General features: G+C 43.4%; 5 protein-coding genes and 1 long non-coding RNA gene across 18 annotated transcripts; 3 read left to right on the top strand and 3 right to left on the bottom strand.

The window, feature by feature from the left end:
* Positions 1-39,624: 39,624 nt before the first annotated feature.
* Positions 39,625-71,540, bottom strand: ACTR2 (actin related protein 2). 3 transcript variants are annotated; one of them, XM_053284423.1, is made up of 10 exons: positions 71,255-71,540; positions 64,368-64,478; positions 54,625-54,639; positions 51,901-52,116; positions 46,113-46,185; positions 44,426-44,562; positions 43,752-43,901; positions 42,651-42,796; positions 42,202-42,334; positions 39,625-40,746 (listed from the first exon to the last, which is right to left on the bottom strand). In XM_053284423.1, the coding sequence occupies exons 1-10, from the start codon at positions 71,300-71,302 to the stop codon at positions 40,576-40,578; spliced, it is 1,200 nt and encodes a 399-aa protein (XP_053140398.1). In that variant the 5' UTR covers positions 71,303-71,540; the 3' UTR covers positions 39,625-40,575. The 3 variants fall into 3 exon arrangements, with proteins under 3 accessions (XP_053140398.1, XP_053140399.1, XP_053140400.1); XM_053284424.1 differs by lacking the exon at positions 54,625-54,639 and having other exon boundaries at positions 71,255-71,536; XM_053284425.1 differs by lacking the exon at positions 71,255-71,540 and having other exon boundaries at positions 54,625-54,642.
* A 7-nt stretch (positions 71,541-71,547) lies between these two features.
* LOC128339891 (N(4)-(Beta-N-acetylglucosaminyl)-L-asparaginase-like) lies at positions 71,548-107,758 on the top strand. Of its 2 annotated transcripts, XM_053284426.1 has the most exons (11): positions 71,548-71,747; positions 74,166-74,231; positions 77,237-77,375; positions 81,176-81,332; positions 83,482-83,527; positions 93,392-93,430; positions 94,838-94,926; positions 95,370-95,385; positions 101,926-101,993; positions 106,329-106,433; positions 106,680-107,758. In XM_053284426.1, exons 1-11 carry the CDS (start codon positions 71,636-71,638, stop codon positions 106,779-106,781), a joined length of 939 nt encoding a protein of 312 aa, XP_053140401.1. In that variant the 5' UTR covers positions 71,548-71,635; the 3' UTR covers positions 106,782-107,758. The 2 variants fall into 2 exon arrangements, with proteins under 2 accessions (XP_053140401.1, XP_053140402.1); XM_053284427.1 differs by lacking the exon at positions 74,166-74,231 and having other exon boundaries at positions 71,552-71,747.
* A 20,755-nt stretch (positions 107,759-128,513) lies between these two features.
* Positions 128,514-129,153, top strand: LOC128339885 (uncharacterized). The gene is made up of 2 exons (XR_008313294.1): positions 128,514-128,828; positions 128,944-129,153. It is a non-coding gene; the product is annotated as an uncharacterized LOC128339885 (long non-coding RNA).
* A 7,817-nt stretch (positions 129,154-136,970) lies between these two features.
* On the top strand, positions 136,971-155,629 carry RAB1A (RAB1A, member RAS oncogene family). Its single transcript, XM_053284421.1, has 6 exons — positions 136,971-137,312; positions 148,944-149,016; positions 149,676-149,771; positions 152,179-152,274; positions 152,569-152,700; positions 153,422-155,629. The coding sequence occupies exons 1-6, from the start codon at positions 137,290-137,292 to the stop codon at positions 153,617-153,619; spliced, it is 618 nt and encodes a 205-aa protein (XP_053140396.1). The 5' UTR covers positions 136,971-137,289; the 3' UTR covers positions 153,620-155,629.
* A 1,294-nt stretch (positions 155,630-156,923) lies between these two features.
* On the bottom strand, positions 156,924-189,795 carry CEP68 (centrosomal protein 68). 10 transcript variants are annotated; one of them, XR_008313293.1, is made up of 8 exons: positions 189,639-189,795; positions 178,090-178,520; positions 168,053-169,507; positions 165,942-166,064; positions 164,233-164,329; positions 161,577-161,638; positions 160,007-160,093; positions 156,924-157,324 (listed from the first exon to the last, which is right to left on the bottom strand). XR_008313293.1 is itself a non-coding variant. In XM_053284413.1 (8 exons), exons 3-8 carry the CDS (start codon positions 178,474-178,476, stop codon positions 157,292-157,294), a joined length of 2,262 nt encoding a protein of 753 aa, XP_053140388.1. In that variant the 5' UTR covers positions 178,477-178,520; positions 180,189-180,259; positions 189,639-189,794; the 3' UTR covers positions 156,924-157,291. The 10 variants fall into 10 exon arrangements, 8 of the variants coding, with proteins under 8 accessions (XP_053140388.1, XP_053140389.1, XP_053140391.1 ...); XR_008313292.1 differs by having other exon boundaries at positions 161,577-161,725; positions 189,639-189,794; XM_053284413.1 differs by lacking the exon at positions 160,007-160,093 and adding an exon at positions 180,189-180,259 and having other exon boundaries at positions 161,559-161,725; positions 189,639-189,794.
* Positions 189,796-209,334: 19,539 nt separating this feature from the next.
* On the bottom strand, positions 209,335-263,661 carry SLC1A4 (solute carrier family 1 member 4). Its single transcript, XM_053284411.1, has 10 exons — positions 262,914-263,661; positions 245,880-245,922; positions 242,788-242,847; positions 242,068-242,130; positions 241,546-241,593; positions 223,383-223,549; positions 219,038-219,271; positions 216,848-217,042; positions 215,450-215,584; positions 209,335-213,218 (listed from the first exon to the last, which is right to left on the bottom strand). Exons 1-10 carry the CDS (start codon positions 263,444-263,446, stop codon positions 212,978-212,980), a joined length of 1,719 nt encoding a protein of 572 aa, XP_053140386.1. The 5' UTR covers positions 263,447-263,661; the 3' UTR covers positions 209,335-212,977.
* Between the last annotated feature and the right edge of the window lie 8,038 nt (positions 263,662-271,699).

Raw genomic sequence — 271,699 nt, 5'->3', positions numbered from 1 at the left:
GGGGTGATATGTTCCCAACGGGCAGCTCTGGATAACACCCTCGCCGCCGCGTTTTGCACTAGCTGCAATTTCCAGATACTCTTCAAGGGCAGCCCCACGTAGAGCACGTTACAGTAATCCAGCCGCGACGTGACTAAGGCGTGGATAACCGTGGCCAGATCTGCCTTCTCGAGAAAGGGACGCAGCTGGCACACCAGCCGAAGCCATGCAAAGGCACCCCTGGCCACCGCCTCCACCTGAGCTTCCAAAAGCAGAGCTGGGTCCAGTAATACCCCCAAGCTGCGTACTTGCTCCTTCAAGGGGAGTGCAACCCCATCCAGAACCGGTAAAATCTTCTCATCCCGATTGGCTCTCCTACTGACCAACAGTACCTCTGTCTTTTCCGGATTCAATTTCAGTTGTTAGTGCACATCCAACCCATCACGGCCTCCAGCCCCCGATTCAGGACATCCACCGCCTCCCTAGGATCAGATGACAAGGAGAGATAGAGCTGAGTGTCATCCGCATATTGCTGACAACTCAGTCCAAATCCCCGGATGACCTCTCCCAGCGGCTTCATGTAGATGTTAAACAGCATGGGGGACAAGACCGAACCCTGCGGGACCCCACAGGCCAACGGCCATGGGGCCGAGCAGTAGTCCCTCAGCACCACCTTCTGGACCCTCCCCTCAAGAAAGGACCGGAACCACTGCAACGCAGTGCCTCCGATTCCCATACTCGAGAGGCGGCCCAGGAGGATACCATGGTCGATGGTATCGAATGCCGCCGGGAGGTCCAGCAGAACCAACAGGGACGCACTCCCCCTGTCTAGTTCCCGACGTAGGTCATCCACTAGAGCGACCAAGGCAGTCTCAGTCCCATACCCGGGGCGGAAGCCAGATTGAAAAGGGTCCAGATAATCCGTATCATCCAAGACCTTCTGCAGCTGGGACGCCACCACATGCTCCATCACCTTGCCCAAAAAGGGAAGGTTAGACACAGGTCTATAGTTGTCTAGGTTGGAGGGATCAAGGGAGGACTTTTTTAATAGTGGTCTTACCACCTCCTCCTTGAGGCACGATGGCATCCTGTCCTCCCTTAATGAAGCATTAACGATCACCTCCAGCCATCTGCCTGTCCCCTCCCTGGCAGCTTTTATTAGCCTTGAAGGGCAAGGGTCAAGAGCGCATGAAGTCGCCCGCACACTGCCCAAGATCTTGTCCACATCCACAGGCCGCACCAACCAAAAAGAATCCAACACAACGGGACCAGATGGTACCAAAGGCATGTCTGCCGGAACTGCCAAAACTCTGGAGTCCAGGTCAGCATGGATGCAAGCGACTTTATCTGCAAAGTGACAGGCAAACCGATCACAAAGAGCTGTAGATGACTCCTCCCCCATTGTCTGGGGGGATGTGTGGAGCAAGGTTTTCACCACACGAAACAGCTCTGTTTGTCTGCACTGAGCAGACGCAATGGAGGCGGAGAAAAAGCATTTCTTCGCCGCCGCCACTGCCACGGCGTAGTCCCTAAAATGGGCTCTAGCCCGTGTTCGGTCGGATTCGTGACGACTCTTCCTCCAGCGTCGCTCCAGCCATCACCCGAGTTGCTTCATCGCCCTAAGCTCCGAGGAAAACCAAGGAGCAGAACAGGCTCCACCAAGCCGGAGAGGTCGTTTAGGAGCAACCGTGTCAACAGCCCGGGCCATCTCTCCATTCCAGAGATCAACCAAGGCCTCTACAGGGTCACCAGCTTTGGACACTGGAAACTCCCCGAGGGCCGTCTGAAATCCAAGCAGATCCATAAGCCTCCGGGGGCGGACCATCTGAATCGGCCCACCACCCCTGCAGAGGGCAGACGGAGCAGTCAAACTAAACCCCACCAGGTGATGATCTGTCCATGACAAGGGAGTTGTCTCAAATTCCCCAACCTCCAGATCATTTATTTCCTGGTCGGCAAAAACCAGATCCAGAGTGTGTCCCGCCACATGGGTACGGCCCGATACCAATTGAGACAGGCCCATGGTTGCCATGGAGGCCATGAAATCCTGAGCCGCACCCACTAGGGGGGCCTCAGCGTGGACATTGAAATCCCGCAAAACAATAAGCCTGGGGGAACCCAAGGCCACCTCCGAGACCACCCCCGCCAGCTCAGGTAGGGAGACTGAAGTGCAGTGGGGTGGTCGGTACACCAACAGAATCCCCAGCCTATCTCGGAGGCCCACCCTCAAGGACAAACACTCAAAATTCTGAGATTGCCTGACTGGGCACCTGGAAACGGGGAGAGTCTCTCGAAAGATGACTGCAACGCCTCCTCCCCGACCCTCGAGGCAGGGCTGCTGCACGATCTGGAAACCTGGAGGACAAAGCTGAGAGAGACCAACCCCGCCCAGTGCATCCAACCAGGTCTCCGTCACACATACCAGGTCAGCACGCTCATCCACAATCAGATCATGGATGAGAGATGTTTTTGCGTTAACTGACCTGGCATTCAGCAGCAGCACCCTAATCCTCGAAGGAGTGTTCTCAGAGCTCCCTAGGGTCAGAGGGTTGGGAGAAGGGCCGGAAAAAGGAACAGGCCTCAATTGCCTGGACCGATTTCCCCTGTAACGGCCTGCCCAACTCCCACCACCATACCTCCCTCTGCCCGCTACCCGTGAAATCCCCCCCCCCACTCCAGACCCACTTTTTCACTCTCCCAGACACATCTCCCCAGACCAACCCACCACGGCCTCTTGGCTTAATAAAAACCAGAACCAGGCTTATGTAAACTCCTGCTAGCTTCTTGATTAAGGGAAGACGGATCTTCAGGCAGAAGGAGAGAGATCTTCTGGGCCCCCAGGCAGCTCGCCCCACGGCTGAGAGCCACAAGGACAAGAGCCCTTGTGCTCGCGCCAAGAGGCTCGCACCCCTGGGCCAGCCTGCCCTATATAGTGGCAGAAGCCCCAGCTCAGCAACAGCCCAGGAGAAGAGGTGGGGCAGAAGCAAAAGACAGTCAGTGCCCCACCCAAGCTGTTCCCTTCTTCCTTCTTCATAAGTTAATAACAGCTATACATGACCTGGAATGATAATGTAAGGCCTTTTCCACTACAGATATGCTCCTAATATGACCAGTCTGGTGCCATGGTGTGGTGGGGAGCAGCAAGCAGGGCCTTTAAAAAGTAGTAGAGCAGGCCCTTAGCTGCTCTCTGCCACCACATGCAGCTTCCTGCTGCAACAGCACTCCCCCAAGAACCCACGTGTGGCACCAGCATGCACATGCGCAGACACCATGTCCATGTGGGTTCTTGGGGGGAGTGCCGTTGCAGCAGGAAGCTGCATGGGGCAGCAGAAAGCAGGTAAGGGACTGTTCTACTCCTTTTAAAAAGTCCCGCTCGCTACCCCCCTGCGCCGAACCTGTGCACAAATCCCAGTTCATGCACATCCCTATTTTCCATAGAGGAACGCCCAGCCCTAGCTTCCCTGGCCAGCTGTCTCCTGAGTTTCAGAAAGCAAAGACCTTCTTACTCAAGAGAATATTTGTCACTTAAGGGAGACTGACTGGTTCTGCTGTATTTTAGTTGTGTTATGGATCTATGTTGATCATTTCATTGTCTTTCACTCGAAACTGAATCTTCTATATCTTCCTTATAGTGGATTAATGGAGGTTAGCTCCAACTTAACCCTGCACATTCTTGTGATTGCAGTTTATGCTTTTTATATACTGTAAGCCGGTTTGAGGAGCCCACTTCGGTGGAGAGGCACAGAACTGCCCTAAGAAATTTAAGTTGTCTTATGGAAACTTGTTTGTCTTCCCCTGAACATTCTCAGTTATTACATCCTAGGAGCAACCTTGAAATGTGCCTCCAATTTCACTTTTTCAAAATTTTTAGCACCATCTCTTCTTTTAATGAGGGAATTTTAAAATCAGGAATACAACTGTTGGAAGAATGAAGGAATCTGTCAGCTTTTTCGCAAAGGAACATACGAAACTTCAGGGGACCTGCTGGATCTATTTAGCAGGCTGCAAATGAAATTTAAGGATGAAGAAGTGAGTGACACATTTAAAAACAACAACAGATATTCCGTTCTTATTTCCCTCCCCTTCCCCATGCAACCTGAGGGAATGTAATTCCTAGTAAGATCTGACGAATTCCATAAACATTATACATGGAGGGGACTATGGGATTTCCCAGTCCGGTGCAGATAGGTGAATCTGGCACTTGTCAGAAGGCCACTTAGTGGTATTGTGTTTGGACTGTCATCTGCAGCACTAACAGAAAAGGACAGCTCTTCTTGTAGAATGCAGCGAAAGAGTGACGCTCACTCTACAACAGAGAGACTCAGGCTGTATACAGCTAAAGCCTCGCATTAGGGGTGTGCATGGGCCATTTGCCACGGTTCAGATCAATTTTGAACCAAACTGCGGGTCCCCAAACCAGTTGGGTTGAACTGACCAGCTGGGTTGGCCAGGTCTATGAACCAGCTCAAACCAGTTCAAACCAGTTCACAATTGAACTGCTTGAACCGGCCCGGTTCACGGCGGTCTGGTTCGTGATCAAACTGGTTGTGCACGTCCCTACCTCACATATAATCCTTATTACTACACCAAAATGGATGCTTCTCTACCAGGGGCCTTCAGGGAAAAAGAAAACTCACCAACTCCCTTCAGATTCCATGGGAAATCAATCCTACTAAGATCTTTTCCAGCCAAAATGCAAACAAAGGGTGGTGGGGGGACCCAATGATATCTTCATCCAGCATCAATAAGAGGTGACAGCTTGCTGGGGCAGGATTTCAGCCTTTGGCAAGTTTTAATTGTGGGGCTGCTGCCTGTCTGCGTATGACTGTATGTGGCAGTCTGCTGCCAGTCTGTGTGAGTTAAGAGAGACTGCATGTGTATGACTCAGCTTGGCTCACTTCACTTCCTTGATGTATGGGGCTTCTGGGGCTTCTTCCTGTGTTTTCAGTAAACCACCCAGAGATCCAGGTTTCGAGTGGTATAGAAATATGTTAAATAAATAATCTAGATTGGTTTAAACAGAACATTTTCTGTGGACTGGCCCACTGGACTCCACCCACAGCGGAGCTATAATATTGCCAAGGCCTCTACATAGGAAAGTCACCGATCTGCCCCTGCCCCAGTCCATATACCCACAGCTCAAGGAATGTCCATATGAAGTCAATTACAAAATTGTATTTGAAATACAATTTCAAATAGTGGTTCCTACCCACTATCACTGGTTAGCACAAATATTAACAGGTTGTCGGAACCCACCCTTTAATTTCATTTTTAAGCGTGTAGAGCAAATGTGGAGATGTGGGGAAACAGTGGTGAGGCTGCCTTGAAAATGTATCTTATTGCACACAAAAACCCCAAAACACGAACTGTTGAATGTATTTCTCAAGACATCTGGTCTGCCTTTTTAAGTATGACAAGATTTGCACTCTTCTTTTAGTTAATGTCATAATTAGTGCCTTGTCTGCTAGTTTCTATTCATGGGTTGCTCCTAATGCCGACTGCAAAATAGCTGCCTTGAAAATAAGTAAGACTATTCTATAATCTGCCCTTTGCTATGCAGTTCACATCACAGCAAACATATTCTGCACGCGTATTATCAGCAGCACCTTTCCTCCTTTGCTCCAACATTCCTGCTCTCAGTAATGTGCATTTTATTTTTGGGTTTTTTATGCTCAGAGCAAGTGAACCAACTGTTGCTTTTTTATTGATGGTTGATAATTAAAAGAGAAAACAATTGCAACCTAGAAGAAGTATTTTGTCTTGCTATCTAAGTAATACTTGGTATTCAACAAGTCAGCTAAAGGAGAATATGCCATTTCAAATGTCTCTGTTCATTGTTTACCAACTCTGAATCTTTGCTTTTGGATAGCATCCTGATTTTAAGCAGAAGATAAAGGTTGATTAGAATCCCTCTCTAAGTTTAACACAGGTACATGTGAGCAGGTGGGTTGGTAAAGATTTTTGTGGGCTGGTAACTTTTGTGGACTTAGTTTCAATGTTGCTGTATTCTAGCCAATTTTTTTAGATATATATATATATATATATATATATATCTGAGACTCCTGCTATGTTCCTATGTCTAAGATCAACCGAGAGAAAATGTCCTTTGGATTATGTCAGGGGTTTTCAACAAGAGTACATCTTTTGTCTCAAAGCTTCAGCTTGAATACCCCAGCCTCAAAATACATCTTGCAAAAGCTGGTGGGAAATTAAATGCAAGCTCCATGGATCTGCCCTGGAATCAGCCAAAACCTAAATCACCCTAACGCTATGCTGTGGCTTCCTTCTCCTCCTGTCCTTGGGAGCTTCATGGCCAGGCTTCACAGCATTCCCTTGAGCTGTTCCCGCCTCTCTCTCCTTCTCTTCATGTGACTGGCTGACCCTCCCATAGCCTGACTGACCCTCCCTCAGCCTCCTGATAGGCTCCGCAGCAAAGGCAATGCTGACAATGAGCATCAGCCAGTATTTTCCTTGCTGCCAGGCCTCTCAGTCATGCTGAGGAAGGGGTGAGTTGAGCCTGGAGAGAAGAAGGGAGGTATGCTGCCTGACACTCCTTCCCCTGCACACATGGCCTAACTGAGCCCAGTTCCTAGCCAGGAAGGAAACCAAGGGGTTGACTTGGTCTCCTGGAAGGCTGGCAGAGTCTCCTACCTACCTGGTTAATCTGCCTTCTACTGCTTGTTCTGGGACAGTGGAGTGAATGAATGAGGCTCTTTTTACAATGGAAGCCTTCTTAAATAATTATTAAATTGATTAATTAAAAATTCTTTTTTACAAAAGAATACAAAATTTAATAATACAAAATAATACAATACAATACTAAAACAAGACAATAATAAAAAATAAAATAATAATACAAATTGTTTTTACAAAATAATTTCAAAAGGCCATGGTGGCCACTGTTGTATAAATGAGCCTCATTCGCTCACTTCTCTACCCCAGAACAAGCAGCAGAAGGACCATAATGTTTTACTATTGTGTTGTCTGACACTTTCCTGTAAAGTTCCAGGCTGGTGAATGGGAGAGAAAAACGGAGAGTGGGAAATCTTGGGCGGGGGGGAATGGTCACTGCTAGGGATGTGCAAAATGTTTCAATGTCAAAATGCTTCAACTCCAAATGGGCCATTTCAAGTGTCTTGAGCTCAAAACAAAACACGCTTTAAATAAACATTTTATGCAATTTTTAAATTGTGTTTAATGGGTTTTAATCTGTGATTTTTTAATATGGTCTTAATTTTGTACACTGCCTAGCGATGTACATATCAGGCGGTATAAAAATATGATAGATAGATAGATAGATAGATAGATAGATAGATAGATAGATAAGAGGGCCTGTTTTGAGCTGGAAACAAAACAACCCCATTTCAATTCAAAACATTTAAATGCTTTGAGTACCATTTGGAAGGCCTGTTTTTCCCTTGCTGATTGGTTTTCTGTCACTGATTTCCAACTGGCTTCTGATCTCTTTGCTTCTTGATTGGCTTGTTATTATATAAATCAAGTTTTGTTATGGGCACTCTGCCTCCATTGGCTGTGTCACCCTATTGGGTTTGGGGGAAATTAATCACCTGCTTGCCCATTTCCTTTATGGGTTGGGTGGTAGGTAGCACCCATCATGCCCTATCACCCAACCCACTTTGGAACTACCCTAGGAACTACCCATGGGGAACAGTGGGATGTTTTGAATTTCCCCATTGTTCTCTATGGTTGAAACACTCAAAACATTTCGAGATTTGTTTTGTTGAAACAACCAGGTTGACCACTGTTTTGATTAAATGTTTTGGCCATCTGAGTCATCAAGCTTAAAACAATATGCAAAATTCATTTCATGCACATCCTTACTGACTACTACTTGCTACCTCTTGGAGTCATTCCTGCTTCAGGTCCTTGACCCTCTCATCTCTCTGCTCTTATATCCAGATACACCCCTGCCAGTGACCTTTGCTTATCTAGCTCCATTAGCCTCAGCTGTCTGAGTGTCTCTTGCTCCTTCAAACAATCGTGCCCTTGCTAGTCTTTATGCCTGGAGTTGCCTCCCAAATCATCTGCAAATGTTGCCTCTCCTCTTTCCTTCAAATCCTGCCTCAAAACCCATGTTTTCCATGAAGCATTGGCACAATCCACATTCCACATACCCTACTATAATGAAGTTTAGGTATGCAGTACCTACAATAAACACTAGGGATGTGCAAAAAATTTCGGGCACAGATCAATCTGTGCCCGAAACAAGCAATTCCGGGTGATTCGGGTCCAAACCAAATCACCCCCGATGTCCCCCGATATTTTTGGGGGCCGAGCCAAATCACCCCTGATTCGTGCCCGAAAAATTCAGGTGATTCGGGATGACGTCTCTTTGAATTTCCCGCCTTTTTGCCTCCATTGATTTGAATGCAAAAAGGTCTGTTGTGACGTCAGCTTGAATTTTGGGTCCCGGGGCAAAATAGTGGGGTGGGGTGGTAGTGCCTAATGGATGGAGACTACCACCCAAATTTCAGGGGAATTGGGCAAACGGCTGATTTGGGGGGAATTTTTGAAGTTTTAGTGTCTTTGGGGCAGTTCGGGGGCATAGCGTGGGATCTGGGCAAAAAGAGTGGGGTGGAGTGGTAGTGCCTAATGGGTGGAGGCTACCACCCCAATTTCAGAGTGATTGGGCAGAGGGCTGATTTGGGGGGAATTGTTGAAGTTTACGTGTCTTTAAGGTTTTTCCCCATAGAGAAGCATTGAGGTGTCAGCAAATGTATAGCTTCACGCGGGGGGCAAAGGGGTGGCCTAGAGCAGTGTGGGGTTGGTGGTAGTGCCAGGTAGGGTCAAGGAAGCTACCTGAATTTTTTCAAAGGATTTGGGCAGAGGGCTGATTTTGGGGGAATTGTTAAAGTTTACACGTCTTTAAGGTTTTTCCTCATAGGGTATACATGGAGCTTTCAGCAGCCCCATAACTGCACTTGGGGGGTGCTGGGGTGGCCCGGAGCGAGTGGTAGTGTAGTGCACACAGGGTGCCAACCACCCCCATGGGTTTCTAACCCATGGGTTACAGGGTTCTGTTGTTTCAGAGGTATTCTGAGTGTGGATTCTATGATAGCAAATTAGAGTGGTTTCATGGTGTTTCATTGAAAATCTCATTAGCTATCATAGAATCCACTATGAAATGGCTTCTCATAACTTTAGCTTTTGTTGTGCTTGAAAGCAGTGTCTGTTCCAAATATAAAAAATAGGCCTTGTATAATCCTATGCAAGATGTGAGATTGTATATTTAAAATGTATACACTAGGCAGTTCCAAGGTATCTAGCTGATTTCTCTATACTAAGTTGCTGCTGTTTAAAAAGCAGAATTACATCTGTGACAATTATTTTGCAGTGTGTGGAGAGATAAAGTAGTAAGGTCTTTGGTCCAAGAATTTGTCAAGCCCTGACAGCGAGCCTCAGGTAACAGTTCTGCTTCAGGAACATAGAAGAGGCAGAGAGAATTGTCAAAGAACTTATAAATAATTATTGAATAACTAAATATCTTACTAGCTAATAATCCCTATGATATGTTGATAATAGCTAACAGTACATCCACAGACCATAAACAACTGAAAAATTAGAGTCTTTCCCACCCTAATCTGACTAACTACTCTTCTTTATCTGAGGAGCAAATACATGTTATGTTAAACTTAATTTTTTAAAAAGAAAAAGCTGTCGGGGAGCTGAATCCAGACCCTAGTATGGAGAATGGGAGCTTTAATCTTTTGCCTTTACTATAGTCCTTAGATTAGTGTCTTCCAAGGCAGCTTCTTTGGCCTCAAAAAATAAGCTTCCTTTCTGGGGCAAAGAGTGGGACTCCAATCTGAATTGGAATCATGTGTTGCAGAGTAATCACTTATCCACTAAGTAATTGAACAAGAAGCCAATTTTAACTGAGAAACAAGAGTTTGATATTGATTATTTACTAAACATAGGCTAAGAAAAATAATAAATAGACTGCCTCTTATGCAGAGAGAGGGAGAACCTCTCAGTTTGAAATTCAAGACGTTGGCCACATTCACACATAACACAGAACCGCAGGTCCAATGGTTTATTTTGCAGCACACAATTTTTCATCATTCGGAGCACTCTTTTTATTGTTTTCGCTTTTACATAGGCAAGTTTGTTAGAAAGTCTATTTTCTGGAATTTAGTCTTCTTCCCTTTTCTCTGTTGAGAATAATTCCCTTGCTCTTTATTAGAACATGCATTCCTCAAATGCAAGATGCTTCCACATATAAAACATTGCCCGCCATCAGCAACTTTGTAGGATTGATTTTTAACTGATTCCTCCCTTTCTGTTTGCATTTTCAGGTTGAATTCTTGGAAATGTTCCTGCACAAAATTAAAGTTACATTTTCTTTTATTTGCAGAAAGTTTACAATATTCTCATATTCTTTAGGCAAAGTATTAAGCAAAAGTCCAGTCTTTGCTGGTTCATCCATATTTGTCTCCTGCAGTTCCAGCTCTCTCAGTATTCCTCAAAATGAGCATATGTGCCCCTGCAGACTCTCTCCCTCTTTTGTTTCACAACTGCAGCACAAGAAAAACTTGACTATACATGGTTCTTTGTTGAAAGACCTCCTTTAATCTTTTCCACTCCTCTTTTGCTGTATTTTTATCTTCTATGTTATGAATTAACTGATCACTTACAGTCAGTGATATGTGTCCCATGGCTTACTTGTTTGCAGAATCCCATTCTCATTCTTTTTCTTCATTCTCTATTGGTTTTTGTTCCTCCATAACATAAGAAAGTACAAGAGTATTCAGCCACATTTTCACTCTGAAGGACCATTTCCTGTTTCATTGAGCAGTTCAACAGTAGGATGCCTCCCCACAGATGCAAAAGAAGTAATCCAGTCCAGTACTCTTGCCTACAAACTCTTTGTCTCATTGCTTATTGCTTCACAACTGGACCCATAACCCAAAGTTATTTATTTTTTATTTATGTTGCAGAGTAATTACTTATCCTCTTTAAGTAACTGAACAAGAAGCCAACTTTAAATGAGAAACTAGAGTTTGATATTTATTACTAACTAAACATGGGCTAAGAAAAATGATAAACTAACAGTCTCTTATGCAGAGAGAAGGAGAACCTCCGTTTGAAATTCAAGATAGCAAGTAAGGAACAGACATACTCTGAATTCACCCGCCGTCCAAGACAGTACATAGTCACATTCAAACATAGACAAGCATGCCCCACACAAAGAACTGAGACAATGTCCATGGCAAAATCCCAATACCATGGTGATTGCAAAGTGTCAAAGACTCACTCCCCACATGCCTTGGTCCTGATCCAACCAACTAACCACCCCCAATGCAGTAGCTATTTAGTTTTTAGTTTAGTTTTTAAAATTAGACCAGTGGCACATTTAACATAACAAACAGTTTGCCACTGATTCAAATTGCCTTTGAATACTCCTGTCTATCACATACTGTTTCACCAACCTTCCAGAAGGCCTGGGGTATTACAATAGCCTCTGGTGATTTTGGCTGCTACACTCTATGCTTGAGCCCAGTCAAGAAAACTAGGCTCAGTTTGTGTGCAAGTACTTGGACATCCTATTTAGCGTGCTAAAAGTGTCTGTGTAATGTGAAGAAAACACAACCAGAGATACAAAAGTAAGTGATGTGAATTACATTCTCATGAACAAGAAAAGCAAAGGATGTTCTTCAAAGAGTTTACGCTGCAGATCCTTCAGTGGGAAGTAGTTACTATGAAAGGATGGGTGAAGATACCTGAGGCATAGCTAGAAGAATTAGGCAGGTGTGTAATGGATTCAATTTTTGCTTTTTGTCCACTTGGAGCATTTGAATTCTTGGTGGTTATGTTTTTACCCATCTCCATGTGTATGCATGTACACACATCCATAGTATCTATTATATTAATTATCCTGGATGTGCCTTGGAATGTGCATCCCAGAGCCCAGTTGATTGGCTGGGCAGCAGACGCGCCTGATTGGCTGAGGCGCACCCAGGAGGATTGGTTGCCTGGCCATGGAGGTGGTGGCCTGGCCATGGAGGCCAGGGGTGGCGGGCCTGGCCCGGCCACAGAGGCAAGGCCCAGGAGGGGGGAAAGAAGGGGGGCAGAAGTGGCAGTGGGGAGGAGAGGTGGCTGAGCCCAGAAGTAGAGACTGGGGCAGAAGTGGGGGGAGAGGTAACCACCAGCTCCAAAGAGTGCACAGATGCTCTGTGCGGGGTCGGCTAGTATTTACATAAAGACCAATTGACAATTCTACTCCATGTATCAGATAAGTGGGCTTTGGCCCAATAAAACTTGTGCAACAATAAATTGGTTAGTCACTAAGGTTAGTCATGAGCTATAGCTACCTGTCATGAGCTATAGCTACCTGTCAAGTATTGTACGTTAGTTTCCTTTGTTTATGACACTTGTATCCTGCCATTGCTTCATGCAGTGCAGGGCACCATTACCACATGTTATGCTGACAGACTGATCTGTTCAAAGGTTCATGACTGCATGGGGATCTGAACACAGGCCTCTCCTGTCCAAAAGGGCAACATTCTCTCCACTACATCACACCAGCTGGGAAGCTGCACACTTATGAAGAACAACATTATAGGAAGAGGGGGGAGGATTTGCAGAGATGCCGAGATCTAGAAAACCCTACTCCACTGTGTGAAATGCCACTGGTATCATTCTCCACCGTGTTATGGGGGCAGAGCAAAAGCTCTACCTTTGCAGGAAGCCCTTGTTGTGCTGAAGGCTTGCTGTGCAGCCAGTGCCCAGGGAATGAGATAGGGAAGCAATTTGCTTCTTTCCCCTCCCTCCAAAAGCCCTCTTCACTGCCAGAAATATGTCCCTGGGGGGTTGTGCAGCCCTCAGGGACATATGCCTAACAGCAAACAGGGCTTTTGTAGGGAAGGAAGTGAAGCAAAAAAATTGCTCCCCACCACCCACATGCTGAACTGTGAGATGAGCCTTCAGCACAGCTGGCAGGAGAGCACCCCATAGCACTGTGGGAAAGATGGGCCACTGGTTTTGCAATCTGTCACTAAAGTAAGATCATTTGAAAATACTTGTGCAAAGTCTTTCTTGTATTTTCATGCAAACTTCTAAAAGAGTGGCTTGGAGCTGATATAATTGCCTGCCAGGGCTGCCTTTTTTACATGTAAAGTCTGAAACGAATGTGGCGGCAATGCCAGTCTGTCCTGTCCCACATCCCTGTGACGCACATGAAAAGCTGCAGAAAGACAACCTAAAACTGCAGCATGCCATTTGACTTCTCAGTACTTGGCCAATTTCACAAAGAGATAAATTGGGAAAGGGCACTATATTTCTGTCAACACCTAATTGAAAAACAAGTACAGAAATTGCTTACGGTCAGAGCCTTGTGTACTCTGAGCTAAAACAAACTCTGCACCCAAATGTTCCAACAGCAAAAAACAAATTCTGAACATAACATAGGATGAGTCCTATTGGATCATACCAAAGGTCTATCTAGTCCCACATCCTCTTTCCCAGAGTAGCCAACCAGATGCTTCCGGGAAGTCCACAAACAGGAGTTGGAGGCATACCTCTCCCCTGATGTGGCTCCCCTATAACTGGTATTCAGAGGTGTACTGCTAGGCTTGTGCAAATATTTGACTCCAGATATCCAAAGCCAAATAATCCATGCAGCCCTCCTGGCACTATGGGGAGGTGACCATTCCCAGTGCTCACCTCTGCGCAATGAGGGACACAAGTTTGAAGGGGTTGGCTGTGGGGGCCGGGAGGTGTATGCAGTGGTAATCAAGAGCCTGAGTATCATTGATGTATATGCAATTGAATTATATGCTATTGAATAATGCCAGCATTGTTATTATTTAGAACAGGGTTTCTTAACCTTGGGCCCCCAGATGTTCCTGGACTACAACTCCCAGAATCCTCAGCTGCAGTGGCTTTTGCTTGGGGTTTATGGGAGTTGTAGTCCAACAAAATCTGGGGGCCCAAGGCTAATAAACCCTGATTTAGAACATATTCAAGTTATACCACTTTTCAACCAAAACGTTCTCAAAATAAAAAGCTGCTCACCCTGCCACCCAAATGAGGGACAAATGCTGTCTGTTTGGGGACCAACATTTCATCCCTAAAATGAGGAACGTCCTGTGTAATGAGGGACAGTTGGCAACTCTACTGGTGCCCCCCGCCACAAAAAAAAAAAAAAAGCTTATAGAGCACTACAAGCCCAAGATCTCTTTCCTGGTTATTCACTGTCAGCTCAGATGCTGTGTATATGTGCAACTGGGACTAGGGGTGTGCAAAATGTTTTGAGCTTGAAACATTTCAAGCTCAGAACAGGCCATTTTGAGTGTTTTGAGCTTGAAACAAAACACGGTTATAATAAAGGGTCTGTTCTGAGCTCTATTATTATTATTTAAAATATTTCTATACTGCCCCAAACTTGCATCTCTGGGTGGTTTACAATTTTACTAAATGGAGGTGCTGTATTTGGTTAGTCTGGGGGGATGTGTCTGGGAGAGCAGAAAAGAGGGGATGGAGTGGGGGCATCAATATCACAGGTAGCGGGCAGAGGGAGGTATGGCGACGGGAGTTGGGCAGGCCATTACAGAGGAAAGCAGTCCAGGCAATTGAGGTCTGTTCCTTTTTCCAGCTCTTCTCCCAACCCTCTGACCCCAGGGAGCTCTGAGAACACTCCCTCAAGGATTAGGGTGCTGCTGCTGAATGCCAGGTCAGTCAATGCTAAAACATCTCTCATCCACGATTTGATTGTGGATGAGCATGCTGACCTGGTATGTGTGACTGAAACCTGGTTGGATGATCTGGGAGGGGTTGATCTCTCTCAGCTCTGTCCTCCAGGTTTCCAGATCATGCAACAGCCCTGCCTCGAGGGTTGGCGAGGAGGCATTGCAGTAATCTATCTAGAGATCCTTCATGTTTCTGGATGCCCGGTCAGGCATTCTCAGAATTTCGAGTGTTTGTCATTGAGGGTGGGCCTCCGAGATAGGCTGGGGATTCTGTTGGTGTACCGACCACCCCGCTGCACTTCAGTCTCCCTACCTGAGCTGGCGGGGGTGGTCTCTGAGGTGGCCTTGGGTTCCCCAAGCTCATTGTTTTGCGGGATTTCAATGTCCATGCTGAGGGCCCCCTGGTGGGTGCGGCTCAGGATTTCATGGCCTCCATGGCAACCATGGGCCTGTCTCCGTTGGTATCGGGCCCTACCCACGTGGCAGGACACGCTCTGGATCTGGTCTTTGCCGACTGGGAAATAAATGATCTGGACGTGGGGGAATTTGAGACAACTCCCTTGTCATGGACAGATAATCATCTGGTGGGGTTTAGTTTGACTGCTCCATCTGCCCTCTGCAGGGGTGGTGGACCGATTAGGATGGTCCGCCCCCAGAGGCTTATGGATCCGCTTGGATTCCAGATGGCCCTCAGGGAGTTTCCAGTGTCCGGAGCTGGTGACGCGGTTGAAGCTCTAGTTGATTTCTGGAATGGAATGATGGAACGGGCTGTTGACACAGTTGCTCCTAAATGCCCTCTCCGGCTTGGTGGAGCCTGATCTGCTCCTTGGTTTTCCTTGGAGCTTAGGGCAATGAAGCAACTTGGGCAACAGCTGGAACAACGCTGGAGGAAGAGTCGTGACGAATCTGACCAAACACAGGCTAGAGCCCATTTTAGGAACTACTCTGTGGTGGGGGGGGGCGGCAAAGAAATTTTTTTCTCTGCCTCCATTGCATCTGCTCAGTGCAGACAAACAGAGCTGTTCCATGTGGCAAAAACATTTGCTCCACACATCCCCCCAGATAATGGGGGAGGAATCATCTACAGCCCATTGTGATCAGTTTGCTTGTCATTTTGCAGATAAAGTCGATCACATCCGTGCTGACCTGGACTCCAGAGTTTTGGCAGTTCCGGCAGACGTGCCTTTGGTACCATCTGGTCCCGTTGTGTTGGATCCTTTTCAGTTGGTGCGGCCTGAGGATGTGGACAAGATCCTGGGCAGTGTGGGAGCGACATCGTGCACTCTTGACCCTTGCCATTCATAGCTAATAAAAGCTGCCAGGGAGGTACAGGCAGATGGTTGGAGGTGATCATTAATGCTTCATTAAGGGAGTGCAGGATGCCATAGTGCCTCAAGGAGGCGGTGGTAAGACCACTATTAAAAAAGCCCTCCTTTGATCCCTCCAACCTGGACAACTATAGACCTGTATCTAACCTTCCCTTTTGGGGCAAGGTGATGGAGCATGTGGTGGTGTCCCAGCTGCAGAGGGTCTTGGATGATACGGATTATCTGGACCCTTTTCAATCTGGCTTCCGCCCCGGATATGGGACTGAGACTGCCTTGGTCACTCTAGTGGACAACCTTTGCCGGGAACTAGACAGGGGAAGTGCGTCCCTGTTGGTTCTGCTGGACCTCTCAGCAGCATCCGATACCATTGACCATGGTATCCTTCTGGGCCACCTCTCGAGTATGGGAATCGGAGGCACTGCGTTGCAGTGGTTCCAGTCCTTTCTTGAGGGGAGGGTCCAGAAGGTGGTGCTGCAGGACTACTGCTCGGCTCCGTGGCCACTGGCCTCTGGGGTCCCGCAGGGTTCGGTCTTGTCCCCCATGCTGTTTAACATCTACATGGAACTGCTGGGAGAAGTCATCCGGGGACTTGGCCTGAGTTGTCAGCAATATGCGGATGACACTCAGCTCTATCTCTCTTTGTCACCTGATCCTGTGATGGGTTGGACATGGGCTAATAAACTGAAATTGAATCCGGAAAAGACAGAGGTACTGTTGGTCAGTAGGAAAGCCAATCGGGAAGAGGAGATTTTACCGGTTCTGGATGGGGTTGCACTCCCTTGAAGGAGCAAGTACGCAGCTTGGGGGTATTACTGGACCCAGCTCTGCTTTTGGAAGCTCTGGTGGAGGCGGTGGACAGATGTACCTTTGCACGGCTTTGGCTAGTGCGCCAGCTGCGTCCCTTTCTCGAGAAGGCAGATCTGGCCACAGTTACCCATGCCTTAGTCACGTCACGGCTGGATTACTGTAATGTACCCTACGTGGGGCTGCCCTTGAAGAATATCCGGAAACTTCAGCTAGTGCAACATGCGGCAGCTAGGGTTTTATCTGGAGCTGCCCGGTGGGAGAACATCACACCCATTTTGAAAGAGTTGCACTGGCTGCCAGTTTGCTTCCGGGTCCAATTCATGGTGCTGGTTTTGACCTTTAAAGCCCTTAACATTTTGGCCCGGGGTACCTTAGGGACCGCCTGCTCCTAAGGGTTGCTGCCCGCTTGCCAAGATCATCTGAGGAGGTTCTGCTCCGGGTGCTGACAATGAGGGAGGCTCGGCTGTCATGCGCTTGGGACAGGGCCTTCTCTGTTGCTGCCCCCAGACTTTGGAATGCTCTTCCAGTGGCCATTCACTCCTCGGACTCCATCACAGTTTTTAGAAAGCTTGTCAAATCTTGGCTTTTTATCCAGGCCTTTACATGATTGTTTTATTGCTGCTTCTATGTGTTTTACTCACGTATAGTTTTTAGATTTGTATTTTATAGATTTTAAATTAGATTGGTTTTATATTTTTAGCTTAATATTTTAATTGTCATTTTAATTGTATGTTTTATAACTTTTGTAAACCACCTTGAGAATGTTTTAAATAAAAGGTGGTATATAAATGTAACAATCAATCAATCAATAATAAAAATCATTTAAAACATTAAATCAATTAACAATTAAAATCACTTAAAAGATTAAAAACATTTAAAACTCAGTATTAAAATTATTTAAAACTATAAATCTAATTAAAAGCCTGGGTGAATAAATGTAACTTCAGTGCCTTTTAAAAAGTTGTCAGAGATGGAGAGGCTCTTATTTCAACAGGGAGCACATTCCAAAGTCCAGGGGCTGCAACAGAGAAGGCCTGTTTCTGAGTAGCCGCCAGATGAGCTGGCAGCAGTAGGTGAACCTCTCCAGCTGATCTTAGCAGGCAGTGAGGCTCATGGTGAAGAAGACGTTCTCTTAAATACTCAGGGTCTAAGCTCTTTAGGGCTTTATAGGTAATGACCAGCACCTTGTATTTTGCTCAGAAACGTATCGGTAGCCAGTGCAATTCCTTCAACACAGGAGTAATATGGTCTCTCTGAGATGACCCAGAGACCAACCTGGCTGCCGCATTCTGAACCAACTGCAGTTTCCGGACTATGTACAAAGGTCCCCCACATAGAGCTCATTGCAGTAATCCAGCCTAGAGGTTGCCAGCAGATGTACCCAAATGACCCTGTTTCTAAACAAAATGACCCTGTTTTGAGCTCAAGACATTTTGAGTTTCAAGGGCCATTTCAGCAGGCTGTTTCCCCTTTGCTGATTGGTTTTCTGGCACAGGCTTCTGATTGGCTTAAGATCTCTTAGCTTCTTGGCTGATTTGATAACATACAAATCAAGTGTTGCCATGGGCAACTGTGCCCCCATTCGCTGTGGAAAGGGAGGGAAGGGGCATGAAAAAGGAGGGATTTCAAAATGTATTCAAAGGGCCAGGGAAGCAGAGAGAGCCTTAGTGTGCCCTTGATGAAGATACATCAGGAGAGGAGGAAGAAAAGAATCAAGGAAGGTTTGATTTTGTAGTTTTCTTTTGTCAGCACTGAGTATAATATGCTGTGCTATTGCTATTATATTAACTATTTGGTTTTGCTAGATCTTAGATTGACAAAGGCAGAAGTTGGGTGCCTGCCCATCTTCCCTGAGTTGTTGTGTTGTGTTGTGGCAAGAAATGGATAGTGGCAGCTCAGGGGTGTGTGTGTGTGTGTGTGTGTGTGATATTTTCTTGGTGGTTGATATGAGATGAGCTCCATGTCTGGCCTTGAGACTAACTTGTGCTTCTCTCATTGCTCTGGTCTGCTCTGCAATCTGTATTCTGCATTGCAAGGTGTACTCAGTCAAAATGTGGCTGATGATGTTGCTCTAGTTGAAGTTTTGGCTTTGCTTGCTTCTAAGGGTGCTGCTGTGGCAGCTGTTGCAATGCTGAAGTAAGGAGTCGTAAGGAGTCAGTAAGGTAATTTTGAGCGTAAATTCATCTTCTCATAGAATCCATATGAGGGTATTTTGATTCTTTGGTGGTGTTACATAGATTATGTTTTTGTCCTGTGGCAGGGCAACGCAGAACAATTAAGAGATTTCTATACTTGGTATAGATTTCTATACTCTGTATACAGTAGAGTTACTAATTTGCTATTCGAGACACAATGCGATCTAAAATGCATGAATTGTTTGGATGTTCTTGTATATAAGGAGGTATGAATACCACTATCTATCAGAAATCTACAGATAGAAATATATATTTATGATATGATAGTTCTCATCCCACCCCAAACTTACATCTCTAGGCAACTCACAAGAAAATTCAAATTACAACTAACTGTATGTATGTATGTATGTATGTATGTGTTTGTTTGTTTGTTTGTTTGTTTTGATTAATATACCATTCTTCCAAAGTGGCTCAGGGCAGTTTACAACAGGGTAAAAACAATTAAAACCAGTTAACAGTTTAAATCAAAACTATTAACTATAGCTTTCCAGATTGCACACTACCACAGTGGATTGACGTATACCTAAAGTGTCCTTCCGTACTGTCTGTTTCTTGACATTGCAGCCCCTGTGCTGTAAGCAAGGTGCTGTTCACATTTCCAATGCCTTCTTCCAGGTTTTAGTGCTGCATTACAGCTCTATAATGTCGCATCTGCATTGCAAAAAAATAGCTGTATTTGCCCGTTGCCTGAGGCAACGGATTTTGACTGTGGTTTTAAATCAGCACAAGAAAAAGTCACAGTTTACACCACTTTTTGCAGTGTAAAGCTCACTATCTGGAAACCCAGGGGGATCTGAAAAATTATAGGCTGGTCTGGTTAAATATCTGTTCTGGGTAAGTTGCTGAAAAGCATAATTAAATATAAAAATTTTAAGCATATAAAAGAACAAGCCCTGCTGAAGCAAGATCAGCGTGACTTTTGCAAAGGTGAGTCATGCCTTACCTTTTAGAATTCTTTGAGAATGTCAACAGGCATATGGATAGAGGTGATTTGATTGACACTATATACTTGTAACTCCAAAACGTTTTGGACAAAGACCTTGCAAAAGGCTCTTGATTAAATTAATTAGCCATGGGATAAGGGGATAGGCCTCCTTATGGATGGGTAACTGGTCAAAAAATGGAAAGCAGACAGCAGGAATAAATGGACAATTTTCACATGGAGGGAAGTAAGAAGCGGGGTTCTCCAAGGATCTGTATTGGGACTTATGCTTTTTAATTTGTTCATATATTATCTGAAATGAGTACTTTGCAGATGATATCAAACTATTCAGGATGGCGAATACCAAAGCATATTGGGGGGCGGGGAATCCAAAATGATCTCTCCAAATGGGGTGAATGGGCAACAAAATGCCAAATGAGGTTTAAGTGCAAAGTTTTTGCACATTGGAACAACCAACCTCCAGCAGGTTTCCTGCTTCTGATGTATTAAAGAAGCTTTTATTGGGTTTTTTTGACACTTTTAGCCATATGCTCCTCAAATTCTTTTTTCATGTCTATTATTGATGGCTGACGTTTTTGTTTTTGGCTAGAGTTTGGTTTCTTTTTGTTCTCCTCATTTGGGCAAGGTCTCTGTTTTCTGAAGGAAGCCTTCTTGCATTTTATAGCTTTATGACACTACTTGCTAGAGTAACCTCTTGAACTTGGTGGTATCTCTCCTATTTTATGGTATAGGATTTAGGTTAAACTGCTATTATTTTGATTTTAATTAATTTCCAAGTGTTTTGAAGAGATTTGACCTTCTTGACTTTACATTTCAGTCCCCTCACTTTTTGAAAAAGTTCCTCTTTTGCAGTCAAATATCTGTGTTGAGCATACTTGGTAATTTTATACTTCATATGTGTTTGAAATAGATAGCACAATCTTTTTTCAATTTGATCATGCTGTTCTTTAGCTTTGTAGATTTTACCGCATACACTTTAAAAGCCCACCTTGTTCACAGCCAGAAGGGTGAGAAATGTTAATTTTTTTAAAATGAAAGCTGATATTCTCAGGATGCTGAATTGTGTGTCCAACACCAACTTCTGTGGTTTCTCTGTGGTTGTGTAACATTGCAGAACTGGCTAAGGCCTGAAGAAGACATTGCTCTGGACTGTTTCTTCTAGAGACCCTCAGCTTCCAAATAATGAAGTATGTCAAAAAGAAGAGGGAGGACATGCCACTCACTATAGCCATTAACATCAAGACAAGCATCAGTGGGGTTCCAGTGCAGAGCTATGGATTAATCAAGGGTTTACCTGTACAATGTCTCATACTCCCAGGTTAACGTACCACAGTGTCTCAGAAGTGAAAGGGTCAGGAGCTGAATTTTGTGTGTGGTTAAGTATGGTAGAGCTAAACAGCCATTCAGTTCCCTACACTAGATCAACTAATGCCCCCAAGTCCCCAAAGAGCTTTCATGTTTACAAGGGCTCCAATCCTTCAGCCAGTTGTGAGGCTGAGGCTTAGCAATAGCAGCTTGTCTAAAACTACCTAGGAAATTCATGGCTGAAGTGAGATTTGAATTGGGGGTTTTTCCCCATCAAGTTGAAGAAGAAAAATTCTTAGCAATTTGGTCAAACTTAAATGAACCATTTATGCTTTGAAACAAGTCAAATATCCTCGAAGGTGGTTAAAAACAAACAAACCTTCTTTTCCTCTCCTGCTTTGGTTATATCCTATTATGTTGAGCTGTGTTAAAACGATCCCCCTCCGCCCATTTTAGTTATAATTACATGTATTATCATCCTTGATTATGTCTATACACTGTAAACTTATTGCAATAAAGGAAAAAAAGTGGCGGGAGGGGGGGATCTGCATTGGAGGCTTCCTGTCTCAGCCACGACCCAGCTCAGCAACAACTCTGTTGGCAACAACTCCCGGCTGGCATCTGTTCCTCAGTTTCCACCGCAGTTTTTAGAAAGCAAGCAAAGACATGACTCTTCACACAGGCTTTTAAATGAGATTGAGGGTTTTTTTCACAAACCTTTTTACTTCTGTTGCTCTGTGTTTTATGTATTATTGTTTTATAGAGGTTTTAATAATTGTAAATAGATATTATTTTTATATTTATATTAATAGTTCTACTTTTTGTATTTTAATTGTGTATTTTAATTATACAGAATTGTAAACCGCGTTGAGAGAATTTTAATGAAACGCGGTATATAAATCAAACAATAAATAAACTAACTAACAAACAAATGCTCAGCGGCCTTACATTTCAAGCATGTCTGTCTTATAAAAACTTTTAAATATTGCTTAAGCCATGGTAAATGAAGCTTAATTTAGACCCATCTTCTGAAAACATTCTATTTATATGCAAAACAATGAATATACTGGCTTAGAAGGCACCCTAAATATACAGAACATGAAGCCAGCATGCTTTGGAGACACTTTTAGATTGAGTCTCGCCTGCTTCACTTTTGTTTATTTGTTTGTTTTTGTTCCTTTCTAAAACTGGTTAATGTTCTCTGGAACTCAAATAGCGCCCCAGAGGATTTTGCCTTCATAACTAGGTTTGCCCATCTGAAGTGTTTTCCTGAGTCTCTCTCTTTGTTTATCCTATGCAACTTCCTTCCTTCCTTCAACCTCAGTCCTTTCTGCCCCGCTGGGGATTGCCTGTGACAGACTAGCCAGGAATCATGCACTTCTGCCCCAGAAGCACAGATAAAGGTTTCCTCCCTCAGCTTCCAGTCAGGGGAGGATGTAAGCTCCTAATGGTAATCTTAAACAATACTGCTATTCATTGTTTTGTAGTTCTGGGAAATATCCTTCAGTTCAGCTTGCTAAATTAGCTGCTGCTTGAGTAACCCACAGCTGCTGCATATCTGTCCCACTGCACTGCCCCCAAATGCAGCAATTCTCATTATAGGCGATTAGTCTTTTAACATATGGGCCTTCCATTATGTTGGTGGCCCTGTTGCTATGAGTGTGAGTGTGTGTGTATGTACACACAAACACACACAAGTTTTTTTTCTTCTGCAGAGCAGCCCTCTTGGGAAAAAAAGGTTAAGGGCAGTGATTTCACTTGCTGACAAGGGACCATACTGTGAGACAGCCTGTGAAGACCTGCTTTAATTTATTGTTTTAAAAGTGATAATGTTCATAGTTGTAATGCCCAATCCTCTCAAGAGTTATGTACACTGCCTCCCATACATAGCCTGATTACTAGTGGTGTGCACGGAACAGGAGCCTGCAGGTTCGAAGGTGTGGGTGTGGATTTCTTTAAGGATGGGGGAGGGTGCTCTCCCCATTCCCGCCACATTGCCCCCCACTGGTGCTGCCTTTTAAAATGGTCCAGTGGGGCGGCAGCATACCTCCTTGCTGCCCCTGTGCTTCCTCAGTGACTGGAAGTTGCCGCTGTGCATGTGCATGTCACGAGTTCTGCCGGAGAAATGCAAGGGTTCCTTGGCAGACAAATCCACATCAAAAGGATTCCATGGAGGTATACAGCTTGAAAACCACTGACTTAGCTCACCTCACAAAACTACAATTTCCAGGATTCCATGAGAACAAATTACTGTTCTGTTATACCAGTTTGAGTTCATAGCGTACAACAGATATATCCGTGTCCACTTTTACTTGTTTCAGACCAACAACACTGGGACCTTTTAGGCCATCTCCCTTTTCATTGACTTTTTGCTTGCCTGATCATCTTATGTAGAGAATCGGGGAATCGGATCATCTCATTTTTCTTATTTGCTTATGGCATCCAATCTCTCCCAATCCTACAAGATTGACTCTTTTTTCCTGGCAAGAGGCTCCATTCCTTTAATAGCTACATGATAGGCAGAAATTCAACTGGCACTGCATTCCCACAGCAGGCTGTGTTAAAATTTACACCTGTGTTTTTAGAACAGCTTGTAGATGATGGGCAAGCAAAGGAATTTGTAATTCTGGAGGAGCAGAAAGTTATTTTAATTGAAACTTTAATACATTTTACATTTAAAGTCTTGTTATTTCGACATTATTATTTCAACATTATGACCTAGTCCTTTTAGGGTATTGGTACATGTGATCAACAGAAGCCTAACTGTCAGACAAGAAGGGTTAGTCAAAGTAGGTTAAGAATGAATCAGAGGATGCAGAAAGAGATAGTTTTCAGTTTATAGTCTCAGTATTTAGTGTTACTTTATTAACAATCCCTTTAACATATTAACATCTACTTGTAAAATGTTGCAATAATTATTTTCAGGTTTTTTATAACTATCTCTGCATCTTCCATGTGTAGAATTTTGACTTGAACCTCTTGCAGTTCTTCACATTAATAACCACTAGCGATTTACTAGCAATGTGCACGAAGCATTTTGTGCACATCCCGGGGGGGTGGAGAGTCGAAATTTTAAAAGGAGGAAGGCAGGTCTTACTTGCCCCTCTGTCACTTCTCTGCCACCCCACCCCATGCACAGATGCCATTTGTGTGGTCAGCATGGTGTTGCTGCCCATGCATGCTGACACTATTTACGTGCCGAAGCTGCTGCTGGGAGGTGTTTAATTCTGACAATGCTGTGGTGGGGAGCAGCGGAGGAGTGACAGAGGGGCAGGTAAGATCTGTCTTCCTCCTTTTAAAGCGCCCACTCACCACCCTCCGAACCGATTCAGCTTGGGCAGCAGCTCGAAGCATTTTGGCGTCTTGGAGGTGCCAAAATGCTTCGTGCATATCCCTACTCACCACCAATCTTCAAAATTAGGGCATACATCCAAAACACTGCTAATGAACAGTCTTAAAACCCAAACAGATGTGTTTTCTCTTTGGATTATTGATATACCACCAGCAGGCTTCTTTCAGGAGAAGAAAAGATCCTAGGTTTTATCAGCTACATCTATATCCATAAGAACATAAGAACAGCCCTGCTGGATCAGGCCCAAGGCCCATCTAGTCCAGCATCCTGTTTCTCACAGTGGCCCACCAGATGCTGCTGGAAGCCACAAGCAGGAGTTGAGGGCGTGCCCTCTCTCCTGCCATTACTCCCCTGCAACTGGTTCTCAGAGCCATCCTGCCTTTTGAGACTGGAGGTGGCCCACAGCCCTCCGACTAGCAGCCATTGATGTACCTCTCTTCCATGAAGTTATCCAAACCCCTCTTAAAGCCATCCAGGTTGTTGGCTGTCACTATGTCCTGTGGCAGAGAGTTCCACAAGTGGATCACGCGTTGTGTGAAAAAGTACTTCTGTTTGTTGGTCCTAGACCTCCTGGCAATCAATTTCATGGCGTGACCCCTGGTTTTAGTGTTATGTGAGAGGGGAAAGAATTTCTCTCTCTCTAAATTCTCCAAACCATGCATGATTTTGTAGACCTCTATCAGGTCTCCCCGCAGACGTCTTTTTTCTAAGCTAAAAAGCCCCAGGTGTTGTAGCCTTGCCTCATAAGAAAGGTGCTCTAGGCCCCTGATCATCTTGGTTGCCCTCTTCTGCACCTTTTCCAGTTCTACAATGTCCTTTTTAAGATGTCGTGACCAAAATTGTACACAGTACTCCAAGTGTGGTCGCACCATAGTTTTGTATAAGGGCATTATAATATTAGCCGTTTTATTTTCAATCCCCTTTCTAATGATCCCTAGCATGGAATTTGCCTTTTTCACAGCTGCCGCCATTGAGTCGACGCTTTCAATGAGCTCTCCACCACAACCCCAAGATCCCTCTCCTGGTCTGTCACCGACAGCTCGGATCCCATCAGCGTATACTTGAAGTTGGGGTTTTTCGTCCCAATGTGCATCACTTTACACTTGCTAACACTGAACTGCATTTGCCATTTTGTCGCCCACTCCCCCAGTTTGGAGAGATCCTTTTGGAGCTGCTCACAATCGGTTTGGGATTTCACTCCCCGGAAGAGTTTGGTATCATCTGCAAATTTGGCCACATCGCTGCTTACCCCTGCTTCTAGATCATTTATGAATAAATTAAAAAGCACCGGTCTCAGTATAGATCCCTGGGGGACCCCACTTCTTACTTCCCTCCATTGTGAAAACTCTCCATTTATACCTACCCTCTGTTTCCTGTCTTTCAGCCAGTTAGCAAACCACACATGTACTTGTCCCCTTATCCCATGACTGCTAAGTTTCCTCAGGAGTCGTCGATGAGGAACTTTGTCCAAAGCTTTTTGGAAGTCCAGGTATACTATGTCAACTGGATCACCTTGATCCACACACTTGTTGACACCCTCAAAGAAGTCCAAATGGTTGGTGAGGCAAGATTTACCTTTGCGGAAGCCATGCTGGCTCACTCCCAGCAGGGCCTGTTCTTCTAGGTGCTTTACAATTTTATCCTTGAGGATGCTTTCCATCAATTTGCCTGGAATGGACGTTAGGCTAACTGGCCTGTAATTTCCCGGATCGCCCCTGGGTCCCTTTTTGAAAATCGGTGTTACATTTGCTATTCTCCAGTCCTCTGGTACAGAGCCCAATTTCAGGGATAAGTTGAAAATTTTAGCAAGGAGGTCGGCAATTTCATGTTTGAGTTCTTTGAGAACTCTTTGATGGATGCCATCCGGCCCTGGTGATTTGTTAGCTTTCAGTTTTTCCAGACAGTTTAGTACATCTTCTCTTGTCACTACTATCTGATTCAGCTCTCTAGCCTCCATCCCTAAAAAGCATGGTTCAGGAACAGGTATATGCTCAGTATCCTCTGCCATGAAGACAGATGCAAAGAACTCATTCAGCTTCTCTGCAACCTCCATATCCTCCTTAATAATCCCTTTCACTCCCTCATTGTCTAATGGCCCAACCACCTCCCTGGCAGGTTTCCTGCTTCTGATGTACTTAAAGAAGTTTTTGTTATTCCCCTTGATACTTTTGGCTAAATGCTCCTCAAACTCTCTTTTTGCCTCCCTTATTGTCACCTTGTATTTCTTTTGCCAGAGTTTGTGTTTTTTCTGTTCTCTTCATTTGGACAGGCCTTCTAATTTCAGAAGGAAGTCTTCTTCCCTTTTATGGCTTCTTTGACGGTACCCGTGAGCCATGCTGGCATCCTCCTGGACTTAGTGGTATCTTTCCTCCTTTTGGGTATACAATCTAACTGGGCTTCTAGTATTGTGGTTTTGAGTAAACTCCATGCACTCTGGAGCGAAGTGACTCTCTTGGATTTCCCTTTCAGCTTTCTTTTCACCATACTCCTCATTTTGGAGAAGTTTCCTCTTCTGAAATTCAAAATGTCTGTGTTAGACATCCTTGGTGATTCTCTCCCCGCATGTTTGCTGAATGTGATGGCACTGTGGTCACTGTTCCCTAAAGGGTCGATGACACTGACGTCACGCACCAGTTCCTTGGTGTCACTGCAAAGGTCATACAAGCAATGACATGCAGATGTTCCTCATGGGCATCTGGAGGGGGCAGCAAGGGGGCAGCTGTCCCCACCCCGCATAGAGTCAATATTGTCACACTACTTGCTTCAATCACCTGTCCCCTGCTGGGTGCCCCCCCCCCAAGAAAAAGTCCTGCAGGTTCACATGCTATGCCTGTGAATGAATAGGGGCTATAACCAAGCAACCTTGAGGTGTGGTTTATAATTCTGATGACAAGAATACAAGAAATAGAAAGTAGATAACAAAGTGTCTGCAGACCATATTACTCCAGGTTACCAATGCAGATGAGCCAAGCATGCATCCTCCAACATTTTTCAGATTAAAATAGGGATACAACACTTGTAACAACCGAATCCCATACCAAGGATTACTGCCCAAACTCCCCATTTGACTATTTTACTTTGCTGGACTCCACCTATTAGATGCTGTGCCCTACATAGTGCCTTAGTGTTGTACACTCAGTTACATCTAGGTGCACTAGAGACATGGTACATCCATCCACCAGTTGGAGATTTGGTTTCTAGAGACTCCAAGGAGTGAGCTGAATCCTGAAGAAAAACAACAATCGCAATTCAGGGTTGGGGAAGTGGGGGAATGAGAACAAAGCATCCCCAAGAGGCAAAATTAGGGACAATGATTTACCAGGGATTGATTCCAGAAAACAGGGACTCTCTGGTAAATAGGGACAGTTGGAGCCTATGCATAAAGGAAGTGAAGCGGCATAGTTTGGAATTTCTTATTTTCTACAGTTATTGTCACCAGTCCAAGCTAAATGATTTCCTCAGCTTTTCTCTCTAAATCAGTTTGAATATTCTTGGCAAGTTCTGTTCTTTTGCTTAGTGGGCAGCTGTGATTCTAGTGGGGATTCCCTCCACAGTTTTCCTCGCTCTCTCTTTCTAGTGTCCCGGTTGTCCTGTCTTGTGCAGATGTGATTCTTTCCTCTCTGTCTGCCTCACAGATAATTACTTTACCAGACAAGTCTACAGTCTGAAGAAAACAGACTATCCATATTCTTGAAAGCAACAATACTAAAATGTAAAGGAGGGAATAGCAATTTCCTTCAAAACACTCCCCTCCTCTCCCAGCAACAGAAAATGTGGCTTTTTACAAGACTATAGCCAGTTCTATAGATTTTTTTAAAAACCCTCTGCTTTTCATTTTCACTTGGTGAAATACCTCCTCCCCTCTGCTTTTCCCAGGTATAACTGAAATTAGATCTCCAGGATATGACAGTTCTCAGATGCCACCATGTGAGGAAACATGCAGAAGTGATTATCATGTGAAAATGCCTCACATGAGGCCACAGGAGATGAGGCCTCAGGTGGTGAGAACACCATGGGGCAAGTGTGGGTATCCCAATGCCAGCCAGGGGGTGGGGCCATCAGGGGGAATGGAGGCAACTCATGGCCTTTCATCTCAAGTGGCAAATGGCAAAAAACTGGTGCTGTACATAAAAGTCACTTTGTGGTAATTTTTAATGCATCAGAAATGAGAATTAGGTCTACTTTCTCTCACAAAATAAAACCATTTTCAAGGATAACTATTTAAACGAAGAGAATTAAAATTAAGTCCATCAGAGGCCTATAGCTGGAAATTTTGTTCAAAAGGATCTATGGCTACAGTGGGGTGGGTGTGTTGAATTAATGCAGAACAACCAGAAACTAAATACACATAGTCAAATGCATTTAAATATATTTAATTGTAGTTAATGCTTGAAATACTGAGAGTTGCACACAGGAAATGCTTCTGTACACACATAGAGAGCCAGCGTGGTGTAGTGGTTAGAGTGCTGGACTAGGACCCGAGAGAACCGAGTTCAAATCCCCATTCAGCCATGATACTAGCTGGGTGACTCTGGGCCAGTCACTTCTCTCTCAGCCTAACCTACTTCGCAGGGTTGTTGTGAGGAGAAACTCAAGTCTGTAGTACACCGCTCTGGGCTCCGTGGAGGAAGAGCAGGATATAAATGTAACAACAACAACAACAACAACACAGAAATCACCCTCAGCCAATTACAAAAAGCAGCTTTACTGGGAACAGCCTATATTCTGCGACGATACCTATAACAGCAACAACATTGACAATAAAATTCTGGCATCCCAGGTCCTTGGGAAGGACTCGATGTCTGGATAAAACAAACCAGTCAATAACACCTGTCTGACTGTGTAAAATAATAATTAATAATAATAATAATAGAGGGGAAGGGCAGTTTTGACCACTTCCCCTTTCCCTCTGTAGCTACCTGTGCCTCCTGAAAATATATCCCTGAAGATCCCACAGCCCTCTGTGACATATTTTTGGGAGACATGGGTGACTGTAGAGGGAAGAGGGACAGGGGCATATCTAGGGACGGGCAGGTAGGGCACGTGCCCCGGGTGCCACTTGAAGGGGGACGCCATTTTTAAAATTACAAAATTTAAAAAATGGCTGCTGAAAACAAAATGGCCACTGTGCATGCTCAAATGGCCTCTGCAAGTCCCTATGCCGTGCCAGGCCTTGCAGAGACCATTTGAGCATGCGCGGTGGCCATTTTGTTTTCAGCAGCCATTATATATATATATACACACACACATATAAATGGCCACCGCACATGCCCAAATGGTCCCTGCAAGTCTCTAGGCCTTGCCAGGCCTCACAGAGGTCATTTGAGCATGCGTGGCAGCCTCCAAAATGGCCACCATATTGATCTTTTTAGGCCTGAACAGGCCCGAAAATCAGCCCAGGATGGGCTGCGGCAATGAATTAAGAGGCTGGCAGGGGGAGGGGGGACCTTTGCAGACCCCCCCCATGGACTTTATGAAGCCCCCCAAAGGGGCTACAGGTAATTTTAAAAAAATTAATATAATGTAAGTCACTGTACACATATTCAGTTTGGCACTATGTACAGAGAATCAGGGCTTGTGAATACTGAGCTGAAGGTTATGAGCTAGGATTGTATTCATTTGCTCTTTGCTTCTTGTGATAAGCGAGTTAAATGTGATGTCTTAATAATATGGCTATTAATGGTGAGTTTGTCTTTGAATCAGTGTGAAATCCTTAGTATTAAGGTCCACTGGGAGTTTCTTGCTCTCTTTCTCTCATTTTAACTGTCTTTCTGAAAAACTAGAATATATTCCAAGCAGTGACACAGTTTACTCTGCATATCCTTCAATTATTTTCAGAGTATCTGGGAAAAGTCAAATTCTCCATTCGTTTTTAAAACTTATGTAATAGTGATGCTGCAATGCATAGTAGAGAATTAGACAGGCATTTCTGTTTAGTTTTCCAAGTACACCTCCACGTAGTATTTGGGTATTTCATGAGCCCCAGCATACTGAAATTTGTCATTTTCCAGCATTTTTTTGGTCTGGCTATGTCCACTGCTAAATATTTTTTGAAATATTAAAAGATTAACGAGCTTGACTTGTATTTTCCAGCTGATATTATGGTAAAGTTATCTGAAAGATGGGTGTCAGATGTCTGGACAGGGGGTGCAATTTCAGTGCTTGCCCTAGGTGCTATTTTCCCTAGATACGTCTCTGAGAGGGATTGCTGAAAATTGCTGCTCCCCTACGTGTGTGTGCAGAATTATTCTCCAAGTGCAACTCTTACTCAGTGTGTCAGGTAATATTAATAAACAACATTTAATTTCATAAAACTCATGTCTAATGCTAATCCATCATCCCACTGGCCAATACACTGGAAGGTAGAAAACGGTTTTCTTCTGGAGAGCAATTGGATGGAATAGTGCCCATGTTCTCATATCTTCACACATAAGAGGAGTAACTGAATTAACTTTTTTTTTTAAAATGAAAGCTTAAAATTCAGGGCAGGAGCTCATAATGTCGTTGAGGGAGGCAGGTTTTGTTAATATGTGCATTTTAAAATACTTATTTATTTAGAATATTCATTGATTTATTTCCTTCACGAGATGCATATGCCACTCTGTCCTGTGAGCTCAGACTGGTTTGCAGCAACTTGTCTGCTAGCACTTCTGCCCTCAATGAGCTCACAGCTTAAGTCATCAAATTGTTGGAGGGATAAAAGAAGACCCATAAAGTAAAAATGACATTGTAGAGGCATGGAGATGGTTATCTTTCAGCTTCTCCAAGTTAGCTACTTTGGTTTCAAGGCAACAAACTTGTTCCCTGAGAGCCACAAGCTCATTGCACTGAGCACATGCTCACGACTTCTGCCCAACAGAAAGTCTTACATCGGACACTCAGATCAACTCTGACACCCCTGCTGGCTTCCTACCTTCATAACTGTTTTTAATGATCAGGCCAGGTTGGCCAGATATTCTGAGTGCTTCATTTTTTCAACTGTGGTGATTTTATTCTAACAGCTGTTTGTAATGGTTGTTTCTGCTGACCTTAATATGCAGCATGATATGAAAGTAAAATACTTTATTCTGTGCCAGACTGGCCAGGGGCTAGCTCCATATGTCATATTTTGAGGTGTGACATGGTACAATTGTGCTCACTTGACACTGAAAACGAAAATGCACTTTATGCAGGGCTGCCCTTGAGATTATGACTTGGAAGATTCAACCGGTGCAGAATGGAACTGCAGACCTGAATAGATGTCTCCCAGGAACTGGGAGACATGAATATATATATGCAGCTTGTTCTGCACCAATTAGTCTGATTACCAATTTACTCCTGGTACCAGTTCGAGGTGCAGATGTTAACCTTTACAGTTCATCACAGTCTAGAACCCTTATACTTAAAGATCACTTGTCCCTCTATGAGCCCACCTGTTGAGGTCTAGTCAGTAACCTATCTTTATAGAGATCAGATAACAAATAAAAGCAGGACTTTTCCAGTCATAGCCCCAAAATTCAGCAACTATCTTCCTACATACCGTGTTTCCCCGAAAATAAGACAGTGTCTTATATTAATTTTAGCCCCCCAAAATGCACTAGGGCATATTAGCGGTACATCAGAAATTACTGCTAGGTCTTACTTTCGGGGTAGGTCTTACTTTTGGGGAAACAGGGTAGGTTAGGAAACCTTATTGTTTTGGATAGGAAGACCTTTCTTTTTCAGCTCGTACAGAGTTGATGTGAGCCTTGTGATTATTCCAGTTGTAGTTTGTTTTTTCTTCTATAGTGGGAGGGTGTTATAAGCTGCTTTGAGCTATTTTGAAAAATGGCATATAAATACATACATAAAATTAAAAGGCCCAGTAATTCCTACATCTCAAAATCTCCTTCATTTTCTTTTTGGGGCTTACTTTCATGGTGTCCTTCTGCCTCCCGCCCCATTTTTTTTTTTAAAGAAAGTTCCTCTTGCTTTTGCTGGGCAAGAACCAGCATTTTATTTCCCTCATTATAGCTGGTAGAAACTTGATTTCCTTGCAAATCACAACCAAAATGTGTGTTTCTTGTGGTGGGCTGTCACTTTCAGAAGGAAAGGATAGTGAAATAGAAAGATCAACTAGGTCTTTGTCTTGTGACGAGGCAGAAGAAATTAAAAATCCTTGAATATTAAAAAGGAAACATTGATCAAAGATTGATGAAACCTAGGAAGTGCATGATGTAGACATAGGTTATCCTTTCTTGGCCTCTTACTAATGCTAATGTCTGGAATTTAAAAAACTGGTTGAATTATTCCAATTAACAATAGAATATACATTTTTAAAAAGCAGTTTCTATATTAATGTGATACCTGAATGTATAAAAAATATGGTAGACAGCGACACTATAAAACTTACTGGATTCTTTTAAAACTGATAACCTTTTCACTGAAATGATCTACCATGTTTTACATCTCCAGGCTGTGAGAGCTGGCAACTCATTCTTTTTCCTTTAACTTGTAATGCCTCACTCTACCAGGAGAAGATATTGCTGGCTTGTTTTCCAAAATAGAGAGAATAAGTGGAAACACATTTGCTTCTAGCAGCAAACTAGTGTTGTGGTTTGAAACATTATTTTGAATATTTTCCTTCTGAGCCACATATTTTGCAAGTAGCATTGCTGCATTTGAAACAAGTTGTTCTAGTAAGAACTAAGCAGCCTACTTTCTTTCACTGTCTCTACAACTGGACTAAATTTGGTTCAAATCGAGGTCCACCAGTTAGATCTCTTGCACCTAAAATGTTCATGCGTTCACCATCTTGGATCAGGGTGGATGACATCATTACAAACTACACCATTGAGGTGTCCCTGTGTGTCACTCACGACAACTGTACCTAATTTGGTTCAAATCGGTTAGACAGTCCTCAAGTGCACTTACGCCTCAAAAGTTCACACATCCACCATCTTGGATCGGAGTGGATGATATTATCACGAACTACACCATTGCGGTTCACAAGTTAGCCCACTTGGGCCTCCAAAGTTTATGCATTTGCCATATTGAATCGGTGTGGATGACATCACAAACTATGCCATTGAGGTATCCCTGTGTGTCATTCACTACAGTTGTACCCAATTTGGTTCAAATGGGTTAGACAGTCCACAAATTAGCTGGCTTGTGCCTCAGATGTTCACACAACCATCATCTTGGATTGAGGTGGGTGACATCATCACAAACTATGCCATTGAGGTGTCCCTATGTATCACTACAGCTATACCAAATGTGATTCAACTTGGTTAAGTGGTTTATGAGTTAGCCCACTTGCACCTCAAAAGTTTGTGTGTCTGTCATCTTGAATCCGCGTGGATGACATCATCACAAACTATGCCATTGAGGTTTCCCTGTGTGTCACTCACTGTAACTGTACCTAATTTGAGTTAAATTGGTTAGACAGTCCACAAATTAGCTTGCTTGCGCCTCAGATGTTCACACGACCACCATCTTTGATTGGAGTGGATGATATCATCACACTCCACGCCATTTAGGCATCCCGATGTGCCCCTACAGCTGTAGCAAATTTGGTTCAAATCAGTTAGGCGGTTCACAATTTAGCCCACTTGTGCCTCAAAAGTTCATGTGTCCGCCATCTTGGATCAGGGTGGATGACATTATCACTAACTACACCGTTGAGGTGTCCCTACATGTCCCTACAACTGTAACCAATTTGGTTCATATTGGTCCAGACATTGCGAAGTTGATGGGGTGGAGGTGGGGGGAAACACGGACACATTCACACAATTCTGGGTAATCTCAAAAGCCTATTGGAAAGTAGGCCAGAAATGTTCCTGCTTACCTACCGTCATGAACACTGATCATAACCTTTTAAATACATTGGCTCACATACTGTGCAGTGAAACATGAATCGTTGAAGTACTGCCCACATCACCACATGTGTATAGACATCACCAATGATGTTGGGAGCACAGGGCTTTCCCACTTGGATTTAAAGTTGTACAAACACAATTGCATGACATAATGCCAACTGGCAAGCCTAACTGCACTGTCCACTCCATCCACTTGGCTGGGACAAATTATCATTTGGCTTTCTCTCCCTGAACTACCTTCTCTGAAGCCATCCCACCTGGCCATTGTGGGATGAACGTTTGATACTTGTATTTGCCTGTTTTCCCCTGTTCAGGTACACTTTACACACAGATCTACTCAGGTATACACCTTAGAATTTTTTTAAAAAAAATGCTGTATGAGCATGGAAAGTGGGACTGGAAGTTCTGCCCTGGCATGTAACTCACTTCTCTCACTGCACGCTTCACAGTTAGGGCAGCATTGCCTGAAGAGGCAACTGCCATACCCATGAGAAGAGGAGTGAGTGACACTCGAGGGCGGGATTTCTGGAACCACTTTCCATACTGTAATCATGCACAGCATTTTAAAAAATAACAGCAGTATAGGGCTAGTGTATTTGGAGGTTGAGAGAGCATGACTACCGAGCAAGTCCATGGCTGAGGCTAGATTCAAACTGGGCACTTCTTGATACTATAACTCAATCTCTTAGCCTCTATTTGATACAAGCTCTCAGTTGTCTGGCTTCCTTTAGTAGCTTGGTGGGGCACAGATACTATTCTTAGCCTAACTGTGGGAGGCCTCCATACAATATTTTTCTTGTTCTTATTGTCATCAAACCTGTTAAAAAGAGATGTGCTCTTTAAAAAGGACTTATTTAATAAAAAACCATTCTGCCCTCTTCCTTTTATTTCACATGCTATAAATTACTCCTGAAATGTGTTTTGTTACGACATCATCCTCTACATCTGAGCTGTACAACTTCCACCCTATTGGACACTGTGACCAAGGATGATAGGGATTGTAGCCGAACAGAAGGAGGACCAAGGTTGTGCAGCCCTAGTGCACACTATATGAGCCTTAATGGATCAAAATGGTTGAAGCAAGATGAAGGATTGGCTCTATTTCTGTGATAATCTCAGCAAGTATGTTCATATTTATTTTTATTATTTTTTTACATTTATATCCCACTCTTCCTCCAAGGAGCCGAGAGCAGTGTACTACATACTTAAGTTTCTCCTCACAACAACCCTGTGAAGTAGGTTAGGCTGAGAGAGAAGTGACTGGCCCAGAGTCACCCAGCAAGTCTCATGGCTGAATAGGGATTTGAACTCGGGTCTCCCCAGTCCTAGTCCAGCACTCTAACCACTACACTGCTCACGCTGCACATTAAGACAAGGCATTGGCCTTTATAAATAGCAATTTTTCTCTACCTGGCTTTAGTAGTACTAGTACATCTGCTTTTTTCCATTGATGTGGAATGTCTCTATACTCAAACAATTATTCAATGCAGCAGTTAATTTACCTGCAGTGACATCTGCTGTCCTACTCCGATTACACATCTGGTTCATGAGGAGACGTTTGCTTAGCAATGACTAAATTGCTTCCAATATGTCTCCATGCTGTAATGACTCCTGAGGGAACCCAAGCCTACAGCTTTTAGCTGCTGTGGCACAAGCAGTAGTTCATATTGCAGCAGCTAATGGAACATGGCTAATGAGGCAGAGATAATGTGGGCTCTCTGCACTGCTGTGCAACATTGGTCAGGAAGGGGAGCAACCGTGCAGGGTTGCACTTCTCCTTTAGGCACTGGAACCAATTAAATGCCTGAAAGGATAAAACAAAGAGCTTTTGTTTTGGCTCTGCTCCATTCCCTCCCTTCCAATAAGCAGCTGCTGTGTCAACACTTGGGCTGAAGTTCAGTCTCTATGCTGGCATGAGGGGATTTCGTTTCCTTGTTGGTTCTGGAGACCACTCTTCCCAATCTTATGAGCTGTTTATTAATGATAAGAGCTTTATTCTTATTGGCCTACTGCTCTATTACTCTCAAGTGTTAACAGTGACATCTTAGTTTCTCTGAGGGTAATAAAAGATTACTTAGGCTCTTTGATAATCAAACATCTAAAAAGTGTGAGTACTGCTTTACTCAGGGTGATGATGCAATGGAACATTTGCCCTGACCAATAGGAGGGCAGCTCATCAGCAGGGCAAGGTGGTTGCTGTTGAGAGACTGATGGAGAAAAGGAAGTCAAGCGGGAGCTCAGAAAATAGACAGAAGATGGGAGAGTCTGGAGTGGGGTGGGAGAGGCTTAGGAAAATTGAAGAACAAAGCTAATATGTATTGTTTCTAACTCAGAAAACATGATAGGCATTATTTAGGGTTAGACAAGGTTTACATATTTATATCAAAGTTGTTAACACTTCTAATTGTAAATGTGTGTATATAGTTACAGTATATAGAGACAAAGTTAGATGTTTAAAAATAATTTTTAAAATAAGTGTTAAATAGTTTCAATTGCTAATCACTCCTGAAGTACCCTAACGAAACCTGTATGCATGACCTCTTCTATAATCTCCCCTTTCAAACTGGGCTTTTTTCTTTTTTGCTTTCTTCACTGGTAGTTTTTGAACTTTTCCCTGTTCTTACCTTTAGAAAAAGAGTTTATTTGCTCTATTACCTTCCTCCTACTGAAACTTCTGTTTCAACTGAGTGCCTTTTTATGTTTTATCAGTATATTTAACTGCCCTCTAAGGCATTTATATTCCTTCATTCAGTTATTTGTATATGTTATTTATCTATTTCCTGTAGTAGTTTATTCCTTCCAAGATGCTAGGCAGATTATTTTTCTCCTTGCTTACATCTGTACTAGAAAATGGTATCAGAAGGTGCATTTAGTGTTAGTCATAAGAAAATGTCCTTTCTGAGGTATGACCAGAACTGGTCACAGTACTCTAAGTGTGACCACACCATAGTTTTGTATAAGGGCATTATAATGCTAGCAGATTTATTTTCAGACCTCTTCCTAATAGTTCCAAGCATGGAATTGGCCTTTTTCACAACTGCCGCACTTTGAGTCAACACTTTCAACAAGCTGTCCACCACAATCTCACTCCTGTGCCTTTGAATTGAGCTTGTCTTGGACTGCAACCGAGGGATAATCCAGCGAAGGTCAGACGTTATGTTACCTTGCAACATAACATCTGCACAGTTGTACAAGAATGCTGTTGTGCCAATACCGAGAATTAGCAGCACTGTCAGAATTGTGCTAGGCCACTGCACAATCATCATGCTGCAATGTGCACATAACATTGAGCACGATGTCAGCCAGTGTCTAATCAGCAATGAAAGAGGACCTAGGCATTACTAAGCTCTATTCAGTTGCGGTAGAAGCTCAGATACTATAGTCACATACAGCATCTACAAGAGTGCACCTATAAACTTCACCTCCTGCTCTCCACTCAGTGTGGAGTACAGTGGATGAACACTGTACTCATTGAAGGGTTCTTCCTGTGATCAAAGCAAAGGGTGACTCATATTGGCATTAAGCTGCATATATTTTGCATATTCAATCTAGTCGAATAGATGCCATGATTTTTCATTTAAACCAGATTCAGTATATTTAACTTAAAGGAAATTATCTTTCACATCTGGAAGTCCAATTTATCTTGCATGTCTCCTTGAACTACCTCCCTCAGGCACCCTGCGGTTCCCAGCTGCCCCATGCAAGTGTCCAGCTTTCTCCACCCAACTCCTGCTACAACCCCCCAGCTTTCTCTGCAACAGTGATGGGTGTTTCTTAAAGGGTCACCTTCACGACACTTCTACCTGGGCCAGTTGCCCCATGAGGCATTGCCTCCTTGGGCTGGGATTTGGAATTTCAACTTTTATCAATGTGCACAGTCCTACAAGCTGGTACCCATCACAACATCCTGTGGCACATCTGTGGTAGAGAAAGCGCCAGTGTGGTATAGTGGTTAATGTGTTGGACTGGGGAGACCCGAGTTCAAATCCCCATTCAGCCGTGAAACTCAAGAGGTGACTCTGGGCCAGTCATTGATCTCAGTCTGACCTACCTCACAGGTTTGTTGTGGGGATAAACATAACTATGTATACCATACTGGGCTCCTTGGAGAAAGAGTGGAATATAAACATTAAAATAAGAGTACCATAAATTATGCACTGTGTGAAAAAACACTTCCTTTTTTCTGTCAATCAGGTACAGGGGAAGAATTCATAGCAGAATTTCTCTAGACATGTAATTTTATAAACCTGTATCATGTCATGCCTTAGTTGCCTTTTCTTCTAAGTTAAAACCCACCACATGTTGTAGCCTTTTGTAAGGCAATACTTTGCAAATTCAGTAGGAATGAGAAGCAGAATGAGTAAGCAGCCACAATGAACTCTCAATGTACCATGCTATTCATTCGAGTATACTGTGAAACTGAAGGATTTTTTCAGATACGCACTTGCTTTGAGCAGGTCCTTTTTGTTTTTTGCACTATGAGAAATGGGGAAGGGGGGGAGTGATAAACTTTCTACCTCTGTTAACTAGGCAAAGAGGCACCTTTTAAAGTTGTGGCTCTCACTATTAACAGGAAGAAAGCAACTGTCCTAATTCAGCATAGCTATTGCTGACATTTGTGTGCGCGTTTGTCTGGTGTGTTTTGTAAACTGCTTTGAGAACATTTTGTTGGAAAACGGTATATACATTATTGTCATTATCAATAAAATAAAAAGTAAGGAGGCATCCTTTTTCACAAGGAACAGCTGCTCTGCACTGTTGGGTTATTAGGTATGCAGACTGAAGCTGTTCAAGCCACCTTTTTGCCATGAGAGTTGTACATATGCATGTGTGTAGATTCAGGTGCTAGTTCTCATTTTACTGGTCAGTATCACCATGAAGGGTGATAATAATCACCACACCCTTTTTCAACAGCATACTTATCTTTAATGAAACAGTATTTCAAATACTCATTTTATTTCTTTCCCTCAGAGTCAAGATTAGACAAGTAAATGTTGAGTATTTTGAACCACAAGCCTATTTTCCAAGTTCCCCACCCACCCTAAAATGCTACAAATATAGGTCATTCTTCACAACCTACCGATAGTTCCTTATATAAATATCTGGGTGATTTTAAATAACATTTAATAGTTTTATAAAAAATCAATTTGCAATAATTACTTGGCACTGAGTTGCTGTGTGTTCAAAATTTAATACAATTCCATTATTTTGTAATATTGTACCAGTAATTAAAGTTCACAGACTGTTTTTTTGTACATATTATTTTCAATAGATTATATCCAGGGAATCCAGTCCCAGATAACATACTAATGTTTCCTATTTTTTAAAAAAAACCTTTAAATTTAATGGTAATGAAAGACATAGTACCAAAAATAAGAGAAAAGATATTGGCAGAGGAAGTCAACTGTAGGTATTTTTACAGGAGAAGAAGTTTTCTAGTGCCAATGCAAGAAGTTTCATATAATTATTTTGTAGCAGCCGCTGCTTAAACTACTGCTGTTTTGGAAATACAATACAAAAGTTTCCTCCTCAGCTTTGCAATCTAGGTTCAGGGGTACACAGCCAATTTCCATGTTATGGAATTTCAGAAACCTTATATCTATGGCACCCAAAATATTCTGGGATCACATTTTAAAATGTGCTGGCAGTCTGACTTACTTTCAGAGTTCCTAAACAAGATACAAAAACAGTATAGGATGAAGGCAGAAGGATGCAAAGATAAATTGCAACAACCACATGATAGAAAAGAGCTGTTGTCCAAGGATTTCTTTCATGCTAAGAAAGGGATTCCACCCTGGTGAGCTACAGACAAAAGCTGACAGCATTATAGCAATAAACCCAGAAGAAAGAGCATACTGGAATTACTCAACTGCCTACTGGGAAGGAACAATGCAGCAGACAGGCCACTCTTGCTCTTGTTTTGTTTGCAGAGAAGTGGTCCAATTAAGTAATCAAATATAGCCACATTATCAAATATCTAACAAAAGGAACCAGAACAAACCCTGGCCTTTGGGTCAAGAGGGCACAGACAGGCCTTTACATGTCATGTAGCTGAATGCGTTCAAAGATTGGCAATAAAGAAATGCAAGCACTAGAGCTGTGGTGGGAATAAGCTTCTGAATTTATCGAACAGTCACACCAAGCTTCTCAAGCACACGCACGCCCTTCTCTTGGTATTCTTGTCTGGTCATCCAGAAGTTGTCTTTGTCTTTCATTATGTCTGCTAGAACTGCACCACCTAGGAACACCATGTGCTTTCGACGAGGTGGATCTTCAATACGAATCTTAAATTTCTTACAGAGAAAAGGAACAACATTACTGAAGTTTGTGTGGCAACCCTGCCAACAATTACAGTTGCAATATAAATTTTACACAAATTTAAACTTCTTTTTGGGGTGGAGAATGCCTGTATTTTTGGAGTATTAATAGAGTGAAACATACCATATGTTCATAGCCCATGGGTTATATATTTTTTGTTTGTTTGCTTGTTTCCCATGAAGGGTGTGGTGTGGGGAACTAAGTGGGTACAGGTTATACAGAAATATTTTTACATTATTTTCCTTTGGATGGGAGTTTGGGGGCAGGGGAGGAGGACATCTTGGCTGACTATACTGGGCCCCACATCCCCCACCCACCCCCACAAAAACAGCAAGATCCAAGAACAATTTTGTTTTGGCCCAAGAACAATTTTTTTTAACATAATACTGAGCACTGATAGTTAAGAGGCTTTTTTCTGACACCTGCCTTCTTAATAGGTATGTATATCCTCTTAACAGTGGGGGTATTATGTATATTAAGTCACAACATGGATTTTGAAGTACTTATTTCGAGTTTAAGGATGCAGATTGTTTGAAGTTTTATAATTAGTAAGTCACTCTAGTCTGGAGAAGGCTGTATTTTTAAAAGATCTCTTATCGGGAAGAAAGATTTAGCTTAGGGGCAGGAGATTTCAGGCCAGTGAAATGTACTTTGTGGGTTTTTTTACTAGAACCCTGAGTTCACCAACTGGAGCCATGTGCAAGATACACACTTAGAATTAAGGAATAAGAATGAATGCTCAGTCCGGGGATTTGTTTTCAGTATCAGAACTAGTCACACAGTCCTTTTACACAGAGAGCCATTCCTGGTTTCACCTAAGCTAATTCAGGGAATGAAAAACCTTATTCTTGCTCTTGTTAAATAGTTGGGAGTCAGAAACCCTAGGAGATCCAATCTATCTTTTGCCTGCCCTTGATTTAAACAATACGTGTTTAGTATTTCTGAAAGAAGTCTGTATATGAGTGAACATTTAATTAGTTAAATGGGAAAAGAACAGTCTATAATTTTTTTTTCCTCTAAATGAGAAAAAGCAATAGAATTCAATTTCTGCAGCTCCTTTTCTGATCAGGCAATCAAGGCAACACTGTTCTGTAGTCCAAAAGAGGGACAATGAATGGTGATAGGTCAAAGTACACATTAAGAAACGCACTTCAGGATGAAGAGCTTGCAATAGCTTCAGGAAAATAAATTTTAATTTGTTCCATGAAGCAGACAGAAAATAAGCCAACTCAATAGACACACACACACACACCACTGAACAACAGAAAGCTACTCATCAATTTAACCCAAAACTAGTATAATCTAATGCACTGGGTAACCTGAAGCAGCTTCATATCCATTTCCCCCATTGGTGACTACCTTGCTCCCTCTAGTGATAGTCCTGCATACAACTTAGCCAAGACAGAATCATTTTAAGGACAAGTACTTACTGAAAGTTTTTCCACATCACCTTTCAGGACCCGTTCTAGGTAAAGCTGTTTTAGTTCACGTTCCAGACGTGAAGGAAGCCCAGGGTACATAGTGGAACCTCCAGACAACACAATGTGCTTATAGAACTCGGACCTAAAGATGCAACACATGCCTTGTAGGGTAAACAGTTGAGCACAACTCCTGTTTACAACACACTCCCATAAAGAGTCCCATAAACATGCAAACACTTTAAGACACTGTCACTATTATATCTCCCTTTTAGTATTCTCTCTCTGCAGCAATGCAGAAGTAAGCATTACATGCATAACTGGTTACCATTTTCTTCCAGTTCTTGAATTACAACAATCCTTTCAAAGTATCTTTCCTCTTAAAGGCACAAGACAGCAACTGGATGTGTCTCAACTCTTTCCAGCCCCTACTACCTTTACATAATATGTTTTGCCCCTACCTGGTGTCAATATCAGCAGCTTGGATGGTATTGAACAGCAGCTCAGCAACACCAACCCCCTCCACATTGATCAAGTGAGGCTGAAACAGAGCTTCTGGTGCCTCAAATCGCTCACCACCAACTTTAATAATTCGGCCATCTGGGAGCTACAAAACAGAATGTGTCTAAAGTTACAGGCAAAGCATTTTATAAGCAGATAGAAATTAACTGGAAAAACCCTTCTCTAGCACTCCAAGGGTTCAGTGAAATGATAGGGGAATTCCTACACGCTTCCACCATGTTGCATGTGTAGCTTGTTCTTTGCTGGAGTGCTGGATTCTCTCGTAAGGTTGTCAACATCACATATTGAGTGAGCATTAAGCATCTCCTCCTCTTAGACTTCAGTAATCAGAGTGTTTTGGACCACACATGAACCACATTTCAGCTTTCTGCTGTGAAAGTACCTTCATTTTGATATCCTATTAAACAGGTAACCCAAGAATCACACTTTCAGACAGAATATGACTACCCATACATTTCAATTTATAACAGATTAGTAGAGCAACAGACCACTCTGACTCACAATACATTACCAGGAAAAGAAAGTTGACTAAGACTCAAATCCCCTGGCCGACAAGCAAGCAAGACTAGTGTGCTGAGAGACTGGCAGCTACCATGGCATTACACTGTTGTTCCCTCTTCCCCACACATGCAGCATTATGCAACTGTGTACACTCCCTGCATTGCACCCCCCACCATCTCTCTTCTGGCTCCCAAGATAGTTCTGCAGCAGCAGAAAAGAGGAAGAAAGGATAGGGCAGATGACCACTCTGGGGAAGCATTTGTTTCAATGAGTACTCTCCCCAAGCAAGCGGCACAACTGTGAGAGTTGCTGCCTCAAGGGCATGAATTACAGAGATATCAAGTAATAATGATAAGTCATCAGTTCCCATTAAGTGCCATAAGACACAATTTGGAACAAAGCAGTCCTACTGAAGAATGAGCACAGAAGAAAAGATTTTATGGAAAGCAGCACTTGGACTAGTACCTGAAGTGTTATCATTTAAGACTGCAGCTGCATACTACTGAAACACACACACACACACACACACACACACTTACTGTGTAGGACTCAACTAGCACAGTAGTTTCCAAGGCCAATTTCTGCTCCTGTTCAATGTTGTAGCCCACGTAGCAGAGCTTTTCTTTAATCATGCGAACAGTCTCAAAATCAGCAGAATGGTTGAAGGCATAGCCTCGCAGTAAGAGCAGCTGATATGAAAATAAATTTATTAAGTGGCAAATAAAAGACAACTAGTCATTAAGCCATCCCAGGAGTAGCAGCACGGAAGGGCAGGGCATAAAATATTCTATACATGATTGTTATTGTTGTTTTAAGGAATCTTCTCACAGGCACATTAATTGTTAAATATGACTAACAGCAGATGATCAAGTTATGACAGTTAAGACAACTGAGCTCTCTAGTCTGTTATGGCAATACCCCAAAAGTTTATCCTGTGCACCTGCCCAAGGGCCAGTCTTTATTTCACTTTTCAGTCTTTAATTCACTTTTACTATTTTGTACTCTATATGGATATCCAAGAACAAGCCTCTCAACAAGGACGATGGGAGAATACACACATGCATCCTTTTAAAAATTAAGATACTATAAGTACCTCATTGACTGGATTTTGGTCCCACACCCCCCCCCCAATGGTAGGCTTGTTAAAATATGGCTACATGGTAGTAGAAGGGGCAATACAGTCTTATGCTCAGATTTAACGTCACTAACGTACCTTGATGAGGTATCTGGTAATATCCCTACCAGCAATATCTAGTCTTCTGGTGAGATGAGGAAGAGAAAAACCTTCATAGACTGGACAAATGTGAGTAACACCATCTCCAGAATCCACAACAACGCCAGTCAGTAGACCTGAAGAATAAGGGGGGGGGGAGGACCACATAATGAGAACACTAACTAGACTAGAGAAAGCTAGGATGGGCACAGAAGGCACTTCAAGAAGAAGAGTGTCTGGCTCCCTCCCGCTTTGGCTACTGGAAGTAAATACACACACACACACACACACACACACACACACACGTACTGTAAGCCACTTTTGAGGATCCAATAGTAAAAAAGCAGACTATCAAGATAACACAGTAGGTTGTGATTAGGCTTTTCAGAAACTGAAACTCATTTAATTATCCTCCTTGATGAAACTCAACTGCATTTTAGCATTGTAAGAGATTTGTTAGTAAGAAGGGTCTAGATGAAAAAGATCCCAGACTTTCCCAAATTTTAATAAACTATGCACCTCATCTATAGGTTCCCATAATAGAGCTCAAAAGACTCCTATAAACATCACCACACACACAGAGCAGAAACACTAACACCTAACAAAGCAAAATCCCAGCAGTTCTGTCAGTAAATTGAAGGGCACATCTAATCAAGAACATCTTCTAGTTAGCACCTAAAGACATAGTCTAAACTTGTGATCTACGACTGCCTTCAGTCGTATGTCTTTATTGCTGTTCTAAGAAAGTTACACAACCCCTCCAATGTATTAATAAAATAGGTGTTCTGTGTATAGATGTTCTGAGAGGGTCAGAGTAGGTTTCTGTATATGGGGTGGGAGAAAAACTTGTGACAAGATACAGAAAAGCTTTTTTTTTTTTTTTAAAGTATAGAACACCCCCCACCTCCAACAGTCTCCTCACAAAAAGTCCCTTGATGTGCTGTCCTCATGCTACTTCCAGATGAATACATCTGCTGCAGGCTCCCCCCTCACTCCTGTCCTCCATTGTGAGCTAGCAGTAGGGATGTGCACGAACCGGTTCGGAGGCCTGGAACCAGTTCAAACATCCGATGATTTGAAGGTGGAGGAGATCTCTTTAAGTACGGGGAGGGTGCTCTTCCCCCTCCCACCACATTTCCCCCACCAGTAGTGCCTTTTAAAACAGTCCGGCGGGGCGGCAGCATACCTCCTCGCTGCCCCGGTGCCTCCTCGGACCGGAAGTGTCCGGTGTGTGTGCACACATCACACGCACACACATCACATGCACACACGTCACATGCATGCAATAGGCACTTCTGGCCACTTCCAGTCTGAGGCTACACTGGGGTGGCAAGGAGGTATGCTGCCGCTCTGCTGGACAATTTTAAAAGGCAGGGCTGGTTGGAGAAATGTGGCGCGAGGGATAAGAGCACCCTCTCCCATCCTTAAAGATTAACCCCCAAACACACCTTCAAACTGGCAGGCGCCAGTTCCGTGCACACCTCTAGCTAGCAGTGCTCTCTCATTTAGTGGTTTAAAAAGATGACATCTTAGAAATTAGGACTACTAGTCAACTATAAAACAGTACCATCTGAAGAAGATACCATCAGCCAGGTTCTGTGCCACCAGTGAAAACTTTTGGCATAAGATTTCTTGGCAAGTTCAGTTTCTTTATAGTATATACAATTCAAAGTAGTATTGTATTTACCTTGTGCATACAGAGTAAGAACTGCTTGAATGGCTACATAGACCCCAGAAAATTGATATGTTTCAAACATTACCTGTAAAATAAATAAATGTTTACCTAAAGATTAAAAAGGAGTCTTGTTTGCAGAAATTTATTACAGTACATTTCACAGCTATGGTAACATCAGACACTTAACGCCATGTGATTGCACTGGGGAAGATGAATCCCAATTTTGTTTTAATACAAAAATACAGTTCATAAGGGGAAAAGATGTTCTCATAAGTGAAGAAAGTTTATGTGTGTGTCTGAAGAGTGGCAGTGTAGGAAGTTATTTCTTAGACCACTAGTATCTGATTTTGCAGGGGAGTTTTCTATAACCTCACAGGAGATGGCAATGGTAAACCCCTCCTGAAGAAAAACCACAAGGCTCTGTGGTCACCAGGAGTCAACACCAACTTAATGGCACAACTTTACCTTTAACTATAACCTAAGCATTTCTATTCTCTAAACAAGCATTCCTCCTAATGCATGCAAGTGGGACCCCTGAACATTTAATGAGAATGAAGAGATCCACGTGTACTTCAGAGCCTGAGCTGCAGCAACCACACAGTCATGATGCTCTAAACTGCAGACTAGCATAACCAAAGGAGGCTGTATTAATTAGCTTTAACATTTACAAACACCACTTTGAGAAGAGCCAATGCCACTTTAAAGAAATGTGATGGCTTTACCATTTAGGAGTTTCTACTCTGATTTAATTTGTTAGCTGCCTTGAACACTTAAAAAAAAATTAAAGGATACAATATATTGAATAAATGCATGTTTCTGTTTTGACAGTGACCTTGGAATGAAGCATTTGCTTAAGGTATTTGTGCTCCTGACAAAGTGGATACCAATGATATCATTAAGCTTATTCTCTCTTCTGCCAAGATCTCAGGCAACCTTTGTACAACATACTGACTTAAAAGGTTTTATCCAAAAGGAAGTTAGTCATGATTGAGTCCCATTTAAATTAACTAACTTGTCTCACTGATTTCAGTGGTGCTTAGTCATGACTAATTTTCTTTGCATACATCTCAATGAATAGAAGGACAATTTTAAAAATAGCATTAAGCTAATAAGCCAGAGTGGGAAAACATTCTCTCCTACTGTCTTTCCTTCTTCCCACTCATGTACAAGGAAAGGAAAGCATATGAGGTGCAGCTGTCATAGATAAAAGTTAGTGAAATATTAAGCAATTAAAGTAACTCTTCTAAAGTGCAATCCATAGTGCCAGGATGCAAGGCAAAAGTAACTTATTTCAAGGTGCCAACATTCAAGTGCAAGAAGTTTAGCTTAGTTTAGAATATTCATATAGCACTTTTGAACAAGAAGTCCAAAGCAGCGCACGTATCAGAGCCATGACAAAAGTTACATTACGCAACTATCTGATTACAAAAACTAAACCTAGCTACTGCTGAAGCAAAAATAAAGATGGCAGGTACACATACACATGATTCATTCATTATTTACACACTCCAAAGACCTAAGAGTTATACAAATTTCCAGTTATTCCATTACCTAGGCTGATTACATTATTGCAAACTTTGGGCACAAGCTAAGCCAATTAAATTAAGTCCCACTGATTTTAATAGAAGATTTAAGGATGTGTTTAATTCTTCCACTGGAACTCAGATTTAGTTTTGGCTGCATCATGACCCCTTTATTAAAACCTTTTCAATTTAAAATATAACTTCATACAATTTCTTGAATATCTTAACTGTCACAGCAGTAGAGAGTACATGAATGTGTACTTTTACTGCAGTGTTTGGGCAGAAGTATGTGACCACTTCCTTCTCTTGGTATGTACTTACAGAAGTAGCAAGGAAACTTTGGTTAACTCCAGTCATTTAAACGAAGAGTTTAGCAGTTCTGAAGCAGTTTAAATATGAAATGTTAACAGTTTACAATATTTACCTGAATAGAAGATGATTCTGCATTTAAGATGACCCCCTTAAAAAGCAGGTTGAATACAGATTTACACCAAAGAACTTGGGGGGGGGGGGGAGGGAGGAACTAATCTTGGATTCAGTTAAATATGGTACAACCAATACTGCCAGGAAGAGAACACTCTCTCTCTGTTTTTAATTAAGTATACAAATAAAGCACTGGTTTTATTCCAATTCCCTAAGTAAGTGTTTTAAAAAAGACTGCTGCTCTATTTTATTTATTTGTCTATTGAATTTATATAGTGCCTAATATCGAAATATCTAGGCAGTTTACAGAACTAATATAAAATATAACACATTTAAAATACATAAAAAGATAAAATAGATAAACACATTAAAATTTAAAAATTTGGCAAATGACTAAGCAGATGACTCATTAATTTCTAGTATAACAGGCTAAAAAAACCTTTTTGCTTTTTAGTTCAGGAAGTCTATGTAAAATAATCCTACGCAGGTTTTACATTATAATTGTCCAATGTCAGAGACAAAACAACTACTGTGATGCAGAAGCACTTTGTAAATTGTAGCTCTAAAAAGTGTGACTCAGGAGAAGAATATTCTAGTCATTTAAAATGCTGCATTCCTAAATTTAGGCTTCTAAAGATATAGACTTACTCATCAAATTACTACACCTACATGCAATATGAACGGTTTCTCCCATTAACTTATAGTTAAATGAATGCCCTCAAGTCAACATCAACAGTCATGCCTGATATTCCCTGCAGATTTAACCAGAGGACAGCCAATGGAGCTGAAAACAGGGCACTGCTACAAGAAGTACTAACACTTGGGGAGACACAGACACTATCAGTGTCTCTTCCAGACATGCTAAAAATGGAGTGGCTCCTTGTGTGTCTAGTTTACAATTAATAAATTACTACATCCCTTTGTCGAAGACATCCCTGGGAGGACTAAATATGCTACACTAAATATGACTGTTTATTCTACAGAAATAACATTGCTATTTACAATTATTCTTCCCGCCATGAGATAGTTGATTTATGTTATAAATCAAATCAAGTATGACATTTTACTTGCCAAAGGAATAGCAAGAAGCTGGCTGAATTTTGTTTGAAAAGACAAATCCATAAGAAAATGTCTTAGATCATTAAAATAATTGCCAGTTTTAACATGAAACAGCACATCATTACTTTTTGCTGCAGAAAAGCTTGTCAGAATAGCTTCAGCAATCTGCCAATTCTAACAAGCAATTAAAATCAGAAGCTACTTTCAGAGTACACATTGCATACAAAGTGCACCATCAAATGCTACAGTTAGGTTCTTCACTGTGTCCTTTGATTTCTTCCAATGAAGTATTTTACTGTGTTGCACCCATTTAAAGATCTCTTGTTAAAAGGCCCCATCCCTTCTACTCATTTCTGTAACTGGTCTCCAAGTTTTATTACTTCCATTTCTAGGGCCAGTGGTTAGGTACAATTGCTTCCTAGGTCTTTTTAAAAGATTGTAGCAAGATTTTATTTCAATATAGTAGCAGAATGACTAATCTTACATTGGCTAAGACATGATGTATATTATGCCCATTTCTCATTTCTGGAAAAGTCCGGGTTCTTTATTGACTGAGGCTGAAAATGTAGCTTAAAAGGAAGTCAGAGTATTGAATGACTTCCAAACCTGCCGTCATTTGGGCCCCGCTCAAAAAACCCAAATCTGGATGCACTCTTCAGTCAGGTACTACTGTTTACAATCTTTCTGGGGAAAACTGTTGAGTGAGTGGTCAGTCTCACAGTATTAGTCTGGCTTATGACTTGAATGTGGCTAAACTACACACCCTGGCTTTGGTTGGCAATTTCCACTTAGAGCTTGTTGGTAGATAGGAATGTGCACAAAACCGGTTCACCCAGTTTGGATTCGAACCGGGTTCGAACCAGGAGGGAGTGGTTTGGTTTTGTTCGAACCACCCCCTGGTTCGGTTTGAATTCGAACCGGTTCAAACATCCAAAAATTGGTAGGATGGCAGCTGGCACCCAGGGGTACCTGTCACCCAAACCCCAAAGCAATCGGACACTCATATGATTTTTTATGAATTTTTGAAAATTATTTTTATTTTTTCCTCATAGGATACAATGGGACTCCAACCAGCCCATTATTGCTTATTTTTAGGTGTCCAAACCGGTTCGAACCAAACCACCCCCTGGTTCGGTTTGAATTCGAACCTGCAGCTCGAACCTGATGGCTGGTTCGGTTTGAATCCGAACCTCTGAACCACCCCGGTTCGAATTCGAACCGGTTCACACATCCCTATTGGTAGATAGTAGAAATAGCCCTAATAGACACTTCCTCAGCCTTCAGTAACAACAACTATTATATGCTTCAAATGTATCTAAAGAAGTTGATGGATACGCCCTTCCGTCTGAGTATCTCTTGCTCCTGCTTGATACATGAATTTCACATAAAGCCAGAACACATGAGCAAGAATATATCAAGTCTTTAGAAGCAAGAGACAGGAAATATGACCACCACAAAAAGTGGCTTAGTATTTGATAGTATGCAACACTAGTTACAGTGCCCTTTCAGTTTACACTTTTGAAATTAGGAACAAATATACATGACACCCAATTTACCTTTTCAACAGCCAGTTTACCACTTTAGTTGAGAAATAAGGTGTTACCGCAATATTATCCACCACTGTGCAATAAAACACAGTTTAAAGACTTCATAATATTAACCTTTTTAGAATACTTGCCACCAAAGTAACTATAAAAATCTAATACAAGTTCCTGTTTTCATATAATGGTACTTTTCTGAATTATGAGCTTTTTGAAGAAGTGTGTAATCTACAAAGGACTGGGGTTCAAACCTAAAAATATTGACTTGGAGATATGCAGAGTAGCAATTTTAAGATACAGCATCTAGCCACATCCACCACACATCAGACTGCATTCCAAGAAGCTGTCTGTTTCGATCAGATTTATGAGCTGAATTTTGTCAGCAACCAGGTCTTATTAATTCCTAGGTTCTTAAAAAGGGCCAATTGTTTTTAGACATGTGAAGGCAGTACACAACTTAGTGTCTTCACCCAGTGAAGCTCGTACACTGCAGATCAGGTACCTGGTTTTGCAGGGAAGATAGAAAAGTATTTAAAATGTGAAGATTTGACAATGTATGTTTAACAGCAACAAATGAAAGTGGACCTAGTGGAGAAGAAAATGGACCCAGAATCAATTCTTAGCTGGAGTCAGGACAAATTTCAGCTTGCAGTTCTTGAGGAATGCATTTGACTATGATCCAAGTATTGATTTGAATTTTTTGGAAGAAAAGTTGCACAAAACTTAATTTTTTCTTAAGGAACCCATCTTTGTCAGGTGGCCCAACCGCAACCCCTAACCAAAAGCTACAGGATCTGCTACTTCCCTTTTGTGAGCTTACTTGCCTAATGTGAGAGTTGCATTAAAGTGATCTTCTACTGCAAAGTTATTAACATGCTCAACTGGATCACATCTCTGATAATTTGCAGTTCTAGCTACATGTTTTAACAAGGAAGAAAATGTTCATCAATTTGGGAGAACAATGCAAATTTCATAAAACTTCACTAAAGAAACATTCCCTCATAAGGAGTATGAGACTTTTTATTGTCATTTTAACAGTTAACAGATGCTTGCATGGATCAAGAGTCAGCTTGGTTTGTGTTCTCTAAACAGAACAGAACTTCTCCTAAAGAAGAACATTGTCATTGGAAAATTTTATGTTGAATAATCAGAGAAGCGCTGTGGCCATTCCTTTACACAGAGTTGAGTCTGTTCCCATCAGGAAAACCCAGCTTTCTGCTGGGCAGAATGATTTATTTTCAACAAGATACCTACCTCCACAATCTTTTCCCTGTTCTTTGTTGGGTTCATGGGAGGTTCTGTGAGCAGTATTTTACAGTTTTTGGTATCAATATTAAGTTTTTCTGGTCCAAAGGTGTAGTCCCAAAGATGTTTCATATCATCCCAGTTCCGGACAATGCCATTTTCCATGGGATAGTTAACTTCCAACATTGACCGTAGTTCACTTGCTTCATCGCCAACCATAAGATCCTACAAGTTACAAACAGGAACTACGTTAACATTTTTCTGAACCTTTTATTCACTCTGCCTAAAAAAAACAAAAACCCACACAAACACCTTCCTGTTCTAACTTCTGATATAGTACTGGTAGGGAGAGGAGAGGGTAATTTAAAAGGAGTGGGGGGAGGAAGAAGTTCTCCGTTGAGAACTAGGTCAAGAAAAAAAAAATTTAATGGAAGAAACAAAATTTTGCCACCAGCTATGCAATATAAGTCTCCTGGATTTAGGTTTATTTTCATGCAGGCAACTGTGTAAGATTAAGGCCCAATAATTAGGGTGATTTGCCATTCATAAAAACAGTATTACTATATTGTAGCAACCAAAGTCTCCGGGACAGATGTCCTAGTTTACATGTCAAGTTCTCCACTAATTACTCCAAGATTATTTTATCATACATTTATATATGAACAGGCCATGTGATGTAAAACTGCACAAAAGAGTAGGTGGGCTTAGCAGAATAAACTTTCCATGCATGTTTCTGTGCACATTACCAAATGGGAATAACGACTGCTGCAAAAGCATAGAGAACAAGTAGCAAAAGCAAATAAAGAACTGCAAATTCCACACCAAGTTTTTTTTTTTTTTTAAGTTTTATAATTAGCTTACATCAGCAGACAAGATAGTTGAAAGCACCACTTATTCCAAGCCTGTAGTACTATCCTGCGCCAGAAAAACATGAACTTCATTCTCAACTATGTAACGATTTGTCAAATGATAAAGTAGCCCTGTGGTCTGCAAGTTGCACAGACCAATGCATACTGCAAATCAGTGATGCAGTACTATATGGGCATTCTTCTTGCAATACAGGCCTGAAACAAAAAGGTTACCTTTTACTCTGGTCTCAGCAATATTCTAAGTTACCATGCTATTAAAAAGGAAGTTAAATTTGTCCAATAAATGAAGATGCAAACCAGAATGCTCCCTATTTATTACATACAGTTACAATGGAAAGAACTAATTTCAGCAATTAAGCACCCCGAAACAGTATCTAAGCCACTGTGGCAAGTTAAAGAGACTTGTGTCATATAATAGGGAAGCTTAAAGCAGTGGGAGAAGGCACCCTCTAAGAAGAGATTTAGGTTATTGTAGACCTTTTTAATGACCTTTTATTTTAATGACCTTTATGATCCTCTTCTAACAGAATTTTAATAGTGTGCTCCTTTAAGATACTGGCCAACACCCTAATGATGCACTTTTACAATGTAAATTGCACCAGTGCAAGGCTGCTGCACTAGTTATTTGCACTCTAGATAGGTGTTGCACTAGTGCACAACTTGTAGCATGCCTCATATGCTTTAAAGTGAAAATTTCACATTAAAACAATTTCAAAAATCCCTGTAATTTAGTGTCACTGTGCAATCAACAAGCACTAGTGTAACTTTGCTCACTGTGTTAGTTGGATCGGACAGCTACTATATTTTCAGTGTGTGTGCTATCTTTTCAATTGTGTTGCCCAAGGCAATGCTTTTAGCTAAAGATTAGCTTTAAATAGTCTACGGAGTAAATTCATTTAGCAAATTCAGAAGCAGAATTGCCTGAGCTTTAGAAAGACCCAAACCAGCAAGATACATCATTTCGCCCACTGTCTCATTAGTCATATAACACGGCATTTGAAACATGCAAGTTTTATCACCTACCACCACCAATTAAAAGAGCAGTAACAAACCAAAACTTATTCTGTCCACAAAGCTTTTAATGCATGTTTCAGAAGTGACCTGCTTACGTTGCATTTAATAAGTATGAAGAAAGCTATGCTAAACTCTCTAAATCAAAGAAAAATAAAAAGAACATGGGAACATGCTGACACAGAATACACTAATGGCAGGTTCACACATACAAGGCAGCTGCTTTCCTACCTACTCCCTCACTCACCAGAATTCCTCCCACACCTCTCTGAATACAGTGTGGACAAGTACATGAATGTTTGCTACACAGATAGAAGTGCTCTACCGCAGTCATGGAAACTGCAGAACCACATCCGTGCACAAGCAGTTCACTGCAAGTTCACACACTGCATTTTCCCATATGATCCCATTCTAGGAGATGGTCAAAGGAATCATATGAAAAAATGGGCCGCTTGCATGTGTAAACCAGTCTTAATGGTTTTAACACTCCCACAGAATATGTCTTGCTCACACAGTAAGTGACATGTCAGCATTTTCTCCATACTTTTAAACTCATAGTTCAATAAGCAGTTTCTAGCACTGAAACCAACTTTATCCTGACCTTTTGGCCTGTAGATGTCTTGCATCTACAGTTAGGTACAAGTACTGGGGCACATCACATTTGGAAAGCATGTGCTAGAATTCGAATAAAGTACTAGCCACCGAATCAAAGCAATGAAAAAAGATCAAAATAGGTAAGTATTAAGAACATAAGAGGACAGGACAACAAATTAAAAAGCACAAAAAGAAAAAGGGGGCTACAAGGTCCCATCAAGCAAAAGAGTGGATAACAGCATAGGGGCGCCTCACTTACCATCTTTTTGTTATTCTACTTCAACAGGTCAAGAAAGATGAAGAAAAGCAGAAGCAAGAGAATCAGAAGAAGCCTAAGTGAAATCTTTATTCAAATTATTTCAAATATACACAACAGAAAAAGCAGAAAAACAGATGCAGGGACAGGTGGAAAGGCTTAGAATTTAGTGTCATTCAGGGCAAACAGGAAGGCTACTGTTCTTTTTTTTAAAAAACCAAATCAAAAAGGACAGAACTTGAACTAATTTCCACACACATAATGGCTGATGTTCTCATTTTCACTGACAATACGCTACACTTAGTGTGTCTACAATTTTGCTGAGCATAAACCTTCCTATACCAACTTCTCACTGGAATTCAATCTTACCCATTGCGCTCTTGTAACAAATGTTTATCACTGTCTAACCCTCAGAATTTAAGTCATGCTGAAGTTCTCTTTGAGTACCATTCACTACTGTTCATAACATTAAGAAATAGGACTAGAACAAAGCAAATACAGATATACTGCCTGATATGCTGGCCATATGCTCTTAAAAAGGCTCAGTAGTTTAATTCTCCTGGCACAATGCTAATTTTGAGCTAAGAGGAAGATAATTTTTCTTTGTTCAATGGTACAGTAGTCTGCATTTTGTAGGAAAGCAAAAACCCCAACACCACATAATAGCTCCTTGTCAGCTATGACAAGCAGCTCAGGTCATCTATCACATCCCTGAGGAAAATTATATTAAAATTTCCTTGCTATATTTCAAAGAGAACAGATATGCCTCTGCTGGGGGGGGAAATAAGACAGGCTGTATCAAATGTAATCTACTTTCACCCTATTAAAACCAGCATTATGCTGTAGATTATCAAAAGTGTGTTTTCTTGGGTAGGCAGAGAGAAGAGAAAAGAGAAGAAGATCATATACAAAGGAAACTAGCACTAGGATGATAGTAGATTACTAGCCAATTCCTCAAACTACTAAAATGTTTAGGGCTAGAGAAAAATCTAAACCAGTTTTACCAAACCCAGAGAAGGAATACAAGAACAGTACCATCCTTTTAGAAGTGTTGAGTGAGCTTTGGGGTGGTTTTCAGCTAGGGTAATACGTGTGGAGGTTTCCTAATGCAGTGTTTTAGTATGTTGTGAAAACCAAAATCAAACATACAACAAGATAACAGCACCAAAGCTACAGCCTTCAGGAATACAAACAGCATTCAACTGATCCACGAATACAGAATACATTGATTTAGGAAAAATGTAATGGTTGCCCTAATGTACACATATATTCCCGACAACTGCAATGAACTCTTAAATTCACTTACTGACCTACATGTATTCATGCTATTTGACCAATTTTTATACAGTTTAACATTTGTGGCCATTTCAACCCCTCCCCAATTTCTGAATTTCATTTAAATAGAATATACATTACATATATCAGTTACAAAGAAAATTTCAACACAATTGATATTTATGTTAGTTTCCTTCATTTTACAGCCACAAATTCCCTCTTTGTTATGTTACTGGAATTACCCTCTAGGGGTGTGCATGAACCGAAATGCTGCGTTGATTCAAATTTGGACCAAATTTGAAGCGAATCTCTGGTATGTGAACTGGTTTGGTTGAACCAGCCAGTCCGGTCCATTCGACTGAACTGGTTTGGCAGTTCGAGGGGCTATGATTGTAAAGGGGAATCCAGTGAGGATTCCCCTTTACAAGCAAAGCAGTGGGGGAACCCTTGAAAAGTCTTTTAAAGGGTGACCGAAGGGGCGGCGAGAGGGCACCTTTAAAAGTCTATTAAGGTTCTCACAAGCCCAGCACCTACTTTTAAAGGTGCTGAAGTTCTGGGTGTGTGCTTGCTGCAAGGAGTGCCTGGCTTTCAGGAAACAAGTTCATTCCCTTGAAGCCCAATTAGCTGATCTAGAGAAGCTCAGAGAGTCAGAGATCTACACAGACAAGACTTTCAGGGATGTGATAAATGCATCCTACTCCCAGGCTGATGGCTTGTCTGCTGTCATAGAGAATGGATGTCTCGGGGAAGGAAGACCTCATTCCGAGGAAGAGGGAAATGTTCCCTTAGAAGGGACCTCTTGCACAGGGGGTACTCGGGGGGGGGATCTCTAGTAGTGGGTGATTTGATTATCGGTTTAGAGAGATGGTTCTGTGACCCACACCTAGTCCAGGAGGATGCCAGCATGGCTAACAAGTAAAGTCAAGGAAGCTATAAAGAGGAAGAAAGCTTCCTTCAGAAATTGAAAGGCCTGCCCAAATGAAGAGAACAGAAGGGAATACAAATTCTGGCAGAAGAAATACAAGGAGGCAATAAAGGATGCAAAAAGGGAGATTGAGGAACATTTAGCTAAGAGAATAATGGGGAATAGCAGAAACTTCTTCAAATACATCATAAGCAGGAAACCTGCCAGGGAGGCAGTTGGTCCATTAGATGATGAGGGAGTTAAAGGAATTATTAAGGAGGATATTGAGACTGCAGAGAGGCTAAATGAGTTCTTTGCAGCTGTCTTCATGACAAAGGATACCGAGCGTATATACCTGTGCCTGAACAGAACGTCTCAGGGACAGAGGCTAAAGAACTGAGTCAGGTAGAGGTGACGAGAGATTTACGTTCTAAACTGTCTAGAAAAATTAAAAATTAACAAATCTCCAGGGCCAGATAGCATCCACCCAAGAATCCTTAAAGAAATCAATATGAAATTGCAAAAATATTTAACTTATTCCTAAAATCTGGCCCTGTAACAGAGGAAAGTCGCCAATGTCGCCTTCAAGAGAGCCCTTAAAACCCATCAGTTTGGCCTGGCCTTTCAGGGTTTTAAATTAGTTTTAATTGTTTTAATGTTAACCTAGTTTTCAGGGTTTTAATTGTTTTGATAGTTTAATTGTTTTTAAATATGTTTTTAAATTGGTATTTATATTTGTATTTCTGTTTTAATTGTTTTTAATGATTTCTGTTCTAATTGTAAACCGCCCTGAGCCAGCTCGGATGGGCGGTATAAAAAATCAATCAATCAATCAATCAATCAATCAAATAAATAAATGTATGTATGTCTGGGAAGTAGCCAAGGTAACCAATTTTCAAAAAGGGATCCAGGGGGGATCCTGGAAATTACAGGCCAGTTAGCTTAACGTCTGTGCTGGAAAAATGGATGGAAAGAATTCTCAAAGATAAAATTGTTAAGCATATTGAAGAACTGGCCCTGCTGAAGGAGAACCAGGCCAGCATGGCTTCTACAAAGGTAAATCTTGCCTCATCAACCTTTTGGAGTTCTTTGAGAGTATCAACAGGCATGTGGAGAAAGGCGATCCTGTTGATATTGTATGCTTGAACTTTCAAAAAGCTTTAGACAGCATTCCTCATGATAGACTTGAGAAAACAGCAGTCATGGGATAAGGGGACAGGTTTATGTGTGGATTGGTAACTGGTTGAAGAACAGGAAACAGAAAGTAGGAATAAATGGAGAGTTTTCACAATGGAGGGAAGAACGAAGTGGGGTCCACCAGGGATCTATACTGGGATCAGTGCTCTTTAACTTGTTTATAAACGATCTAGAAGTAGTGGTAAGCAGTGAGGTGACCAAATTTGCAGATGATACCAAACTCTTTCGGGTAGTGAAATCCAAAACAGATTGCAAGGAGCTCCAAAAGGATCTCTCCGAACTAGGGGAGTGGGCAACAAAATGGCAGATGCAGTTCAATGTTAGCAAGTGTAAAGTGATGCATATTGGAACAAAAAACCCAACTTCACATATACGCTGATGGGGTCTGAGCTATTGGTGACTGACCAGGCAAATTATTGGGGTCGTTGTGGACAGCTCGTTGAAAATCTCCACACAATGTGCAGCAGCTGTGAAAAAGGCCAAATAAATGCTTGGAATCATTAGGAAGGGGACTGAAAATAAAACTACTAATATCATAATGCCCTTATACAAACCTATGGTATGGTCTGTTTTGAGTACTGCATACAGTTCTTTTCACCATACCTCAGAAAGGGCATTACAGAACTGGAGATGGTGAAGAAGAGGGCAACAAAGATGATCAGGGGCCTAGAGAACCTTCCTTATGAAGCAAGGTTATAACATTTGGGGCTTTTTAGTTTAGAAAAAAGATGGAGGAGTGACTTGATAAGAGGTTTATACAATTATGGATGGTGTGGAGAGAGACATTTTTCTCCCTTTCTCATAACACTAGAACCAGGCGCCATCACATGAAACTGATTGCCAAGAAAATTAGTACTGACAAAAGGAAGTACTTTCCCCATACAACACATAATTACCCCTGCTAACTTGGAAAAGAGGCAACTTTTAATGTGGTGATTCTCTTTATTTAGCAGGGGGAGAGTAACTGGCCCTGTCCACTCCCAGCACAGTACCTCCATGACTCTCATGTTTCTTTTTAGATTGTGAGCCCTTCAGGGACAGGGATCCATTTTATTTGTTTGTTATATCTTTGTGTAAACCGCCCTGAGCCATTTTTGGAAGGGCGGTATAGAAATCGAGTGAATGAATGAATGAATAATTAACCTATAGAATTCTCTGCCACAAGATGTGGTGACAGCCACTAGCCTGGATGGCTTTAAGAAGAGCTTAGATAAACTCATAGAAGACAAGTCTATCAATGGCTACTAGTCTGAGGGCTATCGGCCATCTCCAGCCTCAGAATCAAGATACTAGTTTACCTTTAAATACCAGTTGCAGGGAAGCAACAGCAGGATTGAGGGCATGCCCTCACCTCTTCCCTGTGGGATTCCCAGAAGCATCTGGTGGGCCACAGTGTGAAACAGGATACTGGACTAGATGGGCCTTGGGCCTGATCCAGCAGAGCTATTCTTATGTTCTTAAGAGGTGTCTGTTCTCCAGCAGCCAACTGCATTGCTGCAAGATATTCCTACCTGCAGGCCAGCAAAAGTCTCCACGGGCCAGATCTGGCCCCCGGGCTTTATGCTGTGCAGGCCTGGACTAGAGTGCTTTATTCCAGAATCTCTGAAACTGGGCATTGGGCAAATACAGAAAATATGTTCCCCCTTGCTATTAGGCAAGAATAAATCCAGTTGTTCTCCCAGGAGTCTGCCTGCATGTGGAATTAATTGCTAATTTGGCCAAGCTCTCTTTGAGACGCATTTGCACCAGAGAAATCCCACTTCTGCCCCCCACTTCTCCTGCTGGATTAATATCCAACCCTTGGAGGCTTGTAAAAAGTAAAGGAAAAAGGAGACTTATTAAAATTATTACAAACTAGTTCTATCTGAGGCCTTTAGCTTTTTAGATACACTTAAAAATATTTAGTTGGTTACAAGAATACTTCAAAAGTGCCCGGATGGTTCTGGAGTGAAACACATTGAAATCTTAGTTACTCAGTTGCAAAGAACAGATATTTAGGAAAATATAAATCACACAAAGAAAGAAATATAAATTCCAGGCGAAGTTTGACTAAACACTTTTTTTCCTAGACTAGATTCCTGAAGCCATAAACCCTGGCTTCCATCCCTTGAACTCACCAAATTCCTGATGAGAATCAAGACTCCTGCAATCCTGTCTTACAAGGATCTACAGTCATCCTGCTGCAGCAAACTCCATTGCTGTATATCCTCCGCACTCCCAGCACAGACTTCCTTTCTTCTTCCCAGAATTCACCCTGCAGATCTCTGGTCCCACTCATCTGGTGGACTGACAGGCTGGTGAACTCCAGGGCTCAGCCAGTCAGTCAAGACAAGGGTTCACTTCCTGTTAACTCTCTATAGAGGGTGGGGAGAGTGGTCACTACAACTTGTATCAGTAATGTAGATCAAGGGGTGGAGGGAATCTTCATCAAATTGCAGGTGACAAAATTAAGAGAGAGCTGAAATTTCAGAAGACAGGAATAAAACTTAAAATGACCTTGACAGAACGGAAGATTGGTAAAACTTACAAAATTAAATTAAGCAGATACAAATGAGAAGTACTGCACTTAGGCAAAAAAAATAGACCAAATCAAATGCAGATCTATGGATGAGGGATGTGAAAAGGATTGGGACTGGAGTTGATCACAAGATGAACAAGGATCAGCAGTGTGATTAGGTGCAAAAAAGGCTGATGTAATTTTAGGCTGTATTAATAGAACTAGAAGTAGTAGTACTTCATTCCATACTAGTCAGATCTCATCTGGAATACAGCTGTCGAGTTCTGGGTGCTGCACTTTAAGGAGGGTGTAGACCAGTTGGAATGAGCAGAGAAGAGCAATGAAGATGGTTTGGGAAGGTTTGTTGGATAGAGAGCAAGTCTTGTTTTCTGCTGTCCCAGAGAGCAGGACTAGATCTAATGGGCTTAGGTTTTAGGAGAGTAGGTTTCAGGAGAGTAGGTTTCAGGTAAACATTAGTAGAAACTTTTTAATGGTAAGAACAGTGTGACATTTGAACCAGTTTATCTGGAGCTGGGGTATGTGGGCTCTCCCTTCCTTGAGGTCTTCAAGCAGGAGCTGGACAGTCATCTGTTGCAGAAGTTCTATCTATGGATTTCCTTCAACAAGCTGAGGATTAAGAACACAAGAACAGCCCTGCTGGAGCAGGCCCAAGGCCTATCTAGTCCAGCATCCTATTTCACACAGTGGCCCACCAGATGCCATTGAATGCCTACAGGCAGGAGTTGAGAGCATGCCCTCTCTCCTGCTGTCACTCCCCTGCAACTGGTACCCAGAGCCTACTAGCACCATCTCTCAGCCCTCTTGCCCCCTTGCTTTTCCCCTTGACTCCAACCCTCTTCCCCCTCACTTTCATTAATATTTTAAATAATAAATGTTACTGTAATGATTTATTTAATAAATTACATTACATTTATTACAAAATAAAGGTTAATGTAATAATGTATTGTTGTACATTAAATACAAGAGACTTGCATTTTAGGCAGTATACAAATACGTTAAATAAATAAAATAAAATAATTAATGTGCTGGAAATTGGGTTTGATTCACACACCCCAAGTCACAGTTGGTTCTGGCCCACTGGGGCATTTTGAATTGTGCACCCCTGCTGTAGTCCAACGGTTGGATTCTCTGAAAGCCTTGGAGTGCCTGGTGACAGCAGTAACCTACCAGAACTTCTGGGTTGACCAGAATCTTTTCTTAGCTTTCTGGGTTTTCAAAGTTAAGTATTTTTAATCGTTCATAGGCAGCTTCTCTGAGCATGCTGCACAAATGACTCGTTTCTGATAGGAGTCATTCCTGAACTAGTTGACTGAGAAGGCTGCTAAGAGCTGGTTAAAACCGATTCAGCCAGTTTATTCATTAACTGACCTGAGCCAAGAGAATTTCCACACACCAATTTGCTACACAAGTGTTGAAGAATCCAGGCTCAGGACAAAGTTTTGTCAAACCACTTCAGAACTGCCCTCCAGTTTCCTGAGGAGCCACTGATAAGCACTCCAAGTACAGTTTTTGAACCTGTTGCAAATCCAGTATCATCTAGCCCACATATGACCTTGAGTCCAACATACCTGTAACACACCCTCTTCCCCTACATTAGGGTTCTGCACAGAACTGGTTCAGGTGGTTTGGTTCGAATTCAAACCCAAATGCCAGTCCTCAAACCGGTTTAATCAAACCGACTAGCCGTCTGGTCCATTTGGTCAAACTGGTTCAACCCAGTTTGAGGGCTATACTTGTAAAGGGGAATCCAGTGAGGACTCCCATTTACAAGCAAAGAGGTGGGGGAATCCTTTAATAGTATTCTAAGGGCGGCCAGGTGCAAGGCAGCGAGAGGGCACCTTACTGGCTTCTGTGTCAGCGATGGCTCCTCTAAGCTCCTTCAGCGCTCCCTCGCCCCAGCAGTGCAGGCTGGCAGCAGCACAGTTCTGGCCTCCACAGATGCACGGAGGCTATTTGCATGACCTGTGCGCATCCACAAAGGTCACAGAAATGGCCTCTACACATCTACGGAGGCTGGAACCAAGCCAACGCCAGCCCACGCTGCTGGGGGAGGAGCACCAGCAGAGCTTAGAAGAGCCACCATTACCACAGAAGCCAGTAAGGTGCCCTCTTGCCGTCCAGCACCTGGAACATCATGAGGGATGTGTCCTCCTCTGGGGGAGGGGCAGAACTTCTGCTGCAGAAAAAATGCTTAGGATCGGATGGCTTCTTTGTGGGTCCAGAATAAGGAACTTAAAACAAATAATTCTTGCAAATTCCCTTCTAGAGTTCACTGAGAGGTAAGACTATAGGTTCCAGTCCAGAACAATATCAGACCTTTCTCTCTGTCTGATGGAGTCAGACTAGTGTAGAAATGTCACTGGCCAAGAGGAGACTGATTAGTGAAAGCAATTATCTATTGTACATCACCACACAGTTTATGTAATGCCCCATGTCTGGGCTATTCTCTGTTGGAATAGCTCAGCACCAGTTGTCAGGTTCATACAATATCTAGAAATTATCCTTTCTTGAGTCTGTATTTCACAAATAAAGAATGAACAAAGGGAGAGAGGTTTATTGCAGCACAGGAATTTGGGGGGTAGCGGAAAAGTCACCGAAAAACAAACCTCACGAGAAAAAACTTAGTTTTTCCACTTCAGTCAAGCAGGATTATGAGATCACTGCTTTTGACATATTAAATGCCTCCCTACTTTTTGTTTTAATGCATAATTTGTACAGTATATAGGAACAAAACAGGGGTGTGGCTTATAAAGTTCAGTCTGAGGGCTAATGTTAGTGGGAATCAGTGGCTGGGCCTATGAATTTCAGCAAGAGCCTCCGTACTTCCCCCTGCCCCAGTAAGAACACATAATTTGAGCACTGTCCCAAAGATAAGAAATAAAATGTACACAGATTTTTACATAGACTGAGGTAGCGATCTAACATAAATTGTACACCCAATTAACTAATCCAGAAAGGCCGCTCGAGGCCACATGAGCCATCCATGAACAATACCACCCTCTCTTGTGTGTCCTGTATTGCACCGAGAGGATTTGTAGAAAAGGAGCTTCCCCACTCATGGTAGTATGAAGGGTGGGCCTGCATTGTATGAAGAGCAGCATAGAGGATGGGGCCATACAAGGTGTGTGTTATGCTTTTCTCCTTAGCCTCACCATCTACAGCAGCTGGGAAGAAAAGAGTAACACACACCTTGTATGGCCCCACCCACCAAGCTGCCTCTCATGGAACACAGGACTTCCACATCTCAGGCAAGGGTCAGTGGCATTTGCCCTCTGCGCAAGCATCTTCCCATAGGGAAGAAGGCAACAACTTTCCCTGAACCAAGGAGTCAGAGCTATTGCTCCCTATGTGCAATTCCACACAGGGAGGCATGAGTTACCTTGCAGTGGCCACAAATGGTGGGGTGATGGACTGGCCATAACAGTAATCTTTGCATCTAGCTAACATAATGGATTCCTAGAAATGAGACTCGCTCTCTCATAGTATAAGCAGCATTCACCAAAAACCTTGCTCAGGATAAAATCCACATCAGACAATTATGTTCAGCATATCAGACAATTATGTTCAGCATATAAGTATGAGAGGCAGATAAGTATAAGAATGAGATTCTGCAAGATGACTGCTCATTTCAGTGATTCAAGGATAAGAGAGCCAAGAGATTGTTTGTTTATAATTATGTCATAATTATTTCAAATCTACATAATCAGTACATCCATTGGTATAGTTTTGCCCATGTAACTTCATTTGCATTGCTTTAACTTCCGGACTATCACAATGTACCAGAAACAGTTTTTTTTGGGGGGGGAGGGGTGTGTATCCCAAAGTACCATGCAATGGAGAGATTTCTTTTACCTTGATTTCAATGTTTCCCACTTTCGTAGTTGATCGAATAATTGGTCTCCCAACCAAAGCTGGGAAGATGTGTTCTGGAAAATTGGATCCTGCATATCCACATTTCACAAACTGAAAAGAAAAAACCTCTCATTAGCTTATACATAATAGTTTGTTGGTGCTATTCTTTTAAAATAAAAGAGATATTAGTCAGTAGTTCATGTTCTCAAGCCATTTGAGAACTTTTGAAAAACAAATTGTTCAACATGTATTTTAAATTAGAAGTTGTTTTTATGAAGGAAATACATGAACCTGTGAAAAGGACAGCATACGCTCACACACTTCATCTGCTTAGGTATACTTGAACCTGAACTATACTGTATTTATGTTTTCCCACATATTCTGCAACTACATATTTAAGCCAATATAAAACCACAGATTATGTGGAAGCTCAAGGTTATAACAATGATCAAATTCTAGCTGTTCTGATTGCCAGATACACTTCAAAACAGACCATATCTAAATATCAGAGATTTACTAGGTTTGTAGAGAGCTGTGATATTCTGTAATTCCATGCAAGCCACACCTGCAGTACAGAGTGCAGAATCTTGCTTTCGGAGACTCTCAGCTCAAGTTTCTCACTCTTAAGGATGCAAAGAGAAATGTGAATGTATCCATGGGCAACCCCTGATGAAATCTCTGAAGTAGCTTAACAAGGCCAGTGGTAAGAACTTCAGTTCACTGTACGGCTTCTTGCCTGTCTCCAAGACTAGTATAAGCAAGATATGTAAATCAAGAAAACTTAGTTTAGTAAGACCACAGAAAGCAGCTGTTTTTAGTGATGATTTTTGATGCCTCCAGCTTACGCAGTAAAAATCCAGGAACTATTTTTTAAGAGGCTCCATTATGTTGTGCTGAATACAAACAGCTAGATTTCTGTGATGCTGCACTTGCACAGAGAGGTCGTCTGACTGAAATCCTCTCAACTTCTTCATTCTTATCTAACAAGAGGGCAGAGTTGTCTCTTGAAAGCAGCAACACAATAGTCTTATGAGAACTGTTATCAGATGAGTCAACATCAACATTACTTGACTTTCTCAACATATGATTGCTCATTGAACAAATCTTCATAGCCTTTTCTCTGCAGGAATGCACAACAGCCACTCACTTTAAAAGTAAAGAGGTGCTCTTGAGGATACCAACTGGGTGGGGCTAAACACTTGCTTGCCACTGGTGATCCCAGCTTTAAATATCAAGCATCTCCATATCTGCATAAACCCATCCTGGGTAATGGAATGCTGGGAATTAGCTTTTATACATATGTAGATGCTAACAAAAAAACATTTCAATCATTTGCTCTTTTAGTAAATGTTGTTTACCAAAAAGTATCTGAAGGACACTAAGAACTCTAAACATTCAGAGTCAAGTATTGTTGCACAGTGCCCATTTCAAATTACTAGAGTAGAGCATATGTTTGCCAAATAAATGTTTAAGCACCTTTTTACTCCTTCAAGATGTAGTCTATTATTTAACCAACTAAGCTTATAATTGTAAATATACATATTAACTCAGAGATCCTTTTTGTACTAAATTTGTTTTAGGAAAATCTGCTAGGTTAATCTAGTGCCTGTTTTACCATATATAGTTTCTTCTACACAGTCTGTGGTTTCTGACTATTTCTCTCACTTCCCATTAAGTCATCAAGTGGTAAGAAAGTGCAATGTATAAATACATCCTCAACCGACAAATGTCAGTTTCTTTTCAAATAATAGTCTTCTGGCCAGTGTTAAACAGGATATAATTATTAGCTTCAGGAAAGGCAATTAATTTCAGCGTCTCCAGAAAAGTTACGGCTTTAGCGACATCCAACATTGGACAAACATGCTCAGCTATTAAGCATTCCAAATGATGTTGCTAACATTCTATCTTTATTGCATATGTTGTGGATCTATATTTATTTCATCGTTTTCCACCACAGACTAGTAATCTCCATAGTTGTCATCTCAAATGATCATTGCTTCAATACGCAGATACAACTTTTTAAGCTAGAAAAGCCACTAAGAGATGTGATTTATCTCAACTGGAAATGGAAATGACTAAATGGATGCTTTCTTGTTCAGGAAGCTTTATTATGTCATTATTATTATTATTATTATTATTTATTATTTATTCAGTTTCTATGCCGCCCTTCCTAAAATTGTTCAGGTATCATTACCTGGTATCATCCTCAACTTTCCTGTCCAAAGAAAAAGGAAAATCACAGGGAAAGCAGCAAAGTATCAAAATACACACACCCTCATCCAAAGTAAAATTACCTAGATCAGAGTTTCTCAACCACCGGTCCGGGGACCGCTGCCGGTCCCCGAAGGGTTGAGCGCCGGTCCCTGACTGGGAGTCAACCCCCCCCCCCCAACAACTGCAATCAAGTCACTCACTTCCTCAATTTTGCACATGGTACGGAAGAGGAAGAGTATCACCTTCTTGTCCCTTGCCTCCACGTGCTGCTGTGATCTTCCTACAGCTATTTTATTCCCTATCTTTACAGCTTCAAACTGTATGCGGTGTGGAAGGTATGCCACCTGAAGGGCTGCCACTTGAAGGGCTGCTGGTTCTTGCATGCTCATTGTTTGCAGCCAAAGGTTGATTGATTGAAACCCAGCTGCCTATTGTGGTCGAGGCGCCTTGAGAGGGAACGCTGTTTCCCCCTTGCATCGGTGGGGTGTTGTGGTCCCTCTGCCCCCTGTAACCCCCTGGTCTGCACCGCCGGTGGAGGACGGCGGTCCCCTTTATGACCTCGCCGGGTGCGGGGGACAATCTCTGGCCGGGATCATGCCGCGGTGAGGGCTAAGCAGAGGAGGGAGGGAGGAGGGCCGCCTTGGCTCACCTTGCAGGTATGCGCGGGCAGCATGTGGGACCACGTGAGCTGCGTGGCCCCAAAGGCAGGCTGGTGTGATTGGCTCCCGCAGGGGAGTTGGGAGGGGGGCACAGAAGTGCACATTGTGAGAGAGGATGGGGAACACTTGCTACACTCTGGTGCGCAAGCACAGTGGCGGCAGCTCTTGGACCCAGGCGACCTTCCGAGTGCAGTCCGGTGCACCATTGCCTCACCCACCCTGAACAGTGCCTCGTCTCCCCAGCGAGGAAAATGAGGCATCTACCACTACAACGCCCCACACCCTCCGCCATCTCAGAATCACCCCCCTTTCTTTTAATGCCAGGTCTCCACCGCTCTTCTTCACATTTTCTTTCACCATTAAAAAAAACCCCATTCCCAGCACCTGCCATGTAACGAATTTAACGAGTTTTGGAGGAGCTGCACGGGTTTCATTAGGTCCACCTCACAAAGTGCACATCTAAGAGCAGGATCCAGATCAAGTCAGGTGATCATGACCAAGCAGCATTGACACAAATGAGAGATAACTAAATTAATTTCAGTGGGTGGTCGTGACTAACGTTGTCTGGATCCTGCCCTGCGACTACACAACTCCTGCTAAAACTCCACCTCCATCATGAGAGGGTTAAACTGTAGATTTCCGGCTCTACTGAGCTTGCCCTGCTCTCCTCTCCTCACCTCCTTTTTGCTTTGCTTGACATCCAGCCTGATGAAGCATTTTGGGGGATTCAAAAGCTTGCTTGTGTGTTGTTTTCATTGCCCCCATGTAGCTTTTGAATTTTTCTAATGGCCCAACATCCCCTCTCCATTGAGTAATCACAAGAACCTCCACCCCCACCCCACACATACTGAAGACATACTGGAGACAAATTTGTTCACCCAGGCTTTTAGATTCAGGGGTTCTCAACCTTGGGTATCCAGACATTGGTGGACTTCTACTCCCATAATCCCCAGCCATAATGGCCAAATGCCATTGTGGTTGGGGGTTATGGGAGTTTAACTGAGGGACCCAAGGTTGAGAACCCCTAATATTCCATGATTGCAAAAGATTCCAAATTTAATTATTTTAATGCTTATATTATTTTAATTGTAAACTGCCCAGAGATGCAAGTTTGGGGCAGTATAGAAGTCTGATAGATAGATAGATAGATAGATAGATTTGAAACCCCTTTACTAACTGCCGGTCCGGGAAACTGCGCATGAAGAATGTAGCGGTCCTTGAAACTCTGCACGAAGAATTTAGCGGTCCTTGACTCCAAAAAGGTTGAGAAACACTGACCTAGATACTCCGTCATGGAGCCAGTAGGGGTGGCGGGGATCGGGGGCCACATGGCCCCCGGAAGTCCCGCACAAGTGACCGGAGCATCCTGGGGGGACCCCCGAAGCTGGGAGGCTTGTTGTAGCCTCCCAGTTGGGGCTCTACTTGTGTGGAGCCATGCCACGGCAGCACACAATCAGTAAAATGCAGTTAGCGGACTCCGCTAACCTCCTTTTAGGGGAGGGGTTCCTAGGCGGGCTAGCCACCGTTGAACCACCAGGCTCTCCTGCAAGTCCGATGGTTCCCATGATGGGGGGAAACCGGGCTGGGCTCCCTTAGCCCAGTTTCTCTCCATCACGAGAATCGCCTCATTCTCTCACATACTCAAATATCTACAAGAATGCAGGTCTCTGGGGGGCTTACAGCAAAATAAAACAAATTAAAACAAAAATTTAAACCTTAAAACAATTTAAAACCACAAGTCTAGTTTAAAACCTTGAATTAATAAATGTGTCTTTAAAGACTTTTTAAAAGTTGTCAGAGATGTGGAGGCTCTTATTTCAGCATGGAGTGCATTCCAGAGTCTCAGGGCAGCAAAAGAGAAGGCCCATCCCTGTGTAGTCACAAGACAAGCTGGTGGCAACTGCAGATGAACCTCTCTGGATGATCTCAATGGGCAATGGGGCTCATGGTGAATAATTCTCTTAAATACCCCAGGCCTTAGCTGTTTTGAACTTTATAGGTTATAACCAGCACCCTGTATTTTGCCCAGAAACATATTGGTAACCAGTGTGGTTCTTTTAATACAGGAGTAACATGGTCTCTTCGAGATGACCTGGAGACCAATCTGGCTGCTGCATTCTGTAACAACTGCAGTTTCTGGACTATATACAAAAACTGGCCATAGCCTCAACCAGAGACACCAGGGAGAGGTTTGGGTCCAAAAGCACCCCCAGACTGCCTACCTCTTCCTTGGGACGCATGACCCCATCTAGAACTGGGAGAGCAAAACTGTCTCACGAGTTCCAACCCTGCACAATGTACCTCCATCTTATTTGGATTCAGTCTCAGTTTGCTACCCCTCATCACTGCCTCCAAGCATGGTTATGCCTTCTAATGATAATGTTGACATGGATAAATAAATAATACAAGCAGATACCTTAAGGAAGATATGAAGAGCTACCTGTTGATGGATACATACTATCTCTGACAAAAATTATTTTTATTTTTCATAATTACATAGGGAATTTTAGTCCCCATGGATGCTACTCAAGGTGCACACATATCTTTTAAAACTAATGTCTTCTAACACAAAACTAATGTTCCACTATATAAGGTAACAACATTTAGGCTGTAGACATGGGGAATGCACTTTTCCACCAGACTGGCTGATCTTTTGGAAAGAGCACAAAACATCATTCTAGTTTTATGCCAATATATGATTTAGATATCTTGACTTCAATTTGTTCCTACATTTAGATTGTTTTATTGCATAAACTTGCCCAGAGGCTTTGTGTTAGTGAGAAAATTTTAAAATTAGAAATAGTTCTGCTACTATTATTAATATTGCTAACTACAGACCTTTCAAGCAAAGAGACTCAAAACCTGCACTCAGGTCTTCCTTGAGTAACTGACTGTGAAAGATGGGGGTGGGGCACAGAAGTAGGAATGTAACAGAAAGATCTAAGATCCAGATTACCTAGACAAGTCCCAGCAGTGCAGGGCCAACTGAGACTTCTGGCGCACACAAACAGTTCTCTGGCATGCATATACATACACAGGGAAGGGATGCAACTAGCTCTATTCAGACATTATGTTGTATCTGCATTCAGATGTCTGTAAACACATACGAGTTTGTCTGTGAATGACTGTACCTGGGTTCATTTTTAAAATGAACTTAGGATACAAGTGCCTCAAATAAATACTACAGATAAGAAATGTATTGCTGTACCTGCATTCAGTACAACATTTCAGCAACAGTACCTGGTCACAGATCTGTATGACTGTTGAACCTAATGTGTGCATACAACTAGTTACACACCCAAACAGATGCAGCAGGATGTGGCAGATCAAGAGCTGACTGTAGGTAGGGAGACTCGAGTTCAAGTCACCACTCAGCTATTAAACTCATCAGGTGAATTTGGGCCAGTCACCCTCTCAGACTAACTAACTCCACAGGATGATCAAACGGAGGTGGGCAGAAGCATGTACCTCACCCGGAGCTCCTTTGATTAGAAAGGTGCGATAGACGCATAATGTCACCAACCTGCTACAAAGAAAATAACTGGGCTGCCAAAAGAGAATCCTGGTGAAAGGAGAACAGGGAGCAGCAAAGACAGCCTCCCACCTTCAGACCTTCTCGCCCACAATCAGCAGTAAACCCGGCTACAGGATCTATTGTACACGCTTCCTCCGCCTCCTCGCAAGCTACGAGCACCTCATGAGGAGGAGCGGGGGAGGGGAAGAACAGAATCCAAATCGTGGTTACAAAGACACGACAAAACGAAAAATCCAGCTTTTCCTGCAAGCGCCCCCGAATGGCTCCACGGCTGCCACATCCCCTGCACGCTTGACAAGGGACTGGGAGGCCCCCTGAATGAACTGGGGCTGCCGCTTCCGATTGCACCCGGCTACTCTCGGGCTTCAAACCAATACAAGCCCCTTCAGCAGCAGGAACCGGCAACCCTCCTCCGCCCTAATCCGCCAGGTTAGCGCGGCCCAACGCAGCAGCAGCAGCAGCAGCCCCCTCCTCCTCACCCCGGTGCCGTTGTCGCAGACGACCACTTTCCTGCCCAGCGTGTCCATCTTCCTTCTTCCCTTCCTCCGTAGGCGCAAGAGCGAGTCCCTGGAGTGAATGGGGGGCGGCGTGTCCCGCTCGCCTCCTGCAGCTCCACCAGGCCTCGATCTTCCCCCGGCTCACACAGCCAACCCCGGAAAGGAAGCAAAGGGAAACCGCCGCCGCCGACCCAACCCTGTGGAGGACCCGCCTTCTCCTGGCATGACTGGCAGGCCCGCGGCCATCCAATCCGCGCCCGGGGTCCTCGCGCTGGCCCTCCCCGCCCCCACGGTGGCCGCTGCCTTCTCCCGCCCACCCCCCAATCCGTGCCACCTTTTCACCTTCTTGGTTCTGCGGTTGCCATGGCAGCGGCCGCCGGCACATGGGCCTTCTCCCTCCCCGCCGTGCAGAAGATGAAACAGCGGCTACTTCAGGGGGGCTCCGCGACTGACTGCCTACAGGAGGCCATGGCAGGTGATGGCACAAAGTGATCCGGTTTGAAGCCCAGGCCGAACGCCTGACTTACTGTACTGTATGTGGGCAAGTTCCACTCCCTAGTCGCCCGCGTGTATGTGGATAGCCTAGGTTTATGAGGGTGCAACTTGCCTAGCGGATTGGCTTTCAAGCAACAGGTCGAGTCCCCAAAACCATCTTTCCCCACAATCGTCATCGTCGGTGGCCACGCGGAAGGGCGATACTTTTCTATTTGGCCTTTTAAAGACTAGGTTACTCAGTAGTAGGAGTTATTCGGGTTACTTAATTTCAACAGGACTTCCATCAAGTAATTTAGTCACAATGCCAGGCGCTGTGTAAGCCATCTGACACGCGTCCTTTCATGTGCTTCTGTTGACGTGCAAGATTTGGGAGTAAGTTCAAGTGGATCCCACTTCACTTCAGTTGAATTCAAACCAAAGCTTTGATTTCATCCTCCCCTGCCTCACCACTCTCCCGAACCCCTGTAGGTACTTATTCCAGAGGCCCCCTTACCAGGGCCTCCACAGCCCCTCCTCTTTAGTCTGTCCCCAGTGGCATGACGATGCTTAATTTGCAGGGGCCTCCAAAGGCCTTTAGGTCCTGGCTCCAAAATTACCTAGGTGCACCTCTGAGGCAGGGGCGTAACAAGGCTGGAGTGGGCCCAGAGACAAAATTTTAAAATGGGCCCCTCGCTGATACACACACACTTCACAATATACAGTCATGTGACTTGCCTCTGGGGGGCCCCCTCGAGGCGTGGGGGCCCCCAGGCAGCCGCCTCCCCTTGCCTAATACCGGTAGTAGTTACACCCCTGCTCTGAGGTACTCACCAGGGATGGGCAAGAGACACCTGGCTCCTCATTTATTTATTTAATTTTACCTGAGAGTAGCAAGGTAGCAGTATTTTCTGCAGCATTATTTTAAAACTAGCTGACCCTGCACAGAGCATCTGTATGGTCTTGCACTGAGCCTGTGGCATCTCACCCCCACAACTCTCTCGCTGCCCCCCACAACTCTCTCGCTCTCTCTTGCCACCCCCGCAACTCTCTCGCTCGCTCTCGCCGCCCCCCGCAACTCTCTCGCTCACTCTCGCCGCCCCCCCGCAACTCTCTCGCTCGCTCTCGCCACCCCCCGCAACGCTCTCGCCGCCCCCCGCAACTCTCTCGCTCACTCTCGCCAGCCCCGGAAACTCTCTCGCCACCCCCCACAACTCTCTCGCTCGCTCTCACCACCCCCACAACTCTCTTGCTCACTCTCGCCACCCCCACAACTCTCTCGCTGCCCCCCACAACTCTCTTGTTCGCTCTCGCCACCCCCACAACTCTCTCGCTTGCTCTTGCCGCCCCCTGCAACTCTCTCACTCACTCTCGCCGGCCCCACAACTCACTCACTCTCGCCGCCCCCACAACTCTCTCGCCCAGTCTTCCCCCCCTACAAGTCTCTCGCTTGCGCTCTCTGTCCTCCATCTTTCTATCTCTATCTCGCAGTCCTTGCTTCCCCCTGCCACTGCCAGGGACTGTCGCCCGCTTGCCTGACAGCCTCCGAGCTCCCTGCTCCTTGCCGCTTCATGGCGCAGCTCAGCCAACCGCCTGCCACCTGCAGCCCCCAGATCCAACTGTCCAGCTCCCCAAGCCGTCCCCAGCCTCCGAGCTCCCTGCTGCTTCACGGCGCCCCTGACCCAATTGTCAAACTGGTTTCTAGCCACCCCGCAAAACTCCCTGCTGCTCCGGAACTCTCTCCCCCTCTTGTCAGCCAATCGCCTCCTTTCTACCACGTCCCCACACATGGCCCGTCTTGGAGAATTAATAATATAGATGACTTCTGGCAACTTTTTGTACTTCTTCCCTTGAAGTGCTCCTGAGAAAGGTGCAGTGTTCCCTAGAAATTGTAGTCCTTTCTGGGGCTGCAGCAATAACCGCAGCCTCAGAAAAGACTACAATTCTCAGAAAAATCAGTGCCTTTCCCAGGACTACCAAGGAAACATCCACTCAAGGAGTCTTTTAAAAAATTATTTTGCAGAAGATGCTTTAGGAGTGAGTTGACCTGGTTTGGCTGTGATTGCTTCAGTTTGGACCATACCAGCAGTTTCCTGGTTTGGTTTAATTTGGAACTGAAGTTTTGGTGGGGAAATTATCCAAATTGAATCAGCCACCAAAGTTCACACAGCCCTAGTACAGCAGAACCTTGCTATCTGCGGATTTGACATCCACAGATTCATGTATCCGTGGTCAGGTAATTGACACCCGATCTCTGCATATGCAGGGGGAAATGGTTTTAAAGAGGTTAATTCTAGATATCCTCTTGTTCGGGATGGCCAGAAATGAACTCCGAGGCCATTCCTGGATGCCATTTTAAGAAAAAGCCTTTTTATGGCTCTCTCTTTTTTAAAAGCACATTTTTCCACTTGATTTTTTGCAGGGAAAATGGGAACTTGGGACATGGGCGGGGGGACATTCCTGGACAGCTGGAGACCTGTAGAGCAAGGTAGGGCACTCCCCCCCCCCCTTTTTGGTTGATTGTTGTCCTTTTCTCCAGCTTCCTGGAACCTGACCCCACCTTCCCCCATTCCCATTGACTTACTACCTCAGTATCTGCGGTAGTAGTGGAGAACGGAATCCCTGTGGATACCGAGGTCCTGTGTTCCCTCTAACAGGGATTCCCAGATGTTTTTGACTACAACTCCCAGTATCCCCAGTTGCAATAGCCTTTGCTTGGGGATTATGGGAGTTGTAGTCAAGTTGTAGTTTTGGTTGTAGTTATGGGAGTTGTAGTTTTTTATGAGAAGAGAGCTGGTCTTGTGGTAGCAAGCATGACTTGTCCCCTTAAGCTAAGCAGGATCTGCCCTGGTTGCATACAAAAGGGAGACTAGAAGTGTGAGCACTGTAAGATATTCCCCTTAGGGGATGGAGCTGCTCTGGGAAGAGCATCTAGGCTCCAAGTTCCTTCCCTGGCATCTCCAAGATAGGGCTGAGAGAGATTCCTGCCTGCAACCTTAGAGAAGCCGCTGCCAGTCTGTGTAGACAATACTGAGCGAGATGGACCTATGGTCTGACTCAGTATATGGCAGCTTCCTATGTTCCTCTGTAACATCTGGGAATCCCTGTTAGAGGGAACACTGCCAAGGTCCACCTGTATTCGTATGACTATTAGGAAGGAACCTGAGTTATTATTTTTAAAATGCACGTATCACTTTACAACTTAAAGAGTTAAGGTTGCATATATAAGGAAAAAAATAAGTTAATGGGACTCGCAGTCAGGGGCGGAGCCACCATTGTGTGAACAGGTTCGAAGAACCTGGGCCGTGCCCAGTCAGCCTCCTAATCCCGGACTGCGCACAATCAGCCTCCCGCGTCTGATGTCAGATGCAGAGGTGCTGGTTTAGCTCCCGCCAAAGAGGAAGGGAAAGGGGAAATCCCACCATGACTACAAAAAATATGATAACAACCAACCGCTGAAAGTATGTATATTCAAAAATGAGTATATAATCAATGATTAATGATCTATAACATAAACATCAATGAACAATATTGCCGGAAAGGACTGCAAGACTGCGTCTTTCTTAAGAAATGGGGTACCGGTATTAATGTTGTTGTGGAGGCTGATGAAGCTCTGGGGGCAAAACGGCACACATCCGGAAGAGCCGTTCCATTTTGATTCATGAATCACCTTGATTCATGAAGTCTGTTTTTTCCCCACAAGGACTCGCATTGGGCTTTATCTCTGATCAAGGTCAGCTCTTTCACGGAAGCGTCAACGATGGGTTCTCTGTTATCAGCACGTCGGTGAATTTACATCCTCACTTCTGTTTGGACAGCATTGACTATTTTGCCATTGAGGATTTTCACACTTCTTCGGAGACCACGTCTGACTTTATGCTTTGGTCATCTGCCACTTCCATTGTGATTTAGTTATGTGACTTTGCCCATTCCATCCTGCAGTCTATTTTTGCCTGCCTCAGCTACCTCCTTCCTGAATCTCTAATAGTTTTTGTACATGCTTTTGCACTTGAGATAAGGTTTTCTGTATATTGTTCATTATTGTTTATGTTATAGATCATTAATCATTGATTATATATATACTCATTTTTGAATATACCTACTTTCAGCGGTTGGTTATCATATTTTTTGTAGTCACGGTGGGATTTCCCCTTTCCCTTCCTCTTTGGCTGTTTTTCTGTGACTGCCCCTTCCCATTGCTTTGGTTTAGCTCCCGAGCAGGGGCCGCACAGCCCCCGTTCGGGAGTTAAATGGCCACTGTGTTCACGGTGCGGCCAGGCCTTAAGGCAGGGGAGAGCCGCTCCTAGCTTCGCTGCGAATGCATCGCCAGCCCCAGTCTAGCTCCTGAAGGAGCCACACGGCTCCTTCGGGAGTTAAATGGCTGGCGCTGCAAATGCAGCGCTGGCCGGACTCCAACTCTTGAATGGAACCGCATGGCTCTGTTCAGGAGCCCAACCGCGCCCCCCGCGTCTGACGGCAGACGCGGGGGCAGGGTGAGCGGGGCTGCCTCTGCGGCCGCACACAGGCTGGTGGTGGTCAGGCTCTGCGCCTGCTCGCAATCTAAAAATAAACACAAGAGAGACACCAGCAACAGGCACTGGAAGAACACTATGCCATTTTGAATGGGCCAATCCCTTTCCCACCCCTGTTGCTGCACTTTGACTGTGGTATCTAACTAAACATAGAGGTTTCTGTTTTCTACTGAACCTAGTGACATATGATGTTTCTTTGTACTGAGTTAGACTCTTAAGCCTCTAGCCCAATCTTGTCCACCTAGCTGATTAGAAAAAAGAAGAAGAAAGTGTTAAAGTGCCATCCAAAATCTGAGAGCCATATAAATAGGAGGACACACTAGCTACAAATGCTCCCACTCTTCTTGTGGATGGTACACATTTGTTTGGCATACTTGGCCATTGGACACCACAACTTAATGCTAATGTATCCTGAACACTAACATTCTGAAATTTGTTTCATGTTTTAAGCGATTTGTAAATCTGCAAGATTAATGTCTTCTTATAAATGGGCTGGAGTCAAGATAATTTGATTGATGGCCACAAAATATTCAAATAATATGCATGTTTATATATTATTTGCTCATAGTAATACAGGAAAATCCTTGTGTGCTTAATGTAAAACAAGTATTTTACTCTGTCAATTATTGGAGAGTGTGCTTATGTGTGGACTTTTTGTCGATTCATGAAAATCTATTAATCTGAGACAAGTAGAAAATTACACCTCTTTCAACAAATAGTTCTGCATTATTATTAGTAATATCAGCCCACCATGGAAAACAGTGTTTTCAAATCTGGACAAAAATAATAATATAATACCTGGCACAAATATGCTTATATATTTAATTTTAAAATATTAAATATATTACTAGTGATTTGTACACTAGATGCCTTTGCTTATTTTGAAATATAAAATCTTTATTTATAGTAGGGGGTTTTTAAAAGCACAATTTGAGCTTAAATGTGTTGCAATTGTATCCAGATGTTGAGGATGATGAAGAGACAGGGAGCTTTGTAATAGGACGAGGAGGCTACCCAAACAAGGATGGTATAATCCAGTGTGATGCAGCAATAATGGAAGGATGGCCTGGGCGATTTGGAGCTGTAGGAGCTATGCATGGGTAGGTATTAAAATTTGGAATATATTATGAATCAAGGTGTCCAAAGATGTTAAAGAATTGCTGAGGTTTTTAATAGTAACAATAGTAACAACAGTTGATACAATATAATCCTAAATTGGAAACAAGCAAAGTACAGCTCAAACAATGGGTTTCAGTATGCCAAATGCTGCCTACGTTTGCAGTCTTGTTTTTCTTAGTGCCACTCAGTTCTCAAGCTATGTCTGTGATGAAATCTTGAGGGCTATCACCAAACATGTTATGGTAGGTTGCACAAAGGCAAGAGGCAGATGCCAGAAAATCCAGAGCTAAACTGTAGCACTTTTACCACTCCATACTCTTATCTAATAGAGATGTACAGAACGTTTCAACTCAAAATGGGCTGCTTTGAGTGTTTCAAGCTCGAAACAGAATGCCCTCTAAATAAAGGACCTGTTTTACGCTCGAAGCAGAACAACCCTGTTTCGATTGAAACATTTTGTTTCGAGTGCCATTTTGGAGGCCTGTTTTTCCCTTGCTGATTGGTTTTCTGTAAAGGTAAAGTATGCCATCAAGTCGATTTCGACTCCTGGTGCCCATAGAGCCCTGTGGTTTTCTTTTGGTAGAATACAAGAGGGGTTTACCATTGCCTCCTCCCACGAAGTATGAGATGATGCCTTTCAGCATCTTCCTATATCGCTGCTGCCTGATATAGTACCAGCGGGGATTTGAACCGGCAACCTTCTTCTTGTTAGTTTAGCATTTCCCCGCTGCATTGGTTTGTGATCTCCTTGCTGATTGGTTGGCTTGTTAGCATCCAAATCAAGTATTGTTATGGGCAAGTGTGCCCCCATTGGCAGGGGGTAGGGTAAGATAGCCTTTATGCTTCTCTTGAAGGTAACATCAGGAGAGGAGGAAGGTAGGTAGGTTTGATTTTGTGGTTTTCTTTTCTTAGTACTGAGTATAATATGCTGCGCTATTGCTGCTATAACTATCTGGTTTTACTGGACCTCAGATTGACAAAGCCAGAACCTGGGTGCCTGCCTGCCTTCCTTGAGTTGTGGTTTGTTTGTTTTGTGAGATAGTGTTGTGGTGAGAAATGGACAGTGGACACTCTAATGGTATGTATGGAACCGGTGCCTGTTGGTTTGAAGATGGGGCGGATCACTAAGGATTGGGAAGGGTGTTCTTACCCCTCCCGCAGCATTCAACGGGATTGGTAAGAGCACCCTCCCGCATCCTTAAAGAGATCCCCCCCACTTGGAATAAAGGGCCACTCAACCGGTTCCATGCACATCCCTAGGCAGCTCTGTTTGTGTGTAATATATTTATTGGTGATTGTTGTAATGACTTCCATGTCTGGCTTTGAGACTAACTTGTGCTTCACTCACTGCTCTGCAATCTGCTTTGCAAGGCGTACTCAGTCAAAATGTGGCTGAAATTGTTCTAGTTGAGAGTATGGCTATGCTTGCAGCTAAATAAAGGTGTTGCTGTGGCAGCTGTTGCAATGCTAAGAAGTAAGGAGTCATAATTCTGTGTGAGAGAGCAACTTGTGCCAGTGATGGCACTGTGGCTGGCAGTGGATTCTGGGCCAGTGATGATTTTTGGGCCATTTGGACTATCTTTGAAATATGTGTTCTGTGTTGGGAGTGACAGATTCCCTTTTATTGTGTGCTTCTGCAGGGTTCTTCAAGGCAAGGTTGCAAAATGCATTTCAAATTGCAGTGCAAAACTTGTGTACAGTGAACTCTGTGAGTGCTGCTTGTTCTGGCCATAGGGAATAATGAGAAAATTCCAAAACACCTCATTGTTCCCCATGGGTAGCTCCTAGGAAAACAAAAATTGGTTGTGTGGTAGGTAGGGAATGATGGGTAATACCTACTAGGGGTCTGCAAACAGTTCAAAACTGAACCGGTTTGAAGTCAAAGTGGTTCAGTTAGAAGACCCTCGGACCAAACCCCCTGGCCCTTTTGGGGGTACACAAATGATAAAAAAATTAAACTTACCCCCTCCGGGGGAGTTCTCCAAGGTGTCGGGGGAGGGGTCCGCAGAGGTTCCCCCTCCCCCCACCGGCCTTCCTGGCTTCAAAAACAGCCCCATTAGGCTGTTCTTGGGCCCATTTGGGCCTTTCCCCTACTGGCGCAGTGACCATTTTGGAGGCCACTGCACCTGTGCAATGGGCCTTCAAAATGGCATCCTCCATGGACACACACACACCTTGGAGATCTCCCCGGAGGGGGTAAGTTTTAAGTGAAATTGTTTTTTTAAAAATTCATTCACAACCCCCCTGACAACCTCAAATGGGGGGGGGGTTAGGGTTGAGGTGGTGCTGGACCGAACTGGCCCGGTCTGGTTTGGGTCCAGTTCGGACTCAAACCAGACCAGACCAGCTGGTTTCGTGCACACCCGTACTACCTACCACCCAACCCACAAAAGAAATTGGCAAACAGGCAGTTTTAATCAAATTTTAACCTCTCCCCAAAACCCCCATAGGATCCTATTTCAAGTTTCCCCATTCTTCCCTATGGCCAAAATACTCGGACATTTTGGATTTGTTCTGTCAAACCAACCGGTCGGACCATTTTGGCCATTTGCATTTCACTTTGAGCTCAAAACAAAATGCACAATAAATTTTGTCCACATCCCTATTATCTAACTTGTAATTCAGGGTCACTTTGCATGTCTTAAAGGACAGGGATATGAGAAAATCAATTACTGGAGAGCAGTGTGCCCTCTAAGGCATGCACATGTGCACACACTCACACTTTTAAAAATCACTGCTCAGTTAATTCACGTGTGCGCACACTGCCTTGATACTGCTTCCCAGAAGAAAACTCATTCCACACACAGATGAAAAAAAATAGAGAGAACACTGCTGGAGAGGTTTTAAAAGTGTATCTTTGCAGGTGTATTTTTGCACACTTCACATAAAGGTAGGTCTAGCCACAATGCATCCTGTTAACTAACTGTATTTGAGCTCCCCTTCCTAATCTTATAGTACACAAGCTTGTACTGTACCTTATTGTAGAGAACTGCCAGACACATGCCCATACAATAGCAAGTACAGTCATCCCTTGCCAACCACGGTTTTCCCAACCGTGGTTCTGAGTATCCACTACTGGGACATTGTGGTCAGTCATGCCTAACACAATCCAAGTATCCATGAGTTATTGCAGGATTTTGCTTGCGATAGGTGGGAAGAGGAGAGAGAGAGAGAGACAGCAGAGAAAAGTGGAGGAGAGAGAGACATGGAGGAGAGATAGGAGATAGAAGAGTGGAGGAAGAGAGATAAAGAGAGAGGGAGAGAAGCAGAGATGAGAGAGAAGTGTGTGTGTCTGTGTACTGTAATGTATTGCAGGTTGGTGACTGGCACTGCAGATGTAGTGTGTGGCTGAGCCTGAGACAGATTACTTGTAACAACACTTTACATTTAAGTGTTTTTGCAGGAGTTAAAAAAATTTCAGGAGGTTCGGTCTGCTCACTCATCTTGGTGACTCTTGCTAACTCTTGGTGATTCTTAGGAACTTCTAGTTATTTTTAGGGATTTTTGTTGATTTTTTGCTATTTTTAACCTTTACCCCCTTGATTTTGTGGTGCTTTTGCGATCGCAGTTCCTCTAACCCCCTCATTCCCATTGATTCCTATTGCTTGCCACCCACGAATTTGCCAACTGAGGTGTTTTGTGAGTGAGAATGGAACGCTCCTGGGTGGCGGGGGATGACTGTAACTCTTCTATGTGCTGTGCTTCCTATTTGACACTACCATTGCTGATTAGAGCAAAGCCTGGAAAACACATTTTAAATTTTTCCCCCCTGCTAATAAAGAATTGGAACTCCACTTGCTGTAGCTCGTAAGGTTATGGAAGATTCTCCACACAGTTTTCTGGTTGGGGATGGTGCTGTGGCTTTTGCAAAAGACCAAGTCTTCACTGTGGAAGATAATAGAAGTATGATGAGCAAGCGGAGTACTGAAGCTTATCAGATAATGTTCCACTTTGGACCACAATTTATTTGAATTGATTTATATGAAGGTGCAAGATTTCAAGTTAGTAAATATGTGAAGTACATATTTTGAAGTGTCTGCATTTATAAGTGGTCCTAAAAAGAAAAGAGCAACTACATTTGCAAACAGAACAGAATACTTTATAGCAGACTTACCCAGCTTTCAGGTCAGAGATGCTTTGACCTCTCTGCAGGGAATACCATTCATTTATACCAGGTATAATTGGTTGCCATAGATTACTGTGATGATAGTGAATTGGAGCTGCCAAGGTTTGGATTCAGAAGTTGTAAAATCCTAAAAACAGGTCTTGGCAGAACTTTATGGATCATCATCCAAACTACTGCCAAAAAGAGAAATCCCACCATCATTCTTTTGTACACATAAGTGTTCCAGCATCTTTGTGAATAACTGCATACACATGACTGCCTCCCAGAAATAGTCATGAACTGAATTTTTCCAGAAATTAACTTGCAGTTTATAGGCCTTTGTAATTCCAGTTGCATTATTATATTTATTTAGTTTTCAGATTTGTAGACCGCCCCAAACTTCAGTCTCTGAGCAGTCTACATTACCCATTCATATAGGACCAAGGTTCTGGTTTTAGTCTGTAGAGCTAAAGTAGATATTACTGGGGCAAGGGACAGGGAGAGTTCTCTCAACAGTTTTCTTGCTTCCTTAGGGGGGAAAAAGACATTCTATGCAGCTGTTTTGAAGATAGGGTAAATAATGCAAACAACTTTGGAGGTCCATTAGACTGAAGGTGCAGGGTTTATTATTACTAATATTGTTAATACTATAATACCAAGATTTGTCAAAGTACCCCCAAGCACCAGGTTAGGTAAGGTGGCCACCTTCACTCTCATTCATGCTGAACTCCCAAGGCCACTCACCAGGGGCAAGAGTTGGGGCAGGAGTTGCTGCTATTGCCACCTTCACTTTAAATTAAGGGGCAGGAATGAGCTCTTAATTTATTTATTTTTGCACTTTTTAAAAATTAGTTTTCTACATTACAATGTGACTTCCCGTTCATCTTTCAACACAGTTATACTGCAACATCCATATTTGCTCTCATGTAAATATTTTCTTCGTATTTATATATCTGGTTATTATGTCCTAATCCTTGTTTTCATCACCATAGTAATCTATTAGTTTCATTACTATAACAAATTCCCAAACTGTTATTTTTATATTTCAACCCCCGTTAATAAATCCAAATTCACATTGTTTTTCATATACCTCAAAAAGGGTTTCCAATCTTCTATGAAGTTTTCTATATGACTATCTCTTACTAATACAGTAAGTTTTGCCATTTCTGCATATTCATATGCCTTCATCAGCCATTCTTCTTTTGCTGGAATTTCCGCAGATCTCCATTTCTGAGCAAGAACCATTCTAGCTGCTGTCGTAAGATACAGGAATAAATTTCTATTTTCTTTCGAGATTTCTTCATTAATTATGCCCAACAGAAAGGATTCAAGTCTCTTATGAAATACACATTTAAAAATCTTTTTAAGTTCATCATAAATCATGTCCCAAAACCTCTTTACCTCTCTGCAGGACCACCACATGTGATAGAAGGACCCCTCGCTATCTTTACATTTCCAGCACTTAATAGATAGGTTTTTATACAACTTTTCATGCAGACTGGGATGAGAAAGGATTAGCTTTAGATGGGAGGAAAGGAGAAACAGGAAGAGATTTTTGTTTCCCCTTTCGTCCCATCTAAAGTTAACACTTCCTCAGTCCCATACCTGCCAACATGTCCTTAGTTTCCCACTCAGGTGAATGGGAAAATAGGGACATGTTGGCAGGTTTGCAGTCCATCCAACATGAACCTGGCTTGAAGGTTATGCTGCTGTTTCTTAAAATGGTAAGAAAACCCTGACAGTGTCCTGGTGGGCTTCCACAGGCTCTCAGTTGCCTAGATTAGGCCCAAAGCTAGAAAACCACATACCTTTAAGAGTAACATCCTGTGAAAGAAATAGTGTTCAATATATACAGTTTCAGCACAAATTTAGTATATATTTTTGTGCTTATGCACACTAAAGTGTATATTTGGAGAAATGCTATTGTTTCAAGTAGGTGGTATTTGATTGACTGAAATGAATATTGCTATCATTTTGTATAGGAATATTTAGAAAAGGGAAACAGTTTGAAGAAACATGACACATTGGGTAAGTAATATTTTATTAAAACACTCCGTTAATGGGAAATGCTGGATCTTCCTAAATTATTTTTGTAATTATTGAGGCATTGACATAATTGTACGGTCGGTTTCAGATTTCACATAGAACCGCATCTAATTTTAACTATTGTTTATGAAACAAACCTAGATTGGCACCACAGATGATCATATAGTCTCGGTTGTTCTACCATGTGATAATTTGTTCATGTCCTGCCCCTTCTCTTTGCTTCAAGTGAGGATGCAGTCCCACGCTGCTTTGCTCTGTTCTGTTGCTGGAAGGCTTAGTCCCATCAGCTACTTCTCAACCATAAGCCCCAATTTGGAAGAGGGTGTGTAAGAGTTTTCCACTCGCTGTTGGAGGACAGTTCTTGGCGTATGTCACAAGCAAAAATAGCAGTTTTTCCCCTGAGTAGGAGATCCTCAGGATGGGTAGTGAACTGAGCATGCTCGAGACAGAACTGGACCACGTGACTTGTTTGTGGGCGTAGCCTCCTCCGTCCTAACCCCAGTTCCAGTTCTGTCTTGCTCGGGATAGGACGTGTTCGGAGAGAGCTCATGCAGTTAAGCCTTTGCTTCAGTTTGTTTTTTATTTATTCTCCTTAATGACCAGCCTCTGGCTATTGAGGGAAACAGGAGTCACAACTCTTCGGTCTGTGCCTGCCTGGTGGTTTCCCTCCCACTCCCCCCACTTCCTCTCCTTTTGGCTCTGCAAGGGTGGGGAAGGGAGCAGCCTATATTTGGAGCCAGCAAACAAACAAACAATCAGATAAGATTTCCTACTCAAGTTAATCCTTTTAGCTTGCATTTGGCTTGATTGGCTACTTACTAACGTATTTGCGTTTGGAGGGGTCCTGGTCAGAAGAACTCTTTCAGGGCTCAGGCTTCTCAGCTGCACGTGTTTTCTCAGCTCTTGTTGTTGCCACGCCTTAGTCCAGCATGACTGCTTCAGATTCCCCCGCAGCCTCTGGCTCAGACAATGAGGATGGGGACCTTGGGGGGGCACTTAGCCAAAAACCCCAAGAGGTCCAGGCACAGTGGACGCCAAGAAATAGAGGCACCAGCCTGAGTGAGTCCTTCCAACGTACTTTCAAGGGAGCGCCTGTTGATTCAGGTGGCCAGCTGGAAATCAAAAGCGAAAGCAACCAAATGGCGCCAAGTGGAAGGCTGGATCAAACAAGCGCCTTCGCTTTGAGGGAGATGACCAGAGCCTGGTGGGCACTATCCTGGCGTCTCATCCTCCGGCCATTGGGGCCTCAGCATTTGAGGGGGAACCGGCTGGTCTGCGCATTCCCTCCACGCTGCATGATGGATTGCTCACACGCTCCCCGCACAGCCTCAGCAGTCACCGCTGTAAGTATAGACCTTTTCTCACCCAGGATTCTCAATGGCTGTGTGAGTTTTTTTGGAGCAGTGGGAGGAAAGTGGTCTTGTGGCAGCAGTCATGAATTTTCCCCCTTTGCTAAGCAGGGTCCACCATGGTTTGCATTTGAATGGGAGACTGAGTGCTGTAAGATATAAAAGTTTTCCATTGAGCCACCTACAGCCTCGCTTGCTACTCTCCTAGCATGGCCCTTACCAGTTCTGCGGGGGCCTCACCCCTTACATGCAGGGACACGCGTGACTCCCAAGTTGTTTCCACCCTCGCTTGAACCCAGCCCATGGCTCAGGGGTTTTTTCCTCTGTATGAGCGTGGTTGGTGTATGCCCAGATTTTTTGCCATGCAAAACCAAGAGAAGGCACAGGGATTCTTTCCCCTCTTCCTCCCACCCCCGCTGGTGGAACAGGAGTTGTTAACACCCCATGCTTCCTAGTGGAGCCAGTATGGTTTAGTGGTTAGAGTGCTGGACTAGGACCGGGCAGACCCGAGTTCAGATTCCCCATTCAGCCATGATTCTAGCTGGGTGACTCTGGGCCAGTCACTTCTTGCTCAGCCTGGCCTACCTCACAGGGTTGTTGTGAGAGAGAAATTTAAGTATGTAGTACACCGCTTTGGGCTCCTTGGAAGAAGAGCGAGATATAAATGTAATAATAATAAGGTGGCCTTCCGGTCTCACACCGGATCAACTTGCACCATTCCTCTTTTCCCTTCCCCCCAGTCACCTCAAGTCACCTCAGCAGGGAAATGTTTGATTAACAAGCAGAAGGGTGCCAGCTCAAATCCCCACGGGTAGCTATACAGTTACCAGTGATTTACGAAGAGCCTGAAAGGCATCACCTCGTACCCTCTCCTTCCCCAAAGACCAGGGAGGCCTACAGCCCAGTTACCACCTGGCCATCAGTCAGAAAAAGGGGCTCCTTGCAATCTCTGCCTCTGGACCCTACTGGGCCATTGGAGCCAGACAAGGAGGAAGGGGAATTATCGGGGGGATGTGATGCTGCCCATTTCTAACTCTGCCAGACTTTTTCCCTTAGCAGAACTCGGAAGGTTTTCCTGTCTAGGGCGCAGCGCACAATCAGTGCTGTCTCCCCATCGGAAACTGCAGAGCCGTCTTCGCCCCTGGACTAACAAGTTTTCCCTGCAGCTGATCCGGTAACATCCACAGTTACGTTCCCCCCTCTATTTCGCGGGGTGATGTGCGCGGAGTGGCAGCGCTCTGCCTCAGGCAAACCGATGGTTGACCTCCCCAAGCAACATTTCCAGTCCCAGGGGACCCCTCAACACCTTTGGCCATGCCTAAGGTCGTCTCTTCCGGAGGCTCAATTGGTCTCCTACACTCATAGGACAGGGACCTCTCTAGCCCCAGGATGACAGGCACTGACACTCCCTTCTCTTGAAGGTCCGAGACACCTTCAGCCACATCCCTCAAGTTATGCACCACCAACCCCATCTTGCTCAAGCGTTCGACTCTGGACCAAGGCACTGTTCAAGATGGTCCCTCCCGACCGGCCTAAGGTTTCACCAGAGCATTAACTAAATGAACAAGACTGCTGCTCTTAGAGCCAAGTATAGCTTAGATTGTACACAGTCGAGCCATAGCAGTGGGCGTGGCTGTATACAGGTCATCTTGGCTTAAGACCTGAAATGCTGACGATTATTCTGTGTTTCCTTTGATTACTGCTCCATTTGTGGGAGCTACCCCTTTTGGTCCCACTTAGACCCAGTTTTTGGTCAAAACATGGGATTCTCCACACAGAGAGCCCAATGGGTCCCCAGTAGTTGGTCCGGTTCCCTATCACCCTTACAGGCAACACTACTTCACACCGATTCCATTGGTACAGCTCTGCCGGGAGGCTGAGTGCGCGGACTTAGTGGACAAGGGCCACAAAGATGCTTTTCTGTCAGAAGGTTCAGATTTCGTAATAGTGTATTATATAGGAAAGTATAACAGGATGGTATCGGAGTTCTAAACTTAATGGCCTACTATGAAGCCTCACATCTTAGGGATATTTTGTAGACCTGGAAAAGTTCTGGGTGAAGATGAAGGTTCCCGAGGAACATCTTGGTAATTTCAACAACCAGTTATTGATATTTGAATTTATTAAGAGTTCTAAATCTGTTACAAATCCACCTTAAGTACCACCTTTAAGATCTGGGGGATTTGGCATTAAATTTTTGCCCTCCCATATTTCCACTTTTTAACCATTTGTAGTCATCCCAAATTTCCAACTTTTGACTTTCCCTCCCGATTACTTGATGTCTGGGAGGTGTCACACAATAGATTAAAGGATTTTTATTATTTCAATACGCCAATTGATTAGAACCATTTTGGGAGAAGTTTATGAATAAGCATTGCTCTTGGTTCAATTTTCTTCAGTTTCACTCCTCTATTTTACATCCTGATATAGTTAAGCAAGCTAATAGGAGTTTGACTATGTTTGTGGAATTAATATTAAAGGCTTCAGAAGACTCTTAAGGGCCTGATTTCTATATTATAGGAGATTTTAATAAGCCAATCATCTGATCCATTAACCGGCCTTAAGTTGGCTTGGGAAAATGACCTACAGCAAACTATTAGCGACTTACTGTGGAAAGGAATACCAAAATGGAAGCTGGTGTTTTCTACCTCTTCCTGAATTAGAGAGTATTTTGTTAAGCTCCCTCTCAGGGGGTATTTGACCCCTTCTAGAGCAGCCCACATCAATCAGAGTCGGTCCCCATGATGTTGGAATGGCTGTTGTGATAGGGGTACATACTCCGTTTATGCTGGTCTTGTTCTGCTTTGGGCAGAGTTGCCTCTATTACATATATTTTCGGAAGTTAGTTTGACATTATCACCTAAGGAGCTTATAGTTTTTATGTTAACTGAGGCTGGATTTTCCATTGCACTACGTTGGAAGCATAAAACTATGTCGTTGACTTCTTGGCACCAGTCTTTGTGGCACATTACCATATCTGGGAAAAATTGACTCATATTATTCATCTTCGAACAGATCAAGCTAATTCTCCTGATTTTTCTTTAGGATCTGGTCAGTTTTATTCTGTTCACAAATCAAGATAATTGGCATTATTCTCCTCCATCTAATTACTTACATATCTGGAAGAATGGTTAATGGATGTTTTTATGTATCGGTCTTACTATTATGGGTATGTATTGTCTGAAAGAAAGAAAGAAAGAAAGATACTACATGTCTAAGACACCATTCTGGCTTCAGACACCAATCAACCAATTGAATATATCAAGCCTCCTGGCTCGTCTTCCGCAGAGGGTTGATCTCACAAAGAGAGATCCACTCCCCACAGGGGTGCCTAAGGTCCTCACCTTTCTCCAGGCCGGCCTAGACCTTCCTCTGCAACCAAGCACCCTGAGGCACCAAGCCTCCTCACTAGCCTCAGTTTTGCCATTTTTTCTTCCACTGACTTGGGCCAACCGAACCTGCGCCCACTCTCATACAAATTCCTGGGGGAGCGACACACCTATCTCCTCTCTAGTCAGGCGTTCTTTGCCTGGAACTTCAACTGAGTTCCTAAACGCTCTCACGAAGGACTCCTTCGAGCCCATTGCTACCAGTCCACTGAAGCTCTTGTCTTATAAGGCCCTCTTCCTGGTAGCTATTACCTTGGCTCAAGGGTTTCTGAGCTAGGTACCCTCTTGGCACAGAAGGTATATTGCACCTTCCAGCTAGATGCAGTGCACCATGGCCTGAACACCACCTCCCTCCCAAAATGTCAATTCTCACTTTCATAGATCCAGAGTTGACATTCTTCCTTCATTCTGCCTTTCCCCTGTCCAGCCAGGGGAATGATTGTAGCACAAGCCTGATGGGCCCAGGGCTTGGCGTTCATCGCACCAGACACATTCACAAGTCCAACACCCTCCTTATCTTTTTCCGTCTCTCCTCTTTGGGGAACAGAGTTTCTAAGGGCACCTCGACTGGCAGGGTCGGATCATGCATTCTCCTGGCCTACTCGGATCTCAACATTCGGTTGATGGCGCGATCGACCAGAGGCACAGCTACCTTTGCGGCCTTTTTTCAGCCCGTCCCACTATCGGGGATCTGCAGGGCAGCAGCACTTGGCCTTCCGCTGCTCCGTTCCCCTAGGCACTATAAGGTTCTGACCATTCAGCGGCACAGGCAGCCTTGGGGCGCATAGTGCTTTGACAAGGGGTTTGAATGCATCCTTCCCATCCCAGGGATTAGTGTCTTCAGCTTGGGCACGTCCCATCCTGAGGATCTCCTACTCAGGGGAAAAAGGAACATTGGTCTTACCGTGAAGGGTTCTTTTTCCCTGTAGTAGGAGATCCTCAGCCCCACCCGGACGTATTTTCGGGAGGTAGAGATGCACAGATGGTTAACGGGGCCAACTGAAGGATGGGCCTGATTTGCGACAGAGGCAGTCCCTCAGGAGTAGACTCCTAGGCTGTTTTTTGCACTTGTCTGTCTTATTCTCTAACCTCTTGTCCAAGTTCTTCCCACTTTTTTCTTTACCTACAGCTTACAGAGTACTTACACAGAGCTCTCTCCACTCGACATACCACCTCGCTCAACAGCCCTGGAACTGGGGTTAGGACGGAGGAGGCTACGCCCACAAACAAGTCACGTGGTCCAGTTCTGTCTCGAGCATGCTCAGTTCACTACCCATCCTGAGGATCTCCTACTACAGGGAAAAAGAACCCTTCACGGTAAGACCAATGTTCCTTTCTGTGCTAGCTGCCATCTCCTCTACCGAATATACTTATCGAACACAATCAACCATTTCCTAATCCATTTCACCCAAAGTCGTCTTTTAAACTGCAACTCACTGCTCCAAACACAATTTCCCTCTTCCCTTCTCTTCAACACTTATTGTCCAAGCTGTGACTCAGCAGAGTATTTGACTGATGAGCATAATGTTGTATTTTGTGGCATTGAATAGATTTGCAGGTTGTGAAGTAACTATGCAATTTAGGCCTATGAGATATAACTAATTAACGGAAAACATTTTGGACTTAACAACAAGCCTTACATTTGAAATTCCTTAGCTGCCTTCTTTCCTCCTCCTGTGATTAATTTTTACCCTTCTTCAAATAAAAATCACAGTGGAATGCATTTGATCAGTCTGCATTGTTAGCACCTGCTTGTTGGGCAGAGGTCTTTAATTGCCTGGGCTAGAAGCCTCTGCATTTAAAAGGAGTGATGAATAATTTCAGCAACTTTGTTACTAGGCAAAGAATGGAGAGATGAGTTCTAGGCAGACTAGGGACAGTTTCAGTCTGGTACCAATGGGAGATGCTTGCAGACTAGAGTGGCTGTGTTTCACAGCTGTTTTGGACTATCATCTTAGCAACAGCCTTTGGAGGGAGGAGTAAAAGAAACAAACCAACTTTTATCTGAGAGGCAGGCTTATATGTCATGTTGAATTATGGTTACGCTTAACCTAGGTTGACATGCCAACTTCAAACCTTGGGTTGATCTTGTTTAGAATGCCCAGAATAAGTCATGATTTGCAGGAATTGACATAAAAGTCAGAAAAGACATGGGCTGCTTCAAATATGATGATATTTCCTACACATATTACAATTCTCTGTAGACAACTCTAAATGCCTGTAGGGTGTTATGTGTGATCATAGCATGCACAGCTCTTTCACTGTGCGTATACACAGTGTACATGCCAAAAGCCACAAGAAAATATATGCATTACCTTCTAATATGACAATGTACATGGAAATGTACATAGGCAAAATATCCTGTCTGAAGTAGCTCATAATCTTCAATCCTTTTTGTTTGAACATAGCAACACTAAGGGAAGTTCTAGACTATCTAGAACTTCCACATAGTAATGTTCTGTGCCTGGCAAAATCAGAGATATGCCCTTGGTTTATGGAGACTAGCATGCTCCCTAATCCATCCTCCCAATAGAGCCAGCGTGGTGTAGTGGTTAGAGTGCAGGACTAGGACCGGGGAGACCCGAGTTCAAATCCCCATTCAGCCATGAGACTTACTGGGTGACTCTGGGCCAGTCACTTCTCTCTCAGCCTAACCTACTTCACAGGGTTGTTGTGAGGAGAAACTTAAGTATGTAGTACACCGCTCTGGGCTCCTTGGAGGAAGAGTGGGATATAAAATATAATAAATAAATAAATATTCAGGAGACCAATGGAAAGGGTGGATTAAGGATTACTGAGGTGACATGAGAGGATGAAGGCTTACAAAAACATGGAGTCAGTTGGATGGGTTAAGGTTTGATGTACTATATTCAGTATTCTGCATAAATTATGCGCATACTGTTCTGAGTTCTTTCATTTGGCCTCAAGAGGGTACTATAGCTTAACAAAACCGAAAGAAAACTGAAGGTTAGTTTCAAAGGAAATGGTAGCTGGAAATTATAGCTATAATGAAGTGTTGCATCTATTTCTTAAAGTAATTGAAAGCATCTTGATACTTCTTGCAACTTTGTACAAGTGAAAAACGGTATCCAAATTCTCCGTTACAGGAAGTAGGGATGTGCACAAACCGTACTTGGAGCACATTTCAGGAGCAGGGCCCAGAAGCTTGCTCTCCACCACTTCATGCAGCTTCCTGCTGGGGCGGTGCGTGTCCCGAGGATCCCTTGCACAGTGTCGGCACGCATAAGGTGTCTGTGCAATCACCATTTGATTATGGTGCATACTCTATGATTATGAAGCAGTATATTGGCTATTTGTGCTACCATTTGCTAAGAGTAATATTGGAACAACAAATTACTGTATTTGGGCCACCAGTGGTAATTTTAAGCTGACCACTTAGCTATTTTGGTGCAATACAGCTAGATTCACTAGAATATTTTTGATGCATCACTCTGGGATGTATTTTTCCTCTTTGACCATGATGCTCTAAAATAATCACATAGATGATGATTCTGTTTAATATTTATTTTTTCTTAGAAAACTATCCAACTGATTTCAATGGAACTTGTTTCTCTGCTAAGGTGATAAGGATTTCAGCCTAAAGCAGGACTGCACAGCTTTGGCCCTCCAGCTGTTTTTGAACTACTATGACAACCACAGTGGTCAATTGTCAGGAATTATAGGAAGCTGGAGTTAGCGTTTGCAGGAGGGCCAAGTCCTAAAAGGACACTGTAAATATCCAGCTGATAGGGCAATTTTAAAACAATATTTATATTTGGTTGATTCAAAATTGGAAGACTGGTTAATGGGAGTCCTAGTACAGAATATATGTAATATACGAATACCTTGCTTGGATTTCTCCTTTTTCCAGAGGTCTTTATGACCCATCAGCTCAAATATTTTCAGAGTATTCAACTCTACAGAGCTTCTGCCTGTAAAACAATCTATTCTAAACTGCAAGATGACAGAGTATACTAGGGTGGAGGTGATATGTCAGTAAACTCTGGATTTCACTGTAATTCTTAAGACATGCTTTGGGGAAGGATTACTGTTTTTTTAATATTCTGATAGTTATACATTTTCAGTAGCCAACAAATGCATGTAAACACAATACAAAATAGGATATACTGATGATCCAAAAAAGAATGTGGATGCCCAAAAAAAGACCAGAACAAGAAATTAATGTAGTAATACACTGCCAAAAATTCAGAATGTACCTGAAAATGGGTATATTAATATAATTTACAAGTTCTACATAGGACAACTACACACATTTAAAATCATACCATAAAAACATTCCTGTGCAGACAACAATATAATACAAAATCACATAAAGGAATATATAAAAATGTTCCAGATTAGTCAAAGTAGGCTCACAGTGAGCCAAAATCATTATGAAGACTGAATGCCTTTCTACCAAACAATAAGAATTCTTTTCAAAGTGTAAGCGTCCTTTTCAGTGGGTCATTTCCAATGGGTCAGACGTGTTTCGACGTATGTCTTCTCAGTGACCCATACCTTCATAAAAATATCACTTTTACAGACTTCTGTAGACAACCAACCAAATTATATGAAAGTTGCTATGACCCCACACCATTCCTATCCTCATCACTGAGTGGAAAAAATAAAACAAGCTTAGCAATTATCTTGACTCACACATTGGTACACTGTTTCTCCTGTGTATAAGGCCCCCTTTTTTTCTCTTTAGAAAAGATTTTATAATAGGCCCTTGTAACTTGGTAAGAGAAGGTTACATTTTAAGCTGATGAAGATTCACTTTTTAATTTTTCTATTATTTCACTTGGTGATGAGGATAGGGACTGTGTGGGGATCATAGCAACTTTCATAATTGGTTGTTATATGGCAATGATAAAGGAGATGGCAATCTTAATCCCCTCCTGTATTCTACCAAAGACAACCACAGGGCTCTGTGGTTGCTAGGAGTTGACACCAACTCAACAGCACGCTTTACCTATTATTACATTAATTTCTTGTTCAGGTTTGTTTGTTTGCTTGGGTTTTGTTTTGTTTTTTTGCATCAATAGATGCATATATCTGAAGCAATATTGCTTAACAAATAAATCCTGTTACTTTTCTCTCTTCACTAGGTTTGATTGCCTTGGATATCTATGGAAACATAACAGTTGGTAAGAGGGAGCAGCATAGACCAGAATTCTGTTCAACTCAATGCCTGCCTTATGTCTCATACAACTGTTGCTGGTTGGTTATGTAGCCTTCTCACAATTTGAGGTGAGGGAATATACTTGCTTTCTTGGAGGGCAGCGAGAAAAAGGAAGCTTGCATAAGAAAGTAGCCATCTAGGACAATAGACTGGCCACCTTAGAAGGCAGATTTGCAGGAGGTGGCAGGGTGCCCTTCTGGGGGTCGCCTCTGTTGATTACCTCAGTTTGCCTTGTGGTAATGCCACCACTGCTGGCTCACTACTCTACTACTCCTCTAGGAGTAGTAGCATCAAGGAAGAGGATGGGTGGAGGAAGAAGAAGAAGATAAAAAGAGTGAGTTCCCTCTCCACTGGCAGGGCAGGAGGAGGGCGGGCAGGAGGGGAGAGTTTTGGTCTTCAGGCAGCAGGGCATGGAAGAAAGGGTGGTGTGTCGTCTCTTCACAGCACTGAAAGCAGTTTTGGAATGATGCGGGTGGGGAAGCACCTCTTTTCAGTCTTGGGGCAGACCTGCTTTTAAAAGTATACAGGTGAAACTCGGAAAATTAGATATTAAATATAGGAAAATTAGATATACTCGGATATTAGATAAGTATATAGTGTACTGTGCTCGATTGGCCAGCAAACTCGCCTGACCTGACCTTATAGAGAATCTATGGGGCATTGCCGAGAGAAGGATGAGAGACATGAGACCAAACAATGCAGAAGAGCTGAAGGCCGCTAATGAAGCATCCTGGTCTTCCATAACACCTCATCAGTGCCACAGGCTGATAGCATCCATGCCACGCCGCATTGAGGCAGTAATTGCTGCAAAAGGGGCCCAAACCAAGTACTGAATACATATGCATGCTTATACTTTTCAGAGGTCCGATATTGTTCTATTCTACAATCCTTGTCTTCTTGGTTCCATGTAATATTCTAATTTTCTGGGATTGTGGATTTGGGGTTTTCATGAGCTGTACGCCATGATCATCACAATTATAACAAATTAAGGCTTGACTTATCTCGCTTTGCATGTAATGCGTCTGTCTCATATATCAGTTTCACCTTTTAATTTGCATTACTGAAATTAATGGACTTTTGCACAATATTCTAATTTTCCGAGTTTCACCGTAGTATACCTTGATTATTTGTTAGCATTAGTAAAATTCACAGTTGGGAAATACAACAGAATTCATTAACTGAAAAGCTGGGTCATTATCCTGGTTTTTCACCTTTTGAAAAGGCAATGAAGTTCAGAAAATATATTCTTGTAGGGGTGGAGGTTGAATAAGAGGTAAACATTTTACCCCTTCCCATCTAACCATTTTTGTATTTTAAATGTGGGCTCGCAAACCAGAATAACATTTCCCTGATTTTTTAAAAAATTGTGTAGGAGTTTCTACCTCTGGAGCTCCTTTTAAATATCCAGGAAGAGTGGGAGATTCTCCACTGCCAGGATGTGGGCTGTATGCTAATAAGGAGGTATGTCAAAATGTCCCATGAAGTTAAGGGATGGCAAAAATGTAATATTACTTATGCGGATGTTTCTGTGATGACAGAAAGATGATTTAGATAACATAATTCGATTTCTGTAATGGACAGTTAAATAACTGCCACAAAAACAAGAAACGATTGGAGGGTACCCTGTGGGAGAGGTGGCAGCCCTATGTCTTCAAAGCCACCGTGTTGTCCCCAAAAGGACTACTTTTGAGTACTTGGTTTGTCATCTGCAGACTCTGTGTTATATAGTCACCTTTACTTTTTGTCTCTAAGTTGGTGGAGAAGACAGTGTTTTGAAACAACAAAAATTAAAAGCAAAGAGTTCTGCCTAAATGTTGAATTTATAAATTCCCTTATTGCTGTGACAATAATTAATCCAAATATTTTACTGATGCTTCCACAGTAATACAATTGTTTCTCTCTAGGTGGGAGCTGCAGCAGGTATGTATTAGAAGTCATAATCAAAAGCTTTTGGTGTACACTGTGAATGTATGTTTAAATTTATTGATGCATAAACATATTGGTATGTGCACGCCTCACTTTCCCCAGTGGTGAGAAGTTCCAGGAGCAGCACAACTTGGATTCCTCCTTCATTTGGAGGAGAGTGCACTGGGGGCTTATAGTATCTTTGTTACGTTTGGTTTATTTACAAATATACAAGTGAAAGCAAGCAACATACACTCTCTTGTAATTCAGCAACCACCAATCACTTCAGATTCCAAAGATAAAACTCTGCACCCGGGTAAGATACTGGAGCTCTTACCTTCTCCATTCCAGTCACTATCTTTCTCAATCAAAAACTGCTGCTTTAGAGTTCCTTAACATATATTGGGGGTGGGGGGTGGGATGAGTTGCCTTACAAGCTTTTTGACAACCCCGTCCAGAATACTTTAGAGCCATTAACTCCCCATTCTGAAAAACCCACTGGCTCCCAGGATATCAGTTTCTCCTGAACAAAGAGATGGCCGGCTAACACTTGTAACCCTAAACTCATTACAATATGTAGATTTAAAATGTCTCATAAACTATGTGACTTCTTGTCAGCACCCAAGGTTGGGACAGAGATTAGCGTTTCAATATTTATTTATTTGTTTGTTTATTTAATAACTATTTATTCTGCCCAAAACTTGCGTCTCTGGGTGGTTTACAATTAAAATCATTTAAACCATTATATCAATTAAACCATTAAAATCATTTAAACCATTAAAATCATTAACATTAAAATCATTTAAAACCAACATTAAAAATTAAAACAGTTAAACATCTGGGTGAATAAATGTGTCTTCGGTGCCTTTTTAAAAAATTGCCAGAGATGGGGAGGCTCTTATTTCAACAGAGAGTGCATTCCAAAGTCCCGAGGCAGCAACGGAGAAGGGCCCATTCCTGAGTAGCCACCAAATGAGTTGGCGGAAGCCACAGGCGAACCTCTCCAGGTGATCTTAACAGGCGATGGGGCTCATGGTGAAGAAGATGTTCTTTTAAATACCCAGGGCCTAAGCCGTTTAGGGCTTTATAGGTAATAACCAGCACCTTGTATTTTGCCCGGAAACTTATCGGCAGCCAGTGTAGTTCTTTCAACACAGGAGTAATATGGTCTCTCCTAGATGACCCAGAGACCAACCTGGCCACCGCATTCTGGACCAACTGCAGTTTCCAGACTACGTACAAAGGCAGCCCCACATAGAGTGCATTGCAGTAATCCAGCCTAGAGGTTACCAGTGTATGTACCACCGTTTTGTTGTTAAAATAAATAGTATGTTTGTGACCCTTTATTTATTACACTCCCACCACCAAATTAAATCCTAATTTGGGTTTCTAACACTAACTTTGGCATTGCGCCCGAGTGGTAACATGCAAATAGAAGATACAACTGAACCATTTTAAAGTTCCATACCAAAGAAATTAACTTTATTCTCGTGCAACATGGTTTCTTATTCACTCCAGTGTGTCTGAGACAAAGTAAGTAACAACGTTTAGACTGTACACTGCCTCTTATATTTCAAACTTGTATTCAAACTCAGGTACTTATATCAAATTGTGTTAGTACATCGACATAGGCTTTACTTTCAAGGTACTGAGGTGATAGTTTAGAAATAACAAGCTTCTTTAGACTTTCAAACCTGTACAGGATAAAACCCTCCTGGTATATATCCTGTGTAATCAACCATACACACCCAACATTTACAATTGTCAGAGGTCATGCCTGGTGTGTAAAACCTACCCACCAACCTCCTAATTCCACCCTCAGTCCTGCCCTAGAGACCCTGACCAGAGATCCCATCTCTGGCCATAACTGCCCTATCTACCCTGTCAATTCCAAAGCCCCTCTCTTAGGGATTCTCTCCAGAGGGGGTTCCTAAGTTTAAATTCCTTCTGATTGACAGTGTTTGCTAGCCAATCACTACACTTCATTATTATTACTTTCACAAGAGAAGTCTTCCAAAAATCTTAATTGTTCTTCTTTGGATAAATTGTGAAGACATTTACTTCTTGCACTTATAACAAGAATGAAAAATCTGGGGCAGATAGCTTTGACTCTTCCAACAGGGGCGGGTCCATGAATACAAAATTGAAAGTGTGAAAGTGACTGTGGAATGTGGCTATTATGATCTTGTCTAGATCTTCATTGCTCTTGAAGTTAGGGAATGCTGAAGGAGTCTTAAGTGCAGCAATATATTCTGTCATGCATGGGAAACATTTGCCAAAGGGAGAGAATGAGAACTGAAATATTTAGACTCTCCCTTTCCTTGTATATTAGCCTTGTTGTTAAAATTTAACTCCTTGAATGATTAAATTAATACTTAAGGAGATAAACTATTTTTTCTCTATTTCCTCTGCTCTTTGCTTTGTTCTTTTGTTACAGTACTTATTTTTCCTGATCTCATGCTTCATAGGTAACTTGTGGTGGTAACATATGATGGACTGATTAGAATGGTCCACCCCTGGAGGCTTATGGATCCACTTGGTTTCTAGACAGCCCTTGGGGAGTTTTCAGTGTCCATTCTCTGGAATGGAGAGAGAGCCTGGGCTGTTGACACAGTTGCTCCTAAACTCCCTCTCCAACTTGGTGGACCCCGTTCTGCTCCTTGGTTTTCGTAGGAGTTTAGGGTGAGGAAACAACTCAGGCAATGGCTGGAACGATGCTGGAGGAAGAGTCCTGATGAATCCGACCAAACATGGGCTAGAGCCCATTTTAGGGTCTACTCCTTGGCGGTGGGGGTGGCAAAGAAACACTTTTTCTCCGCCTCCATTGTATCCGCTCAGTGCAGACCAGCAGAGCTGTTCCTTGTAGCAAAGACATTGCCCCACACAACTCCGCAGGTAATGAGGGAGAAATCGTCTACAGGCCATTGTGACAAGTTTGCATGTCACTTTGCAGATAAAGTCGCTCACATCATGCTGATTTGGACTCCAGGGTTTTAGCAGTTCCAGCAGACATGCCTCAGGTACCATCTGGTCCTATTGTGTTGGATTCTTTTCAGTTGGTACAGCCTGAGGATGTGGACAAGATCCTAGGCAGTGTGCAGGCGACATCATGCGCTCTTGACCCTTGCCCTTCATGGCTAATAAAAGCTGCCAGGGAGGGTACAGGCAGATGGTTGGAGGTGGTTATTAATGCTTCATCAAGGGAGGACAGGATGCCATCAAGCCTCAAGAAGGCAATGGTAAGACCATTATTAAAAAGCCCTCCTTTGATCCATCCAACCCGGACAACTATAGACCTCTCTCTAACCTTTGCTTTTGAGGCAAGGTGATAGAGAGTGTGGTGGCATCCCAGCTGCAGAGGGTCTTGGATGATATGGCTTATCTAGACTCTTTTCAATCTGGCTTCTGCCCCAGGTATGGGACTGCCTTGGTCACTCTAGTGGATGAGCTATGCCGGGAACTAGACAGGGGGGAGTGCATCCCTTTTGGCTCTGCTGGACTTCTCAGCGGCATTCGATACCGTTGACCATGGTATCCTTCTGGACTGCCTCTCGAGTATGGGAATTGGAAGTACTGCTTTGGAGTGGCTCCGGTCCTTTCTTGGGGGGAGGGTCCAGAAGGTGGTGCTGGGGGACTATTGCTTGGCTCCGTGGCTATTGGCCTATGGGATCCCACAGGGTTCAGTTTTGTCCCCCATTCTGTTTAACATCTACATGAAACCGCTGGGAGAGGTCATCCAAGGACTTAGACTGAGTTGTCATCAATAAGCAATTGACACACAGATCTATCTCTCCTTGTTACCTGATGCTAGAGAGGCAGTAGATGGCAAAAAGTGGGATGCACGCCAAATAGGGGAAATAGGGTGAAAAAAACACCGTGCAAAGGTAAATGTTCAGGGACCAGGAAAATGACTATTGGTAGCGGAACCTCTACTAATACTGGAAAAATAACCAGAAATTCATATGGAGGAAAAAAGGCAATTATATCTGTGAAACAAGTTCAAGATGCTATATTAGAATGAAACCATATCAGTCAATAATCCAGAAAACTGGAACAAGTACCAATGGTCTAACAACAATTCAATGCATTCACATACCCAAATATTTAAACTCTAGTAGTAAATAAACGATAGTAGCAAAGAGTGAATATACATATAAACAAACACATGAACAAACTACAAATGAATGTATATAAGTCCATATGTGAAGTAATAATTGCTCCAACACAGATGGCAATTCCAAACAAAGTTGAGGCGTTGATATAATAAAAGATGCCTAAGCATGCATGTATAAAAATATAGCATCAAAAAAACCTGAAACTTCTTGCCAAATTGAAGAAGATCCTGTGAGAGAGTCCTGTGAAAATCCTTGAGAAAGTCCTTGTAAAAGTCCTTATGGGTTAACCCGGGATTCTTAAACCCATTTCGGGTGGTCCTTCGTCAGAGAATACATTAATTCAACTTTTCTCTTGTTGAGACTTACAATCTTTGTAGAGGCAACCTTTCCTCTTACATCTTGCTAAGAAGAAAAACTGAGGCAGAATCCAGACAAGACGGAGGTAATGTTGGTCAGTAGGAGAGCCAATCGGGATGAGGAGATTCTACCAGTTCTGGATGGGGTTGCACTCCCCTTGAAGGAGCAAGTACACAGGTTGGGGGTATTACTCAGCCCGGCTCTGCTTTTGGAAGCTCAGGTGGAGGTGGTGTCCAGGGGTGCCTTTGTGCCGTTTCAGCTAGTGCACCAGCTATGTCCCTTCCTTGAGAAGGCAGATCTGGCCACAGTTACCCATGCCTTAGTCACGTCACAGCTGAATTACTGTAATACGCTCTACATGGGGCTGCCCTTGAAGAATATTCAGAAACTGTAGCTAGTGCAACATGCAGCAGCTAGGATTTTATCTGGAGCTGCGTTCTGGGATCATATCACACCCATTTTGAGCTGCACTGGCTGACAATTTGTTTCCGGGTCCAATTTAAGGTGCTGGTTTTGACCTTTAAAGCCCTTAATGGTTTGGGCCCTGGATATCTGAGGGACTGCCTGCTCCCAAGGGTTGCTGCCTGCTTGACAAGGTCATCTGAGGGGGCTCTTCTCCAGGTGCCAACAATGAGGGAGGCTCGGCTGTTGTGCGCGCGGAACAGGGTCATCTCTGTTGCTGCCCCCAGACTCTGGAATGCTCTTCCAGTGGCTATTCGCTCCTCTCTTCATCACAGTTTTTAGAAAGTGTTTGAAATCTTGGCTTTTTACCCAGGCTTTTATATTATTGTCTCTGCAGCTGCTGCTTTGTATTGTATATGGTTATATTGTGCTTGTATTTTAAATCTTTTTAGTCAGATTTATGTTACCAGGCCTCATCCCGGTATCTCAGGCGGAGGCCATGGCCAGGAGTGTCCCCCCCGCCCGCTTCAGCTGATTCGACAGCTGTACCCATTCCTTGAAGGGGATTACTTCAAAACAGTGGTGCATCCAGAGGCGCACCTAGGTAATTTTGGAGTCTGGACCTAAAGGCCTTTGGAGCCCCACCCCCACCCCCGAAAATTAAGCATCATCATGCTCGACCAGGCGACCACACCACCCCAGGACAGATTAAAGAGGATTGGGGGTGGGCCTAGGGACTGTGGAGGCCCTGGACTTCAGCCCAGAAGTCCAGTGGTAAGATCACCTTTGGGTCCATCCGCAGGTTACTTCCAGGCTCAACTATTGCCATGCGCTCTGCGTGGGGCTGTGTTTGTACGTAGTTCAGAATGTGGCAGCCAGACTGGTCTCTGGGGCAACTCGGAGAGACCATATTATGCCTGTCTTGAAACAGTTACACTGGCTGCTGATATGTTTCTGGGCAAAATACAAAGTGCTGGTTATTACCTTTAACGCCCTCCATGGCTTAGGTCCGGGTTATCTTAGAGAGCACATTCTTCTACATGATCTCCACGTTAAGGTCATCTGAGAAGGTCCATCTCCAGTTACCACCGGTTCGTCTGGTGGCAGCTCAAAGGCAGGCCTTCTCTGTAGCTGCTCCAGGGCTGTGGAATGCACTCCCGGCAGAAATCTGCAATTTGAATTTCCATTTAAAATTCCATTTGATTTGAAATGCCATCTTATTTGTTTGTTATTTCTCTGTGTAAACTGCCCTGAGCCATTTTTGGAAGGGTGGTATAGAAATCGAATGGATGGATGGGTGGATGGATGAATTCTTTACTGGCCTTCAAGAGAGCCCTTAAAACCTATTTGTTTGGCCTGGCCTTCCAGGGTTTTTAATTTGTTGTAAATTGTTTTTAACTGCTGTAAGTGTTCAGCCTTGTTCTCCAGGGTTTTAAACTGTTTAAATGTTTTAACTGTTAATTAGTTTTATGCTGTTTTTATAGTTCTGATTTTAATTGTTTTGTTTTTACTTTGATGTAAACCGCCCTGAGCCATTTTTGGAAGGGCGGTATATAAATCGAATAACATAACATAATATAACATAACATAACATAGTCCTTTTTTCTTGACTACAGTAGTAAAAGCTAATTCTGCACAATGTTTCATTAACCTTTTTCATATATTTTTTTCTTTCCATCAGCTACTGGTGATGGAGACAAGATTATGTGTTTCTGTCCTTGTTTTCATGCAGTCCTATTAATGAAACAGGTTTGTTAATTTGTCATCAGTGAGCTTGAAGAAAAGCTGGAACATTCAAGGTGGAGGGGGCTTCTGAGATGGAATGTTCACAGTTAAGAGTGTCATTTGGCAAGTGAGGGAGAAAGACCACATACTAGGGGAAAGGACGTGTCTCACAACTGCAGTGTTCACTAGAAAAAAGTGAGTGAAACTGCCCACCTGAGAGAGATATAAACCCTCAAACTGGCAGAGAGGAAAATACTCTTTACTGTCCAGTACAAGGCATAATATCAGTGACTGAAAAGAGTAGAAGGAAGGGATGTAAGCAGAAACAGCTGATAAGCAGAAGTCACCAAAGGTGGCCTGGCTGAAGGGGAAAATGACATAGGGCTGAAGAAGAGGGTTGCTAACCCCTGCTAACTGGGCAAAGAGGCACCTTTTACCGTGGTGATTCTCTTTATTTAGCAGGGGGAGAGTAACTGGCCCTATCCACCCCCAGCACAGTACTTCCAGTGACTGTTGCTGGTGTGTGTCTTATGTTTCTTTTTAGAATGTGAGCCCTTTGGGGACAGGGAGCCATCTTATTTGTTATTTCTCTTTGTAAACCACCCTGAGCCATTTTTGGAAGGGCGGTATAGAAATCGAATTTTTTATTATTTCTTGTTTACACAGTCAGACAGGTGTTATTGACTGGTTTGTTTTATCCAGACATCGAGTCCTTCCCAAGGACCTGGGATGCCAGAATTTTATCATCAGTACTGTTGGTTATTATAGATATCGTCACAAAATATAGGCTGTTCCCAGTAAAGCTGCTTTTTGTAATTGGCTGATGGTGATTTCTGTGGCCCCTATGGTGTCGAGGTGCTCTTCAAGGTCTTTTGGGACTGCACCCAGGGCGCCAATTACCACTGGGATTATTTTGGTCTTTTTCTGCCACAGCCTTTCAATTTCAATTTGTAGATCTTTGTATTTGGTGATTTTTTTCTATTTTTCCCCCCTTCTATTCTGCTATCCCCTGGTATTGCTATGTCGATTATTTTCACTTGTTTTTCTTTCTTCTCGACTACAGTTATATCTGGTGTATTGTGTGGCAGATGTTTGTCTGTTTGTAGTCGGAAGTCCCATAATATTTTTACATCTTCATTTTCTACCACTTTTTCAATTTGATGGTCCCACCAACTTGGCTACAGGTAGCTTGTATTTTTTGCAGATGTTCCAGTGTATCATTCCTGCTACCTTGTCATGCCTTTGTTTGTAGTCAGTCTGTGCGATCTTCTTACAACAGCTGATCAGGTGGTCCACTGTTTCATCTGCTTCTTTACAAAGGCGGCACTTGCTGTTTGTTGTGGATTTTTCTACTTTTGCTCTTATTGCATTTGTTCTTAGTGCCTGTTCTTGTGCAGCCAGTATTAAACCCTCTGTTTCTTTCTTCAAGTTGCCATTCTTAAGCCATTGCCAGGTCTTGGTGATGTCTGATTTTCCACTTATATTGGGCAAATATTGACCATGCAGGGGCTTATTTCTCCATTTTTCTGCTCGGTTCTTGACTTGTTCTTTCTTGTAGGCCTGCTTTGTTTCATTGGTGTTGAATAGTTTCTCGTTCTTGACCATTTGAAGTGCATCTTCTTCACTGTCCTTGATATATTCTTCAAGGCCTCTTTTCTCCTCCTCTACTGTTTGATGGACTTGCAACATTCCTCTTCCACCTGAGCTGCGAGGGATGTAGAGCCTATCTACATCACTGCGGGGGTGCAGAGCATGATTGATGGTCATGATTTTCCTGGTCTTACGATCTAGCATCTCTAGCTCTGCCTGAGTCCAGTCTATTATTCCTGCAGTGTATCTGATAACAGGTATAGCCCAGGTGTTTATGGCTTGTATGGTGTTCCCGCCATTGAGTTTGGACTTGAGGATTTTTCTAACTCTCCTGATGTATTCACTTCTAATTTTTCTTTTAACTTCAGTGTGTGCGATGTTATCAGCCTGGAGAATGCCCAAGTATTTGTAATGTTCTTTCTCTTCCAGGTTCTTGATCTTGCTTCCATTGGGCAGTTCTATTCCTTCTGTTTTTGTTAGTTTTCCTCTTTTCATTATTAATGCAGCACAATTTTCTAGTCCAAACTCCATTGCTATATAGCTACTGAATATACGGACTGTGTTTAGCAGTGATTCAATTTCTGACTGGGACTTTCCATACAACTTCAGATCGTCCATGTACAACAGATGGTTGATTTTACTTGATGTTTTAGATGGTTGGTATCCGAGGCCTGTTTTGTTTAGTATTTGTGAAAGTGGGGTCATGGCGATTACAAACAATAGAGGGGATAGTAAGTCCCCTTGGAAAATGCCTCTTCTAATGCTAACCTGTCCAAGTGCCTCGCCATTGATTGTTAACTGTGTACTCCACCTGCTCATTGCTTTTTTAATAAATATCTGAATGTTTTTGCTGACACCAGTTGTTTCTAAACATTTTAGTATCCATGTGTGAGGCAATGAATCGAAGGCTTTCTTGTAGTCAATCCATGCAACACTTAGATTGGTTTTTCTTCTCTTGCAATTTTCTAAAATCATTTTGTCAATCAGCAGCTGGTCTTTTGTGCCTCTGGTGTTCGGGCAATTTCCTTTCTGTTCAACTGGAAGCTGTTTGTTAGTTAATAAGTGTTGCATCACTTCATCTGCTATTATTCCAGTTAATAATTTGAACATGGTTGGCAGGCAGGTTATCGGTCTATAATTACTTGGAACTGCGCCTTTTGCTGGGTCTTTCATGATGAGATGAGATTTCCCAGTTGTTAGCCATTGTTCAATATCACCGCCTTTCATAATGTGATTAAACTGTTTTGATAGTTGTTTATGAAGGCTTGTTAGGTGTTTAAGCCAAAAGCCATGCAGTTCATCGTCGCCTGGCGCAGTCCAATTTTAAATTTTCTTTGCTCTTTCAATTATTAATTCTGGTGTTATTATTAGATCTTGCATTTGTTGGTTACATTTTTTGACCTCTTTCATCCAGCCTGCTTTTTTATTATAATCTATTGGATTGTCCCATAATTTCCCCCAGAATTGCACTGTTTCTTCTTTATTTGGTGTTTCAAGGTTTCTTGCAGTTTCTCCTTCTATGCTTTGGTAGAAACGTCTCTGATTCGACTGGAATTGGAAATTCTGCCTGTGTTGTGTAATTCTGGCTTCATGTCTGCTAATCTTCTTTGACACTGCTGTTATTTGCTGCTTTATTATTTCCAGGACTTCTCTAATTTTCCTTGAATCTAGGTGGTATTTTTGGATGAGATACTGTTTGGTGTTTTCATTCTTCAGCTTCTTGTCTTTCATATCTTTCAATTTACTAGCATCTGATCTAAGCCTGGAGATTTTATTTTCTAATCTAATCTTCCATTTAGGTGATGTACTGCTTTCTTTTTTGACAGGTCCACTGTTCTTATATCCGAGCTCTTGTGTTGTTATTGTTGCTGTACTGTACATTAGTTGGTTTGTTTCTTGCAAATTATTGGTTGTTATTTCTGCAAGTGCAGCATTGACATCTTTTAATGCCTGAGCAAGTTGTTTTTTGGCAACTGTTTTTACAGCTGGAAGTCTAACCCTGGTGGTCGTTTGGTTCATGTTGTTGTTGTTGTTGTTGTTGTTGTTGTTATTAATCTGTGCTCCAGGACCTTATGCTGAGGTGATATGTCCTGCTACTTGGCCAAAACTGAAGTCTGTCCAGCCCACACTGTTAAACTGCTGCCCAACCTTCTTGAAGCATGAAAGGGAGGCTCTTTTAGGAATTCAAGAAATGCCTGACACTATTCTTGCTGAGCTGCTTTATTAGGGACCCTTATGAGAGAGTCCATAACTACACACACACACACTCACTTATCAAACAGGAGGCTGGGCAGGCGTTACCAAGAGCTGGTGGACACCCATTGATCAGCAGCATTCCTTCTTCCCCACACACCCAGCCAATTGGTTTCAGTTAGTACTTACTAAATCTTTATGTTAGTTTTACAAAGTAATTGTTCATGATAGACTTCTGAGATATGGATTTGTCCCATGTGAGATGAACCTGATGGATGCTGGCTTGGAAATGAAATTAATACAAATTGCTGCCCAGGCAGCACTTGCAGGTGGCATTGCAGAACTGAAGGTTGCCAACTGTTAAATAATCTGAATTATGTCTTGCTGTTCGGTATGATTTCATTTGTGCCTAGATAGGATAAAGGACAAAGTGCATCTGCTTTTATACTTCAGTCTGTTGGCTGAAGCAAGAAGGGGTGGGGGGTGGGAGGGGAAGGAATTAGAGTTTGCTCAGATACATAGAATATTAATGGATGGTTAGAAAACCTTGATTTAGGCTTAGTGTTTATCTTTCAGGGCTTGTCTCCTATGGATGCATGCCAGACTGTTGTCCAGGATATCCTCCAGCGAACAGGAAAGGAAAATATGTTTGAACTTGGAATAATTGCCATGAATATGAAGGTACAGGACAGACAAGGGCACTCTCACATTTTCTTGAATGATCATGCCTACAAAGATGATCCAATTTATCTGCCATCAACTCCCCTAAATAGGGGGTAGCGTAGCAGACAAATTTTGCCCTTAATTATGACTAAAAACAGCAGAATAAAAGGACTGAAGTTGCTGCGCTGAAGTATATTTAAGTATATTTCGTAATGATTTCTGATAGTCATCTGCTTTTAACCTCTTGTGGATTTCTTATTTTAGGGAGAAGTTGGAGCTGCTTCATCAGTGTCATTTCCGTACTGCATCTGGTCACAAGGAAAAGATTATGTAGAACAACTGATGCAACAATCGCACCAGCTTTGAAAGGAACAGGGAGAGAATTATTCCGTATCACTTGCACTCAGATTCAGTACCATTTCCGCTGTAATCCTTTGAAGATTCATTTCTGTATGAAGTGTGTGAAAGGGGTGTATGTTCTGAGATCTTTTTTCAAGAAGGTCTGCATCTAATCACATGGATATATGTGACTTTAAGCTTCAGCCCACGGAGGAAATTCTTGAATAGGCAATGTCTGGCAGGGTGAAGATAAGGACCCCTTCTTGCAGAGAGCATTTCAAAACCAGTGGGCATATGCCTGTGTAATCGAGCCCATTTCCCTCCTGCAGTTCTTTTCTACCCATTCTCTTAATCACTGGGGAACTCCTTCCTGTGAATTGTTGCATATAAAATGTCCCATACTAGTGGGATATTTTCTTGATTCTTTTTTTAAATTTACCTGTTTTTAAAAAAGAGCCCCATCACTAGTAGCAGAGATCTTTACCAAAGGCCCTTCTCTAGGTGTCCCCATTGGCAGAGGTTAGGCAAGTTGCAACAGTGGAGAGGGATTTTTCTATGGTTGTACCCTATCTGTGGAACTCCTTCCCCGAGAAGATCTAGCTGGCACCATTTAAATGTTTAGGCACCAAGCAAAGTTGTCCTGTTTTGATGAGCTTTTGGTGTGTTAATTTTGTCTTGCTTACCAGTTTGTTTAATTTTGTTTTGTTGTGCATTGGCTCTGGGTGATTTGAATCTGGTTTTATTCTTTTATACAATAGGTGATATCCAAACCTTGGTGTAAGTTTGACTCTCATTTCCTTGTGGGAGCACAACTTTACTTTTGCCTGCAGAAGGAATGTTCATTGACGATGGATCACTGTGTTCGTGTATTGTATTGTATTGTATTGTATTGTATTGTATTGTATTGTATTGTATGATTCCTTGTTAGCCACCTTGAGTACTATTTGGTAAAAGGTGACTTGCACCTTTAAAAAATAAATAATAAATAACCCTACCATTCCCCACTCATTCTCTTAAAGAAATTTTAATTCCTTCCAACACTGAAATTCAAACTAAGAAACAGATGTGCATGGTCAAAGGGAAATAGAAAAATGAAACAACTGTATCTATTGGACAAAACATTAATCTAGTTGCAGAATCTGTTTCAAATCTCCTCTCGAGGCAGAATGCCATGTTCAGCAAATGCATATTCCCAATCCCATGTTTGCCAGGGTAATACAAAAGGGGTGAGGCTCCACTACCCACTTAGACATTCCTGCACACATACCCCACCCTCAGCAAATTTTATGCCCGTTAACTTCTTCTCATTTCAGAATGTAAATGGGGAAAGAATGATGAAAAATGAGAGGGATAAGGCATTCGAAGGGAGGAATTAATAGGCAAACACCCCCTTCTAACCATCAACTGCACCTAAACTAGCACTGAGGGAAGCACAGAATTGGGAACTCCATCCTTCCTTTGTAATGTGTAGTTCTGCCTTTAATTGCAGTGGTCACTGGACTTCAGTGAGTCACTATCACTATCTTACCTAGCTTATAGCTATTATGATGATAAAATGGAAACATGCCCTTACACACCTAGTTATGGCACTCAGGTTTGGAATTGGGAAGCTTGTAATGACAAACTTAAGACTTCACCTCAAACCCCAAACTCATCACGTGTCAATCCTACTCAGGCTCAGCTCCAAGTGGGTTGCCTTGTGCCAATAATTCCCCACCACTAAAACCATCCCCTAACCTTCCCAACATAGCATACCAGGCAATTGCTGAAGCAACAGGAAAACATCTCTGCAAATATGCAATTCCTTTCTGGCATCTGAAAAACAAAAAAGGCAGTATCCCAAACAACAGGGATGCTAGGACATGTATTATTGCATGGCATCTGGGTACTTGATATGAAGGTGCACTAGAAACTACATTTCCCAGCATCCCTGCTGCCTGAGACATTGCAATTTCAGTATTCAGTTGCCAGGGAGGAATGAAGGCCAGCAGACAGGCCTCACTGGCATCACTTGATAAGCTTTGGGGAAAAGATTTGGGGGCATTTTCAGGTCATGTTAGCTCCTGGTGTCATTGAGAGTGCAACAAGCTAGAAATGTTGTAATTGGGCTCAGAAAAAGTTATATTCTGATTTTGGGAAATATATCTCGCTGAACTCATTTGATATTGAGCCAAAGGCAATTCACCCATCACAATATAGAACTCTGAGTTCCTTGGATAAGGGTGGATACAAATGTGATTGAGATAGATAGATGAATGAAGTGGGGCCACAGTCTGCTTTATCTCATATTTTTATTCTAAACATATGCTACTTTCTGAGATCATAGAGCAGAAGCAAGCAGAACTGTATTAGTGATGATATACCTGTAATGACTGTACAGCACAGTGACAAAGTTATATTTTGGCCTAGGCAGTGCTGCTGACTTCACAGAAGTTATGCAAACCAGTATAGACTTGACCTTTGGAGTAGTCCTGCCACTCTGGAGGCAAGACCTGCCACACGAGGCAAAGCTTCTAGGTGTTTTGTAGCTCAAAGTGCATTTGTCCTGCAGTAATCATGACTTTTATTAAATTAGTAGCTGGAACAGCACAGGCATCGCACAGGAAACCGAGCGGCTTCTCCTCCTCCTTTAGATAATGATAATAGTATGCACAAATTGTGTGATAGTTTTTATGCCAGAATCTAATACAGTATAGGAAATGCTTCTAAGCAGGCTGATAGTAATTGTCCGTATAATTTTAGGACATGGTGCCCTAGATTATATGTCCCTGGAGTAGATTTTAAGTTAACACAGTTAACTGTCTCTCCCTTCTTGCATTGGCAGAGGAGAGGGTCACACATGCAAATCAGGGGCTAGGTACAAAACCCATAGGCACCTCTATCTATTTCCAGTGCATACACATCATGAGCACTCCAGATGCACTCCTGAGTCCTCAGTTGTGGTACAGCAATAGAAGATTCTCTGTGCCTCCCAGCAAAGGACCCAGGCATGCAGTTTCCCTTCAGTGAAACTGTTAGAGATTGTTGATTTTTACCCACAATAGGTAAAACAGCAGAGCACTAAGGAATGAGCACACACTCCAGTTACAGAGTAGGTAGCAGAGGATGGTTTGAATATTGCAGCTATTTAGAGAAAACACATGGAGATCCTTGTGTGACTAAACACTAAACATTTATTGGTTAAATACACTTAGACAGGAAAGACCTATATCTAATCTAAAGGACTACATAGTGGATAGGTAAGGAGAGAGAGCGAGATGTTTCCATCTGCTCTCTAGGAGGAAAGGAAGGATTGTGACTCAGCACAGGAAGTGCTGCAGAGTCAGTTCAGGGGTCATAGAGTAGGGACAGATAGGGAGACCCTGACTCACTGTCTCTACTCCCAATGCCCCTAGTGGTCATTAGGACAGTTGGTGCAAAAGGTCGATGCACTGGAAGTTCATCTCCAACAGAAACTGGGTATACAGAAGGGTTGCAGACAGTTCTTGCTTGGGACATTTCCAAAGGCACTAGCAGGCTATGGAACATTGGTGTCTGTGGAGCTGGGAAGTGGGTGGGGGGCAGCAGAGAAAGCAGCAAGCTTATGACCCTGTTCTGTGAATTGGCTTTGTGGTCACGTGCTATTCTGGACAGTACTATATTCCTGCTTTCCAGCAGTTTACACTTCTCAGTAATTCTGGAGTCACACACACCCTGAGCTCAGATTGCCACCCATCAGCTGTACTAGTGTGGAAACGAGTGAACAGATATGTGCCCCCATTTCCTATTCTTTCACATGCAAGGACAGCTTTGTATCAAACTTACAACAGTTACATAGTGCATCAAGTGTCATTTTTGGATAAAATTTGAATGATCATTCCTGCAGTCACATTGCCCTTACAAACTAATGTTTTTCTTGTTTGTCAGTTTCACAAAATATTTCACCCGTCAATTTACTTACCTCAGCTAAGTGAGTTCCCTCCCTCACTGCTTGATGACAGATATAATCCAAATGGATGATTTAGGCTGGAATGACTTAGATACCATAAATCAAAATGTCTCGCTAGATCACTAGTACCTTTCACCATCAAAATTAAACAAAATATATGCCTCAGGTCAAGCTAATTGTTTGGAGATGTGGAAGATGAAACATGAATTTTATCCTTGTTTGGTGGTGGGGGGGATTCCCCAAAACAATCAACTGGAAATTAATACTAGGTATTAATAACACCAATAAAATGACTGGAAATAGTATCCTATTAGAACTCCTTCTTTTATTTGGCGATTTGAAAGACTTGGAGAAGTCATATGATTTGGAAATAGTTGCCTAAGTATTAACAGCTGCAAAGATGGCAGTTGCACAGGATGGAAGAAGGCAAATATGCAACGATTAATGAATTGTTTGCTTAGAGTATGATCACTATGATTACATTAACTTCGTACATACATGCTAGTGAAAGGAGACACATTTTAAAAACCTGGTTCTTACAGAGTGCCAGTGTGATATAGTGCTTAGAGTAGGGATGAGGAGACCCCAATTCTCATCCCCACTCTGCTGTGAAACTTACTAGATCAACTTGGACCAGCCATATTCCCTCCCTCCCTCTCCCCCCCCCCCCCACAACGTTCCAGGGCTATTGTGAGGATAAAATGGGAGGAAGAACCATGCATACTGCCCTGAGTTCCTTGGAGGTGATACATAACTGTCATAAATAAAAATGGGCTTTATAATGTTTTGGAATAGCAAAGCATAATATTCAGCTCAGTACTTTATTGATAGATCATACAGAAACTCAAAACAATTTATCAGGATGATCTGTAGGATCTCGAAATTATTCAGCCGTTGCCATTGTAAATATGTTCTATAACACAGCACTATTATTATTATTAATTATGATCATGGGCTTACTGGATGAATTCCTAAGACATATGACAAACAGATGGAGTGATATGATTAAGAAGTTGAGTTGAAAGATTATGGTAAAAACCAAATGATTACAACAGGTCATGAATATGGAAAACTAGAGAAAACTGCTTCTTCCCCACTTTTCTTTGACCCTGCCCCCGGCCATTCTTTCTATTTCAGCTTTCAGTCACTTTCTTCTCTTTGAAGTAACACCACAATGCAGAGTGAGCCACAATTCTTGCACAGCTACTGTGTATGCAGGAATTTATATTTTTAATGTAAACCGCCCTGAGCCATTTTTGGAAGGATGGTATAGAAATCAAACAAATAAACAAATGCGCTAGTTCTTTGCAAACACCGTCAGGATTAAAAGTGCAATATATTATATCAGCAATGGATGACTTCTTCAGCCTGAGTGGCCAGACCCTCCCTAGTCAAGCTACTTAGGGGGGCAGAGCAGCCTGCCCCAAACAATTAAGTCATCATGACTCTAAGCAGCATAGCCAGGAAGCTCCATCTCCTCCAGCTGAAAAGCCTGCCAAGTGCCTCTCCACATTTTGTACCAACAGAGGCGTAACTAGGGAAAATGGCGCCCGGGGCAAGCACTGAAATGGCGCCCCCCGCGCCACAACATACTACATTATACTTAGGTGTTTCCTCACAAGCGCCCGCTGCTGCCGCCAAGCCAAGCCACTGACTGGCCGCCAGGCGCCAGCAAAGCAATGGGGGGGGGGGGCGCGGGCGGCGCAGAAGGGACCGCTCGTGGGGGATGGGCTGCCTACGCGCTCCCTTGACTGCTGCAGCGCTGCTGCACTGAGCAGGAAACATTTGTATTAACAAGAAATTTTTAAAAAAAATTTAAAAAAATTGTCATGTCGGCGCCCCCCATGTGACCAGAAAAGATGGCGCCCGGGGCACGTGCCCCCCCTGCCCCCCCTATAGTTATGCCTCTGTGTACCAAGAGGACTGTCTGCCAGGTTGGAAGTGAAATCTTCAGGGTGTTGTGCTGCCGTGTAAAAAGCAGCATGTAAGGTACTGTACCACTTTTGACCGGGTAGGCATCTGTTCCAGTAGAATGTGAGCTCTGGTACTGGGAGAGGCACTTGCCAGGGCAAAAGCAAAGCATTCCCAGCACCAAATAAGAAGGTGGCCCAGAGGCCTCTGCAGTTGTGCCAAAGACCTGCTTCCCACATAGTATGGGGAAGGGTGGCCAATTGGAAAAAGTTGGCTGAGAGCAGGATGTCATCCATGAGCTGCTAGCTGGCTGTCTTCCAGATTAAAGAGCTAGGAACTGGTGCCTGGAGAGCTTTATTATTCCTTTATTATTACGGCCACTGACCAGATGGCAAACCTACAGAAAAAACGTAGGGAATAACAGGCTAAATACCCAGCAACAACCCCCTTAGGTGACAGAGAGACTATATGCAGAAAATAAAAACCTTCTGCCTACAAAGAGGGTGAGAATAACTCGCACATTGACATTTTAGGATATAATCACAGCATGCCATCTCAGTGGAAACAGGGCTGTTGATAATTATGCCCTGCATTTGTCATTTGGGCACTGCTTTTGTTCTTTACAAGAAGCAAACAAGACTCTTGCTACCTTTCGGTCAACAACCATTTCTTCAACCAGTAACTGCTTTAGAACATCTTTGGAAATTTAGCCTGATAACATGATCTGGCTGAACCTTATAATTACATCCAGAATAGCACAAATGCGTTTGCACTTACTAAAGCTGACTTCTTTATAGAACTTCTAGTGCACATTCCTGGTTTTGTTAGGTCTAGGTTTTTCATTGCACCCATATACTGGAAAGGAAAATTTGCAGGTCATATCTTCATTACATGTTTCCTTGTTCCATGTGTAAGAGGGTTCCCATGTTCCTGTATGTCCAGAGCAGAGCTCCCCCGCCCAGAGCTCAAAAGAGGGCTTCAAGTCAAATATACTGTCTATGTTTCGAGTCACACACATCCCAGTCTGTTGCTGCTCAATATCCTGGGCACTTATCCCTGTGGGTCAGCACCAACAGAGTGTTTGGCCTTAGCACTCTGGTATTAATTAGTTCCAGAAACTGCCACCTATTGTTAGGCCTGCCAGTAAGTAGAATGCTGTTCTTTTGATGGCAAACAGGTTCCCCGTTCTGTCAATAATAAGTGACTGCGGCATATTTACTACACTGGGCTCTCTGCCTAAGTTCCAAAATGTGCCCTTGTTAAATCAGGTGACCTCATTTCTGGTTATGTGAATAAGACCAAGCTTATCAATATGCTTTTGTGAGTATTCTTTGCATTAATCTTTCCATCTGACCTATTTATCTAAGTACATCCTGTTAATAGCTACAGTCTCATTCATTGGAGCACATGAAAATCAATTCTCCAAAACAAGGTCATACTCTTGAGGCTGCAGTGATTTTGTGAGCTGGATGTAAAACAAAGCTCCTAGCAAAGAGGATGGGTTTTAAAACTGAACTGTTAACAGTGGCCCCAATTCTGCTAGTTGGGACTAATCCTATCTACAGTTACTTGGGAGTAAGTGGCGCAGCAGGGAAATGCTTGACTAACAAGCAGAAGGTTGCTGGTTTGAATCCTCGCTGGTACTATATTGGGCAGCAGCGATACAGGAATATGCTGAAAGGCATCGTCTCATACTGTGTGGGAGGAGGCAATGGTAAACCCCTCCTGTATTCTAAGAAAACCACAGGGCTCTGTGGGTGCCAGAAGTCAAAATCTACTTGATGGCACACTTTACTTTTACCTTTAAGCCCCATTAAACTCAGCGAGACTTATTTTTGAATGCAGTTGTATAGGAGTGAATGTTTTTGTGGTGTTTTGTATGGGTAGCATCCAGATGAGTACTTCTGCGAACAGAAGTTCCATTTATGCAAGGGGAGAACAAGAGAAGTTATTTGTTGCCGATCCCTCCTTCCCCCTGCTGCCCCCAGCATCTCCACCCACAAATCTGCTCCTGAGGATCCCCAACAATCAGGGACATATTTTTGGATGGCACAGGTGGCTACAGAAGGGAACAAAAACATATACAGGATAGTATATATACTGTCTGGTCCGTGTATCCTCTATTCTTTCAGGCTACAGAAGGGAGGCAGGTGTCAGATAATGTTAATGAAAAACATTACTGCTAATACTTCTGTAAAGGAGTGAAGATGAAATACCTTAAGGTGTACAGTGGATAATGCCAGATGATTCAAGCAAGTGATGCATAATATGGTACCTCCCACTCCAGTCTCACCTTGTCTCATTTAACCTACGTGGGCAGGGAATCTCGAGCCCAAATGTTGTTCAGTTCAGCCAACATGAAGCAAAACCCATCCACCCTGTCTTACTAAATATTATTGGGATGTAGGCACACCCAACCCACATCCTGTCTGGTTGTGGCAGTTCCTGGTGCTCCAGATGACAGTGATCAACATCAAGGCTCTAGTGTGAGGCAAAACTCTTCCTAGCTGTAACGCACACCTTTCAGAATAACTTCCTAGCCATAACTTTCAGAATAAAAATTTAACAGCTGTTAAATGGCTGTTAAGTGGCATGCAGATCAAAGAGGGAGGAGGAGGAGGAGGGGGGTTGCCAGTACCTTCTCTTCATTTAAATGACAATCAGCAGAAGGCTTAGGTTTGAGAAGGTGGGAGAGGGAAGAAATGGAGTGGGTATTGGGCAGAGGATTTTCTGCCTGCTTCAATGCATTGCTTATGAGGGCATGGAGCTCCTAGTATCATTATTATTATTGTTACATTTACTGTACACCTTTCCTGTCCTGGGGAAGGTGGGCTCATTTGCATATGTTAATTTGCTCAAATTAATATGCAAATTCTTAAATTACTCTATAGCGACTAATGAATTTGAGCTGCAAATAACCTAGCTTAATGGCAATCTTAAACACACACAGGCTGGCACAGGAACTTGCAGTGATCCTGCAGCTAGCCTATGGATTACGTTCCATTTGGCTGGCAGAAACAACTTTTGGACTGTGTATTATACCCTTGGCAAAGTCGAAGACAGTGAATAGTTATCCTGGAGTTGCATTCCAGGACTGATTAAAAACATCAGCCGCAAGGTTTACAAATGTCCTACTGACACAGTGTGCAAAATGATTGTGTGTTTCATAGAGTACTTTCTACCACAGGCAATAGGGAGAGCTCAGGTTTTCCCATTATTTGTTTGCTCTTTTGTCATTTCTTTCGTTAGTTGTGCATTCGTCACCAGGAACCAAAGAAGCCAAGCAGACCGCCGAATCAGCTTGCGGGGATTCTCAGTGTTGGGTCCCCAGATGTTGTTGGACTTCAACTCCCATAATTCTCAACCAAAGGCCACTGGGGTTGGGGATTATGAGAGTTGAAGTCCAATAATATCTGGGGACCCAACGTTGAGAATCCCTGAGCTAGAGGGACAAAAAACCTCTTTGCTAATCTGAATTATGTGAATCAATTTGATCATGCATATACTTTCAATTTTAGACTTTAGGACAGTATGTTTTAAAATTGGCCAGGTAGCCAAAACGGAAATTGTCAAACCAGTTGAAAAACTGGCCAGGTGGCATTACTGCACCCCCATATTATACTGTAACCTGATCAGAGGCATTGATTTTATGACCTGGAGGTGCTGTTTTGAAAGTGAAGAGGTATTTGTTGTCAGACAATACATTTGTGGTTTATTGTTTAATAAACATATGAACAATCTAGGATGTTTACATGATTTTGGATACATTTGCTTTTCCTTCCATACCAAAAAGTTATAATGCAGCCTGAGGGAGAAAGGTTTAGTTCTTCAAGAAGAAGAAATCTTTTACAGAGAATATCAGCCATGGACTTCTTTCTCTAGCAGATCCTATCCACAACCATGTTTCCTCTTTAAATCATTATGTCAATATGAAATCAATAAATACAAATGCTTTTGAGCACATACAGAGCACATGGTCAAAATAGCACAAGTTCTTATACTCTGCAGCTGATCGGCATAATTAACCTGCCACTGCCAACCTGCAGGGAAGTAATTCATTTACACGTGCCATTTTACAGGTGAAAAGCAGAGGCACTATGGCAGGCATCCCCAAACTGTGGCCCTCCAGATGTTGCTGAACTACAACTTCCAGCATACCCAGCCACAAAAAATTGTGTCTAGGGATGCTGAGAGCTGTAGTTCAGCAACATCTGGAGGGCCGCAGTTTGGAGATGCCTGCACTATTGTTTTAACCCACCAGACCTTAACCCCAGAATCTGTTTGCAGTATTTGAGCTGAGTCCTGGAATACAAAGAAGCAAATATCCTCTGGCCATATGCAAAATGTCATTCCCTTAACAACAAGTAACAGTAGCCATCAATTAATTAATAGAACAGGTCTTCCAGTCAGTTTTGATCCCCGTCTGTCTTTAATTTTTTGTAAATTAAGATCTAGTTTTCTTTTCATCGTGGGAGGATTTGAACTTGGTTTCCCTCAGCATAGTTTTCTATATTACTCTAAGCGCAACCACTACAGCTGCTCCCCAAGCATGTAGCTATAATTGAGCAGATGGGTTCAAAGAACCCAGAGGCCCGAGTTCCTGAGCCCCCCCCCCAGCTCCACCCCTCCCTATTTCCTTCATTATATCCTTAACTCCAAGTGAGGGAGCTGAAGAGAGGGGCAAACACTCCCCTAGCTACACCCCTGCTCCTTCCAGTTCAAATTCGACACTGATGTATTTTCTCATGGGTGCTGCTTCATTCATTCATTCATTCATTCGATTTCTATACTGCCCTTCCAAAAATGGCTCAGGGTGGGTTACACAGAGAAATAATAAATAAATAAGATTGATCCCTGTCCCCGAAGGGCTCACAATCTAAAAAGAAACATAAGATAGACACCAGCAACAGTCACTGGAGGTACTGTGCTGGGGGTGGATAGGGCCAGTTACTCTCCCCCTGCTAAATAAAGAGAATCACAAAGTTATTAATATTATTATTATTATTATTTACATTTATATCCCACTCTTCCTCCAAGGAGCCCAGAGCGGTGTACTGCATACTTAGGTTTCTCCTCACGACAACCCTGTGAAGTAGGTTAGGCTGAGAGAGAAGTGACTGGCCCAGAGTCACCCAGCTAGTATCATGGCTGAAAGTGGATTTGAACTCCGGTCTCCCTGGTCCTGGTCCAGCACTCTAGCCACTACACCACGCTGGCTAGCAGTTAAAAGTTAAAAGGTGCCTCTTAGCCAAGTTAGCAGGGGTTAGCAAGTTAGCAAGGGTATGTATATATGTATGTATTATATTTTTATACCGCCTGATATGTACATCTCTAGGTGATGTACAAAAATTTAAAAACACAGATTAAAATACACAAGACACAATAAAAAGTATAAAACAGTTATTAAAACAAATTATTAAAATTATTAAAATTAATTCTAATTGAAAGCTTGTGAGACCAGGAGAGTCTTGAGGGTCTTCCTGAAAAGAAACAGAGAAAGAGGTACTCTTATTTCAGGAGGGAGCATATTCTAAAGCCCCGGGGCAGCCACAGAGAAAGCCCAGTCCTGAGTCGCCACCAAACAAGCTGGTAGCAACTGCAACTGGACCTCTCTCTAGAAGGTTGTAGCAGGTGGCAGGGTTCATGGTGGCTTTCTCATGGACAAGAACATTTTTAAGTAGCATGGGAGATCTGAGGTAAGATTTTTCTCAGCCTAACCTACCTCACAGGATTGTTATGCGGATAAACATAACCATGTACACCGCCCTGGGCTCCCTGGAAGAAGAGCAGGACATACATGTAAAAATAAAAATAAAATCTAAAATAAAATAATGGGTGCTGCTTTCTCGTGGACAAGAACACAACTTTCTAGTAGCCTATGAGATTTCAGTGTCCAGGTAAGATTTTCTGATGGGTGCTGGTTTCTCATAGACAGAAACATGATTCTCAAGTAGCCTGTGAGATGTCAGTGCCAAGGTAAGACTTTTATAATGGGTGCTGGTTTCTCATGGACAGGAACATGATTTTCCAGAACTCTATTAGATTTCAGCACCAAGGAGATATTTTCTCATGGGTATTTTTTTCTCATTCAGATCAGTTTTGCAGCACAATGTTAGATTTCAGTGCTTAATTTTGTGCTAAAATATTCTCATGTTGGTGCTGTCTTCTTATCTGATTTTTCATGTTGGTGCTGTCTCATCTTATCTGATTTTTCAGTAAAGGTAAAGTTGTGCTGTCAAGAGGAGAACTGGTCTGGAGAGGAGAGCTGGTCTTGTGGTAGCAGGCATGACTTGTCCCCTTAGCTAAGCAGGATCTGCCCTGGTTACATATGAATGGGAGACCTGATGTGTGAGCACTGTAAGATATTCCCCTCAGGGGATGGAGTCACCACTCTGGAAAGAGCAGAAGGTTCCAAGTTCCCTCCCTGGCTTCTCCAAGATAAGGCTGAGCGAGATTCCTGCCTGCAACCTTGGAGAAGCCGCTGCTAGTCTGTGAAGACAATACTGAGCTAGATGGACCAATTTTGTGACTCAGTATATGACACCTTCCTATGTTCCTATGAGCCGCTGTTGATTCCTGGCGACCACAGAGCCATGTGGTTTTATTTGGTAGAATACAGGAGGGGTTTACCACTGCCATCTCTTGTGCAGTATGAGATAATGCCTTTCAGCATTTTCCTATATCACTGCTGCCCAATATAGGTGTTTCCCATAGTCTGGGAAACATACCAGTGAGGATTCGAACCAGCAACCTCTTGCTCCCTAGGCAAGTTACTAGGCACTGCGCCATTAGGGGGTAGCCTACAAGAATTCACAACCAAAGTAAGATTTCTCGTATTTTTTTCTCATTTAGAAGAACATAGGCTTTTCATGGACAAGATGATAACTTTGCATCACCTAACCCCTCAGTTTCATTCCAATGTAATGTGCACCTGGACACAGGTTTTTGTGCAGTTGGGACTATGTGGCTTAAAGAAGGAACAGAGTTGTAGAAAAAGATGCTGGTGTGGGGACATAGGAAACATAGGACCGGGTCTCACGATCCGTGAAACCCGGTTTTGGGAAGTGAGTGGGCAGAGCGGGCTAAGCCCTCTCTCCCCGTTCATGAGCGGGGAGGGAGCCCTGGGTGGCCAGATTGGCTGCCCCCACGATGGCCGGCTCCGAGACGGAGCCAGCGGGGGCTGGGGAGCTTGGGGAGCGTGCGGCCCCCGCAAGCCCCAGTATGCCCTGCATGAGCGCGCAGGGCATACTGGGGAGACCTCCGAGCCGGGAGGCTGCTTTTAAGCCTCCCGGCCGGGGGTCTGCTCGCGAGTAGCCATGGCGCAGAGCTGCAGCGTGACTACTCACAAGCAGATAGTCCGGGTTGGGCTACAGGAGCGGGTTAGCCACTCCAAAACCACCGGGCTCGGCTGCGAGCCTGGTGGTTCTTACGATCACAAAAATCGGGCTAGGATTTTCCTAGCCCGATTTTTGTGATCGTAAGAATAGCCCCTTAGATTTCCTTTCACTCTGAAGAACTTTAGATCAATAGCATATTTTTGAGAGCAACTATTTATATAGCCAGAAGCATCGAATTCATTGAATGGCAAAGATAAACAGCTTATCTATTAACAGGGCAGGCTAACTTTTTGTTTTAACTTTGTGTAGGCTTCTGGTTTGCATTTCCAGAGAGGTCTGTCCATAAGACAGAAGCTTCCATTAGCAAAATTGGCAAGTTTATAAAGTGAGGTGAGCCCAAGATCGCTGCAGACGACAACAAAAATCCTAAATTAAAATAATGCACTAAGGAGACTCACTGATATAATCCACATATTCCCTGAGATCAAATGCAAAGAAAGGGGAACATGAGCACACACAGTTTCCGATTTTAATTCGGAAACCTCTGTCAAAGTTTTTGCTCCCCAATAGCTTTGCTAAGCTCACAGACAATCATTTGCAAACGTTTGGACTACACAAGTGTCATCACTAACTGGGTCTGCCCTAAGCACACAGAGGCTTTGTTCTCAGGATATGCAGAAGGTCCCAGGTCAGTTTGTGTAGACAATACCGAGCTAAGCTAGACAGAGGAGCAATGGTCTGACTAAGTATGTAAGGCAGCTTCCAATGTCCCTATGTTTCTTGATGTCCCTATGCAGCTTGGAATTCAATAGCAAACGCTGAAAAAGAACCCATCTAATATAAGAAATAGAAAGGGAAATGTTTCCTTGTGTAAATGCAAAGCATTGAAATAAGGCTGTCAATGCTTTTGAACGGAGAGAATGGCTTGGATTTCAGAAGGACAGTTTCTCACAGTTGTGTCTTCAGGGTAAGGGCACTGGCTACATTTGGAGAGACAGAGCAAGCTGTTTTCCTGCCAGCTAACCAGGCATTTTAGAGCACTTCAAATTTCCCTTAATAAACACTGTTGTAGTCCTTCCCTTGATGCATTTCAGAGTTCTTTGGGCTCAAAATAACACAAGCAACAAAATCTGGTGCTGTTCTATGAAATGGGGGTTTGTTTTCTTCCTGTTTTGAAGGAAAAAATAATATCACGCAGGACATAACAGCAGCCCTGCTGTATCAGGCCCAAGGCCCATCTAGTCCAGCATCCTGTTGGAGTAGTGGGCAGCAAAAAGAAAGCAGCTTCATTTGAAGATACTGAGCATGCACCACAGCATTTGAGCATGCGCAGCACAGAAAGGAAAATTTCACAAGAAATCCATTTCACTTCGCTTGAGGAATGAATCGCTGCTTCGTTGGTTGCCAAGTGACAGGAGGATAGGGTTGCCATATCCTGGCTTTCCAAATCTGGGTGCCTAATTTGCATATCCTGTAAATTGGCTTGAAAATAATTTGCATGTACAAATTAGTGGCTGCACTTTCCAGTTGACTTGTATTTGCTCTGGATATCTACCAACAATAGTTGGGGAAGATATCTTTGCCTGATCATTTTCCTTGACATATTAACAGCAGCAATAGAACAAAATAAATAAATAAAGCACAGCTTTTTAATTAAGGCTGCAATTCTGTACACACTTATTTGAGAGAAGATCTGATTGAAACCAACGGTGCTTACTTCTAAGCAGGCAGGCATTGAATGTAAAACCAAGAAAGTCCTTAAACATTACAATACACAGCCTGGTAGGCAGGCAGTGATACTTCAAAAGTAAACTATCCTCTCAACTGCCTGATAGAGATCCCCTGCTGATTAAAAACAAACAAACAAAGGCAATATTCCTCAGGGGATTACTGTACTTGTGAGAGTGAAACTCTCCCAGCTAGACTCCTGTCCTGTGCTCTTCCTCTCTTAATCCAAGTCCAGCAGTTGAGCAAAATAGCGACTGCACATTTTCCTCCATAAATCCACTTCTACAAGGGCTAGAGCTTAATTTTTTTTAAATGAAATCTGAAATCTGGGCGAATCTGGGTGGGCTAAGCAATTTGGGTGAGATTCTTAAAATCCAGGTGATACCCGGAATTCGGGGTGGGTAGGGTGGGCGCCTAAGAGAGAAAACAGCGGGCTGGCTACTGCTGCCACCACTGTTCCCTGATGCAGCTCTTCTGTACCAAAGGGTGCTGAGTTAGGGTGAGGAGTGGTTGTGGAGCAGTGACACGTTCCTCAAGTTTGGCATGAAGTCTGAGCAGCGCCAGATTGATTATGTTTTGTTTACTGCTTTTATCCTGTCTTCACATAGCTGGGTCTTTGCTGATATCACATTTACTTTTTGAGGATGTGCACCTTCTTTTTAACTCTCAGAGGTGCACCTAGGTAATTTTGGAGCCTGGACCTAATGGCCTTTGGGGCTGCCCCCCTGCAAATTAAGCAATATCATGCTCGGCCGGGCAACCATACCACCCCAGACAGCCTAAAGAGGATTGGGGGGTGGGGGCAGGAGCTGTGGAGAAATGTATTTCTGATGTCCTTGTGCTGATTTGTTCTTGAAGTTTAAAAGCTTTCCCAGCCAAGTCAACTTGTAAAGATGTTGTCTATAGCTTGCCTATTGCTCCCGGCACACTTCAACCCCAACCCCAGGATCACTAGAGATGGTGGTAGAGAAAGTGTTCCTCAGCCCCCCCTCCAATATCCCCCCACATCACAGCTGCCACTGCCTCACACACATCAAAGGCCTGTAGTAACAGAAACAGAGTTCCTCAGTTCCCCTGCCCCAGCAGTGTCCCACCCAAATCAGAGTGGCAACCTCCTCCTTAGGTGTTAGCAAAGTTGGTTGATTCCCTCTCCCACCAATGTAGTTTGCTCGTTTTAATCATTGTAAGGCCTGTTAGGTGGCAGCAAAGAAGAAAGCAGAGAAAACCCAGCAGAATGAGCTGCACTATCTCTGCCCCAGAGCAGAACAAGCAAGTGATGTCATAATGGCATCAGCCAATGAGATGCTTTTTCGGTCTCCACTGCTGCTAGGCTAACTTTAAAGTGCATTTTCTTGAAAGTTATATAAAAGTTAAAACCACGATTTTTGTTTTACTACCTACTAATTATGTGACTGAATGCAGTTGTGGGACTGATAACAGACATCTGAGAGTTAGTAAAATACCCAATTAGTGCAAAATACAGCTGCATGACAAGTGGGATGGGAATATATCGTACCATTTTTCAATCAGCTACAGTGATTTCTGGACGTTTCCAAGCATAACTCAAAGTGCTGGTTTTAACCTTTAAAGCAATCAATGCCTTGGAGGCAGGGTATATAAGAAGATCACTTTCTTCCTTCTGAATCTGCATGGATCTTAAGATCTTAACTGGAGGACTTGTAGTAGTCTTGCCATCAGCGGTGAAGTGACTTTTCTGTCGTGGGAACCCATCCGTGGAGCTCCCTCCTCTTCAAGGAAGTCCACCTGGTGCTATCCTTCTATTGTTTTCTGCACCAGATGAATATATTCATATTTGCTCAGTCCTTTCAGAGTTGTTTTATGCTGGGGGTTTTATTAGCTTCCTATGACTTCTTTTAAAAATTAGTTTATATTGTTACATTTGTTTTTAATTGTATTTTTGTATGGATGTTATAGCAGAAGAGTGGAATAAAATAAATAAAACAGAGTGGAATAAAAAATAAAAAATAAATGATGCCTTTATTGTTGTCACTAAAGTGACCGTCCTTCCTAGATCACTGCCGCCCAATATAGGTGCCTGCTTGCTTTAGCTGGGTAGCTGGGATGACCTTTGTGCCTTGGGTGACTCTACTGGGAGTATACCTCCTGGTGTACTTCTTCCCTCATCCCTCCCAGAAACACTCCATCATCATCACCACCACCACCATGATGTGGCAGCATAGCAGGACTTGGGAGGTGCCAATAACAAAGGCTAAACTAAACTGGGAGGCCCAAAATATTGTTGGAGATACAGCTCCAGATGGCATCAACCTTTTGCACCAGTAAAACTAATGACCACTAGGGGCATTGGGAGTAGAGATAGATAGTTAGGGTCTCCATCTCTTTCCTGTTTATCTCTGCCTCTATGACCCCTCTATTGATAGAATGTTCTCAAGAACGTCCAGGGAGTGACTTACTCCTCCTTCTTCCCAGAATGCTTCTAGTGCTCTCTCTGAGCACCATGCTTCTATAGGTCTCTCTCTGACCAACATGTAGCCAGAAGTTAGATACAGGTCTTTGCCCATCATCATGTACTTCTGAATAAAATAGATTAGAGACGCAAGTAGAGACACAGGTTTTGGATGGTATAGAAATATGTTAAGTAAGTAAGTAAGTAAATAAGTTCCAGCCACGCTGCCAATGCAGCATGGGCCGATTTCCATCCTAAACGGGGCTGTCCAGCCCCATTTGGGACCGAAATAATGCCCCCTCACATCTGACATCAGGCACAGGGGTGTGTCCGGGCCACGCTCACAGCCCTTAATTGGTGTCGGCCTGGGTTCTTTGAACCTGTTCTCCCAATGGTGGCTCCGCCCCGCTAATAGTATATAATAAACAGGGACAGGCTATCGGCCAGTATTAGGGTGGAAGCAACGTGAGGGATTGTTTTAGTAGACTGGCTTCATGTCAACATTCATTTACCAGCACCTTAGCATAGTAATTACATGGTCAAGTCTGAAGGGAGGTTTCTCAATTTCCTCCCTAAGAAGTAAAGCATGCAGATGTGAAAATATATTGAACTAGAAGCTCTTTGTTTCTGAATGGCACTTCAGAAATTTTCTCAGTATTAGTGGACTGAGCAAAAGTTACCTTGGGGTTGCTCAGATAAATGAGGTTCTTACTTCACATCTAAGGATTCATTTGTTTATTATATGAAAGCCCAGCTAGACATTTTATCAGAAATGCATGGTTGAGCTCCCATGTCCTTTTAAAAAATCAGTCATAGGTGGGGGTCCAATGGAATTAAGATGGATCTATAGGTCCATTGGCATGACGGTAGAAGAAGTTTAACCCTTTGTCACTTTGTCCCCACTCCGCAAATCTCCTATTAGTATAGAATGGAAAACATACACACATTCATCCAGAATGCATCAACTGAAGAATGCTTTAAAGTCTAGTCCTTCCAATCTTCTGAAATCAACATATGCTCAGTCCTCATATCACTTCTTAATTCAGCATTTGTGTTGTATATATAACAAAACACACACACACACACACACACAATGGCAGCTGTTCTTTTGAAACCTGAAGAAGAGCACAAATAGATATGATGATATTTAGCTGAAATAATTCAGTCACAATCCTCATTTGTGACTTAAATGATTCACTAACATTATCAGAATAGCACAAGGATCCAGTTTCTACAGGACAAGGAGCTAGAATTTCACATGCCTAAAATATCATTTACTTACTTAGTTACTTATCATATTTTTATACTGCCTGATATGTGCATCTCTAGGCGGTGTACAAAATTTAAGACAATATTTAAAAATTAGCACAGATTAAAATATAAAACAATTAACACAATAGCATAAAAACAGAAATAAAAACAGTAACATAAAACAATTAAAATTAATTCTAATTAAAAGCCCGTGAGAACAGGTGATTCTTGAGGGTCTTCCTGAAAACATACAGAGATGGAGCTGCTCTTATTTCAGTAGGGAGCATATTCCAAAGCCCCAGGACAGCCACAAAGAAGGCCCGGTCCCAAGTTTTCACCAAATGAGCTGGTGAAAACCAAATGAACCGTAACCGGACCTCCCCAGATGATCTTAGTAGGCGACAGGGTTCATGACAAAGAAGGAGCTCTCTTAAGCACCCTGGACCCAAGCCATTAAGGGCTTTATAGGTAATAACCAGCACTTTGTACTTCACCCAGAAACATATCGGCAGCCAGTGCAGTTCCCTTAAAACCGGTGTTAAGTTATCCCAGAGACCAACCTGGCTTCCGCATTCTGTACCAATTGTAGTTTCTGGACTACGTACAGAGGCAGCCCCATGTAGAGCGCATTGCAGTAGTCAAGCCTGGAGGTTACCAGCATATGTACCACTGTTTTAAGGTTGTTCACCTTCAGAAATGGATGTAGCTGTCGTATCAGCTGAAGCTGATAAAAAGTGCTCCTGGCCACTGCCTCAACCTGAGAAATCAGGCCCAGGAAGAGCTTTGGGTCCAGGAGCACTCCTAAGCTATGTACCTGGACTTTCAGGGGGAGGTGTAACCCTGTCCATAACAGGTAGATATAAACCATCTCTCGGGTCCCAACCCCCTCCCCAGTCAGTACCTCCGTCTTATTTATTTATTTATTTATTTATTTATTTATTCAGTTTCTATACTGCCCTTCCAAAATGGCTCAGAGTGGTTTACATTAAAACAAAATAATTAAAATCAATTAGCAGTTAAAAACAGAGGTTGTAAAACACCATAAAGTAATAACAGTTAAAACATTCAAAACAGTTTAAAAACCCTGAAAAACCAGGTTACAATGTTAAAACCATTTACAACAATTTAAAAACCCTGGAAGGCCAGGCCAAACAGATAGGTTTTGAGGGTTCTCCTGAAGGCCAATAAAGAATTCAGATTATGGATTTGGATTATTTGGATTCAACTCCAGTTAGTTATCCCTCATCCAGCCCATTGCCGCCTACAAGCAGGCATTTAGAGAAGATATGCCATTTCCTGATGAGGTTGATATGGAGAAATAGATCTGGGTGTCATCAGCATATTGATAACACCCAGCACCAAACCTCCTGATAATCTCTTTCATGTAGATGTTAAAAAGCACTGGAGACAGTATGGAGCATTGTGGAACTCCACGCTTTAATTCTTGCTTTACAGAACAACAGTCTCCAAGCTACACCATCTGGAATCTACCAGAGAGGTAGGAACGGAACCACGGTATAACCCAATCCCACCTCCCTCAGGGGCTCCAGAAGGATACCATGGTTGATGGTATCGAAAGCTGCAGAGAGAGCCAAAAGGATCAGCAGAGTCACACTCCTTCTGTTGATAGCCAGTTGGAGATCATCCATCAGGCCGACCAAGGCAGTCTCAACCCCATAGCCCACACAGAAGCCAGTTTGAAATGGGTCTAGATAATCTGCATCATCCAAAACTGTCTGGAGCTGAGAGGCCACCACCCACTAAATCACCTTGCCCAACCAACAATATTAAAAGCCGTATTTAAAAAACAGCAACATAGTTTGTGGGTTGACAAAATGTTGGTATTTAGGTGTGGAAAACAGTTGGATGAGATATAAGACAGAAGCTGACATCCAGAGTGATGTAGCAGCAGTGCTATGGGAGAAGCACCAGTACTTCTTAAGAGTTCAACTCACTCAGCTACATCACTTATGCTGTGGGGGAAAGAGATATATTTTGACTACCTCTCCTTCCATGGAAGCACCTCTGTGCCACCAAAAATTTGTCCATGAGGGTTGTGCAGTTCTCAGGGACATATTTTTGAGTAATGCAAGGTGCCTCCAAGAGAAGGAGAGGCTGTCAAAATTCACCACCACCACCCCTCCCCATGCAAGAGTCTGGAACTCTTTGGAAACTTTGATACGACACCAGTGCTTCTCTCGTAGCACCGGTGCTTCATTAGTCTAGATGTCAGCCACTAGGTTTTCTTAGGTCTGAGCTCTTACTCCCACAAACAAGAGGTGGAAATTATTTCTGAAACGGTGTTGATTTGTTGGCCCAAATGTCAACATTGACAGTGAGGTGGTTGAGACTGTAATGATGAAACCAAGTCCATAACTAAAGGAAGCTCAGGAGAGTAGTTACAGCCATGTGTATTTAACTGAATACACAGGTATGTACTGATCAGTTAGCCACCCATCCAAGTAGGATGCACACTCACTGCTTCATTCCCAAACAGGGTAAGTAGCAGCCACTATGAGGCACAGCTTGGGAGGCATGGAGCAGCCCCTGCCTTTGGAATCTGATGGACAGGCTCTTGGCTGGCTGAGAAGAAGGGAGCACGCATCCCTCTTGGATGGGCAGCTCCACATGCAGGATGTAAACCACTATTTTTAACTGGAAAAATAGAGAATGGTGGAAATAAAAATGAGAAGTGAGGGTACAGTACAAGAATACGTAATTGTATGTTAGGCATATGTCTTGTTTCATCACTAATATTGAATATTGCTGTTTATATATATGCTACATCTATGGTCAAAATATCTGACATGAAATAAATATCTTCTATACATATCAGATTCCTTTTATCAATGCATATTAAAACATTAGGTTGCCATAAAAAGCAAAATGGTTTCTTTACTTTTCCAGTTCTTTCCCAGCCATAGGATGGAAAATTAATAAAATAAAATAATAAGCGGGGGGTGGGGAGAAGAAATAGAAAACATTTTATGAAATCTCACAAAGTTAGATTTAACAATCATTTCTTGAATATAATTATTCAAGAAATATGTGCTTACTTTTAATTTTAAAGTAATATCTACATAAGAACATGGTGAATGTTCTGATTTATTACAGTGAGATACAACTGTGCTGCTAGAGTAATTTGCCATATATGGTCCATTACAGTGGACAGGAGGACTGGCTTGTCATAGAGAGAGACCACTGCATTTCATCACAATCCAGGAACGCGTCATGAGCCATTGTCAGGTTTCACACCAGCCTTTAAAAGGGGCAGCACTGCCAGCTCCAGGCCTTAAGCTCTGACAAGGCCATCGTCTCAAGAACAGGTGGTGCTCCAGCTGCACAGAGCTTGAAGAGAAAAGCACCATCTCCTATGGCCAGATTCAGACGCAGCCGGAGCCGGAGCCTCAGTCGCCGCCGTCGCAGGAGGCGACATGGAGGAAAGGGTGGGAAAAAGAAGGGAAGGCGCCACCGTGGCAGAAAGGGAAAAGGTAAAGGTTTTATTATCCATCTTTTGGAAATAATCTTACATGTCCTATATGATGGCTTGTTCCTAATAGGACTCAGGCATGAGAAGTAACCATGTGTGTTTTCTGGTCTTTCTAGGTCGCAAGCATGGTCACAGGAGAAGAGGGAGGAGAGGAAAGAAAGATTAAAGGCTCCCCTCATCCCTAGCTTTGTCGGCCTCTAGAGCATCTGCCAAACAGAAAAACGAAACAAACTTTCTCCACAGAACATCCAGGATGACTTCCCCCAGAATCAAGGAGGTTCAGACCATTTGAACAGCACCACCTGTCAATAAAAACCTTGACATTTGTGTGTGTCTTGTTACATTGATTATGTTGTTATGGAAACTGGCAGTCGGGGCAGAGGTAAAAGGAAAGGGGTATGCCATAATCTGAAGCCGTGGGCAACAATTTGAGTAGAACATATTCTAAATTGCAGACTAATTTGGAAATTATTGAAGACAGAGACAAGATGGAAAAATAAAATCACAACATTTAATTAAATGGTATAATACCATAGGAAATGGTAACAAAAGAAAGAACATTAAAGGGATTTTGATTTTTCATCTTTGAGTTTTGTGTCTAATGGTTTTGAAATGGTGGAAATCAAGTGCAGAAGCTGCTGAGTGTTAGAACAAACTGGACATGATGCTGCTCACTTTGGTGGGAGCGGGTCACAGGAACTTGAGAACTCATGGTACCACCTCTCCTATGGGAAATCATTCACCCTATAAGCCTATTAGACGCAGACATTTCTCTCTCTCTGGCTCTTTTTGTAAACATGAAACTAAGGATTTAACCAACTTAATTTCTGGGGTTATCTTACATTTGAAAAAGATACTGTGCAAGTATTGTTAAAACTGCCATGCCACTTCACAAAAATCACCCATTGATTCATAGCCCCCCTCATAGTGCCTCATTGTTCTGAAAGCGAATACACGCAGTGCACTCTTGCTGAGTTTCACTATCAGAAACCTCTTAAAGTTTCAAAAGCACATCTGGGGTGCTGTGAGACATTTTCCTGTTTGTCACTAGACATATAGAGGTATGTCTGGGGCTTAAAAAAATAGTTCTTGTATTTGATGGAGATTTAGGGGAAAGGGAAGAGCTTGAGGACATAACTAGGCAAAAGCTTGACATAGGTTGGCATAAGCAGAGCCATGTTGGCTGAAATTTAGAAATGCAGAGGTCAGAAGAGTTGGTTTAAGGAGTGGTAAACAAGACAGCAACTATAGCAGAACACTGGCCACAAGACCAGGGAGAATCTAGAAAAAGTAGTTAGTTGAAGCTAGAATTCCAGGAGCTATGGGGCCTTGGGAATACTTGAACCTATCAGAAGTTGAGAAAAGGGTGACAACTAAATATGGAACAGGTTTTTCCAGTGGTGATTCTGGCAATGGTGGCTGCTGGCTCCTGGGGTTGATGGTGTGGTGAGAAGGACAGGTAACAATGGATGGAACCAGAGATAACAGAAGGCAGAGCTAATTGAAGGTGGAGCAAAGAGTAGACAGATCCATTAGCTATATCTGGCAATGCCAACTAATTCTTGCTTTTTCCCCATCTTCATTCAGAAGAAATATAAAAAGGGAACAAGCAATGCGGTGCAATTAGTTATATAACCAGGGGCGTAACAAGGCTGGAGTGGGCCCAGAGACAATTTTTTTAAATGGGCCCCTCACTGATACACACACTTCACAATATATAGTCATGTGACTTGCCTCTGGGGGGCCCCTCGAGGTGTGGGGGCCCCCAGGCAGCCGCCTCCCCTTGCCTAATGGTAGTTACGCCCCCGTATATAACTAAGCTGAAATATGTCTTACCATGGTTCAGAAGGGACTTTGTTCTGTTCTCAGAGGAAGTGTATGGCCTCCACAACCCTTTACAGCCTGTTGAAAACTATTTGATGACTACAGATTCTACTACCATGAACACAATCATATAATTATAATATTTAATTATTATTGCTAAAAATATAGAACAGATCTGTACAGTAGGTATTGCGAGCCTCACCTAAACTCAACTGTTATAAAGCTGTCATCTCTCTATCTATCTATCTATCTATCTATCTATCTATCTATCTATCTATCTATCTATCTATCTAATTTGTATACCGCCTGATATGTAAATCATTTAAACCTAAAGATTCTTAACCCCCAGACATCAAGCACATGCCAATCATTGGAAGTTCCACTCTGAGTTTCAACACAGCCACCCCATTCCTCCAGGCAAGTGTTGCCAGCAGTGGCTCTTACTTTTTCTGTAGAAAGTGCTCTTTCTGTCTTGCAAACATTTCCATACCTAGAAGACACAGTGGCTGACTCTCCGATCCTGAAAGTGGGTGACTTGTTGCCAAGACGTCTTTGAGTGAGTCCTGGTTTTAAAAACAGGGCCTGATATCAGAACAGACAAATATTGGAGGCACACAAAACCCACTGATTAATCCCCTTTCACTATCTATTATATGAATTCTCCTGGGTGTGCCTTGGAATGTGCATCCCAGCGCCCAGCTAATTGGCTGGGCGGCGGACGGGCCTGATTGGCTGAGGTGCTCCCAGGAGGATTGGTTGCCGCGGCGGCAGTAGGCTTGGCTGCAGAGGCAAGGCCCAGGAGTGGGGGGGAGAAAGGGAGGGCAGAAGTGGCAGTGGGGAGGAGAGGCGGCTGGGTCTGGAAGTGGAGACTGGGGCAGAAGGTGGGATGGAAGAGGTAACCGCCGGCCCCAAAGAGCACGCAGATGCTCTGTGCAGGGTCGGCTAGTTATCTGAAGTTTCCATATAAAGCATAGTCCAATGCTCATAGGCTTAACAAAATTATTTTGCAATATAACCAGAACTGCCTGCCTTAAAAACCAAACCAAATTCACAATGCACATCTCACTGCTAAAAAAACCTACAGTGCTGCTGCCAGTCAGTGTAGACAATACTGAGAATGGTCCAAAGAGGGCAAAGTGATGTTGCCCTCTGCCATGTATCTAGATATGCAAGATGTGTTCTTTTGGTGTATACTTCTGGTGCTGTGCTGGCTACACAATCATTCTCTGAAGAGGATGGGAGTGGGAGGTTTGGGGCGATTATCTTAAACACTCCTTTGGCTCCAAAGATGGTGATCTTCTTATGCCACCTATTTTGTCAGTGCTGGTGCAGCGGCTTAGGATCCTGTCTAAGCTCCACTCCTCCTCCTAATTTTCACACATCCATCCAGTTTTCTCTTTATGCTTGTGGTGTCCTACTAAAGTAAGGAATTCAACTGGTCGCATAACATTATAATCAGCATATACTTGATCAAACTGGCATATTGTTTTCTCCACTCAGCATGAAAGGCTTTAGTAAGGATCCTATTCCAGTGAGTATAACTTGGAAGTAGGATTGCTCTGTTAGGGTATACTTGGAACGCTTAACAAAAGTTTAGAAAATTCTGTTTTATTAGCATGGTAGGAAAAGACGTTAAAGTTTAGGCATTAAAATGTGTAATTCAAATAATTTTTTCCCCACAGCAGTATACTGAGTTATTGGAGATAGAATTAAAATGTATACTGAATAAAATGAAATATTAATTGTATATGTTATGATTGTGAGCCACTCTCTTGGCTTTGTACACTCTTCTTACTTGCTTTCTTGCTTCCTTCCTGAGAGCTTGTGATTGTAAGGGCCCACCCCATCATAAGTGCTCCAGCCCCACCAAAGCCTTAATTCAACTCTGGCATAGTGGAAATTCAGGATCTCCCTCTCTCCTTCTTTTAAATAAAGAAGTGAACTATTCCCAGCGGTTGACATGATGCGTAGATTGAGAAGAGCTGCTGCACACTGCACTGGGTCTAATCTGGACACATAAGGCAGCCCTGATGCATGCCCTCTACTGCCATTTCTCCACCTACAACAATGGGAGACCATGTTACAATGTGGCCCTAAACGAAAAGCGATAGCCTTTTTAGCTTTTCTTTGTGGAGGGAAATGTTCCAGTACCTTGATAATTTAAAAGACCCTTTTTTCCCGTACCTTTTCTAGCTCTTTGAAATAGGAGCCACCAAAATACTACTTTGGGACTATGCCCTGCTTTATACATTTTTCTTTGGTAGTCCAAACAATTATTTTTATGATTTAATTACATGGCATAAAATATTTCACTGTAACTCAGCACCATGTTATTGTTAACACACTGTCAAATTACACTGGGATATTTGGGATCTATTGGTCTTTCAGGAATGCTGCCGAAAGTGAGCAGAAAATCAGAATGAGGAGACTTGGATGTACTGTAGGTGTTGACTGTGTAAAATAAAATGGAAAAGTGTGTTTTCTGACATGTTTTTCCCCAAGTTGCTACTGCAAATGATTTAAAATTGCTAATGTGATTTTTCCAATATAAAGGGCTTTAAAAATTGATTTAAAAGAAAACATGTAGTCTTCAAAAAGGTATTTTCTCAGTTAAATAAAAATGTTAATGTGTTCTTTCTAGGCTAATAAACGCAAAGAAAATAAATAGTGCTTTTTCTGAGCTATTTAATACTGTTGCTGGTTTTTTATTGGGCAAGTGGTTGGGATACACACTACCCCTGATTACAACAATATTGTTTTGAGACACAAAGTTACCCCATGATTACAACAATCTTTTCATTTTCATGAGTTCCAATAAATTTGATTAGCACATTAAATAGAATCTAACATAGTTCTGATAATGTACAAATGCTCAATAGAAATTCCACCCCTATTGCCCACCCCCCCATTCTCACACTGAGAAATTTCTGAGAATATTTGAGGGGCATATTCACCAGGCTGGATCTTGATGATGTAGCATGTGGCCAAATGAACATAAGTTAGAAGGGGAGATTCTCTCAGTAAAGAGGCTACACTTCTAGATGTATTATTTATTTTTCTATGTCAAACGCTTTGAGAACTTTGGTTGAAGGGCAGTATATAAATATCCATAGTAGTAGTAACCGTAAATTGATGCCAGTGTATTTCAGCACCAAAACTCTCTGAATTGCTAAGATGTGAAACTTCCTCTGAGTCCGAAACTGAAGCTCTCATGTTTGTACAGAAAGAACAGAAGAAAGTGGGGTTTAATAATCAAAGAAAACAGAAACACACAAGTGAAAAGAGAGTCATCACAATGGAAACAACATACACAACCCCATTTATAATAAGATACACTAATATTAAGCGTGGACTTGTTTTTTATGCAAAGGTTGGACACCAATTTACTATGTACCCTTCCCAACTGTACTCAAATGATGTGGGTGACGGATTCTGACACCTGACCTACATGAAAAGCTTTCTTCTATCTGCTTGCAAGCTGATGTCAGTTCAAGTGTTGATTTCCTTACCAGATCATTCTGAAGTACGAACCCTATCTAGGTAAGTAGGTGGGGGAATTGCAGCTCACTTTCTGCTGCAGGCATGGGGTGTGGATGCAGAAGAACAGCATCCAGATATGTATGGTGGGGTGGGTAAAAGAAAACTCTCATCATACTTCATATGATGTAGGAACTGATCTTTGGTAGCTGCGGAAAAAGAGAAGGGAACTCAGAAACAAATCATTTGAGTTGCACTGGGATGTATTTTCAGAACCTGAATGTTCCTTTATAGCTGACCCTCTTCTGAAGAACTGAGTGCTGTTTTCCCAGCTCAGGCAGATCTCTGGATTTGCCTGTTGAACCAATCCCTTTTACAGCTTAACCCAATGCATGTTTACTCAGAAGTAAGTGTCACTGAGTTCAGTAAAGCTTCCTCTCAACTGTATGTAGCCTTATATTGTTTCTGTGATCAACTTCATAGAACACTACCTTTTAAAATGTTATTTGTCCTCTGTATTAAAAAAAGTTACATAAACAATAGCAGCTGATCTTGCTAAAATAAACATTTTATTTTTAAAAAGCGGGAAGGATAAACATGTAGAGGAAAGGGACACCACACAACAATGTGGTGAACCCAATCATTCTACTCTCTTCATAAGTGAGGGGGGAAGATATGTTTTCTGCATAAAAGCATACATTGTCATGAGCTGTCTGCTTTAAAATGATGGCAGAAGTCATTTCCATGTAATGTAAGCAAAGCAGTCCCTTGTGAGATGATCTTTCTACTGCGACCTCCCTCAGTGAAGTTTGCTCACATATCACTGATTTGCAAAGTTGCAAGTGTATGTAAAATGCAGTACAGCTGAGATGCCAGGGAGGACGAACACAGATGGGAGAAGGGGGAAAGTGTGCAGGTCTAAAGAAAACCACAACCATTTCCCTTTATAGTTTGGGATAGGTTTTATGAAAGGTGGTATATACATCTAACAATAAATAAAAATAATAGTTTCAGGAGAAACCAAACAGTTTGAGTTGTTTTTCAAACATAGACTTGTTCTTGTCACATCACTTGTGTCCTTCCCCACTTAATCTAAACATTAAAAAAGGATTCACAAGGCAGGGTTTTGCTCTTGTGGCAATGAATAAGTTGATATACCAGTGATGAAATACGCATTGCACTGCTCCAAAGAAAAACTTTAAAATGACCTCTTTATTGTGTAAAAGATATTAAAATCACTTACAGATTGTTCCACAGAACATGTAAGCGAAAACAAAACTGAGCAAACATTTTGGTGTAATATACCATCCTCAGTGCTTCATTTAGCATGCCAGCTGAAGGTGCTCAAATAAAGCAGCTGAGGACTGAAAGTTTCCTGCTTTTGGTTCTCAACTTCTGAATTTAATTGCCTTCAGCTGGCATGCTAAATGAAGCACTGAGGATGGTGTATCACACCAAAACATTTGCTCAGTAGGTGTATTACACCGAAACATTAGCTTACATGTTTTGTGGGAAAATCTGTAAGTTATTTTAATATCTTTTACGCATTAAAGGAATCATTTTGAAGTTTGTCTTGTAGCAATGATACATTCATAATGTCCACTGATCACTCCGGTGATCAGTTGAGAATTTGTTTATAAATTTCTCCCCTAGGATGTCTTCTTCGTTACACATCAGGCTCTATTCTTCACATCCTAAAAATTATGGGGAGAGTGAGGATTACCCCCGCCCTCCTCCTCAAACCTGGGTTCTCCATCCTGCTATATTCCTTACTGTCATATCATATTCTGTCATATTCATGGCCACCCAGCCACTACTCCCTTTCCATCTCACCATCCTGACTTTCAAAGGAGATGGGGGGTTTGGTATCAATGTGTCAAATTTGGAGTTGCTTCTCATTTTTCATTGTCTGTCAAAAGCAGTCCAATTAAAGTGGGGGATGGTGTTTGTGAGTGAGAGAGAGAGTGGGGGGAGGAGGGAAAAGCATAGGATGGTTTTAACAGAACATTGGTGGAGTAACTTTGGGGGAGGATATATGGGGCTGTGCTGCGGGAGGAGATTGTAGATGGGGATAATGTCTAAATCAGGTTGACAGATCAACCTAATTTAGATTGGAGACGGATCAGCGCTAGGGGGATATAAATCAGAGGGGGAATCTGGGGAGAGGGCACCAGCAGCAGCAGAACGATTAGAAGGAAAGGAAAACTTGAGAATGGGGTAGAAAGGGCAGGGGAGTAACGTTTGCATGGTGTCTGTGGGACTGGGACTAGAAAGAGAAATGTGGCTGGGCAAGGGGAAGAAGAAGATCGCGTTTGGAGTACAGTACAAGGAGGATCAGGTATGGGGAGGAATTTGGGAAGAAGCCTCCGCTGCCAGCAGCAGGAGCAAGAGAAAGGGGGTAAAGGCGACCTTTGCAAAACTGGCAGCCAGTACAGGATGGTACATCGCAGCGTGGAATAGCCTTATCTTGTGGAATTTCCTCATCCGGTATGATGTTCTCATCTCACGCCGCTCTGCCCTCGTAGGCACTGGCCTCGCCTTTCTCCCCTCCCGAATCCCACCTCTTGGCTCCGCCCTCTCCTTTCTACCCTGTCCGGTGAGGTCAACAGCTTGCACGAGCTGCCACGTTTCCCTGCTGACGTCGCCCGGCCGGCTGAACCTGTCAACCAATCCGTTACTTGAATATCAAAGTTGAGTCAACCGGGAAATGGGAGAGAAAGGACCTCGATTGCGCACGCGTCGATAGCGCGCACGGTGCTGCTGGGAAGCCGAGTTTTTTGCCGACTCAGCTTCGTGGCGGGCAGAAGGGTGTCGCGGCATCTAGGGACTCTATTTCCCAGCAATCCTTGCAGGGTCCCCTCCACCTCCCGACCATCATGAAAGCTCCAGCCCTCCGCTAGAGGCAGCTCTGTTTCCTGGTTCGGGGGCCGGCAGCCATTTTGGGTTCGAGGAGCCAGAGCGGAGGCCGCCGCCGGTGAAAGGGAGGAGTTGAGCTGGGTGTGAAGGGAGACGCTGTCATTGCTGGTGCCGCCGCTGCCGCCTCCTCCCCCTGCTTGGCTGGATAGGAAGGCTGACCCCCAGGAGCTGCCGCCGGTGGATCTGGCCGCCGCCTGCTCCGCGGAGCGCGTTCGTTCTTCACAGGCCGCGGGGCCCCCGCTGACATGTCCAGCATGAATCCCGAATAGTGAGTAGTACGGAAGGGGACCCGGCGGGAGGGCAGCGCAGCGCGCTACTCTCGCACGGGGGTCCGAAGGGAAGCGAGGTGAGGGGCCCGAATGGCGACGCCGGGATGACGAGGCGGAGGAAGGCGAGAGGTGCCTGGGCTGCGCCGTGGCTTTGCTTGCATTGGCCCCCTGGCCGTAAGAAGGGAGCGGGAGCTGTGGCCTGGCAGGAGAGGCCTTGCTTTGGCCCGAGCCCTTGGGCTGCCTAGGCCGAGGGCCTGCCCGGCTATTCCGCTGCCCAAGAAAGCTGCCCGGCGGAGAGGGAATGGTCAGGCGGAAACGTCACGAGACGCTTCCAAGGCATACGTGGGGGGCCGGGGGAGCTGCGGTGGGGCGGCCGGGCTCGCGTGGCAGAAGCTGGGCTCGACGTGGGGCGAGGAGGGAGCGAAGGGAGCCCTACAGGTGGCGGCTTATAGCTTAGCCTGATCACCCCGACAGCCCCTCGCTGGCAGCTGGATGCCTTTAAACTGGGGCTCTGCCAGTCTCTCTCTCGCGGAAATAGGCCCTGGAGAAGCTGTCGGCAGCTAAGCAGCTGGGTGGTAGGCAACATGGGTGCTTTAGGTCACTCTCTTTCTTAATGGTGTGTTATAGTGGTGAAAGGTCTGTTGTGAACGTCTGCCTTCTTAGGTTTTCAGAACAGTTATGGAAGGGATGCTCCATGCCCATCACTCTGAGGGCCGATCTTATTCTTACTAATATAAGAGGGCCACATTCCTATCTAAGCTGCAGAAAAGCATTTTTCTTTATATGTATGCTTTTTTAAAGTTCATCCAAGTCAGGATGCTGATTTGGTTTTTCCCCCCTTTTTAATCCTTCTAGATAGGCTAGGCTGAATGAAATAGGCTCAAGGTCACCCAGTAAGTGTTATGCTTGGGTGGGGATTTGAGCTTTGGTCCAAGTCTAACTTTCCTGCTATTTTGCATGCAAAGGGTCTTAATTTAACCAGTTCTTTTACTCTGCGTCCCATACACTTTCTTTGCACCACTATAAATCTCCCTGAACCACATTCTGATAGCAATGCGCACTCTTTCTCTGCTGGTATTTGACAAGTTAGTGGCTTGTTTTACTGGACCTGAGTTGAGTTTGTATGTCAGAAACCTAAAGACTTTGGTCAATTAAAACAAGAGAGGACCTTGTCAATATCCAGTCCAAAAAGTCATTAATGTGTAACATAGTGGGCTGGTTGAAACAATACAGCCTCCAGCACATCTGATCGGGAAGGGAACACACCAAAAGTGCAGTCATCACAATGTCCCAGTGTCGTCCTCCCTTTATGCCATGTGGGCATGGTTTCCCCAAATGGCCCCTATGCATGCTCTCAAGTAGTACTTGGGAGCAAGTATAGGGGCCATTTGGATTAGCAGCCCCCACATACCATAAAGGGCTGTACTAGGAGGACATCAGGATGTCCCAAAGGGCATGCTTTGGGCACATTCCCTTTCTGATCACATGTGCTGGGGGCCATATTTTTTCAACCAGCCCAGTGTTAGTGTGTGCACGCTCTTTCTGGCACAATTCTTGCACCCAGTCTCTTAGTTATCCAGTCTTTCTCTGGCCCCAGGTCTTTCTGCAGCTAACTTCTCAGTTAACCCCCTACACACACACACACACACACACAGCCCTTTTTCTTCTTCCCTTTAAGCCACTATCCCATCTCTAGTCTCAGTCTCTCTCTCCCCCCACCCGCCCCACTCTGTGTCAGCTTTTGACCTGCTTCTCTCCCTCAACTGCCTGCTGCATTATCTCTGAAGCTGGCATAAGCACACAAAGCTTTCACTTTCTCCCAGTGTGAGATAGGAGGGCATGCCTGACTGGCTGTAATAGGCTGGAAAAACTGGTGCCAACTCTGCCATGTGCCTTTGAATCTAGGGAGAAGAGCAGCTGTGCAGGCATAACTAGGCACAGTCCCACTTTAGATGGACTTGAGTTGTTCCTTTAAAGATGTGGGAGAAAGCCACAAACAATGAGTAGTTGGAGTTCTTTAGAGAACTCCAGATCAGCCTTTCAGCAACCCTTTAAGGTAGGTTGGTGGTATACCCATATTCCAGGAGGGAATGAAGCAGAGAGTAGCTACCTAGTAAATTCATAGCTAAAACTGGGAACTTCCTGGGTGAAAGGCTGTATGCTTAACCATTACCCAACACTGCTAAAGTAGTTCTAAGGTGTATGCTGCTTTCAAAAGGCAGGGAGAAACTTGGATAAAGGAAACCTCTAGTACTGTCCCCAGGGAGTTTGGTTACAAATGGCAATGGTCACAGATGGGCAGTGAGAAGATTTCATGACATGTCATGAAAAGTTAATGATATTTTCTCCCTCTGCACTGACAAGCAATTGAATATATAGGAGGCTGCCTTCACAATGTTTGTTTACAGCTTCAGGACTGCTGAGGCAGGAGCTTATTTCCTAATTAATCCTGCACTTGTGTATCAAGATTCAGTAAAGTGTATTTAGTCTTCCAAAATATTAAGCTGTACATGATAAAGTCTGGCCTCATTCTGATTTTAGATCTAACTTACTTTCCAGCCAGTCACTATTGACTGCATAACATGGATGCCCATCCTGCACTTAACTGCAGGTCATGTGTTCACCACATGATTCTTGCAAAATGCTTTCTGAGCTTATGTTGATTTTGCAATGTTGCTGCATTGCAGTGAAGCACATCTAACGATAGAGACTGAGGATGAGGAATCTTGATCTGTAGCTTGAAATTATTTTTAACCTATCAATAACACCCACCCCCATGTGCATGCACACACTTCCTTAAGAATGGCACTAATATCTGGAGGTCTCTTCTTGCTGTCTCTTGGTAACAGTAATGGCCATAATGGGACAATAAATATAATTTTATAATTACTTTTACTTTGTATGTGATTTGAGGTACATCAGTATTTTAAGAGTAAGTTTGTATTTGATTTTGGAATCCTGGGACATAAATTTTAAAGAGATTGTCATGTGCCATACATGTGTTTCACCATTTTTTAATTGTAGCCTTTGATATGCAAAAGAAGTTGAAATTGTAGAAATAACTTTCTGAATGACTCCAAATACTGAGCAACACTGGGTACTAGCTTTGAGGTAACTTTCTTCCTACAATACTAACAGTTCATAGGTATAGCAGTACATAGTCTTAACAGAAATCAAGCTTTGGTTTCCTGATGAGAAGCTGGTGTGAACTACTATGTTCCCTCTGAAATGTTGTGTGTATTTAGTGGAGTGATAATTATTTTGGAGATAACCACTGTAAAACTTTAATGTTTTCAGAATCTGGTCTGACTGTAGTTTCAAAGATTTATATGAACTTGAGAGAAACAACATCAAGGCTCAATTTACCAGAATGGCTGTATTGAGAGAGTAATTTGGGAAGGTGGTTGAATAATCTTGGGGGAAAGCCCAAGAGCACAAGCCTGTCATAGGTAAGCATATTCGAGTCCCACTGATCAGCTGGAAGAAGCTTTAACAGGTGCTTGTTGATGCAGCTGAATTTAATGGAATTTGAAAGTGCTTAATGCGTGGCCAGATTGTGCTTCAACCAACTGTAGGATCAAGCTGTAATTCACACCTACATCACTATTAGACTGATTTTGGACAGGATGTTGTAGCGCTGCTGATTACCAACACTTTAGAAGCTTATTGGTTTTGCAGTAATTAAGTAGGTCATGTATGTTTTAGCAGTGGATATCTACACAGGATGCTGTACTACACAGACAAGCTGCTAGGGCAAGCAAAAATGTTGTAATGACCCCTGATGTGGGTTATAAACCTCAATTGGCATGAAGTGCATTAAATTGTCTTTGTCAATGAATGTATCTCAAGCAATGGCTTCAATTGCTAAAAGTCTTAATGTGACACTTCCTAGTATGATTATCTCTTGGTAGGGTTTGGGCAGGTCAGTGGCACTTCTTAAACTTTGTGAACAGCAGGCTTCTGCATAACAGAAGGCAATCTGCTTTTGGAAGACCTCTCTGTTTTGAAATTGATTTGCTATGTAGCAACAGGTGGTTATGCAAAAAAGATAAAACTTTCAACTATCAATGGCTACTAGTCAGAAGGCTGTGGGCCACCTCCAGCCTCAAAGGCAGGATGCCTCTGAGTACCAGTTGCAGGGGAGTAACAGCAGGAGAGAGGGCATGCCCTCAACTCCTGCCTGTGGCTTCCAGCAGCATCTGGTGGGCCACTGATGCTTGTCCAGGATGCTGGACTAGATGGGCCTTGGGTCTGATCCAGCAAGGCTGTTCTTATGTTCTTGTTTTGGGGTAATTGGCCCTATCCACCCCCGGCACAGTACTTCCAGTGACTGTTGCTGGTGTCTGTCTTGTGTTTCTTTTTAGATTGTGAGCCCTTTGGAACAGGGAGCCATCTTATTTATTGTTTCTCTGTGTAAACCACTTTAGAAACTTTTGTTGAAAAGCGGTATATAAATATTTGTTGTCTGAGTGTGTTAAAGTAGGTGCATAGTTCCTTGGATCCTAGCCCTTATATTAAATGGGAAGGAAGTGTTTAATGTGACAGAACAGTAGCTGCAAGCTAACAGTTCTGTTTTAATACCCTTGTTAACTATTCTCTGTGCTGCATGGTACAGAGTTTGTTCTTATGCCCCAAGGCAGCTTACAATCTTCAGACTTGACAGCAGAGGCAATAAAGCGAGGTGGAGGTGAACAGGGAAAGCATACATTACCTTAGTTTCTCAATCTTAGTCTGGGTCCATATGAAACAGTTACCATGCTGAAACTAAGCAATCTGGTCAGTGCTTGTATGAGAGAATCACACATATTTGTTTGTCAAATTTGTACGCCACCCCAGACTTTCGGTTAACAATAACATAAAACAAGTTAAAAGATACACAAAGATCTTAAAACAATTTAGACAATCTAAAAATAAAAAACAGACTTAAGCTTAAATGTAAAAAGCTGAAAAAGCTCAGGGCAGCAACCAAGAAGGCCTGTCCCCATGTGGCCACCAGCCGCAGGTGTGTGGAGCTCTGTGTGTGTCTGTGGCACCTGGACATGGACCTCTCCAGACGACCTCAATTTATGCACATTGAATTTCATGGAATAAATAAATGCAATGAAATAAAAATCTCAAACTATGATTTGGTATGTATGATTTGGTATGTAGCCATGGTAGTAGTATGCTGGTTTGTAGACTGCTCATGCTGAAATCTTGCTGGGCTGGCTACTTGGAGTTCTTTAGTAAACACTATCTGAAGCACCATTTCAGATAATCTGATATCTTCTGACTGAAGAAACCATCCACATATTGGATCTGCATAAACACACCATGTTTCTCTGCATAGCTCATTTGGTTTAGTTTAAATACTTCTGAATAAGAGGCTTAAGCAACTTTATTGTAACAACCTTTTGTTGAGCAATATGATTGTCTAATGTAATAGCTTAAGCAACATGGCTTGTTCTAAACTGGGGCCCTGCAGGCTGAAAGAGGCCTATGAAATGCTACTAAGTTAAAATCCTCTGTGTGTGTGTGTTTGTGTGTGTGTGTGTGTGTGTGTGTGTGTGTGTGGAATTGCAGCCTTGTATGCTTTCTGAGGAACAGGTTCTCATTGTGGACAGGCTCTTCAGGCTTTGCTTATACTGTCTAAATTTTTTATGTACTTCTTGAATTCTTACAGCTCCCTTGAACTGAACACTCACTACAGCTGTCATAGTCATTAATGGCATATGGCCATTTATGATATTAGGGTTATTTAGTAATTGGCAGAAAGCTAGCCAGGGTGGTAGCATAAAGTGCTACATAACAAAACTGTTCCAGGGGAGTCTTTATCATAGTGGTTGCTTTTGATATGCTTGAACCTATAAAAATACTTATAAGGACAAATGTTTATTGAAAATGTGCCTTAATAGTGTGCCTGTTAATATGGGAGATGACTGTACTAATCAGTCCATATAATAACAAACACTGTGTACTGTATACATGGTTATCTGTAATGCATATTTTAAAAGTACTTTTATGCTGTATTTTTGCGAAGTATCCAAAGGACTAACATAGTATGTGCATAACCCAATACAATAATTCTAGAACAAAATATCACACTCTGGACTTAAAGTGTATTGATTTATTATCCATTCCTTTTATAACAGTATGGAACAAGCAATTTAAGACACATGTCTTAATTCAGGATATCACTTGGGCAGAAGCTTTGTATGACTTTCAGAATTTTGCCACCCCTTAACACTAATCCTAAACTTAGAAGCAAGTCCTATTTATTTCAGTAGAATGTAGTCCGAGTAACAAACTTCTGTTTGCTGGGTTGCATATACAAAGTTTTTTCTTAACTGCTATTCAGGATTTGCATTCAGCTATTCTAAATGGTTACTTGAAGCTAAAATGGCTAACAAGGCTTACTGGCTTCTCAAAACACAGCCTTGATGCACGTTTTTGTGGATTGATGAGCCCGTCCAAAAACTTAGCCAGACAATGGACACTTGGCAAAACTACCAGTCTTGGTGATGGACACTGTGGAGCAGGGATGAAGAGAGAAGGTGGGCTTCTCTTTGTCTGCTTGCAAGTAACATAGAACAGAAACAGGGCTCTCTGGGACAAAGATTTTGCTCTGAATATTCTAGTTGGATGTAGGTACCATGGCTCCCTAGCACCTGAGATTTGTCAAGCCCTGATACAATCTGTCACGTATTAAATCATGTGTTTAAATGGCCTTACATAGCAGTCTAATAAATATGACTTGTCTGGATCTTCCCAGTCATCTCATGGAAGGGCTTTGGGGGTTTGTGCATTCAGCCCTAGTGCATAAGGTTATGTAGCTTTAGGATTGTGGACCCTCCCCTACTACACAGTCTCTGTAAGCTTACTCGTATGACACTTGTGCTGTGATAGAGTATCCCATATTAATTTAGTCTTGTTCATGAATTCTGAACAGGGTGGATTTGATTTAAATCAAACTGATTTAAATCACTAGCAGGGTGGATAAAAATAAAAAAAAATCGATTTAAATCAAAAAAATTGGATTTTTTTGATTTAAATTGGATTTTTTTAATTTTTATCCACCCTGCTAGTGATTTAAATCAGTTTGATTTAAATCAAATCCACCCTGGTAGAAACCATGAAAGGAAAGCAAATGTTAATTTCCTTAGTATGCATAATTCATTCTGTTGGTCATGTGTGGGCAGCAGTGAGCTATTCCTAACCACTGGAAGCCCTGAGCCCTGTTCTGTATGGGTGTGCACGAATCAATTTTTGTGATTCAATGCAACCTCAAATTGAATAGCAAAAACTTGAATTGATTTATCAGACAGACAGCTTGGCTGGCTTCCTCGACAAATCAACCTCTGTTCAAATCTTGAATAGATTTGAATGATTACTCCACCATTTTGACACCCATTTTCCTGGGAAAAACGAGCCTCAAAATGACACTTTTTCCCGGGGATCGCTGGTCTACCAGTTGGGATTGGCAAGTAAGACCAGACTTCGGCTTTGGACTTGGTGCATCAGCCCACCTCTGAGGACTGATTTACTTGGGTATTATTATTATTATTACATTCATATCCCGCTCTTCCTCCAAGGAGCCCAGAGCGGTGTACTACATACTTAGGTTTCTCTTCACAACAACCCTGTGAAGTAGGTTAGGCTGAGAGAGAAGTGACTGGCCCAGAGTCACCCAGCTAGTATCATGGCTGAATGGGGATTTGAACTCAGGTCTCCTCGGTCCTAGTCTCCCTGGTCCTAGTCCAGCACTCTAACCACTACACCACGCTGGGTATACCAATCCTCTGAGGTGGGCCGACGTGCTAAGTCTGGAGTGGAGGGCTGGTCTTACCTGCCAATCTCAATTGGTAGACCAGCTCTCCCTGGGGGCAAAAGTACCATTTTGAGGCTTGTTTTTCCAGCAAAATGGGCCTCAAAATGGTGTCTGAATTGCCTGAATTGATTTGGGTCAAATCGGGGATGATTCTCTTCAACCCTGAATCAGACCCTCTATCTTGAGGGTGATTTGATTCAGGGTTGAATTTGAGAATTACCCCCGATCTGACTCTAATTGATTTGAGGTTGAATAGAATTGCAGACCCCTAAAGGAAGAAGCTGAAAGGCATCATCTTGTACTGCATGGGAGATGGCAATGGTAAACCCCTCCTGTATTTTACCAAAGGGCTCTGTGGTTGCCAGGAGTTGACACCAACTTGACACTTTCCCTTTCCTGTTCTGGAGATTTCATCAGACATTATCCACACAAAACAGTTTGAGAGCTTAATTTTTCTTTAAAATGAGGGTTATTGGGATGTTGAATTCTGACTTGTATCTAATTTGTCTTTCTGTGTCTGTGTGCAAATTGTGGAGTACACACAGCTCTGGCTGTGCAGGTTATATGCAGAACCTGCCCACTCAGCATATGAAGTCAATCTGTGCTCTGTGTTTGCTAGCTGTATTTCTGCCGGTGAACTTGTAACTAGGTGCTGCAACTTTCTTGATTCCTTGAGCAGGAACCACAGTCCCCAACTCCTTTCCAGGCTCTTACATTCAGGTGATAGAGGCAGCCTGATGACATCATCATGTGCTCCACCATGATATGATTGACTCATAGATATGATGGCAGTTCAGAGGCCTGCCCATTGGCTTAGTTCACCTACCTGAGCTCTTTTCTGTTTGACACCAATGTGCTGTCTTTGTGCTTTCTCAAACCCACCTCCCTGTTTCAGATCTGTAAGCAGGTCAAGAAAAGTAAGAATGGAGGTCTCAATTCTCATCTCATAGACCATTCTGTCTGAAATTTCATGTCATAAATACTACAGTACTAGATCTGATAGGCTAGTCTCCATTCATGTGGTAAATCTAACTATGAAATGGCTGAAGCCAGACTTCTGGGATATACCTATTTTAACTCCAGGTAGATGGACATTTGGAAGAATGCTGTGGGGGGGGACTGCAGGTGGGAGAATCTATCACAAGTGCATTTGGTCCTTCCTAGCCTCAAAACTCATGCATGTCTATAAAACCAAAGCTTTGATTTTTGCATGCAACATATATGTTCTGATAGGAGAAGCTAGTGAAAAACTTGCAAGTTTCTCTGCCTTCATTGGTAACCAAACTTTGTGTCCAGAATCAGTTTCAGTCACTTGTTTGTGTATTTGCCACTTGTGTGACTAGTCTATGTATATCTTATATAGGGCTTATATCTTGGTAGTGTACACTATAGCATATTATCTACAAGTAAATATTGATTCTGCATGTTTACTTCCTTATTTTTGGCTTCTGATAGTCAATTACTTAGTGCTTTGAATTGATGGGAGGTTGAAGGAGTGCTTTAAGAAAAGCTTTTTCATTTGTTCAGAATATTCCAACATTGATTCTGTTTAAAGATATGTAGTTATGATGTGGATAGCATGGGAAACTGAGTATTTTGAAGACTAAGATGTCTAAATCTCTAGTAACAAGGTATGCTTAAAACTCCAACTTATTAGAATGAGTGGTAGATTTGCAGGAAGTGAATGCATGAAATTAGAGTAGTTCCTCTGTTGACTCTACTTAAATTTATTAAGTTGTATTCTGTTCTAAAAGGTTGGGGTGCTAAAAATAAGCTTTTAATTGTGTCCTGCCAAAATTTGAGGCATCTTGAAGTATGCTTACTCTACAAATGTAAAATAGTTTGACTTATTCAAACATTATGGCGTTCTATCCTAGGAACCCAGGGGATTATAGCTTTTCTTTCTTACACTATTAAAAAAACCCCACACCTTTCAGTTAAACAGCTTTCAAGATTGCTGCAAATCCAGAAGAAAAAGCAATATTAAAACAGACCAGTTTAATGCTACTGTTTGCTGATTATTATTTTAGAGTTGGAAAATGAAAATAGGAAGATGAAAATGAAGAGAGCTGGTCTTGTGGTAGGAAGCATGATTTGTCCCCTTAGCTAAGCATGGTCTATCCTGGCTGCATATGAAAGGGAGACTAGAAGTGTGAGCACTGTAAGATATTCCCCTTAGGGGATGGAGCTGCTCTTGGAAGAGCATCTAGGTTCCAAGTTCGCTCCTTGGCATCTCTAAGATAGGGTTGAGAGAGACTCCTGCCTGCAACCTTGGAGAAGCTGCTGCCAGTCTGTATAGACAGTACTGAGCGAGATGGACCTATGGTCTGATTCATTATATGGCAGCTTCCTATGTTCCTAAAAGGCCCAGGTAAAGAGGTGGTCTTTAGCACCTTGTGACTTTCTCCCTGGGTTGAATATTCCAAAGACCCTAAGCTGAGAAGGTCTTCTCCCCAGCTGTCACCTGCTTCATCTTAGCCTGCATGGGCACTGGGAGAAGGGCCTCAGATGATTAGTGTGGGCCTTAAGATTTTTCTCAGGATTTAAGAGCCAGCCCAAAAATGTTGGAGCAAGACAATGGACACTTGACAAATAGAAAAGATGTAATAATGATGGACACTGTGGAGGTGGAGGGCAGATGGGCTTATCTTTATCCCCTTTACAAGTAGTATACTTGGAACAGAAACAGGACTGCCTGGCACAAAGAGGTTTTCTTAAATAACATCTGAATATCTTGGAGTACACACCAGTTAAATTTCTGAGTACCATGGTTCCCTGGCAGCTAGGATTTGTCAAACCCTGACTTAACTATAGGGCAGGTTTATGTGGGAGCAGGTGGTCCTTTCAATATTTGGGCTTTAAAGATTAAAATCAGCAGTGTAGATTGCACTCTGAAATGGGCTAGGCTATGTGTTAAGACTGGAGGGTAGATCTGACTGCCCAGACACAATTGGGACTGATCTACCAGTGTCTGGCAACTGTTATCTGAACCAATTGTAGTTTCAATGGTCTTCAAAGGCAGTCTCATATATATACAATGCAATCTGGATATTAACAGAGCATGAATAATGGAAAGTATTTCTGTTGAAGGGTTCTGGCTTGGGCATTGAGAGACTATTCAAGCTGCTTCTGATTGGAGACAGCATCATGAAGCTGCAGAAATAATCCTTTAGGGAGAGTCCTTCATCCAGATTCCAGAAGGTTGAATGCCTCTTTCCAAACAAACTGCCTGATAGTACTTCTATTTTATCTGGATACTGACTGCCCAGATACAATAAAGTTTATTGGCTTTCATCCAACTCATTTCAGATTTCACAGACCACTTTAACATGCCCACTGCTTTGCCTGAATCTCATGAGGAGAGAGAGAAATGGGTGTCATTTGAATAATGGCACCTCACTCAGTTTCATATAGATGTCGAGCAGCATGGGAGACAAAATAGAGCCCTGCAGAAAACAATAACATAACTGCCCTAGAGCAGAGCAATAGTTCCCCAGCATCACTTTCTGAAATAAACCAGCTAGATAGGAATGGAGTCACTAGAGTTCCACTGATGAACAAGGATGGAGATCCTGGATAGCCAGTCTGGAAGCCTAGTTTTCAGTACCCTCACAAAACTACAGCTATAGGAAACCATGGAAATCAAACCCTTAGCTTGCAATGTACTCTTCATGTCATTCAGGTATAAGTTTTGTTTGCATGGATCGTTGCATACTTTTAAGAGTTAACATTTCTCTGTTCTCTATAGAAGTAGAACACAAATTTAGGTTTAAACTATTATGTGTTTGTCAGCGGGTAGTTCAATATGGTTTTCTCTTTGCAGTGACTATTTATTCAAGCTACTTCTGATTGGAGACTCTGGTGTTGGGAAATCTTGCCTTCTACTTAGGTTTGCAGTAAGTTTGTTTTATTTTTATTTCACATATTTTCATACTGCCCAAAACTTAGGTCTCTGGGTAGTTTACGACAAAACAAATTACAATAATGACAAACTAAATGACAGTGGTGAATGCTGGTGTATCTATTCCTCATATTTGTAAACCACTTGGGTGGTGTACATAAAATTATTTTAAAATGCAGCAGAAACAAGAAAAACCAATTCTAAAAAGATTAACACACATCTGTACACTCGGGGTTTAATCAAAGATTTTTTTAAAAGGCAGCCAAAGATGGAAAGCTTTTATTCTGACAGGGCCAACAGTAAGTTGTCATGCCTCTTGAACTTTCTGTTAATCTATCTTGAAAATTGATCTTGATAATGATGGAGGTTCTTTGGGTTGCTGACGGTTTTCCAGCTACCTATCTGTAGTCTTGGAAAATACAGTATTGAGAAGAGATGCTACATTCATGGGTGCACTCTCTAGATGCCCTTTTCACAAAGAACAGAATATTACTCCTCTATATAGATCAGGTTAGAGCAGAAGCTTACATTATACAGTTCCAGCTGTCACTCTTGTCAGTTCCTTGCCTGTAGTCTTGAACTAGGTTTACCCTCTTTGTCTTATATTATCAAGCTGCTGCTGATTCTTATAATGAAGTTCTTCTCTCTTTCTAGGATGATACATACACAGAAAGCTACATCAGCACAATTGGTGTGGACTTTAAAATCAGAACTATAGAGTTAGATGGAAAGACAATCAAACTTCAGATAGTAAGTATTCTTGGCCTTGTCTTGTGAACCTGGTCTAGTTCTAATGAACTTAAATAAATGCTAGTATGCAGTGTTCTCTCATTTTTTTCCATCAGTGTGTGGAATGAATTTTTTCCTGAGTGGCAGTATAAAGGCAGTATGTACACACATGTATTCAGAATGGGGCCAACTGAGTGGGATCTAAAATTAACTGAGCAGACATCAACAAACTTGTGAGCGCACATGCCTTAGAGGGAGCACTGCTGGTATATATAGTGGTGAATGCTGGTGTGTATAGTGCCTTCCTTACTACTAGATGCAGGGTCTAAGGATAACCCAAGTGCTTTGATCTTGCTAACACTAGCTGGCTAGTTATGCAGCTATGGCATATTTCATTAAAATAGAAGAATCTTGTTAAATCTTTGGAACTAAAGTGAAAAGTCCTTTGGACTTAAAAGCTAGTTTCAGTTTTGCTTGAAATGCAATTGAGTTTGCTTTAAGACTGAAAACATTGCTTTCTGGTCATAGTGCCTGATGTTGTGGCATGCCAAATAACCCACTTTTGTCTAAAGGCAAAGAAACCTACTGCAAATTTTAGTAGGCTACTTCCTGAAAAGAGTTCATTTCAGTCAACATGTCTCTCTGCTGTTTGACTTGATGCATATTGTGTGTTCTACTAAACAAGGCAATATCTCTAAATTAAACTCTTGGCAAACCATGAGCCTGGGAAATCTGGGACACTTTAATAAACATGCAGACTCCTGTAATGTACAACTAACAGACCTCCCAAGCAGTGGCTTTAACTCTGTGTGCAAGCTTGGCACCAAGTGCAATTTTAGATTATACCAAGGAGTGAAAAAAATAGGGAAATAATATAGAGCTACCAAAATAACACAAAATATTCAGTAGGCGATATCAAAGATTCACTAATGGGGCAAAATGATTTGGTAATGAGCCTGCATTATCTTTCCGATCAGGCTACTTGTGTAAGTTGCTATTATGCCTCCTATAGAAACTAACTAGTATGTGGTACCTAATGAATCTGGTTTGGCCCTTTGAATGTTTTGAGTCAGGTTAAGCTAACTTTTTGTACTGTGTGTGTGCTGCAAGTTGTACCAGTGCTCCTAGTTATGTGCCCTGTTCCTCCTGGGTTTTTAACTTGGTGTCATTCTCAGTTGTATTGCTTTAGTATCTATAGTCAGGGTTGAAAAATGTGTCTCTCCTATATGCCAGTGTACATCAAGAACCTGTACCAAAATTGTAGCTGCTTAGTTGACTACATAGGACTTCTACTACAACCACCCATAAATGTGAATCAAATGCCTGTAAAAAAAGTATGTCATACTAACATGGAAATCTGCATAAAATATGCATTTCTGCATTTTAAAATGGCTGTTCAGTAATGTTTCAGCAGTTGGCTAAGTCCAGCAGTGCTTGACTTATGCAGGCTAGATGATGAGCTGCCATGAGTCCATAGGTTCATCCTAAGACCTGCTTTTCAGCTAACTGTAAGGACCTGACTAGCTGCTTGCAGAAGCCATGAATTTTCTCTGGGTTCTGGTTCCATTTTCCATGAGCAGGAATCAAGAAGACCTTAATTGCTAATGACCATTGTACGATTGACCAAAAAGGAGAGAAAACAACAAAAAAGAACTATCAATGTAAGGCAGGAAGGGAAGATGAAAAGCAGCTGAGAGCCAAACATTTGTGCACAGTCCTTGTTCCGTAGTGATGGGGGCAGGGGCGTGGAGACACTCCCCTGCCAAAACATAATATAAGTATTATGTGACAAACCTGTGACACAGGCAGCAGGGTTTTGTGGCACTTGACAAGAGCAGAAGGTCTAATGGACCTGACTACTGCATGGTCAGGCCTGCATTGCTGCCTGTTCCCCACAATGATTGCATTTTGGTGGTAGTAATAGGAAATGAATGTTTGCTGCATCAGTGGTAAAGCTTCTGCCAGGCCCACCAGCTGACAAACTGCAAACTCTGTGTTCCACTCCACTGCACGTTCCCTCACTTCTTCTCTTTGCCAATTTAGAAGAAATCATGGAAGGCCTGAAGTGGCATGCTGTTATAGTCACTGGTGAGAGTTGGGGCCTTCATTTTTCCAGAGGGATGTGCTTGTGGGGTGGGGGTGCTATAGAAGGAAGTTACTGAGGCTTTTTAAAGGGCCCAGTACAGCCCGAGCCTTATGTTTGATGGCAGTATTTTAGCACTGACTTCAGCAGAGGGTTGAATTTTGCTTTGCAGCTGAGGCAATGTCGTGGTATACTTAACCTTTTGTTGTATTCATTTCAGAGCAGTCCATAAAAGCATCATTTGAGTAACTTGTCACACTTTAGAACCCTTAATCTCATTTACTCAGGGCAGCTTAAATGAATTATACATCTGAATAGTCTCTAAACTCCCTTCTTTCTTTGTAGTGGGATACAGCAGGGCAAGAGAGATTTCGAACAATAACTTCTAGTTACTACAGAGGAGCTCATGGCATCATAGTTGTGTACGATGTTACAGATCAGGTAAGTGCCTCTGTGTTCCTAACATTTGAGAAAAACTGTTCCAAAAAGTTGACTCAGTGGCTCTGCCCTCAGTCGTTTCTTCTGTTCCCTAGCAGTCTCCCATTTTTTTTTCTTGCTAGTTGACTAGTGACGTGACTAGATCTCTTTTTTCCTAAACGAAGTTGTTCAGTTTTTAAAAAATGCATGTTTGGCAATTATTAAGTTGCCCTACAGATCATCTGGGTCTCTAACACAAAATGTCCTGTAAGGCTCCACAAAAAACAAGATTTTAACATTCTCTTTTGTTCCCTCTAGGAGTCTTTCAATAATGTAAAACAGTGGCTGCAAGAAATAGATCGCTATGCCAGTGAAAATGTTAACAAGTTGTTGGTAGGGAACAAGTGTGATCTGACCACAAAGAAAGTAGTAGACTATACAACAGCAAAGGTATGTCAACAGCTCTGAAGAGTTAAATATAATGATTTGGCTATAATAGTGAGCCAGGTGGTATACAACCAGTGGTTGACTCACTATGGATGAAGTGCATCTAATCAAAGATGGTGACAGGAATCCAAAAATGCTGGCTGGTCTTGCTAGTCAACCGAGAACTTGTGTGCTGGAGCCTGGGTCTTGTTGCTGACCTCCTCCACAAGACTGGGGATGATTGCCTGCTCCCTTTCCTCACTTAATTTGGTGCTGGGATGGCCCCACAATGCCTACAGTCTGTCTGTCAGCCTTAGCCCTTCTCTCCAGCTTGGAGCTGGGGATAACTCCTAGTCATGCTGGGCTTCGGAGGCACTTAATGCCTTGGTGGCCCAGCACCACAATAAGCCCCAGTTGTCGGTGCTGGAGCAGAGATCTTCCTTATGGCTGCACTGGGTTGCCAAGGCACGCCATGCCGCAACAAAGCAACTGTGGGGATGATCCTTGCCTCTTCTCCAGCTCCAGGTTTGGGAGGGAGACTGTGCTCATCTCCCTTTCCTCACTGCAGAGCAGTGGAATGCTACTTATAGTGAGAAGAACTGCAGACCCCAGCAGGCAACTTCTAACTGCTAGTAGTTCTGTCATGCACACAGTTGACAAGCTGGTGTACAGTGGCTAAATCTAGAGCAACTTCATTCTGCTCCAAGCGGTGACTTAACTAACAGCCCTGTGTTTTTCTCTACAGGAATTTGCAGATTCCCTTGGGATTCCATTTTTGGAAACCAGTGCAAAGAATGCAACAAATGTCGAACAGTCTTTCATGACCATGGCTGCTGAGATTAAAAAACGAATGGGTCCTGGAGCTACAGCAGGGGGCTCAGAGAAGTCCAATGTTAAAATTCAGAGCACTCCTGTCAAGCAATCTAGTGGAGGTTGCTGCTAAAACTCTCCTCCCCATTTGCTTCTCAACAGTGAATTTGAAATCTGAACCCAACTGAAAAAAATGCCTGAATTGTACTGTATGTAGCTGCACTACAACAGATTCTTATTGTCACCACAAAGGTCAGAGATTGTAAATGGTCAATACTGACTTTTCTATTCCCCTGACTCAATAAAGCTAACTTCATTTTCAGAAATGTTAAACCTTTTGTGTGCTGGTTTATAAATGCGTGTAATCCTTGTTGCTTTTTCTTATACCAGACTGTTTCCTGTGGTTGGCTCAACTTGGAATATATTTTTTTTGTTCAGATCATATTGGCATGTTTAGATGTCGGGTTTAGGCTTCTGAAGATGAAGTTTAGCCATTTTTGTATCCAACAGCACAACTATGTCACTTTTCCATGCATAAAGTTCAATAAGATCTGATTTGCTAGTTCCTTGTAGAGTTCTATCTGAAAAGATTATACTCTGGTCTGGATTCAAAGAACTGCATCAACAAGTTCCGTGGATTGAAGGGACACTTGAACTTGTCTTTGAACAGCATGCCTCTCATGGCTCATCTTTTTTTAATGAAGAGCTTCATAAGCAGTTTGTGATTTGCAGGCAGGAGGGGCTGCCATTCAAAGGAAAGTCAAATTCCATTGGCTGTGCCCAAGCCCTTGGGCAATCCTAAAGTAGCTCTGTGGATCCTGGCCACTGACTCTTCTTCTACTCTGCATATAATTTGTGGCTACAGAATATTGTAATTTGTTGCACAATATGTAACAAACTGAAGATATGTTTAATAAATATTGTACTTATTGGAAGTAATATCAAATTGTACGGTGATAAGTATTGTCTTAATTTTTATGGCAAAGGGGAAAGGCTTGCATTGTGCCCCCAAATGTACCTCCTTATGTGCAGTAATGGCACTTTATGACCTTTCTTAGACCATACCTTCCCGGCCCAGCAAATAACTAGCAAGTATGGCCTGAATGACTAGGTTGTCATGGTGTTTCTGGCATGTATGCTATACTTGGAACACAACTTAGCATAACATTGTTTATAGAATCATAATCACTCTAAATGTACCATATTTCCCCTCTATCCTAAATGTCTGGATCTGTTTCTAAATGACTCCATTTAGAAATACCTTGTCTTTCTTGCTCTGTCCTAGAGGAAAACAGTATTTTTCCTAACATATGAATGACTTCAAACTAACAAAGTGATGTTAAACTCTGATGGTATGTTATGTCTTTTCTAAATAATGTTACTTCCATTCTCTCTCTCTCAAGCAAATACTGTTGACTTTAATAAAACTTAGTGCAATTTATTGGTTGGTTTTGGTTATGCACAAAAGCATGAGGAAGTGAAAACTGGACTTGGCCATAAGTTAAGGTAACTGACCAGAAGACCATTATGTAATGTTGCACAGGAAGAGGCGATTCTTAAATACAAAATGTGAGTTTGAGCAGTAATGGTGGCTGCAACAGATTGCTACAGTTAACACATGTAGAAATTTTGTACAGAGAAACTAATCCATTAGTGCCTGGCATCTGGGTTAAACCAACTTGATTGCAATCTAAAATCTTTTACACAAGATTCATTTAAAACTACCATTTAGGTGTTTGTTTGTTTTTGCAAGAAAATACCCAGATGTGACTGCAAATTATGCCACTTGAATACCTTGAGAGGCAAATGTAATAGCAAATCACGAATATGTAAAGTCTCATCATGGGACAAATATCAGTGATTTGCATCCACAACTGGAATACATAGTACCTTAAGCTTCATACTGTTGTCAGAAGATTGAAATTACTGAAACTTTGAATTTGCTCTCCTGAGAACTTCACAATAAAGTGTACTTCATAATGACATGTGCTTAGTGGATCAATTTATGTTTAGGAAGTAATGTGTTTAGATCAAAAGGCATATTACTTAAGTTTTTTGTTTTGAGCAGTTCTTGGTAATTCTTAACTACCCATATCTGTTCCTGAAGCTCCTTGTGCAGGAATAAACACCTAAAACAAGTGAATCCATTCTGCTGTATCTTTCCAGAAAACTGGTGTACACTTCCAGTTCAGCAAACCTTTATACAAAGACACTTGATTCCGTTCTATAAAAAGCAGTGTCTGGTTAATGTGTGTATAAACTGAGTGAATCTCTAAAGCACCTTCCTGATTATTATAGTGTACTTGTGTACCTTTTTGAGCTCAATTCTGGCCTGAACTAGTTTAAATCCCACAGAGATGGGGAAAGAATAAAACTTAGTGAAGACAACTGTCAACAGCTGGGCAGTGTAAACTTTTGAGTTACTATGTGGCCAATGCATTTTTTTAAAGACCCCCATTGGTTCTTGTCTTGTTTATCCCCAGCTCTCAGTACTAAGTAGCAATAGGTCAGCTTAAAATGTACTCAACATGAATCACTTCTACCTCCTATTTGCTTTGTTTCAGCAAAACAACTTCCTCTTTTGAAACATGCAGTTGGAGACTATTGTGATAAAATAGACTGGCCATGGCCAGTTGAGCCAGTTTATTTCAGTATATTTAAAAGGAGCCTAATTGTACTGGCTTTGGCAAGGAGACTGGTTCAGATTGTTACTGTAATCTTGGTGTCGCTTGTGGTAAATTATAAAGCATTTGGTATGCTGAGGCTGTGGCTCAGTGGAAGAGGTTCTGCTTAACATGCAGAAGATTCCCCCTCTCTCTTCCAGGGATTGAGACACTCCTGCCTGAAACCTTGGAGAAGCTACTGTCAGTCAGTGTAGACAATACTGAGCTAGATGGACCAACATTCTGACTCAGCAGGAGGTACCTTCCTATGTTCCACTACAGTGAAGAGCAAGCATGTGAAGTATAAATGGGTGTTTATGTACTTCTCTAGCTTAAATTAAGGAATCCTTTAGGTGCATCTAACTCAGATTTTGGTCACATCAACTGTAGCATTAAGCTACTCCTATCAGGATTTGTGTATTTTTGCTGAAGACATACCATCTTTAAGTAGGGGGTAAGGCAGGGAAGAGAAGGAAATGATCAAAATTATATCACTATAAACAAAACTTTCTTTATTGAAAGACTTGTTTGAACAGTTCTTTGTATGTATCCTAAAAATATGGGTATTTAGTTGTAAGGGAAGGTAATTATCACCTACTCTTCAAACTAGACATACTTTAAAGTAGCACAAACAGCTGCTACAGAAATGAAGTACCTTGAATTTTAACTGAATGGAATACTAACCCTGACTATGTTGTTAATAAGCATTAGGTTATATTATCTAAGGCTGTTTAGGCAACAATGGGGGATATCTGTTTAGCTATGGAAAAAATGTTGTGACTTTAATTCACTTTATTTGAAATGCAGTCTTTCCATAAATGTGTCTTGGCAAAACAGAATTCCTTGAACCAAGTAGATAAGAGGAACTGGCATAAGATACACAGCTGTTCATGCGAAGGACTGTTTAAAAGCTGAGGCAGCTTATTAAGCCACCTGTTAATCCAACATCTGTGGAAGTTGTATCTTCAGTGTTTTCAAATGCTCATACAAAGGCAGTTGCTGTAACTTCCGAGCTTGGTGATACTCCAGATTACACCTCATGAAGAAACAAGTCCCAGTATGGCAGCTCTCCTATATAGAGATCAGTTTGACATTACTTCATCTGACTCTTCACTTGGCTTGTTGGTTGGTTCAGCTAACGATTAACTGCCAGATTCCAGGTCTGCTGAAGACATCTGAAATAAAGAGAACTATTAACACTTCTATCCTGCCTCTTTTTCATCATGGGACTCAAGGCAGCACAGAATTCCCAGTCCTCATCTAGACACTGATTAAACCCAATACCTGCTTAACTTCAAAGCTGCCTTTAGACTATACCCTGGAAATAATAAGACCTATGCTACAGGTAAGAACAAGTGTGCACTGGTGTACCATAGCAGAAGTTTGCTCTTTGGATTTATCATTAATTGGAAGATAGCATAATATTTGCAGTCAACTTAGTTTCATGGTGACAAATAGATCTGAACTATGATTCTTAACATTCTGTTACTTCAAGAATGCTCCACAGTGGTCAAGCCACAAGGTGGCCTTCTGTTACTCTCATATAGGTGAGGAACAGTTAGAACAGGCCTGCTCAACTTTGCCCCCCCCCCGCAGCTGTTTTGGACTACAACTCCCACAATCCCCAGCCACAATGGCCAATAGCCAGGGATTCTGGGAGTGGTAGGCCAACTACAGGAGGGCTGAAGTTGAGCAGTCCTGGGAAAATCTACTTCCACAGGGCTATTCTTACTGTCATTTTCAAGTCTGAGCTAGAATCCATACAACATGTTTAAAAGTCAAATGCCTTCATATGCTATAGCAGGGCTGGACAACTCCCATCATCCCTAACTTCTGGGCTCTGGCTAGAGAAGATGGGACATGTAGTCCAAAAACAGCTGGAGGGCCAAAGCTGTGTAGCCCTGTGTGATAGTTCTGGGAAGGTAGTATTAACTTTAAAGTGTTCTTCAAACTTGTCCCTAACACCTTGCCCAGTCAATACTGGCAACCTAGAATTCTAGGAGTTTGGGGTCTTTTGCTTCCCAGCAGCTTGAAACTCGTGCATAAAAGTACAGGAGGATTAGGTGTGGCTCCTGGTCATTATAATCGTGGAGTAGCAAGCAACTCTGGTTAATTCCTACCTCAGACTAAAAGACAACTGCCAGCATGACTTGTCCCCATAGCTAAGCAGGGGCTGCCCTGGTTGCATCTGAATGGCAGACTTGATGTGTGAGCACTGCAAGGTATTCCCCTCGGGATGAAGCCGCTCTGGGAAGAGCAGAAGGTTTCAAGTTCCCTCCCTGGCTTCTCCAAGACAGGGCTGAGAGAGATTCCTGCCTGCAACCTTGGAGAAGCTGCTGCCAGTCTGTGAAGAAAATACAGTGGTCCCTCTACTTACGAAATTAATCCGTTCCGAATGCACATTTGTAAGTCGAAAAGTTCATTAAGTCGAAAAGCGGTTTCCCATAGGAATGCATTGGGAACGGATTAATGCGTTCCGGAGCCTAGAAAAAAGACCCAGACCCCCAGTAAGGCTTGCAAACTGCACAGGAACATTTCTTTTCAAGAATAAACAGGCAGTAAACAGGCAGGCAAGTCAAGGAAACCGCATGTAAAATTCGTAAGTCGAGGAAACCCCATCTAAAAATTTGTAAGTTGAAAAAACCGCATCTAAAACCGGATCTAAAACTGCCATTTGTAACTCGAAAAATACTTATGTCGAGTAGTTCGTAAGTCGAGGGACCACTGTACTGAGCTAGATAGACCAATGGTCTGACTCAGTATATGGCAGCTTCCTATGTTCCTATGAGTGGCGATGAAGCACAGTTCAAGCACTGAGGGAAATTAAGGGAACTTTTAAGAAAATGGAGAGCAGGTGCTTACCGGCTGGGGCAGTGTGTCCCCAAAAGTCCCATGTGCTGCCAGCACATGCATGCATTGGTGCCATCTGCATGGTCAGCATGGTGTTGCTGACCAGGCAAATAGCACCCACGGATGCCTTCTGCGTCAGGACATGTGCTGCCCAAGCAGGAAGCTGGAAGGAGTGGCAGAGAACCAGTGAGCACCTGCTCTGTTTTCTAAAGTTCCCTTAATTTCATCAGTGCTCGAACCATGCTTCTGGCACATTCCTAGCCAGCAGCTATTTCAAGCCACTTTAGCAGTCAACTTGTATTTAAAAGCAGCTGAGTACACTTTGGTGGTGGAGGGTTCCTTTTGGGAACTTAGAAACAAGGCTGCTACAACTAGTGTGCTTGTAGAGACTTGGGCTTCCTTCCTTCAAGCAGTACCCTAGGGGCGTACACGAACCAGATTTTGCATTCTGGTTGTTCCAACGGAATAACCCCATTCTGAGTCAGTGGTGCTGACCACCCAAATGACCGCTGTGTGTGCACAGAGACCAGAAGAGCCGGTCCAAACTGGCGCTCGGAATGTTTCAAGTGTTCCAAGCTCAGAATTGGGTCATTCTGTTCTGAGCTTGGAACACTCAAAACGGCCAGGTCATGGTTGGAATGTTGTAACCAGGAACTGTTCTGCACATCTCCACAGCACACTTCTGCCTCCCTGCTTTTGTATGTATGTAGAATCTCAGTCCAGTTCAAAGTCGTACTAATTTACATTTACTCAAGTGTAGATGCAGTAATGTATTTCAAGTGGTACTTTATGGTACATACGCTTAAGCTAGTTAAGCATGATACTTGCTGGGTGACTCTGGGCCAGTCACTTCTCTCTCAGCCTAGCCTACTTCACAGAGTTGTTGTGAAAAAGAAACTTAAGTATGTAGTACACCACTCTGGGCTCCTTGGAGGAAGAGCAGGATATAAAATTTAATTAATTAATTAATCAATCAATCAATCAAAAAGTTTACAATCATCCCTCACCTACTGCAGTTTTGCTACCAGTCTTGCCGAACGTGATTCAAGCATCCATGATTCTCATGCAATTTTGTTTGAGAGGTGTGATTTTTGCTGGCAAGGGAGAGAAATGGAGGAATGAGACACGGACGAGACAGAGGCAGAAGAGTGGAGGAAAGAGAGATGGAGAAGAGAAGCAGAGGTGAGAGAAGCGTGTGTTCTGAAATGGATGTGAACAGATTTCTTGTTCTCTTGATTGAGTAATTTGAAGTGCATTTGAGTGATTTCTGGGTGTTCAAAAGTTTTCCAGATAGTCCCGGTGATATTTAGGCATGGTGATTTTAAAAGCAAATTTTAATCATTTCCCCCTTGATTTTGAGGTGTGATTGTAGTCCCCTCCTGTTTCCTATTTATTCCTATTGCTTGCCAACTGCGAGTCTGCCAACTATGGTGTTTTGCGAGAACATAATCCTTGCAGTTTGTGAGAGACTGTACTCATTAACAGAAACATCTATCATCCATTAGCCCTGTTCAGTAGTCAGGTTTAAGAAGAATGGGAGTGTGCTGGCTAATTCTACTCTGGCATGCTTCATAGCTAGCTCTTCCCATGATCTGGAACACTAGTCACAGCATTCCTGTCTCTGCTCCCACCCCACCCAATACCTGGATACAACTTGAGGTTTTTTTGTGCGTCTGCTCTACAAAATGCACAAGAGCAACACAGGGACAGTGGAAATTATACAACTGACAAAGTTAAGAGTAGCTGTGGAAGGCACTCCCCACCCCCAGTCATACATAATACACCAAAACACTGTTTATTACTGCTTGCATAACTGTATCCTAAGAGTTTATCAAACCAGTGTCCCTAAAACAAAATACTGCATAATACATGCTTCTGCAGTCTTCTATATCAATTCTGAATTATGTATTATATAGCAGACCACCTAATGGCGCAGTGGGGAAGTAACTTGCCTAGGGAGTAACAGGTTGCTGGTTCAAACCCCCAACACAGTATGTTTCCCAGACTATGGGAAACACCTATATTGGGCAGCAGTGATAGAGGAAGATGCTGAAAGGCATCTGACACTGCGCGGGAGATGGCAATGGTAAACCGCTCCCGTAATCTACCAAAGAAAACCAAATGGCTCTGGTCGCCAGGAGTCGACACTGACTCGACGGCAGAACTTTACTATTATATTTATTATATAGCATGGTGGCATATAATCCACCATTCTATTTTAAAACAGTTTTGGAAAGAGACGGTCAAAGGTTGCACAACTCCTTGACCCTGTGAAATAAGTCTGTGTAGAGCACCCTTATTTCCTGCCTCCATTACAAAATGTACTCTGTAGTACAGCCTAGATTTTCTTCCCAAAATTTCCCCTTAGTTAATTTTCTGTTTCACTGGATTAAATGAAGCTAAAGACAAAAGAGCATTAGGTGACAGTACATAATATAGGAATTTCTAAATGCTATTTTGTTTAATATCAGAAAAACCTAGTTTAGAAAGAGATTTAAAGTCTTTGGTGATTATTTTTGAACACACACACTCTTATTGTTCCCTCCTCCTCTTGCTTACCCATCTAGCAGACTCTACCTGGGCAGCTGTATTTTGATCATCACAATTCTTCATCAAGCCAGAACCTAGGGAATCCATGGCTGTTAGAACAGACGCATACAAGCGGTCAGCATGGCTTTCAAGATCGTCAGATTGTTTTGCAATTAAACCCAAGGTGTTCTGTAAAACTAACAAAAGCAAGGGTTTAATCCTTAAAGTTTACGGCAGTAAAGTTGTCACACACCTTTAGAAAGTGCCTATGAAAGGGTTTTGGATGCATGTAAGTTCAGGTGTGGCATTACAGGGACTTCCTATAAAGGTATGGTGGGGGGGTGGGGGTGGCGCAGAGTGGCTTGCTTTTAAGTTTCAGCCAGTTACCCCAAAAGTAAGTAGTACTGGTCTTCTGTCAAGAAAAGTAGGCAAGCCATCCTCCTCAAATAGGGTGGTGTAAAGGAGAGTGGGGTAGGGGGATAGATGGTTGTGATTATATTTGCCAGGAGTAGGGATGAGCCTGAATGGGCTCAGGCAGCTGCGGGTGGGGAGTGGAGTGGATCCCTTATAAAACAGGTCCTTACTGCTTTTCCGGGCACGGCGCTAGCTCTACCAAAGACCGTGCGTGGCTGTGGTACTGCAGCCTGCACATGATCAGCATGCACATGGCCGTCGCACATGTGTGGTAACCATGTGTGTGCTGACACCACATGCAGACTGCAGTGAACAGCACTACAGCCACACACGGTCTTGGGTAAGGACCTGCTTTTTAAGGTTTGGCTGTGGGCGACAAGCCAGTTTGCGCTTCCCTAAGGAGGCGCCAAACTGGTTCGTGCACATCCTTAAGCAGGAGTGGAGAATAAAAGCTGCTTTGTGGTAGCTGGAACTCACTGAAGGATCCACTGAAAAGCACAACCAAGAAGTCATACTTTTCAGTGGTGGTTAGAACTCAAGAACCTTGTTCTGTTTTGAGCATGGACTCTGCATTATTTGCCAAACCTATATAAATGAAAACAATGGTCAACCTCACAAGGTTGTTTTGAGGATCTACAAGACTGAGCCCTTTATACAAGAACTATAAAAACAAATCCATCTAGTCAAGCATCCTGTTTCCCACAGTGGCCCACCAGATGCCTTTGAGAAGCCCACAGGCAAGAGGTAAGGGCATGCCCTCTCTCTTGCTCTCCTTCAACTGGTATTGAGGCATCTTGCCTCTGAGGCTGGAGGTGGCCTACAGCCACCAGACTAGTAGCCATTGATAGACCTGTTCTCCATGAATTGTCTAAGCCCCTTTTTAAAGCCATCCAGCTAGTAGTCATTACACCACATCCCATGGCAGAGAATTCCATAGATTAAATTATGTGCTGTGTGAAAAAGTACTTCCCTTTTTCAGTCTTAAATTTCCTGGCTTTCCGTTTCATGGGATGACCCCTGGTTCAAGTGTTGAGAAAAATCTGTCCCTTCTCTATACTCCAAGGATAATTTTATACACCTATCATGTCTCCCCATAGTAACCTCTTTTCAAAACTAAAAAGCCCCAGATGCTGTAGCCTTGTCTCATAAGGAAGCTGCTCCAGGCCCCTGACCTTCTTGGATACCATCTTCTGCACCTTTTCCAGTTCTACAATGTCCTTAAGATATACAGTGAGCAGAACTGTATGCAGTAATCCAAATGTGGCCACACCATAGATTTGTATAAGGGCGTTATAATATTAGCATTTTTATTTTCAAAGCCCTTCCTCATGATCCTTCGCATGGAATTTGCCTTTTTCACAGCTATTGCACACTGAGTCAACACTTTCAACAAGCTGTCCACCATGACCCCAAAACCTCTCTCCTACTCAGACCCCATCAGTATATGTGAAGTTGGGTTTTTTGCCCCAATATGCATCACTTTACTTGCTTACACTGAACCATATTGCCATTTTGTCACTCACTCCCTCAGTTTGGAGAGCTCTTTTTGGAGCGTCTCACAATCTCTTTTAGATTTCACTACCCTAAATAGGTTAGTGTCATCTGCAAATTGGGCCACTTTGCTGCTTAACCCAACTTCTAGATCATTTATGAACTGGTTAAAGAGCACTGGTCCAAGTACAGATCCCTTCTCTCCACTGTGAAAACTGTCCAGTTATTCCTACCCTTCAACCAGTTACCAATCCACACATGAACCTGTCCTTATCCAAGGACTGCTATGTTTACTCAAGAGCCTTTGGTGAGGAACTTTGTTAAAAGCTTTTGTGTTCTACCATAGACAACACAAGCAGTTTGTATACTGGGACGAAGGGGAGGCAAAAGAGTTTCAAGCTTAATGCATAAGCCCCATTCCAGGTGCCTATCTCTTCTCCCCATTGTGTGCTGTATTTTAAGCTTGTGCAAGCTGTTTACACAAGGTTAAAATACAGCACACAAAATTTTAAAGCCTGATTAAACAGGTGCATCTTAAGGTGGTTTTTCTTTTAACTACCAGAGATGGCAAAGCTTTTATTCCAACAAAGCTTTGACACACATGCTTAAATCTGGCCTACTGAAATTAATGAAACTTAGAAGTGGTTGATTTTGGCTGGATCATACCCAGTATCTTTTAAACCACAATAACTAGTAAATTTCAAATATCTCAAAATTCATAAAGCAGCTTGCAAATTGTATGCCCTTCCCCATGAATTAATTTTGCTTTGGGCTCCCTTTTACAGTAATCTCCTCTTACCTGGTGAATTTAATGCTATGCAGTTAAGGAGTCTTTCACCATCCTGCAACACACCCTCAGTCAATGCTTGGTGGCTAACTAAATCCTTTTTGAAGTCCTGCAAAGAAATAAAGTTTGATATATCGCGAGTTAAAATATGCAAAGCATTTTTAGAACCACGGGTGGTATTAGTTTCTTGCCTAGATTAGATTCCAGTTTCATGATAGTTTACTGAATTGATGTGAACTCATGTGGTTGATGGGTTTATTTAAAAAGTTTTACTCATTACCGAAAGAGGGAAGACACATATTTCAGTGGATCTAATATTTGCTTCAAAGTATGTACCCCAACATTAAAATATCAATTTTAAAAAATAACTAAGCCTGCAATGCTACACACTTACTAGAAAGTAAAGCCCACTGAACAAAGTGCAACTGCTTTGAGTAAATATGCATAGGATTGCACTGCATGGCTGGAACATAGGAAGCTGCCTTATACTGAGTCAGACCATTGGTCTATCTAGCTCAGAATTGTCTACACAGACTGGCAGTGGCTTCTCCAAGGTTGCAGGCAGGAGTCTCTCTCAGCCCTATCCTGGAGAAGCCAGGGAGGGAACTTGAAACCGTCTGCTCTTCCCAGAGCGGCTCCATCCCAAGGGGAATATCTTAAAGTGCTCACATGTGGTCTCCCATTCAAATGCAACCAAGGTGGACCCTACTTAGCTAAGGGGACAAGTCATGCTTGCTACCACAAGACCAGCTCTCCTCTCCTCAAATATGTATTTCAAACATGTCTGAAATACTTCAAAACATGTATTCGAACCAAGATGTAAACATTACAATCCTGAAATCTCTGAATGGGAACTTCAAATTTAAACTGAACAAATATGCTTAGACTATATATATATATTTATTTATATGTAGTTTAGACTATATATTTTTTTTTAAAAGTGTAAGATTTCACCCACACTCATTAGTAGCCAGGGCTGTTATCCTGACCTAATTCAGTTTGGCACAATCATCTTCATTTCAGAACAACTACTGAAAAGCTGTTTCACATGCTGAGCCATAATGTCCTGTCTTTTGAGAACGCTTGCTTTTTCAGGCAACTCCAGTGAAGTGGAATGGCTCATCTGCTTCAGAAGACTGGTTTGCCTTCAAAAGGACAGCCCTTTCACAAAGATGGAAGAAAAGTCACATGCACCTCGGTTTCCACCACTTGTATGGCAAGAATAGCAGCTAGCCTAGCAGGATGAGCACATGGCAAGAACAGGCACAGCTTAAATCAGCATACCAATCCAGGACACTAGGAAGCTCAAGGTACTCTCCATGTCTCCTGGTTTGCAGTAGGAACTTGACAGCAGACATTCACACAGGTCAGAGAAAGCATCTTATTCCAAATCTCTGCCCTTCCCAAACAGAGCAAACAGGTAACGCTATCACCATTTGAATCTAGTTAGGCCAGTTTTTTGCCATCACAAAATGTTACAGCATGGAGAAAGCTGTACTTGCTGTCAAAGATAACACAGGCTGTGACTGATGCCATGCCTCCAAAGGGCTACAAAACAAGCACTGGCCACATCTATCTGGCCTGTGGGTCATTAGGTTATCAAGTCCTGCTCTGGTGAGTCCCTCTCTGAAAGATCCCACTTACTGAATATGAAGAGTGCTTTGTATCAGCTACGTAAATCCACAGTAAAGGAGAAACTTTAAAAAGGAAGTGGTAGTTACCAGGTAACTTTGTAATGATGCCTTTACACTTTCAATATCTGGCTTGGGAGGAATCCAGTTGTCTGTAACTACTGCTACTTTATTCAGCCAACAAATAAGCTCTTCTAGCCGACAGCAAAATATCTATTTAGATGAACAACAAAAAGCATCATTAACTATACAACTCTTCAAATTCATGCAGCCAATATACTAAAAAGCACAGCAGGACATTTTCTGCAGCTAATCAACACATAGACAAGAACCTTCCAATCTGGTATCAACTCCAGTAAGTCACTCCTCCCGCCACTAGTTAAAAGAGACCAAATGTAATCCGAGCATTTATACAATCCATGCCCTGTATCAGCATAGTTCTTCTCATGACTAGTGAATATTTATTTTTTTTAGGTTCAAAACAGTAGAATCTAAAGCTTAAAAAAAAAAAAAAGCAGCACCCAGACCCATTTGAAAAACATAAGAACTGGCAATAAAAATGAAACTGCTACACATCACTGCATTGAAGTATTTCATTAGCAGGGAAATAATAACGTATGGAAAAAACAAAAAAAGTAGACTCACTAAATGTAGTCAGAGACCACAAATGGCGGTTGGATGTAGGTGACGGCTGCAAAATCCAGAAGGCAAGAATGAAAAAGAAAAAAACCAAAACATAACCCGGACAGGGATCATATCTGGGGCCTAAGAACACCATAAGGGCTGTTCAGGAGAGGGAAGCAAAGGAAACTTTCTGCAATAAATCACATTACTTTCAAAATATCCCAGTATTGAGGATGCAGAAGACTCCATTGTTCTTCTCTTTCTAGGACCTCACTGCTTCACTCTTTTTAACTTTCTACAAAGTTCCCAGACATAAAAGCAGAATGGGATTTGTAATCATCAGTGGCCACCACAAAAATACTGGCTGACATCCTAACGGTAGACACGCTTCTAACAAAAACATATGCAGAGTGCTAGCCTCCAAACTTCCAAAGCAATGGTGCTCTTAAGCAAGAACATGACGATTGTCACCATTCTCCCCTTGCTATGGAGGCACTCTTGCCAGCAGAAACGCAACCCTGAGTGTTTCAGTTGTCAATGACTACTTCCACAGGGGAAAAGTGGGAAGGGGAGAGTGGCAAAAATCACCACATTCCTGCATAAAAGCACCCTTGATTTAGAATTGTGGAGGCTAGTGCTCTGCTTGTGCGTTTGGCAGAGGCATAAGTGTACCATTCGTCAAGATGCTGGCCAAGTACTCTTCCCAATTTCACTACCTCTTTGTATTTGGATCCCTGAGGGCTACAGATGGGTTAAACACTTGCACATTAAAACCCACCCACTACATATACAACATTACTCAATGCTACCATAACCAAAGCTAGCTGAAACTAGTCTTACTGCACTGCAGGAAAAGGTTCCGACACCAGAAGAGGGCATTCCAGAGCTGATTTCTATTTACAATATTACAAGGGGTTTTTTTTAATCCCACCCTTCCCAAGGAGCTCATCTCCTTGCAGCTGTTTTAGTTCTTGCTGCACTTCATTTGTAAACATCGATTATAACAACAGCAACAATCCTGCCAAGTAGGTTCAACTGGGGATTGGAACCCAGGGCTCCCTAGCTCAACACTCTAACCACACCACCATGCTGGCTCCAGATATAGAACATTTTTTCAAGACAGACTATCTTTGCAAAGAATAGGGAGGGCCATGATATGCCACAAACCTGCATCTTCAGCTGGCAAAAGGTCTCTGCCACGTAAAACTCTCTGCTTCAATGAAAAAAACAAAAACACAAAAAGCTTCTTGAGGAAGTGCATGGAGTTGCGGACTCTGCAGGAAGAGCCAAGGAAGTACTACTACCACCAGAAACACACACATTTTATTTGTAAAATCTGTGTGCTTCTTTTTGGCATTAGCACTCAAAAGCTGCTAACGTCATAATTCGATTCAGATTATGTTTTTTAAAAAAACCCTAATAAAACAGGCAAACAGAAGAGTCAGACAAATATGCTGCTAGAACACAAAATCTGCTGTGGCCTCTTCCCAGGGTGTTTTCAATTCTAAGTACCACAAAGCATAGCATGCATTTAGCAGAAGCTGTTCAGATCCCAAACTGAATTCGTTGTAATCTACCTTAATATGCTGTGCAAGTGAGTCTTTGCAGTAGTCCTCCTCTTGGCTGACATGATGGCCTCCAGGATCCTGGAATTCTTGGCATTTTGTAACTAACAAATCAGTGCTAGCCACCTCTTCTTGCATGCTTCGATGGTCTCTGTAGCCTTGCTTACTCAGAAGGTTTTCATCATTATGTTCCTGAGAGTCACAACACATTTCCAACACATTCTTGTTACCTCCACACACTCTATAAACTTCTGGAAGAAGCTGCTCCCCATTCATACGAATACATGGGAAGTCATCCTGGACATGGATATGGCCAGGTTTCCTTACGGTCAGTGAAAGAGCAGTCAGCTGCTGAGCCAATGTTTCCAATTCCTTGAGTCTGGGTGGTAAGGAGAGAAATTCTTCATCTCCAGAACATTCCTTTTGTAAAGGCAGAACCCGTGTAGAACGTATAACGCTGCTCGAGGCATCCCTCTTTGGAAGACAATCATGTCCCATTGCGTTCCAGGCTCTTTGATTTCTGCTGGTCGAACCAGATGGATCAGGCCTGATACCCCCAGACAAACTATGTGCCATACTGCTTGAGAGGCCAGTGCAGCCTGCAAAGAGGCCACCATCTGCAAATGATACTTTCCCAACAGGTGAAAGTCGGTCAGAAACTGGAGCTGAGCATTCTGGCTTTCTCAACAGTCTCTGTGCACACTGGATTCCTGCAACTGGATGCTCCTGGCCCTGTACACTCACGGACTTCAAGGTACTCTCAGGTGAAAGGCTCTCAAGGTCAACCCCTGAATCATGGACAGGCGAATCTTGCACCACACACTTGGGGTTCTTTCCAAGCTTGTACTTTGGCCTTAAAGGGTAGGTGTAATCAAGCAACTCCTCATATTCTTTGTTAGGGTTCCAATGAGGGGAATGACGGTCTGGCGATGGGGGTAGGGAATCGGGTATTGCACATGCCCAGTAGTCAGCCTGGAAGGGAGACATCTTCCTTACTTGTCCCACGAATGAGCAGCTATTAATGGGTATTTGCTTGCATGTGCCTAGCATGTTATTTTCTTCAGGGTCAGACAAACTGCTCAGATACCAAGGGACAGACATTTCAGAAGAAGACAGAGCCCGAGCAGCTGAAAAGCTTTGTGATCTCTCCATTTCCTGCTGTTCAGAATCGGAATCTTCCAGTGGCTGAAGGGAAGTGCTATTCTTAGGGAACATGGGCACTGAAGCAGTAAAATGCAAGGTTCTTTTACAAGCCAAGTGTTTCGGAGTGGATGAATAGGGGGCAAATGACATTTGGCTCCTATTACAGTCAGCATCCAGCCTGTAGCGGGATTCAGTGGTGGGCCTATAAAGTTTAGAGTCTACATCTTTGTTTGCAAGGCCCACTGGGAGTTCCATCAAACCTTGAAGCATCCTTGAAGCACCCAGCTCTGTAGTATTGGAGCACTCCGTTTTCCACTGATCAAGCTATAGCAAAAAGGAGCGAGGAAAGTCTTTATTTAGAGCATGAAAGATACATTTAGCTATACAATCAAAAGGGCTAACATTCATTCATATCCATTCACCAAAATAAACAAACTAAGCACGCCTTATGCTTCTGGTGGTGTGTTCACACTGACTTAAGCAAATAAAGTTAGACACTTCTGCAGATATACCTCACATCTGCACTGTTTTGAGAGAGAGAGAGAGGAGTCAGTAATGCCGTTTATAGTCTCTCTGCAATTTTGGCCCATTTTTTCTCCCAGTGGTGCACCAGTGAAAGGACACTGTATCATGATGTTTCATCCTTCCCCAGAGCATTATTGGCTGGCTGTCAGGAAAGAAAAGCAACGTGTTTAAAACAGCGCTGCTGCTATCGCAATCAAGGCAGTAGGTTTTTGAAGAACGACCACCCACCGCATTGCTGCAGGTAAGCCTCTTATCCTGACACTGGATTGAACTGAGGTGCTCCACACTATCAGATCAATTCAATGAGGCCTCTCCCACCTGCATCATCAAGCAGATACACCTGATAGCGAGTGGAACTAATCCCATTTTGTGCATCCCATTTTGGTGATGCACAGCCATACAATTTAGAAATGCAAAGTAGGACCGCTGTAGTTAAATGCAGAATACTGGCTATGGTCATTATTGATAGCCAAATACGAGAGACTGGGCACTTTTTCTTGGACTGTGTTTGGAGTAAACTCAAGTCAGAGGGCAAGGCAATTCCATTACTGTGAAAAAATGATTCCATTCGCACATTTTGGGGGGAGGAGTTTTAAAAATATAATAATGCAAATGCTGTGGTGAGTTGGACCATGAAATCTGTCTTTACTGACAATGATTATCAGAATATAGGCCTGCTTAATGACAATATTTTAAAAATGAGTCCAGAACTACAGGGAGGCAATAAACCTATAAAGAACCGGCAGTAGGTACAAGAAGTAAACAACAACAACAGACCAGTCATCTCAGAAGGCATGGGTTGTAGTCTCATCTATTGAAGAGTGGTACTCCATCCTTGGAAATACCTTTCCCTCACCAGAGACATGAGCTTGAGCAAGGGGTCCTTCTGCAAGCACAAGTCTTTTGGTGAATGGAAGGAGCTTCCAATGAGGGAGCAATGCTCCACAGAAGGTTAGGATATAACCCTCTGATCTTCAAGTATACAGAAAAGTAGTAGATGGACATCTAAGTCAGATAAAGCAGGTATCAGATAAGGTAATATGCAACTGCAGTGTTCCACTATTTTTTTTTTTTTAATTTAAGCAGTAATACAAGTAGCTACCCACTCCCTGGGAAGAATTGATACATGCCTATAACTCCAGACAGTCTTGGAGGAAACTGATTATCTAGAAGCATTTCAAACTGGCTTCCGGGCAGGCTATGGAGTAGAAACTGTCTTGGTCGGCCTAATGGATGATCTCCAATTGGGAATTGGCAGAGGAAGTGTGACTCTGTTGGTCCCTTTGGACCTCTCAGTGGCTTTCGATACTATCAACCATAGTATCCTTCTGGAGTATCTGAGGGGGTTGGGAGTGGGAGTAACTGCTTTGCAGTGATTCTGCTCCTAACTCTCAGGCAGGTTCCAGATGGTGTCCCTTGCAGACTACTATTCTTCAAAATCTGGACTTTTGTATGGTGTCCCTCAGGGCTCCATATTGTCTCCAATACAGTTTAACATATACATGAAAACTCTGGGAGAGATCATCAGGGGATTTGGTACAGGGTGCTATCTGTATGCTGATGGACACCCAAATCTATTTCTCCATGTCAACATCATTGAGAGAAGCTACCCCTAAATGCCTGCCAGAAGGCAGTGATGGGCTGGATGAGGGATAACAAACTGAGACTGAATCCAGATAAGACTGACGCCCTGAGTGATTTTTGGAAGGGCGGTATAGAAATCAAACAAAAACAAACTATTCCAGAGCAGGGTGTAATACTAATCTTTAAAAGGAGTATGAACTCCTATTAAAGTGTATCAGCATGAAAAGCACACCCCATGGACATTAGGTCTCATACAATGTAAAGTTGTATATCAAGGACTAAAGCAGAAAAAGGAACATTGGTCTTACCGTGAAGGGTTCTTTTTCCTGGTGGTAGGAGAGCCTCAGAAACGGGTTATCAAGTGCGCATGCTTGAGACAAAACTGGACATGTGACTCTTTGTGGGCGTAGCTGCCTTCCAGTTCCAGGAGTGTTGAGCGAGGAAAATATGAGTCTTGGAGAGAGCTCGGCAGGTCCTTAAGGACTAACAAGTAGAAAACTGTGCAAACGAGAGAACTAGAAAAACACATGTATAATAACCAGATTAAGGCAATGATAAGAGTACAGTGATAGGAAGAAGGAACTTCTGGTAACCCTGAGAGCCGTCTGACACCTCCCTCTTGAGTAACAACCACCCAAAAAGAGAGAAGAGCATCTGGGTGGGGCTGAGGCTCTCCTACCACCAGGAAAAAGAACCCTTCACGGTAAGACCAATGTTCCTTTTTCCCCGGTGGTAGGAGAGCCTCAGAAACGGGACGTGCCCAAGCGACAGACAACAGTCCCGGGTGGGAAGGATGCGACTACAGCACCTGTTGTAATACGGTACGCCCAAAGGCCGCCTGACGTTCGTTGAACTCAGAAATTTTGCAGTGTTTGATAAATGGTGAGGCTGACAACCATGTGGCCGCCCTGCAAATTTCAGAGAGGGGAACATGGGCTGAGAAGGCCGCAGAGGTGGCAGCACTCCTGGTAGAGTGAGCGGTAACCCCTCCAGGTGGTGTCAAGTGTGGGGCTGAATAAGCCAATCTTATACAAGCTCGAATCCACCCTGCTAAGGTGGAACCTGAAACTCTTTTACCCAGGGACTGTGAATTGAAGGAAACAAACAGGGCATCCGACTTCCTAACATCTTTGGTTCTTTTGAGATAAGTACGCAATGCTCTGCGGGCGTCTAACTTGTGCCATAGTTTCTCCCTCCTATGGACAGGTGAGGGACAGAAGGACGGGAGGACAATAACCTGAGATCTATGGAATAGAGAATTCACCTTAGGTAAGAAGGTCTCATCCAGCCTCAAGATAACTGCATCATCTTGAAAGGTACAAAATTCCTTCCTGGAAGATAGAGCTCCCAGCTCTGAAACCCTGCGTGCTGATGTGATTGCCACTAAAAACAGAACTTTATAGGAGAGGATCCTCAATGGAATAGTTGAAATGGGCTCAAAAGGTGGTTTGGTGAGCGCATTAAGTACCTTGTTGAGTTTCCAAGTGGGGAAACGCCGGACAGTAGGGGGTGCCAAATTTGTGGCCCCTCTAAGAAACCTCGCAATGTGAGGATGCAGGGCGTGCTGGTTTTCTAAAGTAATCTCCAGGACAGAAGCCAGAGCTGAGACCTGACGTCGTAAGGTGGAGGGGCGCAGTTGGAGCCTTAGGCCTTCTTGCAGGAAACTCAACACCTCTGGCACCCCTGCTTGCATGGGGTTGACATTGTTCTGGGAAGCCCATTTGGTGAAGGCTGTCCAGGTGATTTGATAGATATGTTGCGTGGAGGTTCTTCTAGATGCCAACATTGTGTCCAATACTGGGTCTGTATACCCTCGAGCCGCTAACTTCGAGCACTCAATCTCCAGGCGCACAGCTGTAGCCAGTTGGGGTCTGGATGATACACCGGGCCTTGTTGAAGTAGGTCGTGGCGGCGCGGTAGAAACCATGGCTGGCCGACAGCCAACTCGACTATGGTGGAGAACCAGGGTCGTCTGGGCCAATGTGGTACCACCAGGATGAGATCCGCCTGTTCTTGAATCGCTTTCCTGAGAACCTTCATGATTATGGGGATCGGAGGGAAGACGAACATCAGTCCCCTTGGCCAAGGAGAGAGCAGAGCATCCGTTGCTTCTGCCCGGTGAGACTGATACCTGGTGAAGTAGCGTTGTAACTGATGATTGGTGTCGGATGCGAAGAGGTCCACCCAGGTGATTCGTTATCTCGGCAAAGACCTCTGGGTGTAGTGTCCATTCTCCCGGATCCAACGTTTTGCGACTTAGCCAGTCTGCCAGGTCGTTCTCCTCCCCTTTTAGATGTTCTGCTGATAGGGACATGAGGTTCGACTCTGCCCACAGGAAAAGACGGTTTGACTCCTCCATCAACTTTCGTGACCTGGTGCCCCCCTGCCGGTTGATGTGGGCTTTCACCGTCACATTGTCCGTTCTTATGAGGACATGTTGGTTTACAAGGTGGCTTTGGAAATGAAGAAGTGCGAGCCGGACTGCTCTGAGTTCCAGCCAATTGATGGGGTACTGTGATTCCCCCGGCGTCCATACTCCTTGTGTGAAGAGATCTTGGCAATGTGCACCCCAACCACTGAGACTGGCGTCTGTCATTAGAACTATTCTTGTCGGAACTTCCAGTAAGTGACCCCTGGTTAAAGCCGGGGAGATCCACCAGAGGAAGGATCTTCGAACGTGTCGAGGTACCTTGACAAGGGTCTTCATGCCCGCCATTATGTGATCCTGCCACGGCAGAAGCAGCCACTGTAGGGGCCAGGAATGCCACCTGGCCCACGGCGTGCAGGTCAGACACGCTATCATGGAGCCGAGAACCTGTGAAAGCGTCATGATGTCCAGCGTTCTCTTGGTCACTAAGGGCCACAACTGTTGTTTTATCCGCTCCCTTCTCTCCTGTGACAAGGAGATTGTGCCCTGTGCCGTGTCGAACAGAGCCCCAAGGTGTACTAACTGTTGGGTCGGTTCGAGGTGGCTCTTCTGAAGATTTACAACGAAGCCGTGGTCCCCGAGAGTCTGCAGTGTGGTCCTGATGTCTCTGAGGGCTTGGTACCTTGATCTGGCTCTCAGAAGCAGATCGTCTAGATATGGATGGATATGAATGCCCCCGAGGCGCAAATGTGAAATCAGGGACACCATTACCTTGGTGAAGACCCTCGGGGCGGATGATAGGCCAAATGGAAGTGCCCGATCTTGATAGTGGCTTCCATTGTAAGCGAACTGAAGATATTGACGAGACTGCACCGCGATCGGGATATGTAGATATGCTTCTGACAGGTCGAATGCCGCTAAGAAGTCCCCTGGTTGTATGGTCTCTTTGATCGATTGCAGTGATTCCATCCAAAACTTTTTCTTTGTCACGTAACGATTGAAGGCCTTCAAATCCAAAACAGCACGCCAGGAACCGTCTTTTTTCGGCACAAGGAACAGGATGGAGTAAGTGCCTTGAAAAAGTTGCGAATGAGGGACTGGTTCTATGGCGCTGATTTGAAGAAGATGTTGAACTGCCTGCAGCATTCGAAGATGTTTGTCCGGAGCAGAAGATCTTGCGGTGGGGATAAATCTTTGAGGAGGTCCTGATTCCAATTCTATATCGTAACCATTCGTGATCACGTCGAGCACCCATGTGTCGGTGGCTGTAGACATCCAGGTGGTGCTGAACTCCGAAAGACTGCCGCCTACGGGGGTAGCGTCATTGCTTCCTGTAAGAGGAAGCCCCTGCAAACAATTTTTGGTTAGACCCTCTGGAGTTGCCTCTGTAACACTGTCTCCATTGGTATCTCCCCGATCCTCTGGTTTGGGAGAATCTGGAGTCTCTAGACGGATACCCTTGGTTGTAAACAGGGAAAGGTTGGTTGAATTGCTGTCTGAAGGGACGAAAGGTGCGCGTGAAGCCGCGAAAGGACCCCCGTGAATACCTGCGCGCAGTAGGCATCACTTTCTTTTTGTCCCAGGATTCCACCAGGACTGGTTCCAGGGCCGGACCAAACAGGCTTTCACCCGCAAAAGGGGCAGAAATCAAGGCCAACTTTGACTTATAGTCAGCATTCCATGATCTAAGCCATAGGGCCCTGCGGACTGCAACGCCCGCCACCATGGCTCTCGATGATTGTTGAATCCCGTCTAAGCTAGAATCCGCCATCAGGGCGGCTGCTTTGGCCATTTTATTAATTCCCTGACGGAGTTTGAGCAACTCTGGGGGAACCAATTTAACAAGTTCTTTGGCCCAGAGAAGAGACACTCTGGCAAAAATAGAGTTTGTAGCCGCTATCTTGATGGCGGAGGCCGTGGCGTCATGAACCTTCCTAAGTAGTGACTCACTGCGTCTGTCCTCCTGTGTCGAGCTGTTCCTGACCCTCTGCCTGCACAATTGCCCCTGACACCAACTGTGCCACCGGTGGTTCTGCCCTTCGGGTGGCCAGCAGTTTTGAAATGTCATTAGCCAACACGTAATGTTTTTTGGGGATATTGCCTATTGGCTTAGAGGCCGTGGGGCATTGTCACTTGGCGTATAACACATTCTTGAATAACTGTGGGAAGGGGACAGTTGGACTCACCGCTTCAGACGCTGGAAACACCTGTTGATCCAATGCGGATGTCGTGCCCTCCTGCACTGGGGTAGCCACATCATTGATTATACGTTTTGTCTTTGTCAGCAATACCTCAAAATCAGCTGAGGAGAAAAGCCTAGCGTTGTTAGGTATGGGAGGGGGGACCTCCTCGTCTGACAGTTCCCCTTCTTCCTTATCTGAGTCTGGATCAATAGGTAAATGCGGGGAATGCTCTCCCCCTGAGGAGTGAGACCCTGTTGGAGGGCAGGGGCGTACCGGTGGAGGATTAGGAACTGGTATCCCCCGTGGCGCTAATGGGGGATGAACAGGAGGAGGGAGCACCGGAACCACAGGTGGTGGTTGTTTGGGAAGTTTGGGTGCACTGGTGTCGCCAGAGCCTGAAGAGGACGAAGGCGAGAGTCTGCGCCGTTTTCTGGGTCTCTGTGTCAAGAATCTGGGCAGGGAAGACCCAAGTTCAGACACAGGTATAGCCCTATGTCTGGGGCTAGAGTCTGGTGATGATGAAGATAATCTCCCTGAACCTCGCCTGTTGGGCTGCCGCCTGTGACCCAACCTAGGACCAGCTAAGCTATCCAGGGGGTTCTGTAAAGGGGCAGGTTGTGGTAGAGCTGCAGGAACCTGCACTGATTGAACGTTGGTCTGGGCAGAAACAACTTCCCTCCTGAAAAACTCTCTCAGCCACTCCGTGGCTGCAGGGGAGAAAGGATCCTTACTCACATTTTCAATAGAGACGGAGACTTCCCCCACTGGATCGCCAAGCACGGAGCAGGGCACCGCCTCCCCCTATGTAACAGCAGCCTGAGTCCCAGTACTGGTCGTTAAGATGCCCACCGGGCAGTGACCAGTGGTTTTATTTTCTTCTGTGGTGTTTCCCGGTATGTTGCCCACCAGGCACCGAGTCACCAATTTAGTGTTTGCATTCTTCTTCAAGGCTTCCTTCTGTTTTGCGCCGTTTCCCGCCATTTTAAACTTAGAGCGGCGGCAAACCGCTTGGATTAGCAGGCGCTCACTAAGGCGCTTGTGTCCCTCCTCCTTAGAGAGGGACTCCTTGCGCTTCTTTTTCCTTTTTGGTTTTTGTTCCTGCAAGTGCTTGGACTTTTTAGATGCCTTAGAGGGCATTTGTCCAGAAACAGAAGCCTCCCTTGTTAAGCCCGGGGGTACTGCTGTGGTTGTAGCTTCTATAGCTACGGCTGCTTCAGCAGCGTTAACGAGGGCGGAGGAATCTTCCCGCCCGCTGCGCAGGTGCTGCGGCAGCAGGGAAGCCTCCGACAGAGAACCCTGAAGGAGTTCTTCAGCATGGGAGATGTCCATAAGGATGGGATCCCAATGTAAAACACAACAAAAAACAATTTAGCAATACCAAACGTTAGCGAATTCAAATTAAGAAGTTAAATTTTTACTTCCGATACACTTTGGGGCCGAATAGAGAACGGACTCTCTTCCCCCCCTCGCACAAATTCCGGGATAGAAAGGCAAACGGAGACACAGAGGATCGATACACAAAGGCAACGGACACAGGGAAAAGGGGAAAAGGCTGAAAAACTAGTGCTAAGACACTTGCCAAAGACAGAGCTCTCTCAAAAGCAGTCTTGTCCCGAGCGAGACAGAACTGGAACTGGAAGGCAGCTACGCCCACAAAGAGTCACATGTCCAGTTCTGTCTCGAGCATGCGCACTTGATAACCCGTTTCTGAGGCTCTCCTACCACCGGGGAAAAAGATACACTACACACAGAAGGAAGAAGAGGAGATGTGTGTTCTTCCAGGTCTTCACAAGTAAATAAATATGTACAGATCAGGAGTCAGAGGGAGCTACTTTATCAACTGATAGTATGAAGAATTAAAGGAAAGCTTTCCCACTCAACTTGATACTAACAAGTGTTTAAATGGTAATTTTTCAAAGTTGGCTGCCTAAATCTAAGACAATATAGATACAATGTTTTCATTCTTGATTCTGCTTTTTCAATCGTTTTGCATAAATTTATTTAATTGTAAAGTGTGTAATTAACTATTGGGAATAGACTTTATAAATAAAAAGAACCTTAAAAAATAATTAGAAGTACCATCTAAGATGCAACACTGACAGCAATAGATATGGATGTACCAAAGAATCACCATGGCTATTATCACTTTAGTATAAGAACCATGTGTATGTAGAAGTGCAAAAATGCATCTCTTTACATACATTTCAGCAATATCACAAAAATATGGATACCCAAGATTCTCTCACCTGTTCTTCAGTCTGCAAGCCACTGCTGCTAAAGTGTCGAGGTGCACTGTGGCCATAAGCAGTCTTGCTAACAAGCGGCCGTCTCTCCATGTACTTTGCTTTTATCTTACAAAACTTGTTAGAAGGTGTTAAAGACATTGTCGGATATTTGTTATTCCTCTGGGAAAGGTCAGGAATGGCACAACCACTTCCTTCCTCAGGTGTGGACTCTTCATCTTCACTTCCTTTGGGCAAGGACTCCCCATCTTCTCCATCGGAAAGCTGGCAAACCTTGCTAACTAATTCAGGATAGTCCATTTCTGGTTCTGTGTAATTCCATCTATCATAATACTTGGCCTTTACAAGCGATGAAGCATCAAAATGAGATTTTTCTACTTCCACGGCCATCTGTAAAGCAGATTTATTTCCCCTCAGTGTCCAAACCTTTTAACCTGAAACAAAAATAGCAGGAAATTATCATTCCCCCCCGTATAACACTAGACTTCAATACACACCTACTTAGGAGTGCACAATGAATAATCCTATGTATATTCTTTAGTTTTCAGTAGAACTTACTCCCAAGTAAGTGCGTACAGGATTGCAGCCTACTGAACTCAGTGGCTCTCTCATGCAAAGGATCAGGCTGCAAATATAACTATCTTTAAAAATAAGCAACAATTTATATCTTTGAGCAGAATAAATCCAGATTTGAACATTAAAACCAGGATCTGAAGGAATAAAAAGATTTTTTTAAAAGTAGATTTAAAAACAAGCTGGACATTAATATTTAGAAATTTCCATTTAATTGTATCTTAAAATATATCATAGTTTTAGATGACATCTAAATAAAAATACAAAACAAAATTGTTAAGGTATACACATCTCTTAAAACCGGATCATAACCATCTATTGAACCAACTGAGTTAATGGTTGGTTTTCTCTGCACAATGACAGGGAAGTTTATCTGAATGATGTGGTTAAAAATTTATAGATGACACAATAAGATACGTACTTTATTATTGTGGGCTTTCTATTGAATCTAGGGATCAGAAAGCCATCACAAGCACTAGGATCAAGGAGATGTTGTCCTGTAGTATAACATCAGGACCATCCACATAAGCCATATGGTGATTTTTTATTATATACTTCAGCTCTCTGAACTCTACAATGTGTTCACTTTTCAGATTAGAAAAGTGTATGGTTATCCCAAAGATCATAGACATTGAGCTTCCATCTCCCTGAAATCCATTATTTTGTGCAGTAACTACCAGTCATGGCTCATGGCAAGTTCTAAAAACATACAAGTCAGATCCTATGCATATTTACTCAGAAGCAAGTCCCACATTGTTCAAGAACAATATCACAGATTAGATGAATGCTCAGGAAGCCTGTTTACACAGATGTGCTCGGAGGAAGTTTTCATGAAGTCATATTATAAGTGCAACATCATGTCTTAGTTGGCCTTCAGGTCCCCTTACTACTTCCTCCCAGCAGCAGCTGGAACATCCTCAGGAGAGCCTTGCCCTACTGCCATAGTCCACTATATCCGTACAACACAGGAAAGGCCTAGCTTCCCCTTTCTTTCCAGCAACAGCTTCCAGTAGCAGAGACCTCCAAAAGGAAGGCGAAGAACACAAAGGCAAGAGACAATGCAAGGACATACTCAAAACAGAAAAGAATCCCCACCTCCACCCCAATTCATACTCTGCATTATACAGGCAAACCTCGTTATGTGCAGACTCTATATCCACAGTTTCATATATTCGCGGGTGTCTAATTGACACCTGTTTTCATTATCCATGGATATGAAAGGGTTAAAACCCATATATCTGTGGTTCCTAGGGGTCTGGAAGTGACTGTGAAGGTCACTTCTGGCTGTCACTTTGTGAGGAGCCATTTTGTGGCTCATTTAGTTTTTTAAGAAGGATTTCCCCCATGATTTTTCATGGTTTGGGGGGGCATTTCATAGATTCAGGGGGCATTCCTAGGCAATTGTAGACCCCATGGAACACAGTATTGTGAAGAATTTCAATTATTTTTGCTTTTTTGCTAATTTTTCAACTTCTTGTCCATTCTGGAATCTAACCCATTTCCCATAGGCATAATGTCTCATTACTCACGATTTTGTTACACGTGGTAGTAGGCAAGGAACGGAACCCCCACAAGTAATGAGGTATGCCTGGATATTCAGCTGTAACAGAAGTAGTGCATATGACTAGCATCATATTGGTGAAGTTTTCATTTCCAGATTACTTTCCCCCCCAACTAGGTGTTTTTACATCACAGAAGTGTTAACCAAGACAATATGGACATTGGTATTTCAGGCACACATCCCACACCCATCTTGCGCCAACTCCAGACAGAGGGATTTTCAAGGTGACCACGAAGAAGAACTCTTTTGTTGCCTACATAATCACGCAAGAGTCCCAGATTTTACCAAGGTTGAACAATTTACCACCACCTCTTAATTTACAACCTTGGATGGTTAAGTCAGGAAATGTCCTGAGATAACCAGTCCATATGTAAGTAGTCCTCAAGTGAGTGATTTACATTTTAGCTTACTTATTATATATTAAATCCTAGGACTAAAGGCACGAGACAGAAAAATAATTAGGAGTTCCACTCCTGAACTGAGTAGTTGACAATATTCTCTGCAACAATATTACTACTACTCCCTTTTTAAAAAGAGAAAAGCGGGAGGGGAGGAGAAATACTAGCTATCCATATAATAACCTTAGGTTTCAAGTGACAAAATCTAAACCCACCCACCCCACCACTGGTAACTCAACAGAACTCAAGGGCAGCTCCATTTCCTGTAGGGCTAGGCTAATGCCGTTCACTCCCAGAGGCCAAATCTAGTCCCCAAAGGTTTCTCCATCTGGCCCCAGCACAGCCTCGAATATAAAAAGGATCTCCTAGACTGACATTATTATGCACTTCAAGTTGAAATCACAAAGAGCTCTTTTGACACACTCCCCTTCCCCAGTGTGAGGAGCAACAGAAGCCTCATGAGGGTTTCCCATCCCCTTCACTTGCACAACTCTGCACAGATTCAGAAGCACAAGGTGGCAGTTTTGTCAGTCCGCTGCAGCTGGTCATGGCACACTGACCGTTCACAAATGAGATGCCCTCAGTGCATGAATTGCGTGGGGAGTGAGAACTTCGTACTATTGCGTCAAACTAAGCAAGGAGGAGAAATACAGTACATTAGAGAGAGAGAGAGAGTGCGGGCTACTGAAGAAAAACAAAGGGGGAACAGAGGAAAAGGAGGAGGACTTAGACATAGGGTGACAGGACAAGGATGGAGAAAAAACTGGTGGTATAGACAGCAAGTACTGAGATGCAGCGAGAAAAGAGGATCATAGATGTAGGTGTAGTGAGGGGAAAGAACAAGAAGAGAGCCTGAATGGAGCTACAAGAGAACAGACATGGGGTGCAGAAGTATCTATGGGGTGGCAAAAGAATAAAAAGGGTGAAGCAGATAGGATGCAGAAAACAGAGGTGACAGAGAGAGAAAGTGACCTTTGGGAAGAGAAAGAGGTCCACTCTTATGAAGTGGACATTCATACAGCAACTCCCATGTTGCATGAGACGAGTGAGGCAGTGAATCTGCACATCAGATGTGCACCCAAGAGTCCTACAATAATATATTGCTTGCTGCAAGATTTAAATACACATTGCTATCAGGATTCTTTGTGGCTTCTCTTGCAAACACAAACACCACAGAATGTCTGTTGGAAAAATTCACATGCACGGGCACACTTTTAAGACTGCTGTATATGACGCCACACCACACAAACGGATCGTGCAGGGTGCCACTCTATTTTTATTCTAAGGATCGCAGCTTCAGAAGTGTGACAGAAACAGCTACATGATTGGCACCCATGTTAAGTAACCCTAGACAGTTTATGTCATCTTAAGCAACCTTGTAAACAAACTAAGATCAATGGGAGCAAGACAGGATTACATTATACTTCAAACTAATGATGAGCCAAATAGGGAAGCCTCTTTTACTTGTATAGCAAGTAAATTTGAAGGCCATTCTTTGTTCTTCAAAAACCATCTCCCTCCCACCCTCTCCTTTAGGTGGTTTTTCAAAGTACAGAGGACAAATGTGTTAACACATGGTGCAGAGGCCAGTGGGTCAGCACTTCCCATCTTGTCACACTGCACTAGCAGACAATGAAGCGTCCAAAACTATGACAAGACCGGGAAAGCTGGCCTGGCGGCTTTGGCATGCGATCTCATTCCTTCTCTCCCCCAATCCCAGCCCTGGCCAATCAGACAGCTTTCCTGGCCTGCAGCAAATGTGATTGGCTACATGGTGCTGTGACACAGGGGCAGAGCCACCATTGTGCAAACAGGTTCAAAGAACCTGGGCCGTCGCCCTTCAGGGGCAGCGCCTCGTGCCCCAGCCACACCCCCATGTCTGACACCAGATGTGGGGGGCTGTGGCTTAGCTCGCAAATGGGGCTGTGCGGCATAAAGGCAGGGAGAGCCGCTCCAGTCGCACTGCAAACACGGCGCTGGCTGATTTTGCTCACAAATGGGGCTGTGGAGCTCCGTTTGCAAGCTGAACTACGCCCCCTACGTCTGACATCAGATGCAGGGGCTGTGGGTAAACTTCACCGCTGCGTCTGATGCTGGCGTCAGATGTAGAGGCAGGGCTAGGGGGCCACGGTGGCGGGCTGAACCCAGGCCACCGCTGGCCTTCCTCTGCCAATGCTGTGACATCACCACCACGACTACAAGGTCCTCATCTGGCTGATCACATAGCCAGCATGAAACAATAGCAGTTTAAACAACAAAATGGCACTCCAGCAGTCTCCTTCAAGAGAGGCTGTCAACAGTCAGACACATGCATAAGCTGTGGATGGAATTCAAGGGGCCATTTGCACCCTCAAAAACACCTTTTGTAACTCAAAAATGCCACTGGGGATGGGGATTATGGGTGCTGAACAGTGTTCCCTCTAACAGCGATTTCCAGATGTTGTTGACTACAACTCCCATGATCCCCAGCCAAAGACCACGGCAGCTGGGGATGCAGGGAGTTGTAGTGAACAACAGCTGAGAATCCCTGTTAGAGGGAACACTGGAGCTGAATTCCAGCAACATCTGGGAAACCCAAGTTTGAGAATCCTTGGTCTAAACCATCCCTCAACACACAGATTAAAAACTACTCTAAAGCAGTTTTTAATTCATGCACTAAGGGGTGTTTGGACATTCTTCCCTCAAAGCAGTTATGCAGCAGCGAGATGACACAGCAGACGGGGAAGATGGGTGTGCCCATCCTCCTCCCCCCCCCAAGTGATGTGGAGGGACCACAAGCATTTCGTCCAGCCATCCGTGACACTGTTCAAAATAGCTCTGACAAACAGGCTACACATGACTGTTGATCAGGACACAACTGTACAGATATGAATCCAAATCAAAGGGCAGAAGGCTATCACTAACACAGCAAAATAATGTAAACATTAGTTTAAATATAGTTGCATTTGCTGTACAATATATCTGGGAGAAGTTATTTGATTGCATCATCCATGAATTGAATCCAGGATGGTTATACTGCAAGTTCAGATCTCAATGGGATCAGGCCCCTACTCCTGGAAGCGCCAACCATCACAGTTATGGCACTTCCCCCTTCACACGAACAGCACCATAATAACCGTGAGCACCTGGCACTGGCAGAAGAGAGCGAGTGACAGTGGCAGGACTTCCTCACCGCTTTCGCAGCTGTAACCACGAGTGCCACTACACTCAGGCTATGGCATCATCAGGACCCCTTTTGCAGTTCACCCCAGAGAGGTTAGAGTAGCACTGCAGATGCCCCTGTCCTACCCTGCCCCACTTCCACTTCTTATCTGGGCCTCTGGCTCGGGGGGGGGGTGCAGGGGTGAGGGTGTTCTAGCAGGACAGGTGGAGGGTGCAGTTGCCCACCACTGCGCCTACCTCCCGTCCCGTTTGGATCACCCCCCACCCCTCCGGAGCTGGGAGACCAAGATAAGTAGCGGCAGTGGGGCAGGAGCAGTGGTGGGGAGATGTTGGCTGCCCCACCCCTTGTGTCTGACATCAGACACAGGGGTGTGGCTTGGGGCGCTTGCACGATGGGGGTCCCCAACCTGGGTTTTGGCCCGTGGGGGTCTTACTATGCCCCTGCAAAGGAGGAAGTCATTACCCAGCTGCAGGGACTCCCAGCACACAAGCAGCTGCAATCTTGAAAATGGCTTCAGAGAAGAGCGCAGACGGAAGCATTTGGGTGGCAAATATTAAGGAATAATGGAAAGCCACAGGTTCTCATTTGCTCCTTGTTTTGAGATGGAAGCTGCATCCAGGAGACACAGCTGAAAGCCCTGTTCTGTCTCTTTGCAGCGGTTCCTCCTCTGGAAAAAAGAAAGATGTGACAAAGTCTTTGGTTGCTGCATGTAAACAGAAATAGTTTAGCTGTGCTAATTGAGCAAAGAGACACCTTTTTAAGTGGCAACTCTTATATTCAGCAAGGAGAGAGCAATTGTCCCTGTCCAACCCCAGCACAGCATCATTTCATTGGTTGTCACTAGTGTCTACATTTTATTTAATTTTTAGAATGAAAGTCCCTTTGGGACAGGGAACCATCTCATTTATTTTTCTGTGTAAACCACTTCGAAAACTTTTGTTGGAAAGAAGCATACTCAACATACTAATAGTAAACACACACCATATAAAGCCTTTATACAATTTACAGCCATGAAGAATGACACACTCCCAACCTTTGCATGTAGGATGCTTTAAAGTGGGAGTGCCTATACTCAATTCTTTTTCAGTTGTGTCTTCACACTTTTAACATGCCAAGCATGAGAGCAAGAGTCCTCCTGTGTTATAGGAAACATACAACAGAAACTGACCCTGATCTCCCTCTGTCACACACACACAAGTTTAATATCAATATCCCTTTCTGAACACTTCCATCTAAAAGGAGAAAACCTCTAGGGCCACAGTATTTCCATTTCCACTAAAATAAAAAAAACACCTTACTATATACTGCAAAATTTCTTCCAACTAAATAAAGGGATCAGGGATAGTGGAGTAGAACAGACACATTCCTGCAGGTCTCTGAAATGCCATAATTAGGTCCACAGCTATATAATTCGGCCTTTCCTGATTCCAATCTGTTTCTGTTCTTACCATAGTTACATACCACTCTGAACTATTCCTTAGAGAAAAGCTGAAGCCTTCCAAGTTCCTAACATAAAAGTGTGTTACTTAATGAGGCAAATGAATCTTTAAACCAGGGAGTTTATATCAGGACTGAAATATGGCGGATTAAATATTTTGTTGATATTGCTAAGCAATGGGCAAGCATGGTAGTCATCAAGCACGCTGAATTCCTAGTATTATCTACATAGCAGGATAGTGGAAAATTAGATGCTTCATAAATATTTTAAGGAGCTTGCATAATAAGCATATTTTTTCAACCTCAGGAGACTAAATATGCAGCCAGGAATAAGTAAGCTGCAGTTCTCTTTGATGGCTAATTATCACAATATGCAGAAACAATGTAGGGAAGTAACCACATAAGGATCTCTACCACATCACAAAAAGAATAAATAAGCGTGGTAACATGAGAATTGGCTCAAATACACTGTGCATAAAGGGCCTTTCCAGATGGTGGTTGATAATAATTGAGCATCTGTTACTCCATCATGGTGGAAGATTCAGAAATCCCAGTAGTACTTCTATTGAAGGGGAACTCCAGTTTTTCAATACACAGTCAACAATGTTTTATTAGAGATAGGATTCCCTTCTCTTTCTCTCTCTGGAGAAAGTTTTTTGAGATATAAGATTGTATTTTAGGAGAACCTAATGCAGAGGTTAGGGTCAGACTAAGATTGGAAAGTCCTGAAAACAAATCCCCATTCAGCCAAGAAACAAGCTTGAGCCTGTCATTCTCTCCTAGCCTAAGAAACAGTTTTATTGTGGAGGATAACAACATGGCCCTGAGCTACTTGAAGGAAAGACAAGATAAGCATGTGAATCACAGTAATACTATCTGGTACATCACTGATGGGAATATTTACTCCCTTCCCCCATTATACACATTTTAATTATTTCCAAATTGCACAACAGCTTAATTCTCTGTGCTATATCAGTATAGAATGCTCATGTAACTTTATTGCTCCTGAACAGCAAACATCCAATTCAAGATTCTGAGCTCTCTCTTCTCTCTACAGGTTTTTAAGATACTATTCCCCCAGTGCATTAAGTGGGATAGAAAATCACGCCAGTGGGTTGCAAATTTGTACAAGCTACAACCCTAAGAACCAAGGGTTTTTCCCCCTGTTGTCTCCAAATCCCAAAAAACCTTTCTAAATACAACTTAAGTTGATTGGATGCATGTAGATAAATCATTGTCCTCCACAAAACACACACACTTAATGAAAATTGATTGATTCAGAATGAAGTTTTACACTCTGGTTCAACACTCACAAATCACTAATATTACTTTAAAACCAATTAACCGACCAATTATATACGATACACAACAATATGGGAACACATTTTAACCATTCTGATTGCAAGCACAACCAGACAATTACTGTATGATATCAGGTTATTAATCCAAATTAAGCTACCTTAATATACTCATGCTAGTTTAGATTCCTCTTTTCTAAAGGTTCTGCAATATTGCATCAATATAAATAAAATTATAAATAAAGAGTCTTAATATAGATACTTGACTATCTCAGTTATTTGGTCACTTTTATATTGTAGTTTGTTTTATTTATCATATTTGTAGTTTTTATGATAGTTTACAAAAACAATCAATTTTTGCAACATACATTTAAAAATATAACAACTTAAATCCTGCTGGAATTGGTTTGCTTGTTCTTTATGCCCAACCACACTGTCGTGTTACAGCTGCCATGTGGGTGCTTGCTTATAATTTAAATGGAGCCTGGACAGCAGCATCTTCATTCATTCATTCAATTTCTATACCGCCCTTCCAAAAAATGGCTCAGGGCAGTTTACATTAGAGAAATAATAAATAAATAAGATGGATCCCTGTCCCCAGAGGGCTCACAATCTAAAAAGAAACACGATAGACACCAGCAACAGTCACTGTACTGTGCTGGGGGTGGATAGGGCCAGTTGCTCCCCCCGCTAAATAAAGAGAATCACCACGTTAAATGGTGCCTCTTTGCCAAGTTAGCAGGGGTAACTTGATTGTCAAATGTCTCAGTGGTACAGAACACATGCCATGCCAGTGGTACAGAACACATGCCAAGAAGTAGCAATGCTTCTTCTTTCCCTTCTGTGTATTCAGTCAAGAATGCATCAGAGTGTGGGAGGAACTGAATTTTAATGTACTAGTAAGAACACCAGAATGTAAGAAAAATCTCTCCTGGATCAAACTGAAGAATCGTGTAAACCTGGGTCTCATAGTACCAACCAGATGCCCCTGGAAAGCCCACAAGCACAGAAAGAAGGCAATAGTCTTTCCCACTGTGACTCCAAGCAATTGGTATTCTGTGGCATACTGCTTCTGAACACTGCGGTTCTTCTGGGTGACATGATCCAGAGGCAATGTGAGTGGAGGATAACTGGAGGGGGTGGGGTGTTCTCAGCTATGGTACCCCATTTATGAAATTCTTTCCAGGAAGACTTGCCTAGTGCCCATTCTACTATATTTTCAGTACCAGGCAAAGGTCTTTTTATTTTCTGTAAATCCTGTGATTTTACTGCTTCCAGTGTTATCTACATTTTTAACATTTCCATCTTTGCTGTTTTATTATTTTGGTTTTCATTGTTGTATTTTTCTTATTATTGTGAGCCACCCTATCTACAATGTAGCAAAGAAACTAAAAAATAAATATCCAGCCATCATGGCTAATTGCTGTTGATATATCTGTCCTCCACTGAGTTTGTCCAGTTCCCTTCATTATATGAACTTTCTTCCATCTGCCCTGAATCTAGTGCCAATCCATTTCACTGGCTGAACTCAAGTTCTAGTTTTCGTTGCTACTTGTGCAGAGAAGGTCTTATGCATTTTCCTCAGCTGAAAGTGTATATATTTAAAAGCGTCCTCATAGGCCCCCTTAAGATGGAATATTGTTTAACCTCTCAAGGTGAAAAAGAAAAGTAGACCAGTTCAACAATCGGCACTCACTCCTGTTGCATTCCAACAGGCAACCTGAAAGATGATGGAGGGAGAAGAACTATGTGGATAAACGTGGCTCAACAAGCTCATAAGGAAGAAAAAAAATTACAAAAGGTTTCTCATTCTGCAAAAGCAGAGGCACATAGTCCATTGGATATCGTGTGTGTGTGTAGTTATAAATACACACAAAAGAATGAGGAAGGGGATAGGAAGCAGTCACATTTCCCATACCAACTCCTTGTGCTTCACAGCCTCACACTTTGAGAGCTCTGGCTCTGCTCCAGCTGCTTTTGTAGGCATCAGTTAAACACACTCCTCAGTCTCAATTTAAGCATAGTCTTTAAACCCCAGTATTAGTTCTTCTAGACTATCTGAGGCCAATGTTTTGATGCTATGATGTCCTGCCTCATATTTTTATGTTTAAATTCAACCAGCCACAGCAATCAGGAACCAAACTACACAGTTCATATACTGTGTTTGCAGTTAGTGGATTTTGCGGTTAGTTTTAATGGATGCATATGGAAAGGTGGTAGCTAAAAAAGGCTAGGGTTCTGCTGCACAATGTTGGCCTTGCCTTTTTATAATTGCAACTGCCTGCTAGGTTTTTAAACACAAACAATGGCATTTCACGATACTCCCCGCCCAGTGTCTGGAGAGCTTTGATTGCCATCAAAACTATCCTGCCTCGGTGAAAAAATTAATCTCCTCCTCTGAGAACTGCATGGCTTTAACCCCACGGCAGCGCTCACACAAGGCTGATGAACAGAGAACCACCCAAAACAAGAGAAACAGAGAATCCTGTGCCACCCTTGACACTCACCTCTTTATTGTGACACAAGCTTTTTCGTGGCCTAGAAAGTCGACTTTATCAGATGGATGGACCATACACAACATGGGCACACGACGCCTTATTACTCGCCCATATATGAGAATGCAAAAACCCAAAGGCGATGTTTTTTAGTAAAAGACGACAGCAGCAGCAGCAGCACTTTGCTAAACGGAAGAAGATCGAGGTGGCTCCGTCGAACGACGACCTCGAGCGCTTTGGTAAGCGGAGAAGGCCAGCCTTCGCTTCCACCCCAGTACGCATGCAAGAGTTTTGAGCGCTCGCGTTTGTCCTGGCAACGCAACAGAGCCGGGAACGCCAAAGAAACACACACACACACACACACACACACACACACACACAGTTACTATAAGAAAGCGGAGTCGTCGCCAGCAGCTTTTCTGTTCCAAATAATAGCGCTCGCGACAGCAGAATCAGGTGGGAAGTTCTCCAGTGACAATGCACAAAAGACAGACATGCCGGACCCGACTCTGCTACCAATCTCACGCTGTTGCACTGGAGCCAGAGAGCCACACATTCAGGCCCGAGGAGATTCCCTCTCCGCGCCCTTTATTTACAAAGCGCAGAAGAAAGGAAGCGTCTCCTTACCTGCCACCGGCCCTCTCACGCTCCCTTCTTGGCTCCCCAACAACATGAAGGACTCCGTCGCTCGGTTCCTAGCCCCAACCCCACAACAATAAGGCAAGCAAGCATTCCCTCTCACAGTCAAGCCACCTCCCCAGCCAGGGCCGCCGCTTCTGCCAATCAGCATCCCCGGAGCTGAAACGCATATGCTGAGAGCAACCGGGAATCAGAGTCTCAGCCAATCAGAATCCGCCTCGGCTTAGTTAGCGGAGGTGGTGGCGGAGGGTGCTGCTGCGCTTGCTTGGAATGTTGGCCGGGGGCGGGCGGGCTGGCCTGAGGACGCTGCGACCCGAGTTTCGCGCCCTACGAAACGGAGCGAGTTTTTTCTCCTAACTCCAGACGGGAAGCGGCGAATGGGGCAGGCACAGCCTTTCCCTTCTTTGCTTCCTTATAGTAAAGAGACAATGGATTCGGTCATCAGTGGCGGTGCGCTTAAGAGACAACGAGATCTCTGTAACTGGAGAGGGGCCTGAAACAAACCCCGAGCTTTGGCTCCAGTCGCATTCTGAAAATGTGTAGTTAATTCAAAGCTATGCTGAGAAGCGTTCTTTCCGCCTTTCTGCAGTGGGGAACCAAGCGGCCAGATGTCCTTTAGACAGGGAAACAGAAGCCTGTTTGTGGCCCAGAGACTTTTCATACTCAGACAAAAGGCTCATACAGCCAGTTACCAGCTGCCAGGGCTGAATTTCTTGTAAGAGTTTGATATATAGACCACTCAGAGCTATCGTGTTCAAAAACAGCAGAGAGAGAGATATAAAAAATCATTTGCAGACAACTCACTACATCAGACTTTGGGAACCACCAGCCAGACTGATCACAAGCTGTACAGTTCAGGATTCCCCCCACCCCATGGGGATATATCTAGGGTGGTGGGCTGTAGGATAAATAGTGCCTGGGCAAGGCACACTTAAGGAACAGCGAGCCACCAAACTCAATTCAGCGTCCTCTTCGCCGCCCCCCCCCCCCCCCGCCAGCCTTTCAGGTAGGCAATGTGGTTGAGCACCTGGCTCAGTGCTAGAAATATCTCAAAGTTTTGAAATGATGGTAAAATCTGCATCTTATCCTGGATAGCATGCCTGCCCACACTTCCACAAGGCAGATTTGACCAATATTTCACTAGTAATGTAATAATGTAAAGCCAGTCTGATCTCATGGGGAACTGTAGGATTTGCCATTTGGGGCACTAAGGCCTAGGTATAGGGGTGTGTGTGTGTTTGTGTGACATTTATGACATTTCAACATTATTATTATTGGTAATAATTGTATTTATATAGTGTACATAAGTACAATATTTCTATATCCTTGGGATTGTTTTAATGAAAGGCGGTATACAAATTTAACAATACAATAAATAAAATATATAGTGTAATATTTTTGAGCAATAAAAGTGTGTGCGAGAGACAGACAGACAGACAGCTAGTTCCCTGCCCTGAGGACTTTACAGTCTACATGTTGACACTGGGGGAGAAAACAAGATTGACCAGGGATGAATATGACATGAACCAGTGCCATTTCTGTTGAAGAGGAGGGCTGACTCAGTAAGTCAAAGATGTCTGGGAAGAGGTGGGTTTAGAAGAGAAGAAGATGGTTCTACATGGGTGTTCTAGGAGAACATTGCAGGCATAGGTAGCGAGGAAAAACAAGCAGAGACATTTAAGGGAGTACAAGACTTTGGGCAGCTGTGGATGGCAGGAATGAAAAAGCAGAGGAACGTGGTTTGGCATTCCTTTGCATCTTGGAGCTATCTGATATCAATATTCTTCTCTTAGGGTAGAAAGTCAGGTTGCTTACCTGTAATAGTAGTTCTTCTAGTGGTCCATTGTCCATTCACACTCTAGGTGTCTGCACATGCGCAGAATGTATCTTGGAAGCTTCCAGAGCTAGAATCCTTTTGGCAGAAGCCCTGCCCCTCTTGTTTTGTTCCCACCTCTTACCTCAGTCTCTGACCACCTCAGTGCGCCTGTGCAGGTGACTGCTGCAGAGGGGAGGAGGGAGGGTCATGTGAATAGACAATGGGCCACTAGAAGAAGAACTACTGTTACAGGTAAGCAACCTGACTTTCTTTGTAGTGGCTGTTGTCATTCACTCTAGGTGATTAGCAAGCTACTCACCTGGCTGGCGGCAGCAGCAGAGCCTGGCAACAAAGATCCCATCAGTGTAGAACTGATTGGATTACTGGACCACCCAACCAAATTGGGAGTCACTTCTAGATCTGGTGTCTAAGCAGGGGCATAACTACCATTAGGCAAGGGGAGGCAGTCGTCTTGGGGCCCCACTGCCTTGAGGGCCCCCCAGAGGCACATCACATGACTCCCCACCTGCCCATGTTGCACCCTCTGTGAATTATGTGAGTCTCTTGGAGATCGGCAGGAGCAGAGAGTAAAAAAACTAGATTCAATGTGAACTAGATATTCACCGTATTCATAATGGGGATGTGAGTGTGAGTGCACTATATATTGTGAAGTGTGTTTGTGTATGTAAATCAGCGAGGGGCCCATTTTAAAATCTTGTCTCTGGGCCCACTCCAACCTTGCTATGCCCCTGTGTCCAAGGCATAGTGATGGACAAACGACAGTGGTCCTTTCCAAGTGGCTGCCCTACAAATTGCATCAAGGGGGACTCCCTGGAGGTATGCTGTTGATGTTGCGATTGCCCTAGTCGAATGAGCTCATGGGGCAGTGGTGGTTTCTGGCCGGAAAGCGAATAGCCCAGTTTGGTTGCTGTAAATAACTAGGGTGATAGCTGTTGTGATGACCACTCTGGGGGTGGGTATAAATGAAGAAGGCCTTTTAAAAATTGCTTAACTTTGAAAAAGGTAAAAATAGAATTCTTATCTGTGTAGGCTGCAATGGTTGCCAAATGAACTTGCAAAGAAGCTATGGATAAACCCAACGTTTTCAAATGAAACGGGTACGAGTATATAAATTCAACCAAAGCATCAGTGGAGTATATTCCCTGAGAGACAGCAAAGGACGAGAACCTCTTCCATTTGGTCCCACAGAAGCGATGTCATGTAGAGCAGGGTTTCTTAACCTTGGGCCCCCAGATGTTGTTGGACTACAACTCCCAGAATCCCCAGCCACAAAGGCCATGTCTGGGGATTCTGGGAGTTGTAGTCCAACAACATCTGGGGGCCCAGGTTAAGAAACCCTGATGTAGAGGGTTTACGGGAAGCAGCCAGCACATCTAAACGTTCTTGATCCTTTATTTCCTCAGAGAGATACTCCAAGCTGTGAAATGAAGAGTCTCCACTAGAACACTGCTGGTCTGTGGTGAGTAGATCTGGAAGTAGAGGTAAGTGAATCTTTTCTGAGTGAGTTCCAGGAGGGTAGTGAACCACAGTTGGCGAGGTCACCATCGGGCAATCAGTATGCAGTCCGCTCCTTCCATCTGAATCTTTTGCAGTATTCTTGGAATTAATGTCAATGGGGAGAACATATAAAGGAAGTTCCCATCCCATGGGTGTAGGAAGGCACCACCCAGCAAGCAAGGGTGATGTCATCCCCTGCTGCAGAAGGGCATGCATTGTGCAAAGTCTGCTGTGGCAAAAACATCTATGTGGGGATGGCCCAATTTTTGGAAGATCTGGTTGACCAGATCTGTTTAGGTGCACGGGCACCTAGAGTGTGAATAAAAATGGCCACTATGAAGAACTGCATGTTACCTTGGCAAGCACCTGCTTCTCAAACACTTATTTCCCAGTAAAAAATGTGGGAGTGCATGGAGCAGGAGAATTAAACACGGTCCCTATTTGATCTACCATAATATCCCTCTCAGTGGCTGCGGCTGGTCTCTTCCTTGTATCTCTTTTAGATTGTGAGCCCCTTTAGGACAGGGGACCATCTTCTCATTCATTTTGCTATATAAACCACTCTGAAAATTTTTTAATTGCAAAATAGTCGATAAATATTTTTAATAATGAAAAATAAGTACACTATTTGGTGCACCAGATATTACTGTGTTTGGGGACCTATGTTCTATGTACATAGAGTGCTGCCTTACATGCTCTGTTGGAGAGTGTATGGCAGGGGTGTAGTTATAATTGAGCAGATGGGTTCAAAGAACCTGGGCTGCCCTGCTCCTGATGGCCCCCAAGCTCCATCCCTCCCTATTGTCTTCAGTTTCTCCCTCAGTCTGAAGGGCAACTGAGGAGAGGGGCGAACACAGGCCTCCTCTCCCCTAGCTACACCCCTGGTTTATGGCTATGTAAGCCACCAGGGCGTTTTCCAGATTACATGCTGCAACGTTTTCACAACGTATCCCTGAAGTGCCCCCTATGTGTTGACATCACAGTTGTTGCATTGTCACCAGGGTGCTTTCCATATTTCCAATGCCTTGTTTCAGCTTTCATTGATGTGTTATGGCCCTATAGTCACCTTGAGTGGCACAGTGAGAAAATGCTTGACTAACAAGCAGAAGGTTGCCAGTTTGAATCCCCACTGATACTATATCGGGCAGCCCTATAATGTGGTAAATGCATTGCTGGAAAGTACCTGGGTTTTTTCGTTGTAGGGAGGCTTGTCCCATAGTTTATGGGGTGTAACATGTTGTGGTGTGGGCGGTTATTTTCATTCCTCAGATAATTTTTGGTTGACTGGTGTGTGGGGGGGGTGGGGATCACTCAGCAAAGTCACCTTCCTCTTTGAAATTCAAAGCTTTCTCTAACTTTTGAGAAACGTTACACTTACAACAGCTTAGAACAGATATTTGTTCTCAATGACCTGCAATGACCTCAAGCTCCCCACTTTGCCCGCCTCATCCTCTCCTTGCAGCCTGGCACTCTCCTTCCAGCTGATGAGGAAAGGAAGTGATGGGGAAAGGAGGTGACAGTAATGCAGGGGGTGAGGTGCGGAAGGGGATATCTGATGGGTGGTAGGGGCTGCTTAACTTTCCCCCACCCACTTTTCCCCACCCACTGATTCTCCCCTACGATCTCCTTGTACTTATTGCTGGCTTTAAAGCGAAGTGGAAAAATAATGGTAGGTTGGGAAGGATTTTGGAGGAGAATGACAATGATTTTGGAGGTGGTGACAACCTGGGCACCTCCTGGGGCTTGTGAGCCTGGCTGGGACCCAGGCCCCCTGCCCATGACGCCCAGTTCCAGAGGAGCCACCGCTCTTGCTGCCAAACGGTGAGCGCGCAGGGCACAGAGACCAGGCCTCCTCCCAGGGAACCCAGGCAGTGGCCACCTACCCCCCCCCCCAGCCCTGAGGAGCGGAGCCTCCAGTTCTTGCTGCCACCCACCACGCTCGCGGAACGAGTGTGGGGCACAGAGAACTGGCTTCCTCCCCGGCAGTGGCTGCCCGCCTCCCCCAGCCCTGCAGAGCAGAGCCTCCAGGCTGCTCTTGCTGCCACTCACCGTGCTTGTGGGGAGGGCACAGGGTGCAGAGACCCGGCCTCCCCTCAGGCAGCCCAGGTTGCAGCCACCCACATCCCCCTGCCTTGTGGAGTGGAGCCTCCAGGCAGGCAGGCAGAGGCAGAAGGCGCAAGGCAGGGCTGGGCAACCCTTGCTGCTGATCCCACCTATTATACGGACCCCTCTCCGCCCTGGGATTTTAAAATTCTTATTCTTATTATTAATGCTGGAATCACTTGCGCAAGGGTGGAATGATGCAAATGAATGCAATGATTTTTGTTTGTTTGGGAATAACGCTTCCCCCTGCTGGCGGAGGAGAATATGGACAATCTTGCCTTGAAAACACGTTGCAATGGACGGAAAATATGAACGGCCACCAGCCTACAACGCAACATTGAACAACGCTTTACTCTTGGTTTTAAACCGTTTCACTATCCCATCATACTTTGCAACACTTTACCCGTTGCAAATCTTGTAGTCCGGAAAATGCCCTGGAGACATGAGGTTGGGGCAGTCAATGAATGTGCAAAATAAATAAATAGTGATAAGGCTAGTTAGTCTTTCCCCTCAGAACCTAACGGCATAGTCAGTGCTCAAATAACAACAAGAGGGGAAAGGGGTCCTTGGCCCTTCATCTTTAATGACAACCAACTTACATACTGTTTTTATAAGTTTATGATTTGGCTAAATTTGAGGAATCAGGGAATGGAGCTTCTGAAGCTAATTAAGGGTCTCCTATCTTCAAGCACTGGGCAGAAGTATACATTACTTTGCCAAACTAAAGGTTCCCAGATTCTGAACATTAATTAGGGGAAGGGGGAGCATTTAAAGTGGAAAACTGGCAGGCATGAGAGGAGAGAGTGCTTGGATTTTCACCTGTCAGATTCTCCTCCAAAATCCTTCCCAACCTGCCATTATTTTTCCACTTGGCTTTAAAGCCATCAATAAGTACAAGGAGATTGTAGGGGAGAATCAGTGGGTGGGGAAAAGTTAAGCAGCCCCTACCTACCATCAGTTATCCCCTTCCCCACCTCACCCCCTGCATTACGGTTAGCGGGAAACATGTTTGCTAAGGTAATGTTTAGTTCTGCCCTAAAAGAAAGAAATATATTGTACTTTCCCTCTCTAACCACAAGGTGGGAATCTTCGCCAATCTTTTTAGCTGCATTAATGGGTTGAAACAAATAAAGCAAATATCTATAGAGCTGGCTTGAGTTGCTTTGTAGTTATTGTAAGTTGGTTACTTTTAGGCCCATGTGGTTTCTCTCCCCTATTAAATTCCCAACATTCCTTTTTATATGTCCAAATGAACACACTTGTAATAAAATATAAACTCAGGAAACTTAAATTCACTAGATTTAAAGCTCTACACAGCTTGGGCCTGGGGTACCTGTCAGTCCGCATTTGCCCATATGAACCTGCCAGGGCCCTCCATTTGGCATCTCAGACCCTACTCATGGCCTAGCCACTAATAGAGATCTGGTTGGTGGGGTCTAGAGACAGGGCCTTTTTGGTTGTGGCCCCTTGGCTTTGGAACACCCTCTCCGAAGAGCTTTGCCATGCTCCCTCCTTCAGTGTTTTAAAAAAAAAACATTAAAAAAAAACACATCTGGCCAATTATTGCCCTATTAGTCTGCTGAGTGTAGTGAGCTAGCTCTATACAAAGCATTTAAACCAAAAGCTCCAAGGGTGGCTGGAGTCTGAAGGTGTTCTTGGGGATGAGCAAGCGGGATTTAGGTCTGGGCACTCAACTATTGACCATATTGTCATCCTTCATCATTTAATAGACAAATATACCTGTAAGGCCAACTCTGCCCTATACGTGGCTTTCCTTGACTTCAGATTCACTTTCGATTCAATTTCAAAAGAGATTCTTTGGGGAAAACTTTAAAAGACATCTATCGACAAGCGTCTACTTTTCATTCAGAAGTTTTATATGAATACCACTCTAAGAGTGAGATGCAACTCACAAGGGCTACTCTAAAAAATAATCCCAACATATAAAGGGGTTAAGCAGGGATGTATCTTGGTGCCATCTTTATTTAGTGTCTACATCAACTCGATGGCCACAAATTTAGATAATCCAACTTTCCACCCCCCTAAAATTGCGGGCAGTGATATTCCCATACTTTTGTACACAGATGATGTGGCAGTCATCTCGCGTATGCCAATTGGCCTTAAAAGAACTGTAAAAGCTATAATCTATTACTGTAAGGAGAACAGGTTGGTTATTAACTTTCATTAATCAAAAATCATGATGTTCACAAAAATGTATTGTTGAAGGAAATAGAATTGAGCAGGTGCCAAAATCAATCGAGATGACATAGCGAGAGTGCAAACAAAATTCTTACAGTCCATGTGTGTCTAATGCAGCACTCAGACTGGAGACTGGGATGCCCAAAACTGAGGTGAGGGTTTGGAAGCACATAACTATTGGCTTAAGGCACAGTTTTTTCCATCTGGATTAATTCCGTTAATTTTTCTGTCCAGATGGAAATTGGAAATCACCAAGAAACTACTCTCGTATGGTCTTTCAACAGAACTCCTTATCTCTTTAGGATATGAACAAGCCAAACAAGTATTCCTTCAGCGGGTGGATAATATAGAACATCAAAATGAAGTTAATGGAATGTCTCAGAATGTGCGGGGTTGAGTGGTAAATGCTGTATGGGAATCCACAAACTATTTAACAACACTTACTTTTTCTAGGCAGCAGAAGGAGTTTTTTAGGGTCAGACATAATGTGCTCCCTTCTGCACTCCTGCAGGGTGATCGATTGATTGATTAAGGGCCGTTAAGTCAGTGTCGACTCTTAGCGACCACATAGATAGATTCTCTCCAGGATGATCTGCCTTCAACTTGACCTTTAAGGTCTCTCAGTGGTGCATTCATTGCTGTCGTAATCAAGTCCATCCACCTTGTTTCTGGTCATCCTCTTCTCTTTCCTTCAACTTTTCCCAGCATTATGGACTTCTCAAGGGAGCCGGATCTTTGCATAAGGTGTCCGAAGTATGCCTGGTCATTTGTGCCTCGAGTGAAAATTCTGGATTGATTTGTTCTATGATCCATTTGTTTGTTTCCCTGGCTGTCCATGGTATCCTCAAAGGTCTTCTCCAGCACCAGAGTTCAAAAGCATCAATACTTTGTCCATCTTGCTTCTTCAAAGTCCAGCTGGTTTGCTGACAGCAGCAGCTGAAAAACCATCGCTGAAGATTTTTCTCTCAGACACACCCCTTGAAGAATGGATGCAAATACACACTGTGTCACTGGCTCATTTTCTTCCTACTGGAGTCTGCGTTTAAAGTTTCACTCCTGACATACAATTACTTAAGAGTACCTTCGGTTTAAAATATCTTCCGTTTACTCCAAAGTGCCACTAGTGGAGCGAACCTGCCCACAGAGGCATAACTAGGGAAAACGGCGCCCGGGGCAAGCACTGAAATGGCGCCCCCCGCGCCCCCCCACCCCCCCAACATACTACATTAGGTTTTTCCTCACAAGCGCCTGCCGCCGCCAAGCCAGGCCACTGACTGGCCGCCAGGCGCCAGCAAAGCAATGGGGGCGGGGGGCGGGCGGCGCGGAAGGGACCGCTCGTGGGGGAGGGGGCGCCGACGCGCTCCCTTGACTGCTGTAGCGCTGCTGCACTGAGCAGGAAACATTTGTATTAACAAAAAATTTTAAAAAAATTAAAAAAAAAAATTTTGTCATGGTGACGCCCCCCATATGACCAGAAAAGATGGTGCCCGGGGCACGTGCCCCCCCTGCCCTCCCTATAGTTACGCCTCTGCCTGCCCATGCGGGTCAGAGGAGGTAGAAACAATACAACATGTTCTGCTCTATTGCCCCTTTTATAAGGACTCCCATACAAGGTACAGCACCCCTCTACTGTTGAGATATCCAGATAGACTGGAGGTGTTTGACACAAATGTATTGCTTTCAGATACAAACCACTCAGTGGGTGGTTGAGTAGCTAAATGACGTATGGTAGCTAAATTTTGTGTAGCAGCAGTGAAAATATGTCAACAGATGATTTAGTCATGATTCAACTGATTGTAATATTCTTATTTTGTTATTAATTTATGTACTTTGATTGAAATAAAGAGTGATTGAATTAAAAACACACCTTTAAAAAGAGACTTTTAAATGTTTTATCTGCTGCTGATATCTGGTATGTTCTTTAGTTTTTATGGTCCTCAGTTCTTAGCTTTTTATTAATAATTTTTAATTTGAAACTTCAAAAAAATATAATTTAAAATGTGGTTTTAACCTGGTCTTTTAACTTGTTTAACTTTATTAATCTTTTATTTTACACTGTATCTATTTTATTAATGTTGTGAGCTGCCTCAAGCAGTAGTGTACTGCAGGGCCAGGATATAATTTTTGTTTAAAAAAAAAAAAAAGCCTTAAAGAGACAAATTTCAAAAATGAGACAGTTCAAAACCAATCAAAGGGTCTTGTGGTATATTTTCAATGTTATTATTAGTAAGTTTATTAAAGGGTTTTGATAATTTTATCTGTACCTAGAAATAATATAAACCTAACAGTGAACATGTAATTAATTGAGGGAAGAAGAGAATTAAGGCAAAGTTAGAGGAGTATGTCGAACAAATAGTGAAAACTTGTGGCATCTTTAAAGCAGGGTGGATAAAAATCAATGATTTTTTTTTAACCCCTATTTTTAAAATTTAAACTTGATTTAAATCAGATTTTTTTAAAAATAAAAATATAAATAGAATACTAAATTTCCAATTCTCATGTAACTAGGTTAAAATTAAATCTCATCACAAACATGCTACACCAACACTTACAGTTTCCATAAAATGAATTAATGATTCTATTACACCTATTGAGTTACCTACCAGTTACCTTCATTTGGTTTCATCTAATGAAAACGGCTCTAGTCCACTCAGTCGTGCCTAGCAACTACCGCAACTACCTGCTCTTGCTTTTGGAAATTTCTGTGCTTTCAGTGCCTGTTTCTAAGCCTATATTTCATGTGCAAAGACACATTCTGGAGAGTCAGGAGGTTGTTTTGTGGTGGAGAAGGGCCAAGACAAAGGAATTAAGCCAGACACACAATATAGGAAAGGAGGTGAAGTAGAAAAACAGCGGGGAAGGAAAAAAGGGAAGGCATTAGTCAATACGCAGCTTCCTGTACTGCCCCACATTTTGCCACTGAAAAATTGCCATTGCTACTGGATAGGATACATCCTATCTGGGAACTAGGGATGTGCATGGAACCGGTTCTGTGCACTCCTATGAGGCTGGGGTGCTTTAAGTGGCAGAGAAGGCATTGCCTGCCTGCCAGCCCTTGTCTCGCCACTTGCCACCCCGCCGCTGGTGCTATTCCAAAAAGCGGGCATGTGGGGCCGCAGCATGCTTCTTTGCGGCCCGGACCAACGTCGCCACACAAATGGCTGGCATGCACGTGCACGCGCTTGCACGTCGGCCATTTGCATGGCGACACTGGTCCAGGCTGCAAGGAGGCATGCTGCAGCCCCGTGCGCCACCACCTCCGCAAATCATTAAAAAACCACAGGATTGACCAATTTCCTTGAAGTAAAAAATACACGGAGTCCTGCTATCTTGGACTACACGTGTGCCCAATTTGAGAACTCTAAGCCCAGCCATTCTGGAAATGTAAAGGGTTGGGGGAAAGTGGGGCATGTTGCACTTTTTAAAATGAAGACAAAGAGCAGATTCTTTCACATGGGGATGCAATAATGGTCCAGCGGTGGGGGCACTGGCATTCCGTTCCAGAAGTTTATGCAATTTTTTTTGCCATGAAACAAGCCTCTTATAGGACTTTGACTTTTTTGGAAAGTTTTTTTTTAATTCAAAAAATCATTAAGGATCAATAGATTGACCGACCCACTTCAGAATCAATACACAGAGTCCTGCTAACCTGTCCTACGTCTGAGCCTAATTTCAGAACTCTAGGCCAGTCCATTCTGGAAATATAAAAGGGACCCTCTTTTCCCTTGGGGAAGATCATGGGTCCCTGTAGGAGAGTAGGCACACAGACCCATGCCTAACGATGCCCCTGTTTCTTCTAATCTCTTTGCTCTCTCTTGGACATTAAAAGACAAATCAGAGCAATGTGTTTCATACAATTTAAATCTTCCTTTAAAAAAAATGAAAAGCAAAAGTTTTAAAATTAAAGGACATCTTCTGCTTGCCTTGAGAAAAATGCTGCTATAGGAGCAAGACTGCATTATACAGTTTAACTGCATTATTTTGTTAGAAACTTTCTGTAATAAAAGAAACTGGGAGGAAGAGGATGAGGAAAAAGATAAATGCATTTTATTCTGTTTACAAATATGCAAAGTATATGTTAAAGGTTTCTTATGCTCCTTGAATGTACCTTTTATAATGACACAAAGCACATATGATTTTGAAAAGGCAATCATAGAATTGTTCACCTATCAAAGAAATCAAAAGTATCTTTCAGGCATTTCCATCACTACAAAAGTATGCAGCTTTAGAGCAGGAACAGCCAACAGGCAACCCAAAGGTTGGATCTGACCCCAAGGCAATTTCACCTTCCCTATGCGTAGTTACAGTTTCTCCACAATTACCCTTTTTTTCAGAGATGCTTCACGCTGTGATGTTACATCTTTCTGCTGGATTTTATCTGCAACATTATGTGTGCATGTTTATGTAAAGCTATGCCTGTGCCGATGTGTTCCATAATAACTCTGAAGTCCTGCTATGGGGTTTGATCACTTTTGGTCCTGGAATCACTGGCTGTGGAATAGGGTGCGAGACCCCTGAACATTCTGAATATTTATACACACACACACACCGCTTTGGGAACTTTTGTTGCAAAGCGGTATATAAATATTCATTGTATTCATATCTTGGAAGTCTATGTACCTTGGTAGATCCAGTCAAGCCACTTGTAACAGGTAGCAGAAGGGAAGCTGGGACAGGACTGTGAGCTTAAGGCTCTCTTGGAACTAGAACTCCCCAACATATGCAGGGCATTCACCCCAGTGTGCAGCCACAGCCACTGGAGGGATGCTGTGCTGGGAATGGATAGGGCCAGTTGCTCCCACCCTGCTAAATAAAGATGATCACCACTTTTAAAAGGCGCCTCTTTGCTCATTTTGCAGGGGAACTTGCTATCCTCCCATCCTTTAAGGGAAGCACCTTTGGGCCAAATCTGTAAATGTGGGTCTGTTCCAGCCATGTACAATGTCCAAAGTTAAGAACAAAAAGGGAACATAGATGAGCATGGCAATGTATTCCTACCTGCCACCACTTATTTCCCAGCAGCTCCTCCTCCTCCTCCTCCTCGGTGCTTCCCGCCCCCCACCCTCTAGCTGGGTCCAGTTCCATTATAGCAAGCTGTCCAGGATGGATGGAGGTCCCGGAACAGGCTGTGAGGAGTTTCAGCACCCCTCATCCATGTGTCCTCTTGGCTCTTAAATTCAGACCACCCACCCCCTCCTGTCGCATTTAGAAGAGATGCGCCTGCTGCTGTCACATCCATTTTGGATCTTAACCTCACCAAGAATCAGTCACTTGTATATGCATTATAATGTATCCAGCTGTGGTAATACCAATTGCTAGCTTGACATGAAATGTCTCTATGTGATATAATGTATATTCTTCATCCAAAAAAGACGCAAGATAATTCTTCATTCAGTCTAACAGGGATTTTATTTCAGATTCAGAAAAACATTAAATGAAAAATAACATGATTGTTTGGGAGTGAGAAAGCCCACTGTATGCCAAGTTATGAAGTAGCTCCTTGATGTGATTCTACACTGCCCTCCCTAGCCCAGGACAAGCATGGGGGGGGGGGGGACTCCTTACATGTAAAGATGCAACACACAAGTAGCGTTATAACACCAGCACTACACTAACATATTTATACCATCCTATCTTGATATATGTATATATATATACACATTGCATGCATGCGTGTACACACATACACACACAACCACATCTTTGATAGTAACCAGGACGTTTTGGAGCCACATGAACATAATATATATTAAGAACATTTCTTTCACAGACATTCACTTAAGAAAAAAATTTAGAAAATGGAGTGATTATCTATGCAGTCAATGTAGATTTTCATCTATAATGCTGCATTTGAGCATCATTTCTTCTCACAAATATCCGTTCGTATTCCAATGAAATGTACTCGAGCAGAATAGGTGTGGCGCAACATAGCAATATTATTGAGAGAAATTCTACTGCACTGGCGATACAAAAATAGAGATTTTCTGACCCTGTCCTCAGTCAGCAAATACCAGCTAGTGTCTATGCAAATGCGCACGCACACACACACACACAAGCAGAAATATCAGGAGCTTATTGACAAAGAAAGATATCCAACAACTCATTCTCCTGTTATACTGGCCCAAGTAACTGTGAGAAATAACAGACTCTACCTCGCAGCAGGGTGCATAGTCATAATACAGAGAGAAACTAAACAGAGGCTGAGAGCAGAAGTGATCAGAGGGGAGCAGGCCAAAAGCACTTTAGATGCAATAAGGCAGGTGGTGTCATAGCTCTTGTTTGAAATAAAGGACATCTCACAATCTAAACCCCCTCTCATTGTGTAGACTTCATTTTGGTCAAAGTACCCATCTTGGCATTGACCAGTGGCCCATTTTTATTATGCTTCTGTTTCCACCTGCCTTTTACAACAGAGATTCATATAGAAAGACACAGAGAGTGCCATAGTACCGTAACAGGCTGTGTCATTTTATTTTCCCCTTTAGATACTGACAAAATGTCATAGCAGCTATAAAGATACAATGTTCATTAGGAGGGCAAGTAGCCAAGAGCTTCAAATGCAAGTACAGAGTCAGACTTCAAAGCCATCATTGCTTTTACTGTTATATAGAGAGGTGTACTGTAGTCACTCTGAAGTGAGATTGTCAGCATCTGAGTAGTTCGACAAGAAGGCAACTTAGCTAGACCTTAGCCAGTTTGGAGGGACCAATGGCCATAGAAATGTTGCTTGAACCTTATTGGGTGAAGTTGATCATCTACTTCTCTCAACAAAAAGAGAGGCAAAGTTATTCTGATACAAGTGAATGAAGATCCATCCAGGAGTGTGCCTGACACCCACCCACATGTCGCATTTGGTGACTGCAGAACCTTACCAGTTCCAATACAAAGATTTTACATTTCCTCACCCTACAGTATGTGAATCCTTGCATTTCCCTCACTACAGCTCAAAGCCAAGAGACTTTTGCTGGAGTTACCAACAATCGTATTTTATCAGCAGCTACAGGACAGTGCAGCATCTCAGTTTTCTTTATTTTTACACTACAATGTAGCTAATTCCCTTCTTTTTCAATAGCACTTTCCACACCCATCAAGCCCAAAATGTTCTATCTGTTTAAAACATGAATGTGTGTCCTCTTAATACTTAAACCCAACCTTCTCTCTCAGTACATGGCTTTAGAAATTTTTAACTCTGCATTTTATTTACTCCGTAATGCATCAGCATAGAATACCTGGTTTGGACAGGTGTGACTGCACCTCTCACTTTTGTAGAGATAAATCACCACAAAAAGGTGAACAAATCAGAAAAATAAAAAGACATGCAGTTCCACTGCACTGTTACTATACACGCCAAAGCAACTATGTTTTCTATCTTTAACATAAATTGAAGTATCGAGTACCTTTTGCAGCAGCGCTCAATGCAGTGTAGAAACTGTGGACAGGATCCAAAGCACCACACAACTACTGGATGCCTTACAGGCTTGTGTTTCATGAATGACAGTCCTCATGCTCAGCAAATCGCATACCACATAAGGAGAGTTTCAAAGCAGATTTTGATATAACACGAGGAGGATGTTGTTCAAAGGGGGCAAAGGGCACAGAATTAAACTTTCCACTGGGCGTGCTCAAGTCCCTCAATCCACTTAACGCAGTTCTCTGGATCCCAGCATATACCAATTCTGTGTGTTTTCCTGATGCAGCTACACTTTTGAAATTCATACAGTGTTTGCACAGTACTGTATGATTTGCTAAGCATTTATCCTGCACGTTTTTAAATGACCAAGTCAATAATAGGAACATAGGAAGCTGCCATATACTGAGTCAGACCATTGGTCTATCTAGCTCAGTATTGTCTTCACAGACTGGCAGCGGCTTCTCCAAGGTTGCAGGCAGGAATCTCTCTCAGCCCTATCTTGGAGAAGCCAGGGAGGGATCTTGAAACCTAGATGCTCTTCCCAGAGCAGCTTCATCCCCTGAGGGGAATATCTTGCAGTGCTCACACATCAAGTCTCCCATTCATATGCAACCAGGGCAGACCCTACTTAGCTATGGGGACAAGTCATGCTTGCTACCACAAGACCAGCTCTCCTCTCCTAATACTCTGAATACTCTCCTAATACTCTGAATAAAATTAGAGGACTTATTTTAGAAATGTATTCTGTAAAGAAACTAGCTTGTGCTAGATTAGTTAGATTCACATACTGTAATGAGTTGGCATGGCAGGCTTCACGCATTTGCCATACAATATTTGGCAGCTCTCATGCACTGGTGTCAGCTCAGCATCTAACAAGGGGAGGCAGAATAAGTGCTCTGCATCTGAACTGGGAGTATCATAATGGCAGCAAACAGAAAAATAAACAGAGCATGTGACAGGAATAGCTCACTGTATGGAAACCTGTTTCCCCTTCTTCGCCTTATTTACTGGCAGAGGTGCACCTAGGTAATTTTGGAGCCTGGACCTAAAGGCCTTTGGAGGGCCCACCCTCCCCTGCAAATTATGCATCAGCAAATTATGCATCATCATACTGCTCCACTGGGCAACCACACCACCCAAGACAGACTAAAGAGGATTTGGGTGGGGGCAGGGGTTGTGGAGGCCCTGGACTTCTGCCCCAAAGTCCAGGGGTAAGAGCGCCTCTGTAGAGATAGCCCCAAGTGCCTTAAGCCGTAATCCTAATGTTTGCCATACCTTAAATCCCTCCATTCTGAAGAAATTACAAAAAGGCTGAGAATGGAACAAAGGAGAGAGGGAAGTGGGGAGTAAGACACAGCACTATGAATGGTTAGTGGCCTAAAGAAACCACACAGTTGTACTGGAATGTTGTGAATACTCCAAAGGCTCGGTGCAGGTTTATTACAGTTTCCCAAACCACAAGGTTTTAACAAGCCTGACATAATTCAAACACACTTATACCCCATTCACACCATTTCAGTCAATGGGCTGGTGCCAGTTGAAACCAGAACCCAAGGGGTATACTCGTGGGTCAAATGGGCCGTAACCCAGAATTGGCTTATTTTAAGCCAAATCTGGCAACCTGAAAGGTGCAATGGGTACCAGAAGACAATCTGTACCGTCTGTGTGCAAAAAGCAGCTGCATTGTCTTGTTGGCAGGGTACCCAAGGACACATATTGCACAGTGTACACTACTGTGTTGGGGGTAGCAACGATACAATAACCTTGGCTTTGGTTCAGGGATTGCCTGGCAGATAAAGCTGAGATAGTTCTCAGCTGCCAAAAAAATAAAAATAAAATCATCCTGTACCACTGCCTGTTGCATGCCATCTTGATTTTCCCCAAGGAGAGAGAGAGAGAGAGAGAGAGAGAGAGAGAGAGAGAGCTGCTTTGAGTCATGCATTTGCTAAAGGTAGGAAGTGAAAAAGCAGGATACTTTCCAGAGAAAAGTGTAGGCTCACTTCCAGTAATTATGCTGGCACTAACCCAAGGTTTGAATGGAAGAGGTTCTCCTCTCTAGCTTCTGTTCTCCATGATGGGCAAACTACATGTGATGTTTAAAGTATTATTAGCCCTAAAGGGTGTTGGTGGGTGAAGAAGAAAAAGTTAAAAACAACCAGATGAGGATCAGGACTGTGGGTAGGTGGGCAGGCTTTAATGTTTTATTCAAGTCTCTTACTGTGATAAACACGTACTGGCTCTTAATACTGTACTTGTTAGGCAACTTCAGTCCCCAAAGAGGAACAGACCAAGGCTGTGCACAGAATCATTCAATTTGGAAGCTACTTTGAAGGAGGTCCCGATTCATTTTACTACAGGCTGCACATTGTGTTTCATTTTTGTCCCAATTTGGGACAAAATGGGAAATCATTAAGACGCCTATCACTTTTTCATTTCCTGGAACAATGGGATGAAAACTGCAGGGAAAGTAGCCCCTTTGGAGGTCATGAAGCTTTCCAAATTGCAGACAAATAGGTCCTAGTGTTTATGTGCAGGGACACTTTATAGTGTGAGGATTTGCAGCATTCTCCTACTAAACCCAACCCTTTGGAATATAATGTTAAATTGCTATTGGGATGAAAATTGCTAGTGCAGTTGTTCCTTCTGGGGGCATGAAGTTTTCTCATTACAGGGAGGTTGACGCCCACCAGTGACGCCAGGCGAGAGACGTGGCCAGCCATAGCTGATGCCAAAAGCTGGAGAGAGAATGGCAGCTGGAACAATAATAAAGCTCATGGGGCAGGGACCAGAAAGGGCGGATGTTCTGCATGTGAAGACGCCTTTAAAACCGGCTTGGCCAGTACTGAGGAGGGCAGTGTGAGAGAGGGCTGCAGTCTCCCGGTGAAGAGCCAGCCCAAGAACGGAACTGCCTAGGAAGAGGACTCGTGTGGAGCTAACCCCCTCCCCTATCTCTGAGGTCTGGCCCATGTGATGGAGCCCTGCCCAGATGGGCACTACGTGTATTACACATCTTATCTTTGGAATGTATATATAACTAGTAGTAGGTTAAGAAGCAGTGGAAGAGGGAAGAGTTAAGCCACCCTCAACTTCGGTCCAGTTCAGGGTAGGATGGGGATGCTACAGCTGCTTTGAAGTCCTTTAAAAAAAAAAAAGATCATAGATCTTCCATGTAATTTAGTTCTTATTGTCTACAGAAGAGAGATTCTCCTAGTTGTTCCTGAAAAAGCAACTACTGTGAAGTTACTAGTTGGAAAACTGGGACATTTCCTAAAAAACCAAACCACTGGAATTAGAAGTTGCTAGTAGGGATGTGCACAAAACCGGTTTGCCCGGTTCAGTTTGAATTAGAACCAGGTTTGAACCAGGAGGGGGTGGTTCGGTTTTGGTTTTGCTCGAACCTCCCCCTGGTTCGGTTCAAATTCAAACTGGTTCGAACTGGTTCAAACCAGTTCAAACTGGTTCAGACACCCCAAAATTGGAAGGATGGTAGCTGGCACACAGGGGTACCTGCCACCCAAACCCCAAAGCAATCGGAGACTCGTACAATTTTTTATGCATTTTTGAAAATTATTTCTATTTTTTTAATAGGATATAATGGGTCTCCAACCAGCCCATTATTCCTTATTGTGGAGCACCCATGGGTGCCAACAACCATGCAAACCCCAAAGCAATCAGACACCCCTATGATTTTTTATGAATATTTGAAATGTTTTTAATTATTTTTCTCATAGGGTATAATAGGATCCAAACCAGCCCATATCCCCTATTGTGGAGCACCAAGGGGCACAAACGTGGGGTAGGTGGTAGACAACCAGGGGTGCCTACTGTCCACAAAGTTCCAAAGCAATCGGACACTCCTCTGATTATTGGTGTATTTTAAAATTATTTTGGAATTCCTCACAGAGAATAATGAGGATTGCAGCAAATGTATAGCTTCACCTTGGGGAGAAAGGGGTGTCCTAGAGTGGAGTGTGGTGGGTGGTAGTTCCCAAGGTGGGCAAGGAAGCTATCAGAATTATTTGAAAGGAATGGGGCAAAAGGCTGATTTTTAAGTGATTTTTGAAGTTTATGTGACTGTGAGGTTTTTCTCCATAAAGAAGCATGGAGGTGTCAGCAAATGTTTAGCTTCACATTGGGGGGAAAGGGGTGTCCAAGAGCAGAGTGTGGTGGGTGGTAGTGCCCAAGGGGGGCCAGGAAGCTAGCAGAATTATTTGAAAGGAATTGGGCAAAGGGCTGATTTTTAAATGATTTTTGAAGGTTATGTGTCTTTAAGGTTAGCAATGAGAGTGGATTCATGGTTTGTCATTGAAAATCTTATATGCTACCAAAGAATCTACACTCAGAACACTTCAGAAACAACAAAACCCAGTGAGCCATGGGTTAGCAACCCATGGAGGTGGTTGGCACCCTCACTCTGGGCCACCCCAGCACCCCCCAAATGCAGTTATGGGGCTGCTGAAACCTCCATTCTTCCCTATGGAGAAAAACCTTAAAGCCACTTGTGCAGTGCTGGGGTGGCCCAGAGTGAGTGGTGGTCTAGTGCAAAGAGGGTGCCAACCACCCCCATGGGTTGCTAACCCATGGGGTACTGGGTTTTGTTGTATCTGAAGTGTTCTGAGTGTAGATTCTTTGGTAGCATATAAGATTTTCAATGACAAACCATGAATCCACTCTCATTCGCTAACCTCAGACACATACATTCCACCCTGGTTCGAATTCAAACTGGTTCACACATCCCTAGTTGCTAGTATACTGATAATATTAATTCGGGCAGTTCAGAAAGATTCTTTTATCTATTTCTGAATAGTGAAGAAAATTGGGATGTGTCCATTTCTTGCTCAAAATATGTTCTAAATCAATTAAGGACATTTCCCAATAATTGTTCTCCAAGTTAGCTGATTGTTTCCTGAAAGCTACATTACACATAGGTAACGTTAAAGTGTATCCTGAAAGATGACTCGTGTCCTCCAGACTAGGACACACAGGCGTTCAAAAAACATGAACAGTTGCATCATTATAATCTGGAATAGGTTTAACTGCACCATCTAACACCTTTGTCTGTATATCTGCTTTTCATAAGAGAAAATTCTGTAATCAAGAGCCCGAAAAGCTCTTAAGAGTGTGATAATATACCTTGTCCTTTCTGACAATGAGTTCTCAACAAACTAAGCGAGGGGGAAATAGTATCTTATGACTTAATGGTTATCTAACTGAAAGGTGATGGGTTTATTTACAGATTGTATCACTGTTGCAAAAGAGAACCTGGTAAGTTGTGCTGGCAGCAGTAGAAATAGGACAGGCTTAACCGGCTAGGCTAATTGAACCTACAACAGCATCTTTGTCCGTCAGCATGTGGATTTTTCATTACAGAAGCCAATCAAGAACACTTCAAAAGGCAGCCTACTTTGCAAAACACAAGACAAGATTATTTTTGGAAAAGATACAACATAAACGATAGTATTGTCCCATGCAGTGAGGAGTGAAACTTTTGAGGCAGTATTCCTGTGTAACCTTTTTAAAGGACTTGATTTAAATTCTACTGTGCTGAATGAAACAGGGCAGTTTCAACAAGCAGTGAATTATTTCCTGACAAAAAGGGATATATGAACATGTTTATCGAAACAAGTTTTTCACCCTACCTCCAGGCAGCTCACAATGGAGAGCCTGTGTTAAGGTACCTAGGCTAAAATCATGATCCAGAAGTTCTGATGGCATTGTGGTAAAATAGGTGATCACTTGTTTGCGGGTGGAAACCTGGAGGACTGACTCTGTCGCTACACTCCTCACTGCCTTCCTCCAAACCAGAAAACAGTCTGTATTAATACAGTATACATGAATCCTGCCTCAAACCTTCCCCTCCTTGCTGAGCAGGTTATGGCACAGCCCTAGGTTTAGCCCAGAGAAATGTACATGTCCACCTACTGGATTGGGGAAGAGCATAGGAACATAGGAAACTGCCATATACTAAGTCAGACCATTGGTTTATCTAGCTCAGTATTGTCTTCACAGACTGGCAGCAGCTTCTCCAAGGTTGCAGGCAGGAGTCTCTCTCAGCCCTATCTTGGAGATGCCAGGGAGGGAACTTGAAACCTAGATGCTCTTCCCTGAGCAGCTCCATCCCCTAAGGGGAATATCTTACAGTGCTCACACTTCTAGTCTCCCAATCATATGCAACCAGGGTGGAGTCTGCTTAGCTAAGGGAACAAGTTATGCTTGCTACCACAAGACCAGCTCTCCTCACCTATTTAGGGTATTTGGTTTTTTAAATGTAAGAGGTACCGGGGCAAACCTATTTGGAGATTTTGTCAGCCTGCTGAACAGTACTACATTTGTGGGGGAAGTTTCACAAGCCTTCCAAATATATAGACATGCATTTGCAACATGTCTTCCAAAATCTAGGAAATAAGGTGGATAATTTTCCTTATACACATATAGTTAAAAGCTAATTGAGCAAAGAGGCACCTTTTAAAGTGGCAAGTTCAGTTTAGCAGGGGGAGAGCACCTGTCCCTATCCATCCCCAGCACAGCATCCCTCCAGTGGTTGGTCCATGTCTACCTTGTGTTTCTTTTTAGATTGTGAGCCCTTTAGAGACAGGGCACCATTTTATTTCTTTTTCCTATGTGAACCACTTCAAGAACTTTATCTGTTGAAAGGCGATATATAAATATTTATAACAGTAGCTGACATCCTGACTAGCGAAGCACCAGTGCAATGTGAGGCGCACCAGAAAAGTTCAACTACTTCCTCTTCACTGCTGGCTCAGCAGTGGGGGCAATTTTTGATGACCTCCCCTTCCCCAGGAAGTGCTCTGTGAGGAAGTGCTCTGAGGAACCCTCAGGGACAAAAAAATTTGTCCCTGAGGGTTGTGCAGCCCGAGGGATTTGCAACCCTCAGGGACATATTTTCAGGTGGCACAGAGGGCTTCCTGGGGAAAGGGAGGTTGTTGAATACTGTCCCTTCCTGGAAGCACCAGTGCAGTTAATCTGGAAGTGCTGTTAGTCTGCTCCTCTCACAGACGGAAGACTGCAGCTAGCATGCATATTATTCACAGCACAACACAGAAGATACCCTTGGATTAGTCCTCTCCTCTTTAAATAATTGGCTTTTTGAAAGTAAGGTATCCTCCATATTATACATGTTCAAGAGCAAGTATTTCAGCAGCCGTGATTTATGTGCCGATATGCCACCCCCAGAAAAGGACATTTTTGATCTGAATTTTTGAAATGTTAGGATCTGCATCACCAATAGGCAGCAGAACAGTTGGGGCTTTTTCACATAAGGCTTAAAGCAGCTGTTACTTCAGTCAGATTCAACATGTGAATGTAACACTTACAATTGTCCAGAATGCTCATTCACAATGCAGATGTCTCTCCTCCACAACACTGAATGTTAACATAAAGAGCTGAGAGGCTCAAAGGCGATTTAAGTGTCACGTATGAACATAGTCTAACAAGTTACCACATCAATGTAATTGTGACAGTTTCTGCACAGTAACAGATGACAATTGAGTTTCTTGCCACTTATTTGGAACCCCCTAAATGTTTGTTTAAAATGCTCTATTTTCAACACAAAGAGATGCTTAGTATGGCCTGGGGATGAGAGAAACAAAGAAAATATTCAAAATCCGAATAATTGCTGTTACACATGCATACCTGGCATACATAGCTTTGATTCCATTCTGCATCTCCAAGAAATCAGACTTTTCCAAATTCTCTAGTTGCAACTAGCAGAGACACCAATGGGGACAAGGTAATCACAGGCCAAAATTCACAGTCTCAAAATCAAGATAACCCGCCTTTCATGGAGAAGGCTTCTACCAACATGTGATGTAGTGGTCCAGATATAATAATCGGACCTAACTGGCTTTCCTGCATAACTCAGGCTATCAAGGTGCCCTCACCAGTACCTTCTGACTTTCAAAATCAACCCTGCACAGGGGTCCTTTATTATTATTTCAACAGAAGAAGGCAGCTTGCTCAAATTACTTTCATTCACAGAAGCACATGTAGAAATATGAAACATTGCTATCTCACCTCAAAAAAGTCTGTTACCAAAAGGAAAACTCTCTCTCTCACACACGCGCGCGCGCACACACACACACACACACACACACACCTAGTAGTCTGTGGCTGGCTACCACTGCATTCCACAATGCTGAAATTGAGAAAAGGACCCTTCCGCTCAACCCCACATGGCAGAACAGTCTGTCAAAGATGTTGTTGCCTCCTCCAAAATGCCGTGTCAGCCAGCGTCGCCCCCCGAGGATGTTGCCTTTTTGTTCACATGTTTGACTCTTCAGATTTTAGGTCTGTAGTGCTAAGTGATGGAGTGATGATGGCTTGGTCCTTGTGAGTCACCAGAGGCGATGTCTCCTTTTCAGCCTTGCTGTTTGGAATGGCTTCTACACGGATCTCATTGAGTTCTGACTCTTTCTCCTTGGCCTCCTTCTGGTTCAGATAATGAAGGATACCTGCTCCAAAAGCATCCCCTTCTACATTCACAACTGTGGTGGTCCGGTCCCTGGTCAAGACAGAAATCATACAAGCCGACTGATCTTGGGGTGTTTTGTACAAACACACTGAATCCATGCAATTGCCTAGCCAGTCTAGAAAGCAGGGGTGCACAGCAAAAATGCCCCAGCGAGCCGGAACCAGCCAGCAGTGACTTGGTGTGGGGGGCTAAAGTCGATTTTCAACACATGATATATTTACATTAAAATTAATTACTAAAATGAAATGGAAGGGGGCAGAGAACTGGAGTCGAGGGGAAAGGCGAGGGGAAAGAGGGATGAGGGATGGTGTCAGTGGGCTCAGGGGCAGGGGGCAGGAATATGGTATCAAGTGGCCAACTGCATTGAGCCACTGCATTGAGCCACAGTTCAGCAGCAGGACAAGCCAAGAGCTTAGAGAGAGAGAGAGAGAGAGAGATACAGATACAGATACAGATACAGATACAGATACAGATACAGATACAGATACATAATATTATATAGTATAAATACTATATATTATTATATAGTATATAAATATAAATAATCCAATAATAATAGCGCCCAAGGGTTAAAATAGGCGTGACAGCAGCAGTTTCTCGGTGTTTAAACACAGAAGAATCCCAAAAGGAGGTGGTGAGAGATCTTTTTTTGGGGGGGGGTTCAGCTTCCCTTCCTGCAAGCCCTTTCCATAAGCATTTCTCTCTCAGCCAGGATCATTTCCTGTTTTGGAGAGCAAGCTGAGAGAAAAGGGCCTGAGGCTGTGGGAAATTGAGCCATAGGTGGGAGCGAAGTTCAGTTCCCCTCAACCACATGCCCTTTGCTTTCAGAACTGGATCTCTCCCTCCCTGTCTTTCTCAATGACTGAAACAGTTGCATGTTTAAACACACTAAACTATTCTGTCCCATTTAGTTTGACCCTCTGTAAGATTCTGGTATTAAAACTGACCAGTGCGTTTTTCAGACAGCAGGATTTACTGCGAGGCTTTACTGTGAATTCGAAGTTGCCAAAAAAACCCACCTCGAAGCAGAAAGTGAGTTTTTTACCCTGGATATAAATGGGGCTACACTCTAATGCGCAATGAAAAACCCAAATCATATTTGAAGTGCTCCCTGGCTTAGCCTGAAGTATGTCTGACTTTTAAAAATCCTCTAGTTTCAGGTTGGTGGGGGAGGATGGGGCTTTGTTATGACCCACAGTTTTCTCTGCTATGTTTGGGGTGGTCATGCCAGTAAATCAGCTTTTTTCAAAACTCAATGAAGGGGAGTTTGACAGCTGGTTTGGGTATGATCTGCTCTAAGTGATTTGCAATTGCAAGCACTGCGGGGTGTTGTTGCATATTGGTGATACTCTGTTGAGGGAGGGGGAAGGAGAAATTGCTGGGGGAGCAATTGCTGAGGGAGAAATTCCTGAGTTAAACACAAGCACAAACGGCAAAATGTGTCTTCCTATGTTTTACATAGGCTTTAGATATGCAGAATGGAGATAACCAGAGCCCTTTTTTGTATAAGCTGATTCCATTAGTGGTGGTGGGGGCAAAACATGATGTGATGAAGGCAGTCACTCACAAAGGCAAGAGTTAAGCGTCCTACTGTTTGGTCCAGCTGTTTTGGTAACTCGTCATGCTGGTCTTCTGCTCTTAGCTGTCAAACTATTTCTCTCTTCTCTTCCTCTGTGGTTTGATTTGTGAGTGGCTGGAGGAAAAACCCGGAGCAAGTAGGTGGGAACGCCCAGGAAAAAGATCTGCCAGGGAGTGCGGAGAGTTGCCTACAGCTATGTGATCTGTCAATTTAATCCCCCCGAATTAAATATCTTGCAAATCTGCTGTGAAGCAGTTTTACTCTTCAGATACCCCGAGGCACGAAGCCATGTGTGAATAACTTCCAGGAGGGTTTTCACACTGTGCTTTTACCTCGAATCTCCCCCAGAAGGGAGTGTGTGCATTCACACATCGGCCAGATTTTCGCCGAAGTCCATGTGAGATCTTTTGGGAGCACTTCACACACAGTCTGTGGTTTCCTTTCTGAATTTAAGCTTATCCCGATTTCTGTCCAAGTTTTAAAAATCCTGTTTTTTAGCAAGTTTTCTTGATAAACCAAGAGTGTCTGCCAGCGATCACATTAACATAATAAGGAACCAAGTCAAGCCTTTCAGATGCAAATAGCAGAAAAAACAGAAAAGGAAGGGGGTGGTGCCTACTCCCAATCCCAGCAGGGATGGAATTCTGCTGTAAACACCATGATGCAGACATTTGGTACTTACACAATCCAGTCCACTGCCAATATGAGAGAGATATCATGGGTGGGAAGCCCAATGGCTTCCAAGATAATTGCTATAGTTAGAACTCCTCCAGCGGGGATTCCAGCTGCTCCAACACTGGATGCAGTAGCAGTCACACTGTCAACATGAATGAATACGGGTTACTGTGGTGCTTAAGTTACAAAAATGCATGCTTTTAAAAACAAAACAAAAAGCAAAGCAAACACAGAGGCTGCTCACATGCACCCTAACCAGTGTTCCCTCTCACATGCTCACATGTTTTTTGTCCACTCAGTCAATTTTAGATCCTGTTCAGGTTGACTCAGGAAGGTCCCACTCTGAATGCATGTGCATGCACACTGCCTTGAGACAGCTGCCCAGAAAAAAAAAAACTAGAGAGAAAATGATGAGAAAAACTAGAGAGAACACTGACCCTAACCCAGGCTTGGGAAGCCCAGACTGGGTTAGGCGGTGCGTGAGAATTGCTGGGATCGGCCCCGATCCCAGCAGGGCAGTGCCACCTAGCCCAGCTTTGTAAGCCGGTATTTAGCCGGGGTTAAAGGCTCGAGCGAGGCCTTAGCCTGGGCTCCAGGACCATGTCTTCACCGGGGCTGTGTTCAGCCCCAGCAGACACAGAGACAAGTGCCTAGAGCACCCATCTCCTGGGGAAATCCCTCAATGTACCACACATGTCACGTAGTGCATTGTGGGATATCCAGCAGTCAGGACATGTTGTCCCGGCCTCCAAGCACCATGCCACACAGCGCAGATCAACTGGGAGCATGGTTTGCGCTCCCAGCAACCTTTGGGCAATCGTCGGGTGGGCGGGGGGAGGTGAGTTGGACCAGCCTCCTGCCAACCGCCCAGTCATGTGAATGGCCTCACCGAATGACAAGAGATGTGCAGCCCTTTCCCTTTTATTTCCAGGGATAGTTCTGCCTTCCTACATGCTGACATCACATATTCAAGACACACCTAGAAAAGCAGATTTGCAATGTGGACTCAAATTGTTGTGCAGTATACATGTATTATCAACAATAGGCTCACTCGCCCATCATGTTCCATATTCGAAAGTACAGACATCTCTCTCTAACCTGATATCCATCTTAATCATTGCTGTGCATCCCTTTGTCCATTTGGACATTTATTTGCAACATCAAGATATGCTGCTTTCACATTGGGGAAAAGAAAGCCACAGATATTTGTAACATCTCTGCAAAGGGTATGTTTTTTGTTTTGTTTTTTTAAATGGAACTTAGTAGACGACAATAAGCTCAAATAAGGCAAACAGGTATTTCTTTATTGCCCCTGGACAGGTGCATCATAGATGTATAGTAACTGTTGTTAACACTGCATTTGGCTATCATGGAAAAGCTGCTCTGATGTACATGTCAAACTTACAGAATGGTAAAGATCTGTCCAGCATTGAGATCAAAGTTGTTCAGCTGAGCAATAAAGACAGCAGCCATGCACTGGAAAATAGCAGCTCCATCCATGTTCACTGTAGCACCAATAGGCAAAATAAATCTGCTAATTCTCTTGTCTACTCCATTGTTTTCTTCAATGCACTTAATCATTGATGGAAGAGTGGCAGAGCTAAATATGATCAAGAAAAAAGAAGATCATCAGGTCTGGCAAAAAAACCCTCTATAATCTGAAATATAAAGCATATGTTTTTGTAGTGCTAGTCAGGTTTGAGGGAGGACTAGGCCTCAATTACTCAATTACAATTGGAAGGTGGGACTCTCCAAACAAGAAAGAAAACCCCAAAGAATCAAATCCCTGTGGCCCGATCCAGAGTGAGGGGTAGGGTTTACTGGACAACAGCCCATAGAGTGGCAGGGGAGGGGTGCTAGAATTCAGTTCTTCCCTGGAGGCTCAGAGTGAGGTCTGACTAGCAACTACTGTAAAGAAAAGGGGAGACTAACAGCCTTGGGCTGGAAATAAACTGGAAGTTCCTTATCTCGAAGTAAGAAGGAAGGATTGGGAGCAGTTTAGCTAGACGCATCAGGGAATTTATGTTTGTTTAAGTGCTTGGATCTGACTGCATGGTTCTCATTGTTCCTGAGGTAGGGATTTACTTGAATGGAAGCAGCAATTGTTGATGCTGCTATAGTTTTCCTTATCATCCAATTATTAATAAATCCTTGTTGTTCTTGTTACAGAATGTCACTCCTTATTGGGTCCTGCCCTAGTTACATGCTCCTAAAGGCCTAAGACTGCTCAAGCCTTTCTCGTAGGGAAGGGTTTTCCATTTTACACTCCCAGAATATTCCCTTGGAAGAGTGAATCTACTCATATAAAAGTGGGTGGTGGCAGCCTACCCAGGACTCCTCACAGCTAGAGGAGGGATTTTATATTCCCCTCCACCACTTTTGATTGTATCAGTTTTATAGAACTCTCTGCCACAGGATGTGGTGACAGCCAACAACCTGGATAGCTTTAAGAGGGGTTTGGATGACTTCATGGAGGAGAGGTCTATCAATGGCTACTAGTCAGAGGGCTGTGGGCCACCTCCAGCCTCAAAGGCAGGATGCCTCTGAGTACCAGTTGCAGGGGAGTAATGGCAGGAGAGAGGGCACGCCCTCAACTCCTGTCAGTGGCTTCCAGCGGCATCTGGTGGGCCACTGTGCAAATCAGGATGCTGGACTAGATGGGCCTTGGGCCTGATCCAGCAGGGCTGTTCTTATGTTCTTATGTTCCTCATAAATACAAAGCAATCTTATGTTTGTTTAACTAAGACTTTATTCTAGTAACAAGTCCATTTTCTCCTTCTCCTTTCCCTCCCTTTTCTTTCTGATTCCACCCCACACACACTCTCTGCAGGATCCACACTGGGACAAACGCCTAATCAATAAAACAAAGAACTGCTAGAAAGAATACAACTGCATACGAACAGCCAGATTTGTCAGCCTGCATATGCAGTATTCCAAGTACATGCTGTTCCAGAAAACTAGGCCACTAAAAAGGAGTTCTACATTTTACATGTCCAAAAGACACATCCAACTCTTATGAGAAAAAACAAAAAAGGAAGTGTGGCATATATTTTGTATTATTGTTTCTGTTTCAATGCTGTTATGCCTAGCTGGAGTTCAAAAAAAGCTGTCTAGAGATTTAGGTTGGAAAGGATTTTAGTATTTGTCTTGATGGCAAAAAGCAGACAACCTGCAATGCCTAACAGCTAGATATGTCTCCACTGTCTCAGATTGTGGATCTCCAGCCCATCCTAGAATTATGGTGATAATACTCATTGCCTGATTAAAACCTTAAATGTCAAGCTCTGACATCCGTGTATTCCAGCATGGACAATCCACAGCCATCACTGTCCCCTCTCCCATAGTTATTATACAAGAGATTAAATATTAATATTGATGCTGGATTGAGGTTTGGACAAAGAAGCATCATGTTGAATATAAAGAGATAGTTGGGGGGAAAATTTGTTTTTTCTAAAGGCCTAACAAAGGAGCTGTTAAATTAGATCTTCATAAAGAGTTTTGGTGACTAACTGAGGAGATCATTAGTCTAGAACTATTACACTGATTGAACATACTGTTATCTCCATTTCAAAAATAAAAGCAAAAATCAACCAACCTGGAACAAGTAGCAAAGGCTGTAGTAAGTGGTGTTATCAGTCCTAACAGAAAAGTGAAAGGGTTTTTGCGAGTGAATGCAAAATAAACAAGTGGCAAAATGATCCCTCCATGGATTATATGGCCCAGAATTGAAGCAAAGATATATTTTCCGAGGCTCGTCACCAGCAGGACAATATCTCCCATTTCCACAATCTTGCTTCCAACAAGAAACATAATGCCGAGAGGTACATACCTGTAGAGAAGTTAGCATTAAACATCAGTAAGGAACAAGGACTTTAAAGTGGCATGTGCAGAATTAGACCAAAACCTGTTGGCAATTGAATAACCTAGCTATGTACACCAAATCTTGATGAGTAATATTTTTTTAATTGACTTAAGATTTGCCTTTTGATCAGTACAGTTTTCCCACCGAAAAAATATCCTCTAACAATCAGCACCTTTTCTGAACTGCTCTGCTGTTTCCAGAATCCTTACTTTTGAAATAAAATGCTATTACTATTTTAAAATTTACTTGTCAGTCATGTGCTCCACTGCTGTGCAACCTGGGAATGCATATCCAACACCATTTTTTAAAAAATGTTGTGAATAGCAGTGTACCTATTATTCTGTGACAAAGCTATTACTGTCCCCTCTCCAAAAGTTATTATGCAAGAGATTAAATATTAATATTGATGCTGGATTGGGGTTTGGACAAAGAAACATCATGCTGAATATAAAGATGTAGTCTGGAACATACTTTTCAAAAGTTGTATAGCAAAGTCTGACATATACAGCAGAGTGCAAACTGACTAAGGATTACAAAGGTGCTTTGACCATGGAATCCAACCATGGTTTTTTTCCCTGAAATGTTGGACTTAGTTGTTTGACCCTTTATTCTAGGATAGAGTGGTTTTGAAATTTTTTAATTAGGATTTCAAAGAAGGAAATTCTAAATACCAGAAAATTAGAAAAGCAGCACTAGGAATTTCTGTTCATTGCAATCAAATTAAGAAGTACACCCATAATCTACAAAGTAGAGGATTATATGATGACTGATTAACTTGGAGGGTTGGCTTAGTAATGGGCCAGAGACAAAAAGCCATCACCTATCAATTTGTACATTATCACATGAATTACGCTTGAGAGAACTTTAAGCTGCTCTAATACAAATCCCTAACAACAGGCACTTACATAAAGGTCTGATTTCCATTTTGTTCCATTTGTTCCACTGTTTGGGGGGCCACTTCTTGTTTCTTTTTAAATAGCAATTGTAACATTCACTTGCTGAGTTCAAAAAGAGAGGAAAGAACCCTGAAGCCCACAGCACATTTCAACTGTGATGTATGGAATTCTATAGACTAAATCTGCTACTCCGCAAATGAGCTTCGAAGCAGAGCTAATTATATTAAAATGCAAAATGGGATAGAGAGTGCAGGTACATTTTGATATCTCCTCAACAGCAATGTTGTTGACCAATGCGCCAGAATCCTGTTGGGAATGTGTTACTCATGTAGGATATTCTACAACTCCTTTTTTCCCCCTTTAGCCTACTGCAGAGATCTTGAGAACCTCAAGACAGACTCTCCAGCACATGCCACTGTCACAGCTTTTAACTGATTTGAATAAGATGGACTTTAGGCAAGGAAGAAGAAGAAGAAGAAGAAGAAGAAGAAGAAGAAGAAGAAGAAGAAGAGGAAGAAGAAGAAGAAGAAGAAGAAGAAGAAGAAGAAGAAGAAGAAGGGGCAACTAAAATGTTTCAGAAAGAAATCACAATGTAAATGTTGAGGATAGTCATAGCTTATTAAGGCAATGCAAGCATCCATATGACACTCTTCTAAAATTATGCATTTCAGACAAGGGCTGATAATAATGGGTCCCAGGGCAAAACAGTCTTGGGATCCTCCTCCTGCACCCTCCCCCTGTAGAACCACCCCTTCTGTCAGCAGACAACAATAGTAACAGTATGTTGGGGGCCTCTTAGCATTGAAGGCCTAAAGGCAGTTTGCCCCTTTTGCTTCCCCTTCTGCACCCCGGTTGAGAATGTGAAAAGCAAGACTTCTGCTTTCTCTTTTACCGAGGAAGGATGAGGACATTTCTTCTTTATGAGTGAGCACCTGAAGGTTTTCACCTGAAGCCTAACCTTCTGAAAATGGCTGCAGTGCCTCAGTACGGGATCAGCCTGTATGATGGGCAAGTACACCCACTGCACTGTTACAACACAGTAACATAGTAAGCGGCCTTATCCTGTGTCAGACTATTGTCCATTTAGCTCAGTATTGTCTAGACAGACTGGTATGACTCTCCAGGTCTCTGATAGTGACTTTACCCATCCCTACCTGGAGATGCCAAGAACTGAACCTGGGGAACTGAACCTGCTTGCTAAGCACATGCTTTACCACTGAGCGCTGGCCCCTCCCCAAAGGGATATGAGAGGAAGAAGCATGGTCTCAACAGGGCAGTGGTCTTTGATATCAACCCCTTGTGCGGATATTACACCAAAAGAGGACTGGTGGTTTGATATGGCCACTTCCTTCCTCTGCCGACTCTCTATGCAAAGTTGGCACAGGGAGGCCAGAACCAACTAGTTCAGAGGGCCAGGCTGCTTACCCATCCCTTGGGTACTGCTGCCTCCTAAAGCAGCTGTTAGATGTGTGACTGATGTTTTTACAACACCTGCTATTGTTCTCTGATCAGTAGCCACACAGGAAATAGGTGATGTGGAATATCTCTCTCTCTCTCTCTCTCTCTCTCTCTCTCTCTCTCTCTCTCTCTCTCTATATATATATATATATATATATATATATAAAATTCTTCTGGGTGTGCCTTGGAATGTGTGTCCTGGTGCCCAGCTGATTGGCTGAGGCGGTGGTGGGCCCAGGCTGGCTGCAGAGCCCAGAGGCCACGTGGGGCCCGGGCCAGCTGCGGAGGCTGGTGGCGGTGGGCCCGGGCTGGCGGAGGCCAGGCCCAGGAGCAGGGAAAGAAAGTGGGGGGGGGAAAGTGACGGTGGGGAGGAGAGGCAGCTGGGCCCGGAAGCGGAGATTGGGGCAGAAGGTATGGGGGAAGAGGTAACCGCCAGCCCCAAGGAGTGCACAGATGCTCTGTGTGGGGACGGCTAGTTAATACTTAAATCTTAGAGGGGAGGATGTATTGCAACTATAGAGCTGCCATGCACACATAATCCCAACTATTATACATGCAGTAAGTTTTTAAGGTTTGCGAGTTTCTGCCCCTATCACAATAATTATGTAGTTAAGAATCTAAGTTTTCCTTGCATTTTGTCTTTTAAAAAAAGTTGTCCAAGAATAGGGATCGATTTCTAGCAGAGCAATACTAGAAGGTCATATTTATACCATGATTCAGAGCATCATGTACACTATATACTATAAGGGCTACACTACAATACAGCCATGATACAAAAAGCCCACAGTTACAAAGATGGTATTATGAAAACACATTGTTCCGACCTTTCATGTTCTGCTGCAATCCAACACCTAGAAATTAACTTAAGACATTGCCTGTAGCATCCCAAGATAAACTGGGTATATTACATTAATTGGGTCTTACATTAGCATTTCACATTTATATTTGAATATATGTACATATCTTTCTAACTGCATGAAGGAGCCAAGACTCTAAGATATACCTAACATTCTATTTACTGGCTAAGTACATATTTGGGTGTGGGTGTTTTCAATTAAAAAATATTCCTTGTAATGCTTTTGGATCAAAAAATATAAATAAAAGGAGTGAGGAGAAGCCTATCACAACTTTAATAAAGAGAATGGCTGAATAATTATGTACAACAGTTTCAAGCCTTTATCTGCTCTAACCATTCCATGTGACCTTAAGTCAATTACACAAGTTACCATTTTTTAAAAACAAAACAAAACAGTGGCACGTAGAAAAGAATGCCAAAATTATAAACAATCTACATCCCAAGTAAAGATGGGTGTGGCCTTCACGCAGGTTCAAGTGTAATGGTAGGACTTGTATACACCTTTATGATCCTGCAATGCATGAGGCACTAGAACCCCAACTGGACAGAGAGTTGGAGTGCTGGCTTGAAAATGACAAATTCTCCTTTTGAGCTGGTTCATACCTGCAGACCTGGAGGTGTGCACATGTGCACGTACGCACACACATGCAGTTGTGTCCACTCTCCTGTAACAGAGCATTAAAGCAAATTCCTGCAAGCATTATCCATCCTGTAAAAATGTGGATGCAGAAAGTATACCTGATGATATACTGGTACTAAATGCAAACACTTCTCCTAGCTGGTGCTCATGTACATCAGCCATTTTGTGTTGTTTTCACTACCGATTATGTCCCTATTTGCCAGGAAATACTGTTCTGAAAATACTCACCACATAATCCAGGACACTATGACCATGGTTGCCTCATTGAAGGAATTAAAGAAACGAATGAGTTCTTCTCCTTCAGGGCCAAGTTTTTTCAAGGCTACTCCCAAAACCAGAGCAAAGAGGACGAGTCCCAAAATATTCATGCCTTCAATCTCAGTGCCAATTGGAATCTGTGGATTAAAAAAGAAACACATAAGCATAACTGTCAGTGGAGCTGCACCTGCACGCTTAGATCTCTGAGTTGGTTTTGCTTTCTTTATCCTTTGATACCAAGTAAGGCAGATGACAGAATGCAAGATATTGTAAAAAGAACTGAGGTAGAACAAGAAGTGGTCTGCCTCCATATTGCTGATGTAAATCTTTCAACAGAAAGTATGATTTCCAGAAGACTCTAAAAAAATGAAGAAGTGGGTTATGCACAGTCTTTAAATTATGACTCTTAATTTTACGATGTGTTATTGTAAATATGCTCCAAACACTTATGCTTCAACATGTCAACTGGCCTGGAAAGGAGGAAGAGAAAAATGGTCATAGTAATGCAAAGTGACCATCATTTTGATAATCTTGAAATGCCCCTACAAGACTGTAGAGGATAAGAATAACCCCACCTCCCCATATGTTCAACATTAAGTCTGAAAAGATCCTAACGTGTACAATTTGTTCAGACATTAGGATGAATGTGCATGGGGACAGTAGGCATAATCCCAAATCTCCTCCTGAACATTTGGTCAACACACACAGGGCTTATATAGCCAAGACAGGTAATTAACTTGAACAACAAAATACACATGCAAAACAATGAGGCTATTCACACGATTGTAGAAAATCAGGCTAGCCTCTGTTAGCCCAATTTTCTACAACGGTGAGAACCACCGGGCTTGGCTGCGAGCTAAGTGGTTCTTAAGTGGGTCACCTGCTTTTGTAGCCCGGTGCTTAAACCAGGTTTGCGGAGCGAGTGCTCCGCAAACCTGGTTTTTGAAATTGTGAGTAGCCGCGGTGCGGCTCTGCGCAGTGGCTAATCACGAGGAGACCCCCACCGGGAGGCTAAAAAGCAGCCTCCTGGCTCAAGGCTCTCTCCAGTATGCCCTGCATGCTTGCATAGAGCATACTGGAGCTTCTGGGGGCCGTGTGGCCCCCGAACTCCCCAGCCGGCTCCGTGACGGAGCCAGCAGTCGTGTGGGCGGCCACCCAGAGCAGACTGGCTGGTCATCTGCGGGGAGAGCGGGCTAAGCCTGCTCTCCCCGCTCACCCTCCCCAGGCGGGTCTCTTTGATCGTGAGACCCGCCTCCATGTTTTGTCCTTTGCCTTCCTAGAGAGGAAGGGTAAAACATGGGATTTGACAGAGATATTCCAATCTTTTGTAAGGTTGTTAAGATAACAGGCAAAGGCACAGCATGTTGGCAGGAGGCATTAAAGATGTTTTCACACAAAAGGAACAAAGGAAGCTGCCACATACTAAGTCAGACCACAGGTCCATCTAGCTCAGTATGTCTTCACAGACTGGCAGCAGCTTCTCCAAGGTTGCAGGCAGGAATCTCTCTCAGCCCTATCTTGGAGAAGCCAGGGAGGGAACTTGGAACCTTCTGCTCTTCCCATATGTGCCATGTGCTAGTCTTTCTTGTATAATAGAACAATTAAGCAATCAAATGTACTTTATAGCCAATGTAGACTCTGGTTGCTTCATGTTATAAAGCCATTTAACCCAAAGCAGTGCAAACCCTACAAGTGGAAGTGCCAGGAATGCAGACAGAAGGAAAGCTTGAGAAGCAACTCATCATTTGAATTTTTGTGGGGAGAGGAAAGACACTTTGCGGGGGGAGGGGAGATATGGTGGGAGATATGGCTTATTAGGTTTGGTGGGGGGAGTTAAGGAAAAAGCAGCAATCTTCTCAAATGCTTAGGGGGATCGGCACCTCTAAGAAGTATCCCTCAAAATACGCCTCCTGCTAGAGTGATAACTGAAACTGCTTGAGGCATATCAATTGTCATGTTTTTCCAGTGTCAACTATTACATTGTAATCCTAACCATACTAATGCCAGAAATCAATGGGGCTTTCTTCTGAGTAAATATTCATATAATCAGGCTATAATTCCCCCCCCCCACCCCCGGTAGAGATGAAAATGAAAAGTCATAGAAATAATGGCCTGCCTCCCTTGGCATGATAATTGGATAAAAAGGTTAACAGAGTAATTCTTAACTGACATTTCTGAGAAAAATCTATGTGCAACGTACAGCACATTCTTCACATTTCAGATATAATTTAACAAATTGGGGTAAGCAAAAGGTTGAAGTAGCTTGAGCCTTTCATATAATAGGCTGTGACTAAAAGGCAAGGCCACCCTGAATAGCTTTATGACTCTCCAAGTATGGATTTGGTCTTATAGCAAAACAGCAGGCATCTACAAATTTGGCTGGCCTTGTAGATAGCCACTATTATTTGTGGTCACCCCACAGCACCAGCCTTCTCCTAAATCTCTCCTACCTTGAATAAAGTGAGAGGCCTCTCCACTTTTTGTGATAACTGGAGAATTTGGGGGAGATAGAAACATAGTTTCATACCATGAAGGGTTCTTTTCCCCAGGGATCACAATCCATCCTAAAGTGTGGGTTGTATTTCAGGCATGCTCAGAGCAGACAGGAAGTAGTTTTCATTTTTCCTAGCTAGCCAGAGGTGCCACTCACCTGTTCCTTGACATTAATCATGAAGAGAGCATACCAGCATCAACAGGTTCTAGAGAGGCACATAGGCTGAGAGGCCGAGATTAGCAACACAATAGAACTATCAAATACATAGGAAGGAAGATCTCAAAACAGATTCAACAGAGACAAGGAAGGGCTGTATGTACGGGAGCCGTGATCACCCCAAGTGGGGAACTCCCATCCCTTGCATTAAACGCAAACTATGTGCTTCCGAAGGTGGGCTGGATAGACTATGAACCCTGGGGGAAAGAACCCTTCACAATAAGAACCAATGTTCCTTTCCCCCCCAGAGATTGTAGTCCATCCTAAAGAGTGGGACATGCCCAAGCTGAGATGGTTGGGAGGGAATGGATGTCCTCAGACCATCTGTTGGAGGACAGTGCATCCGAAAGTGGCCTGAGATGTCAGAAAGGAGGAGTTTTTGTAGTGTTTAATAAGAGGTGTAGTGGAAGACCATGTGGCTGCTCTGCAGATATCTGTGAGAGGCGTCCGAGTGGAGAAAGCAGCTGTGGTGAAGGCACTATGGGTGGAATGTGCCGTGATTTTGCCAGGTACGGGAAGGTTAGATGCTTCATAGGTGAGGATGATGCACTTGCCGAGCCAGAAGGCCAGAACCAATTTCAAGGCTTTGGATCCCTGTGAGGAGGGGTGAAAAGAGATGAACAGTGAATCAGCCCTGTGGAAAGGTTTGGTACATCAGAGGTAAGTCTGTAGGGCCCTATGAACATCCAGGGTGTGCCATGTCTTTTTCCTGGGGTGAGTGGGGAGGGGCAGAAGGATGGGAGAACCACATCCTGGGTTCTGTGAAAGGTGGAATTGACTTTGGGTAGAAAGGTAGGGTCGACCCTAAGGATAACAGCATCTGGTACAAAGGTGCACAGTTCTTCCCATGATGATAATGCTGCTAATTCCGAGACTCTGAGGGCCCAGGTGACAGCCACCAGGAAAAGGATTTTGTACTATAGAAGTTTCAAGGGGACCATAGAGAGTCGTTCAAAGGGGGCTTTGGTTAGAGTGTTGAAGACTTTGTTCAAGTTCCATGAAGGAAAACGGTGGATAGGAAGAGGTGCTATGTTCGACACCCCTCAGAGGAACTGAGATATGTGAGGGTGGAGGTTCTTTGATCCATGTAAAAACAGAGGGAGAACCAATGCTAAGGCTGAGGCTTGGTGTTTCAGGGTGTTGGGGCCTAGTTTCAGGTCAATGCCGCCTTGTAGGAATGCCAAGACCTCCAGCACTCCTGCCTTGAGGGGTTGACTTGTTTTCTCCTTGCCCAGCATAAGAAGGCTGCCAAAGCCGTCTGATAGATTCTGTTGTTTGAGGGTTGGCGGGATGCCAGGATGGTATCCTGGACAGCTCTGGAATACCCATTGCGTGCTAATGACTTGTGCTCAACCTCCAGGTGCAGAGTCAGAGCCAGTCAGGATTGGGATAGAGTATTGGCCCTTGGGACAGGAGGTCCAGACAGAGTGGAAGGAAGAGCGGTGGACAAGTGGCTAGGGATGTCAGATCTGAGAACCACGGTCAGTGTGGCCAGTGAGGAACTACCAGTCCAGGATAAGCTCCACTCTTTCCACAAGAATCTTCTATATCATATTGGGGATATCTATATATTGGGGATGATGGCTGTCAAGGGAAAGTCATAGAGGAGCCTGGGGCTGCCAGTTGGCTGTGAGTTCATCTATCACTTCCGCCACTCTGGCCTGCAAGCAGGAGAAGCAGCAACAGAGATGATGGTTGATTGGAGAGGTGAAAAGGTCCACCTGTGGCATCCTCAGGATTGAAGTTAGGTGTGGGAAGACGTCTTGGTGGAGAGACCACTTTGCCAGGTCTACTGTTTTGCAACTGAGTCAGTCTGCCTGGATGTTAGCTACTCCTTAGAGATGTTCTGCTGAGATAGAAGCTATGTTGATTTCTGCCCATTGAAAGAGAAGGTCTGGTTTCCTCCATGAATGATCTGGACCTGGTGCCACCCTGATTATTTATCCTGGCCCTTGGGGTTGAGTACCGAGTTTGAGACCAGCTGAGCTACTGGGGCATTTACAGTTGGAAAGGAGAGGAGAGATTGAATTTCCTGTGGTAAAGAATACATTTTTCTGGGACACACAAACACGGATCTTGAAGATACTGGCTACAGATCTTCAATATACTAGATCTTGAAGATACTGATCTACTACTCTGCCACCATCACATCTTTAAACATAGAGGGAAAGAGGAGACCCTGTTTAGGGGTGGAAGAGACGGGAAACACCTCTTGGTCTAGGGAAGAGGGGACCTGGGTGGAACTTACCATGGTAACACCTTTGATAGTGCACTTGGACTTATCCAAGAGGACCTCAATATCCACTGCTGAAAAAAGGCAAGGGGATAGGGAGGTCTGGACGTGGGTTTCTTCCTCTGAGAGTTCTCTCTCCTCTTTCTGTCTGGGTCTGGGTCTGATCCATGGGCAGACGAGGAAGATGAGGAGGAAGCCAGCAACACTGGTACCATAGGACGTGTGGGCTGAAACGGAACTCTGTGTCCTCCGGGAGCTGAGGGGCCTGGAAGAGGAGGAGGAGGAGGCGGCCCAGGAGGGTTGGTGGGAACTAGTAGAGAAGGCTGCTTGTGGGGAGGGGGCCAAGGCTCTGGGGACTGTGAGTGTGAGGTACTCCTCTTGCATTTATGCAGCCTGTGCTGAGGAATAAACCTGCCCCACACCCACAAAAGAATGGCCTCCCCCCAGGGGCTGGAGTCTGGATGAAGAGAGTTTCCCTTTCTCTCTGGGTTGCCTGAGAGGGGTCCGAGGAATCAGAGGTAGGGTAGGAGTAGCAGGTTGAGGCAGAGAGGGAGGCTGAGGAGTGGATTGAGGATGCTGGGTCAAGATGGACTGGGACTGTTTCAAAATGAATTCTTTAAGCCATTCTGCCACATCCAGGGGGGTGGCTGGAATGGGGGCGGCTGAAGCCTTCGGTTTCTCCCTAGGTTGAGGCTGAGGGAGTCCCTCTGATCAGAATTGCGTAAGAGTCAGGGGGTAAAGAAGGGATATCAGGTACTTGCTCAATGGACCTCAAGACCGGAGCCGCAGGCTGGAGCAGTGGCCAGGGTGGGTCCTGTTTGGAGCTGGAGTCAGTGTGGCTGGGGCCAGTGGAGGCAGTTCTGGGTGAATCAGCTGGTATTGAAGGAGCTGCGTTGCCCAAGTAGGAGAAGCTGCCAGAGCAGGGAGAGCTGGGTTGAGCGGGAACATGGGCTGCACATTGCTTCCCTGGTCTGGTGAAGCTGGAGGCGTGCCCTCGTGGTTGGCATTCCCCATGGCTTCTCCCTGCACTGCTCAGCACTCATACACAGGTGTCCAGGAGTCTGCTGTGCACAGACCACCTGCATCAACAGCTGCTCGCTAAGCCTCAGAGAGGATGGCAATGCGGGCTGTTTCCTAGCCTTTTCTGCTTGGTTTTTCCCTTTAGAGTGTTCCGTGCCTTCTTGCCAGGCACGGGTTCCGCTGCTGGCGTCCCCACCGTGATGTTAGAGGCAGGGGGGTGAGGCTATGAGGAGGGTCAGTCTGAGGGGACCCGAGAGCTCCACATGCTCTCGCTGGAGCAAGCGCCTACTTTATGAAAGGGGACCCTCCGAGAGGGAGCCCTGGAGCATGTCTCCAGTCTGAGAGGGATCCATTTGTAGGAACTCGGTGGAGAAAAGTTAGAAATGAAAGAGAACAAACTTTGAAGAAGGACCCGCATTTAGCCAAAAAGCAAACTGAAAAAGGAAATTTTGGTAACAATTTAAATAACTGAATCAATACAGCTCCCTTCCCACCCTCACACAATCTGTGAGGGGAGCAGGGACAAGCAGAAAATAGAAGGAAAAAAGAGTTGGGACTCAAATCCACCAAGCAAAAATGCTGAGCTGTCTAGGTGGAGTTGCTGCCCTGAGCAAGACAGGAAAGGAACTAGTGAGCGGCACCATCTGGCACTGGAAGCTAGAAAAAATGCAAACTACTTCCTGTCTGCCCTGAAGCATGCCTGAAATACAACCCGCTCTTTAGGGTGGACTACGATCTCAGGGGGGGAATTTCTCTTCTATTGTGTCTCATTTCATGCTTGTCCACTAATGATATTTCCAGGAGGAGATTCCTGGCTGCCCCAGCAATTGCATTTGTGAAACCTTGCAAGGTAGGCTGACTTTTTATAAGGTCCACTACAATCATTTTGATAGATGATTTCCCTCTTTCTCTTTCCCCAACCCCCTGCACTCCGAAATGAGAACCTTTTCTACATCTCATGTTATTATCTCATCTAAACAAAGTAAAATATTAAACCAAGCTCAAACAACCAAGACAATGATCTGCTTAAAGTCTAAAAGGACATTGATGATCATCAGACTGAAACATTCAATGTTCTGTATAATGTATTTCCCCTACTCTGACAGGATGTGCCATCTAGAATCTATACTTCTGTTCTGCACAAGTCAGACTAAGCCAAGGCATTTTGGTGCCTGAATCAAAATGTACAAATTGCCCCTCCACACTCCTATTGACATGGGGCATTAGTTATGTAAATGGGGGGGTTATTAAAGGACAACTGTTGGTATTTTCTTTATTAGCAGCAGCAAGACTTTGTAAAAGTATTTCTTATTGGAAATCCCCACATCCACCTTATTAATAGACTGGTATAACTGTATCCAGGACATTGCATTACTTACAAAACTAACATATTTTAGAAGATCAGAAATGTATGAAAAAGCAGGAAGGTTTGTACAGCGATGATTTATATTACTTTTTGTAACTCAAAATTTAATGATAGTATACTCCCATACTCTTTAGTCTCTTTGTTTTTCTTGTATTGCATTTTTTTTTAAAAAAAATTGTACTTAATTCTAAAAACAAAAACATAGGGGACAACCCACCAGAAAGCTCTCCTGCATGGGCCACAATCATCCATGCTCTAGTTCCACCTGGTTTAGATGTTTGTAGCATGCTCTGTATGGAGCTTCCTTGGAAGAGCTTCAAAAATGGGTTCAGAACACAGCAGCAACCAGAATATTGGCTGTGGCCACGCATCCAGGTCAGATAATCTCAGTATTGCTTCAGCTAGACTGGTTGTCAATGGGTTTTCAAGTCCAGTTTAAAGTTAAGTCCAGGTTAAAAGCATTGGACTTAAACTTTAAGGCCCTAACTGGTCTGGGCCCAGAATATCTTGACAACGATCTCATTTCACACAAACCTGCCTTGGAGTTTCATTCAGCAACTGACACACGGCAATGGCCTCCAGTGTGGGGACAGGGACACATGACAGGGCCTTCTGACTGTAGCACCTAGGCTGAAAACATTATCCCCAGAGAAGTCTATGAAGTGGTTCTCACACGCAACCTAACCCAGGCTAGGGATGCCCAGTCTGGGTTAGGCTGTATACGAGAACCATTGGAATCAGGATCAGGCCTGATCCTGGCGAGGCAGCACTGCCTAGCCCTGCTTTCAAACCCGGCTGTTAGCTGAGGTTAAGGGAGCGAAGATTCCCTTAACCTGAACTAACTGCTCATGTGTCCTCTGGGGCTATGTTTAGCCCCAGCAGACACAGAGATGGGCACCTAGAGCACCCTTATCCTGGCGGAATCCTGCAATGCATCGCACGTGTAGTGTGGAGCATTGTGGGCCTCCTGGAGGCTGGGACGAATCCTGGCTCCTGACCTCAGAACAATCCGCCCTCCTCCACGCTGCATGGAGCAGGGTTGATATTGTGGGAGTGTGCTTGGTGCTCTCAACAAGGACCAAACAATCGGCTGGGAGGAAGGCAAGGTTTGGGAAACCTCGCCCCACCCCCAATTGGTAGGTCGTGTGAATGTCCCCTACATATACACTTCTTTGCTGGCCTTTCACCAAGCAGAAAAAATTGACTTTTTAGGAAAGCACTGGGCTGATCTAAATTGGGCTAAGGAAGCATTTTTGGCTGCTGTGACTATCTTTTTAAAAATCATCCTTGATTTGCTGCTTTATTTTAAATTATGTTCTTGTAAGATGCCTTGTGTTTTTATGGAAAGACAGGTGATAACATATTTTAATAAAATAAAATAGTAGACTAATGGAAATGAATGAGAGCTGCGCAAGAGCTCTCACCAAGTCTATGGGAATCTATAGATTCTGGAGCTGGGATTGACCGTTCACTGTGTCCAGTGCAGGCACAACTCTGCTGGAACATCATGAGTAAGCCTCTTGTCCACATTAATAACTTAACAGGCATGAACACAAGCCCTAAAATGGCATTATGCTGCAGAAACCCAAACAAAACAGACTATCCAGTAGATAGCATCACTCAAGATAGTAACCTGCCAAAGCAGGAATGATTCCTCAAACCCATCTTGTCCATCTTTTAGATATGATCAGAGTAGCCAAAATTTCAAACTAGTTGGATTTTTTTTAAATGGAAGAAATGGAAAGAAAAACTGTTTAAAAGTAGCTATTAGGAACAACCAGCCAGATCTCAGGGACAGCCTAAGAAGTATCAGACTGTGTTTCAAGGGCACACAGAGTTCTTCCATTATACCAGAGCATCAGGGAGTATAATAAAAATGAACCACATTGTTAAGTCTCCAAAAAGCACATCCAACTCTTATGAGAGAAAACAAAAAAAGGGAAGGCGTTTCAACATGTGTGCTTCAAAGATCAACCCAATTCAAAATATGCTGCTCAGGAGCCTCTTCTCTGACACAGCTTGGAATTTTCACAAAGAACACTCAACTTGTAAGGTTAAGCAGCCAGATTACTCTGTCTCCACCCCAAACCAGAATGAGAAGTCTAAATCATAGGGCAGTGTTCTTTGGCAGCCCCTGATGTGCCTCCCCCCCGCCACCATTCCCTCCCCCCACCAATGGTGAGCATGCACCCTCCCCCACACCTTCTGTTTTGTGTTCTGCGGGTGGAGGTAGCAGCAGTAAAAACAGGAAGGTGCCTGAGTCCAGCATGTTCAGTGTACGCCCTCCCCGCTCGCAGCGGGGTCTGCGGCAGAGGGTGAGGGGGCATGCACACTGCTGGCAAGGGGGCACGTGTGCCGGTGGCAACCCCTGCCGCAAGAAAAGTGAAGACCATTGGCATAAGCAATTGTTCGAAATAAAATGCCTCAGGATATATGCAATTTTAAGTGAAAAATATCAAGATTATAACATCTTTCTACAAACAAAAGTCAGAAAGAGAGCTAAATGGAACAGTCCCAAAAGACTAAATGGAAATATTTATACCAGTTTGAAGCATAGCTTTGGAATGCGCTTCCTAAGGAAAATAATTATTCATTTATTGTTCGATTTCTATACCGCTTTTCATTAAAATAATCCTCTAATTAAAATTAGAACCTCTGGATGTTTTTAAGAAGGACCTTGTTTTCCTTTTCTTCTTTGGAATAACTACAGTCACGCTTGTGAAGATAATATTTATTTATTTATTCATTTATTCATTCATTCATTCATTCGATTTTTATACCGCCCTTCCGAAATGGCTCAGGGCGGTTTACAATTAAAAACAGAAACCATTAAAACCAATAACAGTTAAAACAGAAATACTGTATAAATATGAACACCAATTAAAAACATCTTAAAAAAACAATTAAACTATCAGAACAATTAAAACCCTGGAAACCAGGTTAGCATTAAAACAATTAAAACTAATTAAAATTCTGAAAGGCCAGGCCAAACAGATGGGTTTTAAGGGCTCTCTTGAAGGTCAGTAAGGAATTAAGATAGCAAATTTCTGCTGGGAGTGCATTCCACAGTCTGGGAGCAGCTACAGAGAAGGCCCGCCTCTGAGTCACCACCAAACGAACCGGTGATAATTGCAGATGGACCTCCTCAGATGACCTTAACATGCGGTGGGGATCAGGTAAAAGAAGGCACTCTCTAAGATATCTCGGACCCAAGCCGTTCAGGGCTTTAAAGGTAATAACCAGCACTTTTGTATTTTGCCCGGAAACCTATTGGCAGCGAGTGTAACTCTGGGTTGCCCCAGAGACCAATCTGGCTGACGCATTCTGAACTAACTGAAGTTTCCAGACTATGTACAAAGGCAGCCCCACGTAGAGCGCATTGCAATAGTCAAGCCTGGAGGTTACCAGCTGATGCACCACTGTTTTGAGGTCATCCTCTTCAAGGAATGGGCACAGCTGTTGAATCAGCCAAAGCTGATAGAAAGCTCTCCTGGCCATGGCTTCCACCTGAGATACCAGGGTGAGGCCTGGGTCCAGCAATACTCCCAAGCTGCGCACCTGCTCCATCTGGGGGAATGTAACCCCATCCAGCACAGGGAGATCTAACTCACCCCTCAGATTCTAAGCCCTCACAATGAGCACCTCCATCTTGCTTGGATTCAGCTTCAATTTGTTCTCCGTCATCCAGCCCATTACTGCCTGTAGGCAGGCATTTAGAGAATGAGTGCCATTTCCTGAAGATGAAAAGGATAAGTAGATTTGGGTGTCATCAGCATACTGATAACACCCAGCACCAATCCTCCTGATGACCTCACCCAGCCGTTTCATGTAGATGTTAAAAAGCATTGGTGACAGAATGGAGCCCTGAGGGACTCCATATAACAGCTCCCGTTTTGAGGAGTAACTGTCACCAAGCTCCACCATCTGGAATCTAACCGAGAGTTAGGAACGGAACCACTGCAAAGCAGTGCCCCCTATCTCCAACTCCCCCAGGCGATCCAGAAGGCTACCATGGTCGATAGTATCAAACACCGCCAAGAGATCCAGAAGAACCAGCAGAGTCACACTCCCTCTGTTGATTCCCCGGTAAAGGTCATCTATCAGGCTGACCAAGGCTGTCTCAACCCCATAGCCAGCTCTAAAGCCAGTTTGAAATGGGTCTAGATAATCAGTTTCCTCCAAGACTGCCTGGAGCTGGTCGGCCACCACCCTCTCAATCACCTTGCCCAACCAAGGGAGATTGGAGATTGGTCTGTAACTGTCCATCGCTAAGGGGTCCAGGGAAGGTTTCTTTAAGAGTGATCTAACCATTGCCTCCTTCAGACAGGGGGGCACCCTACCCTCCCTCAGCGATGCATTTATGATATTAATTAGGCCATCCCCAACAATCTCCCTGCTGGATAGAAGCAGCCAGGTTGGGCAAGGATCCAGAGAACAGGTGGTAGGCCGCACCACCCCAAGCAGCTTGTCCACATCCTCAGGAGTCACAGATTGAAACTGATCCAATCTAATACTGCAAGAGGGATTGCTGGACACCTCCTCCATAGACCTTGCAGAAATAGTGGAGTCCAGGTCGGCCCAAATACAGGAAATCTTATTCTCAAAGAACCCATTAAAGGCATCACAGCAGAGCAACTCTGGGGACTGATTGGAAGTAGAAGGAGCAGAAACCAAACTCCTCACAACCCAGGATAGATCCACCGAGCGTGAACCTGCAGCCGCAATGCGAGCAGACCAGAATCTCTTTTTCAAGGTGCACACTGCCACCGCATAAGCCTTCAAATGGGTCACATGCTGAATCCTGTCACATTCGAACCGAGTTCTCCTCCACTTGCGCTCTAGTCACCTACCCAACCACTTCAGCCCTCGCAGCTCCTCAGTATACCAAGGGGCCATTTTTGCAGCAGGTCGGAAGGGATGCTTAGGAGCAATCATGTCTATGGCCCTGTTGAGTTCCCTGTTCCAGGTTCCCACCAGGGCATCGACAGAATCACTGGCTACACCAACATCAAAATCCTCCAAGGCCTTTTGAAATCCCACTGGGTCCAGCAGCCTTTTTGGACAGACCATCCTAAAAGGTCCAGCACCCCTGCAGGGTTGGATTGCAGCTGTGAGACCAAACTTAACCAGGTAGTGGTCTGTTCATGACAATGGGGAAACCACTGGATCCCCCACCCACAGAACACCACCCTGATCCGAACAGAAGACCAAATCGAGTGCATGGCCAGCAACATGAGTTGCTTCAGAAACTAATTGGGATAGGCCCATAGTTGTCATGGCCGTTATGAACTCCTGAGCCGCACCAGACAAGCCAGCCCTGAAGTGGATATTGAAGTCCCCCAGCACCAAAAGTCTAGGAGACTCCAACACCAACTCTGCGGCCAGCTCCGTCAACTCAGTTAGGGAGTCAGTTGGGCAGCGGGGTGGACGGTATACACCAACAAAATCCCCAATCTATCCCTAGTTCCCAGCCTCAAAAATATGCACTCAATATAAGTCAACTGTCTCACAGGGGCCCTTGTAAGGGAAATGGTATTCTTATGGACCACAGCCACTCCACACACACACCCCACCCACTTGCCCTGGCCTGCTCCACGACAGAGTAACTTGGTGAGAGAAGCTGAGCCCACACTGGACCACTCGCCACCCCCAACCAGGTCTCGATAAGCAATGATTATAAATATGCAATGCAATGATTATAAATACGCATTGCTTAAATATAAGCAATGATTATAAATACAACGATGACAATGAAATTCTTTACTATGATTTAGTATATTTTGGTTTGTTTATTTATTTAATGTTTATGATCTTGTACAATTTTGTTTGAGCATTTGATTTTTTCCTCTTTCTTTCATAATGTGTTTTTGAGTATCACATTTTTATATCAAAATAATAGGAATATTAATAGAAGATGAAATGCCTGACATTTAAACTGGGTGCATTCAGCTGATTGCCAGAAAGTGCATGCTTCTGACATGAGCAGCTACTTCGAACCATCCTCATGTCATCTGAGCCCACCATTTTGGATTGCCAATGTTGGGTTCCCTCTGTCACCCAACATTTGCCACACAACTTCAAATCTCAGTTACAAATGTCAGGTGGCTGTTGGGCTACCTGACATCACCAAGTGAGCTGAAATAGTGGTGTGCACTGGGAGCAGGCACTCCCCAGGAGCTTCTCGTTCCCTCCAACTTATATCTTAACCGGCCCAACTACATGTTACTCTGCAGTGTATAACAAAGCAGCCTTATAGGATATGAGGTCTGTGTTTGCAATGTACACATGGGTCAGGAGTACTGATGGGGTAAAACAGGTGGGTGATGATTAGGCACTTCCTTCCCTCCTGTCCCTTCTCCATTGTGAATCACCTTACTGAGGGTGTTTGAAACAGAGACCCTGTTTGGGTAGGACACCAAACCAGAGGTAAAACTGCCAGAGGTTGGAGTGTATGATAATCCAAATGCACGCAGCCACAGTTTCATTGCTGCCGCCCACTCTACCCTCAGGTAAGAGCCACCATTGCAAGTGGGAATCTGTTTCAAAGCATTCTAAATGTATAGCCTGCCCGCCCCCCCTTTTAGGAGGTATCCAAGACTGGTGCAGTTGAATGTGTTCCTGCAAAGGAAAATTTACCATGAATTGGATAACCCTAATGCAATATTCCCTTCATTCTTTCCCCTTCCTAAATAACCCTTTGCCTCATTGTCAATGTAAAATTGAATGTGGGAAGATAAGTCCCCAACAGACAAGGATGGTATTGCCCAGGTACAGTGCAGTGTTCCCATGAACACCGCACTGTACATATTGCTGTACAGCAATATGAACACCGCACTGTATATATTGCTCATGTGTGAGTGCAATCGATTTTGAAAATGTTTGCTTAGTTGATTTTAGATCCTGTTCAGGAAGGCCCCATTCTGAATGCACATGTGCACACAGTGCCTTGATACTGGCGCTCAGAGCATAACTCATTCTGTGCACATATGGGGGGGAAAGTAGCCCCTCTCTAATTGTAGCCAATAATTGCTGCTTCACCGACATGCTAGCACCTTGCCCACATTCTGGCAATGCAAGCAGAATGGAGCTTCCTGAGGTACAGCCTGGGCGGACTAGGCAGAGGAGAGGGGTTACTCTGTCCACAAGCCAGAGGTTGCCAAACCACAGTTGATCAATCATCTGCGGCATGATTCTCAGCTTCACAGATTAACCACAGCTTCATCTACCCGAGATTTCATGCTACGGCCGAATGGGACCAGAGAAAGCTCTGTTGGGGCTGTGTGGCTGCAGTGTAATATCATTGTTTCTCCACTCCAAGAAAACTGTTTATATTAGAAAATGCACTGTTGGTGAGTTCTTAGGCTCTTGCTCCAGTCTAAACAGTATGAAAAATGGAAACTGTGCCCAGCATCTAAGTAGCTACTTTAGGCACACCCACAAGATTAGACATGTCCAGTAGAATGTGTGACATTTTTGATTTAAACAAATATTATGAACTGCTGTGGAAGGTCCCTGCAGTGTGAAAAGTAGTTTGCCTTGTGACATGTAGGGCTGCTGTTCAAAAGTCACCAAGGTGGTCTTATACACATGGAGCTAGTTGCATGCTCTTTGAATCCTATTTTCTGAGCCCAACCCCAACATGGAGATTTCAGTTTATCACACAATGGCTCACTGCCAGTAAGTCCCCAGGTGACGCCCTTCCCAGAACAAAGATGTTTATGGACATTCTGAAAATATCTCTAATCTTCAAAAGTATCCAAGCAGTGGGGTGTAGATTTGATTTTTCAAAGAACTCACACACTGCAGTTAATACACATATTACAAATCCTTTCCCGGTGCTAAAACATTACTCTGGTTAAATTAATGAAATATTGAGATTGCCTCTCTCACATGAAACAAAAACAAACCAAGTTGGGTGCCTCTTTTGTTTACCATGAGTGTGCCATGAGTGTACCCAAATCCATTTGTTTACATCCAAAGCCCGTAGCAACTGTATATTCTAATATATGCAGTTCATCAAAGTCCTATCCACACATTATGTTCAACACTTGTACAATCTTTGTACGGTGTACACAGATACAGTCCTGTATACAGACACAGTTATTCACACATTATGTGGAACACAGTTACAGCATACAGAATTGTATATATACAGTACATGTGGACCTCACTACACACTGTACCTCTATCCACGGTTCTGTGTATCTATAGTCCCAAAAGAGGCACCCAACCCCGGCATACATGGAACACAAAGGGTTACGTTCCACATATCCATGGTGTTGGGGTGGCTGGAAATGACCTCCAAGGTTATTTCCAGCTGCCATTGTGGGAGCAGGAGCCATTTTGTGGCTCATTTTTTATTTCCCATGATTTTTCATGGACAAATGACCTACTTGAGACTTGAGGGAGGCATTCCTGGAAGGCTGGAGATCTGCAGAGCATGCTAGGGAACTTTCTTCCTTGGTTTTCCCCTGTTTTCTCCCTTTTCCGCAGCCTCCAGGACTGGGAAAAGCCCCATCTCCATTGCTGCAATGCCCTGCTGTCCCAGTATCCATGGTTTTCCCACAGAATAGAACCCCAAGGATAACGGGGTTCACATGTACCTAATCTACTAAATTCTGAAAGTCAAAGGCAGGATAGATTTTTTTTCCAGGACCATAGCAACTGGCATGACTTAAGATATACTAATCCTCAGGAGTCAATTAATTTTGGCTATTCATGACCTGTCAGTCTGTGAAATTAAAGCTGTAATCCTGAAGACACTCAACAGGAGATAATCGCCACCACCAGTGTGATTTTACATCTGAATATACACACATAGGATTGGGCTACAGGTATTTCAAAACTTCATTAGACTGTCTTTAGTTTAGGGATGAGCAGAACATTTCGATGGCGAAATGTTTCAACTCGAAATGGGCCATTTCAAGTGTTTTGAGCTCAAAAGAGAACATCCTTTACAGGGGCGTAGCTAGGGGAGAGGGGGCCCATGTTCATCCCTCTCTCTGGCGGCCCCCCAGATTGAGGGAGATAATGAAGAAAATAGGGAGGGATGGAGTTGGAGGGCCCTCAGGAGCTGGGGACCCGTGTTCTTTGAACCCTTTCACTCAATTATAGCTACGCCCCTGATCCTTTAAATAAAAGGCCCATTTTGAGTTTGGAGCAGAACAACCCCATTTTAATTGAAATGATTCAAGCGCCATTTTGGAGGCCTGTTTTTCCCTTGCTGATTGGTTTCTTGCACTGGCTTCCAATTGGCTTGTGAACTCCTTGCTTCTTGGTTGGTTTCTTATCATACAAATCAAGTGTTGTCATGGGCAACTGTGGCCCCATTGGCAGGGGGAGGGAGGGGGCAGCCCAAAAAGAGGGAATTTTGAAATATATTCAAAGGGACTGGGAAGCAGAGAGAGAATTCTTATAGTGTGCCTCTCTTGAAGAAGAGATATATCAGGAGAGGAGGAAAGAAGGTTTGATTTTGTGGTTTTCTTTTCTCAGCATGGAGTATAATATTTATTATTTATTTAAGGACTTTAAAGGTAATAACCAGCACCTTGAATTGGATCTGGAAACAAATTGGCAGCCTGTGCAGAATAGATGTAATATGCTCTGAGTGAGCAATTCCAGAGAGAACCCTGGCAGCTACATTCTGCACCAACTGAAGTTTCTGAATATTCTTCAAGGGTAGCCACATGTAAAGTGCATCACAGTAACTGTGACTAAGGCATGGGTAGCTGTGGCCAGATCTGCCTTCTCAAGAATATGCTGTGCTATTGCTGCTGTAACTATCTGGTTTTGCTGGATCTCAGATTCACAAAGGTAGAACTTGGGTGCCTGCCCTCCTTGAGTTGTGGTTTGTTTTGTTTGTGAGATAGTGTTGTGGCAAGAATTGGACAATGGCAGTTCTCTTTATGTGTTTGTACTGTTTCTTGGTGATTGCTGGGATGAGCTCCATGTCTGGCCTTGGGACTAACTTGTGCTTCACTCACTCCTCTGGTCTGCTCTACAATCTGAATTTCAAGGTGTACTCAGTCAAAATGTGGCTGAAGATGTTGTTCTAATTGAGCTTATGGCTATGCTTGCTGCTATTGTGCGGCTGTGACAGCTGTTGCAATGCTGAAGTAAGGAATCATAATTGTGTGTGAGAGCATCTTGAGAGAGCAACTTGCGCCAATGATGTTCCTGCAGTACATATATGGTGGCTGGCAGTGGATTCTGGGCCAGGGATTCTTTTTTGGCCATTTTTGGACTATGTTTGAAATATGTTGGGAGGGATAGATTCCCATCAACTGTGTTGGGAGGGACAGATTCCCATTTACTGTGTGCTTCTGCAGTGTTTTTCAAGGCAGGGTTGCAAAATGCATTGCAAATTGCAATGCAAAACTTGTGTGCATGCATTCTGTGAGTGCAGCTTGTTCTGGCCATAGGAAACTTGAAACACACCATTGTTCCCCATGGGTAGCTCCTAGGGACACCAAAGGGTGGTACAGCATGATGGGTGCTAACTATGACCCAACCCACAAAAGAAAAGGGCAAGCATGCTATTTTAAACAAAAATTTAACCTTTTCCCCAAACCCCCATAAGGTTTTGATCAGACCAGTTCTTTCAACTGCATGTTTTGGCCATTTGTGTTTTGTTTTGAGCTTTAAACAGAGTGCAAAATCTGCTTCATGCACATCCCTACTTCAGTTTGCTCTTCCACTAAACTGATTTCGAAAATGGGGAAGAAAGAGAAAACAATCAGCTTTTGTTTGAAATAAGCAGGAGCTCCAGTTTGGGGAAGACTGATGGAAGACAACTTTTGCTTACCTTTTCAATTTTTGCATTTCCTACTGTTGTTTCATTGTCAGCAGCATTCTGTAAATGAACAATACTATTTTTATTAATATTTGAATGATATACTATTAGATAATATATATTTCTCCTGCATTTATTTCTTATTTGTACTTCTGAACATTTATTCTGATCAGTTATTTGTGCTTCTGAGCATTCCCTGAGCATGCTTTACTAAACATTATGCATATTGTGAAGCTATAACAAAGGTTTGACTCTAAAAGGAGGAGCCCCTGGTGGCGCAGTGGTAAAACTGCCGCCCTGTAACCAGAAGGTTACAAGTTTGATCCTGACCAGGGGCTCAAGGTTGACTCAGCCTTCCATCCTTCCGAGGTCGGTAAAATGAGTACCCAGAATGTTGGGGGCAATATGCTAAATCATTGTAAACCGCTTAGAGAGCTCCGGCTATAGAGCGGTATATAAATGTAAGTGCTATTGCTATTGCTATTGCTAAAGCAAACATTTGCACTCAGAGAAAAAGACAAAACTGTTGTGTACCTTTTCAAACGTAATGTTTCCAATAGTTGCATTTCCTATTATTGTTCCATTGTCCTTGGCATACTGTAAATGGAAAAGAATATTTTAATTAATATCTGATATACCATTGGATAGGTATTTATCTGAGTCTGGGCCCCATGCCACTGGTGCAGCAGAACGAGGCCAGAACCAAGGGGAAATGATGGGAAATGCCCAACAGCAAGGCCTTATCAGCCACAGATGTGCAAGAGGACAGAGAAGAGGGGACAGGATCTTTGCCACCAGCTGCCAGCTATGTGCCCTTCCAGCCAAGGGTCAGGAGTGTGGGGAAGATTACTGGAGACCTGGCCTGTAGAGGCCCCCACAAGAGCCAACCACAATCAACCACAATCCAGCAACCTGCAAGATTGTACAAGGTGCAAATGATTATTTAGGAAAGGAGCAGGGAGGAGATGAGCTGATTGGGGACCTGGATGGGTTGACTACCTTGGCTCCCAGTGTGGTGAAACGTTCATGTGATGCACACATAGAGGAGGAGGATAAAAGTGATTAAAGCCCCCTTCCCTCTATACTGAGACATTTGGGGCGAGAGACAAAAACAAGGACAATTTTCGTTTGCATTTATATCAGATGTGTTTTTCTGGGAATATAAATCAAAATTATGCAAATTATGAAGACATTTTTAAAAAGATTTTCTCCAAAGCAAACATTTGATTACAAACAATAAGACAAAACCCTTACCTTTTCAAATATAGCACTTCCAGTTGCATTTCTTACTATTATTGTATAGCTTGTGGCATACTGTAAATGGAAAGCAAGATTTTTATTAATCTGAGAGGTACACTAGTTCATGATTATATTGCTTGTAAATTTACATCTAGGATTTCCTATATTTAATACTGGAAACTGCCACACACATTGATGGGGCTATGCAGATAAAGTCAGATAGATTTTGCTCAAGAAGCAATGCTTTCTACAAGTTAAGGCCCTTATTCTGCAAAATACATAGTTTATTACTAGCATCAACCTATGGGGGTTCTGTGCGCAAATTTAATCCCACTTAAGTACTGCCCGACAGACCATCTATATGAGGCATTTTGGCAGGGAGACAGGGGCGTATCTAGGGTAGGGCAGGCAGGGCACGTGCCCTGGGCGCCACTTGAAGGGGGCACAATTTTTTAAAATTATTATTATTTTTTTAAAAAAAATGTCCACCGAAAACAAAATGGCCACCGTGCATGCTCAAATGGCCTCTGTGAGACCCTAGGCCATGCCAGGCCTTGCAGAGGCCATTTGAGCATGCATGGTGGCCATTTTGTTTTCAGCGGCCATTTTTAAAAAAAGTTTAAAAAATGGCCACTGCACATGCTCAAATGGTCCCTGTGAGGCCCTAGAGGCCAGCAGGGGGAGGGGGAACCTTTGCAGACCCCCCATGGCCTTTAGGAAGCCCCCCCGAAAGGTCTACAGGTTAAAAAGATTTTTTAAAAAATTTAATATAATATGTCACTGTACACATATTCAGATTGCCACTATGTACAGAGAATCAGGACTTGTGAATACTGAGCTGAAGCTTATGAGCTAGGATTGTATTCATTTGCTTTTACTTTGCTTCTTGTGATAAGTGAGTTAAATGTGATGTCTTAATAATATGGCTATTAATGGTGAGTTTGTCTTTGAATCAGTGTGAAATCCTTAGTATTAAGGCCCACTGGGAGTTTCTTGCTCTCTTTCTCTCATTTTAACTGTCTTTCTGAAATACTAGAGTATATTCTAAGCAGTGACACAGTTTATTCTGTATATATTTAATTATTTTCAGAGTATCTGGGAAAAGTCAAATTCTCCATTTATTTTTAAAACTTATGTGATAGTGATGCTACAATGCATAGTAGAAAATTAGACAGGCACTTCTGTTTAGTTTTCCAAGTACACCTCCACATAGTATTTGGGTATTTCATGAGCTCCAGCATCCTGGAATTTGTAGTTTTCCAGCTTTTTTGGTCTGGCTACGTCCACTGCTAAATAGTTTTTGAAATATTAATAGATTGATGAGCTTGACTTGTATTTTTCAGCTGACAGTATGGTAAAGTTATCTGAAAGATGAGTGTCAGATGTTTGGACAGGGGGCGCAATTTCAGTGCTTGTCCTAGGCGCTATTTTCCCTAGATACGCCTCTGCAGGGAGAGGAAGAATCACAGGTACGACTGTAATTCAGTACATCCAGCCACAATGGAGTGGCATGAGCTGGGCCCATACTGGCCTGTCTTGTGCCCATCTGCACTGCACGTTGGAAGAACGGATGGGCCAGTAAAATTTTACCCTGTCCAAGTGGTGCAATATTGGCACAAGGTTCTCCCACACCACTTCTGCAAGTTCTTCTTAAAGCCTCATTGTGGCATGAAGGTGGGTTGCAGCCGCAGTTATGCACATGAAACATGTTTAAGATTACAACCTTACAAGAAATAGCTCCCATTAAACTCAACAGAACTTGCTTCCAAGTACATACATTTAAGATCAAGCAGCTTCAGCCCCATTTAAGTCAGCCAGCTGTTGCAAAGGATTGCACCATATAAGGCTTTATTTTAGATTATTTGCTTTTTATACTCTGACATCATTTTCTTGCATTTTTGTTAGTGTATCTATGATAAATACCCAGGACTTGGGCCCTGGGTATTTAAGAGAACGTCTTCTTCAGCATGAACCGCACCACCCACTGAGATCATCAGGAGAGGTTCTTCTGCAGTTGCCACCAGCTTGTCTGGTGGCTACTCAGGGATGGGCCTTCCCCATTGCTGCCCCGAGGCTTTGGAACACACTTCCTGCTGAAATAAGAGCCTCCCCATCTCTTACAACTTTTTAAAAGGCAGTCAAGAAGCATTTGTTCACCCAGGCTTTTAATTAAATATTGAGTAATTGTGTTTTAATAGTTTTAACTTTTTAACTTTTAATTGTTGAAATGTGTCAATCTTTTTATTGGTTGTTTTTATTGTTTTGTAAACTGCCCAGAGAACTTGTGTTTTGGGCGGTATAAAAATGTGTTAAACAAACAAACCAAGCAGGACAGCATGAGCTACATCATACGAATTTGAAGAGGCTCCTGAATTTTCTCAGCAGGAAATTTAGAAAATCCAAAAAACTCGGAAGCAGACATGCCTTTTTAAAAAGCAAGGGCTTAACAACTCTGTATCTAGATTGTGGCCCAGTAATCTTTTTTGCCAGTCAAAGGAATGTGGAGGAGTGAGCTATAAGAATATAGATTATTGATTGGATGCTTGGAGCAGCTAATGACAGACAGAAAATACAGCATAATAAAATCTGTACCATTAACTTAGGGAGTAGGGGGAAAGATGCAACTGTAGAAGCTGTTGGGAGAAATAATAGGGTTCCCTTGCCCCTGTCTCGTGTAATAGATGACACCTGTGACATTGGGATTCAGAATTAATCAACCAGATTGTGAAGCCAAGGAGTTGAGCATGGATGTAGGATTCGAGACAAACTCTGGAAAGTATATGCATTAATAGTACAAGTGTTCTTAAACTAGCAGTTTAAGTCATTCAGGGATTATGTATTACTTATTATTCAAGTCTTAGGACTCTTAATTTGCAATATATTTATTGTGGTTTATTGCTAACTATTTTTATAGTCAAGTTCTAAATTTTTCAGCATGCCAAAGGAAAAATGGCATGCTATAAAATGCCATTTTCATTCATCTTTTTATAGGAAATTCATTCATCTCTTTATAGGAAATCAGATTCCCCTCCCCCCATCAAATGCTCCAGAAATTTCAGTTCCAAAAATTTTAATTAATTAAAGGAAAGAAAGTGTTTGTACATTACCGATCGAAAGGCTGCGGCAACAAGGTTTGATGGAAACAAGTTTCTGAAAAGAAAGAAAAAAGCCAGGCAAAAAAAGAGATTAGGGTTTAACAGCAGCTTATAAACTTAATTATTTGTTTGTACATTAAAACAATATTATGCCTATAGTCGGATTAGAGCATTAATTCAGCATTAAAAAGAAACAATGCCATATAATCACCTTTTGCATTAATGTTGTATGCTGCAGCAGACATACCTGCCATTCAAAACATGCCATTGCAGAACATATAAACAAATTTGAATAACTGAATCAATCGTAGTTCAATAGTTGATTGAATAATTATTCTCTCTAACGGTTATGTGATATTTCCCACAAAATGTCAAATAAAGTTTTACAGAGAGAGCTTGATACCCAAAGTGTGTGATGTCTTCAGATAAAGTTCTATAAGCCCAATTTCCTTTCCAAAATATGACTCTCGATAGATTCACTGCCATTGCATCTTGTAACAGAATAGGCAATCCTAAGTATAATTGCTGCATCCCTCTTTTGACCTTGTTCAGACCTCTGGACTCTATGCTGAACTACAGCTGTAGAAATCTACAGGTCCTGGATACCAAGGAAGATGACCAATGACTGCAAAATGTGAGTAAAAGGCAAGAGAATTTCATGTGAAAATGTAAAAAATGTACGTGTAAAAGAAACCATAGTTAGAGTGGTCTGCCAAATTAATTTGTTTTCCCTATTGCATTTTACGAACTGCTGAAGTTCAAGATCAGTGTAAAGCATACAGATATGAACTCACAAGAGGATGGATGGGCCAGTTCTAGTTTGTAGGGCAACATTACAATTGTTGCAGAAAATTCTGGCATTGCAACATCATGTCTCAAAGCAAATATGTGGACATCATAAATGGGGCTGGGGCTGGGGCTCAGTGCAGAGCATCCACTTTGCATGCAGAAGGTCCCAGGTACAACCCCTGGCATCTCCAGGTAGGGCTGGGAGAGACTCCTGCCTGAAACCTTGGAGAGCTGCTGCCAGTTAGAACAGAGCTAGATGGACCAATGGTCTGACTCAGTATAAGGCAGCTTCCTGCATTCCATGTGTGTGTGCACTTCTGGGAACCCTAGGTTAATCAGATTTTCCAAGCACATGTAAGACACTTACATATTATGCATGGTTATTAGTTTTTCTCTGTCACACAGGACATAACATCTCTTCTAAGAACATGCCAAAACCAAAGAAAGTATGCTCCCCTGCGGGCCTTCAGAACTCAGATGTCCTTCTGTATGGACGTTATGCAGATTTAAAACAGATTAAAAACTCATATGACTAATCAATTAAGATTTCTTTACTATGAAGCAGTCCCAATGATCAGGTGATGGACTATATGGGGTAACAATGTTTTATTGTCGTATTGTCTAATTGTTAACTGCTTTGCCCATTCTGTGTTAGGCATGTGAAAGCAGGATAGAAATATTTTTATTATTCATAAAAATAATTTAACACATTATGCAATTGGAAAGGCTCTTGTATGAAGGTGAAAAGAAGTGGTCATATAGGCTGTGGATTTATTATGGTTCTTAGAAGTAGTAATAGTAGTCAAAATTTTAGTAGTGATCTAATTACATTTTTCATTATCTATAACTAATAATATAAATGATGGAATAAAGCTAAAATTAAAATAATCAAAATGAAAATGCAGGCCAGGGGGTGGTTCATATATCTAGCCAACAGTATATGTTTGGGTCTGTTGCAGACCAGCAATACTTCTGATTTCTTGGCTCATCATGAACATATGTTTATTTATGTTCTAATTATGGAATTTTTACCCTACCTCTCAAGCCAAGCTTTTCATGGTAACTAACAATGTTAAAATAAACAATGATGATAAACACTCATTACTTCTGAAAGTTCTTATCCTTCATGCAAAGGCTGACCCAAGCCTTCCCTCCAGTGCCTGAGGTGGTGTGGTGAGATCATATACAGTATCTCCCCTGGAAGTTTTCTACACCCGGCTTTTAGCCCACATCTCTTCCAGAATTGAGCGGTTCACATATTGGGCAGATTTACCTCAAAGTCCCTGTGAGCTATCAGGGAGCACTTCACACACGATTCGGGTTTTTCACTGCTCATTAGAGTGCAAACCAATTTATATCCGGGGTAAAAAACCCACCACTTTTTGCCTCATTTTTTTAAAAAATAGTGTTGAGTTCTCAATAAAGCCTTTCAGAAAACCCGCGATAAAGCCTGCTGCTGTGTGGAGAACTCCATGGTGCAGTACCTTGTCACACCAGACGCCATCTGGTGGAACATAAAGGCATATTCTTTGGTGGGACACCAGCACCACCGCTGCTGCTGCTGCTCCTCCTCCGCCTGGAAGATTTTCCACACAGAGCTTTTAAAGATGCGACAACTCACATCTCCTCCAGAATGGAGGGGTGTGTGTTCACATATCCACCAGATTTACTCCGAAGTCCCTGAGAGTTAGCGGGGAGCAGTTCACACACAATTCAGGTTTTTCACTGTGTGTTAGAGTGCAGCCCAATTTATATCCGGGGTAAAAAAAATCCACTATTTCTGTCAGTTTTTTGGGATAACTTTGAGTTCACAGTATAGCCTCCCAATAAACTCGCAGTAAAGCCTGCTGTGTGCAAAAGTCCCAGCCACCATCTGGATTTTAAAATGGAATTGGAGAATGAAAGGAAAGAGGAAATGTACATATGAACATAGGAAGCTGCCATATACTGAGTCAGACCACTGGTTCATCTAGTTCAGTACTGTCTACACAGACTGGCAGCGGCTTCTCCAGAGTTGCAGGCAGGAATCTCTCTCGGCCCTATCTTGGAGAAGCCAGGGAGGGATCTTGAAACCTAGATGCTCTTCCCAGAGCGGCTTCATCCCCTGAGGGGAATATCTTGCAGTGCTCACGCATCAAGTGTCCCATTCATATGCAACCAGGGCAGACCCTGCTTAGCTAAGGGGACGCGTCATGCTTGCTACCACAAGACCAGCTCTCCAGCATGTAGAGGAGAGATAAATAATGGGCTAGAGTGTCTCCCAGGAGGCACACCAGGAGACTGCTCTCCTCTCCTTCATGCTTTCTCTTACACTCCATTAACCTCTTTTAAAACTTCTTCCTGGTATGTATTTATGTACGTATGTAATATAGCATAGATCTATATCACCTGATATAGACATTTCTAGGTGGTGTACAAAGTTAAAATATTACAAATGTAAAGACAATATAAAACAGTTAAAATTCACAGAACAGATAAAAACAGTATCAGTAAAAAGAAACATTTAAATTTAAATTTCAGTTGAAAGCCTGGGAAAGCAGGAACATCTTGAGGGTCTTCCTAAAAAGCAAGCAGACAAGGAAATGCCCTTATTTCAACAGGGAGTGTATTACAAAGCCCCTGGACAGCTACAAAGAAGGCCCAGTCCCACCAAATGAGCTGGTGGCAACCGTACCCGGACCTCTCCAGATGGTCTTAATAGGCAACAGGGTTCATGACAGAGAAGGCACTCTCTTATGTACCTTGGACACAAGCCAGTGAGGACTTTATAGGTAATAACCAGTACTTTGTATTTTGTTTGGAAACCTACTGGCAAAATCAATGTTATATCGTCCCTTCAGGTTGACCCACAGACCAATTTGGCTGCCACATTCTGTACCAATATTAGTTTCCAGACTATGTACAAAGGCAGCCCCATGTAGAGTGTATTACAGTAGTCAAGCCTGGAGGTTACCAATGTATGTACCACTGCTTTAAGGTCATTTACCTCCAGAAATGGACATATCTGGCATACCAACTGAAGCTGATAAAAAGCACTCCTGGCCACTGCCTCAACCTGAGAAACCTGGGAAGTTTTGGATCCAGGAGCACTCCCACACTACATACCCGATCTTTCAGTGGGATTGTAACCCCATCCAGAACAGGCAAATCTAAACTATCTCTCAGGTCCTGACCCCCTACAATCAATGCCTCCATCTTATTTAGATTAAACCTCAGTTTATTATCCCTCATCCAACCCATTATTGCCTTCAGGCAGGCATTTAGTGGGGCTGTGCCATTTCCTGGTAAAGTTGGGATGGAGAAATAGATCTGGGTGTCATCAGCATATCAATAACACTCTACACCAAAGCTCCTGATGATCTCTCCCAGCGGTTTCATATAGATGTTCAAAAGCATTGAAGACAGTATGGAGCCTTGTAGAACTCCACACTTTATTTTTATTTATTTATTTATTTATTAAAACATTTTTATACCGCCCAAAACACACGTCTCTGGGCGGTTTACAACAGAATAAAAACAAAGTAAAACATTCGTTAAGACAAAAATGGGGGTGGGGGGAACACACACATTACAACAATTTAAAATTTTAAAATAATATTTTAAAACAGCATTAAAAACATTAAAACAACATTAATTAAAAGCCTGATTGAAGAGTTGTGTTTTTAAAGACTTTTAAAAAGCTGTCAGAGATGAGGAGGTTCTTATTTCAGCCGGGAGCGCATTCCAAAGCCTCGGGGCAGCAGCAGAGAAGGCCCGTCCCTGAGTGGCCACCAGATGAGCCGGTGGCAGCTGCAGATGGACCTCTCCAGCAGATCTCAGTGGGTGCTGAGGTGCATGCCGAAGAAGGCGTTCCCTTAAATACCCAGGGCACAAACTATTTAGGGCTTTATAGGTTACTAGTATTTTTAAGCCCGTTATAATAACGGGCGCTAGCTTTCTTTTCCCCCTTTGAGCTTTCTTCATATATATATATAGTGTGTGTGTGTGTGTGTGTGTGTGTGTGTGTGTCCCTGTCTCTCTTTGTTTCTTTCCTTCCCTTCCTTTTCTTTCCCTTCTCTCTCTTTTTTTTAAATATGTTTTATTCTCTACGTTATCTTTTTCTCTCTTCTCTCTATAATGGGCGTGTTCTTTGGAGTTGTGTGTGTGTGTGTGTGTGTGTGTTTTCGTTTTTCTCTTTTTCTTTCTCCCTTTTTTCTTCATTTTTACCTCTCTTTTTTCCCCTTCCTCTCTCTTTGTTTATTTTGTTCTTTTCTTTCCTATCTCTCTCTTCTCTCTTTTTTCTTCTTTATTACTTTTCTTTTCTCTATTGTTCTGTCTCCCTCCCTCATTCCTTGTTTTGTCTTTTGCTGTCTGTTTTTCTTTTTGTCTGTCTGTCTGTCTCTCTCTGTCTCTTTTTCTCTCTGTCTTTGTTTTCCTCCACCCTGTTCTAATTTTCCATTCCCTCTGTGGTTTTTTTGCAGGGGATAAAAAGGTCCTACCCGGCCCTCAATAAGGGCCACCAGTAAAACCCACACTGCATCTAGGGACAGGAGGGAGGGGGTTGGTGCTCTTAATGGACTGAGGAAGGAAAGCCGGAGTGCGCAGCTGTAGTCAGCCAAAGACCCACCCCCTGCCTACCTCAGCCAATCTGCTGCAAGAAATGGCCTTGTGCCTTGTTTGAATGAGGCAGCGGTAAAGCCATGCCCCAAATAAACAGAGAGTGGGCGACTGCATTCTTTTCACAGATCTTTTGCATCACATGTAGTTTGGCACTCATTCTCACCTTTTTTGAAGATACCAAACAGTAAATCCAGTTGCACCCAAGAGATAAATCAAATATGTTCCAATCTTATTGAAGGCTGATTCTCCCTCCCCAAATTCAATAAATCTCTGGTTTATTCACACTTCTTTCCCTATCTGTCAAAACCACTTCGAAAGGTACTTACTTCCACAGGGACCTAACCACTAATTGCTTATGGAACTCTTGATTTTATCTGCTATGAGTGGAATTCTATAAAAAGAGCCCTGACCTTTTCTGTGCTCAGCCTTCTGCACTATCCTGAACTGAGGAAGTCCACAATCTCACAGTGCTGATTATTCTGTACTTAGCTAATGAAGAATGTGACATATAAAGAATCAGCAAGGAAAATGCCATCCTGTGTAAAGTGGAAATGGTGGGGCTATCATTCTCCCAAAGGTTTTGGCTTTGGAGCTTAAAATGCAGGTTAGAGTTTCTTCTTCTTCTTCTGTGGGTACAGCTGGATTGCTTTGTCCTGAGAGCATGCTCTTTACCCACAAATATATCCTCAGCAAATGGAAAACAGATTGATAGTTTGTCTGTTAAAGTCTCTACAATCCTCCTTGTGGAACTGCAGAAATCTGACAGCCTCTCTTTTCTTTCTTTTGGTAAGATTTTCAAAGACCCAAATCTCCTGTGAGATTCCCACTGTATATCTGATTATGTTACGGTAGACTGTCACGGGCTGGGGCTCTGCAGCGTCCCCAAGAACAACCCGAGGAGCGTAGAACGGCTGTAAGTGCCGCCGCGGGGTGGAGGGGAGGGATGCGCTGCGGCAGGTCCCAAGTGCTCAGCTGCCCTTGCGCGCCTCGAGAGGCTATTGGGGAGGGGGGACGTTTGTTCTCGGGGCGAGGGGGCACCAAGTTCCTATGTGGCGTCTCTCACCTTTCGGGTCGCCCCCTCAGGAGCTCCGCCAGTGCTGCCCTCCACACCTCCTCGCGCCCTGACAATGGAGCTCAGCTGCATCTGGTGCCGCCGCCGCCTCTGCCTTCCAGCGGCTGCTGCAGCCGCATCTTTAACTGCCGGCCGCGGGTGGATTGGTCCCGCCGCCGCCTCTGTCTCCAAGCGGCTGCCGCAGCCACTGGAAGGGTAAGGAGGACTCTGGGTAAGGAGGACTCGGGCATCTGGGAGGGTGGGCGGGAGGTCGGCGGCGGCGGCAGCTGCGGCGGCAATTTAATGGGCCAATTTAGCCCTTAAACATGTGGGGTGGGAACGGGAATGAAGGAATCGGGCAGCTAGGAGGGCGGGAGGACAGTCGGCGGCAGAGGGCACGGCGGGAATTACATGGGCTTACTTCTGCCCTCCCCGTTGCCGTTGGCAGGCCAACTGCTGCCATCTTTGCTCTTCTGCCGCCCGCGGGTGGCCTGGAGCCGCCGCCGCCGCCTCTGGCTCCCTGCGGCTGCCGCAGCAGCTTCTTCCCTCCCCGTGGTGGTGCCTTTGGCCTCCCTGCGGGTTCCCTGTGGCTGGCGCAGCTTCTTCCATCCCTGTGGCAGCAAAACAACAAACATGGCCGCCGTGGTGGTGCCTGTCTCTGGTTCTGCTTCGGCCGTTCTGCACATGCGCTCCGTGCATGCTCAGAATGGCCGAGGGAGGCACGGACACACGCTTGGTTGTCCACGGACGGACACCAAGCCTTTTATTAGAGAGGATAACCAGCACCTTGTATTTTGCCTGGAAACATATCGGCAGCCAGTGTAGCTCCTTCAATACAGGAGATGACTCAGAGACCAGTCTGGCTGCCGCATTCTGGACCAGCTGTAGTTTCCGGACTACGTACAAGGGCAGGCCCACATAGAGCGCATTACAGTAATCCAGTCTGGAGGTTACCAGCAGATGTACCACTGTTTTGAGGTCATTCACCTCAAGAAACAGACGTAGCTGGCGTATCAGCCAAAGCTGATAGAAGGCACCTCCGGCCAACGCCTCAACCTGGGACACCAGGGAGAGGCTTGGATCCAGAAGCACCCCTAGACTGCGTACCTGTTCCTTCTGGGGAAGTGTGACCCCATACAGAACAGGCAGATCAAAATCATCTCTAGAGTTCCAACCCCGCACAATGAGTACCCCCATCTTAGCCGGATTAAGTCTCAGTTTGTTATCCTTCATCCAGCCCATCACCAACTCCAGGCAGGCATTTAGGGAGGTTATGCCCTCTCCCGATGATGCTGATGTGGAGAAATAGATTTGGGTGTCATCAGCATACTGATAGCACCCTGCACCAAATCTCCTGATGATCTCTCCCAGTGGTTTCATGTAGATATTAAACAACATTGGAGACAATATGGAGCCCTGGGGAACACCATACAAAAGTTCAGATTTTGAAGAACAGCAGTCTCCAAGGGACACCATCTGGAACCTGCCCAAGAGGTAGGAGCGGAACCACTGCAAAGCAGTGCCTCCAACTCCCAACCCCCTCAGACACTCCAGAAGGATACTATGGTCAATCGTATCAAAAGCCGCCAAGAGGTCCAGAAGGACCAACAGAGTCACACTTCCTCTGTCAATTGCCAATTGGAGATCCTCCATCAGGCTGACCAAGGCAGTCTCCACCCCATAGCCAGCCAGGAAGCCAGTTTGAAATGGGTCAAGATAATCTGTTTCATCCAAGACTGTCTGGAGCTGGGAGGCCACCACCCTCTCAATTACCTTGCCCAGCCACGGAAGGTTGGAGACAGGCCTGTAGTTGTTCAAGTCTGAGGGATCCAGGGTAGGTTTCTTCAGAAGTGGTCTAATAATTGCCTTCTTAAGACAAGGAGGCATCCTACCTTCCCTCAGAGACGCATTTATAATCTCTACCAGGCCTTCTACAACAACTCCCCTGCCAGATAATATAAGCCATGTCGGACAAGGATCAAGAGAACAGGTGGTAGACCGCACCATTCCAATCAGGTTGTCCACATCCTCAGGAGTCACAAACTGGAACTGATCCAACCTAATCACACAAGAGGAGTCGCTGGACACCTCCACATCAGACACTGAGGTGATTGTGGAGACGGAGTCTAAGTCGGCCCGAATAAGAGAGATTTTCCCCACAAAGAATTCATTAAACACATCACAGCAGGTAATCCATGGTTCCAGATTCTGATTTAATGGAGGAGGGGCACTCACTAGCCCTCTCACAACCCTGAACAACTCTGCCGGATATGAACTTGCAGATGCAATACGGGCAGAAAAGAATCGCGTCTTTGCCACACGTATGGCCTGAGCATAGGTCTTCAGATGAGCTCTATGTTGCAATCTGTTGGATTCAAGCCGAGTCTTTCTCCACTTTCGCTACAGTTGTCTACCTTGCCGCTTCAGCCCCCGTAGTTCTTCCGTATATCAAGGGGCCAATTTTGAAGCAGGTTGGAGAGGACGCTTAGGAGCAATCATGTCTACTGCCCCAGTGAGTTTGCTGTTCCAATTCTCCACCAGGGCATCAACAGGATCACCAGCAGAGCCAACACTAAATCCTTCCAAGGCTTCTTGAAAACATATTGGATCCAATAACCTACTCGGGCGGATCATCCTAATAGGACCCTCGTCCCTGTGAAGTTGGGAAATGATTGTGAGTCTGACCTTAACCAGATGGTGGTCCGTCCATGACAATGGGGAAATCACAGGATATCCCACCCACGGAACACCACCCTGATCATAGTGAAAGACCAAATCAAGCATGTGACCAGCAATGTGCATCAGCCCCGAGACCACTTGGGATAGGCCCATAGTCGTCATGGCTGCTATGAACTCCTGAGCTGCCCTGGACAAATTGATACCCCAAAGTGAACGAAGTCCCCCAGCACCACAAGCCTGGGGGACTCCAACACCAAGTCCGAGACCAAGTCCGTCAGCTCAGTTAGGGACTCTGTTGAGCAGCGGGGTGATCGGTACACCAACAGAAGTCCCACTCTATACCTGGTCCCCAGACTTAAGTACACACATTCGATATGGTCCGACACTAACAGGGATCCTGGTAAGGGAAAGGTTATTCTTATAGACCACAGCCACTCCACCTCCCCGTCCATGGACCCTCACACACTCCTCAACAGAGTAGCCTGGAGGAAGAAGCTGGGACCACACTGGGCCCCCAGCCTCCCCCAGCCAGGTCTCTGTAATACATACCAGGTTGGCACCTTCATCCAGAATCAAATCATGCATGGTTTCTGATTTGTTCTGGACCAACCTGGCATTACAGAGGAGCAAGGTGAGGTTCCAAGGATGATCGGCACTGTTCCCCAAGGTCAAAGAGCTGGTAGGACAGCCGGAAGGGGAAACAACTATTAGATTTCCAAGTCCCCTTCCCCTGTAACGGTCCGCTGACCTGCCAACGTTCCTTCTTCTGTTCCTCACCACGACCAGAATGGCCGCCCCACAGTCAGTGGACACGCCCCCTATCTCCCCATCTCCAGTTAAGCCCAGACACATTCTAAGATTGTCTCACCCAGGACAAATTAAACAGAAGTTCCACTATTAAATGCCCCCCCATATACAAATACCTAGGCCAAGAGACCTGGCCCTCCCCCTCCCCCAAAGTGGCTCCCCCAAAGGGGCAACCCCCTTTGGTGTTGCCCCTTCGGTGGCGACCCCGCCACCATTGGCAGAAACTGATATAACCCTGAGCAGGCAGCTCTAGGCAGATGGAATACAGGAAACTGCCAAGTCACCCTCCTCCCTGGCCCCAATCTTGCAAGGCCTCACCTCAGCACAGCAGACAGTCCTGGGGGGCAGATAACAGACAGGGGGGCAGCAGGAGAAGCAAACAGGCAGGCACCCAGTCTCACACCCTGGGGTCTACCTAGGAGCAGATGTTGTCTCTCCTCTTCTCTCTCCTGGAGACTGTTATTTGCAGAATAACAGTCTCCAAGTGACACCATCTGGAATCTTCCAGAGAGGTAGGAACCACTGTAAACAGTGGTTTACAGTAGTTCCACTATAAACAATGCCGCCCAAAACACCTCCCTCAAGCGACCCAGAAGGATACCATGGTTGATGGTATTGAAAGCCACAAGAGATCCAAAAGGATCAGCAGCGTCCTCAGTTGATAGCCAATTGGAGATCATTCATCAGGCTGACCAAGGCAGTCCCAACCCCTCAGCCTACTCAAAAGCTGGTTTGGAATGGGTCTAGATCAGGGATTCTCAACGTTGGGTCCCCAGATGTTACTGGACTTCAACTCCCATAATCCCCAGCTCCAGCGGCCTTTGGTTGGGGATTATGGGAGTTGAAGTCCAGTAACATCTGTGGACCCAAAGTTGAGAATGCCTGGTCTAGATAATCTGTGTCATCCAAAGATGCCCGGAGCTGAGAGGCCACCACCCACTCAATCACTTTGCCCAACCAAGGAAGATTAGAAACAGGTCTGTAATTAGCCAACTCTGAGGGGTCCAATGCAGGTTTCTTCAGATAAGGTCTAATAATAGCCTTCTTAAGACAAGGAGGAATCCTGCCCTTCCTCAGAGAAGCATTTTTAGTGTTTACCAGACCATCTCTGATAATGTGACTACCAGATGAAATGAGCCAAGTTGGGCAAGGGTATGTTGCTGGGTAAGGAGAGTGAGGGAGCTGGAGCTGGGCTGAGACATAGGCAGCTGCTAAACATGAGGTGTTCACCCCACCCACCCCCAAAATCTGTCAATTCTGCCAATTCACCATCTGAGGAAACTGACACAGCCTCATAGACGTGAGTGCCCTGTCCACTACAGTTCAATGTATATCGGTGGATAAAGATGGCACTGCTGCATTGAGTGTGTCTGAATACTCCGGAAGTGCTGTCACTCCATTTTTGAAGAAGTTATTTATGTAGGTTTGTGTAACAGGACCAGCAGGGCAGGGCAGGTTTCTTCTCTTAAGACTATCTGCTCAAAAGATTAACTACCAACATGTCCCTACTTCCCAACTCAGGTGAATGGGGAAATAGGGACATCTTGGCAGGTATGTAACTGTGCTAGTGCAAATGATGCTCTCCCCATTTCTCTCTCCTCCTCTCTGCCATCCCCTGAGCCCCTTCAAAAGCAATTCCTAAGGCTCAAGGGACCTTCAGCAGCAACATCAGATGCAGTGCAGGTGACTACAGGAGGCAGGGGAACCCCCAGAAACTAAGTGGAGACACTTTCCATGAATGGAGCAGCTCACAGAATGTGTCTCTGCTTGCTTTCCAGGGATTCCTCCTCCTCCAGCAACCACCTGTACTACATCCAATACTGTTGCCATTCTCTTGATCCTCAGAATGGCTTTGGAGGAAGCTTAGTGGCCTACAGAGAGGAAGAGGGCAGGGAAAAACTAGTGGAGCATCATTTCCACTAGCTCAGTTAGTCTGGATGCTATCCACTGTTGCCAAGTTAGACCGTGTAGGAGTTGGGTGGGATCAGGAAATACCCTGAGTTGAAAAAGAAGGAATTACATGTTTATAAGGGTAGGATGTTTTGCTGTACAAAGGCTTCGCATATAATCACAGCATAGCCTAGTATACAGGATGAGGACTGAAGCAATCCAAACAGAGAGGCTGAGCGCAGAAAGGCCATATATCAAACATGCCTTGTGTCATGTTGGTTTGCCTCAAGTTATGATATAAAGAATCCTAGATTTAGAAGGGATAAAAAGGCTATTTAGTCCTTCCAGCTTCCAAGGAGGCAACACACACATTCCACTTCCAGATCAGCCCGTGCAAACCGGATCACACTGAACAACAAATGGTGTAGATTAATCACAGAGTAAAGCACCTGCAGAGCAAGCAGCTGCATTCTATCACCAAGGCCATGACAAAGGGCCCAAGATTAGAGTCTACATACAGTCGTGGAAACACAAAAAACGAACAAGACCTGTTGGCAGTCAAGAGAAAGTGAACCAGAAAGAATGGCATGACAAAAGGAGGAGTCATTATCTTCACCACTAACTGTTTAGTCTCCAGTTCTCTAATCAACTCACGCTTTCTGAGCTTTCCCAGTCATGAGAATATGCTAAAGTACACAACCGTCTATAGAACTGCTTCTATCAGCATCTTTCTATTGTTTCCCCCTACCGCTGGACCAGAAGTAAAGGGAAATAATTCAGGCTTATAGAGCTATCATTTTATTTTAAACTTCACATTATATCTATGAATTTATTTTGCAGATTTATCCCAGACAAATGGGTCAGTCCCTTTAGAAGTAGGAAGCTTTGAGATCACATGCATGTTTCCCACTGCAGCCTAACTAGAAATGCAGTAAGCTAACTCAGAAAAGTACTATTTAGGGTTGATCTTATTGATTTAAGAAATTTACAAGTCATCTTTCCATGCATGTACCCAAAGTGATGCACATAAAACGAGAGACTGCATTCATAACACCTAATCTTAAGGCTGTGTGTCTGAGGATTTGTAATATACTAAACTGTTCCTGTTTGAAGCAGGTATGTAGCTCAATTCACCCACCACACCAACTCTGCACCGCATTCAAGGATCTCCTCCTTATTATGTACTTCAGATTCTTCCATCTTTCAGAGCAAGCCAGGAGAGGAAAAGGCTTCATTAACCCCTCCAACAATGCATGCTCCCCATAGGCGCCACATCTATTTACTGGCGCATTGGTGCATAATAACCTAGTGAAGGGCTCTGTCAAGATTTCTGTTGATTTCCATACTAAAAGGAGAAGATTAAAGCGCATTTAGGCTTAGTGAAGACATGGACAATGTTGCTGGCCCTTCCGTTCTTGCTCAACGGAAAATAGGGCTCCCTTTATAAGTTATTTGCTAACCAGGGCCTGTGGCACATGACGACCCTGCAGCAAGTCAATCCTAGCCGCTCCTTACACCAACAGCACACCTGACTGATTGCAATTCAGACAAATGCTGGCTTGGCACAGAGTGCCACACAGGTCTGAACTGTGGGCACTCAAAACTGCACAAATTCAGACACCCTGTCCAGCTCAAGTAAAGCTGATCTGGGCTGCAACATAAAGGCTGGGCACCTATCCACACAGAGTTCCCTCAGTGCATTATCTCCACAGCAAAGGGCGATGCAGGTTGAATGATTTTCCTTCTGAAAATCTTAGCATATACTCTTGCCAATTGCTACTGAAAATGAGGTAAAGCCATATAACAGAACTGTTGTGGCTTTCTAGCATTTCAAAAGTTGTATTTCAGCCTAACTCAGTTTGAACCAGTCTTGAACCAGAGATAATGTGGGAAAGCCATATACTACTTACTAACTGTGTTGCACCAAACAGTTAAGATTCATTTTAAGGACAAGATTCTATTGGTTTCATGTCAACATTCTTGTTGATGGTCTTTAGCAGGCAAGTTGTCCTCAATGGGTAGGCTTCCCAAAAAATTCCCACAATGCACTGGAATCCTAGAAGAGCAAATGGCACCATTTTAAAAGTACCGTATCTCATGAAATATGGCACATTAGAAGAGTAAATATAATGTTGGATACCATGTTTTCCATGAAGTCAAGGAACCCAATGGACAAATCATCATGGCTGTCAAATAGAAGATAGTTAAAAGGGAGGCACAGATTTGGGGTTTTATGCTTTATTTTCACCTTTAGTATAAGACTATAGAATATAAACACATTATTTAAAAAATTCTGACATTTAATAAAGTATAGGGTGAATCTTGATTACCAACATACCATATCCCCAAATGTGGAGAAGTTTGCCTGTTTTTAAAATGTGCGGTAAAGTCCATCAACACAGAGAAGCTGCATCAACACAGAGGACCATGTGCCATGCAAATGCATATCACACAAAATCACACTCAACAAGAAGTTAAAGGTAACTCAGTGAAAAGGGGTATATGGGAATGAGAAGATCTTAGATGATCTCGAAGTTTTTTGGATGTGGTACCAAAGTCCATTCCTACATGACTTCCAGAATTTGTAGGAACATGGAAAACTAAAAACCAAATATGACATCACACAAACCAGGATGCTGAAGCTTAAGACATTGGCATCCAAAACTAGCAATGGTAACATTGACAAACCCTTTCTTCCTACAACAGCAGCTTTGCTTTCCCATATGCAGAGAACGTCTTATCAAACATTTCCCTGGAGACAAGCATACAGAGTGTCATCAACAGCTGCACCATTTCCTAATTTTGTTTGGGTGACTAGTTGTATATACTTGATGCCTGTTAAACTAAGTCTGAAAGAAGATGAAGAGTTCTTCCAACTAACAAGCAGAAGGTTGCTGGTTCGAATCCCTGCTGGTATGTTTCCCAGACTAAGGAAAACTCCTATATAGCAGCGATATAGGAAGATGGTGAAAGGCATAATCTCATATTCGAGGCAATGGTAAACCCCTCCTGTTTTCTACCAAAAGAAAACCACAGGGCTCTGTGGGCGTCAGGAGTCGAAATCAACTTGACAGTACACTTTACCTTTACCTAGTATGGACAGCAGCACAAGCGACAGCAATCACACCAGATTCTCTGTGCCATGACTAGTTTGACCCTAAGACAACTAGGAAATAACTTGAGTGATGCAGCTGCAGTTCACAGTCTGAAAGAGGACGCCTGTCCTGGATCATTCTGACACAGAAGATTAACCAGAAAGAGAACCCAATGCAAAAATGCAAAAATATCCTGAATTGATTTATACTTTTAAAATACAGATAGAAAGCAATTAATCCTTTCCCCTCTTCCCTCTCAAAGCTGATATAAGGAGGGAAGCTTCCATGAACATATTTGGTGTTAGAAGAAGTAAGATGTTCCAAGTACCAAGATCTTCTCAAGCCCATTTATATTTTTAATTTTTATAAGTTTGACTGAGGAATTAGCCATCAGTGTATATATATCCCAAAGAGTCTGCACAAATAATGTTAGTTTGATGGCTGAATATTAAGTGAACAATGTAAGTGGCTAAGCAGGTTCAGAATTGATCCTTAAATTGGATGGGAGACCCCCAAAGAGCAGCATACAAGTATAACTTTTTTAAAAAATGAAGACCTGTTGCAATAAAGAGTTCTGGGGCGCAGAAGAACTAAAAGATTTAAAGAACAGAAGATTTATTGTGGCATAATAATTCATGGATAAAATGAGTTTTGTCAGATACATTGAGTGTTATCCTTAATTGGCATACAGATACAGAAAACCCTGGAATGCACAAGATGAAATCTGTGACATTTCTTGCAAAGTGCACATGATGCGCATGTGACCAAACACGAAGGGTTATTTGATTTATCTTGCATACACTGGAGCTTCCAGCAACATTTTACAGACTTATACCATGTGCATTTCATGACATTTTGGAGCTTTCTGTTTACATTCTGTTTACATTGTTTTTCTTTATACTTGTGTGCATATTTTGTAATCCACCATGTAAAGTGATTGTAGTCAACTCACACAAAATCAATTTAAACCTCTGCTTGAACTTTGTGTTAAGATTTATCAGGTTCTGCTTCCACAATCGCCAACTGGGCGATTGTGGTTCAATTGTGGCCAACTAGGCAATTGTGGCCAACTAGGCAATCAGGTTCTGCTTCCACAATTGCCAGCTAGTGTTATGTTTCATATGTCTGATGAAGTGGGCTCCAATCCATGAAAGCTTATGCTACAATAAATCTGTTCATATTCAAACGATAACAGGACTCCATTGCTTTTGTTGCAACGTATCCCTCTGAAGTTATTACTATGAAACTATTGCTTTTAGCACCATCCTCTTCTGTCAGGCAAAATGGATTTTCACCAATGTGGTCTTGTAAAGTTTGAAAGCATGAAGAACATGGTCCTGTGAAATACTGACCAGCATTAGCCTGACTGTGCTGAGCATGTGCATGTGTGTAATGCACGTAGGCTAGAGATAGTGTACTGGTCACCTTTCTAGAATCAAGTTCCTACATAAAATAAAATTCAGTTATTTTATTTACAGTTGGCAATAAGACTTTGCCAGCCAAGGACAAGAGTTCCTTGGTTGTTACTATAATATAAAGCAACTTAAACCGGTTCTAACTTATAATAAATCAGTTGGATATTAAGCTTTGATGACAACGTCTGTAGTACGGGTGCCATGTCTCTCCTCAGCATGAATGCCCATGGTCCCGGGTTAAGGTCTAGAGATAACATGCAGGTCTGGAGCACCACAAACCAGTTTCAGCTGATTAAAGAAAAGTTGTGCCATCAGTTCAGTGTCCACTGTGGCGACCACAGAAACCTGTGGTTGTATACAGGAGGGGTTTACCATTGCCATCTCCCGTTCAGTGTGAGATGATGCCTTTCAGCATCTTCCTATATCGCTGCTGCCCAATATACGCATTTCTCATAGTCTGGGAAACACACCAGTGGGGATTCGAAGCAGCAACCTCTTGCTCCCTAGGCAAGTTACTTCCCTGCTGCACCATTAGGTGGCCACTCAGCTGATTAAGACGATTTTTAAAGACTCATCAGGCAAACCTCCCCGCTGCCCCCTGCCAGCATATGAGCCAGCAAGAAGAGTGTCATCACACGCTTGACATTTATCACATGCCTTGCCCAGGGTTGTCAGCACCCAAACTTCCTCCAGTGAAGCCCTGCCAAGCTGAGCTCCTTACCGTGCCAGGTCGAGGAAAGAGTCGACAGTCTCCTTGGTGGTGGGCATGGCGTCTAAGCCCAAGTCATTGGTGCTCAGCAACCCCGCGCCCACACCGGGTTTGATGATGAAGCCCAAGGCAATGGCAAGGGCCGAGGCCACCAGAGTGGTGACCAAGAAGTAGGCGAGGGCGATGCCACCCAGTTTGCCCAGAGACCTGGTGTCCAGGCTGGCGGCTCCGGAGACCAGGCTACACACCACCAGCGGCAGGATGATCATCTTGAGCATGCGGAGCAGCATCTCTCCCGGGAAGGCCAGGTAGGCGATCTGAGCCCGCGTGAGGTCCATGCGCTTCACCATCGCACCCATGCCCACGCCGAGGAGCACCCCGGAGACGGTCAGGATCACGATGCAGTTCTTCCGCAGGAACCGCCCGCAGCCCCGCGGCTGGAAGAGCTTCAAGCGGGGCGGCTGTGCCCCTTCACCTTCGGCCATGAATCCCGACACCATCGTGGGCTGCAGGTAGCCATTCTGGCTCTCGCTTGGCTTCTCCATGCTGACGGGCTCTCTGCCGTCTAGCCCAAGGAACGAGGCTGCTGGAAGGGAAGATGTGGAAGCTTTATGTGGACCCACTCCCTCAAATTACCCGTTGTGCGCCCTCAGACTGAGCGCCTTTTACGCACGGCGAGACGACCAACTTGCCGGCTACAGCTGAGCTGAGGCGAGCTCTGCGCGCCGTCAGAACCGGCCACCACCCCTCCCTGCCACCCAATGAGGATGATGCAAGGAGAAGCCTGTCTGGGCTCAGCTCCTGCCCCCCCCCCTTTCCCACTCTGACTGCTCCTCCAATCAGAGCCCCCTCCCTCCTAGTGCGAGCCACAATGGTGCTTCGCCCCCCTCCGCGTTGGTACAGCTCATTGAACGGTTTGAGGGGATTTACGCGGAGGGTCTGAAAAGGAGCAGTAAATGGGGGGTCCAGGGAGGAAAGCCAAATACAGCTCGGTAGTGAGAGGGAAGCAGGAGCGGCGGCTTCACAGTCCAGAGGCTTTTAATTTGCTGTTAGCAGGAGACTGGGGAAATAAAGATTTTCTTTTGACCCATTTGTCTGTGTTATTGGGAGTAATCCACGAGAGAGAAGGAGAGGAATGCCATTGGAGTTTTATTTTAGGCACATGCATTCTCCTCCCCCTTTGTCCATAAATGGTGACAAGGCGGCAGATGATAGGAAAGCCGCTTCTCGCGTCATGTTCTATCATAGGAGCCTCGGATTGCGCGAGCGACAGAATGAAGTGGTGGAATGCTGAGGTGGTAGAGAGTGGACTGCACCATTTCAGACTGCCGGATGAGGAATGTGGGAATGTTTCCCCACATTATAAAAAGTCAATTAAAATAGAAAACTAGCACATCAAGAGGATGAACAAAGTTTCTAACCCAGTCCTTTGCCTGTTGTGCTAATTCTCTATTTGCAGGGGGCTTTAATAAGATAAATTTTTAAAAGTGTGCCCCCCCTAGTCTGAAATGGTGCTGCCCACATTCTGTTGCATATGTAGGCCTCTGTTCTTCCACATCCCATGGACTCATGCAGTTCCTAGCCTACAGTGAGCAGGACTTTTGTCAAAGGTCAACATTGCAGGGCAACTATTGAGGTCTTGGTGCCTCACGGGGGACCAAAGGCACCCACTCCAGACTAGCTGCCACTGAGAAGCAGCCACTGCGAATAGAAGGGCTCCCTGGGAACTCTGCTCCCCCCATGTCACCTGAAGCACAACCATTATGTAGCCTTGCCATATCCCCCAGAATTTAGGGTAGCCCCCAGATTTTGCCTCCACCCAGCTCCTAAATTCCACCCGAATTTACACAGATTTCAGATGCATTGCCCGGATCTTACTCTGGATCCAATCACATGGGAGGGCAGAGAAGGATGGAAAAGTATACAAATCTTTCAAATAAATAAATACATACATACATAAGATGCAAATTAGCTGTCACATAATTTGCATAATATGCAAATTAGGCCACCCAGATTTGGGAAGCTTGAATATGGCACTCCTACCATTATGGCCCTCCCATCCAGAGCAGGTACGTGGCAGTTCACATCAGTCACCTCTGCTTACTTGCTTCCCCTCTCCCTCTGAGTACTAGGCATTGTGACCAGCATTGCCTCCCAGAGTGGGCAGGCAAGTGGAGATGGCAGCTCCTTGAGCTGACAAGCAGGTTGACACAGAGCAGGCCTATGAAGTGAATTAACTTTTGGAGAACAAATGTTAACTTGGCCAAATCATAGCTTCCTGCCAAAATATTGAGGTGGCTGTTGCATGCATTCTCTCCTACAGATTTCTCATATTAAATTATTGTTGTTCATTATTTCTCATACACGATGGTGATCACTTTTCCACTGTGGCCTGTACTGGATGCCTCATTGCCAAAATGCTCCCTTCTGAAAAGTACAACTTCCACACAAAGCAGGCATGAAGTTTGAGAATGGTTTCAAGTTAGATGCTATCTGTTAAAAGAAAGTTGCAATTGTATGCACACTCACTTGGAAGTAAGTTCCATTGAGCCCAGGAGTTCCATTTAATTTCTGAGAAAATATGCATATAATTTTGCTGTAGAGGTCAAGTGTGCCGTCAAGTCGGTGTCAACTCCTGGCGATCACAAAGCTCTGTGGTTGTCTTTGGTAGAATACAGGAGAGGTTTACCATTGCCGTCTCCCACACAGTATGAAATGATGCCTTGCAGCATCTTCCTATATCGCTGCTGCCCTATATCACCGTGTTTCCCATAATCTGGGAAACATACCAGTGGGGATTCGAACCAGCAACCTCTGGCTTGCTAGTCAAGTCATTTCCCCGCTGCGCCATTAGATGGCTGTATAGCCTCATTATGACAGCCTGAGAGCACTCTTGTTTTGTTTGTTTGGTTATATTTTTATACCACCTCACCCGGATGGCTCTAGGCAGTTCACAAATATAAAAACAGATTAAAAAATAAATATCTCCTTAAAACAAAATTAAAACCAGTTTTAAACCATTTCAGTACTTACTAAAGGCCAGGCTAAAAAGATATCATTTAGGGCTCTTTTAAAGGCTGTTAAAGCTCTTAAACCTTTAATATCCTTAGGGAGCACATTCCAGAGCCCAGGAGCAGCTACAGAGAAGGCCCGATCCTGAGTTGCTGCCAGGTCTGTTACATAAGGATATGTGCCTAGTAATTACTATGTATCCTCCATTCCTTCATATTTATTTTTCCCATCATCCCATATGTCACTCTGTCTTTTTTCCCTAAGTGGTCTGAATCTGTTTAGGTTCCCACACCTTGTGGAAACATATTTTGAATAATGCAGCCTTGCTTTCAAATACTTTCAGACAGCTGAACAGATATCACTTCATTACCCAAGCCAAGCATCATATATAAACTTGGCAGACAGCACTGGTTAACTGGTGAATATTTAATTTCCCAAAAGTCACAGAGTTCTTAGTATGGAAATGGAAAAAATAAAATAATACAAAGAGTTATTTTGAGAGGTAAAAAAAAAAAAAAAAGTTGGACCAAAAAGGTTTCCTTATACAGAAAAGCCCAGAAATGACCTTCTGGTTAACCATTGTGAGACACTCATTCAAAAGCAATAAATAAAAACATTGTGCTGCAGTTATTGTTTCCAAATCACATGAAGTACTAGATGTGGGAGCTTCATCTTGTGGAGTTTTGAAGAATTGCTGGTGTTGTTGCCTTAACATTCACACAACCTACAATTACAGGCACAACCTGGCCTTCAGGGAGGAGATTATGCACACTGCTGGGCCACCTCAATCCACCGCAGCCTGCCCATTGATTCAGCAATCATAAGCCATACATGCTAGACTAAAAGTGCTCTATGAACCAATTGGTGGATTGCATGAAGGGCACAAGGAAGAGCTTCACACGGATTGGTAACCATGAATCAGTTTTCATGGGGGCTCTTTACAGAGCCTTAACAAACAACAACAACAATAACAACCAGCAGCCCGAACCCCTGGGCTGCTGAAGTGAGGACTTTTGCTATCTTGTCTCACCATGCTTTCTGCTGCTTGGAGCTGCTGCAGAGAAGACATAGCATAGCAAAGAGAAGAAGAGAGAAGGAAAAGAGAAAGAAGAGGTCAGGGGCCACTCTTACATCTGCAGCCCAATGGAGGAGAAACCCTGACCCCTAAGTAACTGTAACCTGCTGCCAAGTTTTCCTGGTAGCCTTTTATATCAGGTCTATTGAAAACTTGCAAATAAGTACGGTAGCAGTTGCCAGAACAACTGATTATTTTCTGCTTTTAATGTATGTGAACTGCTTTGAGAGGCCTTGGCCTGAAAGGCGTGCATGTGTGCATGCTTGTATGCATTCATTCATGCATGCATACATACTTGTACATACACACACAGATACATACATGTACAAGCTTTTTTACATACTCTTACACTTTTCAGTAGCCCCTCCTTTTCTCAACTCCTCTGCTCTTCTTTCCCTTAAACCCTGTCGCATACACCTATCCTTCCTTCCTGCTATTGTTTCTCAGCCCATTCTGCTACCTTCCTACATAACTCTGTGTCACCTGTCTCATTGCTTCTGTGTCTCGTTAGACCTCTTCCCATCCCACTTGACTTTCATTTCCTGTTCCCACAACTCCTCCTGTGAGGCACTGTCCTGGCCAAACTGACCTTCTGCTTCTTTCACAAAATGTTGGTCTGTTTGCAAGCATTATGTTGCTGACAGATATATATATATTTTCAGCAGAATGTTTGTGAATATTCTTTGACATCACAGCAGCTCAGTCAACTGTTGTCAGAGGCTGCCACCACCACTGCCACCACCAAATCCTATGCAACACAATCCTGTGCATGTTTACTAAGAAGTTCAATGGATTTTAGGATTAAGTGTGATGAAATATACCTCTACCATTCTTCTACCCCTAGCCTATATCATGGCCAGATTGAGAAGGGGTGAAGATTAATATAGGATTTAAATAGAAACTGTGGAAACATTTTAAATTTTTTTCTAAGCTACAGAAAAGAAGAGACTGAAGAGAAGAAAAGAGAGAGAAGAAAAAGAAACGAGGTTGGGAACCACTTTTACAGAAAATAAAGATAAATCAAAGTTAAACCCCATCCCATACAGACTGACGATGATGTTTTGGCTAAATGGATGTGCCATACAAACACTGGCACATGTGTTTAAGAACATATTCTTAATATAACATACAAATTTCATCATATAAGTTTTGTTTGATTGGGATGGAATGGGGGAGTTCTATGGGCTGGCATGCACTTTCCCTTTGATTTAACTAATAGTTCTGCTGTCTCTTTGCATTCCCCCTCTGGATGCAAGAAAGGAATGTAATTATGTTTGAATATATGAGGACTGTTTTAGGACATTTATTATAGATGCAATATGTTCTGATTATTTCAATTGGGCTTTCTCCCACCATAAGGACCAATAGCTTGTTTTTAAATAAAAACAACAAAAACAAAACCCCAGCATAGAGATAAAAGAAGCCAGAGCAAACACACACCAGCTTTTCCTTGACTATGTGGCAGATAAATGGGGAAATGTCAATAGTCCAGTGATACCCTAATGTGGTAGCAAAAAGGCAGAACTATGTCAGAGTAACCGATGTGATATATGGGACAAATGGGCAAACCATTACATGAAAGGCAGGGTCATGATGCCCCCTAATGCCATCTGCCACAATCGCCATAAACTAACAATCAGTTCTAGGATCAAACTTTTTTACATTTTGAAGAAGACGAGATGATTACAAATCCACTCATACACAAAAAAGCATGAAACTGTGAGATGCAGAAAGGGACACAAGACTGGGGGCCAAAAGGCACTGGGATCCAACTCTGGACCCCCACTGCCCGGGAGGATCTATCATGGGAAAACAGAGAATATATTTTTAATCATTGCTAACTTGGCAAAGAGGCACCTTTTAACGTGGTGATTCTCTTTATTTAGCAGGGGGAGAGTAACTGGCCCTATCCACCTCCAGCACAGTACTTCCAGTGATTGTTGCCGGTGTCTGTCTTACGTTTCTTTTAGATTGTGAGCCCTTTGGGGACAGGGATCGATCTTATTTTTATTTATTATTTCTCTGTGTAAACCGCCCTGAGCCATTTTTGGAAGGGCGGTATAGAAATTGAATAACTAACTAACTAACTATTTTTCAGAAGCAGGTATATAATTAAAATTTCAGGCAATTAAAATAATTAAAATAACACAAAAATATCCATAAGTTCACAAATTATAAAATTTGCTCCTGCTACAAAAATAATAAGACAATCACAACATATATTTACACACATACACTCACACACAGCCTTATGTAATTTTTCTTCATCCCATTAGATCAAGAACCCATTTGATCCATAGACAAAACAAGATTTAAAATTGTATTACAAAATATTTTTCAGTCTTTCAGGTCTCTTATAGTTAATCCTCCTTCTGTCAATAAAATTTAAGAACATCTAACCATGTTACTAGACAAGTATCTATATGGCTGGGATTTAAGGTTGCCTTGATACATTTTGACAGTTTATATTGTACTAAAACAGGGTTTGTTAACCTTGGGCCCCCAGATGTTGTTGGACTACCATCATCCCCAGATATGGCCTTTGTGGCTGAGGATGATGGGAGTTGTAGTCCAAAAACATCTGGGGTCCTAAGGTTAAGAAACCCTGCACTAAAAGATCCCATACCTTTTCAAACCAAGTTCTAATAGAAGGAGGCTTTTCAGAGTCTGTTTCATCATGAAGATGAAGCACAAGTCAGCAGGAGAGAGAAAATGAGATGAGTCCTGAATATATGATCAAACATGCATTGGAATTGCCTAAACAGGTTGCCTCTGTTTTTTAAAAAAAATTAAAAATTGAGTATTTACAAGAAGACCGATGCTCTGATAATGCTTGCTTTGTTATTTTGTCAGTTTTGCTTTGGGCTCAACATGCACAAGATTACACTCTGTAGCTTAAGATAAGTGATTGTTATTAGAAGGGTATTATATAATAATTCAATTATAGCCCATTCATTTTATCCTGCATTTTCTGCTTCATAACTCTGTGTAGAATGAACTGTTCTACCATTATTTTGTACATATGATTGTGAATCTTAATAGTCTGCTTTTTCTGCTTTTAGCACTTTATTTGAAATGTTTAATTACGTGCCTAGGAATGATAGGAAACAACAACCCGGTGGGGGAAAGGGGAGGTGCCCCTATAACAATCTCCACAATTAACAGGAAGATGGCATTGGGAATTGGGCTAGACAGGTAAGGGGAAGAGAGGCCAACCCTCCCCTTCCCATCCTTCTTCCTTGGTTGTACTAAATTACTAAAATACTAAATTGCCCTTGGGTCTCTTGATTGGTGTTGATTAGTGAGATCAGCTTAGCACTGGATATCTGTGTTTGGTGCTAAACTGGTCTACAGTAAAACATCAACCATCCATGATTTATTTGTGAGTGAGAGGGTCAACCTGGCTTGTGGTACAGTCCAGGAATAGTGTTACTGTTTAGTTCTACTGAAAATATGAAATGGTCCTACATTATGTAAGATAAGGGAACTGTAGTAGATGGGAAGGCATGGCATAACAGGCTGGATAAGATCAGGTAGGGGGTCAGCCTAGGAGCTAGTTAGAAGAACGGGAATGCATAGCACAGAATAATGCTTCTTTCCTGTCACTTTGGAGCCCTGGTTTCTCCTGGGAGTGCCAGCATTTGACTGTCTCCCCCAGTCTTTCCTGTTGTCTTCCTCCACCAGTTTTGCTGTCTGTGCTGTCCATAGAATAGAAGAACATTGTACCCTGGGAACAGATTGTAAGTGCTGAGTGCTGCAGGGGAACAACAACATTAGAGCATTGGTAGCTAAGGAATAACTACTAGTAAAGTCTATGGTAGGCTGGAAGGAGGAAGGTTTATCACAGGGGTACAGGAAGTAGGACTTGTCTTCCTGCTTGTTGTTTCCATTTGTCCTCCCCAGTCTTAGGAGGGTCTGGAGTTGAAAACAGAGATATGCACTGATCTTTTGCTGTTGCTTGGAAGTTTGACACATGCCTCCATCATCTATATTTACAAGGGACAATCACAATGTTCTGGGTCCTGTTCCTGGTAAATCTTGACCCCCTTCCCCCCCGCAAAAATTAGATACCGTATTTTACGGACTATAAGACGCTACGGACTATAAGACGCACCTTAATTTTAATCCAGTTTTTCAGAGTTTTAACATATTAAACTGTTAAAACATATAAGACGCTCCTGAATTTTGGCGGATATTTTTTGAGGAAAAAAGTGAGTCTTATAGTCCATAAAATACAGTATGACTTTTTACAGTTTTGTGGGATCTTGAAAACTAACAATGTATTGAGTGCATCCAAATAAAGCTGGTCATGCCTAAGCCCCATTGAAATGAATGGGATCTGAGTTCTTCATTACTACTAACTTGTCTCATTGATTTCATGGTGCTTAGTTATTAAAGACTTTCTTTGGACACAACCCGTAGTCTCAAGGTGCCACAAGACCCTTTGCTGATTTCACTGCAACAGACTAACAAGGCTACCCCTCTGGAAGTTTTAAAATGTTTGTTACTGTGAAGTGCTCGAGCCTCTAATTGTTTTCCTTCCATCTCAGTCTCCTTTGCAGCTCTGAAGACATTTAATCTCCAAGTGATGGGTGGGTCCCTTTTATCTCCACTGCACAGGCATGCAAAGCAGATAATCAAAGGAACTAGCTTTGACCAAGATCCACGCAGCTCCAAAGCCTAAAAGTACTTTATGTTATCTTGTTCAGAC

This window comes from Hemicordylus capensis, chromosome 1 (genome assembly GCF_027244095.1).
Source record: "Hemicordylus capensis ecotype Gifberg chromosome 1, rHemCap1.1.pri, whole genome shotgun sequence".
NCBI classification, from domain to species: domain Eukaryota; kingdom Metazoa; phylum Chordata; class Lepidosauria; order Squamata; family Cordylidae; genus Hemicordylus; species Hemicordylus capensis.
The sequence above is the reverse complement of the archived record's forward strand: the minus strand, read 5'-3'. Positions and strand labels throughout refer to the sequence as shown.

Excerpts from the sequence above, each read along its gene's own strand:
- ACTR2 (XM_053284423.1), bottom strand. The coding sequence starts at position 71,302 with ATGGACACGCTGGGCAGGAAAGTGGTCGTCTGCGACAACGGCACCGGG. Across the intron at positions 46,186-51,900 it reads ACAGGGAAAAGATTGTGGAG|GTAATGTTTGAAACATATCA; the intron begins GTAGGTATCTTG and ends TTTATTTTACAG. Across the intron at positions 42,797-43,751 it reads TGCTAGTTGAGTCCTACACA|CTCCCAGATGGCCGAATTAT; the intron begins GTAAGTGTGTGT and ends TCTGTTTTGTAG.
- LOC128339891 (XM_053284426.1), top strand. The coding sequence starts at position 71,636 with ATGGCAGCGGCCGCCGGCACATGGGCCTTCTCCCTCCCCGCCGTGCAG. Across the intron at positions 71,748-74,165 it reads CCTACAGGAGGCCATGGCAG|GGAAAATGGGAACTTGGGAC; the intron begins GTGATGGCACAA and ends GATTTTTTGCAG. Across the intron at positions 106,434-106,679 it reads TAATTGCCATGAATATGAAG|GGAGAAGTTGGAGCTGCTTC; the intron begins GTACAGGACAGA and ends TTCTTATTTTAG.
- RAB1A (XM_053284421.1), top strand. The coding sequence starts at position 137,290 with ATGTCCAGCATGAATCCCGAATA. Across the intron at positions 137,313-148,943 it reads TCCAGCATGAATCCCGAATA|TGACTATTTATTCAAGCTAC; the intron begins GTGAGTAGTACG and ends TTCTCTTTGCAG. Across the intron at positions 149,772-152,178 it reads AGACAATCAAACTTCAGATA|TGGGATACAGCAGGGCAAGA; the intron begins GTAAGTATTCTT and ends CTTTCTTTGTAG.
- CEP68 (XM_053284413.1), bottom strand. The coding sequence starts at position 178,476 with ATGGCCGTGGAAGTAGAAAAATCTCATTTTGATGCTTCATCGCTTGTA. Across the intron at positions 166,065-168,052 it reads CACTTGCACAGCATATTAAG|ATATTTTGCTGTCGGCTAGA; the intron begins GTAGATTACAAC and ends TCATCTAAATAG. Across the intron at positions 161,726-164,232 it reads CATAGCATTAAATTCACCAG|TTTTACAGAACACCTTGGGT; the intron begins GTAAGAGGAGAT and ends TGCTTTTGTTAG.
- SLC1A4 (XM_053284411.1), bottom strand. The coding sequence starts at position 263,446 with ATGGAGAAGCCAAGCGAGAGCCAGAATGGCTACCTGCAGCCCACGATG. Across the intron at positions 242,131-242,787 it reads GAAGTGCTATATTTGAAAAG|TATGCCAAGGACAATGGAAC; the intron begins GTAAGGGTTTTG and ends TTCCATTTACAG. Across the intron at positions 223,550-241,545 it reads GAAATGCAAAAATTGAAAAG|ATTCCAATTGGCACTGAGAT; the intron begins GTAAGCAAAAGT and ends TTTAATCCACAG.